This window comes from Ruditapes philippinarum, unplaced genomic scaffold (assembly GCF_026571515.1).
Source record: "Ruditapes philippinarum isolate M1 unplaced genomic scaffold, ASM2657151v2 ctg4270_1_1_1_1, whole genome shotgun sequence".
NCBI lineage: Eukaryota > Metazoa > Mollusca > Bivalvia > Venerida > Veneridae > Ruditapes > Ruditapes philippinarum.
The window spans coordinates 1-263,603 of NW_026854254.1; the positions used below are offsets into that span (position 1 = coordinate 1).

The following is a 263,603-nucleotide window of genomic DNA, read 5'->3' on the forward strand; positions in this document are numbered from 1 at the left end:
TTTCTTTTTTTTAGCCAGATGTCTTACTGATACATAAATTTATCACAATAATGATAATAGATATTCTGACCATTTAAAAATTGTCTTATACATAATTCATAGCAAGAATATTTTCTTTAATTACAATCTAAACATTAAAATGCATCTTTTATCATATATAAGTAACAAGGTTAAAATACATTTCATATTATAAAAACATTTCCTTTTCATGTCTAAGCTCATAAAAAACATCTTTCTTTTTCATTTTTTTTTAATTTGTAAAATAGTTAGTAAATTTCCTATTTGAGTAACTCACCTTAGAAAATTCTAGCTACAATAAATCCAGATACAATTTTTTTATTTAATCTAATTAAGTATGATTACTTTGTTCAGTATCAATTCCATTATTTACGTCCTTATTCGCAGAATTTTCTTAACTTCAGTTAAAGTTAAAACGTCAATTTGTCAAGAAGAAAACAATATTCTTGTAAACTAGACTAGATTCACTGTAAATGTAAAGATCATAATTCCATTCAAAATACATCTCCAATATATAAAAAAACAATTTCTATATAAAAATGATACATTTAATTCCCATATTGCATGCATGCTACATCAAGATATTGAATGTGATGCTGTTGATAATAACTTGTGGAGAAAAAAGTAGAAATTAGCTGATACATGAAACTGAGACTAAGGTAAGATTTACATGAGCAGCGGTTGATGTGCCTGAAATCTACTGAAATTAACTCAGGTCCTAAAGAAATGGTGTAACATTGTCTAAAGAAATTTCAGAGAAGTGAATATTATTGAACTGTACAGAATAAGAAAACAAATTCCCTAGTTTTAATATCTATCGACCAAATCTATACCAAATTATAAAATGTTGCAAATATCTGGGATGAAATCTACAACCCATCTTCAATAATAATACCCACACTTTACATAAATCATAGCTGCAAAAAACTCATTGTTCCGAAAATCACTTAAATTCTTGTTAAATTTAGTTTTGTTAATCACATAAGCAGCTTAGTTTTATATTGATACACTTCCAATTTTCAAGTCCACATTAAGTTAACTTTGAACTGTTTCATTCAGAATTGAGAGTAACTTTATCTATTATGCATAACTTCATCAGTTAAAAAAGTAAGTCATTATTTATAATTAAGTTATGATTGACTGTACAAAAAGTAAATGCAATCCAACCTATCTCATTTAAACTATTCCATACACTATTTTAGATCAATAAAACAATCAAAATTGGTTTAAATTTTGACAAACAAACTTCTCATAAATCATCATGTGATACCCTGGTTGTGGTGAGAAGTTCAAAGGTTTAGCAATTACTAGCTCTAATTGATATGAAATTTAGACATGTAATATTTTTAGGTTAATTTATTCCACATGACACAGAAACAATCAAATTACAGTTTAATTGACATGGTTTTAAAATAACATTAACAATGTAATACATTAAAGTATCCTTTAACCATAATCCTGATGTTCTAACAAGAACTTGTAGTCAATCACTTGTGGAGATATTGGTAATTTACTGTTAAAGTGCAGAGATATGACTTAAAATGTTTCAAAATCCGTGAAAAAACAACATAAACAAATGAACAATTTCTTTGGAGAAATTTCTCTATACAAAGCACTATGTATACAAAATGAAATTAGGAAGACTTTTCTGGAGAAAGTTGCCTGTATAGGTGGAGAATATAAATTAGATAAATGTAATTGTCACACACACAATCTTTGTAATAGTATAAACTGTAACTAGTAATAATTGGCATGTAATTTTCTAAAAATATATCCTTATTCTAAGTTGTTTTGATGCTACATATTTTTTGCAATATTTATGCAATACAAAACAGAATAAAATGCCATGGAAATTATGTCACATATGCAACTACAATATGATAATTTTGTTGAGATTTTGTCTAGTACTACTACTAAGCTTACAAGTGGTAATCCAATTTACTGCAATCATTATCAAATACCAGTGAGCTAGAATATATCACGACATTCAGGAACTAACATCATATACAAGAAAGAAGAGAAAATTCTTCCTCAATAAAAGAAAATGCATCAAAGTGTCCATCATTATTAGCATCATAATTATCAGATGTCAGTAGACAATTATGAAGTGCATGTCTACCAGTGTCTTATAATATACAAAACAAGAGAAGTTGTTGACAGTGTTGACAAAAAAAGAGATAAAACAGTTCATGTATTGTAATTCTAACACAATATAGTAGCATATGTAGCAATTTTCATAGCAGATCAGAGTTATAGCTTCATTATTAAGTTCAAATTTTCAAAATTTACATGCTTGTATACTAAAACCAAACTATCATATCATATTCATATTCCATGTTACCATTACTGTTACAATTCATATAACTTTACATCCGAAGGATAGTGTCATCCTGACAATTAGATTTGTTCCTCCATTATGAGATAATCCTGAGTACATTGCATAAAAGGAAATAAAGAAATTTCATTTTATTTTTAGATAAACAATAATTAAAATGCAAGAAAATATGGATATTTCTGTTCTTGGGCACTATGCAATAGGAAACAGCAACATAAGATGAAGACTTATTGCTTAACAAATATTTTAAAAATACCATAGAAAACATGATAGTCAACATGTCACAATAGCATAGCGTTTTCATAAGACACTTTAATAAAACAACAGAACATTAAAGCAACAATAACAACACCAAAGTACCAAAAGTTAAGTATATTACACCAGTATTATGTAGAAAGTTATAATGTAATTAAAGAATACACACAGCTGAATACTAACAGACTTGGGAGTTTGTTTACCTTTCAACAAACAATGCCAGATTGTCTGCCTATCATAGGGAACAGCAAAGTTAACTAAACAAATAAAATGCTATAATGCAATTAATTTATCATTTCCTCCGTTTAATTATAATCTTACACAAAGCTGACACAACAAACATAGGACTTTTTTATTTTTAATTAAGACTTTCCTGGACCCAATGATTCTGAATAACTATATGATAACTGATACAATCTTTGGGAAGCAGTGGCCTAATGGTTAAGGTGCCTGCCTCTCAACCTAGTTATCTTGGGTTCAAGACCTAGTTGGGTTTCTCATATGACATCAGTACTGGTTAGACTTAAAAGTGATTAATATAAGTTGCGTGAAGTTGTTTCCCCATCAACCATAAAGAAATTTGTTTAAACTTTAGATGCAATATGTGAAGATAGCCTTCAATGTTTCACTAAATAAATTATATGGTTTAACATTAAAGTTAAGATAATTCATATAAAAATCAATAGATAATATATTTGAACCAAGTACAAATAACAAATAAATTTACTCACCTTATCTAGTTTTCCAAATTATTTTTAAAAAAATATCAGAATTTATCACTTTATTCCTATTTAACACATTATAAGACATGAAGTGTACATTTCATGGTACTAAAGTTCAAATAATTATAAGCTTTTGAAAGATAAACATCTATCACTATTTGTATTTATAAATAAGAACAAATATGTGAATTTAGCTTGTCATCTGTAAATGATTTTACAAATGAATGACAATTAACAAAGCAATTTAAACTAACCTAATTCTGACATTTCCCCTTAAAGTAGGTCCTTACAGTATCATTTTATATTTTAAACCATCTGTTTTTATTTAACATTTAATTAAACTGAAATTTAAACAGGATTTATTCGGGCAATTAAACATTGCTAACTGAGAAAGAAACAATTAAATTACACACGTCATGATTATAACTATGACAATGTCCACAATGTCATACACTAATCTAGAGTATCATTTTCTACATTAGACAAATGTTACATTCAGTGATTGGGTTAAAGACAATTTTTGCACTAATGTGCACACCTATTTATAAAAATGTCACAAGTACAATAGTTACCTGACAGTTTTATTCTGTAACCTCATTTATACAAACAAAAAACTAAATGCCACACATGTCAAAATATTTCATTTTACAAAAAAATGCATCAACCATACAATGTATTACTTCTCAATTGCAGTGCTAGAACTTTAGTATTATACCTCCAGAACTAAATACTTTTGAAAACATACTTTATCCTCACATAAAATCTTCATAAATTGATGCGGGTACATCTTTATATCAGATCAAACAAACAGGAAATATAGAAATAAAGAATACATTATTTTCATTGCTGATGTATAGCAGAACTTGAAAGAATAAATTCAGATATCAACTAGAGAAAAAACAACTTAATTCTCATAATATTTACCGTACACAGCATCAATGTAGTGTTATTAATGGATCTGACCTTATTTTTTCCTCTCATTTTGTTATTCTTTCTCCTTTTCTCTTTCAATACTAGGAAACATGTTTTATTTTATCTCTTTTTTTTCTCAGACGTTATTAAGCAGAACAGTGGCCAACATAAAAGAGAGGAAATTGACTGACCATTCTCCCATATCAATTGCTTATTCTATAATTATCTATCAATTATTCAGTATCAGTATTAGGCCACTGATGTCATATTATGATATGTCTGCTTATTTATATCTGGTCAATCTATCTATGGTATTAAGAAATTTATCCATGTTTCTTATATCAGCATTGTCATCAATATAATCATCATAGTCATCATCATCACTGTCAATATTGTTATCATTATCATCATCATCATCACCACCACCAACATCACCACCAGCATCATCATCATCATCATCATCATCGACACCATCATCATAATCATCATCAACAACAACAACGGCAAAATTGTAATCACAATCATCATCATTAAAATCATCATTTTTAACACAATCACCATCATCTTTTTTCATCAACAACAATAATAATAACAACAGCAGCAGCAATAGCTGCAAAGTTTAATCTAGACATTTTATTTCATATACCTTTAATCAGTATTCATTACTTATTTATTGAATTGCTGGTGATTTTGAAAACATGATCATCATATCAAATTATTTTCAATTTCACACACTCTTATTTTAGCATGAGGGAACATAATCATGGTCATAAAATATTCAAAAAAGCTATTTTAAAAATCTGTAAAAAGGCAGCAGTAAAAATGTTGTAAATTTCAGCTGTTTTATAGAGAATATTATAAATAAATATCTATAACTCATATTAACTTGTCAAAATGTTATCTTTTATTAGAAATAATTTTCAATAAGTGTGTACTCTTCATTACTAGTTTGCATCTTTATTAATCAAACAGAACCACAGGGAGGCCCAGCTGATTTAAAAAATCCCATGTTTACATCTTATCAATGTAAAAAAATCTTCAGAGTTTGACATTTATAACTAAATAATTTACCTGTAATTATTCTTACTATGATTACTTGAAATTCATCAACAGATTTCACAAATTTTATTGCCAAAAAATGTGGTGAAAATAATCAATATATCTGTTGATAGAATTATTTCCTTCCTGCTTATTTATTTTGAAATTTAAATACATTGTGGTGATATATAGATACATTAAATCATAATGTGCTGAACATGAAAAAAACAACATGAATACACCTGTAATAGGTAACAATGATAAATAATGAAAACTTAAGATGCCCTAGGCCACCATGTCGAGCCCACTTACACATCTGACCTTGAGGTATGACCTTGAGCTTTGACCTAGTCAAACGGTTCTTGTGCGCAAACATGCCATCTCATGATTTTGAATATTTGTGCCAGGTTATTTGAAATTCCACCAGCTAGTGATAAAGTTATGGTGCAGACAAGCTGTTTGAGACCATTTTTTACATTTGACCTTAAAGTAAGACCTTGATCTTTGACCTAGCCACACAGTTCTTGTCCACAACACGCCGTCTCATTATTGTGAACATTTGTGCTAAGTTATTTGAAATTCTGCCTACTAATGAGAGATTTACGACAGGGACAAGCATAATTCAGACGGGCTGACGCAGGTACATATTGTGACAAATATGTCGAGCACTCTACAAGCAGGCTCAACAAAAAACAGCTTCTACATATTTGAAATATCACTGATCATTACCTACACACTGATCATTACATTATGTTGAGTTGATAGTGATATTATGTCTAAAGTATTTCTAACAATTCAATACACATGCACATCATGTTTACAGAAAAAAAGGCTTTCAAATAAATATTATACAGAATATTTGGGCTTTCAACTTAACCATGTGCCCATATCAATAAAAAACAACAGTTCTCATATCTGCAAAAACATGAATCAATAAATAATATCTTTGATGTTAACCATAAAACATTTCATCAATGCTCAAAGAATACAAGTTTCTCTCATAATTTCATTTTTTGTGTATCATTTTTATATGATAAACTGCCAATACAACTGAGAATCAAACAAATCTACTGCAAAAACTGAAATATTGATGAAGCTGTACTAGTGATCTAATATTTATCAAACATGTCACAAGGAAGAAAATCAAGAGATTTTAAGAGTTCCTGTGATCTGGAGATTTGGCTGGAGATCATTAGGTCTTATAATGGAGTTTATTGTTGTATCCTTTGTGAGGGATGGGTTTCTCCATAACAATTCTGTTGAGCCAACAATTATGTCATTTTAAGCTTTTTCAATGATTTACATGTTTGTTGAGAAGTTGGCAGCTACCTGTAGAGAATGTTTAGTATTGATTCATTTTAATCAAGTATAAGTCCTGCCTAAATGAAATACAATTAAAACACACAGGCTCTAAACATAATAAACAACAACATTAACCTAATAAAAACAACTAAATTATACCATCAACATAATCTTATGAAACCAACAAACAATCTTATGACTTTCACATTATTTTTACCATTGTCAAAAAAACAACAAAAAAACAACAACCTTTCTTCAAATTATTATAAAGACAAATAACAGAACAAGACATATAAATGACTCTGGAACCCTGTGACCTGAGTCAAGTGACCCTTAACTCTACTAAAGGTATGTACCTACCAAATATGAAAAACATTTTAGTCAGTGGATGAAGGTTGCATGAGCAAAAGTATAACAAAAATAATTTTAAAAAATAGTGACCTTGACCACCCTCCATGACCTAATACTCCATCCAAAGTTAACAGACCATCTAAGTAAGGTATGTGCCTACCAAATATGGAAGATATTGGCCAAAAAATGAAGATGCCAGGTTAAACTGCAGGTAAATATGACAGAACTACGTCAGGACATGAGAGAACTATGTCAGGACATGAGAGAACTATGACAGCACACATCAGAACCATGATAGGATGTGACAGAACTATGACATGATGTAACATAACAATGACAGGACACATCAGAACTATGACAGGAAATGATAGAACTATGACAGGATGTGAGAGAACTTTGACAGGATTTGACAGAACTATATCAGGATGTGACAGACCTATGACAGGACACATCAGAACTATGACAGAACATGACAGCACTATGACAGGATGTGACAGAACTATGACAGGATGTGAGAGAAAGAATGTGACAGAACTGTGTCAGGATGTTTGAGAACTTTGACAGGATGTGAGAGAACTATGACAGGATGTGAGAGAACTATGTCAGAATGTGACAGAACTATGACAGGATGTGAGAGAACTTTGACAGGATGTGACAGAACTATGACAGGATGTTAGAGAACTATGACAGGATGTGACAGAACTTTGTCAGGATGTGACAGAACTTTGACAGGATGTGAGAGAACTATGTCAGAATGTGAGAGAACAATGACAGGATGTTAGAGAACTACGACAGGATGTGACAGAACTGTGACAGGATATGACAGAATATGACAGAACTATGTCAGGATGTGACAAAACTATGACAGGATGTTAGAGAACTATGACAGGATGTGACAGAACTATGCCAGGATGTGACAGACCTATGACTGGATGTAACATAACAATGACAGGACACATCAGAACTATGACAGGATGTTAGAACAATGACAGGATGTGAGAGAACTATGTCAGAATGTGATAGAACTATGTCAGAATGTATCAGAACTATGACAGCACACATCAGAACCATGACAGGATGTGAGAGAACTATGACAGGATGTGAAAGAACTATGTCAGAATGTGACAGAACGATGACAGGATGTTAGAGAACTATGACAGGATGTGATAGAACAATGACAGGATGTTACATAACAATGACAGGACACATCAGAACTATGACAGGATGTGAGAGAACTATGACATGATGTTAGAGAACTATGTCAGAATGTGACAGAACTATGTCAGGATGTGACAGAACGATGACAGGCTGTTAGAGAACTATGACAGGATGTGATAGAACAATGACTGGATGTAACATAACAATGACAGGACACATCAGAACTATGTCAGGATGTGAGAGAACTATGACAGGATGTTAGAGAACTATGACAGGATGTGACAGAACTATGACTGGATGTAACATAACAATGACAGGACACATCAGAACTATGACAGGATGTGAGAGAACTATGACAGGATGTTAGAGAACTATGACAGGATGTGATAGAACAATGACAGGATGTAACATAACAATGACAGGACACATCAGAACTATGACAGGATGTGAGAGACCTATGACAGGATGTTAGAGAACTATGTCAGGACGTGAGAGAACTATGACAGGACACACAAATTTCAGGATGGCAAAATGTTCTTTGTTATCAATAAACATCAGATAACATTCGTCACAGGCTGGAACATGAAATTAATCAAGGAACTCTGTTAAAAACTCTAAATCAACTTGGTTGCTAAGATGCTCTGTGTGGCATAAAATCATTTAAACATTTATAAACATTATGTCTAATGCTTTCAGATGGAGGAAATTAGATAGTAAACAGCCAAATGAAAGGTCTAAAATGTAATGCTTAAAATATACTTTGTCTAGATTTAAAATTCAAATATTTTTCTTATTATTCAATGATATTCAAATACCTGAGTTTTGTATGATATATATATTTGGTATGTTTGTTGGTTTAAAGTACATTAGAGTTTCTGGCTGTTCCAGTACATTGTATTACTAATTTACTTATGACAATTTCCTACAGACACATCTAAAGTCTTACCTCATTTAGCACCAAGACAGATTTTATATAATTGAATGAAACATCCATTACCATGTCTAACCTGATATAGATTGATATAGATTAATTTACTGATTCTTCCAATTTCAATACCTATCTTAATTCATTCCATTCCAAGTGATTTTATAAGAGAAAAGGACTTGAATAACATAGCAATACCACTGGCTTCAATTGACCAACAAAGATTTACTTAAACTAGAATTGCACATCTAAGTTATTAGTAATGTAATGCACTTAACAAAATTCCATAAAACATTTCTATAAGGCAAAAGTTATATGAGCCGCACCATGACTAAACCAACATAATGCGTTTGCGACCGGCATCCGCGCAGTCTGATCAGGATCCATGCTGTTCCCTATCAGTTTCTTTACTTGTAATAAGGTTGGTAAGCAAAAAGCATAGATCCTGATCAGACTGCGCGGATGCTCAGGCTGGTCTGGATCCATGCTGGTCGCAAACGTACTATGTTGGTTTTGTCGTGACGCGACTCATATATCAAAACAAATTCCAAGAGAACAACAGCTCCAAGTATTGATACAGTATCAATCGTGTCCTATCACATTTTTACTTTACAACACTTGATATAGATTACACTAAAACAAATCTATACTATATAACAATTATTAATTTAACCAGGCATCTGATGATCTCTATGAAGAAAACAAGTTCTGATTACATAAACTGCTGTTGCCCAACCCATTTGTCATATTTTGTGTGCATATTTGCATGTATATCTAGGCAATCGTAGTGGTGGCAAGGCTCAGAGCAATAAACGCTTTGGCTTAGTAATCTAATGATCGCAAGTCGCATGAGTTCAAACCTTGTCAGGGGCAAGCCTTTGTTTCCTTGTGTGTCTATAAGTTTGTAGCTTTACTAAAATGAATTCTGTATAAATTAAAATATACCATAACTGTCCACTACTAGTATTTTGATAAATTCTTTGACAGCCATTGACAAACATAAACTCCCGCTGGGACATTTTTGCCATAAAAGTAATGCCCTTAAATTTTCATGTTAAAAGTTTATCTTTTATTTAAGTAAATAAATGTAGGAATTAAAGTTAAGCCCATTCACTGTATCAAGCATGCTAAAAGCTGTTTTCATAAGATGTTTTTCAATATCAAAATAGCATTTACATTTTACCTAAAATCTTTAAAGTAAATACAGCCACTGTGAAGGGTGACAAGTCAAAAAGTCAAGTCCACTCAGATAAAGTGCTATAATCTATTTTGATTGATCTGTTTGGATTTAAGTTAAATATTTAAGTTATATCAAGTTGTGAATGCCACTATATAACATAGTTTAAGTTTTATATATATGTATAATCCATGGGGAAGTCCTTTTAATATTGAATATTTATTATTTCATTTTTTATAATATTCCATGCTTATTTTGTTCATTACATGTGTAACCCAGGCCCTTTTCCAGCTAGTTTGGAATAACCGCTTGCTTAAATTGGGTTAAAATATTTGGCATATTGGGAAATTTCAAGAAGTTGAAAATCTACCTTACACATGACTTTTAAGGTTTTTTTTGCATGTATATGATCATATATAATCTGTCACTTCTTTTAAAAGAAAACAGTCAAAACAGTTCAATTTTTCTCAGAAGTTGAAACAGTTTGATTTTTTTTTTACTGCTTTTGGGAGGTCTAAAAGTCAATTTTGTGTCTAACAACATGTTAATGAGTAAATTTTTTTCTATTATGAGGAGTTTAAAAACCGATTTTTAGGACTCAATGAAGCATCAGTAGACAAGCCTGTATTATATCTATATCTAACTCAGAGTACATTGAAACCAGAGAAACTAGAGAAACTAAATAAAGTGAAATGACTTCTGTCAAAACAACAATACCGTCACATGAAATGAGACTTTAACAAGTAATTTTATTCAAAGCCAAATAATTTATTTCAGACATAAGTGGTCTAACAAGAGCAGCAATTAGTTATAACAGTTACAGTTATTTAAAAACTGTATTAATATTGCACAGCATAGCAGTTCCAAATAAGGAAACTTACAAAGTCAACAACTTCTAAATGACCACTGCCTTGTGCAGTTTCTGGACATGATTCAGCAGTTTTAGACAGAAAAAAATGTTATATATTGGTCAGCACAGGAATTGTTATTTCCTTACAAATATCCACCAGGAGACGAGACATAAAATATATCTGGTATTTTCCCTAGTACATAGACAAATGGTAGACACATTACTGGAACTTTTGTCTCAATTTTTGTTCTTTATTGCCTCTGAATTATTACCCTACAGAAAATCAAACTAGGATCCAAACTTAATCCTGATGGGATCACACCAGGATAACCAAATCCAAGTGGAATATCAACATTTCAGTGACCATAATTATATCCCCCTTCCAAACATTTCATTTCCTACAAGCAAATGTAGGTAGATTTTCAGGACTTTTCAAGCCTAATAAGATAAATTCTGTTTAGAAACATTAAATACCATGATTGGGCCATACATTAATGGACAAGGATTCAATTCGAAAATTATTGTATTTGAATTTGCTATTGATTAAATGACTTATTTTTCATTAAATTTTTATAATTTACATGCAAGTAACCTGCAGTTATAAAAGTCACTGTTTTATCATTGAATCTATGACTAAAAGTACAGAAATTGATATAATGTTTAAAACTAACAGTAATTTAGGAATTTTGATATCATGCATTATTCTTATTTGCTTTAATGATTATTTTTGTCTAATTGATATTTAATAAATGGCCCAAAAATCATGTTACACTGTTTAAATCTTTTCACATTTTTTGTTTTAAGTAGTATAAATTACAAAATAGTGTATTTTACATTTGTTCGACATATTCAATATGTGTTACTTTACAAATTAAACAATAATGAATATAAATGCTTACCTTTTAAATGCAGATATTCCAATTAACTTAAACTGTTAAATCATTTATCCTTTAAATCACTTCACTTTAAAGTATATCCTTATAAATCCAGATTATCTGCAATATAAAATATATCATAATATTAAATACATATAATATTCTGAGAGAAAAAATGGATAAAATATCACACAGCACGAAATACATGATTACCTGTAAAAAATTTATTTGCGATCATGTGAATTAAGACTTGTTTTACTTCACAGATATTGCACAAAAAAATACAATAATGCACTACAATTTATGGCTAAAAAATTATAACCAATCAAATTCATAACAGTTCAACAAATGCTATTGACAAACAGAAATATTACAATGTTTAATGCGTAGTAATGGCACAATAACATTGAGCCATGCAGTGCAGTACTGTGATAAAAATAAATAATTCACGATCAGTATTCCCGATACATGGAGGCTTCAATCAATGTGACGCTACCATATGCTTCTTTATTACAAAAAAAAACAACCTTGGACAAAATTGCATTTATTGTTTGGCCTTCAAGTTTAAGTTCCATGGTCAATTTGTTTTTAATTTAGCTGGCAAAATTAAGAGAATATGGTTAATTAAATTATTTTATAAGATTATTGTAATATATATTAAGACAGTGCTTGGTGGTTTTTTTTGTTTATTTTTGTCACATTGGCTTGTCTTGATTTTTTGACTCTTAAACTTGTGGATTAAGCAAGGTAATGTGGCTTAATTCAAAGATTTAATCGTATCAGATAATTCATTGTTCTTTCAAAGCTGATAAAATATTCATGCTATCTTATAATAGTAACAATATGCTTGAATGACTAGATATATGGTATTTAATTGAATGAATTTGAATATATATTTTGTCAATACTAAATGGAAATTAAATTTTAATAGCTCCTATAAAATAACAACACCTTTAAATTTGTGTAGTTGTATACCTGATTCTGCTTGAATAAATTAAGTTTTTTTTTTTTAGAAAATCAAAACAAGATTACGTCCTTGAATAGAAATGACAACATTTCTTTTTCAAACTTCATTCCGTGCATGTAAAGTCCTTAACAAATGATATCAACCATTTTAAAATTCATTTACACTCTTTATCCTACAATCATTAATCTTGTATTTCAATTTGTTATAATCTATGAAAGTGATCAAGATGACTCCTGTATAAGACTTATTTACCATATACTCTATAATATATGCCCCTGCCCTAAAACCTGAGTTACCAAATGAAAAGCAGTTTATTATAAAATCCATGGAAATAAGCATACATTTTAACACAGCTGGTGCACCTTGACCCAAGGTGGTCCAATTGCAATACCAACTGGGGTCTTCATATAAGCTTGCTATACACCAAGTTTGATTCCTAACTTTAGTTATTGTCTGGAAATCCTTTTTCTATTTTTAGTAATGATGACCTTGACCTAGACCCCAGGGGTTCCAAATGCAATACAAACAGGGTTTTTCACATAAGGTTGCTATATTCTAAGTTTGATAACAATACCTCATTTCAAACTCTAGTTATTGTCCGGAAACCATGATGAGGACCTACGGATGGACAGACAGACAGACGGATCGACAAGCTGACTCCTATATATAATTAGTGATTAAGAATTTATAATAATAGTATAAGACTTCTGTTAAAAGAATCTATTTCTGCTCCATCAAGTGAACAATTTTGTCATACCACAAGTTGTAAAAGGCATAACCTTTGATTACATTCAATGAATTATTTAAAATTACCTGCCATAACTTGAGTTATGATATTGTGTGGAAGCTATGTCAAATAGAAAATTTATTTTACCTGGTCATTATATTCTATTAATGAAATCATTTCATCAAAAGGTAAATGTCAACAAACCATGACCTTACATAAATATCCAATTTTTTAAAAACTTCCTACAGAGTTTGATTTAACATTATGTCAAACATATAGATTTCTGTAGATAATGTTATTATCTGGTTATTGAATATGAAAAGGGGTTTCTTTTATGAATTTTCTTTTCATTCAAATGCAATCTCTGATAGCAATCAGTTATATAATACAAAACTGTCATATCATGTTCTATGACTTTATTGAGTTACACTTATTTTTGTGACTCTGCGACCTCTGTAATAAAAAAAAAGCTGCATTTTTTTTTTACCCTTTCACAGCCAGATTCATAAACTTGACTTGCCGTGCAAGTATCTTGAATTTTAGAATAGTCTAGTGTCATTTTAAAGCGTTCTTCATGTCAAAAAACTAACACCAGAGGGAGCTGCCAGCAATAAGACTAGTTAGACTACATGAAAATACAAGCTTGTGTGACTAAAACTTACAATGGTGATTCAAAGGGCAACCAATATTACAACTCGGAACATTCAAAATTCACCATCAGTTTAAATTTTCCTTCTTTGTCTATGTGAAAAATTGCAGTATTGAAGGAAAAGTTTTAATAACAAAATATAGGAAATCATGTTTAATCTAAATAATTAAATATACAAAAGTGAAACAATCTTATCAAGAGCTGTCTACTTGAACCAGGTACAAAAAAAAACTAATGATGAAAAATATTTCAATAACAACAGAATTTCCCATAATTTACATACTCCTCGACAACTTGTTTGCCAACAAACATAGCAGTTGTTATTTTCCTTATCACAGGTCAATGCCACCAGACTTGAATCAAACATACAAAATATTGTATTATAATTAATTTTCTTTTTATATGTTTACAAGTAGAACTACTGTTTGAAATGTTCAAATAGTATATTTTTACATTTATATTGAAGTCAATATAATTCTGATTAATGAAACTGCACTGTTTTTTTGTTTCAAATATGTCCTCAAGGGTATAAACAAATAAATAGTTTTATTTTGCTCTCTTTGGGTTTATTTAAATCCCATGGATGCTCTAAATGCATGCAAAGATAATGCTCTTAATGCTGATCCAAATTTAATTAAACATGATAACAAAATTGTATTTAGCATTTAACAATAAATTTGATTGAAATCTAATTTTTATATTTACATTTAAAACACCAGAGAAACAATAATTTCCTACCTGACTGATTTTGAACATCATAAATTACTTTAAACATAACACAACACACTCTTCATGTACATTAAATAAAATTCCTTGTCAAAATTCTTCAAAAAAGCCAAACAAAACACTACACAGAAAATTATGTCATTCAGACCAACAAAAAATCCCTTTAAGAGAAGCTTTCATTTTCTATTTAAAAATAACACACCTAAAAATTATAACTATAGTATATCTTAAAGCACATTCAAATCCAGGTGCTTATATCAGGTCAAAGAACCAGGAAATGAAGAAAACAAGAAAACTATACATTGTAAATGCCTGTAAAAATCATATCTTGAAAAAAACAGGAGAAATTGTTACAATTGATTAAGACAAGAATGAGAGAAACAGCAATTCTGACAATATTTACATAGCATCTATAGTATTTGTTGTAGATCTGACCTGATAACTCCAAAATTGTTCTACAATTAACAACATACATTCATGCAGTGCCAAAGAAAATAATTTTCCCTAATATCTATTTACTATGTGTTGTCTGGTATAGAGAAAACTCCACAAAGTCAAGACTGACCACTTATTATGCAAATATCATTGGTTATTCTTTAAATATGCATCAGCTATTTGGTATCAGTACCAGGCCACTGATGTTTAATATGATAGGCTATTGTATCAAAACCATTCGCCAAGTAAAGATTCATTGTTGAAAATCAAATGTTAGTATAGAAGATGACCTGTAAGTGAAAGTGAAAACAGTAAAGCTTAAACACTATTGTTTTACTGTTCCTATCATTTATAGAAATAGAATTGTTCTCTAAATTTAAACCATAACAACTGGATAAAAAGACACATGCAGTGTTAATGTGCAACCCATTTTAACAAATATTTTAAATTACAAGAGCTGTCACATGAGACAGCGAAGCTCGACTAATAAAATACTGGACGCAGTAAGGAGGACAAAACTATGAAAGAAAAATCAATGTTGTATAATTATGTATTAAGTTATAGTAAAAAAAATAACATTTGTTAACATAAATTCCAAGATCAAGGGGAATAATTCTAGAAATAGTCATGCTAGAGTTATGGACCTTTTCACACAACATTTGTGTAATGATAAGAAATATATATTTGAAGTTTGAAGTAGATACCTTAAAAAGTAAAGAAGTTATCACATTTCTTAAAGAAAATCCTAAGTTCAAAGAGAGATAAATCTGTAAATATTGCTTTAAGAGTTATGAACATTGTCACATAAAATGTAATTGATGATAAGGAATAAGTATTTGAAGTTTGAGGTAGATACCTTTAAAAATAAAAAAGTTATAATAAAAAATAACATTTTTCTAGTAAAAAAATCTAAGTTTATGGGGAGATAATTCTTGCAATATTGGTGCTAGAGTTATGAACCTTGTCACATAAGATGTGGATGATGATTACGTAAATATATTTGAAGTATGAAGTTGATCCCTTTAGAAATAAATAAGTAACAGTAAAAAAATAATATTTTTTATGGAAAATTCTAATTTCAAAGGGAGATAAATCTCAAAATATTGTGCTAGAGTTATGAAACCTTGTCACATAAGATGGGGATGATGATAACGTAAATATATTTGAAGTATGAGGTTGATCCCTTAAGAAATAAAGAAGAAACAGTAAGAAATAGCATTTTTTGAGGAAAATTCTAAGTTCAAGGGGAGATAAATCTGAAAATATTGGTGCTAGAGTTATGAACCTTGTCACATAAGATGGGGATGATGATAACGTAAATATATTTGAAGTATGAGGTTGATCCATTAAGAAATAAAGAAGAAACAGTAAGAAATAGTATTTTTTAAGGAAAATTCTAAGTTCAAGGGGAGATAAATCTGTAAATATTGGTGCTAGAGTTATGAACCTTGTCACATAAGATGTGGTTGATGATAAGGAACATATATTTGAAGTTTGAAGTTGATACCTTAAGAAATGACAAAGTTATAGTGAAAAATATTTTACTGCACCAAAACTTTAATCTAAAATCTGGACGCGGACGCGGACGCCGACGCCGGGGCGAGTAGGACAGCTCTCCATATACTTCGTATAGTCGAGCTAATAAAAATGGGTCATAACTCTAAAAAATACTGCTATCAAAATTATTCCCCTTGTTTTACAACTGCATCTTGCTATGATATTATCATAGTATTCTAAGTTTCATTTGATAACTTAAAATGTTTGAAAAATGGGTTAAAAACTAAAGTTTTTGCACAACATCGACGATGACATAGACAATAACAATGATAACAATGATGCAGCTAACAAAATTAATAGCTTGACTTTCTCTATGAAAGGGAGAAAGCTAATAACTGAAAACTAATGAGTTTATTGGGAAATTTACATATAACAGTCAGTTTCATTAGGTTAAGGGTTAAGGCAATTTAAAGATTCTTGTTTATCTTATTTTATAGCTGAGAAAATGTACAAGTAGCTTAAAGTTGCATCATCTAACATCATGACTTGCAATATATATACTCCAATGTTCTTTATTTTAAATTGTTCAATCATTCTAAATAAGCTATATTTACAGTTAATAACCATGACTAAAACAAGAGATACACCCTGAATAAATTATTTTCAACATTTACCTACGTAAAAACTATCAAGCAGGAAAAGAGTCACATCTAAAATATACAGCAAAAACTGGAATATAATTATATTTACATATATTTCAATATCACAGAAATATGAAAATTTCCTTTTTCTGTAGGTTGAATACCACAATATAGTAGTAACCCAGGAATGTGTTTTTATTGAACAGCCTTGCACATGTTACAGGAGATTTCATCATTAAGTTTTTTAAACCACTGAACAAACACCAAGGATTTATTCAAGACTGTGTTACTAAGTAGCCCAGCATATTTCACAACTAATAAAGCATAAATCAACATTATTTTGATGTTTTTATGTTAGAAATGGGAAGGTCAATGACAAATAGTCCATTCGACCTATACTATAGATACAATCAGCATGAGACTGTTCTTGTGACACAATAATTCTACAGTGGGCTTAACTGTTATTATCAAGGTGTGGGTCATTCCATTTTCTTAATAATTCAGGCATAGGCATATCATATAAGCAGGAAGCTAGCTAAACAGCATCTTAAGATGACTTTTCAAAGTCCCCGACTAGATTTCAACCAACAGCTGAATAAGGAGGTTTAATTTCAGTAAGCTTAGTAACAATTTTGTGCTAAAAGCTTTTTGCGACAATGAACTACACTCTACAGACTAATTTTAAACATTTGACAAGCAATATCAGTTTGACTATCCTTACTTTTTCCATCATTATTCTCAGATTGTTTACACAAATATATAAATGAACTGTTAATGTGAGACAATTATAAATACTAACTATCCCTAAATATTACAAGAGCCATGTCAAAATGGCCATCCCCCGCCGAATGTGTTTGCTCATTGGAAGAATGTATATGTAGTAGAGCAGAATAATTCCATTTTAAGAGGTCTTTTGGTAATGAAAACTGATGGCTATAGTGATTAAAGATTTGAAACCTATGTGAATACTGATGGCTGAAAATAACAAAGGGCAATAACTGAAAAATAATGCAGGGTAGGTTATCATTCTTGTGTGCTGCATCCCTCCTCAGTAAAATCTATCCACCTATGAAGTTTCAAGTTGATACCTCAAATACTTTTTGAGAAAAAAATTGAATTGAAAAATTAAGTATGAAAAATAACAAAGGGCAATAACTAAAAAATTATAAAGGGTAGAGTTTTTAATCTTATGCACTGCACACCTCCTGAGTTAGATCTATGCACATAAGAAGTTTCATGTTGATATCTCAAAGGCCTTTTGAGTTATGCTCTGGACAAAAATTAATTTTGAAAAATAACAAAGGGCAATAACTAAACAATTATAAAAGGTAGAGTTATCGATCTTGTGCACTGCACACCTCCTGAGTGAGATCTATGCACCTATGAAGTTTCATGTTGATATCTCAAAGGACTTTTGAGTTATGCTCCGGACAAAAATTAATTTTGAAAAATAACAAAGGGCAATAACTCAAAAATTATGCAATGTAGAGTTATCATTCTTGTGCATTGCACTCCTCCTCAATAAGATCCATCCATCTATGAAGTTTTAAGTTGATACCTCAAATACTTTTTGAGATAAGCTCTGGACAAAATAGCATGAAAAAGAACAAAGGGCAATAACTCAAAAATTGTATAGGGAAGAGTTATCATTCTTGCGCACAGCATTCCTCCTCAATAAGATCTATCCACCTATGACATTTCATGTTGATATCTCAAACACTTTTGAGTTATGCTCCACTCAGGTGAAAAATTAAGTATGAAAAATAACAAAGGGTAATAACTCAAAAATTATGAAAGGTAGAGTTATCATTCTTGTGCAGTGCACACCTCCTGAGTGAGATCTATGCACCTATGAAGTTTCATGTTGATATCTCATAGGCTTTTTGAGTTATGCTCTGGACAAAAATTAAATTTGAAAAATAACAAAGGGCAATAACTCAAAAATTATGCAGGGTAGAGTTATCATTCTTGTGCACTGCACTCCTCCTCAATGAGATCTATCCACCTATGAAGTTTCAAGTTGATAACTCAAATACTTTTGAGATATGCTCCGGACAAAAATGTCGGACGGAAGGACGGACGGACGGAAGGTCGGACGGACGGAGACTATTACTATATGCTGCCTTTTCGGCGGGGGATAAAAATGTAGTAGCCGAGACAAATTCACAATATTATGTTAGATTATGATATATACCTTCATAACCCAACTTTTTGCTATCTTAAATCATTCCTTATGGTGTACTTTCAAAGAAATATTCGTCTTCTTCCTACATCAACAGTTCCTGAGGGTTCCATTTTGTCTGGTGTATAATTTTGTACTTTAGTGTCATTTTTCTTACTGTAACATTCTTTATATTATCTATCAAATTCAGCCATCATCCAAAGCTGCCATGAAGTTTAACTGTAGGCAAAACATTTCCATAAAAGGAAAGAAAGAAATATATTTTTAGACACAAACTACATTGAGTGTCTCTTAGAATTTGAATTAATGCCAACCTTCTCTTCCATACAATGAAAATTATACCTCATAACAATCATGTACTGGAATTATTGGAACTAAGGAAAGGAAGTTTTAATGCTAACTTTTCTTCTAGTCAATAGGAAACAGTTGAACAAAAACATTTGTTGTTTGTTCAAAATGAAATTATAGGAAAGTATTCACAACAGAACAATAGTTAGAGTATGTACACAACCTCACTGATGCCAGATCCCATTAACACTTCACAATGCTTGATATGAAACATTCTCAAACAAATCTATAACATATTACAATAGAATGACTTTGCAGATAATGACCAAATACTCAAAGTAAATGAGGAAAATAAATGAAAAAGTAAAAACAAATACAACAACAGAAATGCTTTTTTTACATTTTCTTTAACAACTAGAAGTGAGTTCACAGAAAAGAAGCATCTGAGTAAGTGTTCTTACTCAAAAAATCCTAATTACAGGAAGCAAAGACATTATAGAATCTGAGAACATTAATCAAAATTCATCATCTGACACATTGTAATACAATCAATGACAGTTAGATTGACAAATATTGGGAACAAACATGGATGAAGGAGCTAATTTGTTTATCTGTATGTAGTGCCAGTTAGGACCATAATTTCCACCAACATGTGCTTTGTTCCTTGATGTTTTTATCTGTGCTATCAAAATGTCCTGAATTGATACTCAACAATACATTGGTCTTTGGCAAACATACTCTTCAAGCAACTATGTAGATCATGTTGTAAGTTCAAGACTTACTCAGAGCACAAGGTCTATTAAGCTTTTGTTAGGCATATACTTAAACTTCAGGCAAGCACTGTGTAAGGATTCCTGTATAATGTCTAAGAAATAATGCATGGCAAAATGAGCATTGATTGTACAATGTAAGAACTGTACTTACCAATTCTTTCAGACCTAATTGACAATATATAGGCAGTAAATTTACTTACAACCTTAACCATTAATTAACACAGTATAACTTTCTTGTAATTTAGGGACAGTTTTATTTGGTTTCTATATCAGCTGTGTTTTAATTATGGCTTAGTAACATTATTTTATTATCATCATTAACATTTTCTTGCCTTAATTGTGACAAAGCAATTAGTGCAAAGGTAATGAGGAATTATACAAATTAATCACAGTATCTGACTCTTTTGATTATAAGTTAGTAAGTAGCTGTCTTCAGTAAACAATTACAGTTGATAAACAAAAGACGTTTAGAACTTCAACTTAAATTGACATGAAAACACATATTAGCTAATAAGAGAAAGAACATAATTATGTACACTGTCTTTAAGTAAATTTTCAGGTCTCAAAAGATGGTATGGTTAAAATTAGATGTACAACCCCAATTATAGAAATTTTCAAAGCAATACAACACTCGCATTCAGTTTGTAATTCTATATTTTATGAACATTTTTTTTATATTTTCTATAAATCCAAATATTTAATTTTAGATTCTATTAAATAACATAAATGTTCACTTCCATACCCTCTTTAAATCAATTTTCAACACTTACGGTACATATGAACAGGTACACAATTATTGATGAAAAAATTAACTTTTTTATGAACACTTGGTTTTTTTACAATTGTTGTTTTGTTTGTTCACAACTGAATATCTTTTTTCAAAGTAAAATTTTTCAAGAGATTATAATTTGATATCAAAATTGCTGTTCAACAAGAAAATTTACAAAATTTGACATATCTTTGAATTATTTAGAGCTTCTGTGAAGAATGGAATGTCAAAATATTAAGTCCACTCACATGGAGGAGTACTTTAATCTATTTTTGATTGATTTGTTTGGACACTTGGGTAAATATTCTTTGATTTAACACACTGATAACCTTTTTGAGATTGTTATAACTTCTAAATAATAATGAAAAAGGTGTTGGTACACCATATACTTATACCATATTTGATATAAAAAGCCACCTACTCAAAGAAAATTTAGATCTATCATGTACTTATAATGTTAATATGTAATAAAAAGTGTTTAGATGGAATTAGAAACAAAATTATCTGAAATACTATGTTCTGTCAGCAATGTTCCTTTATTTTTTCCACTAACAAATTCTTTGACAATTTACACATCCATAATTTAAAATTAGTATTCCTTAATCAAGGTACAAACCATTAAACCTTGTCCCTGACAATTTATGCCAGTTCAATTAGTGTTAGAGCTATTTTTATAAATTTTTCAGTTAAATTTTAATAAACATACAAATTATTAATTTTTTCGAACATAATTTGATAAACATGATAAAAACTAAAAATTGGGTGATTAAAGTCAGAAATTTGTTTAAAAATAATACCCCCCTAAAAACAGACCCTAATTAATTTTATTTTTGAAAAGAAAACTTTTTTGTTTGTAAGAAAATTTTTTTTTTAAGTTATTTTAGTTGTCATTTTTTTTTTTTAATTTCCCCTGATATTGACTGCAGCGATATGCATAAAAATAATTCAAGCTAAAAAAATCCAAACAAATGAGACAACACAACGTAAATAAACAGGATAGATATCATATTACAGAAAACATCATTATCCATTTTTTTTGGGATAATTTTATTCTTTATGGAATGTGAACTGTCATAAATTACATATTTTTGTAGGAATATCCCAACATTTTAAAGACTTAATGAAGCGTCAATTTTCAATCATCTATAATTTCTATGCCAAAATGATAGCCAATTTTCTCCTACAGTAATATAATAAAGTGAAATGACTTCTGTCAAAGTAACAAAACAATCATATTAAATGACACATGGCAAGTACTATGATTTCACATTTAGTGGTTTCATGCCTGGTCTGTTTAGATATGGAACATGTGATCAGATTTAGACAGATAATACTTGGGGAATAGACAATCATAGCCCCCTGGGACAATAACCCAGCTCACAAGACAATATTTAGTATGGTTTATATCTTTGTTTTTTTCCACAAAGACTCATTTAAATGTGAAAATGACTGACCAGTGTTTTCATAATCTTTATAAATATGCAAAAGATTTACCTTGAAATTATGTATTGAAAAAAATTCTAATATAAATCATAATCTTTATAATGATTGACTGAGTATTGAGAATACAATAGATAGACCAAGGGGACTTCAATGGGCCACTGAGGATGTGGACTTCTTCTTTACCTAACTTGGACAGCATAGCTCAGACATAAAATTCTGAATTGGGTTGGGCACAAAGAGCAAAGCTCTGGCATGGAATCCACAATGTACCAGAAAGTAAAGGTGACGTATTAATTGTCACTGCACGAAATGCTGTGCCACATCAAGAAGTCATAGGCAAAAGCAAAAGCAACAGAATGTGGCAAAAGAGAGTCATCATGTGTCAGCTATAACTCTTCAGTGAATGAAGAGGATTAACTAGGTAGATATTGTTGTAAAAGGAATGGCAGTAATCATTAAAAGATTTTTCATACCTTATAACAGTAAATAATCCCATAAAACATGAAACTATTCATTACTGGGTAATTACCCACACATATTATGCATTGTATCCAATTATATATTCTAAACCATCTGTAGTAAACATGTGTTTACAACATAAGCTTTATATACCAAAATATAAACTCCAAATAAAATCTAAAGATACATTAATTCAACATTGAATAAATCAAAATTGAGTTGTTGATTTCGCGCATCATATTTATCAAGATTGCAGATATTCATTTTTGTTTTCAAACCTATATCTTGTATATTATCAACTAAATTGAAAATATTCTTATATACAAGTAGTTAACAAATTTCATCTTTAAATGATTTATTTAAAGTTATCATCTACAATAAAGTCACAGATGACAAGAGTGGTCAATGTAAATCTTTTAAGAATGTTTATTACAACTGGCCATTGACATTGCTTAACCTTTATATCTGATCCAAATAATCTAACAGGCTGGTTATAAATAATACAAGTTCATTTAATAAATCCTAAATCCTGTGAAGAAATAATATCAAACAAACTTCAACATAATATTTCCCCAGAAGAATGTTTGTATATTGAACCCCCAAATTGCTACCATTAAAAAATCTTTGGCTTATTAGTAATTCTTTATCTGAATTATACAAGTAAGCAAACATAAATAATGATAAATATTTAAAAGATACGTAAAATTTCTTTTCAATGTATTATTATATTAAAAAAGTGCAAATTATTTTCAATGTATAAACTGGTCAGAACTAACAAATCATTTTTTTACTAGAGGAAGCTTAAAAAACCACAAATTTGAAAAGCATTGCAAACATTTTCATTCAATGAAATGATTTTTATAAAGCTCCAATTTGAATAAAAAATGTAAATAAGTATTTCAAATAAGTAATTTATCCACTCAGCACTCAATTAACTAATACCTTTTCCCCTCATTTCCACACCTTTTAAAATCATGAATAAATTATTTCTATTGATATCATTTATGTAAAAAAATAACACCCACAATGATTAAAAAAACATCCTTAAAAAAACTTCAGTTTTTATTTACATGATCTATCTGCTATCGCTATAAAAACTGTATTTTTAAGAACAGAACAGAAATTTGACTCTGGATTGATAAATCATACATTATCAAAATATGATATGACTATCTTCTGTACCTTTTAATAGGGCCAATACATGTGAAGAACCATGTGTATAATCAGGGTCAATACATTGGTACATCATAATACTGTAGAAACCATGTGTGTGATCAGAGCCAATACATTGGAACATCATAATACTGTAGAAACCATGTGTGTTATCAGGGTCAATACATTGGTACATCAAAATACTGTAGGAACCATGTGTGTGATCAGGGCCAATACATTGGTACATCAAGCTACTGTAGGGACCATGTGTGTTATCAGGGCCAATACATTGGTACATCAAGATACTGTAGGGATCATGCGTGTTATCAGGGCAAATACATTGGTACATCAAGATACTGTAGAAACCATGTGTGTGATCAGAGCCAATACATTGGAACATCATAATACTGTAGAAACCATGTGTGTTATCAGGGTCAATACATTGGTACATCAAAATACTGTAGAAACCATGTGTGTGATCAGAGCCAATACATTGGTACATCATAATACTGTAGAAACCATGTGTGTTATCAGGGTCAATACATTGGTACATCAAAATACTGTAGAAACCATGTGTGTGACCAGGGCCAATACATTGGTACATCAAGATACTGTAGGGACCATTTGTGTTATCAGGGCCAATACATTGGTACCTCAAGATACTGTAGGGACCATGTGTAGGGCCAATACATTGGTACATCAAGATACTGTAGGAACCATTTGTGTTATCAGGGCCAATACATTGGTACATCAAGATACTGCAGGGACCATGTGTGTTATCAGGGCCAATACATTGGTACATCATAATACTGTAGAAACCATGTGTGACATCAGGGCCAATACATTGGCACATCAAGATACTGTAGAAACCATGTGTGTTATCAGGGTCAATATATTGGTACAACAAAATACTGTAGAAACCATATGTGTTATCAGGGACATTGGCACATCAAGATACTGTAGGAACCATGCCTGTAATCAGGGCCAATACATTGGTACATCAAGAAAACATGTGTGTGATCGGGGCCAATACACTGGTTTTTCAAGGTACTTTAGGAGCCCTTGTGTGTAATTAAAACAACACATTGGTATGTCAAGGTACTTAAGGAGCCAATACATTGGTATGTCAAGATATTTAAGGAGCCAAGTGTGTAATTAGAGCCAATACATTGGTATGTTAAGATACTTAAGGAGCAATGTGTGTAATTAGAGCCAATACATTGGTATGTCAATGTACTTAAGGAGTTAAGTGTGTAATAAGAGCCAATACATTGGTATGTTAAGATATTTAAGGAGCCAAGTGTGTAATTAGAGCCAATACATTGGTATGTCAAGATATTTAAGGAGCCAAGTGTGTAATTAGAGCCAATACATTGGTATGTCAAGATACTTAAGGAGCCATATGTGTGTAATTAGAGCCAATACATTGGTATGTCAATGTACTTAAGGAGTTAAGTGTGTAATAAGAGCCAATATATTGGTATGTCAAGGTACTTAAGGAACCATGTGTGTAATAAGGGCCAATACATTGGTATGTCAATGTACTTAAGGAACCATGTGTGTAATTAGAGCCAATATATTGGTATGTCAAGATACTTAAGGAGCATTGTGTGTAATTAGAGCCAATACATTGGTATGTGAAGATATTTAAGGAGCCAAGTGTGTAATTAGAGCCAATACATTTGTATGTCAAGAGACTTAAGGAGGCATATGTGTAATTAGAGCTAATATATTGTTATGTCAAGGTACTTAAGGAGTCAAGGGTGTAATTAGAGCTAATAGATTTGTATGTCTAAGTACTTGTGTATTATAAGGGCCAATACATTTTATGTCAAGGTACTAAAGGAGCAATGTGTGTAAATTGGGCCAATACATTGGTTTTAACAAGGTACTGTAGAATACATGTCTGTAAGCAGGGTCAATGCTTTGGTACATCAAGGTCTTTGTAAAAAACACTATGTGTGAAATCAGGGCCAATACATTGGTATGTAAAAATATTGTAGGAACCATGTGTTTAATCCAAGCCAATAGGTATATGAAGATACTGTAGGACCCATGTGTGTTCTCAGGGCTATTACATTGGTATTGATAAAATATTGTAGGAACAATGTGTGTTATCAGGGCCAATATTTTGGTTTGTCATCATTGCCACCTAAAAAAACTCATGTATGCATAAAGATACAAAACTCATAATTTTAAAGTTTGCATTCATGAAATAATGTGATAATAAATTACTGATGTATAAAACTTTAAAAAAAATGCATTAAGTATAACTAATTAAAACACTTTATCTACAAATATTACTGCATCACTTATTTTATTACAGCATTAGGGAGTTATAAATATCCATTTACTTTTCTTTTCTCCTGTAATATTTTATACAATTAGCAAATCATGTTCATCCTTTTAAATTTATTACTTAAATTCTGAATATAGAGATATATTTCATTTTTAATAAATTTATGACTGATTTATCAAGATTTAAGTTAATGAAGGAAATCACTTTTATTTAACATGAAAGAAAATTGTAATGTTACAAACCAAGTTTAGTAAGCTTTACAATTAGACAGTTTTAGACAGTTAACAAGTTGTCTAAATTTTAGCTTGTTGCTGATTGGCTGGATAGAAACGTAAAATATAAAGTTGTCCAATAGTATGATGGCTTTAAGGGTGATTTTTTTGAAATACATAGCAAAAGTAATGTAATAAAGGAAAAATGAATGTGATGAAAAAAATATATAAACAGAGATTTTAACCCTTACATTGCTAAATATCTAAAACTGACTTGTCCATCTTTCGATGGATAATTTAAACGGAAAATTTTAAAAATACGTACTGACTTAGTAGTGGACAGTGCTGACCATGATCACACAGATCACATAGCATGGATGTGATAGCTGAATCTAGTCTGCACTTGTCATATTGGTATAATCTGTTGCAAACAGCAGGCTAAAGATTAATTGTGCACAGAAATTATTGATATTAAATAGGAAACACCATCAAATATGAAGGAGATCTAATCTTATATAATTTATGAAAAAGAAACAATTTTTCTTTCTCCTACATGCAATGATATATTTTATGACAGATAATATTATATATGATATCCTACTGCTAAAACCCTAATATTTCATTTAAAACCAAAATGACATCATTCATCAGCCAAATTTCACCAAGGGAAGCCTGTGCGACTACCAGTACTATTGTTGCACCAAATTGTGATGTAACAAAATCAGAAATTATTACAATAATGTCCGATGATATTGCAGTATTTAAAACACTGTTAAATGTAGCATTTTCTGTAATACGAGAATGACCGCAGTAAATTCATCAGAGTTTCTTGTGTATCAGTCATTATATTGTATCAAAACATGAAATGCTGATATGAATGTCTAACAATCGATATAATAAAAACAACTTTGAAAACTCTAACATTTCCATTCAGAAACTTATCAAAATTTCAATGTAGATTTGTAAGATTGGCAACTGAAGGAAAATTTTGGAAGAGAAAATTGTGCTGTATCATCAGGAGCAACATTAATGTGATTGTTCATTTGTAATAAAGATGATTTTTTATAAAATCAAAGTGACTTGCAATAAAACAATTAATAAAATGTATTTACCACAATATTTATTGTCATAAAAAACAGATTACTGCTCCTATATAACACTCCAGGCATCTTGGCTTTTACATGGCTTTTATAATTGCTATGACTTAAAACAGTTGTTACTTGCTCTTTTGACATTTCTAAAATTGTAAAAATCTGTGGTTTTATATTTTAATTTTATTTTATAAGTTCAAATCACAAGTAACATATTTTGTAGTTTTGCTTTATTTTGTTTAACATGTTTAAAGTATATCCTTTTGGTGATAAGCTTTAAATTTTCATTGCAAATTTAGCATAGCATAATGAATTTGTTCTATTTTTATTTTCGACTTGTCCATCATTAATTAAAGGGATTTATGAGAAGAAAATATTGCATATGAGCATGGCCAGGTATATAGACCTCTGCAGGTTGGCATTATCATTTTAAAAGTCAGCACTTCAAGACAAAAATAAAGTAAAATTTCTTGACAAAAATGGAATTTTTGATAAGAAAGGAGTTATTAAGTCATTATGAAAATAACTAAGATCGAATTTCTAACTTAATCATCCAATTAATGTCAAGAAATTTTCTTTTTTTTCCTTTATAAATATCATGAATTCCAGAATATATTGGTGATACAGGTATGTGTTTTATTACCCTTCAACATGTGTTTCAATATTTAAACCTTTAAACTGGCTTTGTTGCTAAGTAGCTCTCTATATATATTGACTGATAAAACATAAATCAACATTAATTTTGATGTTTTAAGTTAGAAATGGAAAAGAAAATGACAAATGAAAGACTTTTTAATGTAAGTTATAAATTGTTACCCTGATAAAATATTGTTACACTGATAAAATACTGTAATTAAGCTAGTGTTAAATATTGTTACCAACAGCATCATAGAAGATTTTTTTATGACAAAACAAACTTCAACATCCAAACTTGTATTTCAATAATAAAAGAGCAGATTAAAATAACATGTGTATATATAATGAATATATTTCTACTATTCATTAGCTAAAAGCAGCATTAAAATGCATCTTAAAGACAAACAAACATGTTGATACAACAAATTTTCCAATTCATTTTTCTCTGAACTAAACCATTGTTGAAGCAGAAGCTATAATATTGTATTTAATGTAATATATATTATTGATTGAGACAGTGCACTTTATCATGAAACATGCCATTTTTGGAAAGTAATAAATTTATAGCACTATGAATATATAATTCATTCTTTGATTAAAGTCTCGAGACTTGGCCATTTGCCAACTTTCCTTATATATCCTGCTGTTCTGCAAGACAAAATGCAGATGATGCCAAAATATACAGCTTTTGTTTACATCAGTTCTGGCAAAAGAGGAAACAATTCTGTTCCGCGTCAAGGACAAACAAAGACTATAAGAGACTTTGCTGTTATTATTGGCTTTATCATAAAAATAATATTCAAGAAAGAAAAATAGCTCCCTGCATTTCAGACACAATCTCAATGGTGTCTTATTTGATTATTACTTCACTGAACACTTGATATAGATCACTCTAAAACAAATCTATATTATATCACAATATTATGACTTTTCAATTATTGGTAATAGACAGCTCCTACAAGACATATTAAAATAACCTACATTATAATATGATAGAAAGAATAAAGGGATTCTTGCAAAGAAACAATCCTCACAAAGAAACATTATCCCCAAAAAGAAACAATCCCTGCAAAGAGTTACAATCCCCACAAAGAAATAAAACAAAACATAGTTAGGTGAGAATGAGAGAAAATGTTCATGAAAGAAAAAGGAAGGTGCAACTTCTCTCATGTCCCATTAGCTTAAAGCATTATTCAATTAATCAATAATGGAAAAAGTAAACTGTGTAACACTCATTATAAAGTGATACCACTACAGACTGGATATAACTGGATATAAGCTGGGCAAGAGACATTGCACTTTTTTGTTGTCTGTTAGAAACAGATTCCATCATATAAGTCTATAACTTACATAGTAAACTTTATTGATTTTGTCTTCATTGCTGACTCAAGGGATTACAGCTTTAAAGAATATTTTATATTAAGGCACCAATTATCTCTTTACATATGCAAAAGATAAATTTATTACCCCAACAAAAACTCATTAAGAGGACTGATCCATCAGAACAAACAAGTGAATGAATTGTCTGTTAGTTTATAAAAATTAATTTAGTTTGATTGTGTTGGAAGCTATAAGCTTATTGAAACACTCCTGAATCTGTTCCCGGAACCAACCAGTACTAAGCAATGAATGTAAAGTTTCTTGCTCACGAAATCAATGGCTTGCCCAAGACAGAGTTTGAACCCATGCGGTCAGCAATCCTTAGATTACTAGTCTGACGCGTTATCCACTCGGCCACTACGCCACACATTTGTCGGTTAAAAAATCATAATATCTTTTTTCTTTTATTGTTATGGAAGCTTGTTATGGAAGCTCTTATGGTAGTGTGAATTTCATAATTTAAATAAGTTTTAATAAATAAATTATTTTCAATAAAAATCAGCTTTAACATTTATCAGTAGAATCAATATTTACTACACACAAAGAACATTTTAATTTTGTGTACAATTTTCTATTTTTTAATTTAAGCAAACAGATTTACAATCATTGTTAATCCTGTTCAATCATCTCATTCAAACTAAAAGTTGTTTTTCAAGATGTTTTTCAATATATCAAAACCATTCTTTAACAAGTTTACAGAATTTCAAAGATCAGTAAAGTAAATAAAGCCACTGTGAAGGGTGACAAGTCAAAAATCTCAAGTCTCCTTCAAACAAGTGTTGGAAGTCTGTTTTGATTGATTTGTTTGGACTGTGTGTAAATATTTCTATAAGATGACATGATGATAGGCTTAAGTTTAAAGTTACAACCGCCGAAACAGACAAAACAGTTAAGAAGTTGTAACAACCGATGAAACAGACAAAACAGTAGAATTCACAACTGGTGAAACAGACAAAAAGTTGAATGTACAGGATAGAATGAATGTTGATATTATACACATCAAAGGTTTAGCCATAATGTTCTACAGCCATATAATTATACAACAAACAGACACAGGCATCTGATGCCGTATTATGATATATATTTTGCTGTATCTTTATAATAAACTACAGGAAGTTATTGATAATCTATTAATAATATCCTTCATACCACCGGATATAACAAACACAAATTGTATATTCTTCTCCATGTACCAGTATTCATGTCTCCTCTATGTAGAATATAATGCCATTTTAATGATGCTATTTTCTAGATTTTCTTTTAGAGATACACAGTCAAGGAGCTATAGATTATTTTTTTGCAATAATAATTTTAGCCAATTTCTGTCAATTTATGAGGGCATAACTGCCCACTAAATAAATCACTGGTAGAAAGCATTTAAGCAAATCATTATACAAGGGTTGATCCCGATATTCATAGAATTTTCAAGTACTTTATAATTATATTCATTGTTTAGATTGTAAAACTTTTAGAGATGAGATTACTGAGGTTCAACGGCCATCCGAACACTTAACACACATGTATACAAAAGTAATTCAAGTTTGTAGTCATTAATGAAAAAGAAATTATTAACAATGTTAAGGGAAAAAATTATATTTCTATCTAGAAATATGCCATTTAAAACAAAATGCTACAATAGTATTTAATGTAAATTTTCAAATTTATGGAACCAAAAAAAGTTAAAACCTATCCCCAAAAACATTTTGACTGAGTTATATCACTCACACTGTGGGTGATAATACTGTGGGTGAATTTTACCACATGAATAAAACCCAGAAGTTTTGTCACTGATTAGCATAAATTAAATAAACTTTTAAACTAATCTATAACAAACATAACTGTAGAATAAATCAATTTGTTTAACATTCTATTACACTGTACAATTTACTATTAATTTTTCCCAGCAAAAAGGGTACAAATTTGATAGTCTTGTTTAAATAATAGCCGTAAATTTTCACAAGTATTATTCCTTCATCCCATTCAAATCTTAATTAAAATAGAATTATAAAGACCCTGATTAAAGAAAGACTTACGAGGTATAAAGTTTTGACAATGAAGTTTTTTTACTGTTAAATGCTGATCCGGTAAAAATGACAAAATTATAATAGAGTTAATTCTTGTAAATAAATTATTACGTATTGTTTCCTGAATTAATGTTAATCAAAATTGTTACTATATGAAATATTGCTTTATGAAAAAGGACTTATGAAAATATTAACCCTCATCCTTCTTAAAATATTTAATTATTATCATGGTCATGCACTCACGCTTTCCTTTGAATTATGAACTGTCCATCTATATAAGATCTGCTCTGACCTGATCTTATTTCATTAAAATAGCTACTGAGCAATCAGTGTTAAATTTCATTGCAACTGACAGCGCACATAAACATTCTTTAGTTCTTTAGTTAATGTTTACATTAGAAAAATGTCTATAAATCTTAATATTTACTATGTTTTATTTATATCCAATTGGTGCTATAAGGTTAATATTTTATGTCTTACCTTTCAAATATAAATAATCCAATCTACTTTATTTATTCCATAATCTGCTATGTTCCTCCTTGTTACTCCAGATTAACTGTAACAAAAATTATAAATGTAATATCTTAAATCCCATTAAAACAGTTTTACCGGTAATAATATGTTAAACTAAGTGTTACAATTGACAAATTCATTTTAACACCATAAGAATTAGCCGTATCTGTTCTCTGGGTACTTCACCTTCAAGTCTTATGTTTAGAAATTTGGAGAAAACGCACAAACTGTCCTGTCATTAATTCAAACCATTACAGTGCAACAAATGCTATAGAAGTCACTGAAATATTACGATATAAAACTCGTAGTATTACGGACAGAAGAACACCGAGCCATGCAGTGCATTACTGCGGTAAAAATAAATAATTCACGATCAGCATTCCCGATATACCGAAGCTTAAATCAATGTGACGCCAGAATATCAAAAAATTGAAAAACTCTTTATTTGGCCTCTACAATCACTTGAGACCAAAAACCAACAAGTTTTAAATTTGTTAATCACTTAAATCACAAAATAAATGATAGCAATGTAAACTGAAAAAAAGTTTTATGTTATATCTTTATCTTTTTATCATTTAAGCTGATTTATTTATTCTCAATTAAATATATAATATCAAACAAAAATCATGCACATTTTTTTTTTAAACCAAAGTAGCAAAATGATTTTAAACAGCATAAAAGTTCAAGCTTTCATGTAAAATACAATATACTATATATACCTTAATTTTCTATTAAACTTTTATTAAACTGTTTTACAAGTTTCCATTATGAACAAAACAGAAACAATTTAAATTTGTTATCAAGGTTTCAAATACTGGACAAATATTTACTCTTTAGATAACACAAGAAACTTTGAGGAACTTGAAAATAAATTTGTTTTGTTGCTATCTACTATAGATGAGAAGCTTTATTTTGTAAACAACAAAAATCCACACTTAGGAAATAATACTGACTAAACTTAGAAGACAGTTTAACATTTTTGTTGTTTTTTTCAAACTGTTTCATTAGTTATATAAAGAAGCATGCCTCACTTCATCAATTTCATTTCATCTTATACTATACTTCAAATCAATCATTCCAAATATGGTATGAAATGGTAAATAAAAAAAAACAACAACCCACAAACCTACACAAATAAATTATCATCTTAAAAGCATCAGACACCTACAGTTACTATTTTTAAAATACCAAAACTCAGGTGTGATGCCCTGTCATTATGTTGTTGTTTTTTTCGTCACTAGCCTGAGATTTTAATGGTTGGTACAATTCATTGGCATGGTACAGAATTATTATCAGTATTGTATATAATCGTAAACAGTAATTACAGTGTAGAAAATACCTCTATACATAATCTACCATTTGTTACATTTAAGTATTAAAAATGACTTTGTAATAAATTGGTACATGAATTTTTCTCCTTGCTCTTCAAAACACCAATAAATATGTCAAATAATTGTAAATAAAAATTGATACAGACATAAAAGATAGTAAAACAGTAAGTGTGAGATAAATTGTATCAAACTGTGTCATATAATATTATATCAAGAACAGTTTAACAAATGTCTGCATCAAATTCTTACATTTTTCAAATTATTTCAGTAAAATGAAAACGAAAAAAAAATTACTTGGTGTGTTATAAATAAATTTTCATAACAGATACTTCAGTCATCTAAATTTTATGTTTAAAATCCATCTAACAGAACTTTATAATATTACTATGATACTTTGTTACTATGTTATTATGATATTTTTACTTTGCTTTTAAATTAGTCATACTGCAGAATCAAAATCCTGGTGGGTGTGTTTGGTTATTGTGTGTGAAATAAACCCCATTTCTATCAGCATTACAAAATAAATAATAAGTTAATCAAGTATAAAGGTGAAAATAATTATCATTTCAATAAAAAGGATATGAAATGCGTTTATATAAATAAGGTGAAATGGTTAAGAAAATAACATCTTCATTGTACTAGCACCTGTAGAAATTTTCAAGTTGTATTTTTATTTTCATCTTAAAAGGCAGGGGCAAAATTGTCTCAATCTGGGGTGTTTCTCAAGTGCACATTCTTGTTATATATTTGTATAATGAAAATTATATATTCAATTAAATCATCAATGTATGATAATATAACACCAATCGTTCTCCTTCTTTTTTTTGTTTGTTTTAAGTGCCACACAGCAACATCCCAGGACGAAAAATTCCAGACATTTTGAAATAAAGTGATTGTAGACTTAAACCCTGCCAAATATCTTGGATAAACTTATCTTTTAAAAAAAAAAATCCTTTTAAAAGAAAAATATGTACAGACTGAAAAGCGGACAGTGCAGACCATGATCAGATGGCACAGATATCTCCTGACTCTCTTAGCCTATTTGTTTTCTCGCACCAAACCTGGACCGTTAAATAACATTTTTTCACTTACTTTTGTAATTAATGGAAATAAACGTTACAAAATAATGATACCGTTTTTTGATGATGGAACAGATATTTGGAGGAGAGTAATGACTAAGAATGTTATATTGTCTATAGATCAATACCAGTAACATTTAAACAACTGATGAACCATTTATAAACTCACACTCAAAATACTATCATAAAATACCTGTTTAATGTATTAACCAGCATCAGTTCTACAAACAACAGCATATTTGTTATGTGTATAATACATTCCCCTACATATATTGTAACATTTTTGATTTTTGTATACATTGCTTGCAATGTATACAGAGTTATAAGCTATATCTCAGAAAAGATACAGGTTTAATGCATTACCGAACAACATCCACTCCCGGATAAAAAGCGCTATAGAAACTAGTTCTTCATTCTGCAGTATCGTTACATTCCGACTACACATAATTATAATAATGTTTTGCAAAGTTGTTTAAATGCTTTGAAATTTCCAAATCGTTCATTTTCATGAAATAATAGACTCTACATTCCTTTAAAGAAAACAAAAAATAACAGTTCATTGATAAAATCGTAGTTTATACCTACGCGTTAAACTTCGCATATACGCATGCGCTTGCTAGTATGAATGAATACATCGTAAATATAGTAAAGTCGTCAGCGCTTATGCTAAAACAATACAAAATAAGCTTTTATTTAAACCGCTAGTGTGTTGTGATTAAATGTCCGATTTTAAAATGTATTACACCAATAGAAAGCTTTGGATTTTAGCTTCATCACAATATAAACTTCAATACATCTTTTGACTCCAAAGTATTTAAATTAACTGTTAAACCTACCATATGTCAGACCATTTTACATGCGATTTATACAGTGAGATACGCAATGATAAGAATACCCTGTCGTCTGCTAGTTCTAAAAGTGTATATCGGTGTATTATATAAATGGGACGAAACATCTCAGATAGATATTAAATCAAATAAAATTCCCGATTTACATTTATGCAATAAAATTGCCCTAAAATGTTTTACAAAATAAGTATGGAGCACCGTTACAAAATTTACCAGCGTTTACCGGAAAATGTTTTTTTTTTTGTTTTTTTTTTAAAAAAAACTGGCAATTATCGTGACTTCGAAAAATAAAAATTACGTAAGCTATTCCTTTAAATACCTTTTTTACACATGATTTTCCTTTCACTTTTGAATGCCTTAGATTTTTGAAAAGAAAAATGTTTCGAAATTCAGCGAAGATTGCCTGATTCAGTACGGGTAAAAATAAAGATTCGGCCGCTCGACCGTTCGACCCATTACAATTCGTCGAACTTGGGATATTGACGTATGGAGCTAAATATAGGCATATGTGGCAAGATTCGACGAGAAGAAATAATCATTTGAAACTGTAAATCAGTGTAAGCATTAAGAAATAAATACATTATGTTATTTTTATCTGCTTATATTAATTGCCAAAAACACCAAAAAAAAATACCGAAAAACACTTAAAATACAAAGAAATATTAATTCAGCAATATAAACCATTTTTGATGGTTATTTGATGAAATTGGTTTTTGTCGGTTATTTGATGAAATGGGTTCAATAATATCAGTTTTAAATCGATGATATATACAATTGGTATAATTCCAACAAAATAAGTTTTATCTACTTTTTTCTACCCTTTAAATGATTAAAATTTACTTTCTTTTTGCAACCAGTGTAAATTAGAGAATGATTCTATTCTGTATTAAATGCGATATGAAAGTGTTTTTCGGCAAAGTTACAGTCTAGCGTCAAAAAATCATGGAAAAGCCGGAAAACACATTTTTACGGGCATTAAAATAGTCGTAGTTAAAACAAGAGCCGTTATTTTTTTCCAACCTTTTAAATGAATAACTTTTACTTTCTTTTGTTACCAATGTAAAATGTCAGTGATGTTTATATTTTTATAAATACAGCATGAAAGTGTTTTTCGGCTACGTATCGGTCTAGCGTCAAAAAAATGGAAAAGCCCAAAATAAAAAAAACAAGAGCTGTCCGTAAGACAGCGCGCTCGACTTTTTTAGTGCTTGCCTATAATACAAAACATTGACAGTTAAGGGCCATAATTCAAATAAAATCTTTGACAGAATTACCTTCTCCTGGACATGTTTGGGAATCATGATTGTAAACAAGTATTCCAACTTTCAAATTAATATCTCAAACAGTTCAGTCAAAAAGTGGACTGGTACTAAAAACTTAACCAAGATTCTAAGTCGATAAAAGGCCTTAATTTTTAAAACAAATCCTTGACAGAGTTACCTTCTCTTGCGTACAGATGGGGGTAATGATGTGAAATAGCATTAAAAGTTTCAAAGCAATATCTCAAAGGGTTAAGGCAATAAGTGGATTTTACCCATATTCAATGTATTTTCTAAGTCAAAAAGGGGCATAATTCTGTCAAAAACCTTGACAGAGTTATGTCCTCTTGTCTGTTGATGAAGGTCGTGATGGTAAACAAGTATGGTCAGTTTCAAAGCAATACCTCCAATGGTTTTGAAATAAAGTGAGGTGGTACAAAAAACTTAACCAAGATTCTAAGTCGATAAAAGGCCTTAATTTTTAAAACAAATCCTTGACAGAGTTACCTTCTCTTGCGTACAGATGGGGGTAATGATGTGAAATAGCATTAAAAGTTTTCAAAGCAATATCTCAAAGGGTTAAGGCAATAAGTGGATTTTACCCATATTCAATGTATTTTCTAAGTCAAAAAGGGCATAATTCTGTCAAAAACCTTGACAGAGTTATGTCCTCTTGTCTGTTGATGAAGGTCGTGATGGTAAACAAGTATGGTCAGTTTCAAAGCAATACCTCCAATGGTTTTGAAATAAAGTGAGGTGGTACAAAAAACTTAACCAAGCTCAATACACTTTCTAAGTCAAAAAAGGGCCATAATTCTGTCAAAAACCTTGACAGAGTTATGTACTCTTGTCTGTAGATGGAGGTTATGATGGTGAACAAGTATGGTAAGTTTCAAAGCCATACTTGTAATACTTCTGAAATAAAGTGGGGTGGTACGAAAAACTTAACCAAGGTGTGACGCCAACGCTAACGCCGACGCCGACGCCGGGGCGAGTAGGATAGCTCCCCTTTCCATAGAAAAGTCGAGCTAAAAACAACACATTTTACTTGCGATGAAATGGGCATTTCAAAAATAGAACTATTAAATAAAATTTTAACCGTCTAAATGAATGATTATAACATTATAATTTATGTGTAAGAAATGTAAAATATCAGTGATATTTTTGTAATAAACATTGTATGAAATTGTTTATCGGCTATGATACTGCCTAGCGTCAAAAACATAGAAAAAATAAATAAACAAACAACACATTTTACTTGCAATAAAATACTAGATATATTTTTAAAAAAATGCTGCTAAATATATTTTCAATCGTTTAAATGTATAACTATGACATAGAATTTATTACCTTTGTAAAATGTCAGTTATTTTTTGTAATAAGTACAGTATGAAAAAGTCAGTGGTGAAACTTATAGGTTGGCTAGCTCAGGGTGAGGTTAGCCTGGGTCGATTTTTTGTTATGTTTCTGTTTGGCAAAATCGACACTATCAAAACGACGAACGAATACGGAATATTAAGCGCATATGTTATGAACAAAAAAATGTTATGAATAAGCAAAAGCTATCAACGCCTGAATCCCAGGCTAGGTGAGGTTTTAGATTGTTGAATGACGGCCATCCATCTTATGTCAACTCTGGTCTGTCCACATTTAGCATCGTTGGATTTAGTAACCCACGGCCAAACCATTTACATTTATCAGTAAGATATCAACCACGTGTATCCGATGCTGACATTACAATTGTTAACAATCTGCTGGTCATTTAGTTTGTTAACACTCTACTGGTCACCCTTTGTCCCAAATGTCAAACAACATCGTAAGAATGTGTGTGACAGGTGTTGCTCGAGTTTGAACATGGATCACCTTGGTTGAAAATCAGAAGTATGTCACAGCAGCCAAAAAATAGAAAAAAAAATGTTTTAGCTCAATGGTTCATCTAAAGTTAAGAAGTTGGTAACATATCCTGATTATGGAAAAACCCTTGTTAACTTGCTGTCCTATATAAATGGATTTCTTGGAAAGGTTGTTCGTGAAGACTATATGTAACAATTATTGAATAATGAAAATATTACAGTACATTTGAATTGTTGTGATTATAGATTTCATTTTTATTAATTAACGATAAAGTAATGCATTTGAAAATTAATGTGTAGAGATTAATACAACACACCAGAATATATTTATTAATGCATCAAAGTACAGTACAAAGATGTACTGTAATTTGGTAATTAAGTCTTGTAGGATGATTCAATTAATTGACTTTGTATAGTGTTCAAACCAGATCATGTATTTTATCAGATAGCATCACTGGAAACTCAATATGACTGTTTCAATATTCTATACTGCAGTCCATTTAACGGGTGTTTCAAAAAATGATTTCTTTATTGCTCATCTATCAGCTTGTCCTAGCAATACACAGATGGAACATTACATCTTCCTTGACTCATAAATAACTTTTGAAGAAAAAAACCTTGGTGCATGTGAATCATTTATTAGGGACATTGATCTTGGTCAGAAGATGATCCCTATTGTTTTCGAGGTCAGTAGGTTTAAATCAACATGGCTTTGATGTCAAAAATGGATTATATTATCAAGCAATGTATACTTCAGTACTTTCAGTGCTTTGATTACCATTGTATTTATGTGAATTCTCAACAATTATAAGTAATATGGTGGCATGGCCAAGTGGTTAACGGATAAGACTTAATTAAGTAATCTAAGAATTGCTGGTGGTGTGGGTTCAAATCGAGCAGGGGCAAGCTGTTGTTTCCTTGAGCAAGAAACTTTACACTCATATTGCTCAGTACTGGTTGGTTTGAGAGTGTGTCTATAAGCTTACAGTTTCCCATATGCTGGTCATCAAACTAAATACTGTTTCAGTTAACATAAAAAAGTAAGTGCTGATAACATGTATGTTTTCATAAAAGTTATTTCAACATTAGCTGCTGCAGACATAAAGAATGAATTTGAGCTTTAGGTAAGCAAGATTTGATGTAATGAACCTTGATACTTCAAATCATACCATAGACACACCATAAAAAGAGGAATAATTTGTGAAGCGAAATTTTTCATCTCTTTATTCTTTGTGTATATAATTATATGTATGTGCATGAAATTACACAATCTGTTGTTGAGATACTTGTTTATCAATCACTTAGAGCCTGTGGCATTTGTTGTTATATTACAGCATTATACAAACATCAAACAGTGAAATATGTTATGATGATGCAGTATTCATTTTCCCAACTTTTTTTATAAATTAGTAAATTTTGTGTAGACCGAGGCTAGGTTTAATTTATAATAATTCTACCAGATTCATTAATATAGCCTACCACATAGGTATATTAAATTAAAATGAAAGACTCTAATAATGACAGTAATATGATCCTAACCTTATATAGTATAATTCTAACATTTCACAAATTTTATGATTTGTAATTGAAGCAGGAAGAATGAAAATGCATTTTGACCATGCAGAAAGTTTCATACAAAACCAATTACCTTCTGTACCCGATTATAGGAATTTAACCTTCATAAGTGAATGACAGTGCCTATGGTATAAATCAAATGATGATAAAATATATATATAAATTATATATATTTTATTTTTAACAGGACATAAATCATTTCCGGGACACTTCGGGGACAGATTCCTTATTTCCGGGACAATCCCGAACCTCTGGGAAGTTATGGCATATGTTATATTATGATACATACATTACATACAAATATTATAGGTTTAATCCTTTGACTAAAATATTTAAACTACAACCAATAACATTTTAATCTAATAATAGTTCTGCATCACCAACTTAATTACAGCTTATGGAAGTCAAAAAACATCCATTTAGTATTATTTTATTCCCTAATATTTTCATTCTTGAATGAATTCATATGTAGAAATGAAATAAGTCTCACACTTTATGTTTTTGGTATATAGATAAAATATATTAGCTATGATTATATGACTTATAATCAAGATTAAAGTAAATGGAGGAAATCGGTTATATTTCAGATGAAAGGAAATAATTAAAATGTTAGGATAATACTTATAAAATTAAGGGAAATATAAGAAACATTACAAACTGGTACAAATCTATAAATATAATTCAACTGAAATCATTTAAGTGATCTACATCATGGATTCCTACTATTTTTCAAAATACAATAAGTTGGAATATTCTTTTTACAATGCTCTAAGAGACATGTTGATGAAAAAGGGCAAAAACTCTCAATAAACAAGAGGGCCATGATGGCCCTGAGGTCGCTCACCTGTATATAGCCCCCCCCTCCCCCCGGGCCAATTTTTACCCAAGGGCTTTTATTTGTTTATTTGAACAGACTTGGTAGACACCCATAAGAAGATGTTTCAATTGCTAAACATCTAAGTTCTAGCTCATTGGGTTTTTTAAAAGAAGATTTTTTAAGTTTTTACTATACACATATAGTTAAAAACAATGACACCCCTGGGGCAGGGCCAGTTTTGACCCCCGGGCTTTTATTTGAACAAACTTTGTAGATATTTACTTAAAGATGTTTCATGCTTAATATCTAAACTCTAGCTATTTGGGTTTTTTCAAAGAAGATTTTTAAGTTTTTGCTATACACATATAAGGAAAATCAATGACCCCCGGGGCGGGGCCAGTTTTGACCCCAGGGCTTTTATTTGAACATACTTGGTAGACACCCATTAGAACATGTTTCATGCTAAATATCTTAGCTCTAGCTCTTTGGGTTCTTTAAAAGAAGATTTTTTAAGTTTTTACTATATGCATATAGGGAAAATCAATGACCCCCTGGGGCGGGTCCAATTTTGACCCCAGGGCTTTTATTTGAACAAACTTGGTAGACATTCACTAGAAGATGTTTCATGCCAAATATCTAAGCTCTAGCTCTAACAGTTCTTTAAAAGAAGATTTTTTAAGTTTTTACTATATGCATATAGGGAAAATCAATGACCGGGCCCGGGGCGGGGCCAATTTTGACCCCAGGGCTTTTATTTGAACAAACTTGGTAGACACTCACTAGAAGATGTTTCATGCCAAATATCTTAGCTCTAGCTCTTTGGGTTCTTTAAAAGAAGATTTTTTTAAGTTTTTACTATATGCATATAGGGAAAATCTATGACCCCCTGGGGCAGGGCCAATTTTGACCTCAGGGCTTTTATTTGAACAAACTTGGTAGACACTCATTAGAAGATCTTTCATGCTAAATATCTTAGCTCTAGCTCTTTGGGTTCTTTAAAAGAAGATTTTTAAGTTTTTACTATATGCATATAGGGAAAATCAATGACCCCCAGGCCCCGTGTTCACTAAGAAAAGATCAGGATCAGGATCAAGTGATCCTGATTTTATTTTCATTGCTTAATGTTACTAAAATAAATTGTGTTTTGTTGAATTAAATTGTAAATATTCAAAATGTAAAAAACTGCTGATTTGCATAGAAACCAAACTATTTTGGGATAAAATCAACAAATAACAAAACAAATGCAAAAATATTTGGATCAAAATAAGGATCAATTTTAGGATCAGGATCAATATTTGGATCAACTGTAAAATGCTCTTATCTTGCAAAAATAACAATAAATTTATTCTAAAATTTCATAAACTTGCTATTTCAAGTCAAGCTTTATCAAATTAATATTATATATTTTATCTATGAGGGTTAACAATGAAGAATATTAGAGTTTTTAAATTTGATCCTGATCTTGATCCTGATCCTTAAATCTTTGTGAACACGGGGCCTGGGGCGGGGCCAATTTTGACCCCAGGGCTTTTATTTGAACAAACTTGGTAGACACTCATTAGAAGATGTTTCATGCCAAATATCTAAGCTCTAGCTCTTAGTGTTGTTTAAAAGAAGATATTTAAAGATTTTTCTTTCGGTTGCCATGGCAACCAGAGTTCTGCATGGAATTAAATTCTTTGAACAATTTTTAAAGGTGACCACCAAAGGAACATTCCTGTGAAGTTTGGATGAAATTGGCTCAGTGGTTTATGAGTTGATGTCATTTAAAGCAAAAGTTTACGGACGGACGCCGGACGGCCGGACGCCGGACGAAAAGCGATCACAAAAGCTCACACTGTGACAGGTGAGCTAAAAATGCAAGGGGTCTTACCTTAGATAACCAGGTAATTTCTATACATTTGATGTAGCATTTATATTTCTTTTTTCAGAAAAGAACAAAACAAACAACAAAAAAAACAAATGCTGTGTAAGTTTCAAAGGTATATTTTCTGTAATATAAAGTTGCATGAAAAACCTTAATTCCATGTTTTCACAAAGCTGTAGCAGACCCTATGATGAGTCCAATACCACTGTTCTTCATATAGGCTAAAAAAGGAATATTAGTAGGTTTTAAAAACTCTTTTATGGACAGAAATGAACATTTAATTTTGAAAAAAAATATTGCTTATACCTTTGTTACTTTTACTTAACTGATAGTGGCTAAATTAGTGATTGTGTGTGTTGGTTGATCATAATTCAAGAAAAATGATGTTACCATGGTAGCAACACGGAAGGACTTAAAGTTAGCTAACATCAACAAAGTGACTACCAATAGTTTCTCTATAAAAAGCAAGTTGAAAATCAACCAAGAAAAAAATCCCTTTGGGAAATCGGAATGAGCAGAAAGCTAAGATAATTTGCGGGTCATTCTGGGACAAAAATGTTTTTAGACTGAAAGTAAAACTTTTCACACAAAAAATATCAAAAAACATTCATAGCCTGTAAAATGAATAAAATGACTTTTGTACACTATACAGTACATCTAAATTATGTTGTTATTTTGCCAATGACGCAACATGTGATTTTTCAATTTATCTGATTTAATTAATTGATAGATACATCAAAAGAGGACTTGTAATTATGTTGTAAATAAAGATGATTGTGTTATCTTTGTTCATTAAACTATTTAAAAAATGTTTTAATTTCAACTTAACTTTTGTTGAAAAAAAAGAGGGGAAAGAGGATCTTTAAAAGAACATTTTGCAGCTAAATTTACCACTATGAATAGTATTCCTTTTTTGTGACGGTCACATTGATGCTGTTGTGGTCGGATGTTGTTGCTTGTAACATTTTTGGCATGATACAGTTGTTTGTGTTACAGGAAATGATGTCAGAATTATGACGTCATAAATGGTGTTATTTTTGTTCTGCAATTATATTGCTTTACATTAATTTGCGCCAAGTTACATTGAAAGATGATATACAATTCTAGAGTCACTTATCAAAAATTCAAGTCCCTTCATATCAACAAAGTTCAAAGTAATTGCCTATGTTTGTAATCTAATTTGAACACTCACTTAAAAATTGAAAGAAAAAATAAAAAAAAAAACATTACCAGTTACTTTATATTCTTTCATAACTGTAATTTATAAAATGTAATTTCATCCACAGTCACTTGTCCATTCAAAATGAAATTTCTTTGCATGGAAAATAAATATAACATCATATTTCCATTTAACATCATTTTTTTTATATTTTTTTTATGATAAGTGTTTGGCAGATATCATCTCATCTTATATAGAAATGCAGACATTATTTTATATCATGTGTATATTTATGTATGATTTATGGACCTATTAATGTCACAGATACCTTTCACCGGGTAGCTTGACTTTTATACCATGTCATCTACCCCCCAAAAAAATATTCTTTTGTTGTATAACCAAAAAGATCATATTCTTGTCTAATAAGACCTCTTTATATTCATAATAAAGTTAATCACATCTTTTAATAACTTTTTTTTCAACCTTCATTTTATATATCATACATTAAACTTCTTTTTGGTTCATGGCAGTTTTTAAAGAATTTTTAAAGGATTTAAATGTCAAAAGACACTCAGCAACATATCTAATGTCTCCTTGTGAAGTTTCTGTAGCTGTGAGTTCTCTATGAAACACGATGTTGCTGTGAAATGAAATAGTACTGCAGAGATACTACTGCACATTTTGATTCTTTTTAAATAATAAACAAGTAGTGAATAGCTTTTCTTCAAATAGAGGAGCAAAAATTTGGGGAAAAATATCTATTCTAAAATTGAATTTGCTGATTAAAACAGTTATTCCTGTGATTCAATTCAATTATTTTATTATTGTAAAAAAAGTATGTTTGAAATACTAGATCATTACTTTTTGTTTCTTTCCCTTTAAAATCAAAATATATATCACCCACTCATTTCTATTTTTTCAAAATAAAACATTTTCATCAAAATGATGAATGATTTAATTTAATGATGTAAAATTGACAAAACATCCATCAATTTACATACTTTACTTATTTCAGGCTACAGCTGATTTATGCAAGTAATCTTTCAAAGTTTCGTTATTTCTACAATAAATATATAGTTTTATTAAATTTCTATGGAAATTTGTTAATAGATGATAACTAAATGTTGTGTTTGTGTGGCTTGTTTGTTTGTTTTAAGGAAATTTGTAAAAAAACCCAGGTAAACTTAGTCAAAACTTACAATTTAAGTTATCCAACATATTATGAATTATTTAATGTCCAGCAACCTAAAGACATCCCTTAAGAATTTTAAAAATCAATTTAAGTTTTTCGGTCATCCTAAAATATTTTGACAGACAACTTAAACATCAATAAAATGAATGAAGAAAAAAGGACTATAAAATTAAAGTGCTATTACCCAATAATAAAAGAACAAATTGCCCACTACAGTAGCTAAAGTGACTGTAATTTAGTTCTTATTAAGTAGTTATTACCATCTTGTTAAAAGCACTCTAGGCTATTCCTGTAGATCAAAGAAAGTGGGTGTTACCTATTATATCAGGTATAACAATATTTAGACAAATCTGTTCAGAAAGGTGGAACAGAATTTATAATAAAACTGGGTTTCCTCTAAAGTCAGGTTACCACTGTGCTGATAGCAGTTGTGTTGGAGGCTGACACAGTTTTACTCTTACATGCACAGTGTGACATTTATGGTTTAACAGGTGTTACATTTATTGGGTATAAAGGTTTTAGTGGCCAGTCAACATAAAAAACATGATTTCGCATAAATGAAATGATACTTATGTGAGTAAAACTACCTAACAGAGTCAAATTTCACTCCCTAGTTATGAAAAAGAAGTAAAAGTAATATTGAAAGAAGTTTATGTAGTTGAATCTAAGAATTTTATTTTCTTTTTAGATAAATCATATATGATTTTGAACTTATTAAAATAGCACATCATATTTAGAGCTCTTCTAAAACTCTATGTAACTTGCACCCTAATGAAATACTATACATGTATCTTAAGAGTTCCAGTTTAAAAAGAAATTAATAAAATTATTTACGTTCCTCTACCAGTCCAAGAAAGTTACAAACATTTCATTCAACCTCCAGCATAAGCTATCAGTAACCAACAATGACTGAAATATATTCTGAGGATTTGCAATGCATTATAGTCACCACTGAAAACCTATAAAGATCTCTCATTCACAAACAGTATTAAGTAAAATATACTTTTTTGGTGTACCTGAGTGTAGAAAGATTTAACATTCCAGAAATAATCACTGATTTTTTCACATGCATTTATGTAATTCTTCAATAAAGTAGGCTATTTTGGTTTGTCCTCTGTAGAGGCGAACCTGTAGAGGCAAACAAGTGTAATATGCCTATAATGCCAGACATTTTTTATCTGCAGTCATTAGTGAAAATTGCATTGTCCTTTTTATACTTTCCTAACGCCATCAATTTCCGATGACATTATTTGTCAAAAGAAGTAATAAATGGCTCTAGGGGGACACGTCTGCTTCCTGGCATTCTATTATCTGAAGATAATTATGTCAGGGCCTAGTGTAACTATTACCTCCATAAATACTGTCTCTATGTCATCACTGGTGATCAGTGTCAGTTACACGATTTGAGAAAGAAAACTTTCTGTGAACAAGCTTTCATAAGTTCAGAAGACTGGAAATGTCAAATGAACAATCAGAATACTGTGCCTTCACTAATTACTCTATACTGGAACATTGTAACAGTTGTAATACCATCAAAATATTATTTCTATGAAGATTCCGCTAAATGATGACATTTTTAGATACTGGTACTTCTTATATATCATCACCTTTACAATCTGTCACAGACATTCAAAATATCAGTGAGTCAACTATGAAGTAAAATAAAATATGATTATATCAAAGACAACTTTAATGGAATTTTCAAATTTCAAAAAGTAATACATGCAGTTAAAGTCTCCATATGTACCGTAATTTAAGTGCATAGTGTTTAAAGAAATTTTTATTCTAACATTCCGGAGTAAAAACTACAGCATATCCAGAGAGCATACTCGAAACATAACTTGTAAGAAGTAGAAAAAAATGAACATGACTGACCATGCCAAGTATCTTCTTAACTCATCCACTTTTGTTTTATTTTGATATAAAAGCAAACAAATTACAATGAGAAATGGTAGGTAAGAATATGTAATAACAGTTTAAACTCATGCAAATTAACTGCAATACAGCAAGAAAAAAACAACAGACAAATACAACATACTGTTAGTCCACCAGTGCAGACCAAGATCACAGGTGAGTGGCACAATCTGTGCTGTCTGATCATGGTCTGTGATCACTGTTATGATTATCAACTCAGTACATATTTTGAAATTTCTCCTACAAATGAAAAAAATATTTTTGTCAAGATTGAAACATGGACAAGTCTATTTCTGACATTAAGTGTGTAAGGAGTAAATATCATTAGAAAAAAAAAATGTAGAACTGTGTTTTATTTTTTAAAACATCAATGATTGTATGTTTCAGCTTCTGTTTACAACATATTATTAAGTCTTTTTGTTAACAGTGTATCAAAAACTTCAACAAAACTGACAGTTTAATTTTGTGAAAGGGGAAAAAATCAGTTTTTTACAAAAATATATTAGTTTATAACAAGAACACGCCTAATGCATCAGAATCTATATTATCCTGCAATGTGTGGGAGTCAAAATCAGGAATGTTAACTAACAAACAGAAATAAAGGCTTGTCCGCCCAGATTGCATACAAGACATTATGCTAGATCCACACTGATCCATAACAACCCTATAGAAAACTAGAACTATCGCTGAATGCGATTCATACCCCCACCAATGTCCTTGACAGAAGAGGACTTGGAAAGGTGGTTAAGAGAATAACTGAAGTGGCACAAATACATATACATAAAAAGAAATTATCTCTGGTGAAAAAAAAGACAAAATGTACAGGTTATTATATATATTTTCAAATCATGTTCGAAACAGTTACAAATAACCTTTCATTTTCCCAATGTACTAAACATTTTCTAAGTCAATTTTTGACCTAAAGCTGGCTCAAGGGTAAAATGGGTTCTGCACATTGCCCAGTTGGGGTGAACATTTGAGTAAAGGTTGAAGAAAATCCTTCCATTAGTATAGAATTTATAGAGCAGACACAACATATTGTCTAGTATTGATTGTATGTAAATTTAAAGACTTAAAAAGGGGCATAACTTTGTCAAAATGCAATACAGAGTTATGAAACTTGACCTGCATACCTTATTTGTGACACCTCATATATCTTTTAAGTTTCAAGCAAATACCTGAGCTAGTTTCAGAAATATTCAAGTACATAACATTTTCTAAGTCAATTTTTGACCTTCAAGTGTGACCTTGGCCTTAAGCTGGCACAAAGGTGACATGGGTTCATTACCTTGTTGAGGTGAACATTTGAGTAAAGTTTGAAGAAAATTCTTACATTAGTATAGGATTTATAGAGCAGACACAACATACATGTATTGTCTAATATTTGATTGCATGTAAATTTGAAGACTTAAAAAGGGGCAACATGGGTTCTGCACGTTACCTTGTTGAGGTGAAAATTTGAGCCAAGATTGAAGAAAATCTTTCAATTAGCGTTGGACTTACAGAACGGACACAAAATACTGTCTAATATATGATTGTTTAATATTTGACCTTCAATTGTGACCTTGACCTTGAGCTGACACATCGGCAACTTGGGTTCTGCACATCCCCTTGTTGAGGTGAACATTTGAGCCAAGTTTGAAGACTTTCTGGGTAGCAGTCTAATGATGAAGATGATGCATCCTTTCTCCAGGATCTGGAAGAATTTTATGCAGAAGATTGTAAAGTAGGCCCGGAAGTTGATGAGAAACTAGCCAATTTAACAACAAGTGCTCTGCAAGCTAATCTAAAGGAAAAAGATGAAACAAAAATCAAAGAGATCAAAGACAGACAGAAAAGGCCTAGAAACACACCTTGGCTGCAAGTCCCACAAATTGATGACTTCCTTTGGCGAAGATTAAACCCAAAAGTGAAAGCAGCGGATTACATTCTACAAAGATGTCACGGATCAATGGCTGCTACACTTGTGCCCCTCACAAAAGCTTTGGGACAAGTGCAAAATTCTAATAACAAAGAATTGAAACAAAACATTGGAGACGCCTTTAAGCTTCTAACAAACGCCATGAACAAAAACATACAAACACGCAGAGAAAGAATTCGTAGAACAGTACACCCAAGGTACAGAAATGCCATTCTAAAACATCAGCATTCAGCTGGGAAGCTCTTTGGTGACAAACTACAGGAAGAGGCAAAATCACTTATATCGGAATCAAGGGTTAATCTAATGTACACCAGCACTGGTCAAACTCAGCAGTCTTTTTTAGACCAACGTCGGGGCCAGAGATATCACGGCCCAAACCGTCAAAACAACCAACACAACAACCAACACAACAACCAACACAAACAAAATTTCAACAACTACCCAAAAAAGATGGGACATCAAAACAGAGGGGGAAAACAAAAACGATTCTACAAAACACAATAAAAGTATTGGCTCTTTGTCAGTTAACATAAAAAACACAAAAGAAAAATTACAAAAGATTATTGGGTTCTAAACACTATTAGGGGGTACAAAATTGAAATAGATGAAAAACCACACCAATATAAAACACCAAATCCATACAAATTTAGCGAGGAAGAGGATTTGAAAATAGAAAAGGAACTAAATAAATTTGTTCTGAAAAACATAATTCAAAAAGTAAACAAGAAAACTGTAGTGGGTGAATACATTTCCAACATTTTCATCAGACCTAAGCAAAATGGAAACATAAGATTGATACTGAATATGAAATTATTTAATGAACGGTACATGTCAAAAACACACTTTAAAATGGAAACTTTAAACACAGCTGTAGCTGCTATGCGAAAAAATTGTTGGTTTGGTTCTGTCGATCTTACAGACGCTTTTTATTCAATACCAATAGCAAAAGAAGATAGATGTTTACTTAGATTCTGGTTCAAAGAAAATAAATATGAATTTTGTGCCCTTGTAATGGGGCTTACTAGTAGTCCAAGGGTATTTACCAAACTGTTAAAGCCAGCATTTGCCCACTTAAGATCATTAGGTCATATAAGCACAGCCTACATAGATGATTCCTGCTTACAGGCTGCCACCTTTAATCTATGTGAAAAGAATATAGCTGACACAGTGACATTGTTAGATTCTTTGGGCTTAACAATAAACTTAGAAAAATCTGTATTACAACCTTGCCAAACATTGGTATTCCTGGGATTTATGCTGTGTTCAACTACTATGACAGTTCGTCTAACTGAAACACGTAAGCTTGAAATAAAAGACATGTGCTTAGAAATGTTAAAGAAGGACCGAATAAAAATTCGTCAATTCGCGAAACTAATTGGGAAACTTGTAGCAGCGGAGCCAGGAGTAGAATATGCTACATTATATATAAAACCATTAGAGAAAGTTAAAGAAATGTCATTAAAAAACAATAAAGGAAATTTTGATGCTTTTTTCAAAATACCAGATTCAATCCCAGCCATATTAAAATGGTGGATTTCTACCATTGAAACAAATTTTAAGAAAATCTCACATGGAAATCCAAAAGTAGAACTTTATTCAGATTCGTCGTTATTTGGTTGGGGAGGTTATGACAAAACAAATGACATTAAAACAGAAGGAGTCTGGCTTCCAGAGGACAAAAATTTACACATTAACATTTTAGAACTTAAAGCGTGTCAACTATCAATCATGGCGTTATGCAAAGACCTTGAGAATTCACATGTTAAAGTATTCATGGATAATACAAACAGTGTGTCATACATCACAAAATTTGGGGGCAGAACAGAGGTTCTGGACAATATTGCTCGCGAAATTTGGCTCTGGTGCATAGAGCGTAATATACACTTGAGTGCAGCTCATGTTCCGGGAAAAGAGAATCATACAGCGGATGTATTGTCTAGGAAATCAAACGATGATTTGGAATGGTCTCTGCATGACAGCATATTTAGTTTATTGTTGGAAATGTATCCATCCATGAGCATAGATTTATTTGCATCAAGAACAAATAACAAACTTCCTTCATATGTATCTAGGTACCCCGATCATCAAGCAATCGCAATTGATGCATTTAGCATAGTCTGGAGCAATGAATTATATTATATGTTTCCTCCTTTCAGTCTGCTACCAAAACTACTACAGAAGGTGGAAGAAAACAAAGCAAAGGCAATTCTAATAGCGCCAGTCTGGCCAACACAAAACTGGTGGCCGAACCTATTGAATCTCATATGCGGCCCTTGTCATCTTCTACCAAGTCCACAAACGATTCTGACACTTCATCACAAACCCCATATACAACATCCTCTAAAAAAGATGAGGCTACGGGTTTTTTGCATATCCGGAGAGTCCTGCAATCACAAGGAGTACCTAAACGGGCTCGAGCACTCATCTTTACTCATGGAGAAATTCCACAAAACAACAGTACGACAGATATATTGAAAAATGGTTACATTTTTGTGGATCATCGCAAAATCCCCTTAAACCCAGTATCAAAAAAGTTTTAAATTTTCTTTCAATCTTATTCGATCAAGGACTAGGTTACAGTTCGTTAAATACTGCAATAAGCACTTTCTTAAAAATATGTTCAAATGTAGATATACATGAAAATAGTCATATTATTAGATTCATGAAAGGTTGTTTCTTGGAAAGACCAACAGTACCGAAATATGCGTGTATTTGGGATGTAAATATTGTGCTGTCTTATTTAGACTCAGCGGAGAACTTATCTTTACTTCAGTTATCAAGGAAATTGTGTATGCTTTATCTCTTAGTGTCGGCGCAACATTGTCAAACATTACATATGCTTAAAATCACAGACCTCACGTTTGGGCTCAATAATGATTATGTAGTTATTAATCCAACATCAGTTCTAAAAACCAGCAAGCCAGGAAACATACTAAAACCAATGAAAATTACTAAATACCACAATTGTTCGGTTTGTTTTGTTGGAACATTGCAAGATTATTTAACAAGAACTGCTGTATTAAGAAATGGTGAAATGTTGATCATCAGCACACAAAAGCCCCACAAAGGGGTATCACGTAGCACAATTAGTCGCTGGATCAAAACTGTTATGGTAAATGCCGGTTTAGAGGAACAATATGGTCCACACAGTACGCGCTCAGCATCTACCTCTAAATCAAAGAGTTGTGGGGTAGATCTAAACACTATTATTAAAACAGCGGGCTGGACAAATGCAAAAACATTTGCGACTTTCTATGACAAAAATATAACAGCGAATCCATTATAGCCCCCCACCCCCACACTTTGTGGTGGGGGTATAACAAAGCAAATACTCTCTAGACAATCATTCAGAATAAAAATGTATTGTATTATAAAAGTAAATTAAAGAATTTTCTTACAGCTCAAATAAGTATCATCGCAATGTTAACATAGAAAAAAACCTACATGAAATTAGGCAGATCCTCACCTGGGATACTAATCAAATCTTAGATGGCGATAACAAAAAAATAAAAGTAATTCATCACCCTAATTTATTACTTTGTATTTAACTTTATGAGGCAAATAAACAATCAATTGGCCATGCCAATCATTACAGATTAGTTAAAAGGTTTTTTTAGCAGGAGGCTCACTGGTATAGGAGCTTATACAACATATGTTGAAATCATCAGGTACGTATCAACAAATATATGTAATATATTGATCATTTGTATTAACAGAACTGTTAGAATAGAAATCATTGTTTCCTAGAGAACATGTTTTATTTGGTTTATACAGAATTTATTTTAGTTTGATTGTGTAGGAAGCTTAAAACTTATAGATATACTTTCAAATCTGTTCCTGGAACCAACCAGTACTGAACAATGAGCAAGAAGACAACTGCTCAACCCTGAAGGTGTTTAAATCCCAAGCAAACAGCGGTCTTTATATTACTGGTCTGATGCATTAACCACTTGGTCATGCTGCCACATGTTATTTGCAATAAACTGGAAATTAAAACATCAAAATAATATACTTTCTTTGAATCATATACATTGTACAATTGGTTAACACTATTAATTGTGACACACCTGGTTTGATAATGCCTTCTTGTGTGTAAGACAATGAATTAATTAACCCAGAACTCTGACCTTCATTACATTTTATATACAGATGTATATGATTTAGACCACTTCAAAAGACTTAGTATCTATCCCTCTAAATTCATGATTCAAAGATTTTGTATTGTTTAATTAATGCTAAAAGTCTGATAAAAAAATTTAATATTTGTAAAAATATTCTCTTTGTATTTTTGTATGAACTTTTGAAAAATTATAATGTTTAGTTTAGATAAAACTCCTCTCTTTGAAACTGTTATGAATGTGAGAAAAAACAGATATCTGTTGCATGCAACAAAACAAACATTATCTAAACAAGTGTTAATTTCCCAATTACAGCGCATAAAGCTGTTTATTGCATGCAAGAAGTGTATAAACAACACAAACAAAGCAGATTTTCTGATACTGTGACATGTTTTTCTTTATTACACCATATTTTAATGAACATTACTAATTGCAGATTGATGTAACTGGAAAATGTCACACCTTCTTCATGGGAAGCATAATCAATGCACAACAATGGTTTACTGTTTTATAATCATACATCAACAATGGTATACTGATTTATAATCAACCTCTAACAATGGATTAATCCAAAACAATGGTATACTAATTTATAATCAACCTTGAACAACAGTATACTGATTAATAATCAACCATCAACAATTGTATACTGATTTATAATCATACATCAACAATGGTATACTGATTTATAATCAACCTTGAACAACAGTACACTGATTAATAATCAACCATCAACAATGGTATACTTAAGAAATAATATATCCCAAACAGTGATTTTATCACTCAATAACATCACTGTTTGGAGTTGGTATGCAAGGAATTATATCACGAGGGCATAGCCCGAGTGATATAATGATGCGCATCCAAACGACAAACAGTGATATTATCAAGCGATAAAATCACCGATTTGGATATATTATTTCGATTCTAACACGACATCAACAAAATAAATGCTGCCGTACCTAATATTAACCTAAATTGTGCCTGATTTGTTTCCATAGTTATTTTGAGCGCGTCACATTTTTAGTGGTTACGTGACATGTATAATGATTATGTCACATGTCTAAAAATAGAACATCAAACTGTGATTTTATTGCATAATAACACACACTTTCAATTCTTCTATGTTCAATGGGGAAAATTGTGGGTCGTGTTAGAATGTTTCATAATCAACCATCAAAAAAGGTATACTGATTTATAATGAACCTTGAACAACAGTACACTGATTTATAATGAACCTTGAACAACGGTATACTGATTTATAAAGAACCTTGAACAAGGGTATACTGATTTATAATGAACCTTGAACAACGAGTATACTGATTTATAAGAACCTTGAACAATGGTATACTGATTTATAATGAACCTTGAACAAGGGTATACTGATTTATAATGCACCTTGAACAACGTGGTATACTGATTTAAATGAACCTTGAACAACGGTATACTGATTAATAATGAACCTTGAACAAGGGTATACTGATTTATAAAAAAACCTTGAACAAGGGTATACTGATTATAATGAAACCTATGAACAACGGTATACTGATTTATAATGAACCTTGAACAACGGTATACTGCTTTATAAAGAACCTTGAACAAGGGTATACTGATTATAATGAACCTTGAACAACGGTATACTGATTTATAAAGAACCTTGAACAACGGTATACTGATTTATAATGAACCTTGAACAACGGTATACTGATTTATAATGAACCTTGAACAACGGTATACTGATTTATAAAGAACCTTGAACAACGGTATACTGATTTATAATGAACCTTGAACAACGGTATACTGATTTATAATGAACCTTGAACAACGGTATACTGATTTATAATGAACCTTGAACAACGGTATACTGATTTATAAAGAACATTTGAACAACGGGTAAACTGATTTATAAAGAACCTTGAACAACGGTATACTGATTTATAAAATCGAACCTTTGAACAAGGTATACTGATTTATAATGAACCTTGAACAACGGTATACTGATTTTAAAGAACCTTGAACAACGGTATACTGATTTATAAAGAACCTTGAACAACGTATACTGATTTTATAATGAACCTTGAACAACGGTATACTGATTTATAATGAACCTTGAACAACGGTATACTGATTTATAAAGAACTTGAACAACGTATACTGATTTATAATGAACCTTGAACAATGGTATACTGATTTATAATCAACCTTGAACAACGGTATACTGAATTATAAAGAACCTTGAACAACGGTATACTGATTCATAAAGAACCTTGAACAACGGATTACTGATTTATAAAGAACCTTGAACAACGGTATACTGATTCATAAAAGAACCTTGAGCAACGGTTACTGATTTATAAAGAACCTTAAACAACAGTATCCTGATTTATAAAGAACCCTTGAACAACGGGTATTACTGATTTATAATGAACCTTGAACAACGGATTACTGATTTATAATCAAGAACCTTGAACAATGGTATACTGATTCATAAAGAACCTTGAACAACGGTATTACTGATTTATTAAGAAACTTGAAACACGGATATACTGATATTATAATGAACCTTGAACAACGGTATACTGATTTATAAAGAACCTTGAACAATGGTATACTGATTTATAACGAACCTTGAACAACGGTATACTGATTGTATAATGAACCTTGAACAATGGTATACTGATTTATAATCAACTTGAACTACGGTATACTGATTTATAATGAAGCTTGAACAATGGTATACTGATTTATAATCAACCTTGAACAACGGTATACTGATTTATAATGAACCTTGAACAACAGTATACTAATTTATAAAGAACCTTGAACTTTGAAGGGTATACTGATTTATAATGAACCTTGAACAACGGTATACTGATTTATAAAGAACCTTGAACAACAGTATACTGATTTATAAAGAACCTTGAACAACGGTATACTGATTTATAATGAACCTTAAACAACGATATACTGATTTATAATCAACCTTGAACAACGGTATACTGATTTATAATGAACATTCAACAATGGTATACTGATTTATAATCAACATTCAACAATGGTATACTGATTTATAATCAACATTCAACAATGGTATACTGATTTATAATCAACATTCAACAATGGTATACTGATTTATAATCAACCATCAACAATGGTATACTGATTTATAATCAACCATCAACAATGGTATACTGATTTATAATCAACCTTCAACAATGGTATACTGATTTATAATCAACATTCAACAATGGTATACTGATTTATAATCAACCTTCAACAATGGTATACTGATTTATAATCAACCTTGAACAATGGTATACTGATTTATAATGAACCTTGAACAATGGTATACTGGTTTATAATCAATGGTCTACAATGGTATACTGTTTTATAATCAATTCACAACAATGGTATACTGTTTTATAATCAATGCACACAATGGTATAATGATTTATAATCAACCATCAACTATGGTGTACTGTTTTATAATCAATGGTCTACAATGGTATAAGGTTTTGTAATGTCACAGTCAACAATGATAGAGTGTTTTCTTAAATACGGAAGAATTATTGTCACAGCTTGTCACCAGGAAAGTAAAATAATCAGATTATGTGTATCAGAAATCAGAATGTCGTGGAGTCAAACGACAATGGTGACATTTGGCCGGGTCAGTTAGTGTGTGATTTTCTTCTCTACTGGAAGTAATTCTAATTAAGTCTTGTTGCTTTGATACTCATATGGAATTATTATTTTCAGTATGGTAGTTTTCATATAAGATTAACATTCTTTTCTAATATGATTGTGATGAAGCATGCAAGCACAAAATTGATGTTAATTTATACAGGTAAACATCATGTAATATCAATATTATTGAAAGGTAATTTTCTCCTACTTAAATGTATGTCTTACAATTCAACATCGACAAACTCATGCCACAACGATTTTTTTCTGATGTTTTTTTAAAGTAGTATTCAACTTGACTTCAAAAACATCAGCTTTGTTACTTTGTTATATCATCTGAGAGACAACCAACAAGAGTTTGGACCGCAGCAAAAGCATCATTAGAAGTGGTATAACATTATACGCAGTTTATCATTATAAGTGGTATAACATTATGCAGTATATAGAGGATATTGAATGAGTGTAAGTTCAATACTGAATTTATTGCACGAGTTGAATAAAATTATATTATGCGAGCCTCTGGCAAGCATTATATTATTATATTCAACGAGTGTAATGAACTAACACAAATTTAATATTCTATTTATCACATACCTAAAATAAAGACCATTTAAAGTGAAATAAGAGTCATTTTTCATTGACGTGCCTATTGTATAACGCTAACATTTAGCGCGTCTTTACACTATGTTTGTATAACGCTAATGATGTCACGTCAAAATATATGCACGGCCGTGCAATACCATTTTTATGGAGTCACAAAATCGGCACGGATATGTGATAAATCATTAGATGTGGTATAACATTATACGCAGTATATCATTTAAAGTGGTATATCATTATAAGTGATATATTATAATAAGTGGTATATCATTATAAGTGGTATAACATTATAAGCAGTATATCATTATAAGTGGTATAGCATTATAAGCAGTATATCATTATAAGTGGTATAACATTATATGCAGTATATCATTATAAGTGGTATAACATTATAAGCAGTATATCATTATAAGTGGTATATCATTATAAGTGGTATATCATTATAAGCATTATATCATTATAAGTGGTATATCATTATTAGTGGTATATCATTAGCAGTATATCATTATTAGTTTTAAATCAATATTATAAGTGGTATATCATTATAAGCTTTATATCATTATAAGTGGTATATCATTATAAGTGGTATATCATTATAAGAGGTATATCATTAAAACAGTATATCATTATAAGTGGTATATCAATATAAATGGTATATCATTATAAGTGGTATATCATTTTAAGTGGTATATCATTATAAGTGGTATATCATTATAAGTGGTATATCATTATAAGTGGTATATCATTATAAGTGGTATATCATTATAAGAGGTATATCATTATAAACAGTATATCATTATTAGTGGTATATCATTAGCAGTATATCATTATTAGTTTTAAATCAATATTATAAGCTTTATATCATTATAAGCTTTATATCATTATAAGTGGTATATCATTATAAGTGATATATTATTATAAGCAGTATATCATTATAAGTGGTATATCATTTTAAGTGGTATATCATTATAAGTGGAGTTTACTGTATTTAAAAGTGCCTGTAGGTTGGAACTTTTTACTTAAAAACTGCTGCTTAACTTAGAGTTTTTGTCTTCTGTTTGTGAAAATAGTTAGAGAACAGAAGTAGACTATAATTATACATTATTGCAAGAACTGATTTCATAATCAAACATAATGAATTTGTTTTAACAAATTGACTTATTTTATATTATCTTACAGTTAATTCTGTCTCCTATTTAATGATCTTTTCTATGAGGTAAAATCAATTTATTACTTCAGCCTTCAACCTCTAAAAATGGGTTAGTGATTTTTTTATTTATTGTTTGTTTTTTTTTAAAGAAATAATATCATGCTTTAATAATACATAAAATATTTTATGTTTCATTTAAATTCTATTTCAAGTAAAAGAAATTGAATATTATTATCAATAATATAGCATTATAATTAAACAATATGATGCATGCATTAACAGGCTTGGCATGATTGTGTGAGATTAAACATATTTGGATAATATACCAAATGAAGAAAAGCCCTATGTCAAAATCCTTGTCAAGATTGTCACTTTAAGTGATATATATATAACCATGATATTAAAAAATTTTAACCCTAAAATCTATTATCAAAATTGATCTTCAAAATAAATTTATCATTTCAGAAATGAATAATAAATAAATATTTATGTTGAATCATATTGTATATTGCAGCATATTGTAATAAAACTGCTTGTGATGGCTATTTCAATGGCTTAAAATTTAATAATTTATTATTTTTTAATTGCAAAACATCTTTAGAAAAGTCAAATGGTAAGTTGTTTTGATGCTAAAAATATTCTAATTACTTAATATGATTAAATTATATATAAGGATAATAAAACAAAAGAAAATAGGAAGCAGTTTAACATTATTTACCAAACAATGAAAGTTAAATGTTTACGAAACAATGATAGTTAAATGTTTATCGTTAAATGCTTATCTACAAACTAACACAGAATCCAGACAAACAACGTTAGATCTTCTAATACGATTAATTTTGACTAGCGAACCTTACAAATGTTTTGGCAGTAATCTGTCCATTAAATATCCCTTACCTTTACAATAGAACTGCTAAATCCATCATTTCTTAAAAAAACCACTATCATTCCATCAGTAAGGGAATATCCAATGTGTCTCTGTACTATAATACACTGTAATCAGAATAAGTCTTCCCTTCTATAAACTGATCAATACATTCCTTTCTAGGAGGAGAAAAATCTCATTCAGAACCTTCAGATGTTCTTTAACACATTTTTTTCGGTGAATCTCTGATAATTGTCTTCAAAATGAGCCTGATTTCTATTATTTTCTTTTTATTCAAAAATACAGTTTTTTCATTTATTGTGAGCATAAATATGACAATGTTTATACCCCTCATGAGAGAGAGAGAATGATGATGATTCTCTACAAATTCAACAAGGCGTCAGTAGCTACGGAAATAGCTCAGGAAGTGATTTAGACTGCAGTTTTAAAAAAAAAGCTGTCACAAACAGATCGTAGAAATCTGACACATGCAGATAATCCATGCCGTGACATTGACAGCCAATAATAATTCTGATAAATTGACAGATTATCTTGTCTACGTTGGTGATGCAACGTAAAAATATGTGACACTTTGTTCATTGGATTCTTATTACATTTCATGTGAAGGTTTCCAATAGTTTCTTAGTAATTGTTCAATTGCATGAAAAAGCCATTAAAATGCTCTTATAAAAATCTGTGTAATTGAATCATTTTTTATGTTTACAACAAAAACTGGTGGCTTTGAGGGCTGTAAATATTGAATGAATTATTTCCAGTTCCTGGGAATTTAAGACTTACTGTATTTTTACTTTAAAAGTAAGAACAATAAGAAAATATCATTTAATATTATACCTCATTTGCATACGCCCTTCTATTGTTTAAAATGAAGTCATGCGGTCCATAAACTGCATACAGACTGGGGGCGGTCCAAAATTCTTATATGGACTGGATGACGTCATATTAAATATAAAAGGGTGTATGCAAATGCAAAAATTGAATGACAAAAGAAGAGCATGATTTTTGCTTTATCGCTTGAAAATAATAATAAAAAATCCGACTAGGGTTTGAGATATTTCACACACTGAACAAATAAATTATTATTTGAATGCAAATTATAGTAAAAATGACAGCAACAAAAGGGATGAAAGGATTCAGATTCAGTATAATATAACAAATAAAACATGACCTTTTTGGTAAAATGCAAGTTTACGGACAGGTTGGTCAGACCTCGGAAGTGAGTATATGTCCCTCAGCTGTGCTTCGGGCCATATATCTTCCTCAGTCTGACCAACCAGTCCATAAACTTGAATATTGCCCTTATATATTAAGGTCATGTTTTATTTGTTAAATAAACTATGATTTATGCTTTTCAAATTCATGCATGTAATCACAGAAATAGATTTTAAATCGTTTCTTTAAAATTTCATCAAAATATAGTAAGTGCTTATATAATGTCTGAAAACAAAGCGAATACATGAAAAAGGAATGAAAATATAAAAATAATATATAAGTTGGTACTAAGAACAGTACCATTGTAAACTAGAACTGCCACTGTCATGACGTGAATACCCCTGCAAACCACTTGTCAGAATCAACAGTGGCCATTTAGAGGTCAAGGACAACCTCCCTGCCAAATCTGAGGTTACTAAGCCAGTGCATTGCTAAGTTATGTATTCTGCATGCTTCAAATGTGAAAATGTCAAAATCAATATTCTGCGGACAGGCATTCTTAAGCATTTGAGCAGACAAGCATATTTTAGTAAAATCCCTGTGACCTTGACTTTTGACATAGTCACCTTAAAATCAAAAGGGGTCATCTACTAGTCATGAATAACCTCAAACTAAATATGAAGATTGTTGACCAAAGCATTCTTAAGCAATTGAGCGGACAAGCTTTTTTTAGTCAAGGCCCCTGTGATCTTGACCTTTGACCCAGCGACTTCAAAATCAATAGGGGTCCCCTTATGGTCATGATCAACCTCCATGCCAAATATGAAGAAAGTGAGTCAAAAGTGTCTTAAGTTATTGGGCGGCGAGCTTTTTGAAGTCAAGGCTCCTGTGACCTTGACCTTTGACCCAGTGACTTCGAAATCAATAGGGATCATCTACTATGCATGACCAATCTAAATACCAAATATATAGACTGTGGGTCAAAGGAATCTTAAGTGATTGGGCGGACAAGCTTTTTGAAGTCAAGGCCCCTGTGACCTTGACCTTTAACCCAGTGACCTCAAGATCAATAGGGATCATCTACTTATCATGACCAATCTAAATACCAAATATGAAGACTGTGGGTCAAAGGAATCTTAAGTTATTTGGCGGACAAGCTTTTTGAAGTCAAGGCCCTGGTGACCTTGACCTTTGACCAAGTGACCTCAAAATCAAAAGGGATCATCTACTATTCATGACCAATCTAAAATATCAAATATGAAGACTGTGGGTCAAATGAATCTTAAGTTATTGGGCGGACATGCTTTTTGAAGTCAAGGCCCCTGTGACCTTGAACTTTGACCTGGTGACCTCAAAATCAATAGGAATCATTTACTATTCATGACCAATCTAAATACCAAATATGAAGACTGTGGGTCAAAGGAATCTTAAGTTATTGGGCGGACAAGCTTTTTGAAGTCAAGGCCCCTGTGACCTTGACCTTTGACCCAGTGACCTCAAAATCAATAGGGATCATCTACTATTCATGACCAATCTAAATACCAAATATGAAGACTGTGGGTCAAAGGAATCTTAAGTTATTGGGCGGACAAGCTTTTTGAAGTCAAGGCCCCTGTGACCTTGACCTTTGCCCCAGTGACCTCAAAATCAATAGGGATCATCTAATATTCATGACCAATCTAAATGCCAAATATGAAGACTGTGGGTCAAATGAATCTTAAGTTATTGGGCGGACAAGGAAAAACCGACGGCCGGACGGACAAGCTGATTCCAGTATACCCCCCTTACAACTTCGTTGTGCGGGGGTATAATAAACTAGTGGAGCCATTTTAACTCAACAGCTTATGAAGCTAGATTATTTAACATTACAAAAAATATTAAACTTTAATGGGTATTTTATGAGAGATAGAGAACATAAAAAAGTCAATATCAAAGAAAAAATGAATAAAAAGAACTTCATGTGTGAGAAAATAAACATCACATCAATTATGTCAGTATGATGTTGATATGTTTGTCATGAAGTGTGGTGGTGGGGGTTCATGCAGCAAGTCACATTAAATTCATCAGTACACAGGTCAGACACCCGATCGTTTATGGGCAGGCTATCAAGCAGTTTATTAGTACTAAGTTGCCTTCCCTTTCCTGGGAAACTTATAACTTTTGTACAAACCATAGCAGAGGTACAGTGCGAATGACTGTAGGAATGATTTCATGATCAGTCACAACAAGTGACCTGCACTGTCCCGGAATGGAACCCAGATTGCCTGATTCACAGTCAAACGCTCTACTTATTGACTTAATAGGACGGTGCCTGTCTTAAAGTGTATTAATTGTATTGCATTAAGAATGTACTTCAAAATAGTACTTGTTGTTGGTCACATGATGTATTTTTACTTTACTTGGGTGAAGAAAGATCTGCCAGGAAAAATGCAAGCTGGAAAGCTTTCTGGGAAGAATCTGGATTCAAACCCATAGCACAGAGATAAAAAAAACATTCAAACTAAATGGCAATTATACAATTATACTAAGTCTTTAATAAAAAGAAAAAAAAAATACTAAGAAAATATAAATAAATATTAAGAAATTATAATTATCTCTAAATTACAAATTGTATATTATAATTCAAATAAAATTGCAACTCCACAAAACACATGTTAATCTATCATAATAACATGTTCATCATAAATTAGAACATTTTTTTATTTTTCTTATGTGAAACACAATGTTATAGAAGAAAACTTTTAAACAAGTGATTTTTGGACTTCTTCTTAATAAAATGAGCTACAAGATCAAAGAAAACATTACGTTTTTTCCTGTAAAATGTAAAATTAAGACAGGAAAATGAATACTTCGATATGGATAAACAGACAATAAATCACATAATATAGTAAAACACAAAGAGAAAAGTGCTACTTTGAAAGTGTTTATGTCATAAAATTGGCGACAGGATATAAAACAATATAACAAGTATGTGCTAAAATCACACTGGATATGTATATTAACTGATGTTTTATTGTTACGTCTCTTTTGACGAGACTTTGAATGACATAACAATGCTTACATATATGTTCAACATTCAGAACTGAAAATTAAATAATGGGCGGGTTGTATTGTTCTTAGTGTCAAATGCCTGATTAGCTCAATAGGTAGAGGGTTGGACTGTGAATCGGGTGATCCGGGTTCAATTCCCAGACAGTGCAGGTCACTTTCATTGTGACTGATCAGAAAATCCTTTCTAGGGTCATTTGCAATGTATGTACCTTTGCTTCAGCATGTAAAGAAGTTATCAGTTCAACTAGTACTGGTAAACTTCTTGACAGCCTGCCCAGGGACCATGCGGTGGCTGAACTGTGCTACAGTAAATTCAATGTGGCTAACTGTGTGGTCCATAGTGAAAACTACCAGCATCACCACATCTTAGTGTCAACACTTTTAGACTACAAATACAGAGAGTGCAAGTCTGATCCCCAGGCCACTGCTCAAATTCTTATAGTCACTTGGAAGAGACTGTAAACATAGATCATAATATCTTATTACTATAATTTAGGAAACACTGCAGTCACTTCTTGAACAATGAATCCCCAAAATAGAACAGACTTTAAAGATATTCATCAGATTATAATTAGCAAAAAGTATATTTCTGTTTTAAGTAAAATAAGAATCTGATACTATTTGCATAATCAAGATTAGCAGCAACAAGTTCCAGATCATTATATGAATTACCTGTAATTTCTTATTTATGAAAAACTGAATATCATAAATTACTAATGTGCAACTAACTGTCAAACACTGTGTATGATTCATTACTCAAATTAAAAAAAAGGCTTTTATTTTCATCATGCAGGAACAAACTTGAATGAAATTAGAGATAAATGCCTTCATTATCTTCTTCATTTTAATCTCATAATAACTTTAATTAGAACCACTATAAATGAATGCACTCATTTTCCCTGTCACACAAAAAAAAACTTAAATTCACCAAGCATTGTAAATCAATAGCGGTTTCCTGCAATTTAAACATGCATTTCTTTAGTACAATAACATGCATGATTGCATTATAGGAGGAAAAAAAAAAGTTTTCTAAATATATTGGTAATTATGCAATAATTGGCAGGTATAATTTTTCTGAACAGACCACAATGGGTGACATGGCGCTATTTTCTGTGCTTTTGTTTTAATGAAAAGACACTGAATCAATACTATTGAGACTAAATTTAACATGATAAATTTTTTCCACAGCAATCATTATCACAGATCAATTTTCATAAAGCACTTTTAGTATATTGCAAAACTGAGAATGAAATAATTAACCCTTTGGTGGGGGGGGGGGGGTACTGTTTAAATATCCGGACCTATGAAATATAAAAAAGTTGTCATATATTATAATATTTGATTAAACAAGTTCAAGAAATTGCAATAAAGGAAGCCTCTATAGCATTTTCTTGGATAAGTTTGATGAAATTTTATATTATTATAAATTGTGGCAACTATGTGTTATATATCATTCAATATGCTTATATCACAATATATAATTTTGAGATTCCTCTGTATCATGACTATACACATTGAAATAATATGAAAATAAACTTGTTCTAATTTTTTACACACATTTTTATTTATGAAACATACTTGTATAATGTACATGTACATGTATATGCAAAAATGACACATTATATAAAGTTTGTTAGTGTTACAAAGAGATATAAGGAAACTTTTTTTGTCGTTGGGTTTTTACATCACATCAACGCATTAAAGGTCATATGGTGACTTTCCAGGTTTACTGGTAGTGCCCTTCTGTGCAATATTTCAGGCACTAATGGGCACCTGAGTAGAACCATAGAACCAGAAAAAAACAAGTGACTCTATGTGATAAGTGGGATTCTATACTTTTGCTCCAAGCAAGTAATTTATTTCTAAGACAGTAAATTAATGTTATATTGTGACAATCATAGCAAACTAGAGAACATCTAATGTCAATATGTCTTAATGTTCTTGAAACACAATCCCTGTAAAGCATGATTCCTCATAATCTCTCAATATTTCAGATAATTACAGCTTTCGGACAGCTTTAATAAGAACAATTTGAAATTGAACATTCTTCTCTTAAATAGACCAATTTTCCTTGACAATTAGACCCAAGTTATTAATGCTAGTAAATCAATAGAGATTTCCTGTGTGCATGCATCTGTCATAATAACATGCATGAGTATTTATAGAGAGAAGATAATGGAGCAAATAGCAAGTTGTTAGAGTAAATAGCGCAGATATTAATACTGGCTGTATGATGTCGTAAAACATTCGTCAAGATCAGCTTGCCGATAATGTAACCAATAAAATAACAGTCACTGGTAAATTTGTTTATTTTTTATGTTCAGTTAAATTGATGTTAAAGTTACAAGTTGTCCCATTTCATGTAATTTTTTAACAATTTATGTAATTTTTACCAACTTTATTTTTGGTTCTGGTTCATATAGATGAACCAAAGTTTCATACGTAATAATGTTGGCTAGAAATAAATTGCTTTCGATGGCATATATCTGTAATACTGACCTTTATAGTTACGACTGGTTTTATCATAACCTTCATTACCCATCTGATGCACATTGGTGCATGCTTAGTTCCATGTACTACAAAGTTCCCTTCATAACAATAATGTCAGTCTTCTTTAAGAACTGCTGTAAGACATTGTTAGTGCTTCAGCCGTGCTTTAACTTTCGGCTGTTCACTGTATTTTTTATTTGTTTATATGTTTTGTGCCTTGAACTATTTGTAGTTTTAAACTCCCAAGTCTCAGTCAATGTCATATGAGCATTGACAGAAAATTGGTTTTACACTCTATTGCTCCTAATTCATGAAATTCAATTCATTTTTTTTTCAGCACAAAAGTAACGCACCTTCAATGTGTCTACTATTGCAAGTTGTCTGTTAGTGTGTGACTTCAAAATTTTAACAAATGGCATGCAATGGTATCCCAGGATATCACATTAAAAAAAAAACATATTTTTGCTAAAACTGCAATTTTAAATAACTTTTCATTGCTTCCATTAAGTAGTTCAAAAGACATTATTCATGTTACCAATATGATGAACATTTGCAAACTCAAGAACTAATATGTTCATTAATTTATAAATATGTAAACAAAATCTTCAGCAAAATATCAAAACCTCTTATTGATATATTATAATTATGTTAGGGCCTTGTCTATGCACTTTCCAGACAACTTCCTTGTACATATAAGAGTTATAAAATTACTAAACATTATGCAGAAATAATGCTGATACGTTATCCCCAGCTTATCATTACCTACCAAAAGTAAAATATCAAATATATACAAAAAACCTCTACAGTATTTCCTGCAGGACATATTCAGAGGACAGTCTAGACTTTAATATATATCATATAGACATAAGAAATATACCCATTTCCAAAAATACTAGAAATCGCTGATCAGTAGGATATTCAAAATACACTCCTTTCTTTCATATATTGTTAATCCTTTAGGAGTCTACACACTGGTTTTGAACTTTGTAGTTGAAGATTATAAGTATCTCAATTCTATATAAAGGAAACCCAACAAAAATATGGCGGATGGGGCGCCCCATAGGCACCCCTTTCTAGTCTTTTGTCACAATTTTATGCAGACTGAACATTAAACAATTGCAGGCTGCTTGACTGTAATATTTTAAAATTAGCAGTCATTATCAATAAAATATAGTCCTTAATTTCTAGTCTCAAAGAGGCTTAAAGTGGCATAATGGTAACTAACTTTAATCAAAGAATTAAATAAAAGAATACTGATAGAGCAATTTAACAGACATTCCGGTTCTTGATATATTTCAACATTTGTTATGTTTTTTTCACGTACTTATTAAATCTGCAAAAACCTTTTTAATTTGAAATTAGTTACTGCAAATCACATCTGCCAATAAACTTTCCTGCTACCAACATACCTGTCACACAGGCACATTGTGCATATTACAAATTAATTAATAATATAAATACCACACACCTTGAGTGATGTCATTGGTAGATTATAACGCAAAAACAAATATTATTTCAATACATCAAAAGTATAAAGCTAAAATAAATCCAAATTACTTTTACAGAAGGTTATTTTAAGATGTTTATAAATTAATAAAAGTACTAAGTTCACACCTACACTTATTTCATTATTTGTTTTTATCTTACATATTTACTTCCTATTACAACAAAAATTAACATTTCAAAGGCTACAATGATAAAGCAATAATATCAAACAATGTTGTTTCTGGTCATGAATAATCATTTTATTAGAAACCTAAAAAAAACAACAAAAAAAACAAAATAAAATAATGGATTTTGCTAAAAAGAAACTATCCTTATATGTCACAAGGACTGTTTGTTATTACATTGCTTGTATAAAATCCCTAAAGATGTCACAAACTTACTGTAACTAGATGATATTGCATCATTAAGCAATATTGGCTACTTCAAAGAACTTTTTTCCTTTGGCCAAGACATAAAATATCCATTAACACCTAGAATTTATTTTTCTAGATCAATGAAATCCTTGTAGACCTCTATATTCGGGATGAAATTATACACTTTTATAGCCAATAACTCACTTCCTAATTAAAAGGTTTAGGATTGTCTTCTACTAAATAAAACAATTATCAAAGACATTCTTGCTCCCTGACTAAAGTCCTCATTAAACTACACACACATATTTAACCATGTGAGGCCGTTATCAACAACATAAAAGGAATACTAAAAGACCATGTGTCAATATTGAAACAGTCAAAGCCACAAAGCAGTCATGCATAAAACTTCTTTGAAAAGCATCTCTACTGGTATATCAAATATCTCCTGGGCAAGATTCAGTTATGGAATAAACTAAGTATTACATTTGAGCATATAGCAGGAGTATAAAGCCAAACAGATGTAGAAACCTTACTGGATCTGGTCACAATAAGTGACTTTTATCATCCCAGGATATTATTCAGACACTTTTTTATTGGCAGAATCTTGTAAGGCATTATCTAAAAGCTTATGAAATAATGTTATAATTGGGCTTCTGCTGCTGCCCATAACCAAGGAGACTGGACCCATCTTTGCTGTCAGGATTCAAATCATATTAGGAAGGTAACAATCTTTAAATAGCAACCTTGTTTTTTTGATACAGCAGGGGTACTTGAGGTCTTCCTACAATAGTTGAGTTGAGAAACTGTTTGATGACCTTAAAAGAGCTGGTTAGACTTCAAACTTTAACCAAACCAAGCTTCTCTTTGTTCTTCAAAAGACACTATTTTAGTGTCTGCAATCCTCGTTTAACATTTGTTAAGCAGCCTGTGACATTGTCTTCTCTCTCAGTACAATCAATTGGAGAAATATTCAAAATCCATTAAGGTTTTTTTAAAGATAAATATCTAAACATGAACTATGGCAAATATCAGTGATAGAGGTTATAAAGAAATTTTCTAAGGTCGAACTCAGATTTCAGGTATTTAATTGGTCATAAACTGGCACAGAATGTACACTGGCCAATATAGCAGGAGCTCAGAAGACAGTTTTACAATGTCTGAGCCAGGTCAGCTACCAATCTCTGGCTCAGTACTGCAAATTAGGTGGCAGTGGATTGGACAATGCACAGACAACAGACCAATATTGCCTGCCAGACTCTAGAGTGGAATCCACAAGGCACAAGAAAGCTAAGTAGACCTACCATGACATAAAGAAAGTTGCAGAACCAAAAGCTGTGCCACATCATCATATCATGGGCTCAGAAAAGGTGATAGTAACAGACCATGACAAAAAGACAACTATGGTATTGGCTCATTATGCTACTCAAGAAGCAAAGAGGATTTAGTAAATAAATTAGTAATGTATATTTATTCTGATTACAGATAAGCTCCTTAGCTAAAACTATCAATTCTTTACATTACTAGTATATCAGAAATGCATGTATTCATTGAAGGTCTCAAACAATCACTATTCAATATCTAATTTTAAAACCAATCAAAACAAAGTAACAAAGAAAGCTTGCTTAGAGCAAAACTTGTCTCAGACCACCAAAGCAGATTAGTCTTTCCAAAACAGACTGTCAGACATGAAAAGAATCTAATTGCAATTAAAATAAATGATAACATAAACAAAGTTTCAAGGCTACATCTAACCTTGAACAAGATCTTTTTGAAAATTTCCTCTGGGACAGACTTAAATAGAAGATGGTATACCTCTCTATGATGCCAAGATTGTGGGCTCATACATTATTCAGTAAAACATGGCTCACAACTATTGCATCATCTCAGATTACACTATGTCATCACACAATATTTTCCTTTAATTTTTAAAACTGTTTTTCTGAGTCATTGAAGGGATATAATTATTTCATTATACAGACTGGAACATGCAAAAACTCAACTATAAAACTAAAAAAGTTCCTGTATACAGCCAGATTCTATCAAGGCTGATGAAGTCGATGCAACATTTTCATAATTCCATTAACATTATAATGATACTAACTTGTGTAATGGACTTGCCTTGAAAATTTGTATTCTCATAATAATTTCAATGACTAACTAACATAATGTCTTACTACAGGAAAAAGTTGTTGCCAAGAAATAAGTGATGCATGTGACAGTTATTATATAAGATGACTCAGAAAAAACCATCCTTCTCCAAATCCCTCCAGAGGCGTGCACGTCGCGGAGAAGGCACACGGCAGGTCAAGGTCAAGTCATCTTAAGTACCAGAGGTGATTGGTTGACCTGTCGTGACTAACTCTGGAGGGTTGGCGCTAACGAGAGCCGTTTTTGTTATCGTCCAGTATGGAACTTGATGCCTGGCCAGTATTGTCGTACTCCTCTACCACCAACGAACGAAGAATAGGCTTCAGGAAGATTCAGCTTGAAAAAGACGTCCCCGATGTGACTACCCTAGTGGACCGGCACGGATGCTATATTCTCGGACAGATGGTTTAACCGGCGCCGAGTATAAATAAACTTAAACTGACTGACTGACTGACCATCCAAGCAGAACTGGTTTAGCCAAAGTTTGGCTATAACTTTAAGCAGTCAGGTGGCAAGCAATATGCATATGGGAATGGACCGCTTTTTGGACTTTTTTGGGAATTAACCACTTTTTGGGAAAGGAATAATTTAAGGTTGCAACATACAAAGTTTTGTGAAGACTATAATTTTCAGCACTGGTACAAAGCAGTTACTGTTGATGTTTGAGAAATATATATACTCAAAATAGCTGGTTTAGCTGGTGATCTACTTGTTAGCTTAAATGAAGAAATTCTGAAATATATTTCTGAAATATTAAAGTCATTGAATGAGTATCCCATGTCTAAATAAATGTTTATTAAGATTGAAACATTTAGGTTACTTGGAATCATTAAGAATGTATCATTCACATAGTACAGGGAGGAGAGAAATAAAACATTTTAACGGAGAAATAAGATAAATCTTAAGCTTCTGAAAAATTACTTTAAGAGAAAATAATGTTTGAGGGGTCATGGGATGAATGGAAATTTATCATCTACAAATTTATGAATCCTTCTAGAAAAATGTATGTACCAATCTTAAAATTAAGTTATTTCTTCAAAATAATGACTGTGCAATTAACCCATCCAAATAAAAGGAAAACCAGAGTAAATAATTGTTCTATTAACTGAAATAGACTGTTTTAAATCCCAGTAATAAGAAATTATAAGATAAGAGATATGGTTATATCAGAAATAAATGCCTTTTGATGTCTTGCAGATGTTTATTAAAAAAATATTCAAATAATATTTTTTAAGATTCATGTATCTAATAACATTTAGGCTCATTAACATGACAATAAATTGGTAAAAAAACATGTAACATTTACATTTCTTCAAAGAATTGCTGATATTCTAATTTCAATGTTCTTCTTAACAAAATCTTTTTTTCATGAAAGTAAAGTATAATTTGTAGTCAAGGAAAACATGAATGACAGAAAATAAACAAAATAAATACTTTAATTAAGTATTTTGCATGATGTCAAATGATAACAGAGCTTTGAGCAATATTAAGCTTGAATAGCTGTGTCTTTGTAGATAAAGAATAAAAGAAAACAATATTACAACTCAAAGGTAATTCTATTTGGTCTATCATTATTAGTTTTACTTTATTATGTTATGCACAATTTAAAGTAGAGAAAAAAAGAATTAATTATGGCTACACATTTTCATCTCCTTTGAAATGTAAGAATTGTAAACAATTTTTAGACTTCTATATTAGGCTAGTCTCACTGGTGTAGTTATAGCAATCAATGATGATAAAATTTGTTGTGTTACAGAATAATTGAAGCTTACATGTACAGCAGTGACACATCACCAGAATGATGTTATATTAGTTGTTATAAAAAATAAGGAAGCATTCAATATACTAAAATATTGTCAGTTAAACTTTTACCACAATAAATATCTTAAATGATCTTGCTTATCTTTCAATCAAGACATACCAATCATTATTAGGGAGATTTTTAAAGTAAGTATTGCAAATGGTGCAGATAATGACAAAAAATATTTTAGTAAGTCTACTAAAAGATTACCTTGTAATGTGTTTAAATATACAGAAAAATCTCTCATTCCATTAGTGAGGTGAGTAGCTTTTAAGGTAAGTGGAATGTCTACATAATATTCATATCACCTTGAAATGGATGATGAAATTGCTAAACCATATCAGCTTTCTTAGCTTATTATATAAACTTATGAAGATTTAAACATTTAACAAAAACTGTCATTAAAGAAATTTAGGTCTTCAATCTTCACTGAAGAACATTCAAATTCATTAAAAAATAATTAAACATGCATGATATCTTCACCAAATTTGATTAAATCAAATTAACTCATCTAGTCAGACAATACCAAAACTATTTTGTAAAAAGATATCTTAATAATATTCAATGCACAACAAATTATCATACAGTTTCATCATTTAAAATGTAATATTTTGTAAAAGGTTTTGTGCATAATTTCATTAAATGGCAATAAATCATTTTCTTACACCATGTTCTTTTAAAGCTATGATCATCTATTCCTCATTAGTTAATTTTATCATTAAGATAATAATAGAATAAATTTGCATAAATTAACCTATTATAATTTACCTACATAACATAGAGGATTGAGAGAACTCTCTGTATCCTGAGAAAAAAGTAATTATTACAGGAGTAAATTGTAAGGTGAAAAGAACATGATCATTTAAATTTACATAAATGAATGCAAGAAGTACCCTGCACAATAGTTTAATTTAAATGTATTTTAGAATCAACTTATTCTATTTGAAATTAAATAAATAATATAAGTATAATGAAAAGATAATATAAATTGTCATGCATTTGACATGAAAAGGTATTTCTCTTGAACTCTACAATGTAACAGTGGCTTATTTTAATAAGGGATATTAGGTTAAAGCAAATCTGTATGAACATCTTAAGTGTGGTCAGGCCATAGTCACTATCATACATGTACATCTTTTAATGCTTGATTGTTTCCCAGGGGCATTACCAGTACTAGTACTTTTTCCAAAAAGGGGGTGTTAATTAAACTACAAAAAAGATTAAATATTGTCAAAATAAAATGAATCTTTACTGTTTTTGTGTTGTTATATGCTGGATTATATATACTGGTAGCAGCAGCTGCTTACTTAAATTAGTTCCAACAATGTACAATAAAAAAGTAAAAGAAAACAATGAAAACAGTCACACTATATATACAGTACATATAACACCAGAATCCTTGTCATTTTCAATGGTAATGTCTCATTTCTGATTACCGTATACAATGTAGTACCTTTGTATACATTTTCAGCCAAATCTTAACTTCATGTGTAATCAAAAATTCATTACTGTAAATCATTACTATAAATTTTATTTGTGTCAAACAATAGTAAAAATTCAATTAGAATCATATATGGTTCCTGAAATGAGATGAAAGAAATTTCTATATCACTATCATGAAAAGAAAGCATCAGATAAGATAATGAGAATATTCTAGCTATGCCCCATGTATGAATATATATCTTGATATATTTATCTTGTAAAATATCTTATCTAAATGGGAATAAATGCGCACATGAAACCTCAAACATGCAATTCATATCAAATTTTAAACTCATGCTGATACCATCATAGACACAATTAATGGTAACAGAACATCTGTATGTTTTTTAAGCTTCAATGGATTTTTTTTCCATATAAGGAAATACAAAGATATGCTTGTTATCCCAATGGAATAATTATAGATGGGTTCTATAATGAGTTTTTTCATCTCAATAAAAAACCTTTTTTCAGTTGTTAAATGTGTGGTAAGGGACTCATGAAAAAAATAGTTATTACCCAGCCCTCTATGCAAAGAGACTTTGGTCTCAAAAAGGACTTACTGTAACATGTTTGTTTCAATGCGATACAAACTTAATGTATAAAGTAAGATGTTACTGGGATGTTTAAAAAGATAAAAAAAGACCGACAAGAAAATATTAAGCCTAACATACAAAATATAGATGTAAAACAATTTACAAAACTTAAGAAGCTCCCAAGCTGCCAACTTCTGGGCTTGCAAGTTCAAATTATTCGTACAACACAATCAATGTTGTTTGTTTTTTGTGTGTCTTTATTGAAAACAGTATGCAAAAGCTTGTCTTACCAGTGACCCGTGGTGAATTACAAAACAGACGCTCTCCTTATTGAGCTAAGTGAGCAGGACAATTGGATAAATGTATGAAAATAACGTTTTATAAACACTTTGAGATATGCAAGCAATGTCATTCCAATTTTTCTTTGCATTTCCTAAAAAATAATGGGCCTTTATGAGATGGTCCCACATATATAAGGCGGAAGTGAGTTTTTTTGTTTTTTTTTGTTTTCTTTTTACCGGCACAACAAAATTTAGGTCATGTAGCGCAGAAGCAGGATGATGTTTTCAATTAACCCTGGTGTTACAAAACTTTACAGCAACACCCAGGGGTCTGAAACCACATCACCTGCTAGAGCTAAGAGATGCACAGACTCCAGTTATTCGAACCCATTTAGTTGCCTCTTACAATCACACTGGGGAAAATAACTGTGGCTGCATTTTCTGATTGGCAACCTCTCAGCCACAAGGGGGGAAAAAGGTGTTCGTAATCTGATGCGTGGGTTGCCATACGATTGCCAAAATATTTCAAATCAAATATTATGGTGTGTTTTTTGTTTTTAACAAAATCTAAGTGATGTTATAGTAGATTTATGGATTTGAATTTAGTACTTAATCTTTAACCTGCTTAATTATCAAATTTTAGATATCAAAAAATGAAAGTTTAAAGAAAGTAAGCCAGAAGTTCCGTGAGACCCTGCATGGTCAGACTGATGGATGTGCACGGATTGTCTAGTCCTATACTGGTAGCAATGGCTTGTCATCTTGGTTCCAGCTGAGTAACCCTTACATTTAAATGTTAAAGGCTCAGATAAAGCAGAGACTCACGTAAAGATGCTATATGTACAAAAACCACAATTATAATCTCTATAATTATGATAATGACCTTTTATATTCCCAAAGGGAAGCATATCAAAGTCTTTTTCATCTGTCTCAAGCCACAGACAGCACTAATCACTAAAGTATGGAATGCCTATGCAGATTTATTGGCGTGCATTTCCATTAAAAATGTATAACATTCCATTTTTGATAACTTTCATCACTTCTCTCAAGTCAAAACAACACCACATGCATTGTTAACAGTTGTAGTAGTTAGAGACAACCAAGTCCGGACGACCACCAAACTTACATTTGGAGAGTTCCAAAGTATCTCTATTCAAACCCACAGACATTCAGCTATCAAAGTTTGACATTAAACAAGATATACACACTTACAAGTCAATGGATTGTGCTGGTCCTCCTAAGCTCTGACCCCCACCATGCATCCCTTTCTTTCTCCATTAACATTAAATAGTAAAGAATCTGCTCATGCACACTTTGGATGATAATAAAATGTCCTTTCTATAAGTAAAATTTGTGAAATTAAGAATCTTCAATTTAGAATATGATATTTTCTGTTATGGTAAATTAGTCTATTTGATCTGGTATTAAATTAGCTTGTTTATGACCAATCAACTTCAGCTGTAACTTTTATGAATGTAAATTGCCAACATTTTCTCTTTTTTAGGCTTCAAGCGCATTAACAGACAGAAGTTCAGAAATGCTCCTAAAATTGCCACAATTTTTGCAGCAACAAAGCCAATAATAATGTGCTGCACATAAACTGTTATTTCAAGAAATAAGGTCAATAAATATAGAATCTAATTATATTCCTAAAACCTAAGAAGAATTACCAACAAATTTCAATGGGAATGTATGCAACACAATACAACAATGCAAATGAAACACCTACATATCTCAAAGTTGCATTACTAAGTGGCTAAGTCTATTTAATAAAGTAACATTTCCATAAAAAAAAATTAAAAGGAAATTTCAACCAAATAACTTTGAACTTTAAATATCAACAGAGGAAAGAAAATATAATCATAACAGTCATGTAAAAACATTTTGTGAAGCTACAGTCATTGTTTCTTACAAGATTTTACAATGTAACATAACATTATTTCTTTACAAAGGTAAAAAACATAATTTCTTTACAAACGTAACAAAACACTGTTTCTTTACAAAGGTAACAAAACATTATGTCTTTACAAAGGTAACAAAACACTGTTTCTTTACAAGGTAACAAAACACTGTTTCTTTACAAGGTAACAAAACACTGTTTCTTTACAAGATAACAAATCACTGTTTCTTTACAAGGTACAAAACACTGTTTCTTTACAAAGGTAACAAAACACAGTATTCTTTACAAGGTAACAAAACACTGTTTCTTTACAAAAGGTAACAAACACAGTATCTTTACAAGGTAACAAAACACTGTTTCTTTACAAGGTAAACAAAACACTGTTTCTTTACAAGGTAACAAAACACTGTTTCTTTACAAGGTAACAAAAAACACTGTTTCTTTACAAGGTAACAACAAACACTGTTTCCTTACAAGGTAACAAAACACTGTTTCCTTACAAGGTAACAAAACACTGTTTCTTTACAAGGTAACAAAACACTGTTTCTTTACAAGGTAACAAAACACTGTTTTCCTTACAAGGTAAAAAAACACTGTTTCCTTACAAGGTAAGCAAAACAAAACACTGTTTCCTTACAAGGTAACAAAACAACTGTTCCTTACAAGGTAACAAAACACTGTTTCCTTACAAGGTAACAAAACACTGTTCCTTACAAGGTAACAAAACACTGTTTCCTTACAAGGTAACAAAAACACTGTTTCCTTACAAGGTAACAAAACACTGTTTCCTTACAAGGTAACAAAACACTGTTTCCTTAACAAGGTAACAAAACACTGTTTCCTTAAAGGTAACAAAACACTGTTTCCTTACAAGGTAAAAAACACTGTTTCTTTACAAGGTAACAAAACACTGTTTCTTTACAAGGTAACAAAACACTGTTTCTTTACAAGGTAACAAAACACTGTTTCTTTACAAGGTAACAAAACACTGTTTTCTTTACAAGGTAACAAAACACTGTTTCTTTACAAGGTAACAAAACACTGTTTCTTTACAAGGTAACAAAACACTGTTTCTTTACAAGGTAACAAAACACTGTTTCTTTACAAGGTAACAAAACACTGTTTCTTTACAAGATAAAAAAACACTGTTTCTTTACAAGGTAACAAAACACTGTTTCTTTACAAAGGTAACAAAACACAATTTCTTTACAAGGTAACAAAACACTGTTTCTTTACAAAGGTAACAAAACACTGTTTCTTTACAAGGTAACAAAACACTGTTTCTTTACAAGGTAACAAAACACTGTTTCTTTACAAGATAACAAAACACTGTTTCTTTACAAGGTAACAAAACACTGTTTCTTTACAAGATAACAAAACACTGTTTCTTTACAAGGTAACAAAACACTGTTTCTTTACAAGGTAACAAAACACTGTTTCTTTACAAGGTAACAAAACACTGTTTCCTTACAAGGTAACTAAATAGTAATTCTTTACAAGGAAACAAAATATTGTTTCTTTACAAATGAAACTAAACATTGTTTCTTTACAAGGTAACAAAACTATTCCTTTACAAGGTAACAAAACAATGTTTCTTTACAATTCAACAAAACATAGTTTTTTTAAACTGTAACAAAGCATAGTTTCTTTACAATGTAAAAAAACATTTTTACAAGGTAACAAAAAAATGTTTCTTTACAAGGTAATGAAACACTATTTCTTTACAAGATAACAACATATTTTTTCTACAAAAAGGCATCAAAACATTGTTTTTACATAGTAACAAAATACTATTTCTTCAAAAGATAACAATACATTTTGGCACAAATAACTTTTTCATGATTATACAAGATATGCTCAAAATCTTCCTTTATAATATATGGCCATCTGGTAATCATAATAAATGCATGAAAACTTGCTCCTTTTAATAGTCCAACTGAGATCTGTTCATAATGTTGATGATACATCTTGATATTGATGATCTATGTCAATTTATTCTGATTTATGTCCTGTCAGGAAACACACACCACAACCCCTGAAAACAAGACCATTTTGTTATTGCAATCTCTTATTCATATAATTACTTAGGGGCAATAAAAACCAACAAAAACTTTTCCCCTGTGATATTGACCAATCCAAATCATAGTTTTATTGGAAATTTAGGAATAATACTATGATAATCTGTTAGTATTTAAAAATTCCTCATAACACAGTATATGAGAGTTTGACATAATGCTGTAATAAACCAATGAAGTTCATGGACAAGTTATGACATTGTTACAAGAGTTTGCCACAATATAAATAAACTTTAATGCAATGGACAATACAAATGTATAATTGATGACCAGACATAACAATGTATGAAACATTTTTTAAGTCTACGTGTGATAACACATTACTATGATACAGACAAACTAAGAACTCAAAAGATTTAAGTTTATTCATGCCATTCATTCATTCATTCAATGGTATAAGTAAATGGCCAATGACCCTTTAGAATGTTGCTGGAGTTCTCACAGGTAGGACTGGAAACCATTTTGCTATTTTTAGTAACAGTGACCATGACCTTGATCATAGAGACCCAAAAAACACATGAGTTTGCAATATACCAAGTTTGATTAAGATAAGTCAAATTAAACTTTAGTTATTGACTGGAAACCATCTTGTTTGATGCCTGGCAGCCCATCCTCCAACTAGTTCATCCACCTTACACCAATCTAATAACCAGGATTTTCAAAATTGAATACTGCATGGAATGCATTTTTTATCAAACAGACCCAAGCTTTCAAACTGGATTCGCAACTTGATTCCTTAGTTCACAACCTCAACCAAAAACAACTCACAAAATGATAAAATGAAATATTCTAAATAGTCTCTGAATTTCAAGAAATAATGGCAATAAATACCATTTCTAATATTGTCTGTGACAGTATTGGTAAAACAATCACCAATTTAGTGGAGCATGGGGCAAATAAAGATGGAGAGTTAGCCATAAAACTGTTCTTATCTTAAACTAGCCTAGCATTATTCTTAATTAAACCAGATGCAACAGAAAATTGTCAAGATTATTTTAAAGAGATCTTGTGCTTAGGAAATCTTCTTCATCAGATAAAAAATTAAGATCAAGTTTTCATTTTTCACATTTTTTGCAAGCACTAGATACTTAATTAAAACAGATATTTTGGTGCTGCTGTTGGTAGTTATCAAACTGGATCACAGCAGTAAGCCACATTGAATTTAACCACCAGAATCATTTTATCTTGTTATGTAATAAAAATACCGGACACATAAATGTTATATTATATCATAACTTTTTGTGTTTTTTTCCCTGGAAAAGGAGTAAAGATAACTTATAATTACTCAAGTCTTTGACTTATTTCATAAAAGAAGTTTAATTTGAATAACAATAGGATATTAAATGGAATATTATATGGGAATATCATATTTCAAAACATTTGAAAGTCAAACAATATGCATTATAAACAAACAGGTTGGTAATGGTGTCACATGATTCCAAACCTGTGCTGGTAAGTTTGATATATCAGGAGCAAAAACAAACATCATTGAGGCTATAATAAGAGATAGTATCCCTGCTGGAATAATAACTGACAGAAATTATGGCTCCAAGTCTGTGATTACATAACTAACACATGAATATACTGCTTGAAATAAAACATTTCTATATAAGTTTAAACATAATTATGCTTTTAACCCTTAGCCTGCTGGATTTGTTAAATGACATGTCCAGCAGCTTCCATTTTCAGAGCTGTCCAGAATTGACTTAGAAAATTTGAAATTAAAATAAGCCACAATATAGGGAGAAATATAATAATACAGGTGGCAAAAGGCTATCAATTTCTGTTTCAAGAAGTTAAGTTCTGCAAGAAAATATCAGCCATTTCGGCATTTGAAGAAAGGTGAAGACTGTCAGAATAGCCCGGTGGCATAGACAAGTTGTAAGCTGAAGATGGTAATTTATCAAAAACAGTTCATGTCCATACTGAAACTAAAGCTATTCACAATGTCTATTTCATTCAAATGTATGACTGAATATTTAGAAAAATAAGTAACTATCAACATCATTATTGTAAAAATGAATGATACATGGTTAATTTTAGACAGTTTTTTCAGGCACATGCAATAAAAAATTGAAATAGTTTGATGTATCAATTACATTCTTTATAGTAATTGTATCAAAAATATCACAAAAATAATGTTTCATTGTGAATTTCCTTATCTGCATCTTGGTTACATTCATTAAATCCCCTTTTTAGAAATTTCATGGTGTGCAATATTGGAAAAAAAAAGTTAATGATTTGCACCCATTATATCCCATGATATCCCATTACTGGTAAAAAAACCTCCAGATATTTGATGTGTGCCTAGGGACCCATTAACGGGGCAATCAACAAAAACGTTGCATGGTTCATTCATTCTAACATACACATGACATTTTTTATATGTCTTTCTTTTCATGCAAACCTGGATAATGATTGGATGAAATCAGTTTTATAACTAATGAAATGCATTAAAAAGCTCCATCATTTTTTATTTTCAAATTTAAAATTATAACATCACATTCTTCCCTTAAAAAACAATTTTATTGTAATGATAATGGATGTCTTTATTGTAGAATGAAAAGTTACATACTACCCACTGTCATATTATAAAACTGGTTGAATTATTAAAAGATATATTTCTGTCATTATTTTATTCATATAATTTGCTATAATTATGTCATATTTAACATTGTTTTCTGTACTTGGGTTATAAAGTTCAGTGCATAAAAATTCTGCCTTTTTTATGAGATCTGCATATGACATAAGTAATGATTATTGTAAAAATTATGATGATATATTTTGGTAAGGAAGCGATATATTTTGGTAAGGAGTCAGCGCACCACAACATAACTGACAGAATTTAATTACATATCTTATAAATGACTCTATGTGCAATTAAAACCAAACTAATCTATTCTCTCATATATATAAATAATCTATCATATGAAAATTAAAATCCAAATAAATATAAAACACAAAATTCACAATGTAGTTGTATTTGAGAACCATGTATTAACCCAACCAAACATAGCATTTCATTGTTTGAAAGCACACTTGTTTCAGATTTGCCGGAAACATTAACATTTTAATCTTATTCAGTAAGTTTACTGTATATTTTAGAAATTCAAATCAGTATTAAAGAAAATCAAAAATAAAATATTATCATTTAAAAACAGTCAAATTTTATGTTTCATAATTGGAGGTAAAATTATAATTTTCAGCAAAATGGCCAGACTGTTTCTATCATTCACTGTTTGAGATCATGACTCTTACAAAAATAACAACAACTTAATTTCTGTGACCATTTAATGATTTAGTATTATTTTGATCAGGAGTAGTTATATTTATAAATATTCATACAGAAATAAGTAGATACAATCTTAATATGGCTTTATGCTCAATAGATCAAAGATAATACAAAACAAAGATCAAAGATAATCAGGGAAATTATCCCCCCTATTTCATTAAAGTAAATTACTCAGCATCAAAGGGTACATGAGTTTCTGTCAAACAAGAGCTAATTTATTGCTATAGCCGTGAATTATGACTACATCATGCATACAAAAACATTCATCATTAGTATGTACACATAAAATATTGTTTTTAATATACATGTTGTCCATGAAAAGGATGTTTGAAACAAGATTTAATTTTAAAAATTACACGATTTCCCTGCAAAGCATTAATAATGGCATAACCTTGCATACTATATGACCCCATCCAAGGAATTAAGTGAATAAATATCTACTATTAGACTTCCAGGTTTACAATGGTCATCTGATATGTCACATCGGCACAGTATAGGTCATATCCCGACGTTCCAGCTTTATTGGTGGAGGAAGACCTCGGGTGCCCTTCCGTGCATTATTTCAGGCATGAACGGGCACCTGAGTAGAACCACCGACGTTCCGTAAGCTAGCTTCCTCACATGAAAGAATCCAAAGTCCCTGTCGGGATTCGAACCCACAGCGGTGAGGGGCAAGTGGTTTGAAGTTAATGACCTCAACCACTCGGCCACGGACGCCGTGGTATGACTAATTTTTTGTGGTACCAAAATGGCAAAATGATGTCAGATTTTTATATGACATCACCTGAATATGACTAAGCATGTTGACGGAATAATTGGAAAAACAGACTTCAAATTACGTTTTTTGACATGGTGTGCCATGTGAATGTAACCATGGTTATTCAATATCACAAGGAACAGGAGTGTATGAAAATTCTATAATAATAGTTATGCTCAAATAATTTAGACAACAGTTTCAGACCACCATACAAATGAACATATTTCTGATTAAATGGAGTATGAAGATGCAAGACTTTCAGCCCTATGTTCTTCTGAGCAACCCTTGTATACTGTAAACAATTTTAATTTTAGTATTTAAAAATAAAATGTCTTGAACTCCTGTTTTCAGTTGAAATTAAGGCAGAATAAATCCATTACTAAATTCTACAAGGAAAGTAAAGGTGGAAACGAAAAGAAAAATTGATGTTCCTGATTGTATGTTCTCTATACAACACCTGAAGCATGAAATTCATATAATAAAATGCATAAATATTTCATCCATCTTCAGCAAAGAGTAGTCCTATTATGATTATAATTCATATAGATCTATATAGACTTAAATAAAGTTTCAAAAGACGAATCTATACAAAAGAATTAGAACTTACAGTTAAAATAAAGTAGCCATATGTTTATCCAATATGTTACAGGCAGCATGAACTCAAAATGAACTACATGTAGAAGAATTTGATTCTTTCTGAAATACAATGTCAACGTATCAAGATTTTATCAACAAATTTTCACCTTTTTTACATAGTAAAACATTTTGTCAAACAACGCATCTTGCATACCTAATAAGGTTAAACCAAATTTTATGAAATTAATAAAATTCATAAAAGCACGTTCAAGTTTTTTTAGATGCCGTGAGGCGTGAGTCCCGTTTTAATACAACACTACGGGACGTCAATGACAACATAATTATGAGTAATGTTATGCTACTGCAGAAGTAATTCATCCATGCTTTAACTACTGTATAATCAAAATAATATTATACAAAAAAAAAATATACATCATCAATTTATATTTACAGCAATGTATACAAACAGATTAAGTTCTTTTTAAGTCCTTTCTTTCATAAAATGGATTAAAAAAGAAAGAAACCCGTTATAAAGTCATCTTTACCATATTGCACGGTCATACACCCACAATATTTCATTTGCAAAATATTATGCAACCGTAACATTACAAGATATATACGTCAATTCAAATAGATATTATTTGTAATGAATACAGATTTGAATAATTTTAATATATTTCCCTTATCAATAAAGCTGAATAGTATATTATGATAGGATAAAAGAAAGTTGGATATTGAAATCAGAAGTTCAATAAACTTCTGCAGCAAACTTAAAAGTTAACAGTTTAAAATTATGTAATTTTGCTCTCTTTTGATCTGAACAACACTATTTACATTTGATTCATGTAACTCATCTGCATAATCAATGCAATGGCGTCTTTTTATAGAATTAAACTGATGAAAGCTCAGATTGAGAAATAACCACCCTTGATATGGGTTTCCTAATTTCACTTAGATTAATTAAAATTTTCATAATTATGTAGCAAAAGAACTATTAACCTTAGAACCAACATTTTCTTGAAAATAAAACTGCTGGGCTGTATTGGAAAGGGGGGGGGGGGGGAGGTGTTGTAGGTACCATTTTACCAAGTCAAAAATGTTGTCAGGCTGTCCAAAGCAGGGATGACAATGGGGCCAGGTTAGATGTTATAATGACTGCTTGAATGTAATATAGATATAACACAGTATCAGACTGTCCTTAATTCACCTGTTAAAACCAAATTAAACTAGGGAAAATAACAATTATGGTATCATAAAGAAAATAGATAAAATATTTGTTGAGGCAAATGACTCCATTGAACTTTCAAATGACTTTAAAAATAAATTAAGAGGAAGATAAAATGCACCAGATATGTTTTGTGTCTTTATTACCAGCTCAGTTAAAAATGAGTTTTTTATGCATTAAGATGTACAAATAATCACTTTTCAATTGCTTTTTAAACACCAAATAATCTTTTATGGAAGGTTGGGTTACTCATGTTGAAACTCAAATACATCACATTAAGCAAAATGCAAAATAAACGATCATTTTAATACCGTATCAAATGTATTCTTAAATACCTTGCCTTTCTATGGATTTTATAGCCCTTTTTATCAAGCTGTGTCTTATTTATATAAAGTTCAGATATTTATGATATATCACAGGTGTCTAACTACCCATATAGCACATCAAATAACCCCTACCAGGAATTGTCAGCACCCCTATGATTTACATATCTCATAATAGAACCCAGTAAAAAAAAACTTTTCAACCTCGAAATGAGTTTGAAGTTTACAAAGCCTGATGTCTTATTATTCAGAAAAATGATAATAATGATTTGAGTTTGAAAATATTTGAGTTAGATTTTATGCCAAAAGAATCAATGAAGATTTTATGTCAAAATTAGAATCAATGAAGACTTTTTGTCAGAATAAGAATCAATGAATGTTATAACTTAAATTGTTCTTTTTGACGTCATGTGCCATTAAAACAATACTTATTATTATACTCAATTTGTATTGTACTGTAGTTTTATTGATTTACTCAACAATAATTTGTGAGTCATAGTTCTAGGTGCAACTCTCTTTCATATCAAAGCATTTTAGTACAGTAAATTGGCAGTTAAAAACAGAGGATCAAAATGTATTAAAAATCAATGAATACTTAAACAGTTATCTACCTGTCTTTATATTATAGCTAAAATACTGAAACAATTAAGATAAACAAACGTTAGTTTGATTATGAACATCATTGACAAATAAAACAAGCAATTATCATAGTATTACAAGCAATCCATAAGTCCCCTACCAGGTAGAACCCCAGCAACATTCTGATGGGCCATTGGCCTTTCAATTTTACCAGTGAATGAATGACATAAATGAAGTTAAATCTTTTGAGTTCTAAGTTTGTCTATATCATAGTAATGTGTTAAGTTTCCCTGCCTAGTAAGGAAATTATGTTTATACAACAGATTATCAAAAGGTCCAATTTTCTCAGGATGAATAAGTATATCTTAAATGTTTCAACTTTTCTCTATTTTAAGTAAATTTGTTGGAAAAAATCTTTAAAAATGATCTCAGGAAACAGTTTTTATGAACAGACAGACAGACAGACAGACAGACAGACAGACAGACTGAAGGAGACACTTAAGTTATTTTTTTAAACATCCCTATTAACAAAATATAACATATTTTAATACAAAATTCTTAAAGAGGAGATAACTCTTGAAATAAAGATGCTAGATTTACGAACATTGATGTGAGTTTTACTTTAAGATTTATAGTCACAAAGAAGATATGTAAAAAAAATAACAATTTTCAAATATAGCATTAACTATAATGTATAGCAAGTAACAAAGATGAAAATTAAAGAAAAAAATATAATGTAGGTGTTGATAATGAATGTTTATTTTGAATTTGAAGAAAATCCATGAAGAATAAGAAAGTTAAAGAATGAATAAGAAAAATTCAAAGTTTAAGGAGGAGATAATTCTGGAAATATGGATCTAGATTTATAAACCTTGTCATATTATTATAATGTGGGATTTTAAAGTAAATCCTATAAGGAATGAAGAAGTTGGAGTAAAAAATACCAATTTCTCGAAAAAAAGCTAAGTTCAAGGGGGACATAATTCTAGAAATAGTCTTGCTAGAGTATTTAACCTTCTCACAAATGTTGAGTGATAATAAGAAACATATATATGAAGTTTGAAGTAGATTCATTAAGAAATAAAGAAGTTATTTAAAAAAGACAACATTTTTTCCATAAAAATTCTAAGTTCAAGGGAGGTAATTCTGATAATTTTTGTGCTAGAGTTGTAAACCTTGTCACATATGATATGGTTGATGACCAGAAACTTATAGTAAACACCTTAAGAAATAAAGAACTTATAGTGAAAAAGCGTAAAAATTCAAATCAGAAATCTTGAAATTCAGTCTATTTGTTGCCATAGCAACCAGAAGTTTCAACAAAAGATGTGCATAATTTCCAGACTGTCATCTACCCATATTTCAAGTTTCATAAAAATATTTTCAGTACTTTTTGAGTTATCACTGGATCCAGTTTATGTGTAAAATTTGCCATATTTTCAGTTTATTTGTTGCCATAGCAACCAGAATTTTCAACATAAGAAGAAAATAAAAAGACGTGCATAATCTCCATACTGCCATTTATCCATATATCAAGCTTCATAAAAATATTTTCTGTACTTTTTGAGTTATCGCGGGATCCAGTTTTGTGGACGAACGGACTGACTGACAGACGGACGGAGGGTAAACCTAAAGTCCCCTCCGGTTGAACCGGTAGGGGACTAATTATGCCTTCAAGATAGATAGATAGAAAATTTATTGTTGTAAATAGCAGAGACGGACATGCACCCAAAACTGAATAAGGTACCATTATTTCTTTTGTTAGTTTCTTTGTTTAGTCTACAGAAAGAACTCCAACGTTCTCACAATTTGATGGCCTATTCCAATTCGGCAGTATGGAAGTACAGATGGACATCACCATACCATAAAACATCCCAAAATATCTTAATATCAAAAATTAACCTAAAGGAAAGAAATGTACATGTAAGCCCGACAACTAGTACAGTTTCACTTATTTCACAAACCATATTCAGTATGTATATCATTATGCTATTAACAACTTGAAAAACAACAACAAAAACAACAATAACAACAAAACACTGAGTAGTACTGCAGAGTGAAGCATAATCTTAATTGTCTTAAGACCCCTTGATATTTTATAAACAAAATCACAACGGGACTGAACTTTATTAAACCAGTGATTCATATAAAACAAGTGGGCTACTTTTGAAATATACCATTAACCCAACCCATTAACACAATATAGTGGGATAATCTTGTATCATAAAAACCTAAATATCTCATAAAATTCTTCTTAAAAATACCAAAAAATATCCGCATTATATATTCAAAAATCAGAAATTCATAGAGAAATTATAATTTATATGTGTGTAAATGACTTTTATAGCTATAAAAATATAGATGATTTAGTGATAACCTTAGTGCATTTGTAGGGGATTTGGAAATTAGGATGTGGTCTAAAAACTATTTTTCCATTAAGATTAAATGAACCAAGTGACATCAGGTATTTAACATTATTAACCTTGTACATATATCATATGGAAAAATAAGCAGTCATCAACACCATGCTTTATAATTAAACCCGTTTGAGAAAAGGACTATTTACTTTCCTGGGACAGAAGCTTTAATAGATATGCTAAAATATGTGTTATTTGTAGCTGTATTAAATCCTTTACAGAATTTAGTGTTAAACTGTCTGACTTGTCTTTAAAGACAACAAAACCTTTGTCCTATTTAAGACGAAATAAATCTTCTTCAAAATGTAATGCCTTACAAATGAGTTTTTTCTCCACAGATAAAGCAAAGTTTAATGTCGATGATAAAGCCCCAGTAAGCCTGGCAAAGAACAAAAGGTTACTGGTTGATGACATATTTAGAAACCCCATGGAAAGATTTGTCATAAAAATCTGTTATTTTCCATTATGAAAGCAGTAAATTTGTTAAAGAACATGTAAAAAGGATTTAACACTCAATCAATAAAAAAATCTTTATCAATAATTCAATATAAAACACATTAAGTCATTGTCAGTTTGTAAAAGACTAGAAGGTTACTATGACAGGTTACTATGACATCAAAGCAGCAGACGACAGCTGCAAACAACAGTAGCAGACACATAAATAAATGTATTTTATTTTTCTAGTAACCAATGGAAAAAAACACAGTAACTGTTATGTTTTTTTTTATAGATTATGGCTAAAGAATTAAATAGATAGTATTTTTATTAATATACTTTTCTTAAAGGGCAATACCAGCAAATGACAGTAGCAGATTCATAAATCATATATTTAATTATTCATTAATTTAATAAGCAATGAAAATTCTGTTTGTTAAAAGATAATGGCAAAAACAGCCATTTTTATTTAAAATCTTACTTAAACATTAGGAATTTGGTGAAGCTATATCATTACTGTATAAAAGGTGTGGGAGAAGCTTAAATCCTGCAAGTAGAAGAACAGGAGCTCTGCATGTTGAAGCATAATACTTTCAAAGTAAGGAAAAACTCGCTTATGAGACCATTGAAGGGACTTCACATATCTAGCATTAATAAATGCATGTGCATCTGAAGAAAACATACCCGTAATGCTAGAATGTGAGAGGCCCCATTTGAAAAAGAAAAGAAAAAGAAAACAACCAGAAAAAGTTATTGATCAGACAACTGTCAATCTGACTTTGACCCTTAAAATCAGTAGTATTCATCAGCTGACCATGGACAATGCCCCTATGAAATTTCACAAGCCTAGACTTTTTCCCTCTAAAGTTATAGAGTGGACAAGGACTTTACACTAATTGTCAATGTGACCATGACTTTTGAAATAATAACCTCAAAATCAATAAGGGTCATTTATTACCAAAGTGCAATGTATCCCAAAAAGTTTAACATACCTAGACTTACTCCTTTTTAAGTTACTGATCAGACAAAGATTTGAAATTGTCAAGGTGACCTTGATCTTTGACCTTATGACCTCAAAAGCTATAAAGGTCAGTTACTGACCATGGGCAAAGTCATCATAAAGTTTCAAAATCTAAGGCTTATTCCATCTTTAGTTAATGTCAGTTACTGACCATGGGCAAAGTCAACATAAAGTTTCCAAATCTAAGGCTTATTCCATCTTTAGTTAATGTCACTTACTGACCATGGGCAAAGTCAACATAAAGTTTCCAAATCTAAGGCTTATTCCATCTTTAGTTAATGTCACTTACAGACCATGGGCAAAGTCAACATAAAGTTTCAAAATCCAAGGCTTATTCCATCTTTAGTTAATAAATGGAAAAGTTATTCAAACTAAGCATCAATGAGACCATGACCTTTGACCTTATGTCCTTAAAATCAATAGGGGTTATTTACAGACCATGGACAATGTCCCTAAGAAGTTTCACAAACCTAACCATATTCTACGTAAATTTATTTAGCTGACAAGGATTATGTCACTGTAACCTTGACCTCTGACCTAATGACCTAAAATTACTAGGAATTGTCTTCTGGTCACAGACATTCTCCCTACTAAGTATGAAGATAGCACAGTAAATAGTTATAAATATATTGAGTGGACATATATGTTGGTAACAGACAGACAAACTTCATACAATAATAGAACTAAATTTCTAAAACTACACCAAAGTAATAAAACTCTGCATCATGCGATTGATATTTTTACAACAGTCAACAAGGGAGTGTCTTGCAATCTCTACTGAGATTAAAACTCCCCCAAATTACAAAATTGAGATAAAGCTACTCAATCTGTTGATGGAACAACTTCACTATACACTGAACAAAAGTTCTAACCAATCACCCTGAGTTTTCGCTTATATATAAAAAAAGGTCAATAGATCTTTATAAAATTTTGCAGAGGTGATTTTTGTGTCATTTTCTACCGATTTGTGGAAAGAAAAATAATTTAATACGGTTCGATGCACTCAAGCGGGAGACAGGGCGCAGTTTACACATTTTGGCATGAAATATTTGTGCAAAGCGTGGTGAGTATTAAATTTTACATTGCATAAATCCTTGTTAACTTTATAAGTGAAAAAACATAAAATATGGCACGAATGTCGATGCAGGATCGTGCCATAGAAGTTGGAATGTTGAATGCTGGAGCCTCTATCAGACAGGTGAGTGGCTGTTCATAGAATTTGTTTTTTTTTTAAAATATCGATGAAGTATTATTTAAATAGAAAAATGTTATAAGTTTATTATTCTCAATGTGTTCATTCCTATTTCAGGTCAAAAGACACTTCAATTGGGCCTTTTCGACGATCCATGGACTTTGGATGAAGTATCAAGGGACCGGAAACGTTTCTGACTTACGCCGCAGACCAAGAAGAAAGGTGACAACTCGCTGAATGGATCGGTAAATTATGGTGAGTCACTTAAGGAATCGTTTCACCCCTGCAACATCCACGGCTTCACATACAATTGGCATAAACAACCACCAAATATCACCACAAACTGTACGTAACTGCCTCAGAGCTGTCGGGATATGTGCCCGTCGGCCTTTTAAGGGGCCTATTCTTATCGCAAGACACAGACGGAATCGTTTGACGTGGGCCAGACAACATCTTCGTTTTACCAGGGCTGACTGGGCCAATGTGTTACTTGTGAACTAAACACTAAACAAACTACGCAATGCGAACAGGCGAGTACATGTATACCGTCGGCAATGTGAAAGGAATTGTGCCAACTGTGTCGTCGAGGTTGACAATTTCGGTGGTTGCTCATTGATGGTGTGGGCAGGCATGTCAATGCACACCAAGACAGTGATCGTACCTATACGAGGTAATCTCAACGCCCGCAGGTATCAGGATGACGTTGTGCAGCCCATTTACTGCCTCACATACGGATAAACCTTGGTATGTTGTTGGCGCAGGAGAATGCCCCATGTCATGTTGCCAGAACCACTAATAACATGTCAACTCCTTCCATGGCCATCGAAAAGCTCGAATCTCAATCTGTTGGAACACGTATGGGATTTATTGAAAAGACGTGTCTGGGATTTGCCTCAGCCTCCACATAATATCAGTGAATTGGAGCGTGAAGTCCAACGGGTCTGGAACAATATTCCACAACGAACACTTCAGAATTACTTAACATCAATGAGGGGCAAATGCCGAGCAGTAATAGCAGCTAACGGGGGGCATACCGGATACTAAATGAAATGACGGTACATGTTGTGACTTTTTGTTTTACGGGTGACCTTCTTTATTGTGCTATTGTGCTCCAATCAGTTGTTGGATTTTAATGAAATTTCATGTGAACATTGTAAATGAAATTCTCTTCAAAATAAAATAAAAGTCGGATCTATTGGTATTACTGTAAAACACTTATTATTCGCGAGAAATTTATTTTCGCTAATATTCGCGAGTTTTGTAAGACGCAAATTCATATTTCTCGCGAATATTTCACTTTGTCTATACACCTGTCCGAAAATGAACAATATCCGAAAATGCGTACGCATGGATATATATCTGCGGGAAATTATCGAAACCAGTAGATATTCAAGTGTTGCAGCATATACATATCGTTCAGATTACTAGTATGAAATATTTACCTGGAACAATTTGGTATTATTGAGGAATTGGAAAAAAACTTCTTCGCTGCATATTACCTGTGTCAAAGAACGTAACTGTGACTTGCACTAGAATTAAGTATAAACAAATTAATGCATCTCACAAAATTTTAATGTATTTCTACAGATTGTTCTAATTAATGTGAAAATACAATTTTCAGAATAACTGTTTTGGTATTTGGTACAAATACTTTAGCACCTGCGAGTTGTTTGTAACATTTCTATTTATTGTATCCTATTGTATTGTACTACAGTTTAAGCCGGAGGGTAAACATAATCGTTTACTACAGGTTAGGCAAATTACAGTACCGTTTAATTGATTTTCGTCTGCTTGCCTTTAAATGGCTAATCAGTGAAACTTTGCATGCTGGGGACAATACATGACAAACACAGTGAACACATATCAAATAATTATCAAACATTATTGATAAATTTTAGACAGACAGTTTCACTTAACAAGAAGATTAGCAAGATATCAGAAAAATCGATACAGATATAAATGCATAAGTTGCACAATAAACGACGCAAAGTTAGTGAACGGACAGGACAGAAAATATCCGAATGACATCGGGTTTCCGGTTTCACATTTTTCGGGAAGACGAGAATTCATGTTGACGCGAAATAATTATTTTGGACATTTTGCCTCAAATTCGCGAAATAAGGTTCTCGCGAAAAATAAGTGTTTTACAGTATTCTTTTTCATATATAAACGAAAACTCAGGGTGATCGGTTAGAACTATTGTTCAGTGTATACATGTAACTGAAAGATTCAGTGATGGGAAGACTATAATAAAATAAATATGTACCTGTCTTGAGAAATTCCTTTTCTTAATATCATGATGTATACCTTGAACTCTTTTATCTCCTGACTTTGTTGACCAAAACGATCTGATACAAGAGTACTAAGTTTCTACCATTGCCTTCCCACCAAGTCCTTGACAAATCATGTACTTCCAGACTGGACAATCAACAGGGACACAAGTAATCTGTTTGAACCATTTTCTTCACTGTAGGAACTTAACAGCTTGAGGGTTCTAATTAGGGACACTTGAATACCAACTGAAAAAAACATTATATTCATTGTAAGAATGAAATTTAAACTACAGTTAACTACCGTTATCTCGACATTGCTTTTCTCGATATTTCGTTATCTCGATGAAATTTTGAAAGTCCCGATTTTTTCCCTTCTTTATCTATATTGGAATTATTTGTTTATCTCGATATTTTTATTTCGATATTTTCAGTATCTCGATGTACAATTTCAGCCCCAACAGTTATTTTCACACTGTTATCCTTTGTTTATCTCGACTTATAGTTTTCTTTCGTCTGGTCCCTACAGACGTGTGAAAAACCCAAACTAGATGATAATTGCTCAATAGCGCGTGTCATAATGATGATTATGTTTGAAACATGTTTAGCTGTTTTTATAAAAGTTAATCTATTTAGCGTGTTGATTGACTTATGTCCAAATTGAGTGAATTTTACGTTCTTTATAAATATTCGAACACTGTATCAATTCATTATGTCTTTAAATGTAAATGAAATAGTGAAAGTATAGAAACGCTATCGTTGCAATATTGTTTCACAACATCACCACCAAATCAATCAGCGGTCGAACAACATCGAGAAAGACCCAATGAATAACCCGGGAGGATATCCGGATCAACCACCCTGAAAACAATATTTTCACTATCTTGGTGTATTTCTGAGTAAACCTCACTATGTGTTTTTTATCACAGAAACCTGTATTTCCGCTGGTAAACATCCGCTAATGTTACTTTGTTAAATATTGACTAGGCCTATGAAAACAAGACATGGGGATATCATAGTTTATTTGACATCAGGTATGCACATGTCTTTTGTAAAAATCAGTTTCTGCCTTATTAACCCTTGTTGGATATATTTATAGACCTCCCTCATCACCTTCTAGCTGGAATACAGATATTGAAGAAATACTTGAAAAGATTTTTCTAGAAGGCAAAGAATTAATTCTATTTGGAGACTTTAACTATAATTATGTCAATTCAGCAACAATTAATAACACATGGAATCATGTTACAGATACATTCAATCTCCAACAACTTGTTAAAACACCAACCAGAGTTACTTCCACTACATCTACTATAATTGATCATATCTATTCAAAAGTTCCTGAGAATATACATAAAATACATGTACCGGTCCTTACACTTAGTGATCACTACCCAGTCTGTTTTGTGCGCAAGTCTAGACAAAGGCCTAAACATGGACCTGTACATTCTGTAATAACTTATAGAAATATGAAAACTTTTAATGAAAATGAATATCTCATTGAATTACAAAATCAACCTTGGTCAGTACTTGATATATTTACAGATACTGATGATGCATTACACTATTTTATTAATACCTTAACATCAGTCCTAAACAAACATGCACCACACATAACAAGGCGAGTTAAATATGTAAATCAGCCAGACTGGTTCACTCATGAAATAGCCGAAACAATTAAAGAAAGAGATAAGGCAAAACAGGCCGTAAAATATGATACTTATAAAATACTTCGTTCAAAAGTCAAGAAACTTACTGCAGAAGCTAAAAAGAATTTTTTTCAACACAGTAATCAATGAAAATAAAAAAAGATACAAAGAAAATGTGGGCAAAATTTAAAACACCTATCAGGGAAAAATACTAATACTCAAACTCAATTCATTAACGATGAAAATGGAGAACCAATCACTGACCCTGCTGAAAGCGCAACAAAATTTAATGAATTCTTCACAAGTATTTTTAAAAGGGCACCTAATGTCAAAAACTATCCCGAATCATATAAAACTAGACTAAGCGTTCATAATTCAAATTGTTTCAAAACTGACCAATTGTTTCGAATTCCTCCAATATCTGAAAAATTTGTGAGGAACGTGCTTGAAACTCTAGACTGTAGCAAAGCAACTGGCCTTGACCAAATAAGTGCTCGTTTCTTAAAACTAAGCTGCCATGTTATCTCAAGCCATTTGGTTAAAATAATTAACCTAAGTATTGATACAGGTAAATTTCCTACCGCATTTAAAATGGCTAAAGTAATTCCAATCTACAAAAAAGGGTCTAAATTTGATAAAAATAACTATAGACCAATCTCTGTTTTACCTGTTTTATCAAAAATCATTGAAAAGCATGTATCTGATAGTCTCAAACAATTTCTTGAAGACAATAACCTTTTTCATCAAAAACAATCTGGGTTTAGAACAAGTCACTCTTGTGAAACTGGTCTAACATCCATAGTAGACAACTGGATTGATCAAATCAATAACAACAATCTTGTAGGAACCATATTTCTTGACCTAACAAAAGCATTTGATCTAGTTAACCATACACTACTCATTGAAAAACTTAGTTGTTATAACATCTCAGATCATACATTACAGTGGATCCAATCATACCTAACAGAAAGATCTCAGAAGGTATCTGTGTCAGGCACCACATCTGAGTCTTTGGGTGTATCAGCTGGAGTCCCTCAAGGATCTGTCTTAGGGCCCATTTTATTCTTGATCTATATAAATGATTTACCTTTACATCTTGAACACTCAGAAATGGATATGTTTGCAGATGATGCTACAATAAGTGCTACAGGACGTTCCACTGAAACTTTAAATGTAAAACTTCAAAAAAGACCTACACTCTATTCAAGAATGGTGCACTCACAGTGCTATGATATCTAATACAGACAAAACTAAAGCTTTGTACATATCAGCCTCAAAAAAGACCCAACATTACACTCATGCATTAACAAGTACACCACTTCAATTACTTAACAATAATATAGAGTTCACTGAATCTGAAAAAGCTTCTTGGAGTAAAAGTTGACAATTGCCTAACGTGGAAACTTCAAGTGGAACAAACAATAAAGAAATGCAATAGTAATCTCTATCTTCTTTTAAGGTTAAAACAATATCTCAATTTACATGCCAGGAAACTTTTCTATAATGCCTATATTTTACCTCATATAGACTATTGCTGTTCAATTTGGGGAAATTGCTCAAAAGAACTTCTTGAGAGAATGCTTAAATTTCAAAAACGAGCAGCTCGCATTATCCTAGATAAAGCTGCAGATGCACCATCTGAACCTCTTTTCAAAGAATTAAGATGGATGAAATTTAATGACAGGGTTGAGTACAAAAAGGCAATCCTGATATACAAATCATTACATGAAGAAAACTCACCATGCTACATGAAAGAAAAATTTCATTTTATCTCAACTTTACATAACAGAAATCTTAGATCAACAAACAATCTTAATCTACATGTCCCCAAACCTAATCTTGAGTTTTACCCTAAATCACTTTCTTATTCTGGAACTAAAATCTGGAATAATATACCACTCTATGTACGTCAGTCTGAAAGTTTAACTGAAAAATTCAAAAAGGCTTACATAAAGTGGAAGTACTCTGGTTAAACCAGTACCATAGTATTATGTTTGTATAATTATGTTTACTGCAGTTTTCATTGTTAATGGTTAATATTTATGTTTAGTTTGTCATTGCATTTATAACTAGTTAATACCATGTTTTATAATATTACATTGTCTTTTGTATAATTATTTGCTGTAAATATGTTGTAAATATGTTGAGGTACATATGGAATATCGTTTTGGCGAATATGTAGCCTCCTTAAATAAAGCCTTTATAATTATTATTATTATTATTATTATTATATGTTTATCTCGACATTTCGTTATCTCGATATTTTTGGACGCTCCAGATGACTTCGAGATAACGAGAGTCGACTGTATTTAAATGTTTTACAAGAATGAATAAAGTTATAGCATTTTATACACATATTCTAGCACATAATGTATATCTTAAAGGAACCTTGTAGTTTTGAAATTATTATTAACAAAATGAAAAACAAAGCAAATGTTACCTTTTCTTTGACATCATTTTGTTTATTTGGTGGGTACTGCCCATAACCCGTAATCTCATTCACATTTCTGAAAGAAACCAGTATAAAAAATTATATTTGAAATAACTAAATTGTATATATATTTTTATCAATTAGAAATACATGCATAAGAAAATGATCTTATAATTGTACAGCAATATTAACTAATTGCTTGTTTGCAAGATTTTCTTCTCAGATATACCTGTACAACAAACTGTAGGATCACAATTATTTCATGGAAACTGAAAGCCAGTACCTGTAGTTATAGTTTCATTAACTGTAAACAGATCATGTGATATTGAGGCCAGTCCCTAATGTTATTACAAGAGTGGAACATCATCTTGTGGTAGGTAAGTATTTTAATATTGCTTATATTTACCAATTATTTTTATTTGATTGGGCCTCAAAAAATATATATTTACATGTACTTGGTCAGTAATTTCATAATTATTTCAAATTTTTGTTGCAAAACAGTATAAATAAAAAAATAACGGTGGCTGATGAACAGAGCTAGACAACAGAGCTAGACAACAGAGCTAGACAACAGAGCTAGACAACAGAGCTAGACAACAGAGCTAGACAATAGAGCTAGACAATAGAGCTAGACAATAGAGCTAGACAGCAGAGCTAGACAATAGAGCTAGACAATAGAGCTAGACAATAGAGCTAGACAACAGAGCTAGACAACAGAGCTAGACAATAGAGCTAGACAATAGAGCTAGACAATAGAGCTAGACAACAGAGCTAGACAACAGAGCTAGACAATAGAGCTAGACAATAGAGCTAGACAATAGAGCTAGACAACAGAGATAGACAATAGAGCTAGACAATAGAGCTAGACAATAGAGATAGACAGCAGAGCTAGACAATAGAGATAGACAACAGAGCTAGACAACAGAGCTAGACAACAGAGCTAGACAACAGAGCTAGACAATAGAGCTAGACAATAGAGCTAGACAATAGAGATAGACAACAGAGCTAGACAACAGAGCTAGACAACAGAGCTAGACAACAGAGCTAGACAATAGAGATAGACAGCAGAGCTAGACAATAGAGATAGACAACAGAGCTAGACAATAGGTAGCTAGCTAGACAACAGAGCTAGACAACAGAGCTAGACAATAGAGCTAGACAATAGAGCTAGACAGCAGAGCTAGACAATAGAGCTAGACAATAGAGCTAGACAATAGAGCTAGACAGCAGAGCAACAATAGAGCTAGACAATAGAGCTAGACAGCAGAGCTAGACAATAGAGCTAGACAATAGAGCTAGACAATAGAGCTAGACAGCAGAGCTAGACAATAGAGCTAGACAATAGAGCTAGACAATAGAGCTAGACAATAGAGCTAGACAGCAGAGCTAGACAGCAGAGTAACACAACAGAGCTAGACTTCAGAGGAAGATAATAAAGGTAGACAGCAGAGTTAGACAACAGATTTAGAAACAGACCTAGACAGCAGAGTTAGACAAGAAAAAGACCTATACAGCAGAGTTAGACAACAGAGTAAGCAAACATAGCTAGAAAACATGTCTCAACTGAGCCAGACAACATAACAAAGCTAGGTTTAATGTCACAACAATACTGTACAGGTCATATAATGATTTTCCAGCTTTACTGGTTGGGGAAGATCTTAGATGCCACTCCTGCATTACTTCAGGCAGTCATGTTCTGTATGCTAGCTGAATAGCTTACTCACATGAAAGTAACCAAAGTTCCTGGCAGGATTCAAACCCACAACAGTAAGGGGCAAGTGGTTTGAAGTCAACTTGAGAATGTTTATGTAGAACTCTGTCTTATATTTTTTAAAAATACATTTACATAAAGAATTGTAATATCATCAGAATATAATAACTTTTTTCATACTTTTTCAAGCCATAACAATCTTTTAAGCAAGTTCTTTTGATATCCTTTCAACTTATAAATATTAATGATAATTCTTTTTTTAATAACCAGGACAAAGTTATTTCACTGATGGTGGGTGATAACATTTTTTCATTATATCAGTTTCAACTTTTTGACGCTTTGTGAGGTGGTGATAACAAAATAATTTCATTTTTGTAGATTATTCTCTTTGAACACTACCATCATCTTAATCAAATATCTAACTTTTTTCAATTAGCATAGCTAGTATATATAATTTTTAGGTTGGACTTCTTTTCATATATTTAATACACCCACCTTTTTTGGATAGATGAATTTGTGAAAAAGGTATATATTTTTCAATTACCTTCAAAAACATGGATAAAATTTTGTTAAAGTTTACATTTATGAGACATGTTACAAAATATGAGACTTTTCATTGAATAAAAAGCATTTTTACAGTTCTGTATGACATTATACAACAAGCAAGTAATGTCATAATATTATAGTAAGTCATATAAACAAGCCAGTAATGTCATATAGCAAGTCTATACAATAACCAGCAATCATGTCACATAGCAAGTCATTATAACAAGCAAGTAATGTCATATAGTAATTCAGTACAACAAGCCAGTAATGTCATATAGCAAGTCTACACAATAACCAGCAATCATGTCACATACCAAGTCATTATAACAAGCAAGTAATGTCATATAGTAATTCATTACAACATATTGCAAGTCTATACAACAACCAGCAATCATACAACAGCAATTCATTACAACAAGCTAGTAATATCACATGGTGAGTCATTTTGTAACATACAATAATGTGACATGACAAGTTAATACAACACAGAAATGTCATATAGAAAATCTATACTATAAGCCAGCTATGTCCTATAGTAAGGCATAATAGCAATGTCATATAGCATGTCATTAGAACAAGCCAATAATGTCACATGGCAGTTCAATTAAACAAGAAAGTATGTCATGTAACAAATCTATTCAATATGCTAGTAAGTGAGTACAGCAATTGTAGAAACACTATACAACAAGCCAGCAATGTCATATAGCAAGTCATTATGACTAGCAATCACTATCATATAGCCTGTTGTCAAAGCAAGCCAGTTATGCCATATAGCAATATTTTTTTATTTTTTTTATTTTATAAAACAAGCAAGCAATGTCATATAGCAAGTCATTATGACTAGCAATCACTGTCATATAGCCTGTTATCAAAGCAAGCCAGTTATGCCATAAGGCAATTTTATAAAACAAGCAAGCAATGTCATATAGCAAGTCATTATGACTAGCAATCACTGTCATATAGCCTGTTATCAAAGCAAGCCAGTTATGCCATATAGCAATTTTATAAAACAAGCAAGCAATGTCATATAGCAAGTCTTTACAATAAGCCAGTTATGTCTGATAGTAAGAAATATATTGTTGCCTTATCTAGAATGAAAATATTTAAATAGGAGTATCAAAACTTGCAAAATTGCAATTCAACATACTGGCAAAATGTACTTTCTCTTAATTTAATGTTTGATTTTTGCAAGTCAGCTCCAGAAAATTGGCAATAAATCTTTTAGCCATATTCAATGCAGCTAAAAAAGTCAGCAAAAACTAAATTCTAGAAAATTGCAAATTACATTTGTATGTTGGTATTGCTTTAAACTGTCAGATAGCGTTACCTTGGTAATATTTATATGAAATCTGGTTCTTTCAGTGCAAAGACAAAATAATGCCGACTTGGCAACTATAAACTCGCCTGTTTTTCATGCAGATTACAGAAATTATTTGTTAAGCAGACATAATATATCCTTTCCTAGTAACAGAGGGAGAAAATTGTGACTGGAAGATGCAAAATTACCATAATTTGCAGAATATGATATAAAACTGTGTGGCTTTATTCCAAATCTACATTTCTCAGTATCCTGTGTTTTCTGTAAATAAAAAATGTTTTATAACAATCAATAACTGACTTTTAAATGAAGTATAACAAAGTACTTAAACAAATAAATGTGTGCATGTTTATTGTGTCATTACAATTCAACAACAAAAATATTTTTTTTTATCTGCAGGAAAAGACATTTTAATTGTAGTTTTAAATGAAAGGTTCAACGACATATTTTGCAAACAAATTATTTTCAGATCATTATGCAAAGCTTTAAAAATATGACAAAGGGGAAATCCTAAGAAATAAGTTCAAATGTTAAAATTGAATGTTGCATCAAATCTGATCATACCAATTCACTCTCATGACTAAAGTATTTTATATCTTCAATGCTGAGTAAAGAGCAACTTTGATAACAGAAGCAACACACACACACACTCTGACAAAATTTTAATATAAATATGTATAACATGGATGTACAAGAAACAAGTAATAGATGCCAATCAACCATTTTTATCTCATCTTTTTACTCTAGAAAACATACATATGTACACTTTTTCAAAGCAGTAAATTATGACTTTTTTCCTAAAGAGAGGGTAAAAATACATAGTCTTTGTACAATTTACAATGAAGGCAAAATGAGAATGCATTTTATTCTATTCAAAATGACAGTAAAGTGACCCAATTACTGTAATGTATTATGGTATTGAATAAAAAAAATGACATGTGGAAATTATGTAATAATACTGGATAAATAAGTGATAAACTAGTATAATATGACAGTAAATAAATTACAAAACAAACCAGTAAAAGAAATACAATGAGCTGTCAGACTCTTCCACGCATTCTTATTGGGCAATTGCCAAACTTGTTATTTCTACTATAAACATGAATGTGTAGACACATACAAATTTGTCATATATTAGTAACACTATTTAAGTCATTTGATTTTAAATTGATCATCAAGCAGATTGAATAACATTTCAACAAGCAGCAGAACAAAGCCAAAGCAAACTCTAGTTTACCTTATCCTAAGATACCCTAGGGCAACATTTTTAAGGCCTGCCAGAATTTGAAAGACTTAATGGTAAAAATGGGTTGAATTCCTTTTTTAGTTTTTCATCATGATTAGGGGGGATTTTAAGTTACATTGTCACACAGGGATCTGATACTTTACAAACTGTCTCATCTTGCATAACATTTGTATCATATAAACATTTGGGAATATCTATTATGAAAAGCCACAGTTATTTTAATGGCAAACTGTTATGACCAACATTGTCTGATGCCAATATTTAATAATTAAACTTAAATTGTGACCATGACCTTCAATTTTGATCTTGTGGCTGACATGTCAATTATTTAAGCTTGGCATAAAAATTTTGTGTTAAGCTATGAAAGAATTCATCTATCATTGCAAAGGTACCTTCTAGAAAAGCAAAATTGCATTATTTTTTTACCTCAAAGTACAACCTTCACCTTTGTACACAATTCAAGACTTTTCACTTTGTGTCTTTTTTAAGATTACCATAATACATGTTAATGTTACAGCCAGTACAAACAATTACTTACTTTTGACCCCTAAACATGACCTTATTTGAGAAATCCCTTACTCAGTTGTGATATTTACAGTCCTAATAAAATCATACAGACAGATGCTTTATTTCCAAGAACAAACCACACCTAACCAATCAACGGAATGTTTTTAACAGGCTTCTATCATATTATATAACACAATAAGTTATTTGAAGGCTCACCTTGAAGAACTAAAACAGCAACAAATGACAGCAGCAGATGTATCAATGGCATACCTGTATAATACATAATTCTACTAAACAATGCAGGAAAACAAAGAATGCTATGTTCATTGATAGATTAATGGCTAAAACAGTTACCTAAATTGTTGCAGTTTGTAATGTTATCAACTCCTACAACACAATAAATCTCTAGTAAAATGACAGGATGATTATTTTACTAACAAACTGATTTTCTTTGTTTTTACACTGTTAACTTCCATGTTGTATAGTTTTTTCAGTCACAGGTAATTACATTCTCATTTGTTTTTACTGCAGTTTTACTATCTTGTTGTGTCTCTAAGAAATGCACAATAGATGTTTAAATGTTAAAAAATAAAACAGACCAATTTTTGCAAGAGAAGAATCCAACTTCATATAATATTATCTCAAAATTTAGTAAAGCTAGTTGAGATTATCTATAGGTAATTTCCCTTTTTGAGGGGCTAGTAGAAAGTCACATCAACACTATTAGGTCATAATTATCATGACTTACCAAGGAAGACTATGTGTGTTTCTCCTCACATTATTTTAGGCAAATCATTTAAGATGGAGTTATGGTTCTTTTGCTGTGCATTCCCTCATGCTGTTATCTTTAAGTTTCATTGGAATCTTTGTGATACTTCTTGAGGTATTCTCTGGAAAGGAGAAAAGAGACCATGTTAAGCCCTGTCTTCTAAGAATGATCAAGACCTTAGTGAAAGGGGTCTGGGTGTTGCACATGTCACTTTGTCTTAATATAATGAATATTTCCGCACACTTATTTCAAAATCTTTTGATGAATGGAAAAGTTGTGGACCAGACAAAACAGTCCATGAAAAGCCCATTTTGACCTCTAAGTGTGACCTTGACCATTTTATGGTAGTCATTAAATTATATCTTGATGAATGGCTGAGTTATGGACAGGATATGAAATGAAGGACATATGAACCTATTTCCAATATCACCTTTTTTCTTCAAAAAGGCTGGGAACAGTAGTAATAATAATAATAATATCTTTAATCATAAAGAAAAGGCCACTTTAAAACAAATATATTTTATAATTTTGCTTTTAGTAAAAAAAAAAAAAGATTAGAAATTCCTGTTAATAAACATCTAATTTTGACTTAATAAAGAAGTGTTGAAATTTTTCTTTAACAAAGAAATAAAATCATACCATATTTGATAATAATTGACCTGACCTATAGTCACAAAAACTGTAATTTAAAGATTTTATTTCATACCAGTTCCTTTCATCAAACTATTTAAGACCTACTAACTTTGAAACCAGTCCTAAAAATTAATACTTACATAGATATTTGGTTAGATTACATAAATTTTACATCAATCAGAAACATTAGAAATGTGCTAATTTGCCTTGTAACAATCTTCCATAGTACATTTTATCTTATTTCTTTCAATACAGGATCATTTCAAGTATTTAAGGCATAATTTAATATGAGACCTTGCCTACTTAAAGTCAAATTATAAGGGTAATAAAGTAATACATCTGACATCTATTTCGTTCATATGTAAAAAAATACATAAAATAACATGTTTCCATAACACAAAGAATCACTTATCCGCTCAGGTGAAAACAACAAAATATTACAAATTTGACGTCAAACAACCATGCACCCACAGCAATGATGGCAAGTTATTTATAGTTGTTAACCCTAATCATACAGAGACCCCAGCTTTTGGTGGTCAAGGTCACTGTTTACTTATTTCTCTAAAAAATCTAAGGGCTTCTCTAGTTATTGATGGTCACAGTGACCTAAAAAAAAATGACCTCTGATCTATTAAACTTAAAATCAAAAGGGGTAATAATTTTATACAAGTCATTGCTAACCTCCTTCTACTTCCATAAGGCAAAACGTTCTCCAGTTTTTGTTCGAATAAGATTTCTGTAGGCAAAAGCATAGTGACCCTGATCTTTACCTTACTTGACCTTGATCAACTATTTATGATCAAACTCTCCATCAAATATGAGTGCTGACCACTAAAGCTTTTCCCTGTTATTCTTTTCATAAGACTAAGGATAACTGTGACCTTGACCTTTTACCTAGGGACTATCTATTAGTCATATCAAAGCTTGAAGACTGCAGGCAAATGCATTGTCTGGTTATTGGTCAGTCATGCTTTAGGTTGACAAGGCCATGGAGACCTTAACCTTGACTAAGTACATTGTAATCTCAATACCAATAGGGGACATCTATTACTCATCACCAACCTCCTAACATATCTAAGGACTGTGGGTCAATGCAAACTCTCTAATTTTTCTTACAAGTGTTTTTGTAGTAACCTTGACATCTCACCAACAGACTTCAATAGAGGTCATTTACTAGTTATGACCAACCTCACAACCTCAATATCAAATGCAGTTTTTTCTTTGTTTTATCCTTGATGTTCTCTAACAAGCACACTTGTCTTTCAAAGTAGATTTCATATGAGAAAGCATTTTTAGGTAGCATGTGGGGGGGGGGGGCATGTGCTAAAGCGTATCAATTATTGAAATTTCTTTTAATATTGTAATGTATGAATGTAAATGTAAAAATTTTAAAAGGAAAACATTACAATGATCACTGGATGATATAGTTTTTTTTATTATGTAAATTCAACATACTGACGCTACTTTCAATAAGTAAAATCTTGATAAAAAAATAAACATTTGTGTTGTGAAGATTTTTGTCCTCAATGAAAATGCAATTTTTTCTTATTTTAACATTGTGTCTTAACCTTTTTCCTTATATAAGCGTGTTTCGACGGCTTTTTGCCCCCCTCCCTTTTTTGAGGCCTCAAACAGTGAAAAAATGCCCTATTTAGGCTCCAAACACTGTTTTTTGTTTGAGAAATGTTGTTAAAAAAAGTGACCACTTTTTCGGCGCCGTCTCCCATCCAAATGTTACATCAGGGGGTTTGAAGGGGGGCGGAGTCCCCCTCATCGCCAAGAAAATTTTGGACTTGTGAGAGGCTAAAAATGACCCCAGGTCAATCATAAGGTAACGTGTAACCAACGCTGAAAAGCCTTTGACTCTATCTCAATCCATTGAGAAGTTGCAGCACTTTGAAATAAATTTTGATGGAAAAAATCAAGGCAAAATAGTGATTTTTGGCAATTTTGAGATGTCCCCTCGTTGCCATGGTAACAGGAAATTTAAGACTGAGCATGTTGTTACAAAGGCAATGGTCCAGTCAACATTTGTGCCAAGTTTGATTAGCATTGAATCATTTTTTGTAGTTTCATAGCAGTTTGAACTTGTAACAGGAGGCTTTTCACTGAAAACGGCCATTTTTCACAATATGCTCATGGGGGAAAGGGTTAAATTAAAGCAACAATTTTTTCATTATTATTTTTTCAAATGCATATAATTATAATATATATAATGAAACTTACATTTTCTGTAACACATATACAGCTATAAAACTTGTGTACATGTAGTCTATTCACACCAGTGAATTATAATGCAGTCCCACCCAATATAAATATAGGCAGAGTAGGGTACCAAGATCTTGCAAGTTTACTACCTCTCAGTGCGAAATTAGTGGGAGATATTAAAAATTTTACAGTGCAGCAACATTTAGCAGGGATTTTACCACCCGAGTGTTCCAGCTGAGCTGCTATCATGTTTCCAAATGTAAAAGTCCTCAGTATTTCTGTTTTTCACAACCCCGCCTTGCTACAATTGACTTTAGTGGATAATCATCACCATTGATTGATTCCTTCATTCGAGTTTTAAAGCAATATCCGTGTCGGACACATAATGACCTGCTGGTCAGACGTCCATTAATGTGGTCATGCTAATACTTCACTAACCTCAGCCTGTCCTCTGTTATGGAAATTTTCCAATTATAGACTCGTGTCCACTTTCAATTTCTTTCACATGCAGTTAATGTTCACATATTGCCTGGAACAGATTATAAATGATACAAGAAAGCATGTCAATTAGATTTGGTAGAATACACTTGAGATGTCCCATTAATCAGACAAAATTGTCTCAGGAATCATTCTTGTCAAGAACTATTTCTGTCTGTAAATTACATGGCTCATAATAACCGGATTTTGAATAAGACTTTAATATAATGGTCCAATGTTGTAAAGATTAGGCAGAATAATTAGTTTACTACATTGTACAGGATAAATCACATTTAGTTGTTCACTTCTATCTAAAAGTTTACAATACATAAATGTAGCATATTTGATAATTCAACAACACTTTTTTGCATAAACTTGTAGTTATAAGTTTCTATAAATGCCTGTTTTGGAACATAATTTGTTGGCCTTTTTTATTTGCAATTGTAAAAATTATTTTGATAATGATGCTTCTGCCAAAGCATTGAAAATAGTTTTAAGAAGTGAAAATGTTAACAATATATTTGGATGATATAACTCAATGATATATATCATTAAAATTACATATCAAACAACTTTTTGTAGGATGTTCAGTTATGTGCTTTTCTATACCAAATTATAATGACAGTTAATGTTACAGCAGACAAAAAATAACTTTTTTGCTAATGAGAACTTTGAATAACTTAGACAAATTATATGAACATTATAGTCAACATGGCTAGTTCCCAGGATGTTTCTCAAATTACAAATTTTGTTTTTCTTATACTTCAATATGACCAAAAATTCCTCAACAAAGCACACATTGCAATATTGCTTTTTGTTCCATAGAGATAATGATAAAATTTCAGTATTAGCCAAGGTTCTTTGTACAAACAAAATATAATCATAGTTGCTATGGTAACAAGCACGAAATGCATTTTTACAATGAAATAATATGAAAGTTGTGTCACATACAACTTCAAAAGACATTTATCTCAAAACAACAAGCTTTAATGTTCATACATTCATTTAATTCATGGAGATAGTAATACTATCTCTGCAAACATGCACTTTGTTACGCCTGGAACAGCTAGTAATTTACATAACAACTTCAATTTGTGCAATGTTAAACAAGTATCTGTTTTCAACAAAGCCAGATAATAAACAAATAACATAACATTATGGCTGGTTAATCTTCCAGATGAAAAAACAATAACTTAGTGTTATTGGTCTAAAAACAACAACTAAAAGAAAGAAATCTGTAAACCATTTCATTTCATTAAATATTTCTTTGAGGTATAATAACTTTCATAAACTTCAAATGAAGAACATCTTAAATTGTAACAAACTAGAACTATCGCTGAATGCGATTCATACCCCCACCAATGTCCTTGACAGAGGACGACTTGGAAAGTTGGTTAAGGGAATAACTTAAGTGACACAAATACATAAAAAGAAATTTTCTCTGGTGAAAAAAAGACTAATTGTACAGGTAATAGTATAAATATATATAATCAAATCATGTTCGAAACAGTTACAAATAACCTTTCATTTTCTCAATGTACTAAACATTTTATAAGTCAATTTTCGACCTTCAAGTGTGGCCTTGACCTTAAGCTGGCACAAGGGTAAGATGGGTTCTGCATGTATTGCCAAGTTGGGGTGAACATTTGAGTAAAGTTTGAAGAAAATCCTTCCATTAGTATAGAAATTTATAGAGCAGACACAACATATTGTCTAGTATTGATTATATGTAAATTTAAAGACTTAAAAAGGGGCATAACTTTGTCAAAAAGCAATACAGAGTTATGAAACTTGACCCGCATATCTTATTTGTGACACCTCATATATCTTTTAAGTTTCAAGCAAATACCTGTGCTAGTTTCAGAAATATTCAAGTACATGTTAAAATTTAAGAACATTTTCTAAGTCAATTTTTGACCTTCAAGTGTGACCTTGACCTTTAGCCGGCACAAAGTGACATGGATTCCGCACATAACCTTGTTAAGGTGAACATTTGAGTAAAGTTTGAAGAAAATTCTTCCATTAGTATAGGATTTATAGAGCGGACACGACATATTGTCTAATATTTGATTGTATGTAGATTTGAAGACTTAAAAAGGGGCATAACTTTGTTAAAATGCAATAAAGAGTAATGAAACTTGACCAACATATCTTAATTGTGACACTTAATATATTTTAACTTTCAAGCAAATACCTTTCCTAGTTTCAGAAATATTCAAATACATGTTAAAATTTAAGAATATTTTCTATGTCAATTTTTTACCTTCAAGTGTGACCTTGACCTTAAGCTGGCAAAAGGGTGACATGGGTTCTGCACATTACCTTGTTGAGGTGAACATTTGAGCCAAGATTGAAGAAAATCTTTTGATTAGCATAGGACTTACAGAGCGGACACGACATACTGTCTAATATTTGATTGTTTGATATTTGACCTTCAATTGTGACATTGACCTTGAGCTGACACATAGACAACATGGGTTCTGCACATTCCCTTGTTGAGGTGATCATTTGAGCCAAGTTTGTAGAAAATCTTTCAATTAGTGTAGGACTTACAGAGCAGACACGACATACTGTCTAATATTTGATTGTTTGATATTTGACCTTCAATTGTGACCTTGACCTTGAGCTGACACATGGGCAACATGGGTTCTGCACATCCCCTTGTTGAGGTGAACATTTGAGCCAAGTTTGAAGAAAATCTTTCAATTAGTGTAGGACTTACAGAGCGGACACGACATACTGTCTAATATTTGATTGTGTTTGATATTTGACCTTCAATTGTGACCTTGACCTTGAGCTGACACATGGGCAACATGGGTTCTACACATCCTCTTGTTGATGTGAACATTTGAGCAAAGTTTGAAGAAAATCTTTCAATTGGTATAGAATCTATAGAGCGGACACGGAAATGGAGACGGACGGAATGACCGACCGACGCGATAAAGCGAATCCATTATAACCCCCCCACCCACATTTTGTGGTAGGGGTATAATAAAGGGACATAAGTTTGATGTTATTCACTTATTGGCCCAATACACAGAGATAAAACAACTGTTTCATATCCTCAGATTATGAATGTTGTGTTGATGAATAGGGTACTTTTAAAACATTAACACAAATTCCCAGGGAAGTGGCCCTATAAAGAGGAATGGTACTAGGATGTTTGAGCCCCAGGTAGTAAAGACAGCTTTAATAGCTTCTTGAGGCAGCATAAGTTAGTTGCTAGACAAAGAGAAATGTTGCTGGGGTGCACCCTGGGTCAGCCTAATTTTTGGCTCAAAATATCTCTCTTTGGTTAAATCTAGAGTTGTACTCCGTTGAAATTGGATATAGGTAAATTATCACCACTTTATATTTCAAAAATATTCCTGATGGTGAAGTGTCCAAGCTCTTAACTCAGGAGTGCCATGAGTGTAGATAAGAAAAAAAGAAGATAAAACAAAGCACAATTGGTCAAGACAGAATATAGTGTTTCCGTAAACTAAAATAATATCTTATAAATATTCATGAAATATTCTTATGTTATCTGTTAGATTATTTGATAACAATAATTGTAAATAGGGTCAGACTAATTGACCTTATATTCATTGCAGATTAACCAAAACTAGTGATCGGTATATGTTATATAAAGCTATCCCTGAAAATGATAAAACATGGTATGCTTGAACACTGAACACAAATCTGAGGCTTTTTGCTTCAACCCTTACCCCAAGGCTACAGAGACAGAATAGCATGCAAGTTTGCAAAGAAAGATAACTCCATTCTATATACTAGTAATTAGAAGGGTATGGATAAGCAAATTGAGCTAAATGATCAACTGTCAGGTAGTAACTGCAGCAAATAAAGGAACAACATTTCTGGGTGCTGTATGTGGCGGCAGTTTGCCTAGTTTAATCTTTGTGTTGTTTTGTTGTAAAATCTTAATTAAATAACAAAAGCATTAACTCAAAATACTCCCTTACAACAACACAACAAAGTTTTGGATGTTAAGTTAAGTGCCACTTCAACAGTGTTTCACTAACACACCAGCACGCATTTTAAATAACCAAAACTTGTAATAAACTAAACAAAATAAAATAGGGGTCAATAATATATTTTAGTGTATTTTGACTTTATATTTTTAACTTTATATTTTGATTTAAATATATCACTTTCACCTTGTACTATAAGTTAAGAGATTTCATGACCATGAAAATATCGAAAAAACCGTGCAATACACCCAGAATGACACGTGCCTTCAAAAATTGCATTGAATTTGAAGACATCATATCCAACTTGATTTTTATTTCTTTATACTGCTGGAGTTTTTACACATTTTTTTTGTTTTCTGTGCTTCAAATTTCTTACCTTAATCACTGAATATGCCAAGGAGGCACCTGACTCGAGATGAGGTCGCATAAGCCCTCTGACGTTTGCAAGCCGGTCAAAGTCAGCGTCAAATGACACAGGACCATAGCGCCAATCAAAGTGTCATTTAGCGGTTATGGAGACAGTACCAGGATACTGGATTTCCTTTAAGACAAACGGGAAGTAGTCGTTTGAGGGCAACATCTGCCCAAAATGATCATGCAATGGAAGTAATGACGAAACGAAAGGAGATTTAATTCTGCTGTTTTTCTTGAATAGATTTTGCAAGGGCGACAAATGTGAATGTTTCGGTCCAAACGTATAGAAACAGACTTCATGAGGCTCATTTATGCCCTTGGAGGCGAGTTGTATGCATACCAATCAATCCAAGACATTGTGTAAATCAATTGGCATTTGCATGGAATCACAAGAATTTGAGACTATGTCAGTTTAGACACATTTTGTTCACAGATGAATCCAAATCCTGTTTGGGCTTCCATGATGGTCTGTGACGTGTCTGGCGGCAACGTAATGAGGGTTTTAAAGACTGTTGTATAGTTGAACATGACCAATTGGGAAGGGGTCAGTTATGGTTTGGGTTGGCATCTCTTACGATGGTCGCACGGACCTACATGTGTTTATGAATGGCTCTGTTACCGGTCAGCATTATAGGGATGAGATATTCGCACAATATGCTGTACCTTACGCTGGTGCTGTAGGTCTGGAATTCATCCTTATGGACGATTATGCCACTGCACACATCGCCAGAATCGTAAACACTTTTTTCGATAAACAAGGAACTGAGTGGATGTATTGGCCAGCACAGTCTCTGAACAATGGTATTTCATTTCTATGGCTTTCAATGAAAAAATTATTGTGCAGCACTATTTCATGTGTTTAAATAAAACCAGAAAAATCTCTATAACTTATTAGATGTCAAAAATGGAGACAAGAAAAATTAATTTAAAAAATAATTTGATTTACTGATATATTTTCATTGAAATATGACCTTTTACGTAAAAGAACCTTTCTACAGTATTTACAGATGGTTGAACAGATTTCATAAATTTTACATAATTCTGAAATTTTAGAAATTTGTTAATTATCTAATAACATATCATTTAGTGCACATTTTATAATATTTTCATATTTATAAGTATTTCGTACCAAACAACTTGAATTTTCACAATGCTTAATACTGAAGTAATGGTTGTATTATATAATAGTTGAAGTGACCCCCACTTCAAACAATTGTTCGATTTAGTACTTTTTTTTTAGCACCAAAACATATTAATATAAAGAAAAGAAGTATTGAACACTTTTTTAGCTTTGATTACTTCTGTATATACAGGTATAACATGACAGAATCATAATCGAATGAAATAGCCTCAACATGTGCTGTTACATGCACTCTATCAAAGAAATAAAATACTGGCTGTTTTTATTTGTTTGGGTCGTCAGACCAAACACATAATGGTAGTGAAATTTCAGACCCTGATAATTATGCTTATTTGCAAAATCCGAAAGTAGTCCAAACTCCTCGAAGCGGTTACTTCCCTTTATAAGTACACTAATGCTGAAAAATTAAGGGCAGATCACTGCTTAAAGATTGTCAAATGACAGGCACATTAATTTTCAAGCCTTCTCGGGGAAGAAAAAATAGTTCCCAATTGGTCAAAATTTCTAATATTGTGTAATTCTTTACAGATATACATGCTTATATTAAGCTCCATGATTATTTACATCAGTGTTAAACAACAGGTTTACTGGAACAAAATATCTTGAAATTAATAAGGGTTACAAACCCTAATTTAGAATAATGTAGTTTTCTTACACGCTCTATTAGGAAGCGAAAGGTCTGGAGTTCAAATCCCAGTTAAGGCAACTCATGTTTTTTTGTTTTTAAGCCAAATAAACATTGAATTGAATATCAGTGTTGCAATTAGTCTTATAGCTAATTTACTACAGTTATAACACTAGAAACAACATTGGTTGCACTATACAAAAACATATTGGTTTATAATCTCACAACCTTCACCTTTCTGACATTCTGAGAACCAAACAAATTCAGCGCCTTCTGTGCTTTGATTCTTATGTGTGGTCTTCCTGTATGGTGGTCTTAAAAACATATTTATCTGTATAAGTTATTCTAATTAACACAAAATAGTTCATTTAATCTAAAAGGCAAAAAATAAATATCAAACTTAAGCAGTATTTTCTCGGCAGACTTCCTGCGAGAATTTCAAATCATAACTTCAGTGACAAAAGACAAGTATGAATCAAATTTTTGGCATCTTTTAAACAAAATGACAGGAATATCAAAACACTATTATGCTGATTGTAAATAAATATTTAAACAGCTGAAATGTGACACAATAATACATACAGATTATGTGACACTAGTTGTTATGTGAGAGAGTTCATACAGTGTTATTGCCCCTTACAATACCAAATTTATAGTGCCAAGATCAACAACACTAGAGTTGTACCAAAGTTGTAAACCCAATATAACCTATAGGAATTATTCACATATATTTAAATGGTGTAATTCACAGAAATGTTTATTTGGTTCTTTTTTTAAACCGACATAAAGAACTGTTAATGGGGTTTTATTCAAATTTGGTCATTTTTGACAAGAGAGCCTTAGGCAAATAGGCTTTAACTGTTTATTATGCAGCAAAGTTAACAGTGGTGAATATAATCTATGAAAATTGACTGCAAAGAAATATTTCTACAACTGGTTTACCAAGTGCAGATTTCAATTTGATCAATGGCAGTAAATGCATTTTGTGTGTGAAAAGAATAAAGTTCTTCTAATAAAGATCTTATTACATACCTGTAATAACTTGGTAAAATTATAAATTTATAACCTTACTAATTATCTATTGTAAAGTATTTCATATAAAGTACATCATATAAATGTGATATTGAAATATTAGCTTGACCTATGACACCTCGAATATTAATATGAAAAGTAACATTACCATGCTTATATAACCATCTAGGTATAATGTTATGTGTTGATAAATGAATGGATTTATCACAATGTCTCATATTTTCATCTTGCAAATTATGAAATGACAAGACCTATAATAATCAATTTTCTGTATTATAATTTTATTTAATTACTATATTCTGTTGTATACAACTTGCAGCAGTTTTAATAAGCTTCCTGTAGGCTTATGCTTTTTTTTAGGATAGTGAAAAAACAAAGAAACAATTTATATTTCTACCTGCCATGTATAAAAATTTATGATGTAATTCTATATGATACGCTAGTCAAGCCTTTCCATACCTTGGATATGTACTTGTTCAAGTATTCATATTTTTGAATGACAGAATGGTGTTAAGGTCAAATGTCCGACCAATTCTGAAAGTGACCTCAACTTGACTTCCTTATATGGAAATTTTCCAACTACAGACAGGCATCAGGTCTCAGTTTCTCTCACATGCAGTTAATATGCACACACTGGCAAATATCTAATGGATATCAATGATACATGGATGGTCAGCAATTGGGGATATTGGTAATCTCGCAAGATTTGACATCAATCATGGGTGATCACCCTGGAGACTTTGAATGACAAGTAATGTTCCTCATGGAACAAATGATGTTTACAAGTGGTTTTCCTGATTAAAAATCTATGAAATATGCATTGGAAATATGCCTGTTGGACAATTCAAGGACAGCCTCATTTATAGATGGTTATTTAGACACGAACATGGCATGAAACTTTTACAATAACGCAGACATTAGTACATCACAAGAAGGAAGGCTTGTAAAACAAGAGCTGTCAGTATGACAGCATGCTCAACTATACTCAGTGTTTGATAATAAAACAAGAGCATGAATAATATGGATAATGTAGAACTTTCCAAAAAGGGCCGTAATTCTGTCATAATCAATTTAAGTGTTATTGGCCTTGTACATGACCTCCTATTATGCTTCCAAATAAAGTGTGCGAAGTTTTAACCAATTCCCTTTAGTTGTTTTGGAGATACCAACATGCATGCAGAAACTAAAAAAGTGTGACACCAACGCCAACCTGATTATGCTAGCTTTAAAAATTGTTGCTCTATAGAATTCAAAATACAGCCAAAAATATGTGTTAAAGACCATATCTGAAAAAGACTTTGCACAAAAAAAACTGACACTCACTATTGTACACACTTTATTTAACTTGTTCTAACTTTTTTCTAATATTTTTTTTTCAGTTTTCAAATATCTGATCATTTTGTACAATAATTTTTAAATGCTCTTTGATATAAAGATAAAAACCAAACATGATTTTTTTTTTTAACTTCAAAGACATGACAGAATTTTTATCATTAATTTATTTTTGTTACAAATGGAACATGTTCAAGACAATAAAAGCAATCTAATCAAAGATTCACTTAAAACTGAACATAAATCAAATATTGAAACAAACATGAAAAAGATGAATTATAACTGTAAAAATGATACAGCTCCAACAATATCACTTCAAAAGTGTTTTTATTGTTTTTTTTTCATTTCAGACATGTGTTTCATCCATCCCAGAATCCATAAAACCACAGAATGATGAAAATATCAATACTCTATCAGAGACTTGTGGACTCTTTTAATTCTATAAAAGCCTACAGATTAATCAAACTGGAAGCCTACAGTCTTTTTTAAAGTGGAAAATTTTGCGGTAGAATGTCCGTTGGAGAGCAAATTTTGTCTATAAACCTTGATACTTGTATGGCAGGAATTCAATAATATTCTCAAGCCCTATGGGACATAACTTTTAAACTAATAATCTGCATGTTGTTTTCTGAAGGAATTGCATGTGAATAGTCTACCAGTAAAAATTCTAAATGATTTTTTGTCATCCCCTATCTTCAAATTTTCATAGAAGCACTAACCAACTTTAATTTGGCAAATGACTTTTCTCTCTTGTTTCACACAAATCAAATAACTTTTAAAACAAACTCCCATAAGCTAAAGAAAGGTAACTCAAACCATCATTTATATATAATATCTGGGGAGTTATCCCCTTTTTTTTACCCAGACATCACAAAGGGAGTTATCCCCTTTTTTTTACCCAGACATCACAATACAATCTGTCAAATACATATTCAGTATAAAATGTATAATTACTGGAATTTCATTTCTGGCTAACATTTGGACATTATCTTGGATACAAACAGGAACCCTTATATCAATAAAATAAATGTAATTCCCATACACCAAACATGCAAAGATTTTCACCACAGCGAAAACTATCAAAATAAAAGAAAACACAGATTTTTTTATTGAAATAGTTTTTTATTGTATTGTGTAGACACAATTTGAAAGACATGATAAAACATGTAAGTGATAAATGCTACTACAACTATCTTATACATGTTGAGCCATGAAGAATAAGCTCTATACAAATATCTTAAAGGTAAACTTTCACTCTATACTAAGTCATACAAGAACATATGATAAACTGAAATATCCTCTATAAATCCTTTTATTCTATTTCAATTATTAACATCTAACTGCTGCTTTTCAATTGTACCACTGTATCCAATATAATTATTCTATATTGGACAGTTTTATAAAAGTGTGTCTGGCCTTTCCCATTTAACGTCAATGATTAAAACTGTAAATGACAAAAGTATCGTATTAATTTTACTAAAAGCTTTGCAAGCGTCTTACAATGTAAAACCATTACAAAAATAAGTCACAATTTCTTAATATAATTTTATACATAGAGTTAATTGGTTATCAAACATTTAACAAGTACAATATTGGAATATATTTGGACTCGTCTGCAGCTTTATAAGTCATATCAGACCCGCCTGGCAGCTCATCCAATATTGTTTCTCTAGTTGTCCAAATATATTGTACAGTGAACTGTTAAATAACAAAATAATTGCTGAGTTGATAAAAGACATGGCTGCATTAGTCAAGCTGGCTCTATAAAGGTAAATTTTCTATATAATTTTCAAAACCTATAACTGATCAAAATACTTGTATTTTTTTTTAATACATTTCTTTAATTCTAACAAAATCTGTTGACAAAAAGTGAAAGAAAACCTTTAAATATTTGTTTAATTATAATCTACTTTATAGCACATGATAAAAATCATCAAAAAAGCAAAAAATTTAAGATAAATTCAAACAATATAGAAGTGAGCTAAAGACATACTGGCACATCTAAAATATTGAGAAATAAGCTAACTATCATCAAAACAAGTTACTATAATTCTATAATATAAATACCTTCACAAAAATATATTACCAATGAACAGTGTACATAAATAAGGTAAACAGATGAACCCACTGTAGCTTTTCTTTTAACACTTTAATCAACTGAAATTCTTTAATGGACTTGTGAAAAGTCATTTTAAAACAATCATTGTATTATTACCAATATCAGAGATATCACAATGAAAAACTTTTAAGTTTGTCAGCCCACAGTATGGAAGTGCATGCTGGCTTAACACTATACTGATGGAACATACATGAAAGAATGATCTGAAATTTCGCAAACAAGTTATTGGCATAGACCCATATCAAATGATACAAAAATCTAGAAAAGATATTTCCAGTCCCGTCACATCAAAAAAAGCTTCAGTGGAGTCCCTTTGAATAATCCTACACATTACAGTAAAAACTAACATGTTGATGTTTTTTCTCAGTTATTTAAGACTGAAAATTCTACATACATGTATTCTAAAATAGAGTAGAGGACAGCCACTGCTTATTATAATGTGAAGGATCAAACTCTGGTTACATAATAAGCTCTGCTATGTTGTTATACTAATATTTCCATTAATCACATGTGAACATAACACTTAAGTGATTCATAAAGTATTTTCATAGTTAAGTTGTTTTTTATAATTACATTAAAAATTATGGGTTACATCTAATAAATTTTTTTACTAAAATGACATATTTATTTGACTTTCTATTGATATAATATTGACCTTCTACACTTATCTAAAACTACATTTTTGTGTGTTTTTGTTTTTTTCAGAGGTCACAAATCTATAAATTAAAAAAAATTCTCCTTATACATAAAAAGAAGTACAGTAAATCTTTTATTCTTAAGTGGAGATAATGACATAAAATGTTTATGAAGTTATTATAAAGTTATAAAATTTACAGTACTGGCAGTGTTAAATGATTATACATATTGCAGAATATTTTTTCTGATTGTTAAATATTAAAATTTCATTTTTTAACCCTTAACCTGTTAGAACTGAAAGTAATTAACCATTGCCATAAGTGTCAACCAATGCCTGCCTGACCTTGCAGTCTGACCAGGCTCTATACTGTCTGTAGCTCAATTTTTGTATTTTAATATTGTTCAGATATTATCTCCTCATCTAGGCCCCAAGTTCAATCAGGCTGTAACACAGACTGACCAGACTGAACATGTCTCATCCTTAACAAACCTACACTGCTTTATCTGTTATCAATCTTTCAAACCAGTTTTTATCCTTCTTACTAGAAATGTGCAAAGTCCAGGTCACCACAAGCTCTTTGACTAAATGGAAGACAGATTGATAAATCCCTATAACTTTAAATGGACTGTTCTAAAATTCAAAGCTAAGCAAACTCATTTCATAAATCTAACAGGTGAAGGGTTAAATACAAATTTTTACACAAAAAATATGAACTTATTGCACAAATTTAAAATGAGAGAATGTCTATTACCACAATGAAACAATACATTGATGTGTACAAACCAAGAAATAATGTATATTGCAACCATGTTTGAACCGATCAAACATGACATGAACCAATCAAACATGTCAATCAATTGTACACCTCTAAAGCAATAATTTGACAAATGTAAAACCTGCATGAAATTGTTTTGCTTGATCTATAACAAGTAGTATCTCTCCTAACTGAAACCAGCCTTAGTATAACTGGAGTGTATTAATTGATAAAACATGCATGTGACTAGTTAACAATATATGTTTTTTTTTTCAAATCATAATAAATAATAAATTACAAGCAACAAAGATAAATTTATGAAGCATCCCAAAAAGTCAACAAATTGTATATTTTAAATTTTGATGGAACGGTAAAATGAATCAAAGTCAAAAAGAGGGAGACCTTGACCTGTAGTTAAAGTCTGAAATCTTAAGTCCCGGATTACGCCACTATTTTCGATCATATTATCATATTTTTTTCTCACTTTAAGTTGTTAAAAATGAGATTTACCAGAGTTATCTCTGGCTGCATAATGTATATTTCTACAAAGTACCATTACATTCTGTGCATGCCTAGCAAATAATGAGCAAACAAAATATTTAACATTTCAGAGATAAATTCTATATTTTAGATTTCACTAATTGACAAACACTGTCTTAGTCATAGAATGATTATAATAATACTCTGTTTAAAGAATCAACAGAAAATTCTGTATGTCATGATGAACCATCACCTATTGAGCATTTAATGTTCTGTATACAATGCCTATGTAATATTATTTTCTGATTCTAGCAAATTAATTACTTATAATTATGGCAAAATAATGAAAATACACATTTTAATGCATTTTAAACAACATAAAAAGTAGTTAAGTAAAAAACTACCTGATCCAAATAATAATTTTCTTCAGTTCTAATACAAAGTATATATAAAAATAATTATCACCTACAAAAAAACTAAGTAAATAAATATAAACATAAATTTATTGAGAATTTGATAGTGTACTAACTATTAATATGTCATATTAAAGCATAACAAAAATGCTTTACATCTTCTTTTAGAAATGTATCAAGGAATAGCCTTAGTGATCTACTGTGCAGAATTGTTGGCAGAAGAAGTTTGTCTAATTATAGATGTCCAAAATATTAAAAAACCTGTTAAATGGATACACTCACTGAACTCTTCCCACGTTTGTGTCTGTATTGAGGATTAACCAGTCCATAAATAACCAGTTTTTATACATGAATATGTATATAAAAAACAACAACATGTAAACACATTTCCTGTATTACACAGTCATTTGTATATGTAATTTATCAAAGAATGGCATATATATTTATAACACAGCAGATGTGTTGTGAATGTGGTAATATGCTGAAGAAAAGTAAAAGTGATTTAAAACAATCAAATGTGACAATGTTTCAATATCTGCACATAGAAAACAATGTTTTATATTATCTTAATGCATTAGCAGTACTTGCATTATCTCAATTTCCATTCAATTCCAGTGTTATAAGATATTGCAACAGAAATACATAATAGACGAAATTGTAATTATCATCCTTAATGGGAAAGTTATAGAACATTTACACCCCATTTATATTGAAATATCTACTACATAAGTCTAACGTCTACTTCAAAATATTCTCAAAAATATCACAAAAAATAACAACAACATATAACATCAGCGACTGTTTAGCGAGATAAAGAAGGGCAAATATAACTTACAGAATTATCTAACTCTTATATGATACAACAGTAAGTTAGCATAGACAAAATAAAATGTTTCCATAAATACCCCTTTGCCCTTAGATAAAAACAAAAACAAAATTTATTCATGTTCATAATAGAAAATATGAGAAAACAAACCCACAGGTTACAGTAAAGCTTATAGAATTTTGAACATCTTGTCTTAAAGGTCAAGGTCATTTAGGAGACAATTCAATATTTCAAGACATGAACATGAAGTTCTTTTTGTCCAAAAAATTAGTTGGTAATTAACAAAGTTACCATAGAATGTCATCACTCTGATAGCTTTGACATTAAAGGTTAAGGTCATTAAGGTTACAAGGTCATATTATTTAACATTAAAATAAAGATGACATACAAAGTAGGAAAACCTTCAGCCCAAAGGAAACATGTAATGGTCAAAGGGTTAGACAAGCAGATAAATTGGGGAGGGTTTGGAATTCAAAAGTTCTCATAAAAACAATAAGATGTTTCTACAGCAATCAAAGTTGTACTTATCTATCTAATATATCAATAACATAAAACGATTCTGACAACATGAAAATTGTAATATTTTTTCAATACACCATTACATCTATCGTATTATTCATTAAACATGTTTAAGCATGTAAATAAATTATAATAGAGAATAGTAAATAAATTATAATAAAGAATGAATAAAAAAATATTCAAACACTTGGATTAAATAAGTTTAAAAATGTAAGTATTTTATAATGTATTAAAGTTCACTAGAACAGTTAAGTATGCATTAAATTTAACAATTTAAATACAGATTCAAAACAAATAATCATATCAAGTATGCACTTCACTTTCAATAGAAATGGAAAAGACAAAAATCTGTAAATATAAATGAGCACATTTTGTTTCAATAAACCATGCAAAAAGTAGAGCTATCACTGAATAATACATATGTCACAAAAAATATCTTACACAAAGAAAAGTTTAACACCATCAACAATGTCACAATTATATAAAAAAAAATGATGAGCTTGTAACATGACTTTTAAGAGCATAGTCAAGACTGTCACATGACCTCATATAAACATGATCAATAATGTTACATGATTTTATACAACAACAACAACCCGTACAATGGAATGAAAAATCATAAATATACAACCATAATAAAGTAAAAAACTCTGCTACACTGTTTGAAAGCGGTCTTATGATGATGATAATGATGAATGATGAATAATGATGATGATAATAATAATGAATGATGGTGATGAATAATGATAGTGATGAATGATGATGATGATGAATAAACAATGAGGATCATGATTGATCATCAAGAACAATGATGATTAGAGCAACAGCAAAATTCTCAGCACACCAAACATCTTATAGTAAGCAGATAAAGCTAAAAAATTTCATACTCAAAATTATTCATTCACACACACTTGCTCAAACTGTACAATCAAAAAATGGTTCAAAATGTATTCAAGCAGTTACATAATCAAAGCCCTTTGTAGTTCCTCATATATAATATATGATCATTTAAAAAAATAATAGTATATAATATAAGAGACAATTCCACATTTTACCAGACAAAAACACAAATATATAAGTAAACTGTAAGCATTGAAGCCCCTCAGCACTATTCTGATATGGGATGAGCACATTTTCTGTACCAAACATTCAGTAAATTTAAACATGCAAATATATTTATATATGACAGAATAATAAACTCTCTACATAAAAAATAAATATTTGAGATCCTTTCATAGGAAGAGTCTTGATACTCTGTATTTATCTATCTGTAAACAATTTGGTCTGTAGCCGATTTATAGTAGTTTTTTTTTCTTGTTGCCATAGTAACACCTAAAGCAACACTATGGATCTTCGTGACAGCAACATGTTACCTTGGATTTCAAATATTGACTGGATCCATACTCAGTAGTGTGAGATGTGTCTGGAATAAATAAACAATGCAATAAGTCAGTGTCATAGTGAAATATCATAAAACAAAGAAAAATTTGCTTTTTTAAATAATTGTATAAAATAATATGAAAAGTTTGCTTCTTCAAAACAAGAGAACTGGATGTGTTACCTTTTAAATGATTTCTACAAATTGTCTTCAAGCTGTCAGAATCTTCTTTCATCATAACATTAAAAAGTGCTCTTTACAGCTTCATTTATCAAACATAAGCATTGTTTCACCACACTTTGTTACCATCAAAGTGATTTCATTTAAAAACTTATTTTTAAAACATTTATATGTCTCATAATCATACAAAAAATAACATGACATCACAAAACAAAGCACAAAATAACAATGTATTCCTCTAACAATATACATTTTTATAACAATGAATACTGAGTTCTGTTGATACAACATTTTGCATACAAAACAAAGTAGAAGAAGCACAAAGTTGGCTGAAGAAATTTCCCCCAATCCAGTCTGGACTGACATGCTTTTGCCTAACCCTTAACCTGCTGAATTTCTTAAATGAACTTCTCCAAATTTTAATTTTGGTAATGTACATTTTCCATTAGAGGGATATCAAGAAGAAAATTCAATATAAGTCAAGTGACAGTATAGAGCCTGTAAAGGCTGCATTGCTGTACAAGCTGGCCTGGTTGTGTACTGGTGGCAAAGGCTAATCACTTTATAAAGGTCCAGCAAGTTAAGGTTTAAGCATCTAAAATAAGATAAATATAAAGAAAAGCTTACCATATATATTATTTCACTAGCCATGCACTAGCTGACAAAATCAGACACTATGTTAAGACTACATGATTAAAGACTAAAACATGTGTACAATCTGGTAAAATAACATTCACAAGGAAAATGGGAAGTCAAAATAGTAGTGCTATAAATGTGGTACAGTTAAAAGTAATGATATTATTACAATCAGCAATTTCAGTGCCTTCTTTAAGTTTAAATTTCATTTCAATGAAAATTAAGTGATCAACATAGAATTTCTGCAACAGCTCTGAACATGTTGGAACTCCAGCAAAAATGGGAGTATTAGTCAAAAAAGCAACTGATTTGTATCTTTTTAAGAAAATTTCTTGAAACAAATTATGTCATTAACACACAAATCTTTAACTGTTTTCAACTAAGTATACATTCATTATCATAACAAGAGGGCCAAGATTGCCCTAGATCACTCACCTGACCCATCAAACTCATCTGAACAATTACCTAGACAAGCATCCTGACCAAGTTTGATAATAATTGAGTCAAAAATGTGACCACTAGAGTGTTAACAAGGTTTCTCCATATTTGGGCAGTGTGACCTAGATTTTGACCCCGGGTGACCCATATTCGAACTTGACCTAGAAATTATCAAAACAAACTTTCAAAACAATTTCCAGGATATTGGATCAAAATAGAAACCCCTAGTGTTAACAAGACTTTTATTTTTAGCTCCTGTGACCTTGTTTTTCATCCGAGATGACCCATGTTCGAACTCATCCGAGCAATTAACTAACGAAGCATCCTGACCAAGTTTGATGATGTTTGAGGCAAAAATGTGACCACTAGAGTTAAGGAACAAATGCGGACGGATGACAGACTATGGACATTCAATGATCCTAAAAGCTCACCCTGAGCTAGCTCAGGTGAGCTAAAAAAAACTTTTCATCATGACTGAAACCCTAGATATAGTGCAAGACACCAATGTATTCTTGAAACATAACCATGCCAAAGTAGCTTTCATTATGAATTGACAATTACTATCAAACAGTGGATGGCATTGTAGGCATATCTAAGAACTCTGTTTACATGCTACTAAGTTTAAAGGGGAGCATTACTTTGAAGTACCATGTTCAAGGTGTTCAATAGCCATAGTTTTCAAGTACTGGTAATATGTATATAATATGTGAGAGTATATATTAATAATTTATATAAGCATGCCAATACAATCATTATCAAAGTATTGAAGGAAACAAAAGAAGTTGGATAAACTATTGTTTTATAGATTAAAAAGTCTGCAAAGACAACAGAAAGAAAACTCATTTTGGTGGATATGTTATTTATTGTTGACCATGCAAAGTAGCTTTTCGTTTTATATAACTGAAACTTACGTAACTAAATTTTTATGACTGCACATCATTTTCCTACAAGAGAAGGATAGAGGGGAAAATAAAGGTAATACAATAATGTGACACATCAATATTGTATGTTAGAGGTTAATTCTAGTGCACCTTCAGATCAGTGGCTTAATAATGTACATTATAATCATTATTACAGTACTGAATTTCTGTGAATTCACTTAATTTTCTGAGCATGAAATTTGTGGACATTGTTGTGGGTTGTTTTCATTGTGGATTGTCTAACAAAATTAAAATTCAAAATATTACAGCAAACGAAATGAAATATTTCACTGGATCTTAATTTTGTGGATTAACATGCCCTCGAAAATTAGAACCCCATGAAAAATAAAGATTTTGCAGTATTACAACAAAAATAAATATAGTAAATGTATGGACAACTTTGACTCATGTTCGTTGCTTCGTACAATATGCTCATAAAATAATAGTCTACCCTAAATTTTCTGATTAATATAGCCACTGATATGATTTGCTATAGGTTAAAACAAAAAGTAAATACCATAACAATATTCCAGTTGTTAGCCATGCAAACTAATGTATACAACACCCTCACAGTCTCCATATATATCCTGATATATAATCTGCATGCATTAACTACTTGTACTTACCCCTCTGCCATCAAAACTCAACAAAGGGACATCATCCTCTATTTCAAGTTGAGAATCTGATAGATTTACCTCCCCTATAAGCTCTTCATCAAGATCGTCTGCTAATCCAGATGATGAAGCAGACGATACTGCACGAGTTCTCTGTAGATGGTCACTTGTGTATGCTGAATTGTCAGTGCCACTTTCTTCCACAATCTCAACTTGTTGTTTTACAAAATTAATAAATACCTGAAAACAAAAATTGTCAAGATTAAAGATGGCATGTAGAATATAGCAAAGATACAAGTAAAAATATTATTTGATACAATAATATATGCAAATTGTGGAAAATAACTACAAGGGTAACCACTGAAGTTTTTTTTACCATTTTGTCCATCTTAAGTGCAAATTTTTGGAACATTCATGCAATCCATTACCCACAATAACAATTATTATATTTCAAACTGAACATTTTTCTAAGAATTGCACAAGAAATTTTCACATTTATATTGGAACTATTTCTTTATTGTCTTTTGCAATTGCATCTTATATTGTTTGTCTTTTAAACCATGTGAAAGAAGCTTCTTTCAACACTTACATCTTCAGAAAACTAATTTGATATAAGGATCTCCTGAACACAGAATTTGAATATGGCAAACAAATCTAATGGAAGACTTATTTGCGACAGGAAACATGAACACAATACAGTCTATCACTAATACTTACATTATCCAGAGTGTTTTGACTAACAGAATAATCTTCTATATTTAGATCTTTTTGAGCCTCTTCAAGTTTAGAGAATATATAAGATAATGTGAGATCTTCAGATTTCATCTCAAACTGTAACAAGTTATAATGGCACTCTTTAATCACAGCTTTTGGAAAGTTGTGCTGAACAAATCTTTGGGCCTGCCGTTGAGATCGCTCAAAATCGGGACCTGTAATTGTAGTGCAATAATTATAAATTTATATTCATGATGACATCATTAGGTAACACAGCATATTACATGAACAGTAATGGTAAAATTAAAATAACACTTTTGAACATCTTAATTGATAAAAATATATCGATTGATAAATATACATATCAGGAAAATTGTTATTATTTTTGATTTTCTTTATTTACAGGTAAGTTACATATAACATATCCTAATTAAACAAGATATACAGAACAAAATTTGTACAGACACAAATAAACACATGTCTTCCTATATTTATTTAACTTTCTTTTTTGATACATGTATTTATAACTGGTATGCATATCTTTGTACATCTTAAAGTAATTTAATTAACACAAAATTATCAAATACATAACAAGGTAAGTATAGATATGTAAATACCTTTGAGACGTAAACTTAGAGTATATCCATCACCGTATTTGTTTTTCAGATGTTGCGTACTGCCGAGGCACTTGAATTTTCCATTTACCATGATAGCCAACCTTGTACATAATGCTTCACATTCTTCCATACTATAAATATATAATGTACCATAATATTGTAATATACTAATTTTAGTAACACTGTTTCCTCCTCTTTTATTATTTATTATTTGTTATTTTTTATAAAAATCTGTACTATTTTTGAACACTAGATAAAATTTTACATAGCTTAATCTTAAATGTAAATCTGCTTATTTTACCATGTATTTCATACATATATATGAACAAAATCACAAAAGCAATAAAGATTCAAATCGCCATAGTGAAAAATACTGCTGTCACCATCACACATCACGTACCTATGAGAAGTGAGAATAACAGAGCGGCCATCTTTGATCAGACCTAGAATTAGGTCCCATAGAAACCGTCTTGAATGTGGGTCCATGCCTGTGGTTGGTTCATCCTGTAATAGTGCACAAAGGTCAAATAAATGATAAAATGAAGCAAATTATTTATAGAACATTTATAATCAAGACTTTCAAACCCCAAACATTTTTTTTGCTCTAGCATTAATAAGTCATGAAGCTAGTATTCATGCATTCCTTTACCAATACTAGTCTATGTCATTTACTTTTTGAAATAATTTATTTATTGTTTTCTCCATACTTATTAGTGGTGGATGACCTTTAAAGATATCTAGCAGTGAATAGTTCCATGACTTACCATAAATATTAGTGGTGGGTGTCCTATAAGAGCTATAGCAGTGGATAGTTTTCTTTTATTTCCCCCACTATATGTACCAGCTGGTTTATTCTGGTATTGGGATAAACATAACTTCTTCAATGCCCATTCTACAATCTGTAGTATATCAAAAACATAACAAATGAACTTGTACATGTAATAGATATGAATACACTTAATATGCTTAGCCTGGTTGAATGTAAAAAAAACACAACTTTATAATATGCTTTACAGTAAACAGTGAAATTTAATTTTGATGATTTCATATTGAAATTTTCAAAATATCATTTTCAGTGCAGTTCAGCTATACTGGCATGCGAGCAGTTTCCGTACAAAAATCGTAGTTACTTAATCATTATTTTTTATTTCGCTCACTCACCAAAATTTGAATAAATTCTGATAATTAAACAAGTTTTCATCACATTGCCTTCTTATCTGTAAACAGGTGGTATTAGTGGAAAACCCTTTAACATGCCTCACGTGTAAGCATGTTTGCGCATGCGCGCAAAAACGGAATTCCCCCAGATAAAACAAGGTCACGTTTTGACAACGCACAGGTGAAGTGATTTAAAATGAGACTTTTTATACGTACTGCCGAACTGACACTAAGATTTTGTCTCGGTTATGTATCTGCTTGATTTGAAATGAATTTTTGAAGAATGCATGTAAAAATCAAGCGTTTAAATGAAAAATACGGGTACTGCTTCTGTACGGGAACTGCTCGCATGCCAGTACTTTAAAGTTGATATAAAATAAAAATATTACAAAAAAATATGAATTTCATTTAAAATACACTCCCATCCAAAGTTAATTATACATTGTTATTGAACACTTTAATATTTGAAAGCATTATCTTAAATTGTAGCTAAATTTGGGAAATTTTAGTTTTAACATGAAAACTGTGATGTCCTCTATATACAGTGAAAAAAACAATACAACTTAGAATCAAAGGCTTTTTGATATGCTGCGCCGGAAGAGTGTTACCATGGTTATTCAATATCACAGGGTTTACAAGCGTTTAGCACAATAATTTTGTAAACTTATGCACAAATGGAAAAAAACAACATTATTTCACCATCGCTGTTTATATGAAAATATTCTTAATGTAATGGAATATGAAGACGCAAGAATCTGAGTTTTTTACTTCTTAAACAACCCTCGTACATGCAGATACACATATATCTAGTACTGTGCCACTAACCTGAGCCTCCTCTGATGGTGGTACCCCTCTCAACCTACTGTATAATTGTATATGTTCTCTAGCTGTTAACTCATCAAACAGGGCATCAAATTGAGGGCAATATCCTATATTCTGCTGTACCTTCAACATGTCCTTTGATATACTGAAATTATACATACATTCATAGTAATAAAATTATCATGAAATAATAAAAACAACTTGCCCAACAATCTCATTATAACAAAGAGCAACAGAAAATGCCAATATCAAGGACTTGCAAAATTGAAACACAGAAATAAGCAAAAAAAAATATTTTTCCTCCGTCTTATTGCTGATTATTAAGACTGGTTACATAATGACATCCAGTACAAATACTGATATAATTTTATAAAAGTAAAAACTTGTCACAACATAACTATATCTTTGTTCACTTATTTCAAATTATCAGTAATAATCAACTTTTCTCTACTGTATCATTTAGTTTGAATATTTGATAACTTAATGTATATCCAGGGGTAGTGGTAGCCAACTAATTATTGTGTCACCCCCTAAACTAATGAAATGCAGGTTTGAGCCCTTCTTGGGCCACAACAATGTTTCCTCATATGACTCCAGTGCTTGACTCAAGAACTGGTAATCAAAAAGGCTTATCAAAAAACGTTCCATAAATAGCAAGCATTATAATCACTCTAGAACAAAATTGTGTAATAAACTTATTCATCTCAACTAATCTCCATCATGTATAAAATATTATACATGTGTAAAATATAGAAGTTAGTGTACCTATATCTGTTAAGATGAGCATCACCAGCCGTTGGTCTTAAGTCTCCAGTCAACATTTTAAACGTTGTAGTCTTTCCAGCTCCGTTCACACCAAGCAAACCAAAACACTGCAAACATAGCAGAAAATTACATGTCTAAACTTACAATTCCAATAGATAAGAAACTGTAACAGAGTTCAATTTCAAAGAGTGAACAAGTGATTTTTTGCCCAAACTTTGGCCAAAGTGATATATATAATTAGTAAGTAATTTGTATATCTTTTGCCCTATGAAATATTTCATTTTGATTTTAAAAGATCTTTCTTGTAAGATGCTTAGCAATTTAAAATGTATCTTAAAAATGGATAATGATCCCCCAGCAGTTTAAGTACATTGTATCTTTAAAATAACAACAATAAAATATGATATTTTAGAATAATTTGACATTATTACCTCTCCTTCTGGTACACCTATACATAACTTGTCAACAGCAAGTTGATGGCCTAATTTTCTGGTTTTGTAGACCTAAAAATTCACAAATATTTGTATGTCCATTTAAAGTAAACAAATTAATGAGGTCTGTTGTTACAATATATATACCATAATCATGCTAGTACAATCAATATATACACCTTTAACCTTTCTCTTTTTTTTACATTATTGGTATAGAAAGATAAAGAAAAATTTAATAATTGGGACTTCTACATATTTGCTATCTTACATGATCTACAATCAACTGTGACAATGTCACTTACTTTTCTAAGATCTTCCAATCTCTTTTTTCCTTGTCCCTGTCAAAATTGTCTTTCTATCTCCTAAAGTAAGACCTTCATTACTTTAATTAAAACTGGAAGAAGTTTTTGTCACAAAAACGTATGTCCCCCACAACTAGGTATGGTACTGATCACTCCTGTGAAGGTTGGTGGAAATCCCCCCAGGGGTTTGACCTGTGAAAGCCGGACAAGCTGGATGCGGACAGATAGACAAACAGCAAAGGCAAAAACAATATGTCTCAAAAAACAAGAGGGCCATGATGGCCCTGAGGTCACTCACCTGTATATAGGCCCCCCAACCCCCCCCCCCCCAACGTTGCAGGGCCAATTTAACCCAAGGGCTTTTATTTGCACAAACTTGGTAGACACCCATTAGAAGATGTTTCATGCTAAACATCTAAGCTCTAGCTCAATGGGCTTTTTAAAAGAAGATTTTTTTAAAGTTTTTACTATACACATATAGTTAAAAACAATGACACCCCTGGGGCAGGGCCAGCTTTGACCCCAGGTCTTTTATTTGAACACACTTTGTATACACTTACTAGAAGATGTTTCATGCTTAATATCTTAACACTAGCTATTTGGGTTTTTTCAAAGAAGATTTTAAGTTTTTGCTATACACATATAAAGAAAATCAATGACCCCCCGGTGCCAATTTTGACCCAAGGGCTTTTATTTGAACAAACTTGGTAGACACCTATTAGAACATGTTTGATGCTAAATATCTTAGCCATAGCTCTTTGAGTTCTTTAAAAGAAGATTTTTTAAGTTTTTACTATATGCATATAGGGAAATCAATGACCCCCCGGGGCGGGGCCAATTTTGACCCCAGGGCTTTTATTTGAACAAACTTGGTAGACACTTATTAGAACATGTTTCATGCTAAATATCTTAGCTCTAACTCTTTTGGTTCTTTAAAAGAAGATTTTTTAAGTTTTTACTATATGCATATCGGGAAAATCAATGACCCCCTGAGGCGGGGCCAATTTTGACCTCAGGGCTTTTATTTGAACAAACTAAGTAGACACCTATTAGAACATGTTTGATGCTCAATATCTTAGCCATAGCTCTTTGAGTTCTTTAAAAGAAGATTTTTTAAGTTTTTACTATATGCATACAGGGAAAATCAATGACCCCCTGGGGCGGGCCAATTTTGACCCAAGGGCTTTTATTTGAACAAACTAAGTAGACACCTATTAGAACATGTTTGATGCTCAATATCTTAGCCATAGCTCTTTGAGTTCTTTAAAAGAAGATTTTTTAAGTTTTTACTATATGCATACAGGGAAAATCAATGACCCCCGGGGCAGGGCCGACCCCAGGGCTTTTATTTGAACAAACTTGGTAGACACTTATTAAAACATGTTTCATGCTAAATATCTTAGCTGTAACTCTTTTGGTTCTTTAAAAGAAGATTTTTTAAGTTTTTACTATATGCATATCGGGAAAATCAATGACCCCCTGGGGCGGGGCCAATTTTGACCCCAGGGCTTTTATTTGAACAAACTTGGTAGACACTCCCTAGAAGATGTTTCATGCCAAATATCTAAGCTCTAGCTCTTATGGTTTTTTAAAAGAAGATATTTAAAGTTTTTTCTTTCGGTTGCCATGGCAACCAGAGTTCTGCATGGAATTAAATTCTTTGAACAATTTTTAAAGGTGACCACCAAAGGAACATTCCTGTGAAGTTTGGATGAAATTGGCTTAGTGGTTTATGAGGAGATGCCATTTAAAGTAAAAGTTTACGGACGGACGGACGCCGGACAAAAAGCGATCACAAAAGCTCACCCTGTCACTTTGTGACAGGTGAGTTTAAAAACTTATGAATAAAACTGTTACCTTTGTAAGATTTTCCAGCCTCAGTAGATCATTTTTTCCTGCCCCTCTAAGGACCCTCTTTCTCTCTGCAGCAACATCCACATCCTCATCACCAACACTGCTATTGGCAAACTTGTTATGTTGTCTAAAATAATGTCAATGAAAATAGGTAAGACAAATCCTTGATAACAGAACATACCATTAAATACACTGAATACACAAAACTGCTGGCAAAGCAGCACAGAATTTAATATGCATTTCCTTGATTATCTAAATCCATAATGATTTACTTCTTAGCTAAAAAATGTTTCCCAAACTTCAAAAAATAAGATAATTCTCTGATAAGATCATGTTTTTGTGGTAATTTAAGCTTTAAATAATATTTCATAGTTGATATATAAATGGCTTTATTTGGTGTAACTCAATAATGAGATATAAATAAATACACTGTGAACAGTTTTCATGCAATTTCAATGAAATTTGGTGGTCAGAAATGAAATAAAATATGATGAAACATTTTACATAAATTGACCAGTCTTTATTGTGAAGTATCAAATAACAAATAAGATAAACAATAGGGCTAAACTGCCAAACATTGTCTAACAGAAGCTCGATAAGTAAAGACATAACAAATTGTCACCTTCCTTTTACATACAAAGTTTTGGACAAATCAAAATCATTTGGTCTTTTTTGTTTTGTTTGGTTTTAGGTGCACCAACACAATTTAGGTCATATGGTGCCGGAACAGGAAAGAAGATTTTGGCTAATCTCGGGTGTTACAAACTAAAAGAAATACCAGGGGTCAAAACCACCCCTGTTCTGGAGCTACGAGATGAATAGTCTCCAGTATTTTGAACCCATTTAGTCAACTCTGAAGATCACTCAAGGATAATCAGTGGCTGCAATAATGATGCCTCAACTTTTTAAGACAACCCCTTAGCAATAAGGGGGTCAGAACAATTTAAAATCATGGTCAACTACATTTTTTTTTCGTTCTGATTTTGCCTTAAAAGGTTTATGAGCAGAAGTTGGCTAAAGAAATATTCAGCTTTATAACAAATTAATTTTAAATGCTGTATGACTATTTATAACTCATTTTGAGCATATCAGGCTCTGACATGATTAAAGTGTCTCACTATATTACTGACACATTTATTCTGCTGTTGATATGAAACAATTTAATGAAATTGGTGAAATTTTTACAAACAAACACACTGGAAATTAGTATGGTAACCAAACTCAATTTACATTTAAGATACAATTTATGACATATTAATATATTATATATAGTTAGTGTGACTAGAAATATCTTCTATATGATATGATGTATCACATGTTACCAAAATATATCCATAATATGTATTTTTATATCTAATGATTATGTAAAATAATGTGCAAATAATATAAAAATTTCAACAACATTCGCCTTGACAACTCAGCTCTAACTTTATCTCGAACAATCATTGTGACATTTATATTGCTTTATATAATACTGCAGTCTGCACAGTTGTAACGTCGCTTTTCATTGGATAATCGTAACATGTATATAGATTAATATACACGGCTGCTGTTGATTTATGAAGATATCTTACTTTTTCTAAACAAAATGATGCTTGCTGTATTATAAATTCATTAAAAAGATTTCTGACATGTTATATGGCCGTATATAAAAGGCTGTTTGCAATATAACCCTCGCCTAGCAGCTCTGATTGTATTAATGAATAACCATTTATATAGGGCCATATAACATGTCAACAATCTTTATAACTAATAATATACACCACTGTTGTCAATCAAAAAATCTCAATGTTTTCTCTAAAAAATGATGCTTGCTGTATTATAAGTTCTTAATAAATATTTCTGACAGGTTATATTGCCGAATATAAATGATTGTTTGCAATTTTTTTATATTTCCAAACAACCATTTATATAGGACCATATATGTAACCTGTCAAAAATCTTTGTAACTAATGATATAGTGTGGTTTAAAAATTATACCTGTATATATGTATATCTGTTTTATATACATCATTTTACATACCTAATGTTAAATTTAAATATTGATGTCTTTAAGCATAAGATCCCAAATAATACTATGCATATTAATGTACACTATACATGTGAATATATATTCAACAATTAAGAAAGCCTAGAATAGATAGATATACCAGTAAAACAATTATTATACATGTTTTAGAGTAAAATCTATTAGTCCTACTTAAACTAGAAATGTGTCCATAGGACACGGATGCCCCCACACGCCACTGTTCTGTCAATCTTATGACTCTAGGTCAAATATTTTTTGGACTACATGTGACACAAGTTGAAAACTAAAAATCAACAAAGGGCCATAATTCTGTTAAATTTGGTCGCAGCAAAAATTCCTTCCTTTACTACCATCTACACATTAAGGTTATTAATCCCTGGAAGTTTAAGCAAAATCTGCCATCCAGTTTAAGAGGAGTTGCGTTCACAAAATTTCTACATAGTTTATAATGAAAAAATCAACAAAGGGTCATAATTCTGTTAAATTTGGTCGCAGCAAAAAATCATTCCTTTACTGCCATCTACACATTAAGGTTGTTCATCCCTGGAAGTTTAAGCAAAATCTGCCATCCGGTTTAAACGGAGTTGCATTCACAAAATTTCTACATAGTATATAGTGAAAAAATCAACAAAGGGCCATAATTCTGTAAAATTTGGTCGCAGCGAAAATTCCTTCCTTTACTACCATCTACACATTAAGGTTGTTCATCCCTGTAAGTTTAAGCAAAATCTGCCATCCGGTTTAAGAGGAGTTGCGTTCACAAAATTTCTACATAGTATATAGTGAAAAAATCAACAAAGGGCCATAATTCTGTTAAATTTGGTCGCAGCAAAAATTCCTTCCTTTACTACCATCTACACATTAAGGTTGTTCATCCCTGTAAGTTTAAGCAAAATCTGCCATCCGGTTTAAGAGGAGTTGCGTTCACAAAATTTCTACATAGTATCTAGTGAAAAAATCAACAAAGGGCCATAATTCTGTTAAATTTGGTCACAGCAAAAATTCCTTCCTTTACTACCATCTTCACATTAATGTTGTTCATCCCTGTAAGTTTAAGCAAAATCTGCCATCCGATTTAAGAGGAGTTGCGTTCACAAGATTTCGGGACGGACTGACGGACGGACTGACGGACGTTCTCACAGGACAGTAATTATGTGGCTACTCTATTGTTCTCTCTATTGTTCTTTTAGCCACGCAAAAGAAAATAGCCACATTAAAGCATTACGGAATGAATGACATCAAAGAGAACCTATTGTCCCTCTAGCCACATAATTACTCTCCTGTGAGTGCGGACGGACTGACGGACGGACAAGTGCAACGCTATATGCTCCCACATTGTGGGGGCATGAAAATGTGTTTAAGACCAGTTATCATTGAAATCCTTTATATTTACATACATAGAGTTAAAAAATTTGTATCATGAAAGGTCCATCTCTCTAGTTTATCACATTTCATTGTTAATTTATCACATTTTATGTTAATTTTTTACATTTTATCTTTATTGTTAATTTATTAGTTTAATAATGACAGTACCATACACCAGTTATACAACAGAAAAGTTTTGAAGAATTACTGAAGTTGTCAAGTTGACAATGTGTAGTTTTTTCTTCAGTGATAACGGTAAACAGTGTGTGAATAAGCATTTCAAAGACTGCAAAAAATCTAATATAAATTAAACATAAACTTACCTTAATCTAAACAAGAAATTGAAAATGTTTTATCTTCTAAATTCAAATACAGTTATATAATGGACGCGAAATGAAACTAATTTATTAAATCTTGATTTCTTTATTAAATAAAGTAATTTGTTAACATCCTCAACAATGAATAATGTATAATCAAGTTAACATTAAAGTTGGTTAATCTAATTCTGACAATGATATTTAGTTGTTCAATATTCATTTCTATTTCTTGAAAGGGAAACAATTGAGGTTTTACAAAATTCTACAAAATTATTTCATTTCCTTGAAATCTAGTCATTATTGGTCGTTTTACTCAAAAATTTCTACAAGTACAGATTACAAATAAAAGCTGTCATTATATATGTTTAAATCTGGCTAAATTTAATAAAATAAAACTCTTCTTTTCTTCATCACACTCTGCATTATGCAGACTACATGTAACTCCAGTCAAAAAAATCCCTGACTGGTTTTACATTTTTAAGTTTTATATTTTTGAGAAACAGGCATACACAGGTTCTATCTATGAATGGGAATAAACACAAGGTTAACTTGACATATTTTACAATATACAATATCTTTCTATCATTCTTATAAAACATAAGCAATCTTAAATATGTATATGTATTTACCTGGCTTTAATAAAGAATCTGTATTCACACAGCAATGTTATAACAAAGAACACGAGACCCATGATGGACATAATGATCAGTTTTTTGGTGATAAGATCCCAGCGTAGTGGTGACTCCATCATATCATACTGACCTACAATATATTATATGTGTATAAATATTAAAATATGACATAAAATTAAAAGAGACTTGAGCCAGGCCATGACAAAACCAGCGACCAGCATCAATCCAGACCAGCCTGCTCATCCACACTGTCTGATCAGGATCCATGCTGTTTGCTTTAAGTTTCTCTACCAGTACTTATAACAGGGTTTGTAAGCGAACAGCATTGATCATGATCAGACTGCGCGGGATGCGCAGGCTGGTCGTGATCCATGCCGGTCGCAAACGCACTATGTTGGTTTTGTCATGGCGCGGCTCAGTACACCATATAGTCAAAATAACTAAAATCGTCAAACACAAATCCAACCCATATTATTTTTGTTTGTTTTTTTCTGGGTTTTATTGCCAATTTTAACACATTTTGATGGTCAAATCTTGGCAGTCTATCCACTTTATCAGCTTTCCTGGATTGTTTACAACCAGTAATTACCAATTTCTATGCAAGTGAGTGGTTAACGCCTCGCACTAGTAATCTAATGATCGCTAGCTGCATGGGTTCAAACCCGGTCAGGGGCAAGTCCTTCTTTCCTTGAGCAAGAAACTTTACAATCATTGCTCAGTACTGTTTGGTTCCAGGCATGGATATAAGCTTATAGCTTCCTAAACAATTAAACTAAAATAAATTCTGTATAAACCAAATATGAAAGTGAACAACTACTTATAGCTAAGGCTCCCACGTTTACAATTTTTTGTGAACGTTAAAACGATTGTTAAGAACCGAAACGATACCATTTAAACGGTGGTACATCTATGTGCTATACTACACCATCTATTCGAGTCTGATGCTGACTTACTTTCTATTTTTAATACATGTACAAAGAAACAAATAAATAATGTTCAGGGCTCATCACGATTAAGTCCACACACATTTTCTGCATTGTATCCCCATTTTTCTTGCATCTCAGACAGGATTATCTACCGTTTACACCGGTGCTAGAAAACTCTGTCTTACACCCCCCATGTAAGACAAGTCGCGTGTTTTAAATGATGTCATTGACGCGGGCCTTTTATGAATGAATTGCGTTCTTAGGATGACGTCATTTTTTCCGTTATATATGAAGTTGTATGTTCATACGCTACTATAGGAAAAAAGTGCGTAATGAGAATATCAGTTCTCATAATATCTATTCCGAAAATAATTGACATGTAATATGCAAGAAAAAGAATCAAACACCGGCTGTTGGTACAGACGGGGATATCTAGCTCTCGGGTAACTGTTTAGCTGAAACTCGGCAGAGCCTCGTTACCGCTGTAAACAATTATCCTCGAGCTAGATATTCCGGTCTGTACCGGCAGCCGGTGTAAGATTCTTATACTCTCTTTTGAAAGATCAAAGGAAAATCACTTTTACAAAAAATGAATTATATCATGAGCGATTATTGCATGGCAATGCTGTGTGGAAGGTTGTAAACACCCATTTTTTGTTTTTCTTTGGAATAAAACCAATTAGAATAGATAAAATCCATGATTACAGGCAATGATCAAGATATTTTGTAAGACAATATGGTCATTTCGATTAAACAGTAAAAAAATATCGTAAACATTTATGAATGAAAAATCGAACAAATCCGTTTAAACGTGTAACCGTGGGGGCCTTACTAATCGCACATGATTTCTGAATCAGTATTAACAGACAATTTTCCTTAAGTCTGAGATCAATTGTCACAGAGAAATTACACTTTGTCTAAGGATCGATAAATTAATAAATCTAATGCTTTCCTGAATGAGGTAAGTGGGTGAACACCAAATTTATATTAGGAAAACCTTTTACAGTAGGTTGTAAAATTAGTTTTTGTTTGGTACAATATACTGTTAATACTTCCTACACTTGACATAAACAGTGTAATTGTAGTTAAAATACTGTGATACATGTATAATTGTCTGAATGTATTTGCATAATTCTGCAAATGTCATCATCAAAGGTTTAAAAATGTTAAGAACAGTCTTACCAGTTTTAAAGTAGAATTCATTTTTATATTGGTTAAAAGCAATGTCCATCAGACCACGACCAAGACAATAGTTCGGGAAGACTAAGAAAACATCTTTCATGACCTTCTGTACTTTATCTAATGCCTGAAATTACGAAAAATAAATATTTATAATTATGATAAAATTGGAAAATTAAACGAGACTTACCTTGGTTAAGTCGATGTTTGATTGAAATTCTATGAGTCAAATGAACACTTGAGATTAAATGTATAGCCTGAGCTCTAGCTGCATTCGTAATTGCTATAAGCATGACAAGTTTCATAGTAAGATCTTTCTATGACAAGTCCTAAAGCTGATAAAGCGCCTTGTGCTGTATTTAATGCACTATATCCCAAGCTGCTTTGAAACAAACCTGAATTGGCGCATGCGCAGTACTATCTCATTTAGACCCAAAGTGTTTTGACGAAATAGAATTTTACCTCAGTGTGGTTTTGAATTACCATTCTTAAGCATCTATAACAATGTTTTTAGTAACAGGCATACACACAAACTTAGTAGTTTTACCAGTCGAAGCATGAACATACACAAGATTGAAAACAACTGATAATAAGGTTTGAAAATTGTCATTTTTCATAGTCTTTTATTATTTCAGAATTCCATATCAATTTATAAATAATAGCTGTCAGTATGCTTCACTATTTATTCTCGTGCTTGATAGTTAAACTAAAGCCTTAATAATGTTAAATTTTCCAACTTCATAATTCTGTCAAAATCCATGTTATAGTTATGGACAATGGGCAGTAAGCTCCTATAATGCTTTCAAATAAGTGTGTGAAGTTTTAACCTATTCTCTTCAGTAATTCTTAAGATAAAATCACAAACTTGCATGCAAAAACAAGCGTAATGCTGACACAAGTGTAATGCTGACGCCCAGGTGAGTACACTAGTTCACTCTATTCTTCAAATAGTCAAGCTAAAAATATTATGTATAAATACATATTCTTATGTATAACTAAACATTCATGTAGTCTACTATTATAGTAAGCATTAATAATATATCTTGTATCTATGTATATCCTGCCAAATGTAAGTAGTACATACCTCATCATAAGAGAAGATCTCAAGGAGAAAACTTGACACGATGCACGTGATACCAGTGAACAGATTTATCACGATCAGGAAAATATAGGCAGTACTCGGCTCCTTGAAGAAGAATGAAGCTGGATACATCACTGGGGTCATTGACCAGCTGCGAAAAATTATTGGAAACTTTAATAATAAAAACATTGAAAATTGTAAAATTATATAAGTTTTTAAGGGGTAAAATCATTCATTCCAATAAAAACTGACTACAGGAAGAGCATGTTATATAAATTTGGCACAGTTAGATTTTACTTCTGTTATTCTGCAGTGAAAAACTATGTTAGTTGATATCTGTAAAGTTCAAGAACAACTTGATTATCAACACAAAATATCTGACCATCATTGAATCGTGAAAGACAGTGAGAGGCTTTGTTTAACAGAAAATATCATGCAAAATGCCTGCATCACTCCAAAATTTTAACCATCCCAAAGCTACTCTTAATTGTTTCCATATTATTTCTTCAAACCTTATAATACATTACAGTCAAAGACACTTTCTGGCACCTTGAGAATACCATCTACTATCTAATGTATTTTGTAAAAACAATTTAATGCTTGGAAAATCCATGTATAAAGTTCCACTCACCCATATAGGAAGAAGAGTGCAATAACAGATGGAAAATTAGTGGAAGACACATAAGCTGGTATCTGGAAGGCTAGCAGGATCACAATGATGCATATTGCTGGTATCACATAGTTACACTGTAACTCAATAAAACATGTTGTGTTACACATACTGGAATATTGCTAAATTATCATAAATATACAAAAGATATATGTTGTAATAATGATATGTTGTAGAATAAAAATATCTATGATGAAAATATCTCATATCACATTAGTACATCTAAGATAACTTGGAGGTAAAAACATGACAGAGTAGAGCTTGGAGGCGATAATCTCCAACCTAAATGAATAATGACACAAGGGCTTTAGGGAATAAAATGTGACATCCTAAGTAACCATTTATTGCTTGTGTGATGGTTATTAGTTTTTTTTGCCCCATGACACAAACTCATAATCGGTCACTAAACACTCATTATCAGTTGAAAACATGGTCAATTTTGTTACTATTTATAGTAATAAGTGTATTAATAAAAACAGTTTACAGATGGAATACACATAAAACATTATTAATTGTTACAAGAGACACATGAATTATTAAAGCTTACCATATCCCAAACATAGTTTCCTAGCCAGTAAATTACTGGGTTAAGACCACTAACAAACTGTAGATGTTTGGCTTTACTTGATTTCTCATACACGAGGAACACAACAAAACTTGCTGGTACAAATGACATGGCGACTATGATAAATATTGCTATCAGAACATCAGCCCCTTGTAATCTGTTCAATTATAGAAAATTAAATATAAATACATGTACTGGTAATTGGAAATTCATACCATAAACTTTTCACTGAATTACTAAATTAAAATGCAGAACACAATCAAATAATAACTACAATATGAGGTTAAACATGAAATATAATTTGGAACAGATTTTAGTTACACAAAACAGTAAAATACTTTTTCCTTTATGTCATTTGTTTTAAAAAGTGTTCACCATGAATAATCTCTTCAGTTTCGATTAAAGAAATACACTACCACAATCTCAATTATGTGATACAATGACCAATTTTTGTTTCTTCCACAGATTTCAACAATTAAGAAAATATAGAAAAAATTTAATTACCCCAGATAAATATCTTAAATTGACATGTCTTTCAATCTAAACAAAACTATTCATCTTTTCATGGATAATTTCAAAATAATTTACATGTACAGACTAAACTAAGACAGCGTACAGTGCAGACAATGACCAGACAGCATGGAAGTGCTTATTTTGGTTTGCACTAGTAGCATGGACAAATTCATTTGAGATTCCACCAGCAGGTTAAGTGTTATAATGTATTTGTTACATAAAATCATAATTATATAGACAAGAAATAAATCTCACATAAAGTCCATGTTGAGGATATTATTTGTCTGGTTCATAGGATGGTTTGTTAATGTTATACCTGAAAATAAAAATAAGCAACATATATTTTTACAGAACAAAAAACAAATTCCATTTTTATTTTTAATATTCTAAATCAAAAACAACTCCTTTGGATGGATTACTTTTCTATGTTTAAAGTACAATTGTGACAATAATTCATGTTAATATACATAAGGACTGGATAAAAGATATGACTGACTCTGTTCAGAAATGCTACTTCACTCCACTCACAAATTTCCAAATGCGGGACTAATATAATTTGTGGCAATTGCAGAGATTGTTTCATTATATCATGAAGTCACTGTAATAGTCTCTTATTAAATAACAAATGTTTATACACTTTCTTCTGAAATGCAACACGACCAAAACAGGAATTTGCAATGGCTATGTAATACCGGTACATAGAAAACTGTGAGATTTAAAACAACACTTGGCACATCTATTATCTTTATCCTGATGAAACCAATAGTGGTTAGCCTTTCCCACCAGTATAGATTCAGGCCAGTTTGACCAGCCATGCAGTCTGACCAGGCTCTATACTGTTGGCTGACTTTAAATTTCATCTCTCCATTCATTGATAATAGACAGTTCCATTAATGCAAGCTGGACAAGTCTGTTTAACAAGAGCTGTCCGTAAGACAGCGCGCTCGACTTTTTTATTGCTTGCCAATAAAAAAAGTTTTTGCAGTAAAAGGCAATACAAGAATCTCTGTATTTTTAAAGTGAACAATGGCCATGAGCATTAAGATATTTAGTGAAGAATTATTTTACTGAATTGTGTGATACCCTTGAACACTGCAGGTTCAGTGGATAGGAATGAATTTTTTTAGATTTTTTAAGTTTTTTAGTGCTTGCCTATAATACAAAACATTGACAGTTAAGGGCCATAATTAAAATAAAATCTTTGACAGAATTACCTTCTCCTGGACATGTTTGGGAATCATGATTGTAAACAAGTATTCCAACTTTCAAATTAATATCTCAAACAGTTCAGTCAAAAAGTGGACTGGTACTAAAAACTTAACCAAGATTCTAAGTCGATAAAAGGCCTTAATTTTTTAAAACAAATCCTTGACAGAGTTACCTTCTCTTGCGTACAGATGGGGGTAATGATGTGAAATAGCATTAAAAGTTTCAAAGCAATATCTCAAAGGGTTAAGGCAATAAGTGGATTTTACCCATATTCAATGTATTTTCTAAGTCAAAAAGGGGCATAATTCTGTCAAAAACCTTGACAGAGTTATGTCCTCTTGTCTGTTGATGAAGGTCGTGATGGTAAACAAGTATGGTCAGTTTCAAAGCAATACCTCCAATGGTTTTGAAATAAAGTGAGGTGGTACAAAAAACTTAACCAAGCTCAATACACTTTCTAAGTCAAAAAAGGGCCATAATTCTGTCAAAAACCTTGACAGAGTTATGTACTCTTGTCTGTAGATGGAGGTTATGATGGTGAACAAGTATGGTAAGTTTCAAAGCCATACTTGTAATACTTCTGAAATAAAGTGGGGTGGTACGAAAAACTTAACCAAGGTGTGACGCCAACGCCGACGCCGGGGCGAGTAGGATAGCTCCCCTTTTCATAGAAAAGTCGAGCTAAAAATCGATGATAGCTCTTGTTTAACTAACAATGACAGTGAATGGTTTTATGGCAGGTCATGCTATGTATATTGTGTGAGTCTGGCAATTGTAACTGTGAAAGTTACTTTATATTCAGCAGGTTAAGGGCTAAATATGTATTTCCACCATCTATAAACTTACCATAAGCTGAAGGATGACCTTTCCTCTTGGGAAGATTTGCTCTCAGTATAGCATTGTTTAATGTATTCAGGAATACAGGCATTGAATGATAGCCTTTGTTGTTAAACCATGTCTGTATAATATGGGAAAAATATCAGGAAATTGTACTAAGCTTTGATTTATAACATATATGAATATACATATGTAGTAATCCCTACAGATGTCATGGTAATCTGATCATGTGCTTACATAATACCACCTTTAGACATGGCAGAATGAATATTGTCTTTGAAAATTGTCTTTAATTTTGTTTGACACATGTACTTTAAAGATGCAAAAGTTAATACCAGTGAAATAAGCCCTTTTTTATTGTTACAAATTTACAGAAATATTGGGTTCCGCAGTACCTAATGGCACTACTGTAAAGTATCAGCTATTTCAACATATACTCTAAATTTATCCTATTTCCTTCAATAGAGAACATTTCATATATTATACTTTCCTGTATAACTTACTATCTAGTTTGTTAATTGTAAATTTACCCTGCTAATTGGCATAAGAAAGTATTTGTTAAAATACCAATTATCTCATAATTAACAATGTAATATAAACAACATACCAAAGCGGATCCTCTGACAGCCACATGTCTGAACACTGTAGGACTTCCCTTTCCAAAATCCTCCGGTATATAATTCCTTTCTGTACCAAAACTAAATGCTCCATACCTAACAAATATATACATCATTCAGTAAACACTGTTCACCATACAGTAAGAAATCATATATTTATTACCTATATACAGCTTAAATTAATCATTCGATATATTATAAGTAACTGTAAAAACGTGAGGTCTTAAATCGAAAATAAGCTGAACAAATTTTTCTCTAAAAAATTATAACAGTTTGAGTTAAAGGGAGGATAAACTAATTATTTAGTTTTACACTCTCATTAGTTGAATTTATAACTATTTTATCACATCTACAATAAGTTACCCTTAGACCTCCACAAGGGTAGGGTTATGCACACCAAGGTGCATGCACTTGTAAAGTTTGGAGGCTGGAGGTGGAAAGACTTCAAAGTAATGGTCGAGGTTAAAGTTTTGTGACAAACAGACATATCAAAAGCAATATGAGCTTCTGATCTTTCAAAAGTTTAATACCAAACAATTATGTGATTCAAACTATTCAAATTATCTACTAATTTTGTATAGTAGAAAACAAACCTGTGAAGTCTGTATTCATCTGTGGTGTAGAGATAATATTTGGCTCTGTTTCTAGTACCTATTTTCAGTTCCTTTACAGATATATCCTGCATGATATCTCGTGTAACGACGCGGAACTCCGGGGGACTTTTCTCTGCTGTAGAACACTCGAAACCAGACTTGTCTGTCTTACATACACACTCTGGTTCATATCTCTCCGATGGTATACTCTCTAAAATAAACAATAAATAAAGAATGTTATCATTTTAAACTCTAGTTGTAATAATGAATAAATTATGTCAGTAACAAAAATTCAGTTTGCTCCTTAGTGCCTAAATTTTATCATTTTATGACCCTCATAATGGACATTTTCATATACTAAGCTGGATAACTATTGGTATATTATAGTAAATTAACAAAGCAATTAATTAACAGTTGAGGAAAAAAACATGATTAATGTATTAGTTTTTCTTAAAGGACTGAAAGTAAAAATAAATAGGAAAGTGCTTATTAAAGACCTATGTTATGCATGACTCTTAAATATAATTATATTCAGCAGTTACTTGATCGTGATAAAATTATGTAAGTAACTGTTCAATGAACTCATGTTCAACTTACATAAGTCTGACCTTTAAAGGATAGGGGTGCTAATCACAATTAGCAAATCCATTCACTTATATAATATGTAGAATTGTTATTTTATATGTAACGTATCATATGACAAAAGCATTCTTGTTAATACATACTTGTTGGTTTAACGAAATCTGGTATTTCAAGAAGTTTTCCTTTATCTGATATAACAGCCGCCTGTGGCACGTAATTCTCGAGCTGTATTCCTGGAACAAACACCCTCTCACAACCTCTCTCATAATACCGAGACAATAAACGAAGGGTGTGGTCTGACAGGTTCAGGTTTCTAAACACATCTAAGTCTATAGAACTATTAAAAGGTGATTTTAAGACACAAGTTGCTCCAACACCTGAAAATAGGGAATAATATATGAAAATGACCAATTAGTGAAGCCATTAACTTCTAAACTTTGATTTTAACATACAACATAGTAAAAGTGTATTGCAATAAATGTAATTACATAACTATTGTACATGATTAAGTTTCAGCACAAGAAGATTAGTTTAAAATTAGATGAATTGTTGTTGAAAAAATCCTCCTAAGAGAAAGTAAAAAATAGAAACCTGATGTTAAAATTTAACAATTTTCTTTTTTTATTATTAAAGTAATTAAAACAGACCATTCATCTACAAGGGACTTTTCTAAATATGTCTAGAAATGGGGTCAGTCACTTGAACAAAATTTGTCATAAAATTTAAGAAAATAAGACACAAACCTGACGGCAGCTTGAATGTATTGATAAGATCTACGGGACCAGCATCATAGAGATAATTCAATGCTCGATCACTGTCATGCTCATTTGAATACGGGATGTAATTTCCTTTTGGTTGTGTAACATTATAATACTGTGAGGGACTCATCTCTAGTGGGGGAAGATCTTCATCTTTAGGGGCCGACAGGGCCACTGTCATCGCAATAGATACAAATAGTGCTGGCAAGATAATCTGTGAGAATAATCCCTTCCAGTTTCTTGTGATGTAATGAAAACGTTTAAATAACACAGCTCGAAAATGGTTGAGAAGAAGTAGGTTTTTTGACAGAACACGTGAACCCTTTCCTGACAACAATTCCATATTTCTGGCATCTGAAAAAAAATCATATTTGATTTAAGACAGTGTTTGATAAACACTTCTCTAAATGTCAAGATTAGATGAAATTCCCATTAAAACAAAGATCTTATAATAATAAGAATTTAATATGTTGGATTTATGATGAAATTATTTTTATTTTTTGCTTTGAAATTAAAAAAGTATTAACCTATCTCAATATCTGTATCAACGTTGACTTGACTTTCTATTCTGTGATTGGTCAAATTTTCAGATACATGTCCATGTTCACTATGATTGGTTGGTGAATCTGTCATGTGACCTAGCTCCAGTTCATTTCCTACATTCTGATTGGCTGGTTTCATCTCTGACTCTGATTGGCCACCAGTAGCTTCATTAAGTAAATCCTCCAATGGTGGAGAAGCAGCCCTGGTTTCAGTGTCTGATGTAGGATTTAGGGTTTCCAAGGGTTTTGGTTCAAGTTTCTCTGAAAATATTTTGCATATTATCTTGCAAACATTCTATATAAATGTACAGGTACATGCTAAATTTACTATTTCTCATTTGAATCAAATATTTAAGTAGTCAAGACGATCATCTACAGGAATGTTATAAAAGGACAATTAACAGTGTGGTAAGTTTAGAGACATATTCATTGCATTCAGTTACTTGACATCATTTCTTATGATAAGCATTTGAGATAATTTTACAAGCATTAATTTATATAATAAAATAGATCACAGGCATTTTATTTTGTTTCTTTGGAAAATTATTGATGGTTTCTGCTTTGTTTTTTTTTCAAACAGCAACATTTTTGCATTTTGTATGCAAAGTCGAAATTAAAACCTTATTTAAATGAAAACAGAATATAATCTATATATGAATGGTTTACTTGAACATTATGACACAATCAGAAGCAGCAAAACCAGTAATTTCTATTTTAAACACTAGTTCCATGAGAAACCTCACAATTTCTCAGAAAACAAAACTTTTTGCATTGTAAGGAGGTTTCAATTAATATGCATTTTCTAAATCAAATGTGTCAGTAAGAATTAATCTATCAAAATAAAAACTGTATTACCTTCATCTGCAATGATAGCATTTTCAGTGACTTCTAAAAAGACTTCTTCCAATGTACTGTCTGCCACACCATAACTACTGATGTATAAGTTCTGATCACCAGATTCAAGGGCCTGAATAAATACAGTAAAATACAAGATAATGATTAAAGTTTTCATTCCAACAACCAAAAATTCACTCTTTCAAAAGAGACATTAAGGGACATTAAGATATATATAATTATAATACTGAATCAATACAAATTTGAAATCTTAATTACAGCATTAGCAAAAAGTTTTTAGTAAAGGATTGTAGTTAATTCTGCAAAAGAAAGATTTTAACAAAAATAAATGTTTGCTTAGTATTCACCACATATATTCAACAGAACTGAAAGTAGAAATTTGTAACTATTTCCATATAAATGAGTCTGAAATGTTTATTTTGCAAACTTTGGCCTTGCATAAATATCTGATTTTATTGTACAATTACAAGGTTGTAAAATTCTATTTTATAACATCAAAATCATGAAAATAAAATTAAGTTCTCTGGAAACAACAACCAAGTTCATCATACGGCATAATGCTATTAAATGTTGCATTTACATCCCCAAACTCAACATGTCTTTATATGCTGGAAAACATTAGATTTAAGTTTACCTGGAAAAGTTTTTCAAAGTTGCCTTTCTGTGCCTCCTGATAAGGCAATATATAATGTAGTTCTCGTCTAGTTTCTGTTTTTAGGTAAGCAGACGACACAAATTTCTGTATATATCCTGTCACAGCAGAGGGATCACATTTGGAGACAAATGCATTCTGGGTAGCCTCAATACTGTCAAAGGTATCTGTAGAACGTATATCTGACAAAGGAATAAATGTATATGTAATTTATAAAAACATTACGAAAAAAGATATTGAAATAAAATCAAAGGTGAAAGCTAACAATGTAAAATTATTTTCACAGTCTACACAGAAAATAGAGAGGCAAAAGCCAGGAAAATAGAGCAAAAATATTATTCTGTTTTGGCTTAAACAAAAAGTTTTGTTTTTTCATTTTGACTTATTCTAAATAACGTTTTCCTGTTGTTTTTTTTTTAACTTTTGGTCATTTAAAGTCACACTTTACTTGGTAACAACAGCTAATGCTACAAAAAAGTAGTTGTAAAACATATTCATCATAACAATATACCTTCTTCTTTCTCTTGTTTGACCAGTTTAAGATGGTAACCCTCACAGAATGTATTCTTCAGGAACAAGGAGCTTCCACAACATTTCAGCTCCCCGTTTGATATAATTGCTATTCTGTCACCTAACAGGTCAGCCTCGTCCATGTGATGTGTTGACAAGAGAATTGTACGTCCACTCTTATACTTGATCAATAAGTCCCAGATTGCCCTGCGAGCATAAGGGTCAACCCCAGCAGTTGGTTCATCGAGGATGACAGTGCGAGACCCACCAACAAATGCTATGGCAACAGATAGTTTACGCTGCATACCTCCAGAGAGGCAGTCTATCTGACTTTTACGTTTCTTAGGTAATCCAAGATCATCTATCATCCTGTAACAAGCAAAATAACTCATCATTATACATAGTGTAGGTATAGGTTTTACAAAAAGCTCTTATAACTGAAAATTTACCAAGAACCTTTTTGCTTGAATCTTCAGAAAATACTCCATAAATTAATATATTAAAATACTGTCATAATTGAAGTTAAATGGAACAGTTGAGATACACAGTAACATTTCCTGCCGTTTCTCACACATTATTCAAGTTTGTGCTAGAAGAACCTTTAACATTTTATAAGTAAGGGCTTTAAGAATGTCAGATAATTTTATATAAATAATAGAACATGCTTACATATCCATTTCTGAGTTAATATCTGCAGTCTTCATGCCTTTAAGTCTAGCATAGAACCAAAGATGTTCCTCTACAGTCAGCTTGTCAAACAGAACATTATGCTGGGGACACATGCCCAGGCCTTGTCTAATCACCTCCATGTCGGTCCGAATATCATTACCATATATGGAAGCTGAGCCAGAAGTAGGCGGGAAAAATCCAGTCAAAATTGACCTATAATCATGAAGAAAATAGCTATGATACAATTCATTAATGATTCATTTCAGTAGCATTGATACTAATACCTTTGATTTTTTTAAACTAATGAGGAATTAAGAATGGTAGATGCTCTTAATGTATGATTTGGTAACTAAAAGTATTTGTAATCTTTCTAAGACGGTTAGTACATCCTGCACTTAGGCAGATATAAATTATCAGAAAAAAATGTCTCTTCATTTGCCAGAAGACAAACAAAGAGTAATTCAATGACTAATAAAGATTAATTAAATGACTGTGACCTTAAATTGACAATACTTCTGAACAAAAGGGAAATTACAAAACCAACAAGTAGTTATAAATATTATTTGTATACACTAAGCAATATTTACAATTTATTGTATTAACATTTACCTAATAACAATAACTGGCAGTATTGATTGACAAATTATCAACTTACATGGTAGTAGTTTTGCCAGCACCATTATGTCCAAGGAAAGAAGTTATCTGCCCTTCATACAAGTTCAGACTGAGATTCTTGACTGCTAATTTTTTACCAGTTTTATACATCTTGGTCAAATGATCAATACAGACTCCCTGGGTCAGGTGACTTGGCTCCCCCTCGAACTTGGAAGCTTCATCTAAATAATACAATTTGATATAATTTTTTAAAAGAATGTTAATTGGCTGTCAAAATTGATTGATATTCGATGAATATATATAACATATTTGTACTTCAATACAGTAGTCTGAGACATTAAACTATCAATAACATAACAGATAACTTAATTTATCAATATTGGCACATAAAAACTTTACTCCATTCACATCTAGAAATAGAAAGCAGGATAAAATGTGACATAAAAGATTTCTTTTATAAGTATGCAGTTACCATCAATCTTCATTCTGCAAGGGTTGTTACAGCACCAACAGATCAATCATTTTGTACATAAATAACTTACCAGGATCTCTACCCATTGCCCCAGCTTGATCCTCCTCCATCACAGAGAACCCTTGACGTCTGTGACACAGCCCAGATAAACTACAATACTCGGTATCTACAACCTTCATATGACCACCGCACCAGTATGACTTTGTGAACGGGAAATACCATGGCTTTGGTAATCCATATGATCCTGATTAACAAGATTTATACTTGGTAAACATCATTTAATATTAAATCAACTTTCATAATAAAAATATATAAATAAATGTCAACCTATAAAAACAATTTTGCTTCATGACTTTGAATCAATGCATATTTTATGCACTTTAATGCCGCATTGTTAATAAATATTACAATATCAACATTTATATAACTATATAAACATTCTTTTACTATATAAACATTTATATTCGTACATTAACATCTCTTTAACTGTATAAACATTTCTATTTTTATATAAACATTTCTTTTTCCTTTACTATTAAAAGATAACATGAATTGATACAACTTACCAGGAAAGACATTTTCTATATACCAAGCAAGTATGGCATATAGGAAGGTATCAAATATCATCATTAGTTGAACCATGAGAAGATTATACTGGTCCCCCTCTACAGGTGAAATATAAATGTTATTCCACTGTACACCAACACCTGTCTCCTCATAGAATGCAAAATATTTCCCTCCTAGACCAAAAGCTGTCGTTGAGAATAAGGACTGAAAACAAAAATACATTCAAATATACAACAAATAACTCTTACAGTTTTAAATTGAATGTTGAAAATTTGATTGCATTTTTCAAAATTTATATATAATAAAAAAAAACTTTGAATTGTTTTCCTCTTTCTGGATCATTCCTATTTGCTTGACTCGTTCTCTTTATGGAGAACAACTGAAACCTGCCCAAACAACATGATAGATGTCCAATGCAAGACACATAAATTTTCAAATATATCAGATTTTATAGTAAAACATTTTTTTTTCTCTTATCTGAGACCAACAGCCATTAACATTTAACTTATCAGGTAAATGACAGATGTGTATTAACCATAAGATTTTAATTACAATACATCAAAATTCAATTAATTTACAATTTTTCATAAAGACTAGATGTGAAAATGACATGACTTTGCTACCTCAACAAGCTTTAATAATTGTGCAGTCTAAAAAAACTTGAAACTATTAAAAAACTTTAGAGCAGGACAAGTCAATTACACAAGTCAATATGGTAAAAGTCAATTACACAAGTCAATATGTTAACAGTTAATTACACAAGTCAGTATGGTAAAAGTCAATTACGCAAGTCAGTATGGTAAAGTCAATTATACAAGTCAGTATGGTAAAGTCAATTACACAAGTCAGTATGAAAAGCGTAATCACACAAGTCAGTATGGTAAAAATCAATTATACAAATCAGTATGGTAGTCAATTACACAATTCAGTATGATAAATACACAAGTCAGTATGGTAAAAGTCAATTACACAAGTCAGTATGGTAAAGTCAATTACACAAATCAGTATGGTAGTCAATTACACAATTCAGTATGGTAAATGTTGACTACACAAGTCAGTATGGTAAAAGTCAATTACACAAGTCAGTATGGTAAAGTCAATTACACAAGTCAGTATGAAAAGCATAATCACACAAGTCAGTATAGTAAAAATCAATTACACAAGTCAGTATGGTAAATGTTCACTACACAAGTCAGTTTAGTAAAGTCAATTACACAAGTCAGTATGGTATAAGTCAATAACACAAGTCAGTATGGTAAAGTCAATTACACAAGTCAGTATGAAAAGCGTAATCACACAAGTCAGTATGGAAAAAATCAATTATACAAATCAGTATGGTAGTCAATTACACAATTCAGTATGATAAATACACAAGTCAGTATGGTAAAAGTCAATTACACAAGTCAGTATGGTAAAGTCAATTACACAAGTCAGTATGAAAAGCATAATCACACAAGTCAATATAGTAAAAGTCAATTACACAAGTCAGTATGGTAAAATCAATTATACAAATCAGTATGGTAGTCAATTACACAATTCAGTATGATAAATACACAAGTCAGTATGGTAAAAGTCAATTACACAAGTCAGTATGGTAAAGTCAATTACACAAGTCAGTATGAAAAGCATAATCACACAAGTCAGTATAGTAAAAGTCAATTACACAAGTCAGTATGGTAAAATCAATTATACAAATCAGTATGGTAGTCAATTACACAATTCAGTATGATAAATACACAAGTCAGTATGGTAAAAGTCAATTACACAAGTCAGTATGGTAAAGTCAATTACACAAGTCAGTATGAAAAGCATAATCACACAAGTCAGTATAGTAAAAATCAATTACACAAGTCAGTATGGTAAATGTTCACTACACAAGTCAGTTTAGTAAAGTCAATTACACAAGTCAGTATGGTATAAGTCAATTACACAAGTCAGTATGGTAAAGTCAATTACACAAGTCAGTATGAAAAGCGTAATCACACAAGTCAGTATGGTAAAAATCAATTACACAAATCAGTATGGTAGTCAATTACACAATTCAGTATGGTAAATGTTTACTACACAAGTCAGTATGGTAAAGTCAATAACACAAGTCAGTATGGTAAAGTCATTTACACAAGTCATCATGGTTAAGTCAATTAAACAAGTCAGTATGGTAAATGTTAATTACACAAGTCAGTATGGTAAAAGTCAATTACACAAGTCAGTATGGAAAGGGTAATTAAACAAATAAGTATGGTAAAAGCCAGTATGGTAAAGTCAATTACACAAGTCAGTATGGTAAAGTCAATTACACAAGTCAGTATGGTAAAAGTCAATTACACAAGTCAGTATGGTAAAAGTTAATTACACAAGTCAGTATGGTAAACGTTAATTACACAAGTCAGTATGGATAAGTTTAATTAACTTACAACAAGTGTTTTCACTATAGAGGAGATACTATCCCCAGCTACATCCTCTTTGATAGCAACATACATGTATGGAACATATGTCAAAAAGTAGATGATTCCAGCACAAGCTGCTGCAACCTTCGCCTTTGAATATAGTGTACTTATCAGGAAACTGTAAATAAACACAGAATAAAATCAAGCAATATAGAAATACGAAATAAATGTATATCACAAACTGTAAATTCATGTCTATTTTAGAGGGACTAATTTAAGTGGATTTCTTAGTTTAATCAAATGTAAAAAAAGGGTGCCATAGTCACAAAATACGCCCGTTTACGAAAGCTTTAGATGGAGAAGGGGGCATTATGGATAAGTGTTATCTAGCAAGCAAGTTTTTATCCTTGGCACTCTGTTATTAAATGAACCTTAAAACAAATCAGTAGGGAAGATATGCACAGGATGTGTGACCTTGACCTTATGCCCTTTGATTAAATTCTATTTTTAGAATTGAAAGTGAAAGTAGATCAAGGGGAGTAATTGTGTAAGTCATTTATGAACAAAGTAATAACTTTGTTGTCGCCCTTTGATTAAATTTTATTTACAAAATCTGGATATTTCATCATCTTTAATGACCTTGACCTTGTATATATTGACCTAAATTATATGTATCACAGCCATAGTCTTGATAATGACCATTTGTGTTACAATCCCTCAATAAATGATGACTAAATGGTCCATATACACATCTTCATATTTTTATCTGAACTTTGACCTCTATGTGTGACCTTGACCTTGGCCGCAAGGACCTGAATCTTGCACGCGACACTCCGCCTCACAATGGTGAACATTTGTGCCAAGTAATATTGAAATCCCTCTATACATGTGGAAGTTTTGCTCCGGACAAGCATTTTTCAATGAGCTCTAAGTGTGACCTTGACCTTTGACCTAGAGACCTGGTTCATGTGCGCGACACTGCTCCTCATAGTGGTGAACATTTCTATGAAGTTTCATTAAAATCCCTCCATACATGTAGGAGATATGCTCCGGACAAAATTGGACGCCGCCCGCCCACCCGCCAGGGGCGTTCCCATAATACGTCCCGTTTTTCAAACGGGCGTATAAAAAAGTGAGAAAACTGAACTATCTCTTTACATTAGGGCTTGCTTAAGGTTTAACAATTTCATTGCCAAAGATTGAAGTTAAAGTTATATAAAAAGGGTGTGGGATCACCTTTCTAATCTAACTTACTAATACTATATTATACAGTTTAACTTTCATTGATTGTCATTTAATACCAGAAGGTACATAATTGCACATTCTAACGAAAACTCAGAACTGATCTAATATCATCATCCAATCATGTAAAAATCTGAACACATGACATATAATTAGACACATGACTCATAAATTGACACATGACAAATAATTTCGACACATGACAATTAATTTAGAAGGAAAGCTCAATTAGTATAGCTTATAAAACAAGCACATGTACTATCAATTTACTCTCTCAATCACAAAATAAATTTACCAATATTATGTGCAGCATCATTATCACCATGGAAATGTTTCTTAAAACAAATTTTATGTACAATGCTAATAGCTTCAGTTGCATAACTTGGTTAACCTAAACTCAGTAAATAAATTAAATTTTACCAAAATAAGAACAAAATTGTTTAAGATAAAAAGCATGGCAGAAAACGTGACACTACCCTACTTGGAAATGCAAAACTGTTCATATCAAGAAACAAGTCTACTGATATTAATGATAATAATAATTGGTGGCTAATTATATGTTCTCAAACTTCAAAGAAAAGGTTAATTAGCAAAGAAATCTCTTAAATCTCAGACCTCTAAAGAAATTATTAGTTAGTAAATGCCAAGTAAAAAATCAAATTACCAGAACGATATGGTTGCTATGGCAAACAGTTCTAATGTAGTGAAGACAACAAGAGGGTTACTGTATGTTAGGACACGGCCATATTTGAGCATCACAGTGAGGACAATAATGGTGACTGTAAATTGTACAAATGTCGTGAGGAACCAGGCCAGCCAATGTACTGCATTACTTAAACCCATCATCTTCATCACCTGTAACAGCAAGACAAAAATACCACTCTTTAATAAAACATTTCATAGATATCACATGTACATCAATGTACCATCAATTAACTGTCTGTTCTAGCCTACTAAATGTACTCATGACATGTTCATAAAATACATGTGTACTGTTTAACCTTGTTCAGTTAATCTAATTCTTCATTAACAATATTGGTTATATTCCCAAATCAAGTGAACCCTGCAGCCGATCATGTTCTATTAGCTTAAATAACATAATCTGTACAAATTAATGATTTTACATATGAATTAAGTCTATATTAAATAATAGACCAAGAAATATTGTATAAGTCAGGATTTGAGTGTAATGAATTGTAATATGAAATAAAGCAGAATTTCATAATAACTATAGTATACAAAAAGACTGAAATATACCTCTTTAAGTCTTTGTTCTTTCTCGTAGACAATACTTTGTACCAACATGGCAACAGAATATACCCAGGATATAGTCAAACATAGGGGCATCACATGTTCTATCATAAATACAAACCTGAAATACAGTAAATCACATATAAATTTACTCTATAAAAAATTAGTCTGAATCATTTTTTTATTGATTTTTTAACTAGCTATGAATCCTACCTAGCCTGAATCTGGATTATCATGAATCTTAACTAGCCTGAATCTGAATTATCATGAATCTTAACTAGCATGAATTTTGATTATCATGAATCTTAACTAGCCCGAATCTGGATTATCATGAATCTTAACTAGCCTGAATCTGGATTATCATGAATCTTAACTAGCCTGAATCTGGATTATCATGAATCTTAACTAGCCTGAATCTGGATTATCATGAATATTAACTAGCATGAATTTTGATTATCATGAATACTAATTAGCCTGAATCTGGATTATCATGAATCTTAACTAGCATGAATCTCAACTAGCTTTAATCTTGATTAACACAAATCTTTACTAGCCTCATCAAAATTAGCCTGGATATAAACTTGCCTGAATCTTGATTATCAAGAATCTTAATTTGCCTGAATCTAGATGTATCTATATCAAGGAAAACATTACAGGTATGGCTAAACAATGTTACTTTCATTGGTTACAAAAACTTTCTTTTTTTAAATTGTATTCTGTAAACAAGAGCTGTCGGTAGGACAGCAACGCTCGACTATTCTTAGTGCTTGATAGTAAGAAAAAATGCTTGATACAATTACCTCCTCCTGTTTACAGGTTGGGGTAATGATGGTGAACAAGTGTGCAAAGTTTCAAAGCCATATGTCAATGGACTTTGAAAATATTTGAACTATTACTAAAACTTTAACGTAAATTCTAAGTCGAAAAAGGAGCATAATTCTGTCAAAATGCTTGATACAGTTACCTCCTCCTGTTTACAGGTTGGGGTCATGATGGTGAACAAGTGTTCAAAGTTTCAAAGCCATATGTCAATGGACTTTGAAAATATTTGAACTATTACAAAAACTTTAACGTAAATTCTAAGTCGAAAAAGGGGCATAATTCTGTCAAAATGCTTGATACAGTTACCTCCTCCTGTCTACAGGTTGGGGTCATGATGGTGAACAAGTGTGCCAAGTTTCAAAGCCATATGTCAATGGACTTTGAAAATATTTGAACTATTACAAAAACTTTAACGTAAATTCTAAGTCGAAAAAGGAGCATAATTCTGTCAAAATGCTTGATACAGTTACCTCCTCCTGTTTACAGGTTGGGGTCATGATGGTGAACAAGTGTTCAAAGTTTCAAAGCCATATGTCAATGGACTTTGAAAATATTTGAACTATTACAAAAACTTTAACGTAAATTCTAAGTCGAAAAAGGGGCATAATTCTGTCAAAATGCTTGATACAGTTACCTCCTCCTGTCTACAGGTTGGGGTCATGATGGTGAACAAGTGTGCCAAGTTTCAAAGCCATATGTCAATGGACTTTGAAAATATTTGAACTATTACAAAAACTTTAACGTAAATTCTAAGTCGAAAAAGGGGCATAATTCTGTCGAAATGCTTGATACAGTTACCTCCTCCTGTCTACAGGTTGGGGTCATGATGGTGAACAAGTGTGCAAAGTTTCAAAGCCATATGTCAATGGACTTTGAAAATATTTGAACTATTACAAAAACTTTAACGTAAATTCTAAGTCGAAAAAGGGGCATAATTCTGTCAAAATGCTTGATACAGTTACCTCCTCCTGTCTACAGGTTGGGGTCATGATGTTGAACAAGTGTGCCAAGTTTCAAAGCCATATGTCAATGGACTTTGAAAATATTTGAACTATTACAAAAACTTTAACATAAGTGGTTACGCCGACGCGGACACCAACGCTGACGCCGACGCTCGGGTGACTACAATAGCTCTACTTATTCTTATCGAATAGTCGAGCTAAAAATCTGAACAATAATATTGGTTTCTTCTTTTTCTCATTTAAATTTATATAAACCTTACAATGGTTCTTTCACTAGAATATATGTTATACTAATTCCCAAAAACAGTTTTTCAACAGTGTCTTTTCTAGGAATGGCTTTATCTTGGGAAGGGCTTAATCTAATGTTGAAAAAAAAACTTAAAACTTTTCTTTCCTTATGTTGTTTAATAGAGCTTTGTGTCAGTTGTTTGTAGTTTACAGTAATTTTATACATTTATTGAAAATCATAAAGGTCAGTACAAGTTTGTGATAAACCTTTAGCAAGATCCAATCAATATGGTCACAAGATTAAGTTGTTAATTCTATTTCTAAATTCAGCTCGGATGATCCTTAATTGCAGCAATTTTTTTCTGAAAATTCTTATGCAAGACCAATCAAAAGAATCAGTACATTAAAAGGTCAATAAATGGTTTATCTAGTGTAAGCTGTGGTCACCAATTTTAGATGGGTATGAAGAAATTAAATAATTAAATTGTTAAAGTTTTTTTTTTCTATTTGTTTTTTTTTAAACATTATTCAGTATAATCTAGTAATGCTAAAAACCAAATTTAATCATTATTTATTCAGTGTAACTACTGGATTGTATCTTACAAGCAGACTAAATGTATGTAAGCTTGTATCTGATTGGCTGGTTAGAAACGCAGAATATAAAGTTGACCAATAGCACAATGGCTTCAAGAGATTAATTCTAAATCTGTTATCACGTCAGAAAGTTGATTACAAACACATGAAATTACCATTACAATATAAATAACAATCATGAATGTGATGCAATCAATGCCCTTGAGTGGCAATTTCCTATAAATGGAAACTTCTGCCATTAAAACTATTGATTTATGGTGAGATATCAAATGTTCAGACGAAGATTTCATATCTCAAACTGCATGTTTACAGACAATTTGATAACATTAAAGTGCATGTCAAAGTCTTATTACTGCAATAAATCACGACAAAAACCAGAAACCAGTCAGTGTTTTGTTGTTTACCAACTTCATATACAGCCAATCTCAAGTAATTAAGAAAACTAATTTGATTTACTGCCTTAATTTGTGAAAGTTTTATAAAATCAAATTTAATTATTTAAAACTTTAATCAACTAAGAAGCATTTCTGCATGTTTTACTGGTGATTAAAATATGTTCATACAGAAAAAAATTCTAAAGAATCAAAGTCATTAAATCAAATTTAAAAACTACAAAATATTACAAAATATAGTACAGGCTTGGTACTGTCAGCTGCTCAAAATTAGATTTTCACTGTTGAAACCCATTACAATAATAAAGGACAATTAAAACAGGGCAAGTCTATTCTCCTCCAAATTGAAGATCCAAGTGTGAGAGTTACAGACCTTGATATAATGTTGACACAAGAGTTATGTGAACTTACTTGTCATATAGCCAGCATGGATAGGGAAATCTTACAAAATAGGAGCCAGGTTCTATAACATCTCTGCCAACTTGTACATTTATAATTGCTCTTTCTATAACATCCTGTAAAAACAAACAATAACAAGCATTTGATAGTATTGCGGGCAATACAGTAGTCCCCTACCGGTCCCTCAAAAAGTTCTTTAATTGTCATACACTCCTGTGTATTGCCATTTATAATGAATTTGAGGATGAAGTCTGTATTTGAAAATATCAACCACAAAACATAATAAAATAAGTTTGTCTATATCACAGTAATGTGTTAAGTTTCCATGCTTAGTAAGGAAATTATGTTTATACAACCTTGTCATATTATTACGATGTGGGATTTTAAAGTAAATCCTATAAGGAATGAAGAAGTTGGAGTGAAAATACCAGTTTCTCGAAAAAAATCTAAGTTCAAGGGGGACATAATTCTGGAAATAGTCTTGCTAGAGTATTTAACCTTCTCAAAAATGTTGAGTGATAATAAGAAACATATATATGAAGTTTGAAGTAGATACATTAGGAAATAAAGAAGTTACTTAAAAAAGACAACATTTTTTCCCCTAAAAAATCTAAGTTCAAGGGAGGTAATACTGACATTTTTTGTGCTAGAGTTATAAACCTTGTCACATATGATGTGGTTGATGACCAGAAACTTATATTTAAAGTTTGAAGTAAACACCTTAAGAAATAAAGAACATATAGTGAAAAAGCTGAAAAATTTAAATCAGAAATCTTGAAATTCAGGCTATTTGTTGCCATAGCAACCAGAATTTTCAACATAGGAAGAAAAGAAAAAGATGTGCATAATCTCCAGACTGCCATCTACCCATATTTCAAGTTTCATAAAAATATTTTCAGTACTTTTTGAGTTATCACTGGATCCAGTTTATGTGTTAAATTTGCCATATTTTCAGACTATTTGTTGCCATAGCAACCAGAATTTTCAACATAGGAAGAAAAAAAAAGACGTGCATAATCTCCATACTGCCATCTATCCATATATCAAGTTTCATAAAAATATTTTCAGTACTTTTTGCGTTATCGCGGGATCCAGTTTTGTGGATGGACGGACTGACAGACTGACAGACAGACAGACAGACGGACAGACAGACAGACGGACAGACGGACGGAGGGTAAACCTAAAGTCTTAAAGTTTGAAGTAAACACCTTAAGAAATAAAGAACATATAGTGAAAAAGCTGAAAAATTTAAATCAGAAATCTTGAAATTCAGGCTATTTGTTGCCATAGCAACCAGAATTTTCAACATAGGAAGAAAAGAAAAAGATGTGCATAATCTCCAGACTGCCATCTACCCATATTTCAAGTTTCATAAAAATATTTTCAGTACTTTTTGAGTTATCACTGGATCCAGTTTATGTGTTAAATTTGCCATATTTTCAGACTATTTGTTGCCATAGCAACCAGAATTTTCAACATAGGAAGAAAAAAAAAAGACGTGCATAATCTCCATACTGCCATCTATCCATATATCAAGTTTCATAAAAATATTTTCAGTACTTTTTGCGTTATCGCGGGATCCAGTTTTGTGGACGGACGGACTGACGGACTGACAGACTGACAGACAGACGGACAGACAGACGGACAGACAGACAGACGGACAGACGGACGGAGGGTAAACCTAAAGTCCCCTCCGGTTAAACCGGTAGGGGACTAAAAATGTCTCAAAAACCAAAAGATATGCATGTATATTTTCACATTATTGAGGAATCTAAATATTGGAGCAGTCAATTCATTTAAATTAGTATGATTTATCCAGAAAAGTAATTCAGTGTCGGCTCGAGTACAAATTATGACAGAAAAGCCCTTTGGGAAGAATCTAAAGCTCGTCAATAACCCCAAAAAATACTATTTCTTTGTTCTCTTTTCTTTTTTCTTATCTTTCTTTTGGTACGCTGTTACTGTGCCTGTAAATTTTTAGCAGGGTTTTATAGTAATATTTTTTTTCATCAGCAAAAATAATGAAAAGAAGAACTGTTACATTATACTATCACGATAGTTTTACAGATAATGGAGACAATCAGAATATAATAGCCATGGTTATAACTTCTTGTACATCACTAAATCCTGTACATGATCAAAAATCAGAGCTAATTATTCTGCCAAGTGCAAGAAACTGACAATCTATCAAAACATTTTTTTTCCCATTCAATATAGATTGTTTTTGTGTTTTGTCAGTTGAGCCTTTATTCATAAAAAAGGAATCTGTCACGTAATACCTGATCAATTAATCCAAAAAAAGTATGGAATCTCCCGGAGGCGGGGTCAGCGGAACCGTATTTAATCTCGATACCCGTGTTACGTGGGTCGGGTTTAAATGTATGCAATTCTGTCTTATCTTGTAATCTTTATATGTTGCGTGGCAAGAGGTCTCATTTGCAATGAACATTCTCAAATACAACACCTAAAATGAAATATATATGTTAACATTTGTGGGTGTGGAGGTGTTATTTTACTAGGCCTATACAAATAGTACCTTGACAAACACACTGACTAGGGTAGTAGGCTCTATATATCAGATTATATTCTTGAAATGCCTGCACAGTTCCACTACCAGAGCCAGATCATTTCATTACATAAATTAAGCGGGCAGATGGTTTAACAATTTTCTTTCTCAGTACATATCCCCCTTTAATCCAGCTTCATCAAATTCCATATTAAAGCCTATACTTGCAACGTATCTACTGTGCAATCTATTCATCATTTGTTGATGAAGAAACATTACTTTGGTTATTAAAATCTCTTGTGTTTCTAATTTGGTTAATACATAATATAATACATGTTAACTTATATGTCTTCAATTCATAAATATCCTGTTCCAGATTTATTTAAATTTTTTGCCATCAATAAAGTCATTTTGTGAATATCATATCATGGAGAAAATTAACACTTTGGTTTTACTGCCATAAACTTTGTCTAAGAACGGGAAAAGATAATGCTTTGAAGTTTGAAATTAAAATGTAATTTTAATCAGTAAAATTTATCTCTGCAATTATAGAATCATATAACTCCATTATCATATACATTATTAATATAAGATGAAAATATCATGCATGAGCAATGAAACAATGATTATCAGTAATTTTGAAAATGGTATTTTATATCAAGTGGGTGTATCTTTTATTAAATATAGGACATACAATACTTTTGCACTAATTAGTTGGTTTCATATAGATTTTTTGTCGCATTTAAACTCTCAAGGACACTGTTAAGGTCATGTAATGACTTTCCAGCTTTTCCTAGGTAAGAAGACACTAGATGTCTCTCTGTGTATTATTTTATAAACATATGTTTTTTCTTGTATCTTATATGAGATGGCAGAGTCTCATTAGCCCCTTATAACCCTTAAGTGAACCACTTTCTGTTTAAAAGCTAGGTAAGTAAACCTAATCAGTGACAAAAAAAGCGATTCCTTTTTGATATCTTTTAAACAACATTGCCAAGAAATGAACAAATTTCAAAACCACCATAATAAAGTATATGGGTGATATCTCAAGCACTTGGAGGCTTGTTCAAAATGACAAAATTTAAAAAAAAGACACTTAACAATACTTTTGTAACTCAAAGCATACGCAATATAAAACTATAAGCTTTAACACTGATTATTTAGTTTCAAATAGTATAATTCAAGCAAAATATATCTGTATTAAGTTGCCTGTTATAAACTTACCAGCTAAAGCACTGACATTCTGGTGATACTGTTGAGTCAAGAAAAAGTCGACCAATTCCCATTCACTGGCAAACCCTTTAAACACATTCAGGTTAATACCAGACATAAGTGTTAGCCATGTACATGCTGCATTGTCTATAGAATCTATCTCTTTTAGGAAAAAATCAGCGTCAGGTATTGTCAAGTTCAGAAACTGCTCCTGACGAGGGTCACCATGAAGGAGAAATGATAAAATACTCTTGTTCTCTCGTAAATCTTTCTGAATCTGTAAAAATAAAAACACATTTTGAATAATATATTATAACAGCTTTTACATAAGAACGGTCACTTTTAAAAAAAATTCTTTCCAGTAAAAGATGCAGTATTTTTGGAAAGGTATAGACATAAATGATTTGTTAGCGGTAATAAGTCAAATATCTGTGAACGATTAAAAATATTCTACACATCACATGACACAGAAGCATTCAATGACCAAGAAGCTAATTTTCTGAAACTGTTCAAATAAGAAGCTGTTTTCATGTCTTGAAAAAACAAACTAGGGCTGGCAATAAGTAATCAGTTTACTGTTTTTGTTCGCTTGTTTGGGTTTAACAGCAACATTGAGACATTACTAGTTATGAGTACTCAATTGAACATCCGTGTATCGGTTAACAAAATTGCTGATCAGTTATTTTCGTAACAAAAACCATAAAATAAACGTGTTACCTGTTGTATAGCCTTAATGTTTTGTCTTGTAGAGTCAGCACTTAGATATAATCGTAGATCAGATGAGATTGCTAACCATTCCTTCGCATAATCACTCACTGCACTTATCAACTTGAACGTATCATTTGCCTAAAATAAAAAATCCAAAATTTCTTTATTTCATACTCATTGAAGCCTGGTGTTTTCCAAATCTTGATGTTGAAGTAATAAATTCTAAAATTATATTATGGATAATCCATGAACAATTAAAGGAAAACTCATCCAAAGAATTTGAAATTTTAAGATCATTATAACAGAACCATAGGGTAATTTATTTAGAAAACAAGCAATATTACTAAATATCAGATTAAATAGAAAGTCAACACACATACCTTTTTGATAATACTGTTAACAGCGGTGTTATTTGGGGCATATAAAACTTTAGGATTACTATACAATACATGTATCAAAATCTTCAACTTCTTTCTCTGGTAATAGTTCAGTCCGAGAGCACCTATATCAAAGAAAGATTATCAAACTTTGTCAGTATCTGCATAATATCAAACAGGCAATATAGCATTGTCACTAAACAGTCTTTCGTTCTTTTACAGGTTGAAGCCAAGGCTCAAAAAACTGCAAAAGCTCATCAAACATGCTTTAAAAATACAAAGTCTGGTTTTGAAAAACTAGTCATTATCAACCAAAGATATTGACAAGAATTTATACATTAACTCCAACAATTTACTTTCAAGCTATAAGTTGTTAAAAACAAAGGGTCTTTTTTAACATGATCAACTGTTTGATAAGGAAACAGGATATCATAGATCTTCAATCTACTCAACTACACAAATTTATCCCGATTAGAATTTTAAGGCATACATATACTAATATAAATGTCAATCCCCCTACGGCATTTAATTTGAGTTTTAAAATCACAAATCCCTTACCAACATCAAAATCCTCAAACTCATCATCAGTTGATCTTTTCTTTCTAGAATGTACAATTACTTCTGGATCATCAGAAGCTGTAGAGTTAGACTGGTTATCAGAATTACTTGAATCAGTGTCATTTATAGGCTTGGAAGTTGTAGCATCAGTATCACTTCCTTTTCCTTTGTTCCTGTCTGGAGTGTCATGGCCACATATTGTCTTCTGCATTCCATCCCAGAATTTCAGAAATCCAGCAAACTTGTTTGGTTTCTTTCGTTTTGAATCAGGATCAGGCTTCGTTGTTGTTGTCTAAAATCATAAATTTCTTTGTTTAAAGTTCAGCAGAAATTTTTATGGAGTTTGTTATACAAGTAACTTGTTCTGCTTCATCCTGTTTCAGCATTCAACAGTCTCTATATATGTCAGTAATTGTAAACTCAGGGATAAAAATACATCATGTGTATTAAGCTTACTTTCAGTTTTCAAATATACAGGATCCAATGGATTGCAAAAGCAGGGGTCAAGGTCAAACATTCTAGACTCAAATCTGACCATTAAGAGTCAGCAAGTCATATCACGAAGTCATGATAAATTAAAAATCTTAAAAGACAAATATGTCCACCACAGGCTAGTAATTATAAACTATACAGTCATGTATTATTGTTTTAAGACAAGAAATAGATGCAAGTTATAATATAACATAGAGGATATTTGTTTGTTTTGCATGTAAGATTGAAATATAATTTCACTGAGTGAACACCAGATGCTATATTTTCACGAGTGGCGTAGCCACAAGTGAAAATATAATAGCTGGTGTTCACGAATGAAATATATTTCACTCTTATATGTAAAACAAATAAATTTTCTTTTTATTTTATGCTTTTAAGTGATTTTAAGTACTTTTTACTGATTTTGCCGCGTAACGTCGCGCATTCTCCTTTGTGACGTCATCACATCATGACGTCTCATCATCAGTTTTGAAATTTAGTTCTGTTAAATTACTGTAATTTTGTTACATTTTTAACATGATGTATGGTGACATCGACTTTCTTTTCCTAAAGAAGCAAAATTTACGTATGACGGCATTTATTTCTGCCTGTTATTCCATTTAGTTATGATTTTCTTTTCATCCGCATTCAGATATAGTTCGGCTACAGTGAAAATTATATTTTATAAATTTCACTAGTGGTTTATCAGAATATAATTATCTGATATATTACAATAAAACACTGGAAAGCATGAAATAAAACACAACAATAATAATCACTAAATGAACCTAAAGAAACTTTTATGAAGGCATAATAATTGCAATAAAACCAAAATACTTCAGATAATACCTTGACAGATTCAGTAACAGGAATTAATGGAGAGCTTGTTGTGCTGTTATCCTCATACATAAGATCACAACCATCCTGTGGTAATACCTCAACTAGAATACTTAAATCTAACAAGTATGTCTGAAACCTGTAAAACTTCTCCACCTGCAAAATAGGGAGAGATACAGCATTTCTGTATTGGTTTTACAATTGAGTTGTTTTAATTAAAGATTATCAAATATAATCAATAGCTCAAATGATAAGCAATCTACTGTCAAACATGTAAAAGCTAACCAGTCCTTAGGTAAAGATGGTCTTTGCTGACAGGTTATATCTCAAAACAGGGTCTGTTGTAGCATAATCATAATAAAGTGTCAGGTTTACTATGGTCTTTGTTCACAGATGGTTTTTACAAACAGGTATGATTGTGTAAAATTGATGTGTTACTGAAATTTATCTTCAAATTAGAGAATTCTTATTATTTCAATATACATACAAAATGTTTCTTTCAGGCTTTACTGAACTGTAAAGCATACAGAATATTATAATACCAAAACGATAAGTATCTGGTCCAAAGCTTACAGATTTTAAAACTTATGTCTGATCTGAACATCGAGTTAACCAACTGATTTCTTACACAAAAAGAATGCACAAAGCTAGAATCATTTTAGCATTGATGATAAAAATGTTTTTCAAGTCTGACCCTGCTAGAAGCTTAGCATGTATAACAACAACATTCCAGTATAGCCTATGCCACCACTATAGAGCCAAGCTAGTCATCTATACAGTCTGACCAGGCTCTATATTGTTAACTGACTTAATTCAAATTCTCTTATTGATATCCCTAAAATTTAAAATGGACAGTTCCAAAAATGGAAGTTGGACAAGTCCATTTAAGAAATTCAGCAGGTTTTGGGTTAAGGAGTTTGACCTGTTTCAGAGGATTAATATGACACAAACAACAAAAAGGTCATGAGAACTACAGAACCTTTTTCCACTTATCTAATGTATAAAGGATTTGAATATTCTCTGTTGATCTTTTTATAATCTAAGTTTTTACAATTACAAGTTTTAAAAACTTACATTTATCTTAAATTCTTCAACTTGATTATAAATTCTGGAAAAGTTGAGAGGCATCAAACCAAGCTGAAAATAAAACAACATTCCAGTACAATTTATCCCATTAGTTTGGTATCTGAAATTTCAAACCTAGATACTTGTCAAAATTTATTACTTCATTTAATACGAGGGATGATCAAAAATTAACCGGACTTTGTAAATAATTCTTTACCCATTTAATGAATTTACATAAAAATACACGGAACATAAATCGGAATCTATCCCCTAAATGATACAAAAAATACCAACAAGAAAAATAAACAAATGAAAAAGTTATGCTGTTATTGGCATGTACATGTAATGCAATGCGGCGTGCGGCGCACGGTATAACTTTGAAATTGACGTTAACAACGTCACAAGCGTGTTTTTCTTAACGGAGCACTTTTTACTCATTCACGGAGTAGGCCAATAAGTGGTACAGTCATGATGTTGATGCGGCGGATCCACTGCCTATATATATTTCTGTACAAGTGGGTATCACATTGTATCGTAAAAGAATGAATGATGATAAAGAGCTCCTGTAATGACGCAAATTTCCGTTCTTTCCTCTTGTAACTTTATTGTTCGAAAAATTGCACATGCAATAAACAATATTATGTATAACAAATAATGTAAAATAATGTTGCTGAACGATAATGTATCATACATAAGGAAAAATAAAAGAATAATACAACTGTGAACAAAATTGTCATTATTTTAAAATAAATAAAATGCATAGCCGATTTTGAACAGTGACTGTCTAGTTGTTGACACAATTTCTCTAAAAAACTACTGCGTAAAATAAGAAAATAATTGATACAATAATTATTGCAAACCAAAAATACAATATATTTAATTAATGCATTAACTATTATCATTTTAAAATCCTTAGAGTTGACTGCACCGTCCCGTAGCTACTGTCGAACATCGTTGACAATGTCCGCAGTCAATCGACTGTCATGTTTTTAACGTCTTGGCGATTGACGTCACCAACGTCCTTGAACATTTCTTTTTTCTGTCTCTCCCTTACTTGTTTTTCTATTTCTCTATTACCCTTTCTTAATCTTGTATGCTAAACAAAAATATGCTGTGGCTTTCTGGAACTTTTCCCTTGACAACCACAATTCTTTTTCTAGGTTTTAAACAGTTTCTCGTCTTACTTTTGACAATTTTTCTTATTGATCGATTTTCGAGATATTCCGACGACATAGTTTTAACGGGAGTATTTCATTAACATGTGACGTTTGAATTGTGATTGCAGATATAAATATGATTTAAATGAAGTCATTTTTACTGACAACGTCAAAGATATGGTTCATGACGTTTTGGCGTATTTTGAAATCTAAATGTGCCATATTGTAAAATGATGTCAAGGCGAATTTACGCACTGCGCCGGGTGTGCGTTACCATGGTTTTTGGATTCGCTGTTACGGACAAGCGTTTTGCGTTATCAGATTAGATAAAGCATCAGTTTACAGGTATTGTTTTCCGATTAAGTGTGATATATAAAAATAAGTGATAGGTTGAAAATTCTTCAATTGACAGTCACAGTCCGGTTTATTTTTGATCATCCCTCGTACAGACAAATTTACATGTTTACAGAAAAATATAGTGTTTTGTCAGTATTTATTATGATACAGTGTTTTGTCAGCATTTATAACTTTACAATGTTTTGTCAGCATTTATTACAATACAATATTTTGTCAACATATAATAGTTTATAATACTTTATCAACATTTATAAGTTTACAGAATAAATTGTTATGCTAACCATTATGCAAGGATGCATTTTCAATAGCACTAAATGTTTTCTTCAAATGTTCAAAATAACTACCTTCTGATAAAAGTGGACAATGATTTTTAATTTTTTCAAAGCATTATGACATTTCAAACAATATGAGCGTACCACTTGTACAATTTTACTGTCTTGAATTTCTCCATTCAATATTTGTGACAGGTCATTGAAGTTCTTATCGGTCATATTACACAAGATTGCCTGAGCATCCAGCTGAAATATTCAAAATATCAATACTAAGGTGCAAATGCATTTCTATGATGCTTCCATACAAAAAATAAAACATATATATTTGTAATATTCAATATACTGGAACAAATCTTTCATGCCACATTTCATAAAATATTTTAAAATCAATAACTTGAACACTTTTTGATGATTAAATTTTGTTTATCTTCAAAAATGGTCATTTTCAACTTTGTCATGTACAAAATAATTCTAATGAAATCAATATCTAAGGCCTTTGTGGTCAAATTCAATGCATCAAAACTCCAAACCGGTGTTAAATAGCCGATAAGCACCGCTCAGACCGATATTATTTCTCAACAGATAAGAAAATAATTTAAGTGACCTTGACCTTTAACCCACATTATTGATGCGGACATTTGTATTTCAGTCACAGCACACTCTTTCTTACTGTGTATAAATGAACTAAAGTTACAACTAAAAACTCATCTTAGATAGTGGTTACTATGACAACTTAGTTTCTATGACAACTGGATCATTGTATACATACCAGTGATGAGACATTATATGGAGGTTGAGGAATCAACAGTTTCTGTAGCTCCTCTCTGTCACAGGCACCTTCATGTAGAGCTTCCGGGGACAGCAATATCAGCTGAAATACAGTATATTATAATATATATTATTATATCATTTATCAATGCAGTATGTAGCCATTTTTCAAACCATTCTAACAGTAAATAATGCTGTTTACACATTAAACTTGAGCAGTCTACTTTGATAAAGTCTACACTTCATACTTCAAATAGTTTACTTTCAAATACATTAATAGATTGTATTTTTGATGCAGTACCTGATATCTCTAGAAATCTTTTACATGCATCAAGCCATAAAACTTCCCTTCTCTCAACATAAAATTATTTAAGAAATAGTAACATTGCTATTTAATATACAATTTAGCATAACCTTTATAAAATGTTCATGGTGAATAAACACAAATCATTTTATCATCATTGAAACCTGAATTTCATTTCAATTTTAATTGTGACTTCAAAAAAACAACTTACCTTCAGAAGCTCTGCAACTTCCTCAGGGCTCAAGGTTTTGGGCAACGGAAATTCTCCTGCCTCAATACCAAGAAAATGAAACAGAAATCCTGTAAAAGTGGAATCATTCCACAGAGCACTTTGGTTCATGAGCCTATGTAAGATTCCATTTTTGAAATCTGGTATCATTTCTGACATGAATTGTGATACAAGAACAGAATGCTCTAAAAGTGAAGTTTTCTTGGATTTTGCTGATGTCATGATGGTTCTTAGATTCTGTAAAGCTGGTGAGTTGTCTACACTACGTCGTACCCTACTGTAATCTACACTGTCAGGATAGGAGCCAAACACTAATTTATATACCTGAAAAAGTAATCACGAAATAAATTACAGCATTAGATGTATATTTTGAAATTTTAATTATAAAATATACGATGATATCGAAAAAACAAAAATCTGCGCAGAAACCAAATATTAAATGATAATGTTTTAATTCACAAAAAATCAGATATTTTATGGTTATAACATATTCCAGGTGTATCCCATAAACTGCCTACAAAGCACTTATACATTTGTATAACCAGGCACTTTTAATTACATGTTTTAAGTATCATTTAATGGTGTAATGTCAGCAATATGTGCTGTAAGTTACAGGTCCTATCATTAGCTGGTTCAAACAAGTCTATTATTACAGTAATTCTGATTCATTCCGTATTTTTCACTCTTTATTTGTGGTAGTTCTCTGATTGGTCCATGTCAATATAATATGATATGGTAAAGTATCATGTCAATCATCAATACTACTTTAATGTGATATTTGTATAAATTTTGTTACGAACAATTTTAGTTTGTAACTGAAAGTTGCAAGTGCATCAGAGAAGATCCTGCCACGACTGAGCTTTGAACTCCTGACCTCCCCCACATAAGTCAGTGAATGTTACAATGCTCTTCACCACTGAGCCAAACAATTTATTTCTTGGTAGAGTCCTCATAGATTTGGTTTATACAGAATTCATTTTAGTTTGATTGTGTAGGAAGCTATTAGCTTATAAACACACTTTCGAATCCTTCCTGGAACCAACCAGTACTGAGCAATGAGTGTAAAGTTTCTTGCTCAAGGAAACAACAACTTGCCCCTGTCAGGGTTTGAACCCATGCAGCTAGCGATCATAAGATTACTAGTCCGAAGTGTTAACCACTTGGCCATGCCGCCACAGATATATATCCTCTTAGATTTGACTCAAAGCTTTGAAGGTAGGCGTACAATCAATCCTTAAAAGCGGTGTACAATCAATCATTAAAAGTAAAGCGCTCATTGTTTCACAACCTCTATACAGCAGACAGATTGTTGTGGGGAAATGCTCAACTGATCAGTCTTGTTAAGTGTAGTGGAAGTGGTTTCAAGGTAAAAATAAATCATATCATTTTCATATTCAATTTATGATGTTATGTCACACGACAAGTTTTTACCTCTTTAACATTGACAGTGGAATTTAGAATAGCATCAACATCACTGCTAGGCATGGATAGATTGTTTGTGAGATAACTTCTTAATCTTGTTGTTGATGTAAACAATTTAACCAGCTTAAAATCTGTAAAAGATATATGATACAGTGATATTACATGAGACAATTGTCCACCTTTTTGAAAGAGGACATTGATATTGGTATAAACTTGTAAAAGTAATATTTCAATGTTTAAAATAGACTACATTAAGCATAAAAAAAGAGATTGTTTTGTTTGTTTGTTTTGCTTAAGTTAGTAACAATTTCAACAATGTAATCATAATACATTCAAAATATTTCTACATTAGATATACATGTACATGTAACTCAAGAAAAATACTTTCCAGGTCAGCAAAACTGGCATCATTAGACTACAAATCAAACTAGCGTAGCAGAATACTACACTTTGTGTGACCATCACCTTGCTGTCACACTTTACCAACAACAACAAAAATACATGACACAAAAATTAACTTTTAATAAAGGAATACTGCATCTTCACTTGAATAAACTCTGACAAACAAAACACTTACCAGTGGCTTGACATACAAAACACTTACCAGTGGCTTTTTGAAATGACTGTTGTAGAGAAGTTGGTTCTTCTAGAATTTGTTTATAAATGTATGGTAACTGTTCCATCTCCCTCGGTGTGTAGCCCGGGTAGAAGAAATTATGTTGTGTCCCCAATGTCTGTAACTTCTGCAGAAACTCTGTGGCACTGTAAACATGAATAAAATAAACATTCAGTCATCAATATCAACTAATATTGTAACCCTATATACTAATTTGTTACATACATGTAATAAACAATTCATTTCTCTATAAAATCATACTATTTTGTTACATAATATCTTCTTTGTTTCCCTACATTCTATTTTGTAACATAATATACTATTCATTTCACTATATTCTTAGTTGCTATTATATTACACTATACATTTCTACATCACCATAGATTAAAGCTACATCATTCTTTTACAATCCTCTTGGCTTACATGGATATTTTTCCCTCTTAAACTACATGTTTGAGAAGAATGCTATATAAAGAAATGAACATCATTGATAGATGTCTCTATAATTTACACAAAACCTGATCAGAAATGAGCAAACTATCCACAATCTTCTTAAAATGGAGAAAATCAATATACTTTTCACCATTTCTCAGTATAAATATGTTTTAAATGTATTCTAATATTGATAATATCAAATTAATACTCTTGGAAATGTTCCTTGAAACACAAACAAGAGGGCCATGATGGCCCTGAGGTCGCTCACCTGTATAAAGGCACCCGGAGCAGGGCCAGTTTAAACCCCGGGGCTTTTATTTGAACAAACTTGGAAGACAACCATTAGAAGATGTTTCACGATGTTAAGTTTTTACTACACACATATAATGAAAAACGACGATCTACCGCTTTTATTTGAACAAACTTAGTAGCCACCCATAAGAAGATGTTTCATGCTAAACATCTAAGCTCTAGCTCATTGGGTTTTTTTAAAAGAAGATTTTATAAGTTTTTACTATACACATATAGTTTAAACTAATGACACCCCTGGGGCAGGGCCAATTTTGACCCCAGGGCTTTTATTTGAACAAACTTAGTAGACAATTACTAGAAGATGTTTCATGCTTAATATCTAAACTCTAGCTATTTGGGTTTTTTCAAAGAAGATTTTTTAAGTTTTTGCTATACAAATATAAGGAAAATCAATAACACCCGGTGCGGGGCCAATTTTGACTCCAGGGCTTTTATTTGAACAAACTTTGTAGACACTCACTAGAAAATGTTTCATGCTTAATATCTAAACTCCATCTATTTTGTTTTTTTCAAAGAAGATTTTTTAAGTTTTTGCTATATACATTTAAGGAAAATCAATGACCCCCGGGGCGGGGCCAATTTTGACCCCAGGGCTTTTATTTGAACAAACTTGGTAGACACCAATTAGAACATGTTTCATGCTAAATATCTAAACTCTAGCTCTTTGAGTTTCTTTAAAAGAAATTTTTTAAAGTTTTTACTATATGCATATAGGGAAAATCAATGACCCCCTGGGGCGGGGCCAATTTTGACCCTAGGGCTTTTATTTGAACAAACTTGGTAGACACTCATTAGAACATGTTTCATGTTAAATATCTTAGCTCTAACTCTTAGGGTTTTTTAAAAGAAGATTTTTAAAGTTTTTACTATATGCATATAGGGAAAATCAAAGACCCCCTGGGGCGGGGCCAATTTTGACCCAAGGGCTTTTATTTGAACAAACTTGGTAGACACTCACTAGAAGATGTTTCATGCTTAATATCTAAACTCTAGCTATTTGGGTTTTTTCAAAGAAGATTTTTTAAGTTTTTGCTATACACATATAAGGAAAATCAATGACCCCCGGGGCAGGGCCAATTTTGACCCCAGGGCTTTTATTTGAACAAACTTGGTAGACACCCATTAGAACATGTTTCATGCTAAAGATCTTAGCTCAAGCTCTTTGAGTTCTTTAAAAGAAGATTTTATAAGTTTTTACTATATGCATATAGGGAAAATCAATGACCGCCTGGGGCGGGGACAATTTTGACCCCAGGGCTTTTATTTAAACAAACTTGGTAGACACCAATTAGAATATGTTTCATGCTTCATATCTTAGCTCTAGCTCTTTGAGTTCTTTAATAGAAGATTTTTAAGTTTTTACTATATGCATAAAGGGAAAATCAATGACCCCCTGGGGCGGGGCCAATTTTGAGCCCAGGGCTTTTATTTGAACAAACTTGGTAGACACTCACTAGAAGATGTTTCATGCCTAATATCTAAACTCTAGCTATTTGGGTTTTTTCAAAATAGATTTTTTAAATTTTTTATATATGCATATAGGGAAAATCAATGACCCCCTGGGGCGGGGCCAATTTTGACCCCAGAGCTTTTATTTGAACAGACTTGGTAGACACTCATTAGAAGATGTTTCATGTTAAATATCTTAGCTCTAGCTCTTACGGTTCTTTAAAAGAAGATTTTTAAAGTTTTTACTATAAAGGGAAAATCAAAGACCCCCTGGGGCGGGGCCAATTTTGACCCAAGGGCTTTTATTTGAACAAACTTGGTAGACACTCAATAGAACATGTTTCATGCTAAATATCTAAACTCTAGCTCTTTGAGTTTCTTTAAAAGAAATTTTTTTAAGTTTTTGCTGTACACATATAAGGAAAATCAATGACCCCCGGGGCAGGGCCAATTTTGACCCCAGGGCTTTTATTTGAACAAACTTGGTAGACAACCATTAGAACATGTTTCATGCTAAATATCTTAGCTCAAGCTCTTTGAGTTCTTTTAAAGAAGATTTTTTAAGATTTTACTATATGCATATAGGGAAAATCAATGACCCCCTGGGGCGGGGCCAATTTTGACCCCAGGGCTTTTATTTGAACAAACTTGGTAGACACTTATTAGAAGATGTTTCATGACAAATATCTAAGCTCTAGCTCTTAGGGTTTTTTAAAAAGAAGATATTTAAAGTTTTTTCTTTCGGTTGCCATGGCAACCAGAGTTCTGCATGGAATGGAATTCTTTGAACAATTTTTAAAGGTGACCATCAAAGGAACATTCCTGTGAAGTTTGGATGAAATTGGCTTAGTGGTTTATGAGGAGATGTCATTTAAAGTAAAAGTTTACGGACGGACGGACGCCGGACGAAAAGCAACACAAAAGCTCACCCTGTCACTTTGTGACAGGTGAGCTAAAAATAGCTTGAAGATATCTTATTGTATCAGATTGAAAGGATAATATAAATTACTGGGCCCATGACTTTTCAATTGCCATTGTAAAGTGTGAAGCAGTGCTGTCACAGGAGTGACAAATAACCAACCATCTTTAGGACATAAAGGATTAATAGAGTGGACCCAAAACTGTCTGACATTTGACCTTCAAGGGTGACTGGGACCTTGACCTTCAGTCTGCAGAGCTACAGCATAAGTTCTGCATATTACCATGCTGAGGTGAACATTTGACCTACGTTTGAAGATAATCCTTCAAAAATAAGTTAAGGTTTTATAGTAAGAAAATGACTTTGTCTGACATTTTACCTTCAAATGTGACCTTGAACTGGCACAGTGGCCACATGGGTTCTGCATATATATCACTTTCCTGATATGAACATTTGAGCCAAATTTGAAGAAACCTTTCAGAGAATAGGAGTTATATGACTCGCACAAAATTGTCCTACATTTGACCTTCAAGTGTGACTGTAACATTAGGGGATTTGAGGCAGAAAATCTGCAGCATGGGTTCTGAATAACACCTTGTTGATGTAACATTTGTGCCAAAATTGGAGAAACAGAGGAGCAACGGTTAAAGCGGCTTGCTAATTTCAGAAATTTTGAAAATAGACTTTACACAATGCAAAAGGCACTTTTAATCCTCGTAAATTACCAAATAGGTGTCAAAATATGTACAATAACGCCCCTACTGCTTTAGTCACACAGTAGAAATATGGTGATAAATACTGCAAAATTTATTGTATGTTACATGTAAAGTAGTACTTGATTTATAAATATTTTTTCTTTTCTTAAAATCTTAGTACATTTTTCTTAAGGTTGTTTTTCTAGCATTTTCTTTTTGGCTCATATGGAGGTAGGTAGCTTTAAGGTAAGTATCTTTATCAGTAAATAGTTTAGAAACTCAACTATGATAAAAGATAAACTTTAAACATCTTCATGACATAACCTATTTTAAGAGCAGTTTTTTTAATAACAAACGCTTTGTTGGCAGTAAAATTTAAATTTTGAGACCAACCCTGAAAATAAAGTATAGCAAAATATACTTGATGGTCTAAAAGGTAAATAAATGAAACCACAGAATTACTGACATGCCATAGTTAAAACTATAAAGAGATGTTAATATCTTATTAGAACCATTAAACTTGGACATGGCACAAAGGTTATGACACATCAAGGGCCATAACTCTTCAAATGTTTGCAATACTTGTGGAAATACGTTGCCTGTATATCATGATCAGAGTTCTATCCAGAAATCACTGCAGCTAAATTACATAATAATCAACAACTAGATTGTATTCCCTCAAGCTCCATTCAAACTGTTGATTTTCATTGAAACATCTTCATTCCAACAGCAGCATACTTTATTGGATGCCTATAAATCCTCACTATGTAATGGATAATCAATGCATTAGATTACCAGCAGTCCTCAACATCATAAAATAATCAATTCAGCTGATGTTGATAACAAGTGACCCATTTCATTATGACACATCACATGTTTGTTTATTTACTAGAATATTCATTACGCTGCATTTATAATTTTTCTATACAAATTTCATGATATTTTTTTTCCTTTTAAAAATTTGCATGTTCTTTATTTCCAATAATTGTTAAGAAATCATACAAAAATTTGTTGATGAAACCTGTCTGCACTTCAATGTTTAAGCATGGGTTATAATCTAGTACAATATGGATATTTATTGTATTAGTTACGTAATATCTCAATGGCATGCACGTCATATATTACACTTACAAGGCCAAGATTTATATCACTTCAGTTTACACATTTACAATGTACTTCTGAAGAGCATATTAATGTTTTTATTTACCAACACTTTATCAGGTAGACAATTTAGCAACTACCTGTGGAGATAATTTGAAAATTTGTCTCGAAGTTAAGTCAGATATGATACTTTCTATAATGTTATCAGTAATAAACATAGTAGAAACCTGGGATGACATCAAAATATTTCATTATTTCTCAAGATAGAGCAAACATTGTTTTAATTGGAATTTATATCTATCGAACATGTTAAAGAACAAAATTTATAGTAACTTTCCAGCTTTAATGTTGAAAGATTCCTATTTAACCCAATTGTGCATCTTTCAGACATAAGGAAATAAAAACAAAGTTCATATACGTTACATGAAGACAAAAAAAAAGCATGCTCTACTACAGTTAGAGACTTGGTAAGTGACATTCTGTCATGATCCTGAAGGCATGTTATGAAGTTCCAAGAAAATTTATTTAATAGTTAACACTGATTGGACAAAAAAGTTAACAACATTTTAAGAATAATTCCACCACATTGATTAGAATAGCTCTCTTCTTAAAACAATTGAGTAAAAAACAACTATACACAGGGACTTACATATTTTCTCATGAAATCTATTTAATGTTTTTGTCTCAAATTTAACCAGAATGATTCTTTATTTTATGATATCAAAACTACACTTCATTCTTCTTTGCTTTATCTTTCAATAAATAGAATGTTAACCAAATTCCATTATTCACTGGCTTAAACATTGTGATATTTCTTGAGTTTTCATTGATGAACTAATCTGAAACGCATATAATAAATATTTTAGCAAGTTCAAAATTCTAAGCTAATATTATAATTGTTAAATTACCGATTAATCTTAGAATGTGGATCTGAAGCATTATGTTTCTGGTTATTCTCCTCACAGAAAGATTGCATTATGGGTATAGCTCCTGATGACGGCAAAGCTTGCATGCCCCAGTAATCTGAAAATATATGAGAATCATAAAAATATATATAATAGCTAACATCATCTTCTAAAAATATTATAATTTACTAGTCTGGTCTACTTAAAGGATTGTTGTGACTAAAAAAGAGGACATTTCATGTAAAAAATAATGACAAATTTTTAAGATTGCAGACAGCAACGGCAATGGGAATGACACCATGACTGTAAATAAAGCTAAATGTTTTCTTTGGAAAAGTCAAGCTTATATCATGCAATGAGAAATCACATATATTTATTTTGTAAGTCTGCAACTGCATTTTTTTTGTATGTTGTCACAGTCATGAAATTAGTGAAATATTTTAATTTCCTATAATGAAGTTCCTACTGATATACATATGTATATATAGGTCAGAATTTAACCTCTATAACAGTACAGTATTTCACTTATCTAAACAATTGGACAGATGATGAGACATATATTATAATAAATTACTCATCATTATAAGTAAATATATGCAGTGCATTAAGTGCACCAGCTGTCTGTGCCTTTATTCATTAAACTAGTCATACTTTGTATTAGGAAATGTATGGGATTTCAATATAACAATTAAGAAGCTCTTGTAGGCTTATATTGCTAACCTGAGTAGATGGAAAAGTAGATATAATATTTCTAAGGACAGAGCTAATTCTGGAGACCAGAGTATGATTTAGAGAGCTGCACTAGACAATTCTTTGAACCAAATGTATAAGTTAGAAAAAAACAAAAAAAAATTTCCTTCACAACTGAGTCCACCTAAGAGCAATGCTATTTTGATTGTAGGGCTATGATGTATAGAACTTTTGCAGAAGACCACTAAGCAGTAGGCTACATACCTGATAAAGTATATTAGCTACAGACCTTTAAGTTTCTAAAAGATTTTTGTCATACATGTTTAAGTTACAAATTTAAGTCTAATTAAATTTTAGGGATTGCCAATTTTGACCGTGTGAGCATGATACATAAATAAATGAGGTTATTTCATCAATGCAACATTCTAAATATCCAATTCCTGGTCTGTACAAGTTCAGATAAAAATACATAAACGGTTTTTCATGTAATTAAGTCTATGTAAAATAAGTGACTATCACCAACTTTTGGACCACTTGGTAATGCTACATACCAAATGTCTGAAGTTTTGCTTTGTAGATCTCACAAAAAGTTCTTAGACTGCATTTTGAAACACCTTTCCTATGTAGTTTGGTTAAAATCTATCAATTGGCATGGGAGAAAATGTTGCTTGAAGAAATTATGGATAATAATGTATGACAGGTGACTGTTTGTTATTATGCCAATTTTACCACATGCTTGGTCATATCTCACCTGTCAGTTCACTTAATTGGCTCAATAATTACCAAAATCTCCACAAGAGATTGACTCCTAATCCTATATGATGTGAGAGAGACAATGGAAATTACACTCAACCATCAATGTAAAAGATTGATTGTCATAGTGAAATTCTGCCTTGCCCAAGGATTGAACCAGCAACCTCTGGAATATAAATCTGATGGTCTCCCTAATTGAGGGAAGCTAGAAATGAAGTCACAAATCAAACATGCCCTGTACAGGAAATACAAGCAAGTTATTATCAACATAGAAAATTAATGAAACTAATAAAATATCTTATTTTAGGAAAGTATTGTTTTTTTAAAATCTTTAATTTCCTGATATGATTCAGACTGAAATGAAGTGCATAGATTAAGTTACAGCTATTATTATTAGCTATAATTATATTTTTAGAACAGTATCACAGTTTCATGTTACTACTTGTCTTAAAGCTAAATAGCTTGTCATTAAAAATATATGCATATGTATGGATTTCAAGGGGTTTTAAATTTATACTATGATAGTTCTATTAATGTAGGATCATTTTTGAAATGTTCATAGGGGAAACAATGTCACATAAAAGATCAGACTCATTAATGATGACTGCAACTATTAATTGCAACCCTGGCCCCCACATCAGGGGCAGTAGTTGCAGTACTTGCAATAACTGATGAAACGGACATTGAATGGCGGCGTGACCGAGTGGTTAACGCGTCAGACTAGTAATCTAAGGATTGCTGACCGCATGGGTTCAAACCCTGTAAGGGGCAAGCCGTTGTTTCCTTGAGCAAGAAACTTTACATTCATTGCTTAGTACTGGTTGGTTCATGGGAACGTACTTGAGAGAGTTTCAATAAGCTTATAGCTAACAACACAATCAAACTAAAATAAATTTGTATTTGTATAAACTAAAGGGGCAGATCAAAATAAAATTTTGGGAGATTTTACCATCTGACAATAGCTGCAGCTTAGGATGGGCGGTTGATAATCTTAACGTCAGTGTCAGTTGTGCCTGGGGATGGGATTATTACTGATGCATTAATATATTATATATTAACCTCCCGTGCTTACTTCTCATATTATTAATAAAAAGTTCAAAATTGTAAAGACGGCAAATTCATAGCATATATACAGTAGTGCAAGGGTTAAGAGAAATGTTACTAGTTGCATAATAATGAGTAAACAAAGAGCAATGACTTTTAAGATTGTAGTTATCTCTGATAATCAACAAAATTTTGTAATTTGATACCTTAAAAGAAAACATAAAAATTTGTCAAGTCAAGAGATATCAAACAACAAACAAACCTTTCGATAAGTTTTCATTCACTTACCATACAAAATAATGTTGCATTAAATTGTGTCAATTTGCCAAACCTTTCAAATTGAGATAAGAATATCAATAAATAAATGCGTTAACGCTTGCAACAGTAAATATCTATAAATAAATTGGACTAAATCTGGACAAAATCATTTCTTATATATTTCAAAATATTTACTGACAGAATAGCAAATGTTGTTTTGCACTGGTCTCATGGTTTGATTCAGTCACTTTCTGCAGGCTTAGGGAACAAAATGTCATTTTTAAGTAAACTTTATACCTGGACGAGGAAAATAATAAAGAATAATGACATACACTAATCTGTTTATTCATTTAACAATTGTTATCATGTTAGTTACTAAAGCTTTTTTCTCCAGGATATGACTATCCATTGTACTAATTATTGTCAATTAAATATTTTTAGAATTGTTACTTAAAGAATATTGATTCAGAAAATAATCAAGTTTTTGAGCAACATAAAAAATTATTTAACAATATATCACAATAACAGCTCCAAGGAAGAAATGAGTCATCTCGGTGAGGCAAAAAGAGTTCATTTCATTCTTAATAAATTTACCTACAGTAAAATACACAGTGTAATTAGAAAATGTTTCTCTATTTAACAAAATGGTTTTATAAAGATAGAAGTTTTATTTGTAGACATATAACCTAAACATTAAATAATGACTGTTGGCTGCTGAAATTCTAAATTCCCTGGACTACCCTAATTCTATAATGGTGAGTTCCAAATTCAAATGTGGGCAAGTCAACGAGAGCAAAAAATAACATTATTATTGATCAGATCTCATATCTTTTAAAATATTTTACTTTTAGCTTTTACCTTCATCATGAGACAGTCTATGGGAATTACATGAGGTCAGCAAACTTTACTTAGTAACAAGAAATGCATGTACAGAGTTCATAATAATTTGCTTCAACCTTGGAATGAGTATTTAATACGGTATCTATTTCATTGCATAACACATGTAACTTTCCCTGCTATTTACCCAGTAGGTCTTCATTCAGTTTAAGTTCATTATACATATACACTATCCAGGGAAACCTGAAAATGTTGCAGCATTAAAATAGATCTTGTTTAATAATGTAAACAATATTTCAAAGACTAAGTGTAACTGTTTTATCTCAAAGCCAATTATCACATGTGCAATATGCATGTTGCTCTCAGCAAGTATTTATAACTTCACTTGCTTAGAAAACTTTTCATAAAGTATATTAAAATCATATGTGAGAAATTAATTATTCAAGCTTTCCCAAGAGAAGAAGCAAAATGCTTTTATTATTCCTTTTATTATTCAAATAATTTCAACTGTTCTCACAACAGTACATAGCACTTCAATCTCATACCACAGAATTTGTGTAATAAATTTATTAATTTGATAAATTTCAGGGTTCCCAAAATTAAAATACCACACTAGAACAGTATGGTCAAACTACAAGGACTTGTGGCATAGCAAGTCTGTATTTCATGGCACTATCTTAAATACGAGTAAATAAACTTGTTTATTACCCCTCACTTTTTTCGTAATGTTAATTTCCCATAGGCCTCTGGGAGTTATTCTTACTGTTAATGCAAGTGTACCACGTGACTAAGAATTTTGTACTGTTACATAGGTAACAGTATTTTTTAACAGTATTAAATCTGGTCACGTGGTCTATTTTCTAAATATATGAAATAAAATGGCCGCCATTTTTGTCTCGATTCATTCTTATTTTCGACGATAGGGCATCGCCGAAGTAACTATTACTCTCATAAAATTTAGTTCTTTGCACCCTAGAGTTCCTTTCGAGTATAAAATATCTTTTTGTTGAATAGTCAAAAGGAAACATCCGTTTTCAACAGAAGTAATTGTAATTTGTATAATTTTGTGTCAAACTGGAACATGCGGACGATTAAAGCATGCAACAAAGGATTATTTAACAATTTTAACCAGTGAAACGTTACAGACAGAGTTGATGGACAGACATCTGTAGGATATCATTGTTATTTTCTAAATGCACTTTGTCAAAAACCATGTGAAGAATATTCTGGATGCAGAAGGATCAGATTTCACAGATCATAACCTTATAAATGGGTTAGTGTTTTGTTTTCTAAATAAAACACAGCTTATTTTATGTTTATGACTGGTAGATATCACTTGCCTAAAGAATAAAAGAAAAACAGCTTCTCAAGTAGGCCTATTGCAAGGTAAGGACAGTTTAGTTATTGCTTCTCTTGGTTTACTTTTGTTACAGTTAGATTAAGTTGACAAATTCAGCCTCGGGTAACAGTATTTTCCTTGGGATGATATTTTTACTGTTACCCACAAACCCATATGTTATTTATATACTTCAGATGTGATAATATCCATCAAACATTAAATTTTAGTTTTTTCCTAATTAAAACAAGCATTTGATAGTATTGCGGGCAATACAGTAGTCCCCTACCGGTCCCTCAAAAAGTTCTTTAATTGTCATACACTCCTGTGTATTGCCATTTATAATGAATTTGAGGATGAAGTCTGTATTTGAAAATATCAACCACAAAACATAATAAAAAAAATTTGTCTATATCACAGTAATGTGTTAAGTTTCCATGCTTAGTAAGGAAATTATGTTTATACAACCTTGTCATATTATTACGATGTGGGATTTTAAAGTAAATCCTATAAGGAATGAAGAAGTTGGAGTGAAAATACCAGTTTCTCGAAAAAAATCTAAGTTCAAGGGGGACATAATTCTGGAAATAGTCTTGCTAGAGTATTTAACCTTCTCAAAAATGTCGAGTGATAATAAGAAACATATATATGAAGTTTGAAGTAGATACATTAGGAAATAAAGAAGTTATTTAAAAAAGACAACATTTTTTCCCCTAAAAAATCTAAGTTCAAGGGAGGTAATACTGATATTTTTTGTGCTAGAGTTATAAACCTTGTCACATATGATGTGGTTGATGACCAGAAACTTATATTTAAAGTTTGAAGTAAACACCTTAAGAAATAAAGAACATATAGTGAAAAAGCTGAAAAATTTAAATCAGAAATCTTGAAATTCAGGCTATTTGTTGCCATAGCAACCAGAATTTTCAACATAGGAAGAAAAGAAAAAGATGTGCATAATCTCCAGACTGCCATCTACCCATATTTCAAGTTTCATAAAAATATTTTCAGTACTTTTTGAGTTATCACTGGATCCAGTTTATGTGTTAAATTTGCCATATTTTCAGACTATTTGTTGCCATAGCAACCAGAATTTTCAACATAGGAAGAAAAAAAAAAGACGTGCATAATCTCCATACTGCCATCTATCCATATATCAAGTTTTTCATAAAAATATTTTCAGTACTTTTTGCGTTATCGCGGGATCCAGTTTTGTGGACGGACGGACTGACGGACTGACAGACTGACAGACAGACAGACAGACGGACAGACAGACGGACAGACAGACAGACGGACAGACGGACGGAGGGTAAACCTAAAGTCCCCTCCGGTTAAACCGGTAGGGGACTAAAAATCAAACATTGTTGCATGGCCCTCCAGCCCCGGGGATAAGCAGGGACTTTGATTTTACAATTTATCACCCTCCTTAGAACCCAACCTGTAGAGAAAATCAGAAAGTCAAAATTTAAAGGTATAATAACAATCTACACTAGAATTGAAACACATGTCTTCCTGGAAATAAAATAGAAGCACAAATTATATATAGATAATTTTATAGAAAGTTTTCCCCAAGGATGAGGTAGAAGTGATTTTGATTTATAACTTTGACTGGTTCATAACTCTTACCCATTGGCCAAAATGTTATTTTTTTTTTTGTAAAAAAATTAAGCAGTCAAGAGTTTAGTGAGGTGTCCAAGCTGGCCAGGCTTCAAACAAGTTACCTAGGCTAGTCATCCCACTTGTGTGCAGCACTCAATTAAAGTACATGTACTTAAAAACAAGATTATATATGATATATATACATACGTGTTCTTTGAGGAGATGGTAACTCCCTCTTTCTGATTGACAGAAGAATCACAAACAGCACCAGTGGTATGAACAGCTCAAACAGTAACACAAACTGCAAAAATGTACATTATTACATATAAATGATAGTATAGTTGAAACATTTTTTTTCAATATATATACAGAATATTCATGTTTATAAGTTGCAGATGTATTTCGATTTTGAAAAATATAACATCTGTATTTATCTCAGTTTCTCACCTAAAACAAAGTGACTGTGTTGAAATAATACATTTATCTCAGTTTCTCACCTAAAACAAAGTGACTGTGTTGAAATAATACATTTATCTCAGTTTCTCACCTAAAACTAAGTGACTGTGTTGAAATAATACATTTATCTCAGTTTCTCACCTAAAACAAAGTGACTGTGTTGAAATAATACATTTATCTCAGTTTCTCACCTAAAACTAAGTGACTGTGTTGAGATAATATATTTATCTCAGTTTCTCACCTAAAACAAAGTGACTGTGTTGAAATAATACATTTATCTCAGTTTCTCACCTAAAACAAAGTGACTGTGTTGAAATAATACATTTATCTCAGTTTCTCACCTAAAACAAAGTGACTGTGTTGAGATAATATATTTATCTCAGTTTCTCACCTAAAACAAAGTGACTGTGTTGAAATAATACATTTATCTCAGTTTCTCACCTAAAACTAAGTGACTGTGTTGAGATAATATATTTATCTCAGTTTCTCACCTAAAACAAAGTGACTGTGTTGAAATAATACATTTATCTCAGTTTCTCACCTAAAACAAAGTGACTGTGTTGAAATAATACATTTATCTCAGTTTCTCACCTAAAACTAAGTGACTGTGTTGAGATAATATATTTATCTCAGTTTCTCACCTAAAACAAAGTGAATGTTGAAATAATACATTTATCTCAGTTTCTCACCTAAAACTAAGGGACTGTGTTGAAATAATACATTTATCTCAATTTCTCACCTAAAACTAAGGGACTGTGTTGAGATAATACATTTATCTCAGTTTCTCACCTAAAACAAAGTGACTGTGTTGAAATAATACATTTATCTCAGTTTCTCACCTAAAACAAAGTGACTGTTGAAATAATACATTTATCTCAGTTTCTCACCTAAAACTAAAGGACTGTGTTGAGATAATACATTTATTTCAATTTCGGGACTGTGTTTAGATAATATATTTATCTCAGTTTCCACCTAAAATAAAGTGACAATTATCATATAATAGTAGCACAAGGTAACACTATGTTAACTGTCACTCTCTTACTTTATCTCAGAATAGAAATGCCCTTTTGACTCATGCTCAGACACGCCACAGATATTCACACCCTATAAATTCCCATCTTTGTCATTTTCAAAGTTGCACCAAATTCAACAATATCAGACAACATTATTTGGTAAATGGTTGATGTTATTGACAAAGATAATTAAAATACCCCCATCAGCCATTCAGAGTAAACATATTATTACCTAGTAAGTGTTTGATGTTTGTGACCCCTAATCTTTCTTTATCCCTTTGTCTGGCCTTAAAGTACCCATTAAGACTGGCTTTTGCGTTTCCATTTGAATATTTAGATACTTTAAATAAATAATTTTTGTAAAGAAAAATATAAATGTTTTTAAAATATTCTTTTGTTTAAAATCCGGTGACACAGATTTATCTTGATAAAAAAAACTGATGCATGGCTATTACACCAAAAAGTATGATGGGTACAATGTAGATTAGCTAGGTTGATATAAATATTGTTTTTCGTTTACACAATGTATATAGTAAAGCAGATATTTGTATTTCTTTTGCAAAGACAAAAAACATAACAAAATGGGGGATTTTTTTTGTCAAAAGTCTCAGAATATCTTTTTGCCTTAAATTAATATTTTAATGTATTAATGCATCCTTGTAAAGTACAGGGATATTTATATTGTTATATCTGAAATAAGCTTTTTATAAGATGTGTTTCTTTGGCCATCTTTGAAAAAATGTTGGTAAAAATGGCCATACAAAGAACTTTTACACATGGTCAATTCCCATTTCCAATAAGGCAATACATCAACACCATTTTGTGTACAAAGTAAATTCAATGAGAATTTAAAATTACTAAACTGACTAACTTTAATGTATCAGGATATACAACAAAGGCTGCTTTATAGTTAACATTAACATTTTAAAATAGCATGATATAATATTTCATTACATATATAATTAAGATTAATTCTAAATAAAAGCGAACATTGCCTGCGGGCATTTTAGTGAATTGACTTTGTACATAGTAAAAGCTAGTACACTGATCAATATTTATATATCAATACTAACTTTAAATCAATGTCTCAAAACGCCACAATGTTTACAATACTTGGATTTACCCTTTATATGAAGAAATTATCTACAAATTTTATGTTATCAACATCAATGATTTTCATTAGTTTCAGCATCATATGGAGGCCAGAATGTTGGAGGGCTAAAGTATATGTATGAGGATGTCTTATCACTCTTGTTAAAGACAGTATAGCATCATTTGACTTCAATATTTTTTTAAGTCACATCAACACTTTGGAGGTCATATGGTGACTTTCCATCTTTACTGGAGGAGGAAGATCTCAGGTGTCCCTCTGTCCATTGTTTCTGGCATAAACAGGAACCTGTGTAAAACCAACTGTGTTCTTAGCTGGACAGATTCTTCGCATTAAAGAATCCATAAGTCCGTGCCAGGATTAGAACTTACAGCAATGAGGAGCATGTGGTTTAGAAATAAAACTATCTTATTTTTTATTCTATTTACTTGGAATCATTTTAATGCATGAATTAAGTCTACTGTCATTCTTTGATATATTATCAGTCTTATACTAATCTAATCCCTTGTATATCTGCCATTATTGCAAATTTATTTAATATTTACACAGATTTCCCAGAGGTCCTACCATGAGAAGAGCTTTTGAAAGTGGCTGTGTTTAAAACGCTATATTCAAATAAATTACCAAAGTTGACAAAACTTCATTTGCATACTTCCCAGTGACATGGGTTATATTTTTCGCAAGTTTAACTTTTGTTTTATTGAAACATTATATACATTATCATCGCTGTTTGGGTTATTGTTGTTGGGGATACTACTTGTAGGCCCCCATGTGTATTTTTTAGTACACTAAGTCAGTACGTACTCATGCAAAAAGTATTCATTGCTACCAGAAAATATTGAATGGCTCCTGAGAATCAAAATTTAAATTTACCATAAAGTCGTTTGGAGTATATCTAGTATACTTAAAGGAACACTGGGGACATACAAGTAGTACCCGTGCAGACAATAACCCCAACAGCCTTTACATGAGTTGCAAAAATCATGCGCATGGCGCATGCTTCATTATGGTCAGAAAACCACCTGGCATTCTTGCAACAGTTTCTTTACATTTTCAATTTATTAAAGTATATGAATGACTAATGTTTAAGCAACAGCAATGTCTACATAGATTTGGATCATCCCTCATATAACAAACAGGTTCTTGAGTCGTCAATTATCAACAGAGTAGAGAATCAATAGTAATGTTGAACAGTGCTGAAAAACAACATATTTCCAAGCTGTCGTTTCTAACTGATTGCCTTCATGATTATAGAAAATGTTACCGGCTGATTGTGCCTCGTTCAATATAGATACATAAAATTTCATATCCAGTAGGTCCATGTATTATGTAATGATATTTTGTACAGGAATTAATATGTAGGTGGTTTTATTGAGTAATTTGTTTTGATTATTTATCATTCTATTTCAAATACTTTCCGTAAACATAAAATATTCCAAGTTAAATCGATCGGTCATTATTTAATTTTCAATACATCTTGTATTGTGTTATTGTTGAGTCTGCATATTTGAGTTAATTCATCACTCCATCTGTCTGTGATAAATAAAACAAGAGCAGTCAGTAGGACATCCCACTGGACTATTTTCAGTGCTTGATAGTAAAACAAGAGCCTGGACAATGAAAGAATTAACAAAGAAAGAGATTTCATTAGCAAAAATATAAATAATGTATATGACATGGTTAAGAGTCTTGGATACTGACCAAAGAATGGAAGTTTGGGAGTCCTTACTCCTAAATTTGGCTTGTGACTTCCAAAATATAATGTTTTCCCCTGGGGGCTTCTTTACAAAGACTTCCAAATTTTGGAACTTAATGTCCTGGATGTAAATGTTGCAAATAACACTTAAAACAAAAATTTCCTTAATTCACAAAGGGCAATAATTAAGTCAAAATCCATGCAAGAGTAAATGGGTCTAGGAAAGTGACCCAAAAGAAATATTAAGTTTCATGTGACTCAAAAGTTATGAAAATTGAATGGTCAATAAGTATTACCCAAAGAAACAAGAATTTTCTAAGTTTAAAAAGGGCCAAAATCCAGTCAAAATCCAAGCTAGAGTTATGGGCCTTAAACATAGTGCAGTTAACTTAATATGCTCATGAAAATATAACAAAATATCATTAGTGGTTGATGAGATATGATGTTGTACGTAAATTTTTAACCAAAGTGTTATGCCAATGCCTGGGTGAGTAGGATAATAGTCAAATACCTGATATAATAAAGAGTTAATACATTGATGTTAGGAAATCATCTATACATTCAACTGTCCAAATCTATCTATCTGTCAGTAAGAGGTATGTTAATTCATCAGTTAGAGGTCTGCTAATACATCTGACAGTGAGAGGTCTGCTAATACATCTGACAGTGAGAGGTCTGCTAATTCATCTGTCAGTTAGAGGTCTGTTAATTCATCTGTCAGTTAGAGGTCTGTTAATTCGACTGTCAGTTAGAGGTCTGCTAATTCATCTGTCAGTTAGAGGTCTGTTAATTCATCTGTCAGTTAGAGGTCTGTTAATTCGACTGTCAGTTAGAGGTCTGTTAATTCATCTGTCAGTTAGAGGTCTGTTAATTCGACTGTCAGTTAGAGGTCTGTTAATTCGACTGTCAGTTAGAGGTCTGTTAATTCATCTGTCAGTGAGAGGTCTGTTAATTCATCTGTCAGTGAGAGGTCTGTTAATTCGACTGTCAGTGAGAGGTCTCTTAATTTGTCTGTCAGTTAGAGGTCTGTTAATTCATCTGTTGGTAAGAGTTATTATTAAAATATGACCTAACTTAAGTTAGGCAATTTTCAAAGAGAGTAAAATATTCACAGGTAAAGGGGTCATAAAACAATGGGCATTTAGTCTTTAATATTGAAAATTGCTCATTCATTCATTGAAAAATAACCCATGGTCCCATGACATCATTTTACAACATGGTCAAAATTTGATGTAACATCTATATATCAGCATGGCAGATCATTTCAGGGGGCTGAAGCAGTGACATCACAGAATTGTATTCACAATAGCATTTGTATACATTGTATTACATTGTATTTTACTACTTCTTGTTCATTACCAACATTTTAAATTTGCAACAATTTTCTTTCTTTTCATTATTTACATTTATTTTTAATACTTAGTATGTTAATCAGTAAAAGGGGACATATATCTTAACTCTTTCCATAGAGATAATCTCAAATAACTTTGCCATATTAAAATAAGATTGCAGAAATCGAAAATTGAACTCCTAGTGCCAAGGAATCATTATTATCAAAATTTTCAGGTTTTCCCTCAGTTAAAAATAAAAATATCTGACATTGGTCGGAATTGTAGATTTTACTAAGCTCTTGAAACAAACAATAAATTGTTTACTTAACACGGCATGCACTTCACTTGTCAAATTATCTGGTCTTTTGTCATCAGATATCTATCCTCAAATTAAGATGCACATTCTTCAATGATCAATCTTGATAATATATACTTTTAAGGCCTTTCTGGAGAAGGCCTCAAATGGAACATATTAAACTAAGCATTTCCCATGATAAACGTTAATTTAACCAAATGTTAAGTCTATCTGGTTAAAGACTATGTGCACCTTAAAAAAACAGGTCTACAATTAAGTTAGACATGTGCTAATAAAAAAATAAAAAATTCTCCTGTACAGTCTGTGACATACATTCCTTTTGATATTTATGTTGTTTAATTTTTAAGTCCCAGATTTTGTCAATATGGTCTTAAATTTAAATGAATCTTAACCAACAGAGGTTAATTTTAATTTATTGTTCCCCCATTACAAACCTTTAAATTTATAGTATATTATATTGGCTTTTCTATTTCTTATCCCCAATAAACCTTGATATCACATACATACACAGATAAGTAAATATATATAATACATACTGGGTTTCTTTTCTTCAGGGTAAAGTTCTTCCACAGTAGCAAGCCCAGCTGATGTAGGAACCCCATGTCGTCACGTCGATAATTACTTAATACACGCTGTAATATAAAAAAAGCTCAAGTCACTGTCATCAAATAATCTCGTTATCAGACATACTTAACGTGATACATATGCACTTTAATCAGTTATAAATGTTTATATTTTCTATGTCACACGTGTATGTAAACTTGTTCCCAGACAGTGATCCAGATATCTCCTGTTAAACAATGTATTAATAAGCGCGTTTAACGCTGATTTACTCCGTTTGCATACATTCAGAAACACTAGTAGCTTATTTCTTAAATATGTCAATATTTCGTTCACCTTTCTTTGTTTATTTTACGTATAATTATCAGCAACATTCGCCATCTTCGACATCACTGTAAAAGTCACGTGATTACCCTTTTAGCTTATTGATTGGATGACGTCAAATTTTCTCGCGCTATTTATAGCATTCCACGTGTTTTTGTTTACCTCTAATCAGCTGATTTATGTCAAAAAAAGAAAACCAAAGAGTTACGTTTTCTTGGATTAACAAAGAAAATTTTTTATGGTCAATAAGTATAACGATTTACTTGGCATACAATATGACATAACGTATACACACTATAAAAGAAAGTTAAGTCGAGAAGAGGGAAATTTCTTTTATCATTGACTCGCATTTTAACTAAATGAAAATCTCACTACTGCGCAATTACAGTGAGATAGTCTCTTTATTAAATTGTATCTATTTTGTCATAATTTGCACAACTTAAGTAAAATAAATAAAATCAAACAGTCTGAGTAACTTTAAATAGCTGTGAATAGAAAATACGTATATATAATAAAAACGCCTACATGAATCTCCTCAATGATTTCATTTGTTGAAACCTTTCATTATCAATTTTAGAAATATCAAGACGAACATTTTAGTTAGTTAGCAAACTGTATAGAGCCTGGTCAGACCGCAAGGATATGCAGACCGGCTTGATTCTATAATAGTAGCAAAGCCATTCTCGGCTAAAGCAGGTTAACGTTTAACTTTTAGTACGAAAACTTTAATGATATATTAATTCAGCAGTAACACACGTATACAGACACTCACGAAGATATTAAAACTTACCATTGTTTGATCTCAATTACACCATCCTCCGTAATGTTTCCCTATATAACACCGTTCCACTGCTCTAGATTTTGCAAATGTAAACTTCTCAATTTTACTGCTTTCCTGCAAGGTACACACACACACACACACACAAAAGTCTGGCATTACTCCATAAATAAATTTTGAAAAATCTTGCTTCCCAGCAGTTGCGTAATTGCACTCTAGTTGACTTAGCAATTATAAAAGAAAACTAGACTATGCTACACAAGTAGTAAAATTATGTGTTTAGTTGGCTAAATGTCATAAACAGTCGACTTTTAAAATTATTCGAATGTATTAAGTATGATTAAACCAAACATATATTCTTGTATTATTTATCCTCAAAATTTGGTACTCCAAGCGTTTTCATTGAGCACATAATAATCATATGCTACAAATACGCAAAAGTCAAACATAATGTACTTCAATTTTCTACAAAGTTTCCAACCATTGACTTTTACTCTTTCATAAGTGAATCATTAGTATGAATTTATAACAACTTATATCACAGTATATTGTAAATTATATATAAATGACAGTCATTTGTGATCTGGATAAAATAACAGAAAAAAAAATCCCATGAAAAAACCAACAGCTATGATGTTCAATTGATTCATTTACGAAAATAAAATAGTTTCTGTAGTGGCTCTTTCCGATTAAGTTTTGAGCGACAAGTGATCAAATCCTTTGTGTGTATTATCTAAACAACGTTACCATAGTTACATCAAAATAAATTTAAACGAATAAATAAATATTTGCCTCAAATAGATTTGGATCGCGAACTAGCCAGCCATAAGACAAATAGTGATGTTGTAACACTAAGTCATAGAGGTTCTATAAGCGAACAATAACTATCAGCAAGTATCAGCAAGAAAATATTGATAGGAATTTGAAGAAAAAAAAACGTTATTCATTAACATATATATAGGAACCTTTGCATTTTTCACGCGACTGAATAGTAACTACGGATTCCCGATTATCTCACAGAAAACTGAACCCTTTTTTTACAGAAAAAAAAAACTTAATGAACTTACCTGAGAAAAGCGTACGTACCATTTACATTCATTCCCTGATTTTTTAAACGCCTATAGCAAACGTGAAGTTTTGGTTTTCCTTCCCACTAGCGTTCTCATTTTTTCGCGATCCTCTTAAGACCATGAAGATTTAGAATATTCTGTTGAAAACATGCGCGATGAAAGTTTCTATATTTCAGATTGCATGAACTTCCATTAAGAATATTGCCAATGATCGAAGTAGCACGGTGTAGTGTGTAAGATGTGATGTTATCAACAGCTTCTTCGACATCTCTCTCATATAAGATATTTTTAATTGAGGCCCTACTTAGGATTAGTATTTGTAATTGTGCGTGGTATACGGAATTCTAAACATATTTTTTGTTCTTTTTATCTTTTTGACTCGTATTAAAAACTACTTCAGTTTTTTTTTTCTGTTAAGATTTTTTTAATCTGAGACATTATTCAATCATATAGGTTACCAAAGATGTGATTTTGATTATCAACCTAAATGAATCATGCCTAAGACATTAACATTATTTTGCAGAAAACGCAAAAAAAATGTTTTAAATATATATTATACATGACTGCAGATGGTGAATGGTTGTTATAAAATATATGTAAATATCGATTATTAACCTTTTATTGTTAATTATAAGAACATATTCATCAAACACTAAATGAATTATAAGATGAACTTTACCAGTTTCTAAATTGAAAATTTAGCGTAAACAGCGTAAATTGCTATATAATTACTTGTGCACATGTTTAATGTAACGATTACAGGAAAACGAAAACTAAAGCGCGAAAGTACATTTTAGGACTTTGTCATGTACAAAAAGATAATTGTACTTTTTCACTTATAAATGTTTCAGAGTAAAAGTTATATTCAATATGTATTGTTAGTATTACAGCTATATATTTGCTAAAGATAAACAGAGTAAATATCGCGAATAATATAGTAAGTGTGATGGTAGGGGCCTCTATCTGTCCTTCTATTAGCAACATTTATTATTCAGGTGTGCGACATTAACAGGAACCTCTAGAAAAGACCTTCCTTCTTTGTCCGTCATTATTTGACTTGTGTCTTATCGGGAAACGACAATAGTTGACTTTATGTAATCAATTTTCAAGGTTAGCAGGTATTGGCATTAAGATAAGAGACAAATAAAAAAAGCAGCAATGTCTTTAACTTAATTATAGAGAAGCAGCTGGAATTTCCAATGATGAAAACACAATAGTAAAAACGAAGCTTTAATCTCTTATATTATATTAATCCAGACTTGATCATCGGCAAACGACGAGAGAGGGGAAGGGTTAGGATCACCACAAACGAACATGGAATATATCTGTTTTAAAACTTGATGTATCGCAATATAATTCTACTAATTACTTTAACAAAGGTGAGGGCGCATTTACGTCGACGACGTGTAACAAATATATAACGTTGTAAACAAGCTGTCGATACCCTTCAGATTAGATTATACGGACACCTGAACGGCAAGTCTCACACGTATCCCCTAAATAACTGAAAACTAAACTGATTCTTTAAAAATGTCTTGATATAACCCGTTCAGGGCTCAAACACGAACGCCGAAAATGAGGTAGATGCTCTAAAACCAGTTCGAAATACAGCAACAACATAAACTACCACAGTCATAATAACATACAACTACAGACACAATAACGGACTTAAAACACCACAAACACAATAACAAACAAACTATTTCAAACCCAATACCAGACATAAACCACTACAGACACAACAACAGACATAAACCACGACAGACACAACAACAGACATAAACCACTAAAGCCACAGAAACGGACATAAACTACATGTACTACAGACACAGCAACGGACAAAAACCACAACAACGGACATGAACAACTACAGCCACAACAATGCGCATAAACAACTAAAGCTACAGCAACGAACATAAACCACTACAGCCACAGCAATGAACATAAACCAGCAACGAACATTAACCACTACAGCCACAGCAATGAACATTAACCACTACAGCCACAGCAACGGACATTAACCACTACAGCCACAGCAAGGAACATAAACCACTACAGCCACAGCAAGGAACATTAACCACTACAGCCACAGCAAGGAACATAAACCACTACAGCCACAGCAATTGACATAAACCACTACAGCCACAGCAAGGAACATAAACCACTAGATGCAGCAGCAGACATAAACAACTAGATACAGCAACAGACATAAACCACCACAGACACAGTAACGGACATAAACCACTACAGCCACAGCAACGACATAACCACTACAGCCACAAACATTAACCACTACAGCCACAGCAACGAACATAAACCACTACAGCCACAGCAACGGACATAAACTACATGTACTAGACACAGCAACGGACAAAAACCACAACGGACATAAACCACTACAGATACAGCAACGAACATAAACCACTACAGACACAGTAATGGACATAAACCACAGCAACGAACATAAACCACTACAGACACAGTAATGGACATAAACCACTACGGCCACAGCAATGAAATAACCATGCCACAGACATAAACCACTACAGCCACAGCTACAGCCACAGCAACGAACATAAACCACTACAGCCACAGCAATGAACATAAACCACTACAGCCACAGCAATGGACATAAACCACTACAGCCACAGCAATGAACATAAACCACTACAGCCACAGCAACGAACATAAATCACTACAGCCACAGCAATGAACATAAACCACTACAGACACAGCAATGGACATAAACCACTACAGCCACAGCAATGAACATAAACCACTACAGCCACAGCAACGAACATAAACCACTACAGCCACAAACATTAACCACTACAGCCACAGCAACGAACATAAACCACTACAGCCACAGCAACGGACATAAACTACATGTACTAGACACAGCAACGGACAAAAACCACAACGGACATAAACCACTACAGCCACAGCAATGAAAATTAACCACTACAGCCACAGCAACGAACATAAACCACTACAGCCACAGCAATGAACATTAACCACTACAGCCACAGCAATGAACATAAACCACTTCAGCCACAGCAAGGAACATTAACCACTTCAGCCACAGCAACGAACATTAACCACTTTAGCCACAGCAACGAACATAAATCACTACAGCCACAGCAATGAACATAAACCACTACAACCACAGCAACGGACATAAACCACTACAGACACAATAAGAACATAAACCACTACAGACACAATAAATGACCATAAACAACTACAGACACAGCTAGAGACATAAACCACTTCAGCCACATCAACAGACATAAACCACTACAGACACAGCAACATACATAAACCACTACAGACACAGCAACAGACATAAACCACTACAGACACAATTCACCTATGCCATTTCAGCAACAAACATAAATTTCTACAGATACAATGACGGACATAAACTATTTCTGACACAACAACGAACATTAACACCAAATTCAAAATGATGGACATAAAACACTACAGACACAAAAACGGACAAAAACAGTTACATACACACCAACAGACATAAACCACTACCGACACAGCAACATACATAAACCATTACAAACCCAATAACAGACATAAACCACTATAGACACAACAGACATAAACCACTGCAAACCCAACAACAGACAAAAACCACTACAGACATAAACCACTACAGCCAGAGCAACATACATAAACCACTTTAGACACAACAATAAACATAAACCACAACAGACACAATAAGGACATAAACCACTACAGACACAACAACATTACAAACCCAATAACAGACATAAACCACTATAGACACAACAGACATAAACCACTGCAAACCCAACAACAGACAAAAACCACTACAGACATAAACCACTACAGACACACCAACAGACATAAACTACTTTAGACACAACAATAAACATAAACCACTACAAACCCAATAACAGACAAAAACCACTACAGCCAGAGCAACAGACATAAACCACTTTAGACACAACAATAAACATAAACTACAACAGACACAATAAGGACATAAACCACAACAGACACAACAACAGACATAAACCATTACAAACCCAATAACAGACATAAACCACTATAGACACAACAGACATAAACCACTGCAAACCCAACAACAGACAAAAACCACTACAGACATAAACCACTAGACACATCAACAGACATAAACCACTACAGACACAGCAACATACATAAACGACTACAGACATAAACCACTTTAGACACAACAATAAACATAAACCACTTACGACACAACAATAAACATAAACCACAACAGACACAACAGACATAAACCACTGCAAACCCAACAACAGACAAAAACCACTACAGACATAAACCACTACAGACACACCAACAGACATAAACCACTTTAGAAACAACAATAAACATAAACCACAACAGACACAACAGACATAAACCACTGCAAACCCAACAACATACAAAAACCAATACAGACATAAACCACTTCAGACACACCAACAGACATAAACCACTTTAGACACAACAATAAACATAAACCACAACAGACACAACAGACATAAACCACTGCAAACCCAACAACCGACAAAAACCATTACAGACATAAACCACTACAGACACACCAACAGACATAAACCACTTTAGACACAACAATAAACATAAACCACAACAGACACAATAAGGACATAAACCACTACAGACATAAACCATTACAAACCCAATAACAGACATAAACCACTATAGACACAACAGACATAAACCACTGCAAACCCAACAACAGACAAAAACCACTACAGACACATCAACAGACATAAACCACTTTAGACACAACAATAAACATAAACCACTACAAACCCAATAACAGACATAAACCACTATAGACATAACAGACATAAACCACTGCAAACCCAACAACAGACAAAAACCACTACAGACATAAACCACTACAGACACACCAACAGACATAAACCACTTTAGACACAACAATAAACATAAACCACAACAGACACAATAAGGTCATAAACCACTACAGACATAAACCACTACAAACCCAATAACAGACATAAACCACTACAGACACAACAAAAGACATAAACCACTAAAGACACATCAACAGACATAAACAACTTCAGCTTCAGCAACGGACATAAACCACTACAGACACAATAAGGACATAAACCACTACAGACACAATAAATGACCATAAACAACTACAGACACAGCAAGAGACATAAACCACTTCAGCCACATCAACAGACATAAACCACTACAGACACAGCAACATACATAAACCACTACAGACACAGCAACAGACATAAACCACTACAGACACAATTCACCTATGCCATTTCAGCACAAACATAAATTTCTACAGATACAATGACAGGCATAAACTATTTCTGACACAACAACGAACATAAACACCAAATTCACAATGATAGACATAAAACACTACAGACACAAAACAGACATAAACAGTTACATACACACCAACAGACATAAACCACTACCGACACAATAAATATCTAAAAGCATTTTACAGACACAAACACGAACAGACAATTAAAAATACAAACCACTATATTCACAAATACCTACATATCCCTACAAAGGATAACAAACAAAATCTTTAATAGAGTCACAAATTAGGTACATACAACGATCATAAAACTGCTACAAACTATATCAAACACAATTTACTACAGACATATCAATAAACACAGTAACAAACACAATGCTCTTATTACACACAACAAACAGCTACACAAGAGCTGTTGGTAGGACAGCAACGCTTGACTATTCTAAGTGCTTGATAGTAAAAGAGCCTTGATAAAATGACAAAAATTTTCTTTCAATCCATGTTACAGTTAAAGGCCTTGGAGAGAGTCCTAATATGCTCTCAAAAAAAGAGTATAAAATTTCAAATTGTTTCAATAGAATATGAAAATATCTGAGGTGGTATGCAAACCTAAATTTAAATTATAAGTTGAAAAAAGGGCATTATTCTGTCAAAATGCTTAATACAGTTACCTCCTCCTGTCTACAGGTTGGGGTTATAATGGTGAACAAGTGTGCAAAGTTTCAAAGCCATATGTCAAGCTAAGACACAGTAACCTACTGGTACAGATACACCAAACAGACACCACTACACACCCAATAACAAACAAAAATTGCTGTACAGACAAAACAACAAACATAAATTAATTTCACAATGCCTAAAAATGCCCAAGTCGTATCATCTCTCTCTTAATTTGATATCAAATTCTACTTATTCAGTTTCTCATACAAACAAACAAAAACAATGGTCTAGAATTGTTTCTTTTATTGAAATAATTATATATATTTCACACTTAATTACAATTCAAGTAGCCCATTACAAAAATAACAATTACAAGCAAAGCATTCAAGTATATTTTTATGATGTCAGGAAATATATCTATGTGAGCAATTCATAAATCAAGTGCAACCTTGTGCCAAAACAGTTTAAATATCTATAATGAAGGGTCATAATTCCAAAGATTCTAAACTTTGTCAGTACATGAAACTTTCTGAAAAAAAAAAGACTTTTATAAAACATTACAATTACATGAAATACAAACAGGTTTAATAAATGCACTATTTAACAAATCTTTTCAGTTACTAGTTCACAAAGAAAACCTTATAAACAAGAGCTGTCAGTAGGACAGCAACGCTCGACTATTCTAAGTGCTTGATAGTAAAAAAAAATGCTTGATACAGTTACCTCCTCCAGTCTACAAGTTGGGGTCATGATGGTGAACAAGTGTGCAAAGTTTCAAAGCCATATGCCAATGGACTTTGAAAATATTTGAACTATTACAAAAACTTTAACGTAAATTCTAAGTCGAAAAAGGGGCATAATTCTGTCAAAATGCTTGATACAGTTACCTCCTCCTGTATACAGGTTGGGGTCATGATGGTGAACAAGTGTTCAAAGTTTCAAAGCCATATGTCAATGGACTCTGAAAATATTTGAACTATTACAAAAACTTTAACATAAGTGGTTACGCTGACGCCGACGCTCGGGTGACTGCAATAGCTCTACTTATTCTTATCGAATATTCGAGCTAAAAATGATGAACAATAAAACAAGAGGGCATATGGTCTTAAATCGCTCACCTGATGTTCTCTGATGGGCTTAAAATCAAAACAAGTTGCATGTTGATATAAGCTAAATTAAGATCAATAAGCATCCACTCAGTATTCCCTTAGTATATTTCTTAAATTCAAAAAAAGAGGAACAATTATCAGTTCTGTAAGCTAATGATAAAGGAATGGCCCAACATGCAATATCAATATTTAATACATGTATTTAAACAATTTATAATACTTTCAGATCGAAATGTCATATTTAGGACCTTATTGTTCAATTAAAAAAGTGAAAAGCTATTAAAATCAAATCATATTTTTTTTTTATAATAATGTTGTTTGGTCATATCTGGAGAAAATTTTAACTATAACATACATGGAAAATGGAATAAAAATTTCCCTTATAAAAAACCTCCATTGCAACTTTTTGAATTTTGAGCAATGATTTTGTTTTTTATTTGACATTTACAAATATAATTCTTTCAATTTAGATACCATACCCTAGTACACAATTTTTCAATTTACTAACAAATTTTCTTCAGATTACATACAGTTCAATATAGATGAGTGGAAAGAGAGATAAACAAAGTAAGGGAAGAAAAATTACATCTCGCTATACATTCAAGAACTTTTATACAAATGTTTATATACACAGAAATTTGTACAAACTGAAAGACCAAGGGGACATATTTTGTCCAGCATATCACAAAATTATATCTTTCAATATATTTACACTTTACACAAATGTTGGTTTTATATATTTCTTGCAATAACATTGTAATTCATACCCTTAACCTGCTAAATTTCATAAATGAACTTGCCCAGCTCCCATTTAGTGAACTGTCCATTATGAATTTTGGGGATATCAAGATGAAAATTGAAATAATGACAGCTAACAGTATACAGCCTGGACAGACCTCCAAAAAATTCAACATCTTATAACTTAATGAAGGCTTATATTTCTACAAATAATAATTTACAGTAAAATATAAGTTAGAAAAAAAAAATGTTCACCAATATTTACAAGGTAATAGAGCTGTTGGTTATTACTAAAATAAATTATATTAAATTAAGTTGCTTTCAAAACAGAAAGCCCTACACAGCTTTTTATATATCATCAGATTAAGAATACCCTTCTATTTGAAACACCCTGACATCTACAACTATTTAAATACAGTTCTCCATGAATGTTTTGTGTCACTTCTATACCAATGAGCTAAACCTTGCCAAAAATAAACACAAGATTTTCATTGTGGTATAGTTAGAAACCTCACAAATGACAATTTTCTAGTTAACATACATACAAAGACTGGTCAAAAGAAAATCAATCAAATGAATTATAAAATATAAACCAGTCACAGAAAAATATAAATATGCATCCCCATTTCTGCTTCTTTAATTTTTCTTAAATGATATTTTATAATTACATGTATCTGATTTCTGTAAATGCAACATGGTCCGCTTTTAAAGTTATTTTATAAACAAGCATATGATTGTCCTGCGTTAGAAAGAAAAAAACAAGTTCAAACTGGTTTATGGTTTTTCACACATACATGTAACAGCTGTTGACAAATATTAGACAAAACATGTACACTTTACATGTGATCAATATCAGATATAGGCTTTTATAAATCTCCCCAACAAAATCCATTAAATAAACGTTTGTAGATAAATGAACACCATCAAACAATATTGATACATTGTGTCACAAACATAAATAAAGGTTTTCATTGCCTTTTTATGTTTAAAAGTGAAAGGACAACTACAAAATGTATTACTTTTCGTTTCTTTTTTTTCATAAAAGAAAATCAACAGCAAATCAAACATTACACTGGTTTTATGTGATGATAAAAATGAAATAGAAAAAGATTAAGTTTAAAGGTAAAACTAAAGGAAAATTAAAGTCATCCATGATATTCTTTGTAAAAAAGTTAACATATAATTCTATAAGCTAGGTGAAACGAAGTGTAATTATACTAGCCAAGAAATGGCACCAAACTGCACACTCATCAGAACTAAATTAAAATGGTTCCTTTTAATAATTATTAAACAAACTATTTCCAACAGAAATTACATTATGGACTTGAACTCTTGAACTTGAATATTAGTAGTTCAATAAAAAATTTTCTTAGCCCTGTTGGAAGCAAACCAAGATTTTGAAAATTTTCCCCAAAAAATGATGGTTTTGGATGGACAAGTCCATTTAAAATATCTAGCATGGCACGGGTTGAATATCAAAATACAAACACTTACCAGCACAAATTATAATCATGTCATGCTGCAGATTGGCTCAGATATTTTCCCAACAAAAAGGTTCACAACCATACATGGAATACATGCTGGCGAGATACTTGAATTTTATCTTTCGTTCTTCAGTATAACATAATGAAACAGTGAGCATTGTACAATATGCAGTAAAATTTACAAAATAAAACAAAGTGTAACAGTATCATTATTATTTTTTTCCAAATTGTCACAGATAATGAAACAACATATTTCTTCTGATGTATCTTTAGCAACATGGGAGAATCATGTCTCTCTATGCTATGCCCCAAGTAACAAGAACCGCAGTGGAAATAAAGATTCATGGCTCCTTCTCTTTTTTGTGTTATATTTGGTACAGTGTTGCATGCCATGGTTATTACTCATATACTCATGTACTTGTATTTTATTTAATCATTTTATGAATACATGTGTGCTATCATTGTATGCACACTGTGATACAGAAATAAATCTACCTATCTCAGCAAAAGGTTCATCCTGCAATCAACTGAAAATTGAGATCATTTTATTTGTTTGAGACATTTATAATGACTTTGTTACCAGACACTTGTCTTTCTCATACAGATGAACCAGAACGCAGCCCCATATTGATTCGAATGAAAACAAGCTAAATAAGGAAAGAAAATTGATAAAATAAGTATACAGGTAGGTGTGAAGGCATGTAAATAATAACATATAAGTAATATACAGGCAAGGGTGCAAGGAGAGAAGGTTGGTGTGATAGGGAAATAATTTTTAAAAGGCACATTATTAGTAGAAAGCCCTAATTTAGAAATGGTAAGAAAAGGATTGTAAAAGCAAGAATGTGGGTAAAAGCAGAAAGATACAGTACAGTGCAATACTGAGTTCAAGTAAGAAAGCAGGGCATGTAATATTTGATAACAGATGGAAACAAGAAAAATACCTTCGAAAAGCATAAGACTAAAGATCATGTCAATCCATAAACTGAGGTAAAAGTTTTATGGTCTTTTGTTCTGGTTATTAAATTTAAGTCAGTACCACTTTTAGAAATATGCAAAAAAGAAGATACATGTCATATTCACGCTATTCAGATAAAAGAAAATATCCCATTGAAGTAGTTGACACAAAAGGTAGCTTAGCAGTCATAACTATGTGTTCTGACCAATAACTATTGATAAATTGTTTCAGTTTGTTGAAGCTGTAAAATATCCAAATTCCAGTAACTGATCTCTAAACACAGCAAAAGATAAATACTTTGAGGAAAAGGACACAGTTATATCTTGACATTTATTTTCATTTGTATTTTTCGGTTAAAGTTAAAGAGTAAAGTGCCCAAAATATTGCTATTTGTTACAATACCTGCTAAAATCAGGTTAAAATGTACCTTCCCTCATGTCTACTTAAGGAAAATACTTGGAAAATGGATACCACAGAAATGTTTAACCGCATGCCTAGGAAAGTATAGAACAATTACATTACGATTTCCTCAGAGTGAATAAAAAGACAAAGAACCTGATATTTAACTGCTTATGCAGATAATATAGATAAACATGTGGCTAATGCATGTTATAAACAAAAATATTAGATAAGATAATTCCCCACGAGGCATTCAATAATCCATTAAATATTAATGTGCCATGTATCTTAGTTTCTTTTTTAAACATTTTACATACATGATATAATAACATGATTATCATGTATTAAGTAATCTAGTCTGCTTAATATATAGCACACTTCTGCATCACAAGGTATTTGGCACATAACTTTCATCTTTTTTTCTACGTTTTGTACAATTCTGTATCATGTATATATTTGCTGTACCAATCTTCGAAGCATATATATAAATATGTAAGTATTATGTCCAAGCATTATTGAGCCTTTCTTATCATTGCTGTCAAAGACTGGTTTCTCATGTGTAAATGAACTCCCAACCTTTTCGAGCACTGTCAGTAATCCTCAAATCACTGGTTCCTCTCTCTCAATGGACTTGCACTTTGACGTCTTTCTTGGAACAGCATAGATCTTTTCTTTGTTTTTCTCAGTAACTGTTGGCCAAACTGCAATCATTCAGATAGCTTTATAACAATCAGCTCATTTCCATTTAATGTGAGCAACAAATTAATATTTTTTTAAAAATACATTGTATTTAAAACTGCACATTTTCTCGAGTATTTTCAATTAAATTTTCAATGAAGTTCATCAGAAGATATTCAGTCTTGTGTGGGTCAAAAATAATGGACTTGCATTAGACTGTTAATTATTATACACAACTGTGATTATTTTGTTTATCTAAGTAAGATGATTTACAGAAAATTAAATCAAATTGAAGGTAGAGGAGGACTAAGAGAAACAACATGTCACCACCTAACAGGTTTGAAATTATTTTATAAAGTCTACTAGTTTCGATCATTACAATGATCTTCATCAGAAAACAAGCAATTATCATAGTATTGCAAGCAATCCATAAGTCCCCTACCGGTAAGAGCCCAAGCAACATTCTGAAGGGCCATTGGCCATTCACTAAGGTTCCTATTTTAAGTAAATTTGTTGAAAAAGTTCTTTAAAAGTGATCACAGGAAACAGTTTTTATGTACAGACAGACGGACTGAAGGACACTCTAAAGTTATTTTTTAAACATCCCTGTTATCAAAATATAATATTTTTAAAATCCTATCATGATTGAAGAAGTTGGAGTAAAAATTACAAATTTCTCAAAAAAAAGTCTGAGTTCAAAAGGGGCATAATTCTGGAAATAGTCTTGCTAGAGTATTGAACAATCACAAATGTTGAGTGACAATAAGAAACATTTTTATGAAGTTTAAAGTAGATACATTCAGAAAAAGAAGTTATTAAAAAAACAATGTTTAAGTTCAAGGGAGGTAATTCTGATAAATTTTGTGCTAGAGTTGTAAACCTTGTCACATATGATGTGGTTGATGACAAGCAACTTATATTTAAAGTTTGAAGAAAATACCTTAAGAAATAAAGAACTTATAGTGAAAAAACTTAAAAACTAGAATCAGAAATCTTGAAATTCAGTCTATTTGTTGCCATAGCAACCAGAATTTTCAACATAGGAAGATAAAAAACTTAAAGGATGTGCAGAATTTCCATACTACCATCTACCCATATGTCAAGTTTCATAAACATATTTTCAGTACTTTTTGTGTTATCACTGGATCCAGGTTATGTGTAAAATTTGCCATATTTTCAGTCTATTTGTTGCCATAGCAACCAGAATTTTCAACATAGGAAGAAAAGAAAAAGACGTGCATAATCTCCATACTGCCATCTATCCATATATCAAGTTTCATAAAAATATTTTCAGTACTTTTTGCGTTATCGCGGGATCCAGGTTATGTGTAAAATTTGCCATATTTTCAGTCTATTTGTTGCCATAACAACCAGAATTTACAACATAGGAAGAAAAGAAAAAGACGTGCATAATCTCCATACTGCCATCTATCCATATATCAAGTTTCATTAAAATATTTTCAGTAGTTATCGCGGGATCCAGTTTTGTGGACGGACGGACTGATGGACGGACAGACGGAAGGACAGACCGGTAGGGGACTAATTAAATTGTTCAGTAAACTAAAATCTTAAACACAGATATTTTAGATAAACTGTACTTTTTAGTTCTATTGAACGAACAAATAAAAAGATTTGAGACCAAATGGTGAGCTTGAAATACAACACAACTAGTAACTGTAAACACAATAATACTTGTCAATCATGACTAGTTTGGTAGACTGTATTCAATCTGGAATTTCACATGAATATAAAATTTTCTTAGAATATTGTATATTCATGTGAAATTCCAGATTGAATACAAATGTAGAAAATAAATACAAGTCACTCCCCTCATAGAATTTCTGAAATATCTGTAATTTCTACAACTTTTTATACTTTCCTGCAAGATACGTAATTCAATTACAATGTCATATTTGCATAGATAGAGTTATCTTGCTTTTTTACCTTTTCTCTTTATGGTCAAGTAAATGATACCGAAGTAAAATTTGTGTCTTTCATTTAGTATACTATTTATGTAAAATGAATGTAACCTTATTTTAATTTATTGAAGTAAAATGCTCATATGCTATTATTGTTGGGTTAATAAGCAGATTAACCCCTATTAGGTCACTGACAGGGAAAAATAATGTGGTCAAACCTTAACTTGGTGCCAGAAAAAGAAAATAAGAATGATAAGGAATGTTTAGTCAGACGCTATTAATTAATTGACCACATATATTAACTTACAGGTGCTATGGGGCTGTCAGGTGAATTATAGTCATTTTCATGATCTGTATCAGGACTACACGGACTTCGAGGGCTCAGCAGCATATGACTAGCAAACTTCTTCTTTAATGCCATTGCTATAAGGGAAGCAGGATCTTGATTCTCTGATGTCTTTGGTTTGTCTGGCTTTAATGGAGTTCCACCAGGGGACCTGTGTAACGATAAAATTATATCATGTATCTAAATGTCACAGTATGATTCTCAAGAAATATATCACATCACATTTACACATAGAGATATTCTTATTCAAATAAATCTACACCATCATTCTTTAATGGCTTATGTTTAACCAGCAATAAATGATTTATACCTCTGTGACAAAAACTATGAAATTTACTGATAACTGATGCTATTGCATCAAAGCAATTTTTAATCTTTACCAATGCACTTGTTACAATTTACATTAAAATTGCCTGGCATTTAACTTACTTCACTTTAAGACTAGAACTTCACTTTTCTGGCTAGGTTAGGTGAAGTGAACGATTTGAGGTAAAGTTATCACCATTGCCGATTGTTTATTTATAGTAGTTCACAGCAGACAAGAGCATATACTTTTATTCATTACTTGTCAAATCTTGAGACTGAATTGATCTCACACAAACAATGGCTCTATGTCAAACTTTATAAGATACTTTCTCAAGTTAAGTGAAGGGCTGAAGTAGTCAGTAAGAATACTTAGAGCCAGGCTAGAATTACACATAGAATTTCCACAAATGTGTCATAACTTCTATTACATCTAACTAAAGAGCTATAGATACCTCTGTATAGCACGAAGTTTAACAGTTCCTAGCCCCTTTAACACGTCAGCCATGTTTGGAGGGCCTGAATTATAGTTCCCACTTCCAGAATGTTCACTGGCACTAAGATTTTCTCTATTCTAAAATCATTATGTTGATGATATCATTATATATACAGAAACCACAGTAAAACTTCATGTTTCATTATTAAACATATCTAAATTACATCAAAAATTATGCAATAAACATATAAATTTAGCTATTAGTAATTCAATGTTGTAAAGGATTATAACTCATAATATAAAAATCTGCTTGTTGTTCTTTTATACACAAATATAACTTAAGTCAAAATCAGATCAGAGTAAACATTAATGGCTTGACACTTAACAAGAGCTGTCGGTAGGACAGCAAGGCTCGACTATTCTTAGTGCTTGATAGTAAAAAAAGCCTTGATTAAAAGGTAAAATTTTCTCAGTAAAGAAAAAGGCAAATTTTTTCTTTAAATCCATATTACAGTTATAGGCCTTGGAGAGAGTCCTATTATGCTCTCAAAGAAGTGTATAAAATTTCAACAATGTTTCTTAGCCTTATGTCAATGAAATATTTGAGGTATTACAAAAACTGTAACGTAAATTCTAAGTCGAAAAAGGGGCATAATTCTGTCAAAATGCTTGATACAGTTACCTCCTCCTGTGATGGTGAACAAGTGTGCAAAGTTTCAAAGCAATATGTCAATGGACTTTGAAAATATTTGAGGTATTACAAAAACTTGAACATAAGTGGTTACAACAACGCGGACGCTCAGGTGACTACAATAGCTCTAATTATTATTATCGAATAGTCAATCTAAAAATGAAACTGAAATTCTAAAATACTGTGTTGAGCTTAAAATGAAACTGAAATTCTAAAATACTGTGAATAAGTACTAGGCAGTAAATTTTGAACAACAGACTTGCCTAAGGAACACAATGAAGTCAGTTGAAAACTTGTTTGTCTATTTTAAAAGGTCAACCAATGCATCATATCTTACAAATATTGTAGAAGTTTTCAGTAGTTATAAAATTGGAGGTTATTTGTTGGAATGATTGACCAACTATAAATAAACATGTTCCTTACCTCTTTTAACATATCCGCCAATGATTTACCAGGTTTTGGAGCTTTAAATATTCCTGATGGTGTTGGCGGTGGTGGTGGGGGAGGGGGTGGAGGAGGAGGGGGTGGTGGGGGACAAGCTGGAGGGGCAGCCAAACCAAGACCCATACTTGGATATGGAACTGAAACAAAAATAAATTAAATGTGAATATTACTTCAAAGTAGAATCAGCAGAAAATGTTTAAGTTAACAATAACTAGTTATTAATTACACTTATCAATATAATCATCAACAAGAGAAGTTGGAAAATATATAGTACATATACTTTATAATGACCTTTACAAGTGGAAATAGCATGTAATATTCTAATTCAAATTAGGGAAACAATTTTGGAATTACAGAGTGACAAAAGTCCAAATATACAAATTTTTGCTAAATCAGGGATCAAAAATGATATCTGCTAACCTCAAATGTACCAAATTATCAAGAGGCTTCAATTATATGATGACAAAAGTTTCATGGATCTTTTATAAACTTTCGTCAATATACCTAGTTTACATGCTGACAAGCATTATTACAGTTTCATGGCTCTTGCAGTTTTACTTTTGAAAGAACACACATGACAAAAACCCATCTATGTACTGATAGAGTGGATGGACAAGGGCAAAGAAGGTGTTCCCAAAAAAGGTGGGGGCATAAAAAAAGTGGTGGGGGCTTAAAAAAGTGACATGTTCTATATTAGATAACAATTGTAAACAATAATCAAGTTAAATCAATGTGCAAACAACAAGAAAATGACGTAAGAACAAGAGCTGTCGATAAGACAGCACGCTCGACTATTCTAAGTGCTTGATATTAAAAGAGCCTTGATAATGTTAAATTTAGAGCTTTGATAATGTTAAATTTTCTAAGTTCACAAAAGGGCTAATTTTTTTTTTATAAATTCATGTTATAGGCCTTAGAGAGAGTCTAATTTATACACTATTGGCTTGACTATTCGGAATGTAAAGTCACAAGGGTGTTTTATTGTGTATAATAATTCTAATTACCTATGAATACTGTAACCCAATTTATATTCGCGAATACAAATTTTCGCGTTTTGCCGAGGTCGGACATATTTGCGAATGTTAATTTCCGCGTTTTCTTGATTACCAAAAAAAAAAATTCGCGGATTGGAAAGTCCGATGGGGCCGTAAAAGCCATTAGCCAACTATTAATCTTCAATAATTGAGGTCATTATTGGAGTCTCGATAGGTTTATACCACCTTTGTCTTAACAATTCACTCAAACAATTATTTTATAGGATCCAAAAAAACAAAAGCCTTTTGTGATGCTCGATAGTTTTCCAACTTTTGTCAAACGATTTATTCAAACATTTAAATATGAAGAAACTTAAAACTGACACATGCTCCTTATAGTACCCTATACGGAACGTCATTGACAATAGGCCTAATAGTATTTCATGAATTGGATTAAAATGTGGATGTTTATTTTGATTGCTATATTGACATAGAGTTCTTTTGATATTTATAAAATAGTAGTAGTTTACTTAGTTTGTGTTTTTAATACTTTATGGCAACATTCATAACAATTCATTACTTCCTAACAGGTGCCCGTAAAATTTGAATATATCCGGTCAAGTAGCTTTGCATGAACAACGTCTAAAATAAAAATTTCTCTCCAATTTATTCGCTAAATCGTGTGGACTTATTCGCGCAAACAAATATTCGCGCTTCGTGGCCATCTGCGAATAAAGCGAATATTAATTGGTCGCGAATATTCGTTGGGTTACAGTACATTAAATTGACAGAAAAGGTACAAAGGCTTGTTATTAAGATGTTTTACCAAGTAAATCACTGCTTTATTATTATGAATGCATAAAATTGTCCCAAAAAAGGCACAAACCCTTCAGTAATTATGGAGGTAAAAGATTACAAGCAAAACTTTACCATGAATTTCTAAGTTGAAAAAGGGAAGAAAAATTAGCCTAAATGCAAGATAGAATTATGGATCTTTGTCAGTGACCTACAATTATGACACTAAATGCATATGTGAAGTTTTAAATAAATATCTTTAATAGTTATTGAGATATGTAAAACTTGCATGTAAACATTAACCAAGATACTAAGTAGAAAAGGAGATATGAATCAGCCTTAATGCAGGATAGAGTTATGGAACTTGGTCAGTCACATACAATTATGACCCTCAAATTATGACCGTAAGAACATGTGTAAAGTTTCATGTAAATATCTTTGAAGGCCTTTAACCTTTAACCAAAATTTCTAAGTTTCAAAGGGGCAAATAATTCTGCAAATATTACAGGCAGAGGTATCCAACTTGTCAATCTGATGTACCTTGTTACTATAAATAAGTATTGTAAGTTTCAATTGAATATCTCAAGCAATAATTGAGATATTTGACTTTACAAAAAACTTTAACCAAAATTTCTAAGTTAAAAAGGGGCATAATTCTGTCAAAATTGTAGGCAGAGTTATCCAACTTGTCAATCTGATGTGCCTTGTTACTATAAATAAGTATTGTATGTTTCAATTGAATATCTCAAGCAATAATTGAGATATTTGACTTTACAAAAAACTTTAACCAAAATTTCTAAGTTAAAAAGGGGCATAATTCTGTCAAAATTGTAGGCAGAGTTATCCAACTTGTCAATCTGATGTGCCTTGTTACTATATATAAGTATTGTATGTTTCAATTGAATATCTCAAGCAATAATTGAGATATTTGACTTTACAAAAAAATTTAACCAACGCAGACGCCGACGCGGACGCCGCCCGACTACAATAGCTCTCATATTCTTCGAATAGTCGAGCTAAAAATGCACATGTGAGGATCTTACTTGGGGGAAGTCTGGTTTGTTCCTGATCTTTGATGAGTACTGCAATCTGCGATCTCAGGGCAGCGAGCTCCTCTTCCATTGCACTGATCTTCTGCTGTGTAAATGGGTCTGCTGCCGAGATAGCAGATACTGACCCTATCGACTGGTCAAATGGTGTAGAAGTCCGGTCATCACGTAATGCATGTATCGGATCAAATATTATACCATCTTCAAGATCTTGTAATTCCGGTTCAGGTGAATCATGTCTGTGCTTGTCCCGTGGCCTTGAGGGAAAAAAACACTAGCTTTATGTTTTCACACAAGAAAAAAGATTAATCTCAGGAAATGAATTCTGATGCATTGTCTGTTTATGTTATACTCATTCATCATGAAATATTGACTTTAAATAAATGGGAATTTCTTATAATAATAATCACTGTTTAATACATACTGGGAAAACTTTCCATTATCTCTTTTAATAAGGTAAAAAATAATTTTAAAAGAGATGCTTAAGTATCTTTTATTCTAATTTTTTGCTATAAATATAAGCTGCAGCTTCTGGTATTCAATGAAATGACTATGTTTATAATTTATTATTTAAGAAAAGGTTAATAAACTACACAAAATCTATTTCACAGATTATAATATTATCAAAATTTACTCAAAAAATTATACCATCCCCTGTTTATCAAAACTTTTTTTTTACCTGACCATGATGCAATTATTCCCAAGATCCTCTTCTACCCAGATTAAATTATCACCGCCACTAGACACGTAAGATAACTCACTACAGAAACTGTCATTGTGTGTCCGTGTATTTCTCTGAGTACTTAACAATAAATTCTGTAAAATAAAGTGGAGATAATGGATGGAAAAATATAAATAAAACTTGTATTTCTAGATTCCAGGTGTAAAAATCATATCAAAGCAAAACAAGAGCGATCAGTAATCACATGTGTCGCCTCATGATGGCCAATTTCATGTTGGGACAAGTTTTGTGACAGACGGACAGACAGACGGACAGTGCACAACTAGACTTGGTACTGATCATTCCTGTATAGTTTGGATAAAATTGCACCAGTAGTTTATGAGGAGTAGTCCGGACAAGCTTTTGTGTATCTGGCAACATACAGAAAAAAACACCTTTTTATCAAAGGGCCATAACTTGGCCAAAAATCATTCAACCGGAAAACTGGTGCAATATGCACAAGGACTTGAGCTACAGATCAATCCTGTATAGTTTCATTGAAATTGCATTAGTGGTATAAGAGAAGTGGTCCGGACAAACTTTAAAAATAAAAGTTATTTAAGGGCCATAACTCTGACAAAAATCATTGAACCGGAAAATGCTGACAATATGCACAACTAGACTTGGTAATGATCATTCCTGTAAAGTTTGGATGAAATTGCACCAGTAGTTTATGAGGAGTAGTCCGGACAAGCTTTTGTGTATCTGGCAACACACAGAAAAAAAACACCTTTTTACCAAAGGGCCATAACTTAGCCAAAAATCATTCAACCGGAAAACCCGTGCAATATGCACAAGGACTTGAGCTACTGATCAATCCTGTAAAGTTTCAATGAAATTGCATTAGTAATATAAGAGAAGTAGTCCGGACAAACTTTAAAAATAAAAATTATTAAAGGGCCATAACTCTGTCAAAAATCATTGAACCGGAAAATGCTGACAATATGCACAACTAGACTTGGTACTGAACATTCCTGTAAAGTTCGGATGAAATTGCACCAGTAGTTTATGAGGAGTAGTCCGGACAAGTTTTGTGACGGACGAAAAGACTGACAGACAGACGACGGAGAAGTGATCCCTATATGTCGCCACTACTCCGTAGAGGTGACACGAAAATAAATGAATTAATTCAATAAAACTTCAATGAATACATCACAACTAATTAATATATAAATGCAATATGAATATTGCTAAAAATATTATTAATAGCTAGCCATTTGTAAGCTTAATGACAAATGGAAGACCAAAAAGCATTAACTTTTCATAAATTTTGGGAACATGACCCATACCCATGGAATTGGGAATTTCAGCGATATTTTGCTAAAATTTGGGAAAAATGCAAGACTGAAATTTTGCAGTGATTAAATAAATGCAAAGAATCAAGGCCTAAGATGGCATCTTCAAACAGCTAAGCACTATAACAATGACAAAGCCCTTATTTTCAAAGATTTTAGAAATAGTTTTTCAAAATTTTTATTTGGTAACTTTCAATTGGGAATGTTTTCCTGTGGATTGGGAAAATAATATACTATTTTCATTTGGATTAATAGTTTTTTTAATACCAAATATTGGCTATAAAATAAGAAGTTTAATAAGAAGAATAAGAAATACTCCATTCCAAAGGGAGATATGGGGGTAATAAAGTCATCCCTGCCTCCATCCATCAAAAGTAGGAATGGAGGGAGGGGGGGGGGGTATAAAGTTTTTATTATTCATCTTTCATAACCCCAACAGGGCAGTGTTTTCACTATGGGATTTGACCCACACAAAGTGTAAAACAACTAGCTGGGATTATTACTATCTGCTAAAAACCCGCAGGATGGGCATTTTTACAGATTTTAACAAACAAGATGTTTAAACAGGTGTATTTTAGTGTTGATAGTAAAAAAAAATGCTTATACAGTTCCTCCTCCTTTTACAGGTTGGGGTCATATGGAAAAGTGTGAAAAATTTCAAAGCATATTCAAGGGCTTTGAAAATTATTTAATATTTTAAAAAAATTTTTCGTAAATTCTAAGCGAAAAGGGCTAAATTTTTCAAAATGCTTAATAGAGTACCTCCTCCCGTCTTTCAGGTTTGGGTTTAGTTGTGAACAAATGTGAAAGTTTTTAAGCCCTTGTTTATACTTGAAAAATTTATTAACTATTACAAAAATTTTAAAATTTGGTTGGGTTTACCAATTCCTTTCCTTTCCCCGGGTGCTGCCATAGTTTCCCCTTTTTTTTTTATCGAATAGTTTTGAGCCAAAAAAAATCTAAGTCACTTTTTTCAGAAGGGGTGGTGGTCAGGGAAACAAAAAAAATTTAGGGGGCGTTGAGAAGAAAAATTTCCTGGATTGAATTCTGCGAGCAGATTTTCAGGGAAGTTGAAAAGCCGATTTTCCCGATGATGTTCCGGGACGGGGAAAATTACACTCTCTTGTTGGTTTAAAGGGGGTACTATCTAAACCCAAAAAATACATAATTGGGGTTACTTATTTACCTACTTTTTACATAACTGTAGAAAAGGGTTGTTTAAACCCCCAATTTTTAAAACAAAAAAAAATACCTAAATCTGTTTTCTAAAATCATATCAATAAATAATTAACCTTTCTACAATAAAATATATTTTGCATTCATTAGAAACTTTTTATTTTTACTCTAATCACTTTTCAAGCACTAATCATTTTGTACAAAATTAAGCGTTATTTTTTTGTATATACACATGTATCTAAGTCAGGACAATATTTTGAAACCTATTATACTTTTTTTATAATTTGCATGTACATTTTTAAAACATTTCTGTTTTGTTTGTTTTTCTTTTTTTTCTTGTAATTTAAAAAAAGACTACATATGTATTTTTCAGTTTTAATTTGTTTTTTAATTTTGGGAAAACTTTAAAATTTTAAAAATCATCTAGAAATATTAAAATTTTTCATTTTAAAATTAAAAATTTTAAACATGGGCCAAATTACCGATTTTTTGCATCAAAAAAAGATAATTTTTCAGAATTTTAACAAATTTTGGAAAATTTCTAGGGCAAACCCTTAAAAATTTGCTTTAAAATGCCATCAAACTAAAAAATATTAAAAAACTTTTAACGCTTTTCAATTTAATTTTTGTAAAACAAAAAAAAACAAAAAAACATTATACTCTAAATATATATTTTTTTTTTTCTATTTCTTAAATTGTATTTTGTTTCATTTTAAATTTTACAACTATTAGAAATTTATTTTGACACTTATAAGTTAAAAGAATATCAACTATTACTAATAATTTGCTAACATGTTCTCCTAATTGTTCAAACTGTTAACTTAAGTGACAAATATATACTCTAAGGTGGCAGTAGTTATCAATCAACCTTAATTGTAATCTGACATAAAATTAAAGATCATATGTGACAAATTTACGAAGCAGAACTATATATAAATTCTGAGCATAGAACATACAGTACAGTCAGTATTGCTGAATAAAAAAAAATTGAAATTATAACTTAACAGAAGTAAAAATGGGACTTGCAAAAATCTGCAAAGACAAAAAGGTAAGATTTTTATCATTCTGACAGTCAAAGTTGGACTAATTAACAACCTGTAAAGTTATGATGATAATGCTACAGATCTATGTTTAATATCTAAAAGCATAATAATTTATATGTAGTAAAATATAATTGTAAAGGATTCTAAAATTCAATTTAAATTCACTTTTATCTTGATTTTCATACATCAGCATATATTTTAAGTCCAAATAAAATAGGAAATGCCATTAAATAAATTAATTTCTGATATAACTATAAGATCTAACAAATAAATAATTGAATAAATAAATAAAATATTTGCTGCATTGTTTTGTAAATCTTATTCTATTACATCTAAAAAATTATTCTATCTGAAAATTAAAACAGAAGTACTTTTAAATTACAAAACTACTTACAGCAAAAAACTAAACCCTTCATTGTATTAAAATCTGCTATTCAACAAATAAACAGTTATAATGTACAAGATGCCCAATAACTATCAACTTTAATTTAAAGAGTAAATCAAGGATCTTTGAGCAATAAGCAAACATTTTAATTCAAATCAATTTACAGTATTAAAAAACCTTTAACACAAAAAGTAAAAAGATCTGTTATCAATAAAGATAAAATATTTCAAACCTCAGTCAAACTAGTTAGACTTGTTAAAGAAGCATGGAGACATTCGTAAAAATTTTGTAATATTTTTATGGCTATTATAGTTCAATGGTTAAGTTGTAGAACCACAGATGTTCCTAAGTCCTAATAAGCTAGCTGGATAGTTTCCTCACAAGAAAGACTCACAGACTGAGATGCAAGGGGTAAGTAGTTTGAAGTACTCAGCCACAAACATCCCCATTTGCTTTATTTGGTGATAAATTATATAAAATTGCGATAAAAAATACTGTAGATCAAGTGCGTCAATCATCTGAAACTAAGGTACATGTAGACTCTTCTAGAATGAAACAAATTAAAAATTTAGGTGCCAAAGTTATTGGTGATATCCTCACCAGAAAAATAGTTAATGACGAAGTATATATTGCCACTTTTGTCAAAGTATCCTGGTTGTACCACCTACCGGGAGTGTAAGGATTATAAGGCCCACCATCATATAACAGAGAAAAATCTTGGATAAAATAGTTATTTTATGTAGAAGGTACCATTTTTTGACGAAAATAACAATCATCCAAAAGAAATTTTAACTATACATCAAAAAGATAGTTCTGTTAATAACTTCATTTGAGTGGCAGCCATCTTTGTTTTTAAGTACTTAATACCAGGAATGACTTTTAAGCAATCAATAAAAGTTAAAAACATATGGAACTGGTCTATTACTGTTCATGATACTTAAGTTCTATTCAATATTTATCAGTTTTCACACAGTAAAAGGGTAACAATTTGATAAGCATTTGCACACACATTCAAAATATCATGTTGGGTCCAAATCATTAGCAATATTACTGGCTTTTATACGTAAAACACATTTATGTTAAGGAAGTGGCTAGCCGTACGGGCCCGTACGGCTAGCCAAAAGTTCTAGCCGTACGTGAGTCACGTACGACTAGCCTGGACACACTGTATTGGCTAGCCGTACGGCACTTTTCAAAATTATATGGAAGACGAAAATGCATATGTTATTTTGTGTCTTTAAACGACGATTTTTATCAAATCTCCGCATTTGTCCTAGTGTGTTCACTTTAATAAAGATGCTCCGCAATTTTGCAAAAAAAAAAAAATGAATACGAGTAAGCGTTGTATAATCTATCTTAATAAAATTAAGCGTCGAAGTTGCATGTTATAACGTCCTTAATTTTCATGCTTATGATTTGTATGAAAGATGAATTGTTATATCTGTTAATTAAGCACATGGATCGAATAAATAATGATCGGAGGGGAATAAATAAATAAATAAAAAGAATATTAAAAAAAAAACGGTGAAAAGGAGAAATAATATCATATGTAAGAATGCAAACTTTCCTTAATGATGGACGATGGACAAACTTCTATACCGTCAGTAATTGACGCAATTATCAGAGCCTAACAACAATTATTTTCGGTGGGTTTTTTTGTGTTTTTTTTTTTTCAATTTAAAAATTAAACTTAATGAAACAAAAAAGGATTATTATCAAAATTTTGTAAACTACATGACTGATTGTATTTCAATTGATGTTATTTAACTGCAACCAAACGCTATTTTTTCTCGACGTCTTGAGATGACTAAGTACATTCTTTACTGTAGCCAACACGTCAATTAATCTCTAAAAAGTAAACATTCTTGACTAAAATCCTCGCTTAAAGTCATAATTAACATATGCACTTTCTCCTTCCATATATTTTTTAAAAGTGCCGTACGGCTAGCCAATACAGTGTGTCCAGGCTAGTCGTACGTGACTCACGTACGGCTAGAACATTTGGCTAGCCGTACGGGCCCGTACGGCTAGCCACTTCCTTATGTTAAAAGGGTTACTAAAACTTTGAATTTTCTTCAAAAAAAGCTATATTTTGTATGAAATTAATATGAAAAACACTTGCATACAAAAGAAATTTTTTATGTTAGTATTGTTTGTAATATCTGGACAGTCCCGGTACAAAGTACCTCCCGGTATAAAGTACATTGAGGATACGAAAATATTTGGAGCGAATAAAACAGCACGAAGTGTAATAATTGAACGTCACATGCATAATCATTTGAAATGAACACATTTTATTAAATGCCATGCTTTCATTGAAAATACCTACCAGTAAAAGTAGATATCTTACCAACGTTTAAAATATTTGCAGATAATTTGAAACGATTCTCTACCGCCGTGTTGTTCAAAATGAAAGTAAGACCAACATCCGGTTTTCTGAGAAGCCAATCAAAACGCTCCTCGCAACATACAACCAATAGCGTGGGTTTATACAAAATTTAAGAAAACTCGCTGTACAAAAATTGCATTTGTTGACAATTTTACATTAAGTAAAGAAAGGTACATAAATGTAACATTTTAAACTTAATTAATAATAGAATTGAATCATAATTTATGTTAAAAATTGTATATGATAATTCCGATTATGTTGATATCATACTTTACAGAGTCCAAAGTTGTTTTGAATTTCGTACCAAAAATTTTCGTAACCATGATGCCATTACAATTTGGAATACGAATAATACAAATTATTATGCCCCCATTTCGAAGAAAAGGGGGTATATTGCTTTGCACTTGTCGGTCCGTCGGTCCGTAGACCAAATGGTTTCCGAGTGATAACTAAAGAACCCTTAGGCCTAGGAACTTCAAACTTGGTATGGTGATTGGTCATGACCAGTAGATGACCCCTATTGATTTTGGGGTCAAGGGGTCAAAGGTCAAGGTCACATTGACCTTGTAAGCAAAAACGGTTTCCGATCAATAACTAAAGAACCTTAAGGCCTAGGAACTTCAAACTTGGTATGGTGATTGGTCATGAACAGTAGATGACCCCTATTGATTTTGGGGTCAAGGGGTCAAAGGTCAAGGTCACATTGACCTTGTAAGCAAAAACGGTTTCCGATCAATAACTAAAGAACCTTAAGGCCTAGGAACTTCAAACTTGGTATGGTGATTGGTAATGATCAGTAGATGATCCCTATTGATTTTTGGGTCATGGGGTCAAAGGTCAAGGTCACATTGACCTTGTAAGCAAAAACGTGTTCCGATCAATAACTAAAGAACTTTAAGGCCTAGGAACTTCAAACTTGGTATGGTGATTGGTCATGATCAGTAGATGACCCCTATTGATTTTGGGGTCAAGGGGTCAAAGGTCAAGGTCACATTGACCTTGTAAGCAATAACGGTTTCCGATCAATAACTAAAGAACCTTAAGGCCTAGGAACTTCAAACTTGGTATGGTGATTGGTCATGATCAGTAGATGACCCCTATTGATTTTGGGGTCAAGGGGTCAAAGGTCAAGGTCACATTGACCTCTTGGGTAAAAACGGTTTCTGATCAATAACAAAAGAACCCTTAGGCCTAGGAACTTCAAACTTGGTATGGTGATTGGTCATGACCAGCAGATGACCCCTATTGATTTTGGGGTTAAGGGGTCAAAGGTCAAGGTCACATTGACCTTGTAGGTAAAAACGATTTCCGATCAATAACTAAAGAACCCTTAGGCCTAGGAACTTCAAACTTGGTATGGTGATTGGTCATGACCAGCAGATGACCCCTATTGATTTTGGGGTTAAGGGGTCAAAGGTCAAGGTCACATTGACTTTGTAGGTAAAAACGGTTTCCGATCAATAACGAAAGAACCCTTAGGCCTAAGGACTTCAAACTTGATATGGTGATTGGTCATGATCAGTAGATGACCCCTATTGAATTTGGGGTCAAGGGGTCAAAGGTCAAGGTCACATTGACCTCTTAGGTAAAAACGGTTTCCGATCAATAACTAAAGAACCCTTAGGCCTAGGAACTTCAAACTTGGTATGGTGATTGGTCATGACCAGTAGATGACCCCTATTGAATTTGGGGTTAAGGGGTCAAAGGGCAAGGTCACATTGACCTTGTAGGTAAAAATGCTTTCAAATCAATAACTTAAGAACCCTTTGGCCTAGGAACTTCAAACATGGTATGGTGATTGGTCATGACCAGCAGATGACCTATTGATTTTGGGGTCAAGGGGTCAAAGGTCAAGGTCACATTGAGGTTGTATGTTAAAACGGTTTCCGATCAATTACCTAAAAACGCTTAGGCCTAGGAACTTCAAACTTTGTATGATGATTGGTCGTGACCAGCATATGACCCCTATTGAGTTTTGGGTCAAGGGGTCAAAGGTTAAGGTCATGACCAGTAGATACTTGATAACCCTTATTAATTGTTTGATCACTGGGTCAGAAGTCATGCATAATAACCCTTACACATGACTAATTGGCTGCTGATAGGGGGCATACATGTTTTACAAACATATCTTGTTATTTTTAGATTTATACTTGTGGAAGAATACTAAACAAATTTGCGAATGAATTAGGCTTCAAGGCGTCATTGTATTGTTAATTTATAATATGCTTTGTGACTTTGTCTGGTTCACAGGTGTTTGGTGTTTTGATTGGTCACTTCTAAATATAAGTATCTTTTTTTGCTAAGTGACCAATCATAGTGCAGAACACCTGTAGTCTGGTTTGGACATTCTGCTCCTACCTCAAATGTCTGTTACTTGTTTGTTTACAAATGTTGATTTTAAAGTATAGTTAAAACGTTAAACTTTAAAAAAATGTTTCTTTGCGAAGAGTTTGATTTCTTAGTTCTCTCAGTTATATGATGATTTATTTGTATTTTAAATCATTTCAGACTTCCAATATGGTATCGTGTGAAGCAATGCAAGCTATGAAGATGATGGCAATGGATGAGAAGAAAAGGTCTATCCTTGTCAAGGTAAATTAATAAGGAGTGACTTAATCCTCCACTAAATTTAATATGATCAGTGTGATCAATGACAACTACTAAATTCACAATTTAAATCACTTGTTCTTTTATAGATAGTGGTATTTACAGGTTTAATTAAAAACATTTAACAATTCATTACAAGTTTCCATTTCCAGTATTTACATTCCCCTATTTATTTGCACTTCAATGTTAGTTTTTTTTATTTATTACAGGACACAACATGCATTGGTGGCCTGGTGCTGGTGTTGTCAAATCCAGATGAAAATGTTGTCAAACTTGCTTTAGAGGTAAATTTTTATTTTTATCCTTAATCTTTCTAGTAGAGCTGTCTACAATACCGTATATCTGGCAGAATAGTGTGTAATAATTGTTGCCCTCTTTTACTTTCTATTTATTTAACAAGTCTTTTATATAATTACGGTATATAATATATAAATTATATCTTTTTTTACATAATTATAAATATGCATGCATGGATGTAAACTTTCAGGCATTTGTTTTTCTACTCTTGACAGCTCTCTTTCTATATAAAAGCTATTGAATTTATACTATATTTAATGTTTTCCGGACTTCTGATATTTTTAACTTGTACCCATGTGCATGTGCTTTTCTACATTACAGACAATACATCTCTTAGCTGAAACAGTTGAGAATAGACCATTATTGAGAGGTTTTATTGGTATGATGGAACAACTAGAGTCTCTCATTGACAGGTATAAATACTTTTAAATGATTTGTTGTTTCTTTATAACTGTGTTGTATTCTTTCACATATTTACTCATGTTTGTTTTTTGTGAATATAATGTTTGTCAAGGGCTGAACACAACTGTTGTAAATCCTTCTTTATTTCATATAAGTTACTGCAGTTTTGCGATCAATCCCCAATTTATGTGCAAGTGACACAATTGCTAAATGCATAAAATTTCATTTTCAAAAAATGCTTTCATTCTGAATGACATATGAAAGATTATATTATGAAAATGTTTTCCATTAATTTGATGAATCTTTCATGGGTGTTGTACTGAAAATTAAAAAGAAGAAAAAATGTTCACATTTTGTTATTTCATAGCTCATGTAATATTTCAGTTAGATTAAGAATATATGTGTGGACAACAAAAAAGTTTCATCATTGTTGTATTATTTTCCTTTAGAAAAGACTGCGGTGAAGTTGAAAGTTTGGCTAAAGATGTATACATGAAGCTTAAGCAGGACACTCAAATTACTCCTCTCAAAGACAGTTTCAACACTTCAGGAAATGTATCTAGGTATGTCTATGCCATATGGCTTTTAAAATTATTTTTTTCCTTGCAAGGAAGGGTTTTGTTTGTTTTGACTCAAATTGACTGGTTTAACATGGTGATAGGTCACAAAAAAAAATTATTGTAAATCATTCACTTAAACAAAATTTAACAATGAATTTCATCTGTCTGCAATTGTTACATCATGCATCCAAAAAAGGTACTTTAAGATTGATTGTAAACTGTTTGTTGCAACAGTGTTGTAGTAATATGCTAATATTTATTTGATCTGTTGGTTTTTTCTTCAGAAGAAGCAGTATGCAGAAGTTGTTACAGGGAGGGTACAAGAACTCTAAGATCATCATATTGCAGCTTAAAGGACTTCTCAATAAGGTAGGCCACAACTTATCTAGATTAATGTCTTCCACTCAACTTGCTGCACATAAGTGCTCATTGAATTGGTAATTGCTGTTCATTCTTACTCATGAATTAGTAAGTGTTGTGCATTATTACTCATGAATTGGTAAGGGTTGTGCATTATTACTCATGAATTGGTAAGTGTTGTGCATTATTACCAGTAGTCCTATAGCCCCTGACTACTTAATTCTCCTCGGGCTACCAACTTTTTACAGTAACAAGCCCGACCAGGCTACTGTATTTTCAGAGGGTATATAAACAACTGTTTTGAACAAATGAATCGTGCTAGTGAAATGTCTGTTGGGCTAGTGAATATTCTAATCTGGTAGACCTACCAGCCTAGTGAATTCAAATCCTAATTTCTTACACTGTTATTACTCATGAATTGATAAGTGTTGTTCATCATTACTCATGAATTGGTAAGTGTTGTGCATTATTACTCATGAATTGGTAAGTGTTGTGCATTTTTACTCATGAATTTATAAATTTTATAGGCCTTTTTATAAGATTTATCTCAATTTCTGTTGAATTTTATTTTTTTATACAAAGTGCTGCTGAAACAAATTGGATTTTGCTTTCTTTCTTTAAAGGGATATATGTTATTATACTTATATATTACTTATTGTATATTTCAGTGTGACAGAGATGTTTGCATGAGGTTGCTCCTTCAAGTAAAAGGTGTTATAAGCATCACATTTGACATGAACAAAAAAAGGTGTATTGTGCGGTCAAAACTGGATGTTCGTCCAGAGGTATTGATTAGAAAAATTTATTCTCATTTTCATTTTCATCAGGTAATGATTAATTTCTTCCTTTCTTTCTTTGTGTGAATAAAAAGTGAACATTTTATGCCATGTTATATTTAGGTTGTTTTCTGATTTCCGGATATGAAATTTTCTGTAGTAAAAAAAAATTTAAGACAAGAAAGCTTTTTGTTAAAAAGGGTAATTTGTCTACAATATGTATTGAATGGGTCTTGATAGATAAGTATGAAACTGTCATAGAAAGTAAAATAATTTTTTTAGATGTTCGTCAATAAGTCAGTATTGGAGATATTCATTTGATTCAATAGAATTATTAAGGAATGTAGTTAATTGCTATTGTAAAGAGTAGTTTGGCAGTAGGATGACTCATTTTAAATTATTTACAGTTCTTTACAATGCCCGTCATGCGAAGAGGTTAGAACTGAAACTTAATTGTTTGTATATGTTCTGAACAAACAGGAATATTATATATATCTGTTTATCACTATTGAACTCTTATAAAAGTCCATTTTGTATTACATATTCATTAATGAAAAGTTCTTGTGAATATTAGTAAAAATTGATTTCAGATTTTATTTCCATCACATGAACCCAAAAGTACAGTACATGTAATATTGTAAATTAATTACAAAACATTAAGAAATCTTTTGTCATGATTTACATTTGTATTATGAAATGTTATATATGTATACATTAAAATGATTTATGTTGCAGAGTTTGGTGAAGGCTATCACAAAAACACAGTCTATCTACGCACAGCAGGTTGTGAAAAATGATTCTGGAGAAGAGGTTAGTTCATACCTTTTCTCATTTTTACTGATACTTGGAAAATCAATGAGTTATTTTGTTGAAAATACTAAGTGCTACATAACTTCAGGGGACAACTTGTAATTTCTTTATTAATTTGTGATTTGTGAGCATTTCTACATACACTTCTCTAATACTTCTGTAAATACATATACCGGTACTTCTTATTTATTTGGAGAATAAAATTCTAACCAAGAACAAGTAATATTAGATGTGATCAAATTTCAGAATAATGCTTATATTTGCTGCAATATATATAAAATAAACAAGGTGGCAATATATAAAAACTCATAAAAATCAGTTGATAAACAGTTGGATTTTTATGGTGATAACTCACCGTTTCAAAAAATCTAACATTTAATTTATAACTTGTATCTCTTCTTCATTTCTTCTAGAAAAACTACCTTTCTATAATTTCTCTTCACATACTATAGATTGGATAAGATCTTATCTATCAGACAGGTCACAAATAGTCAATATGTCTGGTGTTTTATCTGAACCAGCTGAAGTTGTCTCAGGAGTGCCTCAGGGCTCAGTCCTTGGGCCCCTACTCTTTTTGATATACATAAACAACATCCATCTTCATGTTAAACAGTCAACTACCAATATGTTTGCAGACTACACCTCCCTTACTTCTACTGGAAGTACTTTAACGGAAATGAATTATAATCTTCAAACAGATCTTGATAGTGTTAGCACATGGTGTAGGCAAAATGCAATGATATTAAATGCACAAAAAACAAAGGCCATAAATTTCTCTTTAAAAAATACTAAATAAAAAAATACTGCTTCATCTACTCTGCACCTTCACAACAAAGAGATAGAATTTACAGACACTGAAAAACTGCTAGGAGTCCAGGTTGACAAAAATCTTAACTGGAAAACACAAATTCAAAATATTATTAAAAAATGCAATTCACAGCTCTATTTGCTTCTTAGAATCAAACAGTACCTTGATCTCCACTCCTGAAAACTCTTTTTTAATGCTTATATTTTGCCACATATTGACTACTGTTGCACTATTTGGGGAAACTGCAATAGTGAATTACTTTCAAAAAAGAGCTGCAAGAATTATTTTAGACAAAAGTTTTGATACCCCATCAAATATTCTATTTAAAGATCAAAGAATTATGTACAAAAAGGCAATCCTCATGTATAAATCTATAAATGAACCATCCTTTCCTATTTATATGAAAAATAAATTCCAAACAATAAATGACAAACATAACTTTAACTTAAGATCTATACAAAATGAAAAACTAACTGTACCCAAACCAAAAACAGAATTTTTTAGAAAATCACTTAATTACTCTGGTCCTGTGGTATGAAACAGCATACCAATTCATATTCAAAATTTACCCTAAATGATACCCTGAGGAAATTTCAATCCTCCTATATCCAGTGGCAATTTTCTAACTAATTGTTTGTACATATTGTTTCAAAAACATATACTTTCCATGCTGAAGTTATGAAAATGTCACTTCTCTATGTAATAAGAAAAAATTGTTTACATATTTATTGTATTGATATGATGTTTAATTTACATATTTATGTTGTCTAAATGTGATTGTGATTGTATTTTATGTTGTTTTGTATATACTGAGGCCCGCATGGAAGAAGGGGAAACTTCATAAAATAAAGTCGTTACTTACTTACTTACTTACTATTTCAGATGTTTCTCTCATTTGGTCACCACAGTGATAAATTTAACAAAGAGAATGACTCGAAACTCCCTGATTATCTCCCTGACGATGAAGAATTACAGCCCGTAGATGACAAAGCTTTATCACGAAACAAACCAGACTCTACATCTGGTGGCTGGCTGAGCTCCGCGGCTAATTTCCTCGCTAACTCCTTCTATTGGTGATGTAATTTAAAAACACTGCGAAAAAAAAACAACTAAACTGTGATTGAGTCATGTGATAAGAAGGTCGAAATTGTGTGCCTTATTACGTTTTTCTCTATAGGAACCTTCAGAATGTAAAAACAGATGATGAACTTGTTACTTTCATTAATAGGTTCTTTTCATGTATAAGAAAATATGAACACTATTCAAGAATAAGACGCCATTTCACGAGGAAAGTGATTGTTACAACATTGAAGTATTTTTGTTATTAAGTTGGTCTTGAAAAAAAAGTTGACTGAAAAGTTTTAAAAATACTGTAAAATCCTGAAATAACTTACCCATGTAATATGTGTCCTGAAAATTTGATTACCTTATGGTATTTTCGTTTCTTCAATGTCTAGTGCTATATGATTCTTTGCTATCGTTCTTTCTTATTTCAGTTATGATGTAAATATATATGATACATTTTGTGTTTGACTTTTGTGTAATTTTCTCTTACTTTTGTCATTAAGATGAACTTTAATAAAATATATTTAACAGCAATGACTTCATTTTTAGCTCGATTATACAAAGGACTACTCACCCCTGTCCGCGTCCAGATTTCAGATTAAAGTTTTGGTTCAATAAAATATTTTTTTCCTGTAACTTTTTTATTAGCTCTTCTGTCACAAAGTAACAAAGTGAGCTTTTGTGATCACAGTTCATTCGGCGTCTATAAAATTTTACTTTAAAGGAAATGTTCTCATAAACCGCTAAGCCAATTTCATCCAAACTAAAGGAATGTTCCTTTGGTGGTCACCTATATATATATATATATATATATATGTCATAATTTTGTTCATAGTTTCGTCTTCCTTTACTGCGCCCAGTATTTAATTAGTCGAGTATGTTGTCTCCCCTGACAGCTCTTGTTATTATACATTGTATTTGTGGATGCATTATGTTATGGCGTTGTCACTCTGTTCGTAATGTCCGCTAGATAACGTATAAAGGTTGTGTATATACTAATGCATGTACTTCACATTATTTCGTTTATTTCAGTCTCTTTCTCACATTTACAAATACAGTACATAAAGTTCATATACATTTAAAATACATGTAAGACCAATCAACTGAGATTTAAGTATGTTATGTTTGACATGTAAGTATGTTATATCAAAACACCGGTTGTTTGATATTTTTCCTGCCATCAATTTTTTTTTGACAAAAATATGCAAACAATTTATTACAAATATGCTATCACCTAAAGTGTTTCCACATATCACATCCACCTATACACAAGGGATGAACCAAAATACACAGAATTAAGCAATAATTTCAATACATGCACTTTATTAAAAGTTAATATTACTACAGTATAAGTCCTTTACAAGAAAAACAGTTTAACAATCCGCCATGACTAACAAATATAAGCAAAAGCAGAAATGCGCGTATGTACAGTATGTAAAGCCATTAGCATTATATAAAATTTATGAGCATTGACATAAAAAAATAAAGCTTTGTTTCTCTAGAGGGAAAAATAGTTTATGACTTTGAACCCATTGTGTGATTAATTGTGTTTACATAGTTTCTTTTATGGGGTCTATTTTTTCTTTTTTAAATCCGGATGCCGTTTTCTGTAAATATGCCATCAACTCCTACATGTTATTGATGGTGAAGAAAAAATGAATTGAAAAATCATACCCATCTTTATCTTTTATATTTTATATCCTAATGTGCATGAACAAATAAAATGTTCCACAAAACCAAACTCCATGTACGAAAATAAACTTAACTAAAATCAAAGTAATTTATTCAAATATCTTTTAAACTAAAAAGTGTATAGAACATTTACTAAACCTTCCTATATACATCATGTTTTCAGGTGCAAGAAAAAAGTTTTTTTCTATATTGAATGAACCATTAGAGCATATGTTAACAAATGCTGTCGGTAGGACAGCCCCATCGACCACAGTAAAACAAGAGCTTGGGTAATGTACAATTTTCTAAGTTGAAAAAGGGCAGTAATTCTGTCAAATTCATGTTAGAGTTATAGGCCCTTGTTAGTGACCTACAATGTATTATGCTCTCAAATAGGTGTATGAAGTTTCCCTTCAGAAACTTTCGAGATACCAATTTGCACATTAGTGTGACGCCGACGCCTGTGTGAGTCCCATTCTTCTATCTATAGTCGAGGATAGCTAAAAACGTGAAATAAAAAGTTACACATCACTAATAAGACTATCGTACTCCGACTTTTGATCATCGTCAACCTCGGTAAATGGTAGCAAGTTATTCCCATTGTAACTCTTATAACCATGTTCATTCGGTTTGTTGATTATAAAATCTTTCAGTTCAATGGGAGTTGAATTTGGTTTCACAGCACCATTTTGTCTACCAGGATCAAGGTTGCGATTATTCACATCATCATTAATATTATCAGTATCATATTCCGGTAGAAGGTCGGTAAGTACATCATTGGACTCGTTCTTTGCAGAAATGTAGCTGTTTTCAAGCCGAATAGATATAAATGGTCCAATGATAAGTTGTCCTATGCCAGATCCAAGAAGGATAGAGACCAACAGCCAGACGTTATACGTCATAACACAATAAACCATGACGTAAGCAAGAAACGATGATATCGTGTGGAAAACTGTTGTTGCAAAATAATAACAATTGGATTTTCTGCAAGTATACAAGAGAAACAACTTTATGTAGATCTATAACATTTATTCTTGCACAAAACTGCATTAAGCCGAGAAGATAACATGCCCAGGACGTCAATTTTAAAAAAAGCTGAATGTTATGACGGCCCAGTTTGTTTTATTATTTACACCTATTGTCAAATGTCACCCCACTTTCACGTAAAAGTCATGATGAAACCGAATTATTTATACATAAAAAACAAATGACACAACGTGTATCAACCGAGTCAGACTTACATACTTTGATGCAAGAATAGCGCACGATTCAATGCACTAAAAAGGTGCATTAACCCTAGCTCTATTTATTAACGCTCGAAAGTAATTCACGCATGATAAAATTCTGTTTACACAACTCCATTAAGCATGCATTCAATATCATACCGTGACATTTTTTTAATTCAAATCTCATATTTGCAACATACTTTAAAATCAGCTTTTTTTATTTTAAATTTGCATCATCGTTCAAAGAAAAGTATAAAGATACCTGTTTAAAATGTGTCTTTCTCTGAAATGAATTATAAAATTCAATGTGTGAAATACGACGGCCACCACAAGTGCAAACACCATTGCCAGTATTATACCTATAATAGAAATAATTATAAAGATATTTATATCTTAAGATGCTTTGCTGAAAATAAGCTAGAAAGACAAATTGCATTGTTAGAACTTTTGGCCCAATCCTTTTATATGTACGCTTAATGATAGTGAAATTGTTTATTGTGTGTATAATTATACAATAAAATAGTATAACACTAAAAAGTATTTGATAAATAGGCATTGTATATTTATTTGTATTGTTGAAAAAATTGACACGAAATTCCATCACTCAGTTATAATCATAGGTATAAAAATGTAAATGTTAAGCTAAGTTACCTCTAATTGATGAGATTCGAAAGTTTTCCAACAAAAAGGGAATATCTGTTTCTAACGATAACTGAAATATTGAAGAAAAAATTATATCAAACGTGTACAAAAATATATCTACACGGTGGCATTAAAGCAATACTAAAGGCTCTAGACTAATTAATCAATTCACCTTCATTTTGACTCAAAATTATCAATTTGTGAGAAGAAATCACATCTTGTATATAAAAAAAAACAGAAAAAAAGACAAACAACGATTCAAGGGACCATGGCGATAAACCACCTTTGAAATCTTTAAAATCTTTTAGGTATCCGACAGAAACGTGTACAGTACAGCCCAGCTCAGTTCTTGCCTTCTTATCAAAGTTGTCCAGTGATTGCTTGTTTAAACCATATATATAAATATGACTTTTGAAACTACTTTATTTTATCTTTCTTTCTGTAATGTTATTAGAATCGTTTTTGATGCATTTTTTGTGATCAATAAATTTTTTTAAAGGGTAATAGTGACATTTTCTGTCAACAGTATGTTTAACTAACTAACAGTTGTATGCAGTCTGGCTGAAAGCTCAGTAAAAACATTTATATCAATTTAAACTCCTACAACGTCCAATTATAAAAAAAGTCAGACACATTATACACAAATATATATTATGGATAATGTAAGTCTATACTGTATATTTTAACTAACCGTGCGTTTAACAGTGTGATCCATGTCTGACAAATATTTGTAAACCACTCTATGTGTTTAGTTACCAAACGTTTCACCATAAACTGCCTTATCATTTGATATTTAATCTGTAAAAGAAATGTAGATTAAAAGACTGCCCACACTGCTGAATATTCAGTAAATATTGCGGAGAATTGCCCGGACAATTACATGCATATAATTTATTGTGTATTAAACTATCAAAGCATATCATAATATTATACATAATAATTTAAGTTAATATTTTATTTTATATTATGTTTTACATTGAAGGATATATTGAGGTATAATAAACAGGTACATGAAATACCTCACAAAATATTACAACAACCACCTGGTTTAAAGCAGAATAAACTAGATCGTATCACTCTAATGTATTTACCTTTAATGTTCAAATATTTACAATTATAAAAAAACCAAAAATGGCACGGACATTTCATAATGTCAAGAATTTAATTAGACCTATGATAATTAAATATTACATAGAATTTACCTTCTAACACTGTATTCCGAACCAGAACTAATAATTATGTAGTAAAAAAAAACACTAATACACTACAACATTCTTGTTTAAAGTAAACAAGTTAATATACATCACTTTTACCATTTTACGCTTGCTGATCACCAATAGCATGCCTCACTGCATTATATAACACGGTGTAGTAATAATATTTATGCGAAAATCATTGATGATGAATTTTGTTTTATTTTAGCTCGGCGCCGGAACAGCGTCCATGCCGGTCCACTCTAGAAGTCACATCGGGGACGTCTTTTACATGCCGACCTTCAATAACTTGTTCCTAGTTTAAACATATTTTATTGTGTATAATATATACATGCATAATTTTTTCACAATTTTACATAAATACATTAATGTAAATACGTGTAAACAACATTATCGGGGCCCTCCCCTGAAACTTGTTCTGCGTTCGTTGGAGGAAAGACAATACTGTCAAGGCACCATATTCCGTGACGGCAGCAAACAGACATCAAACATAAAACGGCACTTGTCAGCGCCACCCTCCCAAGTTAGTCCCGACAGGTCAACCAATACTGATTACTCTTTGGTACTTGAGACGACTTGGCCTTGACCTGCCGTGTGCCTTCTCTGCCACGTGCACGCCACGGGACGATTGGGAGAAGTTGCGAAACTCGCTCAAGATGTTTGCTGTTTATCATTTAGACCTTTCTATTTTCAAAAGTGAAAATTTATCACCTAACAAAAACAATGGAATATTTAGTCTAAATCGTAATCACTGGAAAGGCATTTTCTTAGCCAGCCCGCATGCTCAATCAATTAGAGCGTGAGACATCATTGGTTCAATTCCGGTGCTGGCCAACTATAATTACGAAGACAGTCTTTCGGACGAAAGCTTTAATCGAGGTCACAACCATGAGTGCACGCCAAAGAACCAGGAGAAGCTTCTGGAGTTGGGACATTTGTATCTTGCACTATCCTCCAAAGTCTAAAATGACTTATATCTCTGGAGGACTAGCCCATACTCGAGCAGCCGATGGCGAGTATACGAAACCTCAAATACAATGCATCTAAAATACACAAACAGTTATTTAGAATAATGTTAGTTGTATTCTATTCAGCATTTTAAAAAAAGTTAAATATATCTCTGCATTAGAGAAAATATATCCTACTTTATCAATATCTGAGAGGGTATCAAAAACATTGTTTAGCATTTGTGCTTCTCGATTCAATCATATCAACCGTTCCCGAATTATTTAACAATTGCTACATGGTCGAGCCACTTCTGAATAGAAGATGCATGGTTATAGTATGGTCATACTTATAACCTGCTAACCGCAAAATATGTGGAAAAAATGCATTACAAACGTTAACTGTATTTATAATGCACATGTCGATATGGATATTCTGAATACGGTCAAACAATGTGATAGCTTTTCGTCATTTTATGATAAGAAAATAGATGACAATGTTATTGACTTTACAAAAGGCTCCAGAGGGGATCGAACCCTCGACCTCCTGTTTACTAGACAGGCGCTCTAACCACTGAGCTATGGAGCCATTGTATTATAATTGTAAAACCCCGTTATCTATTTAAATGCGGCAATTTATAGTTCGTTTTGATATGAGATTTTGAGATTCGTTCATTAATATCTTTACAGTATTTCCGATAGCTTATATCAGTTTAAAACATGAAATTTTAATCAAAACTTTCCTTTGTAAAAAGTGGGGATTTTGAGATACAAAAATAAGAGAAACATGGATTATCTTAAAGGCACATTATGCCTCAGAAACCATTTAGAAATGGCCAACATAAGTTTTATTGCGACTGAATGATGATTTTAATACATTTAAGATGCTTATCAACTGTAGAAAGTATCGCGTAATTTGAAACGGTAGTTCAGGAAATTGGCAAAATGAGTGACTTTTTTGAAATATAAACAAGTAACAGGTCACTAAATATATATATAAAAAAAATTATAAGAAATAAAATAAAAGGATTTCTGCGGGCATAATGGGCCTTTAAGAAAGATATATCAAAGACAGATATAAATAAAACTAATGAGGTATACCGGTATATTTAAGGAAAATAAGGTTTAAAACACACAGGCCTATCCATAATTAAAATGAACGTTAAGTAGCTGCCATGATATCAAGTCGAGTCAAACAAATAAAGGTGAAACGAACTATTTACGGCGCAGATTGGGCGAGTGGGCGAATTAAAAGAAATATAAAGTTCAAATAACACAGGTACATTTCACTTATCTTAAGGACATCTCTACCATGGAAATTTAATAAAACAATGTTGTTAAATGCAATGGAAAGAGATGATTAATTGTAAAGCAACAACAACAAAATAGACAAGGAAAACAAGGCCACAGTCCACCACCACCATATACAAACTACATGTATACCTACATGCATGTATTTACAGTACATAGTGCTTACTACTGCACTGGATATTTTTCTTTGTTGAGAAACAAACTGACTCAAAACAGTCACTCATTTAATATACTAGTTAACATGGTTTATTCGTGGCTTCATCATTGAAAAAGCAGGAATCTCTAAAGAAAGTCCAAAACGGCAAAATTAAAAATGTTGCAGGCTCGGTTTGATTCAGCCTGTTCATGGACGGTACTTTCAAGTACAAACTGCCGTCGACGCCACATTCAACATTTAATATGTAAATAGAAATAATAATAATCATAATAATTATAATAATAATAAAGACTATATTTAACGAGAGAACTCATTTGAACAAACATATCAATCTTCCATGAGGCCCTCAACAAGGAACAATATAAATTTAACATATTCAAACTATTAAAATACATAAATGTAAAAACATACAGGAGATTATCAATTTGCGTACATGGATGTGTGATAATACCTCAAGTATAAGGTTTTAAAATGGTTAACAGATGTAGCAGACTTAATTAATATAATCAGGAAGGCCTTTCCAAATACAAGACCCAGAATAAACAAAAGACTTACGAAATTGTTCAGTATTTGGTCTAGGGGTATAAAGTTGAAAATTAGATGATGAACGCAAAATGCGAGTATGAACATCTAACGATAAAATGAAATTATTCAATAAATAGGTAGTAGGTAGGCGCCTGATTATTCATTATTTTAAACATCATAATAGCTATTTGAAAATCAACCCTCTGTGAAAAGGTCATCCAGCGGAGTTCAGAAAAAAGTTCAGCAGATGGAGTGTCATAATCTTTGTCTAGAATTAGTCTTGCAGCTCTCTTTTGGAACTTAATGAGTTTATCTTCTAGAAAAGACGTACAGTTACCGTACATTATGCAACAATAATCAAGATGTGGTAAAATATATGCATTGTAAAACATTTTACGTACAGGTATAGATATGAATAATTTTATACGTGATAATAAATGTAACAGTGAGTTACACTTTTTAAGAACATTATCAATATGGCTTTGCCAAGACAATGTGTTATTAATTGTAATACCCAATAATTTTTCTTCAGAGCTACTAAAAATTGCTCTGTTTTATATAAAATACAAGGATTACTTTCATGAACATAATTTTGCTTGTGTTTTGAGGAAATATACATGACCTTAGTTTTGTTAACATTGATAGACATGCGATTCAAATCTCACCATTTGTTGGCATTTAAAAGATCATGAGTAAGAGATTTAACTACTCTGTTTAGGGATACATCAGAGGTTGAAAGGGTGGTGTCATCAGCAAAAATATCAGTTTCTGTTTTTTTCCATAGACAAAGGCAGGTCATTGATATAGATTAAAAACAGATAAGGACCTAGCACTGAGCCCTGAGGAACTCCAGTAGTTACTAAACTTGACTCTGAATATAAACCGGTTATGTAAGTTTGTTGGGTTCTGCAATCTAAATAGGAAGAGAACTTAGCAACTGATGAAGGGTCTAGGTTATACATTCTAAGCTTTTCAATAATAATAGAGTGACCCACATAGTCAAAAGCTTTAGAGAGATCAAGGAAAATTGAACCAACTATTTCATTTTTGTCATAAGCTGTAATCCAGTCATCAATAATTCTAATCAATGCTGTTTGACATGAATGGTTTGACCTGAATCCAAACTGACGTTGGTAAAGAAGTTGATTTTTCTCAAGGTATTGCTTTAAATGTGAACTGACATGACGTTCAAGAATAAGTGATATCAAGGGAAGTATGGAAATTGGCCTATAGTTTCTTTTATCACTTTTAGAACCCTTTTTGCGACGGACGCGCCCTCAGGCGCGTTCAGAGCTAAGTCATCTACACATGGGATTTCGTTGGCTACACTCGCGCAATGTGTCCTAAACCAATTAACAGCCCAAGAAATAGTACATGAATTTGATCCTTCAAAACTCCCATACTTTGTCTGGATATCTTAATGTCTTCCATATTTAGCCTTTTCAATTTCAAATTAAGTTATCCAAGTTAAAATATGAACGTATATATTATTGATAAAAACGTTGTAGTCCCGTAGTATTAATGCGCAATATGCAAATTACTGCTGAAACGATTTACCGCTGTCGAAAAAGTAGGACAGCAAATTATACTTCAATAAAAGTGTAACCTCTGAGTTCCAAGACATTATTAGTAGGAAATAAATATTTCTACATTATACAAAACATTATTATTAACAAATCAAAAGTTTTTCGTGACTCTAGGATAACTCGCGCATTAATAAAAGAAGAACTATTTTCGTGACTCATACCGCGGGTTTAGCTGAATATTCAGCAGTTATTAATATATTAGATACAGTACAATGGCTAGTATAAATATCTATTTTTGAAAATGCATGTAAGACACTTTACCGCCATGTAGTCTTTCATGGTAAGGAAGTTATATTATCAGTTCTACTTCCGATTCTTGTGGTTTGTTTACATATTTTACTAGGTCATGATATGAGTTAACCTTCGCTATTCTAAAAATAGATTCTGCTTCACCTGTTCTGAAATTTGGACAGGCGATTAGAAAGTACACATTAAACATGTAATTAATAAACCAGCGGATTGTAATGCAATACTTTTAGAAATGCTATACAATTGTAAGAAGCAAACAAGTTGAAAATGGAATTTAGTGTGAAGTTGAAAAGGACAACTAAACACTGTAGTGCTTAAGTGACATTTAAATTAAAATAAAAACGATGTGCTCTGGCCTCTACATCTTTACCTTGTAAATAAAAAAAAGTCTAAGAAATACACTATTAATTGCTGATGATTTTAACCAATTTTTTTTTAATGAGACATATCCAAGAGAAATAAAAATACAAATGACTTATATTTTATTGTCTGTATGCCCACTATGATATAACACGAAGCAATTCTAAATAGCATTCTCAAATGTATAATGTATTATGTTTGAAGTTTATTTGCCTTGATTTATTCTAGAAATATTTCGTTGATAGTTTTTTTCTATTTACATACCATTTCTTAGAATAAATCGATAAGGACACTGATTTACAAGTTTGACCAGAGTTTTTAGGCATAAATTTCATTCTGTATTTATAAGTGCTTGAAAGTAGAAAATCTGAATTATATCAATTTGGGACACAAAATATATTGCTCTACAAATCTCGAACTTGTATGGAACAAATTTTCTCTGTTATATATTTTGTGTTTTGTTTTTTGTTTTTTTTTTTTTTTTCTAAAAGAAGCCTTAATTAATGTCTCTCCGGTTGCATGTCCGTCGCATTCAGTGCTGCAGCACTTTGATTATGTATAGGAATGACTTTTGCATTTTTGAATGATTTAGGAAATGTATTGTTAAGAATACTGTTATTGAATATAGTGGTAAGTATGGGAGCAATAATATGAGCCGATAACTTTAGAAACCTTGCACTGAGACCATCTGACCCACATGACTTTGTAATATCAATCGAGTTTAATTGGTTCAACACATAAGAGAGCTCTATTTTAGGTATTTTGAAAGGGGGTATATGCTGAAGTTTAGATGCATTTAGTTCAACAAGCTCAGGATTTTCATAACCTTCTGATTAATGGCATGATGGGATTGGTGGAAATTCGCAAATTGTAAGTTGAATAAATTTGCAGTGATTAAAGGGTCAGAAACCGGGTTGCCATCATCATTATCAATAAAATGTGTTTGAACCTTGGATTTGTAACCAGATAATTCATTTAGACCAGTCCATAATTTCTTTGGGTTGTGTTTGTTTTGATTGATAGTATCATTGTAATATTGTCGCTTAGAATCATATATGAGAGACTTAACGTATTGTTTCCATATGTTGTAATTATATGTGTCATTAACCCTATGAAACTGGTGTTTTGTTTTAATAGCATCGAGGATGTTTTTATTAATCCAGTTTGGTTGGGTGACCTTCTTTACTCGTTTTTTTCTGGTTGGTGCATGTTTTTCAAGGACAGACAAAAATTTATCAGTGAACAAATCTATAGAGTTATCTTGATTTTCTACTAATGCTACTTCTGACCAGAGAGGGTTGCTCTGACAATTCGGTTAAAAATCGATTTTCATCAAAGTGATTAAGAGACCAGAAGGTTATTGTCCGCAGATGTGTTCATACAATTCCATGAAAATCGGCGTATGTCCACAAGTTAAGAAAGCTTGTACAGCAATGGGCGGAACTAAACAAAATGGAATTTTGAAAGGGAATCACAGGTTATGAAACCTGCATATCATAATCAGAATTGATTGTTGAGCAGTATCATGTAGATATCACAGATAAGACATCAAAAGACACATTTAAGAAGCAGGCAACAATTCAAGTTGGAATATCAGAAAAATACCGAAAAGTATAACGAAAATTGCCACAAACACATCAATAATGTCGATTTTCAAGGATCGGAAATATTACATCTCTGATTGAATGTACGGGGCGACTTTTTAAGGTCTCAGTCTACATTTAAGATGATAATAATGATGAATTTTAGCTCATAAGAGCACATTAAATTTCGCCGTGATGATAGTGTGTTAGCCGTCGGTTGTTTATCACTATAAACTACATCCCCGCCTAAAACACTTGCTGACTTGGTGCTTAATGCTGTGTTCTCACCGCCGATCAGATCAACTCGATCAAGCACGATCAAGCGATCGGGTACCGGTCAAGCTCGGTCTGCATATGGATCGGGGTAGGTCTGAGCGGTCTACCTTGGTCGGCATGGCTCGGGCTTCCTACCCGAGTTTTTTTGACATGTCAAAAAAATTCGAGTAGCGATCGAGTAGATAAGCGGTCGAGAAGCGATCGTATAGTGATCGAGGAGAAGATGTAGTTGATCGAGAATAAATCTAGTAACGATCTAGTTTGGTCGGGTATACATCGGGTACACATCTCTTACCCGATCTGTACACGATCATCTCGATTTCTACTCGAGCATTATCCGATCGCAACCCGACCAACTCGACCTCTGTTCGATCTATTGTTTAAAATAACTAGACTACTACCCGGCTGCTACACGACCACACACGATCGCTTCACGATAGTTATTCGACCATACACGAGTTCACGTGACCTAAACAATAAACAGATGTAAACTTATTGTTGGTGTCTCATTAGCTGTTACAAATTTGAAGATAGAGCAACTTCTCAACTTAGATATTTGAAATGAAACATCTTCCAGTGGGTTTTGTTTGTTGAAATTATGAACGTGATATGGGGCCGCCCCTAAGACCACGGCAATGGCTAGAACTTTTATTTGTTGCGTAATGTATAATGGACTGCTACAAAGTTTGTACAAATTATAGCCATTGGACTATAGCCACAAATGGTTTCAATAGCAAACATTGAATTTCCTTAACAACCAGTGATTTCCATAGAAACCACAGACTTTCCTTTACAGCCAGTGATTTCAATAGCAACCATTGACTTTAAAGAGTAACCAATGAATTCCATAGCAACTACATATATTTTATAATTAGAAACATCAAGTATACTGCAGGGCATTGCAGTAAAACTTTTATTTATAAATATTTAGATATTTAATTGTTTCTTGTTAAGAACGGTTGTATTTCTAGAAACACTTGTATTTCCTACATATTTTTGGATACAACAACAACAAAACAACAACAAAATACGAAGAAAAAAAAAAACACACAACAAATACAACAAAAAAAAAAACAAAAATAAAAAGCATGACTCTGCAATTAAGACTCCGCTTCGGTACTTTCACTGTAAGTGAAAATTTGTTTCAAATAAATACATCTGGATCATGTATCTGTTGTTATTTTTTTATGAATGATGGCCATTTATAAACATCAGATGAATTTTGACTAAACTTTACATTTCCAAAATTTTTTAAAATTTTGTACCAAGTAATTCGCATTTCTCTTTCATTATCTGCACCAATAACAAATCTCGTACACTTGTATTTACGTACATCTAAACACTTCCTTGCGATATAATTTGTTGTGGTCATGTCTGTCCTTTTTAGAGATTTAACTCTTATCGTTTTAACATTATGTATCACATAGCCAAATAATAGCACATCATCATATGGGAAAAATGGAGTTTTAGTCGCCGATTCATATAAATATGGAATAATACTATTCGTCATACTAACAAATTTTCCTTTGCAGAATGGTTTGTAATGCGTTTGTCCCTTGAAATGATCTTCACTGACAACCCACTTATTGTTTTCTTCTCGGGGTATCTTATCAGGGTGATAATCACAATAAACTTGCCTATCGTGAAGCGTTTTTAATTTACGGAGATAAATGAACATATTCACCATAAAATCATCGTCAACTTTTAATATAACTTGAGCATTTCGGCAACGTTCTGTGATCCATTTTAACCCCATGATACCTTTATGTGTTAGATTACAATAAGTGTCCATGAAATTTCCCTGCAGTATATCTCTAGAAATTTCAGCTTCCTTTTCTATGCCCATTTGTACAGCAAGGTTGGCGCTTTTACCTAGAAGGAATACAACTCTTACGGTACCAAGATGTGAATAATATTTGTCATTAGTCCATGTTAGTCTGATAGCTTGTCTGCGGTCAAAATGATCTGTTGCCGAATTCACCACAACTAAAACCGCCAATTTCCTTACTGATGCGCACAAATATTTATTTTCTATAACATATTTCACGTCCTTTGGATACTTTGGGTTAGTCCAATTAATTAGCTTAACTAAATTTGAATCTATTTGAACACGATATTTCATATGATTTACACCTTGTGTAAACATCTTTTGTTTTGGAATGTACACTTTCGATTTATTTCTAACACTTTGATAGTAAAACATTTTAATTATGTCGTTTTGCTGTTTAAATGTTTTATTCCTATATTTAATATAATTAGATGCTCTATTCATGTCGTTTTTATTGTACAATGTTTTACTTATTTCATATCCTTCTATAGGTGGTTTAACAACTTTTTGTTTGCTTGCAGAATTATCCATGATATCCATACTGTACATCAGATAGAATATGAATAGAAACACATAAATATGAATAAAGAACACTATTTTTAGTAGTTTTCTTCTGAAGCGATTACCTAACATTTTCCTCAACGTTTTAACTTGAATATTAACAAAGAACTACACAAATGTGTTTAATAACTTATTTTTTTTTACAACTTATCGATTTTAAGATCATACACTTTACAATTAGACACCGTCATACCAACTGAAAAACTATACCCATTGTAAAAAGTTCTACTTAAATATGAACCTATGTGCATGTACTTTAAAGATCCACTTATAACGCTATTTAATAACAACCTTGAAAATAAGTGCGGGCTGTTTCATATCATTCAATGGTTTTCTTATTCAATAAAGTAAGAGTAATTCAACTATCCAAACCGTTTTATCATTATTCTAGTCTGAAATGTAAAATGGAAAATTAAAATCGACATGACCTTTTTCTGCAGTGCCTGTTTTCTGCACTCCTAAATTCATCAAATTCAGAAATTACCTTTTGGTAAATCTATTAGATTTAACTAAACACTGAAAAATCCAAAATTTAAATCGTTTGCATGTACATAATTATATACTGACCTCACCAGCATAAGATGGGCTTCATACAGAATAGCTGTTATATTATTCGCTAAATAAATCATTTGTGTTACTATTTTTTTCTGCTACCTTACTTCTATAATTCTTCTGCTACTGCTACTTCTACCTTACTTCTATTTCTATTATACATTTTTGCAACTACTACTTCTCCTATTATCGTTGCTTCTCCTACTTTAACTACTGCTACTACATGTATTACCGTTACTTATTCTGGTACTGTTATTGTGCTTGTGCTACTATAACCACTGTAACTGTTGCTACTAATTTCTTTAACTATTGCTACAATTATCATTACTTCTCTGCCGCTATGACTTTTACTTTTGCTTTCACATGTACAACTGCTACAAATAATACTATTGCTCTTCCTACAACTACCGAACTAGTCTACTGATACTGTAACTTCTGCTACTACTGCTGTTAAAACCAATACTGCTTTTGTCACTGATTCTTCTCCTACTTCTTCCACGAATTTTACTGCTGCTGCTTCTACTGCTCCTGCTTATGCTTCAGTACTACCGTTTTAACTTCTACTGCTACTACCACGAATAATATTATGGCAGTTGACATTGATTTTGCTTCTGCTAAAATTACTATCATTACCTCTATTATAAAAGCAACGTCTTCCCGTAGCGTTTTTTGTAGGTTTTGATTTAAACACACAGAAGTATCTTGTCGTGTTCATGTAGGCAGAAGTAATACCTTTAAGTCCATATTTTTTAGTAATAAATGAAGAAAATCTATCATAATATCAGATAAGTTTTTCTTACTTTCTATGAAATGTGTTTTTGTTTCCGCATGGAGAAGAGAACATTAATAAAAAAAGCAAAATTGCAACTGCTGGTGAAGGGACAGAAAACCCGACTTTGAATTAGAATGCAAGGAAAACTTATTTATGTCTTTTCTATGAAAATGGTCTTTTCTATGAAAATGTGGTAATTTATTTGCATTCGTGCATATTTGACATTCTTTTGATCAGATGACACATAAATGACATTCTAGTGAACAGTCTTACTTTCAAAGAATTTGTCATGGACATCATCTAAACGATCACATTCTAATTAAGTTGTTGAAAAAAGAGCAATTTGTATTTTAATTGGTGTTAGTACCAAATAATGCAAATGTGTTAGACACAGTATATAGAGCCCGTATAAAATACTAGACTGTCTACATAAATAAATGACATAAACACATCTTCATAACAACAAAAAGAAATTTCTCATGTTAAGGACAAAGAGAAAGACAGTTAGTGATGATAGCATATTCATTGATATTTATGCCTCAAAACACTTAACATAATGAATAACTTGTGAAATGTGTTTGATGATATTGTTAATGATGATGATCTTATGGAACCAGATTATGTATATCTTAATGATAATTATGATGATGATGATAGTGATGATGATGATGATGGTGGTGGTGATGATGATGATGATGATGATGATATCCCATTAATAAAACTAAAACACAGATTATACTCCACATCACTAATTCCGCGTCATCACTTATCTCGCGGTAATGGCATATTTTCATGTGACCAGTGTTAAAATTGGTCAGAATTTACATATTTTATTCAAATACCTTAACAACAAAGTTTTTGTGCAAAATATTTTAAATCTATAGATTTTTACGTAAAACAGAACAACATTTTACAAACGTCTGCAAAAAAGAACAAAAGTATATAATGTTAAATTTGTGCATACGTCTGAAACAATCATCATTTTCTAAATGTTCTTGTTTATTGACAAAATACATTTTGAGTTACAATGAAGATACTTTTAATATTTAAAATAATGCAAATTAACATAAAGAAATTTTAACTGAAACATGAAAGAACTGAAATAAAACACTATTACCGCGAGTTTAATGACCGACATATGATGTACATCTGACCAATTTAAACTAATTTTGATTGAATATATTGTTGTTTCCTTGTGTCATATAGCAGCAAAATGCCTAAATGTTACAGCTTATGATAGTTTTTGTAGCGTAAGTTAATTGTTTGTGTTCTTTACTGTTTTAAAGTGTTAAGTACCGTGAACTAAGAGGAGCACAGTATAACTGACACTGAGATCACACAGGTATCCCGAATAGAGCAAAATGTTGACACAGATGAGAGACCAAAAAGGGGGGAGAGGGAGAAAGAGGATAAGAACCATGGCCTGTTGGAAAAGAAATATTGCGAAAAGACGCAAAAATGAAGGTAAAAGCTATTTGTCATTGTCTACAGGTAAGTTGAATGGTGCAAAAGTAATGAAACCAGGATGTGGTCTACGTTGTCGCTACCATTGCAAAGCGCACTTCTCACAAACTGACAGGGAGAATATATTCCATTCCTTTTGGAGGCTTAGTGACAAATCCAAGAAGTGGCAATTTTTATGTAAGTATGCATCTTATAAACCTAAATTATCAAAAATAAATCAGACCTCCTTCAGAAACCGTGCTTACCGTGTAATATGGACTTTGCCTTCGAAAGAGAAAGGACAAATTAAGGCCTGTAAAACCTTTTTTCTTCATACATTAAGTGTGTCAGAAACTATGGTGAAAACAGCTTGTAAGAAGGAACAAAACTCTGGTGTGTGTGAAGATGACATGAGAGGTAAGCATGTTAACAGAAAAAAAAACAAAGTACCAGATCATATGTTAGAAAAAGTCAGAAGACATATCGAATCCTTTCAATGCGTAGAGAGCCATTATTGTCGTAGGGATACTAGTAGGTCATACTTACCAGCTCATCTTAATTTCAAGAAAATGTAGACTTTGTATATAGAGAAACGTTATTGTGAGGGTGTTATGCCTGTTACTTTGAGTTTTTACTGAAAGGTGTTTGATACAGAGTACAATATTATATCTTGCTTTCCATACAAAAATAAAAGATAGGTGTGATTTCTGTGTTTCATACAAAAATACTTTAAAAATTAATTTTCAGTCAGAAATGCAAAAAAAACAATTGACTATCATATATTTAACAAGGAAAAGGCAAGAGAGAACAAAAATGCAGATAAAGGGTTGGCTTTAAAGTATGATGATCTAGTTGTGGCATGTTTTGATTTGGAAGAGGTGTTGCTTATTACATCACACAGTTCAAATGAACCTTTTCTCTACTACAAGAGGCGTATTTGCACATTTCATTTTACAATTTATGATTTTGGATCCAAGCAAGGTTATTGTTATGTTTGGAATAAAACTATAGCAAGTAGGGGAGCATGTGAAATATCATCCTGTCTGTTTGACTTCATTCAAACAAAATGTAAGGAAGGCAAAAAAAGTCATTTTTTATTCTGATAATTGTGCAGCCCAAAATAAAAATAAGCACTATGTTTCAATGTAATGGTATTGCCTGCAAAAGTTTAATCTGCTATTGACCACAATTACCTTTATTAAAGGTCATACCCAAAATGAGGCAGATAGCATTCATGCTGTAGTTGAAGCATCCTCCAGGAATGTGTTACTTTAACAACCCCTCAGTGGGCGGCAACAATAGCAGCCAGAAGCTCTAAACCTTGCCAGGTTAACGAAATGAGTCTCTCAGATTTCATTGATTTTAAGGGTTTGAGAAATCAATTGAAAAATTTCACAATCAATACAGATAATGAAAAAGTTGACTGGCATGGTATGAAGACCCTTAAATTCATGTCTGATTCACTAAATCTTTTCATATACCAAACTGACTACTGTAGGCCTATAAAGTGTGTTGATCTATATAACAGACTGCGGTCAAAAGATTTTCCAAGACCAGGAAACATTAAGCTTGAAATTCTACGGGAAGATGGGAATCCTATAAGTAGAGATAAAATTCAGTGATCTCATCCGTTTATGTGAAAGTGGGGTTATACCGAGAGTGCATCACCCATTTTATTTGCTTTTGCCTCACCAGTAGGTTTCATTCAGTCATGTTTGTAAGTTGTTTATTTCCAGGAAGACATGTGTTTCAATTCAAGTGTGGATATATAATTACTGATGGACAGATTTTTTATTATATATTATTCCTGGAGAGAGTGCACCAAACTGGTGTCACATTTATTATAAGTGCTCAATTTATCTAAACAAACTATTACTGGAGGATATTAATTAATTGAAAAATGAAAAGTGCAAAACTATATTATGATGTTCTTTAATTTTAGCTCACCTGAACCATTGGCTCAGGGAAGCTTTTAGGATAAATAAGATTGTCTATTGTCTGTCCACACTAAGTATGGTAACACTCTATTAGTCAATCAAAAAAGATCACAGAGCCAATTTATGGAAAACCTTGTTAACCCTTTACCTCATATATACGCAAAACAACGCACTTTCGACCCCCATCCCCTCTTTTTAGAGTGGAAAAATGTCCTATTTTGGCCCCAAACACATGTTTTCGTTTGAGAAATGTTGTTAAAAATGTGAGCACTTTTTCGGCGCCGCCCCCATCCAAAAGATACATCAGGGGGGTGGCCAGAAGGGGAATGTGCCCCCTTGTGTTTGGGGTTTTGAAAGGGGGCGGTAGTCCCTCTTATCGCCAAGAAATTTTTGGACTTGTGAGAGGCTAAAAATGACCCCAGGTCGATCATTAGGTAACGTGTAACCAACGTTGAAAAGCCTTTGACTCTATCTCAATCCCTTGAGAAGTTGCAGTTCTTTGAAATAAATTTTAATGGAAAAAAATCAAGGCAAAAAAATTATTTTTAGCAATTTTGAGATGTCCCTTCGTTGCCATGGTAATAGGAAATTTAAGACTGAGCATGTCGTTACAAAGGCAATGGTCCAGTCAACATTTGTGCCAAGTTTGATAACTATTGAAGCATTTTTCATAGTTTCATAGCAGTTTGAACTTGTAAGAGGAGGCTCTTCAATGACAACGGCCATTTTTCACAATATGCTCATGAGGGAAAGGGTTAACTAAACAGGACACATACTCAGTCCAAATGTCCTGGAAATTTGTCAGAAATGTTTTTCTGATGATTTTTAGCTTTAGTTTGAATAGTATCTACCTTTGGCAAATTGGCACACAGCCCAAATATGAAGAAAACCTTGTTAACACTAAAGTCGTTAAATTTTACCAAATAATCCTGGAAAAAAGTTTGTGATTTATAGCTCAAGCTTGGATGTTCGTCATCTTGGATGAAAAACTAGGTCACAATGCCCAATATGGAAAACCTTGTTAACAGAACAGGGTACATTTCAAGCCAAATTATCCTGAAAAGTTGTCAGAAAGATTGTGATTTGTATTTGTCATCTTGGTTTAAAAACTAGGTCACAAAGCCCAAACATGGAAAATAGATAAATACAGAATCCCTAAAGAAAGCCACATTTTGTCATTATCTCCTCTAGGGTATTACACATTCAACTCAAATTTTACATATGGATATGTCAAAGAAATGAGCAGGTCAAGTTCAAATTTGGTCATGGTTTGGTGATTTTTGGGAGAGTTATGCCCCTTTAACTTAAAAAAAGAGGAAATTTTCAGTTCCCATTCATTATCTCCCCAACAGTTATGCATATGTATACAACTCAAATTAAACATATGGATATGTCATAAGAATGCATTGGTCAATTTCGAATTTGGTCATGGTTTGATGATAGCTGACAGAGTTATCCCTCTTGAAATTTGAAAAAAAAAATCAGAAATTTTTCAGTTTCTCCTCAATGGTTATACACATTCAACTCAAATTTCACATAAAGATGCATCTTAGGAATAAGCAGTTCAAGTTTGAATTTGGTCTTGGTTCAATGATTTTGGACAAAGTTATCTTTCTTGTATGTTGGAAATTTTGAATTTTCAGTTTCAGCTATCATACTTTTGTGGAAATGAATGTACCCGTTATTTTGGCTACACATATGTATTTGTTTGGAACTAAATATTATAACATCTGAAATTTTGGCTGAATGTGGGGGAATCCGTGGCGTGACGACACATTTCTAGTTTTTGAAAAAAATATTTGCAGAATTTTGAAAACTTGTTTTTTGTATTGATAGCTTGACTGCTTTTATTTGTATATATTTTTGTATTTTCATAATTTTTCAATATTTATAGGCTATGCTACTCTTCTCAACCTTCAGGTCACTTAAAACATTCTGTATACATGCTTATTAACAAAACTCACTGACCAAGACTCATAACTCTAGCATGAATTGTTTGTGAATTATGTCCCTTTGTATATTTAAAGAATACCTTGTTAAATTATTTTACAACAACTAGAAATATTTTTTACATGATTTTTAAATTATTCTATATTTAATTTTAGGGTACTGTCTATGAGACATAACTCTAGCATAATTTTAGCCTGTGTGGGCTTTTTAATTGCCTTTTAAGGTATTGAAAGATCAAAAAAATGATATCACATTGAATTTTCAGACAATCTTGATTTTAGTCAAGCACAATATAGTAGGTCTTACAGATATTAGTGCTCTTGTAATTTTGTATATCATGTTTATTTTAAATGTTAATTTAAAAACTTCATTGCTGTGCCCTAATTTAAAAAGTGGGAGCATACTGTGATAAAATTAGTCTGTATGTCTGTCTGTGTGTACATCAAGTTATCCTTGTCTGGTGGAAAAACCCGTGGTTTCTGTTGCATTACCAATGACCAGTAGATGGGCTGTACTGATTTGAAGATCAAAAAGTCAAGTTCACTGTGACAAAAATGCCACAGTGAAAATCAAATGAAGTAGGGGCATCAGTGTCCTATGGACATATTTCTAGTTTCATTTTCATTATTAATTTCAAGTCATTTAATATATTTTTCATTTTTTGTTTTACCTTTTTGTAATTGTTTTTTTTTCACTTCTTTTTCTAATGTTTAAATAAAAATGTTGAATTAAAAATGTCATTGTTTGTGTTTCATTTATCTATATTTTCATTTTTATTGAATTTATTTTTTCACATGTTAAAATAAAAAGTGTTGAATTAAAATCTGAATTGTTTGTGTTTCATTTTTCAAATATTTACCCATGAGAGTTGCATTTCTGTCAGTAAAATTACAAGGTAAACCTAAATTAAGGTATATCTCCATGCGATTCTCTGCATTACAATAACAAAAGTTAGTTTTACTGCTTGATTAATATAGTGTAAAAAATTGAGAAAATTGAATCATGTGTACGATAGCTTGTATTGATTTATTATATTCCATGTCTGATATTTCTTTTGAACATGGAGCAACAATATGTCATGGGCATAGATGGTATCTGTTTACATATAAATATCTGGTTGTTATTTTAAAGAGTGTTCCGAGACATTCCTACAACAGTTAAAAAACATCAAACGTTTTCAAAAATTAATTATTTGCCAAAGATGAACTACGTTTTGCTTATTTTTCACTTTAGATGGTATAATGATAGTGACTTTAGAATAGATTTTAAAATGCTGAAAATTTACAAGAATGTTGGTCAGCATATGTACTTATGCACCTTGGGGTTTTCCTTGTGGATTTATTCAGTATTTGTAGTATTTGCCCTTTACTTAATAAAAGATAATTAGTTTTCAACTTGGGCACATGAAGTCAAAAAAAAATTTGACCTAGACACATATAAGATAAATCGGTGGAGTGTGGGGGCACCCGTGTCCTATGGACACATTTCTAGTTTTTGTATATCTTGTTTCTGGTTTAAAAAAAAATGTTTAAAATTACTCACTGGAAAATTACCTGAACAATCTTTTGCTGAGATGTTGCCATTTGTAATTTAGTTCAGTTATCATCAAATTAACAAGGAAGAACATGTACCGTGGTAATAGTAAAACATGGATTAATTATTCTCATCAGAAAGAGATTCTTTTCCAAACAAAAGGGTTTTTACGCTCGAAGGATTGAAGTTGCGGTTGAACGGAATAACTGCACTCTTATATCGTTATATTTGGGAACTTTTCAAAAAGTAATGTTCGGCATCTTCAATATTGGATGCACAATAACTACAGAATGAGTTATCTCGTAAATGATTTTTATAAAGATCCGCATAAAGATTACTAAATTTGTTTCTAATACGTGCATGGTAAACAGATAAACTTTGATCTCTGTACAGAAAATATTTAGTTAACATTTCTCCGAGACGAGATTTGAAAATGTTACGTAAAGCTGCATGTCTGATATGGTCATAACTAAATTGACAAAGGAGTAATAGATTTCGTGAATATTTGTGTTCACCGTGCGATAGTCACATAGTTATTATCATTTCGGTGAAAGTGTGGTGTAGAATTGAACGTAAGTGTCTCAATTTCATTCAAATTCGCTGTTAATCACAGACCTATCATATTAAAAGGTAAAATGTATACATGCTTCAAGACATTTACGAAATTTTCCATTTTTACAAGAAAAGAATAAAGAGTTAGTTTCTTAAATAAATTATATCACATTCGCCTACAATTAGCAATTGTCTTTTTTTCAACCAAACTCTGCCCATGTATTAATTCTGGCTTTAAAACTGCCACAGCATTTCTTCAGATTGATATCTAATCATTTTAGATAAAACGGTTCTTTGATGTCGCCCCTATAGACTAGTGGCGAAATATAAAGGTCACTTCTCCATCATCTGTCTGAGTGTCCGTCTCTCACAAAACTAATCTGGACTACTTCTCAAAAACTACTCGTGCAATTTCATCCAACTTTTGCAGGAATCATCAGTACCAAGTCTAGTTGTGCATATCGCGGGTAGTTTCCGGTTCAATGATTTTGTCAGAGTTCTGGCCCTTTAATGATTTTTTTTAAGTTTGTCCAGACTACTCCTCTTATACTACTATTTTAATGCAATTTCAGTGAAACTTTACAGGATTGATCAGATTCTCAAGAACTTGCACATATAACATTGGTTTCTAGTTGAATGGGCAGAGTTATGGCCCATCAAAAAATTAGGTGTTTGGTTTTTGTGTTACCAGCTAATAAGAAGCTCCACATGCAGTAACCACTGGAGCAATTTCATCAAACTTTAAAGAAATAATCCGTACCAAGTCTAATGAACCTGATACAATTCAAATATTCAGTTCAGACTTCTGTTTAATTGACAAACAAAAGCTTTTTATCAAAATATTGATTAAGAGGTATAGATTCGAAGTCATTCAAGGTGACAGTAGAGAAGCAATGTGAAAATGACATACTCTTTATTATATGCCTCCTCTAATCTACCTTTAATGGGTAATAAAAATAACTAACAACTTTGATAGTTATAGGGAAACTGATTATGTAATGGTATGCTTTTACGAATAAGGAAAAAGTACATAATTATAATAGTATGTTTTAAACAATTTTAACAGTCATAGTCATTTCTAAAAGTTATGAAAGACAACGCGTTCAACTAATACAGAAATATTGTCATTTGTTAAAAATCATTAATCAATCAACCCTCATGAAGACACCAAAAAATATGTTATGATAAAACTATTAAAGCAAGTCTACCTATACTGATATGGTGCATCAATTGGTTAAATCATACATGTACAAAACAATGAAAAAATAAAAACAGTAACTAATAAATAAATACATAAACTTTATATTATGAGAAATTTTCAATTTAAAACAATATTTTTTAACAATAATTAAATTCTTGAACACTGCAATAACTTATAAACTTGATATAATAATACATTTTTTAAAATTTACAGTAATATTTAAATGTACTTAATTTTTTTTTCAAAGTGAAATATTGCTACATGTATGTACTTGTCATTTTACATTTTTACCTATCATTGAATTTTTTTAAAATAATAGTTTTATTTTTAGTTTTTTACACATTATGAATATTTCTCACCTTTTAAAATATATGCATGTATACATATACCCTAAAAATTCAATAACAAGCAAGTCTCAATAATAAGCCTGTTTTGATAAAATGCCACCATTATCTTACAGTCAAAATTAACTTAAAAGTAAGCTAGCCTGAAATAAGACCCTAGCTATTACACAACATAATAATAGATTTTTATTTGTGAGTTATTGATAATGAACAACAAAAAATGATAAAATTTTAGTTATGGCATTGAATACTTTCAGTTTAAAATCACCCAAAATCTCAGAAATTAATATATTCCAACATTATAACATATACAATGTAGTTGATTTTAGCATCTCCTTATCTGATATAGTGGTCACAGACATAATTATAGAGTTAATCTAATTCTTATTTATCTTTCACTGTTAATTAAGAAATCATTACGGATTGTTCATCGGTCACTTGCTCACTGGTGACCCAAAAATCAATAGGGGTCATCTACTATTGATGACCATTCAGCAAGATAATCAGCGGAAACCATTTTTACATTAAAAGCCCCTGTGACCTTGACCTTTGACCTAATGACCCCAAAATCAATAGGGATCATCTACTAATTATGACCAATCACTATGTGAAATATGAAGACTTTGTGGTAAACACTTTTCAAGATAATCAGCAGAAACCATGTGGTCTACTGACGGACAGACCGACAGACAGACCGACATTAGCAAAACAATATACCCCCTCTTCTTCGAAGGGGGGCATAATAAAAATAACAGCATTTTTAAGGCATAATGGGGTTTAAAGTAAAAATAAAAGTGATAAGTTATGGTTAAAATTCTTGTTAAAATTTAATACTTTTCGAAAGTAAACCTTTAAAATTGATGAATCAAGAACAGTTTTTAGTAAATGAAAGACATTTTTATCAGTTTGTAACTGACATGTTTAGATTAAAATATGAAATGAATAAACAATAATATGTGCATATGAGTATACACAATTAAAACAATAAAAATATAACTATTTAGTTAGTCTTTTAGCTGCCACAGAAGCACCATGCTCCACTTTTCTCAGTTATGGAGAGAACATAAAAGCAAAGAAGGTACACATATAGGGGCATAATTCTTAAAAACTGCAGAATTACCTGCCCTTGGAAACAAACAAAAAATACCAGTTAGAAGCGAATATCTATGAGGGTTTATGAGAAAATAAGGAAAAGAATGAAATGATACAAAATTGGGATTTTTTTTTAAAAAAAAAGGTCTTTCATGGCTATTTATCCTTTACAAACACATTCCATTTTTGAAAGTAAAAAATACTTTCCAAATTTAAAGTATTTTTTGAGACATGAATCTGAACAAGAATGATTAACCAATGAAAAAACATCTATTTCAAAAAAGGGCATATTTTACAAAATATTAATTTATGTTTATGAAATGGTGTGTGGTGTCATATTTTGATATGAAAATGTATACCAAATTTTAATTGAATAGCATTGATAGTATATGAAAAATATGGAACTCACCAACTTGCATTCATTAATGTTTGAGAATTATTGGTATTCAAGTTAATAACCATTATTGAAATTTTAACCAAAAAGGTTTACCAAGGCTGACACTGACAAGTTGGTCATGACAAGAGCTCTGCTTTTTTCTTTAAAATGTTGAGCTAAAAATTATTTAAAAATGTTACTTTTTATACAAGAGAGTCATGTTGGCCCTAGAGCACTCACCTAAGATTCATTGCTTTAAAATAGATCATAATTCTTTGATGCAGTAGGTAACTTGGTAACTCTGGGAAGGGTCATTTTTTGTTGATTCAGAGATCAACATGGCATACACCATGCCAAATATCAAAGATTTTAAAGATTATTTCCAATTATTATGCATTTATCTATGCAAGTCTTTGTAAGCTTAGTAACCCACAGTGTAGAGCAAATTTTGACACAATATGAACGATTTATACAACTTTTGTAGAGACTATTAGGTGATGCTACATGCCAAATATTTTTGATCTTGGCATTTTAGTTTATGAGGTCCGGAGCAATTTTTTGTTTAAGATTTCACTTTTAATGTCTATTTCTACCTCGGGTGACCTGCATGTAATAGTGTATGTGACAGGAACCAATCATATAACTTTTGAAGGTCACCCAATGAGTTTTTCAAAAATGCATCTGGTAGTTAAGGAGGTGATGTTGTTTGAAGAAAATTGTGGATAACAACTGACAACATTCCATCACAAATAGCTCACCTCTAAGCACTTTGTGCTCAGGTGAGTTTAAAAAAATCTATGTTAAAACTTTAATTGTTTAAAGCTATCTAAAAATGCATCTTTTTACAAATAAAACATGATTCAATCTTAACATATCCAAAACAAAGCATGGGAACAAAATCTTAACAAAGGTACAAAATAGTTAAATTAAATTTTGATTTTGGTTTAAACTAAACTAAAAGAATAAAAAATATAATTTTTTCACTGAATAGAATGAAAGATCGACTTAAAAATCTTGTTGTCTAAATTATATAGTGATTATTCATTCTTTAGTAAAGTGTTTATTGCTTGATCTAATTCCCAGTATCTAAATTAAGATCCAGACAACAAATAAAATTGATAACAAATGACTTAACATTACATGTAATAAACATTGCGAATTTGACTCAAATCATGAGTCATTTTTCAATACAAAAATATTTTTCACCTGACATAATGTTTTTATGAGTTGATAACACCTACATGTATATGTTTTTTGATACAATTAAAAGGTTTATTGAAAAAAGTCATCTATTTAGTGGCTATACCAAGTATACATGGTTTTATCCAAAATCCGTGTAACCAACGTTGAAAAGCCTTTGACTCTATCTCAATCCCTTGAGAAGTTGCAGCACTTTGAAATAAATTTTGATGGAAAAAAATCAAGGCAAAAAAATTATTTTTAGAAAATTTGAGATGTCCCTTTGTTGCCATGGTAATAGGAAATTTAAGAGTGAGCATGTCGTTACAAAGGCAATGGTCCGGTCAACATTTGTGCCACGTTTGATTAGTATTGAAGCATTTTTCATAGTTTCATAGCAGTTTGAACTTGTAACAGGAGGCTTTTCAATGACAACGGCCATTTTTCACAATATGCTCATGAGGGAAAGGGTTTACTAAACAGGACACAAACTCAGTCCAAATGTCCTGGAAATTTGTCAGAAATGTTTTTCTGATGATTGTTAGCTTTAGTTTGAATAGTGTCTACCTTTGGCAAATTGGCACACAGCCCAAATATGAAGAAAACCTTGTTAACACTAAAGTGGTTACATTTTACCAAATAATCCTGGAAAAAAGTTTGTGATTTATAGCTCAAGCTTGGATGTTCGTCATCTTGGATGAAAAACTAGGTCACAAAGCCCAGTATGGAAAACCTTGTTAACAGAACAGGGTACATTTCAAGCCAAATTATCCTGAAAAGTTGTCAGAAAGATTGTGATTTGTATTTGTCATCTTGGGTTAAAAACTAGGTCACAAAGCCCAAACATGGAAAACCCACATTTTGTCATTATCTCCTCTAGGGTATTACACATTCAACTCAAATTTTACATATGGATATGTCAAAGAAATGAGCAGGTCAAGTTCAAATTTGGTCATGGTTCGATGATTTTTGGGAGAGTTATGCCCCTTTAACTTAAAAAAAGAGGAAATTTTCAGTTCCAATTCATTATCTCCCCAACAGTTAGGCATTTGTATACAACTCAAATTAAAGATATGGATATGTCATAAGAATGCATTGGTCAATTTCGAATTCGGTCATGGTTTGATGATAGCTGACAGAGTTATCCCTCTTGAAATTTGAAAAAAAAATCAGAAATTTTTCAGTTTCCGTTCATTATCTCCCTAATGGTTGTACACATTCAACTCAAATTTCACATAAAGATGCATTTTAGGAATAAGCAGTTTAAGTTTGAATTTGGTCGTGGTTCAATGATTTTGGACAAAGTAATCTTTCTTGTATGTTGGAAATTTTGAATTTTCAGTTTCAGCTATAATACTTTTGTGGAAATGAATGTACCCGTTATTTTGGCTACAAATATGTAATATTCAATTTACAAAAGGTTAACACTGCATAGTTTCAGTGCCTTTAACTTTGGCTTATGTTTACAATGAATAGTTTTAAGGGCTTTGAACTTAAAATGAAAAAAATAATTTGTGCAAACAAATTTGGAATTATATCTGAAATTTTGGCTGCATGTGGGGGCATCCGTGGCGTGACGACACATGACGAAAAAATATTTGCAAAATTTTGAAAACTTGTTTTTTGTATTGATAGCTTGACTGCTTTTCATTTGTATACATTTTTGTATTTTCATAAGTTTTCAATAATTATAGGCAATGCTACTCTTCTCAACCTTCAGGTCACTTGAAACATTCTGTATACATGCTTATAAACAAAGCTCACTGACCAAGACTCATAACTCTAGCGTGAATTGTTGGTGAATTATGTCCCTTTGTATATTTAAAGAATAACTTGTTAAATTATTTTACAACAACTAGATATATTTTTACATGATTTTTAAATTATTCTATATTTAATTTTAGGTTACTGTCTATGAGACATAACTCTAGCATAATTTTAGCCTTTGTGGGCTTTTTAATTGCCTTTTAAGGTTTTGAAAGATCAAATAGATGATATCACATTGCATTTTCAGACAATCTTGATTTAAGTCAAGCACAATATTGTAGGTCTTACGGATATTAGTGCTCTTGTATTTTTTGTATATCATGTTTATTTTAAATGTTAATATTAAAACTTCATTGCTGTGCCCTTATTTAAAAAGTGGGAGCATACTGTGATAAAATTAGTCTGTCTGTCTGTATGTACATCAAGTTATCCTTGTCTGGTGGAAAAACCCGTGGTTTCTGTTGCATAACCAATGACCAGTAGATGGGCTGTACTGATTTGAAGATCAAAAAGTCAAGTTCACAGTGACAAATATGCCACAGTGAAAATCAAATGAAGTAGGGGCATCAGTGTCCTATGGACATATATCTAGTTTCATTTTCATTATTTCAAGTCATTTAATATATTTTTCATTTTTTGTTTTACCTTTTTGTAATTGTTTTTTTTTCACTTCTTTTTCTAATGTTTAAATAAAAATGTTGAATTAAAAATTTCATTGTTTGTGTTTCATTTATCTATATTTTCATTTTTATTGAATTTATTTTTTCACATGTTAAAATAAAAAGTGTTGAATTAAAATCTTTATTGTTTGTGTTTCATTTTCCCATTATTTACCCAAGAGAGTTGCATTTCTATCAGTAAAATTACAAGGTTAACCTAAAGGTATGTCTCCATGCAATTCTCTGCAAAACAATAACAAAAGTTAGTTTTACTGCTTGATTAATATTGTGTAAAAAAATGAGAAAATTGAATTGAAGTGAATTAGAAAAAAAAATCCACATGTGTACGATAGCTTGTATTGATTTATTATATTCAATGTCTGATATTTCTTTTGAACATGGAGCAACAATATGTCATGGGCATAGATGGTATCTGGTTGTTATTTTAAAGAGTGTTCCGAGACATTCCTACAACAGGTATAAAAACATCAAACGTTTTCAAAAATTTATCATTCGCCAAAGATGAACTACGTTTTGCTTATTTTGCACATTAGATGGTATAATGATAGTGATTTTAGAATAGATTTGAAAATACTGAAAATTGACAAGAATGTTGGTCAGCATGTGTACTTATGCACCTTGGGGTTTTCCTTGTGGATTTATTAAGTATTTGTAGTATTTGCCCTTTACTTAATAAAAGATTATTAGTTTTCAACTTGGGCACATGTAGTCGAAAAAAATTTGACCTTGACACATAAAATAAATCGATTGACACATTTCTAGTTTTTGTATATCTTGTTTCTGGTTTAAAAAAAATGTTTAAAATTACTCACTGGAAAATTACCTGGACAATCTTTTGCTGAGATGTTGCCATTTGTAATTTAGTACAGTTATTATCAAATTAACAAGGAGGAACATGTACTGTGGTAATAGTATAACATAAATTAATTATTCTCATCAGAAAGAGATTCTTTTCCAAACAAAAGGGTTTTTACGCTCTAAGGATGGAAGCTGCGGTTGAATGGAATAACTGCACTCGTATTTCGTTATATTTGGGAACTTGGGAAAAAGTAATGTTCGGCATCTTCGAATTTGGATGCACAGTAACTACAGAATGAGTTATCTCGTAAATGATTTTTATAAAGATCCGCTTTAAGATTACTACATTCGTTTCTAATACATGCATGGTAAACAGATAAACTTCGATCTCCGTATAGAAAATATTTAGTAAACATTTCTTTGAGACGAGATTTGAAAATATTAAGTAAAGCTGCATATCTGATATGATCATAACAAAATTGACGAAGGAGTAATAGATTTACTGAACATTTGTGTTAACTGTGCGATAGTCACTGTAGCATGATGAGTAAACTGTAACATGATACTCTAGGTGCGTACAGCTCCTTTATAATAGAGAGTTCCCTAGATCTTAATATACTACCATCGCGGACACTGATATGTAAACACATGTATCATATAATATAGTTTAGATAATAAACGTAGTTAGAGCACATATATATTTATGTCGTTCATAAACCCATGACATAACATGGTGTCAGAAGTGGAAAGATAATAATTCTTAAAGACGGAATATTTTAAATAGTTTTCTAAGGAAAGAATATTATATTAAAAGGAAAATCATTCCTAATGACGGAATATTAATAAATGTGCTAAACATTCTTTAAAAAAAAGGACAGACATAAACTATAATTCCTTCTTGTTGGAATATTACATTAACATTTCCTTAAGTGCTGGAATATTATAAAAAAAATGAATTTAAGTGGTATCCCGCAACCTCAAATGGACTGGACATCAACCAATCTTGTAGAAGAATTCGCAAAATTTCAAGAGCACTGTGAATTAGTATTTAAAGGACCCTTGAAAGAGCAAGAGGAAGATGTCCATGTTACAATGCTATTGCTTTATATGGGTGCCAAGGGAAGAGAAATATATAGAGCCGCCAATTTATCTAATGCAGATAGAAAAGAAACAAAAAAGATCTTCCAAAGAGTCCGAGAACATATCGCTCCCATAATTAACCCAGTATTTAGCCGCTATCAATTCAATAATATCACACAAGGCGAAAAAACTATGGAACAATTCATCACAATAATAAAAAACAAGGCTGCAGAGTGTGATTTTGGAACAATGAAAGATGACATGATCAGAGATAGAATTATATTTGGTGTGTCATCCACGAAATTGAGAGAAAGGCTTTTGCAAGTAGGGAAAGATCTGAAATTAGACAAGGCAACAAAACTGTGCCAAGAATTTGAATATGCTGCATCTCAAATAAAAATGTTCAATAACGTCCAAGAAAGTGCTCCGGTACATGAAGTATCAAGACCGAAGGGACGGATGCCTAGCCGTTCATCGGGCATCCAAGGTCGTCCGTCTCGGAACCCTTCATCGATGAATTCAGGTCGATATACAGAAACATCAAGCAATCCAGGTCGCATTGGGGAACGTTCACACAGTACAAAATGTAACAGGTGTGGAAATCAACATACTGACAAGCAGCGTTGTCCAGAAAAAGGCACACACTGTAACAATTGTAAAAAATGGTACCACTGGAGCAATGTTTGTAAATCTAGAACAGTGAATGAAATTTCAAATTTAAGTTCTGAATTATACATTGACTGTGTAGAAAATGTGGACAGTCTTGACTGTGTAACAGTAAAAAATGGACAGATGTTTTACAGAAATATTAATTGGAAATAGTAAAAAGGCTGTGCAAATGAGTTAGACACTGGCTCTCAGGTAAACATTTTGCCATTATCTACCTTCAAGGTTTAGGAATCAAGGCACCACTTGAAAAGCCACATCTAAATTGACCGCCTACAATGGCAATTCCTTGCATAGCAAAGGGCAAATCACTCTCCCTTGTTCTCATGCTGTTTCAGGTCAAGCAAAAAATGTCACGTTTCATGTCGTAGACACGAAATCCCCACCACTATTAGGTTGCGAGTCGTGCTTGGGCTTTAAGCTCATAGAATTCGCTCATTCTGTACACAAAATGATTATAATCATAGAAACAAAGAGGCATTTCTTACTAAAGAGTCCCTTTTGACGGATTATGCCCAGGTTTTTGATGGCATAGGGTTACTCCCTGGGGAATGTAACATTCATGTTGACTCAAATGCTACACCAGTTGTTCATCCTCCCCGTAGGATTCCAGTTGCTTTACAAGATAAAGTGAAACAGGAACTTACACGAATGGAAAAAATGGGGGTAATTGCTAAGATTTCAACACCCACTGAATGGTGTAATAATTTAGTTGTTACTGAAAAAAGTAATGGCGATATACGTCTTTGTTTAGACCCTCGTTCGCTTAATAGTGCAATTAAGCGTACACCCTACCCGCTCAAAACACTTGATGACGTATTACATAAGTTTGGTAATGCAAAGTATTTCACTAAATTGGACTTAACTAGTGCTTACTGGTCAATACAATTATCTGAAGAGTCGTCATATGTGACTGCATTTAACAGTCCATTGGGGGTCTTCAGGTATCTTCGATGTCCATACGGATTAAACGTATCAGGTGATTTTTTGGTTCGCGCCCTTGAAGAGGCACTGATAGGTCTCGAAGGGGTAGCTACAATTGTTGATGATATTTGTGTATGGGGTTCCACGAGGGAAAGTCATGACCGAAATTTAGTAGCTGTCCTTGAACGTGCTTTGAACAAAGGCATTCGTTTCAATTCCAGAAAGTTGGAAGTAGGTCTCACCGAGATTAGTTATTTTGGTCACGTGTTAACTGCAGAAGGCTTAAAGGCCGATCCCGCCAAAATTGAGGCCATTAAGGATATGAGACCACCCACATCAAAAAGTGAACTACAGGTGGTATTAGGCATGGTTAATTATCTCAGTCGTTATGTCTCTGACAATTTATCAGAGATTACCGCTCCTATGAGAGAGTTATTGCATAAGGACACAATATTCACGTGGCAAAAGCCTCAAAGTGATTCCTTTGAAAAAATGAAAGAAGTCATTTGTAAGGACACATGTTTAGCTTATTATGACCCAAACAAATCCTTGACATTGCAAGTTGATTCTTCTTCCAAATCTTTAGGGGCAGTAATCCTTCAGGAAAAACGTCCCATAGCATTTGCGTCCCGTAGCTTAACTCAATCACAGAGGAATATGGGTAAAATTTCTAAAGAATTATTATCTATTGTCTTTGGATTTACGAAATTTCATCAGTACTGCTATGGCCGTGATGTCATTGTAGAAAATGACCATCTCCCTATACAGGGATTGCTGAAAAAGCCTATGCATTCAATACCTGCTAGGTTGCAGCGTTTAGTCTTGAAATTAACTCCATATAGGTTTCAGTTTCGTCACATGTCCGGTAAGAAAATCCCATTAGCAGATGGACTTAGCAGAAACGCCAGTCCGGAAACAAGCCCAGAACTTAATGAGGGTATTGAGGCACACGTTTGCATGGTTATCTCATCTTTACCCGTGTCAGATAGAAAACTTGAGGAAATCAGGTTACAAACAAAACAAGATGAACAATTATGTACATTACAACAAACAATAAAGTTTGGTTGGCCTAAGTACAAAAAGGCTTGTCATCAGTTAATTGCTGCCTTTTGGAACTATAGGGATGAGTTATCTGAGGTTAATGGTTTAATAATGAAAGGAGAAAAAATCGTTATGCCCTGGTCACTCAGATCTGAAATGTTAAAGGTGCTGCATTCCAGTCATCTGGGTGCGCAAAAATGTCTTAGGTGAGCAAGGTCAATAATGTTTTGGCCGGGAATTTCAAATGATATAATTGAAATGGTAAATCAATGTCAAATTTGTCTGGAATACATGCAGGTCATCGCAACAGAAGGAGCCATTAATCAGCTCTGAAATCCCAGACTATCCGTTTCAAATTGCAAGGTGTGACTTGTTCTCACTTAATGAGAAAAATTTCATGGTCATGTCCGATTACTATTCTAGGTATCCCATAGTTCATGAACTTTCGAACATAAAAAGTTCAACTGTTATTTCCCACATGAAAGATATCATGTCACATTGGGGCATATGTGAGAAAATAGTCACTGATGGGGGTCCATGTTTTTCTAGTCAAGAATTTGAGGAGTTTTCAAGGTCATGGGATTTTGTACATGTAAAATGTAGTCCATATCATAACCAAACAAATGGTTTGGCTGAGGCGATGGTTAAAGTTGCCAAACGTATACTTAAAAAGGCAAAAGATGATAATTCTGATCCGAGAATAGGATTTTTAGAATATCGTTCTACTCCTCTCGCTGATATAGGAAATTTCAGTCCAGCGCAGTTAGTCCAATCACGACAACTTCGTTCTATCCTTCCCACTGTAAGGGAAAACCTTATACCACAAGTACCGCCCCCTGATGTTGTCAAACAAAAAATCGCAGAATCCAAGGTCAAATCTAAGCATTACTATGATAAAAATGCTAAACCTCTGTCTCCCTTAAATGTTGGAGATTCCGCTAGAATTCAACGTCTAGACAAGTCCTGGAGTCCCGCTGTTGTAATAAAAAATCACAGCGATAGGTCCTATATTGTTGAAACAGAAAACGGACAACAATATCGCAGAAATCGTAAAGATTTGTTGAAATCTAAAGAATCGCCTTTATTGACACATGGTGCTTTGAATTCTGGCCTTGAAATGTCAGTTAATGACAGAATGATTAACGTAGGGTCAGAGCGTACCGATAGCAATAAACAGCCTGTGGTTTTGAATCCTCCGGATAATGCTAATTATTTCACTCGCGCAGACAGAAAGGTGAAGCCACGTGCTGTTACAGACTTGTAAATAGACAGTGATTGTTTGTAATGAAGAAATTTACAGTATTAATCATGATTAGTACATGTTGTAAACGACTCATGATAATGAACATTTATTAACTATATGTTACTGTAATAATCATCTAATATAAAGTCTTTCTTTCTTGAATTTATTTAAGCGTTATTCAAATAATCTATGCGGTTATACTAATGATAAAATTATGTTTAAATATAACAGTAATTTTGTAAAAGATGGAAGATGTAGCATGATGAGTAAACTGTAACATGATACTCTAGGTGCGTACAGCTCCTTTATAATAGAGAGTTCCCTAGATCTTAATATACTACCATCGCGGACACTGATATGTAAACACATGTATCATATAATATAGTTTAGATAATAAACGTAGTTAGAGCACATATATATTTATGTCGTTCATAAACCCATGACATAACAGTCACATAGTTAATATAATTTCGGTGAAAGTATGGTGTAGAATTGAACGTAAGTGTCTCAATTTCATTCAAATTCGCAGTTAAACACAGACCTATCATAGTTAAAGGTACAAATGTACTTTTGCGATATTATTCGACATTACTTACTCTAAAATATGACCACTGGCAGCTGATAGCTGCGTCTTCTCTGTGTGAGCCCTAAGTGAGTTTTATGTGGATGAAATCATGATTAACCTTCACCTTACAGGTAAGTCTAGCTTAATCATATACTAATTATATCACATTCGCCTACAATTAGCAATTGTCTGCACTTTTTTTAGCCGAACTCTGGCCATGTACTAATTCTGGCTTTAAAACTGCCACAGCATTTCTTCAGTTTGTTATCTACTCATTTTTAGACAAAGCGGTTCTTTGATGTCGCCCCTTTAGACTAGTGGCGAAATATAAGGGTCACTTCTCCATCATCTCTCCGAGTGTCCGACTGTCACAAAACTTGTCCGGACTACTCCTAAAAAACAACTCGTGCAATTTCATCCAACTTTTGGAGGAATGATCAATACCAAGTCTTGTTGTGCATATCGTTGGCAGTTTCCGGTTCAATGATTTTTGTCAGAGTTCTGGCCCTTTTTTAAATTTGTCCAGACTACTCCTCTTGTACTACCAATGCAATTTCAGTGAAACTTTACAGGATTGATCAGTAGCTTAAGAACTTGCACATATTACATTGGTTTCTAGTTGAGTGGACAGAGTTATGGTCTTTCAAAAATTTAAGTGTTTATTTTTTTGTGTTGCCAGCTAATAAGAAGCTCCACATGCAGTAACTACTCGAGCAATTTCATCAAACTTTAAAGAAATAATCAGTACCATGTCTAATAAACATGACACCATTCAAATATTCAGTTCAGACTTCTGTTCAATTGACAAACAAAAGCTTTTTATCAAAATATGAATATTGATTAAGAGGTATATGGGTCATTCAAGGTGACAGTAGAGAAGCAATATAACAAGAACTGTCGGAGGACAGTAACGCTCGACTATTCGAAAATTTGTCACAAGGGTGTTTCATTGAGTATAATAATGCTTACCTATATGAATACATAAAATTGTCTGAAAAGGTACAAACCCTTCAGTAGTTATGGAGATACCAGTGTGACGAATTTATTTATGTACGAATGCGCTTGTATAGTAATACAAGAGTTACGTCTCTTTAATATAAAACGCTATTTGCATCCACATTGCAGGACAACAAATATTACTTATTTGGTAAGTTTGGTACAGTTAAATGTTTTGTTTACGTCATATTTGTTTATTACTATGTTATTCCTATCGGGAAAGAGTCTATTAGTATGCTAAATTTAAAAAGGTAATTTAATTTCAATATATCGTTACGTTTAGAGATTATCTTGTACTTTGGGAAGGAGATTATTTAGAATAAGGGGAAGTAATCCAGTAGATGGCGCTTCTCTTATCCATATATAAGCAGGAGAATACGCATTTAAAATCACTTTTCGGATTGGAAAGCGAAGGTAACACTTCAAGCTATCCAGGAAGATAAACCGTGGGCATCGAAGTCCTATAAGTAAATCCCTTAAAAGCTCGGCTTCTTTGGGAATACAAAAGTAGGATAAAATTGCTCTAGCTGCTGAACGTTGGCTATAGAGATCGTCCTATTTATCACAGAAGCTCAGCTTCTTTGATATTGGATGTCCGACTGTCACAAAACTTGTCCGGACTACTCCTAAAAAACAACTCGTGCAATTTCATCCAACTTTTGGAGGAATGATCAATACCAAGTCTTGTTGTGCATATCGTTGGCAGTTTCCGGTTCAATGATTTTTGTCAGAGTTCTGGCCCTTTTTTAAATTTGTCCAGACTACTCCTCTTGTACTACTAATGCAATTTCAGTGAAACTTTACAGGATTGATCAGTAGCTTAAGAACTTGCACATATTACATTGGTTTCTAGTTGAGTGGACAGAGTTATGGTCTTTCAAAAATTTAAGTGTTTATTTTTTTGTGTTGCCAGCTAATAAGAAGCTCCACATGCAGTAACTACTCGAGCAATTTCATCAAACTTTAAAGAAATAATCAGTACCATGTCTAATAAACATGACACCATTCAAAATATTCAGTTCAGACTTCTGTTCAATTGACAAACAAAAGCTTTTTATCAAAAATATGAATATTGATTAAGAGGTATATGGGTCATTCAAGGTGACAGTAGAGAAGCAATATAACAAGAACTGTCGGAGGACAGTAACGCTCGACTATTCGAAAATTTGTCACAAGGGTGTTTCATTGAGTATAATAATGCTTACCTTATATGAATACATAAAATTGTCTGAAAAGGTACAAACCCTTCAGTAGTTATGGAGATACCAGTGTGACGAATTTATTTATGTACGAATGCGCTTGTATAGTAATACAAGAGTTAACGTCTCTTTAATATAAAACGCTAATTTGCATCCACATTGCAGGACAAACAAATATTACTTATTTGGTAAGTTTGGTACA

General features: G+C 31.8%; 5 protein-coding genes and 1 non-coding gene across 7 annotated transcripts; 1 reads left to right on the forward strand and 5 right to left on the reverse strand.

Annotated features, from left to right (window-relative positions):
* Positions 1–117,791: 117,791 nt before the first annotated feature.
* LOC132739540 (ATP-binding cassette sub-family A member 2-like) lies at positions 117,792–191,920 on the reverse strand. Its single transcript, XM_060727255.1, has 49 exons — positions 191,297–191,920; positions 190,158–190,253; positions 183,906–183,999; positions 177,185–177,299; positions 171,354–171,511; positions 170,759–170,880; positions 169,310–169,651; positions 168,796–168,897; positions 168,171–168,272; positions 166,250–166,312; positions 165,188–165,331; positions 163,868–164,159; positions 163,313–163,434; positions 162,942–163,070; positions 162,237–162,501; positions 160,942–160,970; positions 158,519–158,628; positions 155,116–155,230; positions 154,523–154,713; positions 152,644–152,794; positions 150,229–150,433; positions 149,733–149,906; positions 149,231–149,411; positions 148,576–148,788; positions 147,908–148,275; positions 147,379–147,578; positions 146,745–146,856; positions 145,875–146,150; positions 145,333–145,701; positions 144,733–144,966; positions 144,008–144,218; positions 143,405–143,510; positions 142,807–142,918; positions 141,007–141,067; positions 140,221–140,395; positions 139,635–139,750; positions 139,007–139,154; positions 137,926–138,049; positions 135,815–135,947; positions 131,478–131,601; positions 129,319–129,390; positions 128,888–128,994; positions 128,126–128,267; positions 126,907–127,041; positions 126,543–126,646; positions 126,143–126,273; positions 125,529–125,740; positions 124,824–125,051; positions 117,792–122,068 (listed from the first exon to the last, which is right to left on the reverse strand). Exons 1-49 carry the CDS (start codon positions 191,297–191,299, stop codon positions 122,027–122,029), a joined length of 7,560 nt encoding a protein of 2,519 aa, XP_060583238.1. The 5' UTR covers positions 191,300–191,920; the 3' UTR covers positions 117,792–122,026.
* Positions 191,921–198,649: 6,729 nt separating this feature from the next.
* LOC132739538 (mitochondrial fission regulator 1-like) lies at positions 198,650–211,519 on the reverse strand. Its single transcript, XM_060727252.1, has 6 exons — positions 211,364–211,519; positions 210,679–210,941; positions 207,846–208,003; positions 206,751–206,869; positions 205,954–206,143; positions 198,650–203,750 (listed from the first exon to the last, which is right to left on the reverse strand). Exons 1-6 carry the CDS (start codon positions 211,369–211,371, stop codon positions 203,655–203,657), a joined length of 834 nt encoding a protein of 277 aa, XP_060583235.1. The 5' UTR covers positions 211,372–211,519; the 3' UTR covers positions 198,650–203,654.
* A 3,336-nt stretch (positions 211,520–214,855) lies between these two features.
* Positions 214,856–225,395, forward strand: LOC132739539 (armadillo repeat-containing protein 1-like). 2 transcript variants are annotated; one of them, XM_060727253.1, is made up of 9 exons: positions 214,856–214,924; positions 220,202–220,285; positions 220,510–220,584; positions 220,919–221,010; positions 221,449–221,562; positions 221,844–221,928; positions 222,588–222,704; positions 223,431–223,505; positions 225,196–225,395. In XM_060727253.1, the coding sequence occupies exons 1-9, from the start codon at positions 214,892–214,894 to the stop codon at positions 225,388–225,390; spliced, it is 870 nt and encodes a 289-aa protein (XP_060583236.1). In that variant the 5' UTR covers positions 214,856–214,891; the 3' UTR covers positions 225,391–225,395. The 2 variants fall into 2 exon arrangements, with proteins under 2 accessions (XP_060583236.1, XP_060583237.1); XM_060727254.1 differs by lacking the exon at positions 214,856–214,924 and adding an exon at positions 217,734–217,863.
* Positions 225,396–226,684: 1,289 nt separating this feature from the next.
* On the reverse strand, positions 226,685–230,263 carry LOC132739537 (uncharacterized). The gene is made up of 5 exons (XM_060727251.1): positions 230,120–230,263; positions 229,609–229,715; positions 228,927–228,987; positions 228,538–228,634; positions 226,685–228,033 (listed from the first exon to the last, which is right to left on the reverse strand). The coding sequence occupies exons 2-5, from the start codon at positions 229,630–229,632 to the stop codon at positions 227,571–227,573; spliced, it is 645 nt and encodes a 214-aa protein (XP_060583234.1). The 5' UTR covers positions 229,633–229,715; positions 230,120–230,263; the 3' UTR covers positions 226,685–227,570.
* A 1,328-nt stretch (positions 230,264–231,591) lies between these two features.
* Trnat-agu (transfer RNA threonine (anticodon AGU)) lies at positions 231,592–231,664 on the reverse strand. The gene has a single exon. It is a non-coding gene; the product is annotated as a tRNA-Thr (tRNA).
* Positions 231,665–238,299: 6,635 nt separating this feature from the next.
* Positions 238,300–239,490, reverse strand: LOC132739541 (beta-1,3-galactosyltransferase 1-like). Its single transcript, XM_060727256.1, has one exon. The coding sequence runs from the start codon at positions 239,488–239,490 to the stop codon at positions 238,300–238,302; it is 1,191 nt and encodes a 396-aa protein (XP_060583239.1).
* Positions 239,491–263,603: the final 24,113 nt, after the last annotated feature.

What these genes read in the sequence shown, in the direction of transcription:
- LOC132739539 (XM_060727253.1), top strand. Translation starts at nt 214,892, where the DNA reads ATGGGACTTGCAAAAATCTGCAAAGACAAAAAG. An exon ending in CTAGAGTCTCTCATTGACAG is followed by an intron (nt 221,011 to 221,448) that starts GTATAAATACTT and finishes ATTTTCCTTTAG; the next exon opens with AAAAGACTGCGGTGAAGTTG. An exon ending in AACTGGATGTTCGTCCAGAG is followed by an intron (nt 222,705 to 223,430) that starts GTATTGATTAGA and finishes TTTATGTTGCAG; the next exon opens with AGTTTGGTGAAGGCTATCAC.
- LOC132739541 (XM_060727256.1), bottom strand. Translation starts at nt 239,490, where the DNA reads ATGGATATCATGGATAATTCTGCAAGCAAACAAAAAGTTGTTAAACCA.
- LOC132739537 (XM_060727251.1), bottom strand. Translation starts at nt 229,632, where the DNA reads ATGGATCACACTGTTAAACGCACG. An exon ending in TCGAATCTCATCAATTAGAG is followed by an intron (nt 228,635 to 228,926) that starts GTAACTTAGCTT and finishes TTTCTATTATAG; the next exon opens with GTATAATACTGGCAATGGTG. An exon ending in GAAAGACACATTTTAAACAG is followed by an intron (nt 228,034 to 228,537) that starts GTATCTTTATAC and finishes GTATACTTGCAG; the next exon opens with AAAATCCAATTGTTATTATT.
- LOC132739538 (XM_060727252.1), bottom strand. An exon ending in AAACTTCGTGCTATACAGAG is followed by an intron (nt 206,144 to 206,750) that starts GTATCTATAGCT and finishes ATCGTTACACAG; the next exon opens with GTCCCCTGGTGGAACTCCAT. An exon ending in CTGACAGCCCCATAGCACCT is followed by an intron (nt 203,751 to 205,953) that starts GTAAGTTAATAT and finishes GAATGATTGCAG; the next exon opens with TTTGGCCAACAGTTACTGAG.
- LOC132739540 (XM_060727255.1), bottom strand. An exon ending in AGATTTCGTTAAACCAACAA is followed by an intron (nt 144,219 to 144,732) that starts GTATGTATTAAC and finishes TGTTTATTTTAG; the next exon opens with AGAGTATACCATCGGAGAGA. An exon ending in TAGGTGTACCAGAAGGAGAG is followed by an intron (nt 128,995 to 129,318) that starts GTAATAATGTCA and finishes CTATGTTTGCAG; the next exon opens with TGTTTTGGTTTGCTTGGTGT.